The sequence below is a fragment of the Bos javanicus genome, chromosome 3, assembly GCF_032452875.1.
Source record: "Bos javanicus breed banteng chromosome 3, ARS-OSU_banteng_1.0, whole genome shotgun sequence".
NCBI classification, from domain to species: domain Eukaryota; kingdom Metazoa; phylum Chordata; class Mammalia; order Artiodactyla; family Bovidae; genus Bos; species Bos javanicus.
The window spans coordinates 49,243,458-49,531,815 of NC_083870.1; the positions used below are offsets into that span (position 1 = coordinate 49,243,458).

General features: G+C 41.1%; 2 protein-coding genes, 1 long non-coding RNA gene and 1 other non-coding gene across 5 annotated transcripts; 2 read left to right on the forward strand and 2 right to left on the reverse strand.

The window, feature by feature from the left end:
* Nucleotides 1-15,400: 15,400 nt before the first annotated feature.
* On the reverse strand, nt 15,401-65,863 carry LOC133244258 (uncharacterized). 2 transcript variants are annotated; one of them, XR_009735348.1, is made up of 4 exons: nt 65,650-65,863; nt 41,491-41,854; nt 17,954-18,137; nt 15,401-15,605 (listed from the first exon to the last, which is right to left on the reverse strand). It is a non-coding gene; the product is annotated as an uncharacterized LOC133244258 (long non-coding RNA). The 2 variants fall into 2 exon arrangements; XR_009735347.1 differs by having other exon boundaries at nt 41,771-41,854; nt 65,650-65,848.
* On the forward strand, nt 51,232-51,336 carry LOC133245428 (U6 spliceosomal RNA). The gene has a single exon (XR_009735689.1). It is a non-coding gene; the product is annotated as a U6 spliceosomal RNA (small nuclear RNA).
* A 65-nt stretch (nt 65,864-65,928) lies between the features above and the next one.
* On the forward strand, nt 65,929-76,872 carry F3 (coagulation factor III, tissue factor). The gene is made up of 6 exons (XM_061411140.1): nt 65,929-66,241; nt 67,318-67,429; nt 71,405-71,595; nt 73,764-73,942; nt 74,726-74,885; nt 75,877-76,872. The coding sequence occupies exons 1-6, from the start codon at nt 66,142-66,144 to the stop codon at nt 76,011-76,013; spliced, it is 879 nt and encodes a 292-aa protein (XP_061267124.1). The 5' UTR covers nt 65,929-66,141; the 3' UTR covers nt 76,014-76,872.
* A 16,208-nt stretch (nt 76,873-93,080) lies between these two features.
* Nucleotides 93,081-182,501, reverse strand: ABCD3 (ATP binding cassette subfamily D member 3). The gene is made up of 23 exons (XM_061411142.1): nt 182,295-182,501; nt 147,180-147,216; nt 140,487-140,585; nt 134,959-135,047; nt 127,243-127,312; nt 125,791-125,888; nt 125,315-125,438; nt 122,674-122,730; nt 120,272-120,414; nt 117,285-117,354; nt 115,004-115,073; nt 114,815-114,912; nt 114,611-114,702; nt 112,905-112,996; nt 112,755-112,818; nt 112,563-112,626; nt 105,179-105,256; nt 105,009-105,074; nt 104,826-104,915; nt 104,227-104,346; nt 99,060-99,164; nt 96,605-96,661; nt 93,081-94,559 (listed from the first exon to the last, which is right to left on the reverse strand). The coding sequence occupies exons 1-23, from the start codon at nt 182,402-182,404 to the stop codon at nt 94,482-94,484; spliced, it is 1,971 nt and encodes a 656-aa protein (XP_061267126.1). The 5' UTR covers nt 182,405-182,501; the 3' UTR covers nt 93,081-94,481.
* Between the last annotated feature and the right edge of the window lie 105,857 nt (nt 182,502-288,358).

The following is a 288,358-nucleotide window of genomic DNA, read 5'->3' on the forward strand; positions in this document are numbered from 1 at the left end:
GTTGCATGGTAAAGGAGAATCAAGATTACAGATAAAATTTAAGCTGCTGGGCCTTAGGAAGCATCACTACAAATAAAGCTAATGGAGGTGATGGAATTCCAGTTGAGCTATTCCAAATACTAAAAGATGATGCTGTGAAAGTGCTCCACTCAATATACCAGCAAATTTGGAAAACTCAGCAGTGGCCACAGGACTGGAAAAGGTCAGTTTTCATTCCAATCCCAAAGAAAGGCAATGCCAAAGAATACTCAAACTACCACACTATTGCACTCATCTCACAGGCTACTGAAGTAATGCTCAAAATTCTCCAAGCCAGACTTCATCAGTATGTGAACAGTGAACTTCCAGATGTTCAAGCTGGACTTAGAAAAGGCAGAGGAACCAGAGATCAAATTGCCAACATCTGTTGGACCATCGAAAAAGTGAGAGTTCCAGAAAAACATCTACTTCTGCTTTATTGACTATGCCAAAGCCTTTGACTGTGTGAACTGCAACAAACTGTGGAAAATTCTGAAAGAGATGGGAATACCAGACCACCTGACCTGCCTCTTGAGAAATCTGTATGCAGGTCAGGAAGCAACAGTTAGAACTGGACATGGAACAACAGACTGGTTCCAAATAGGAAAAGGAGTTCGTCAAGGCTGAATATTGTCACCCTGCTTATTTAACTTATATGCAAACTACATCATGAGAAATGCTGGACTAGATGAAGCATAAGCTGGAATCAAGATTGCCAGGAGAAATATCAATAATCTCAGATATGCAGATGATACCACTCTTATGACAGAAAATGAAGAACTAAAGAGCCTCTTGATGAAAGTGAAAGAGGAGAGTGAAAAAGTTGGCTTAAAACTCAACATTCAGAAAACTAAGATCATGGCATCTGGTCCCATCACTTCATGGCAAATAGATGGGGAAACAGTGGAAACAGTGACAGATTTTATTTTGGGGGGCTCCAAAATCCCTGCAGATGGTGACTGCAGCCATGAAGTTAAAGATTCTTTCTCCTTGGAAGAAAAGTTATGACCAACATAGATAGCATATCAAAAAGCAGAGACATTACTTTGCCAACAAAGGTCCATCTAGCCAAAGCTATGGCTTTTCCAGTAGTCATGTATGGATGTGAGAGTTGGACTATAAAGAAAGCTGAGCACCAAAGAATTGTTGTTTTTGAACTGTGGTGTTGGAGAAGACTCTTGAGAGTCCCTTGGACAGCAAGGAGATCCAACCAGTTCATCCTAAAGGAAATCAGTCCTGAATATTCATTGGAAGGACTGATGCTGAAGCTGAAACTCCAATACTTTGGCCACCTGCTGTGAAGAGCTGACTCATTTAAAAGACCTTGATTCTGGGAAAGATTGAAGGCGGGAGGAGAAGGGGACAACAGAGGATGAGATGGTTGGGTGGCATCACGGACTCAATGGACATGAGTTGGAATAAACTCTGGGAGTCAATGATGGGCCAGGAGGCCTGGCATGCTGCAGTCCATGGGGTCGCAAAGAGTCGGATATGACTGAGCAACTAAACTGAACTGAATTGAACTGAGCCAAACAACTTTAAGATTGGAAGAATCCCAGATTATTCAAGTGAGCCCAATACGGTAACTAGGTCCTCAAATGTGGGGGAAGAGGGGGCGAGAGGAAGTTGAAGTGGTGAAATGTGAGTGCTCAGTGTACCCTCTACGCATGCATGCTAAGTCATTTCAGTTGTGTCCAACTCTCTGTGACTCTATGGACTGTAGCCTGCCAGTCTCCTCTGTCCATGGGATTCTCCAGGCAAGAATACTGGAGTGGGTTGCCATAAGAATCCCATGGACAGAGGAGCCTGGTGGGCTATGGGTCCATAGAGTCACAGAGAGTTGGACACAACTGAAATGACTTAGCACGCATGCATAGAGGTTGACACAGCACAACTTTATCATCCTGAAGTTCTGTAGGTAAGAGGTCCGACATGGGTCACCCTAGGCTAGCATCAAGACTGTGGTAATTAGTTACAGCAGCCAGAGGAAACTAATACACTGTGTAGTTACAAATCTTCAAGAAACAGCTCTCTAAGCATTGATGAATGCTTCAGAGTTTTCAGATCTCTGCTTCAAACAAGGAGATCACTCTTGCTTCATTTTCTAGGTTTCTCCAGATCTTGTGTTTCAAGAAGAAAATATATTCTTAAAGTTCCTAGAATTCCTGGCTGCAAAAACAGCGAGGAATCTCAACTAAGTGGAGAGCGAGTCTAAGAAGGTGTTCTTTTCTCCAGTCCCCATCTCTGCCCATCCTGTATTGATGGAGTTTCCATAACCCACTGATCACACTCAGTATCTAACCCAGTCTGGGTCAAAATTCCAATCTCAGTTGAGTTTAAATCTCCCCTTTCCTGTCTCGATGGGGAAGTCAGGCTTCAGCTCGGGACTTGAAGTAGTTTGGTGTGTGGTACGTCCTCTTTTCACCATCCCTTTCAGGGTCAAGTTGCTATAAGCTAGAGGGGGACAGGGAAGAGGAGGAAGGGGGAATCAGGGTGATCTAAAATGACAGGTCACCTGTCTGTGCTGGGAAGATGTTGCTAGTCTCGCCTTGGCTTAGTCATGGTCCACATGATACTGGATATTTTGGCTGGTGCTCTGATCTCAGCATGGGTGGGGGTAAGATTTTCTCTGGCCCATTCCAGCCACATCTGTGGACTGAGTTCCCCCTTGGAGCAGCTGTATTTCCTTTTGGCTAACATTGTTCTGTGCATTTTCCGTGCTCACTTGGCCTATTGGCTCATGGCCAAGCAGCTACCAGACAGGCCCCTCCCACCTCTACCCAAGCTGAGCCTGCAGGCCTCTGCCTGCAGAAACCTTCAGCTTTTGGTCTCCACACTCCAGGGACATGTGCTGGCCCCCTCAAGAAATTCCCCAGTCTCACGACATTCTGCTTCATTCCAATGGCCCTCTCAGTCTTCCAGCACGTCCAACTCTCCATGTAGCTTTGGGGAGGAAGTAACATTTTCCCATGAACACTGCCCTGGTAAAAACTTGTCCTCTCCCTCCTTCCCCCGGTTCTCCACTTACGATGTACAGGAGAGCCCAGAGAGGGTGGGGGAGCTGGCAGGACCAGTTCTGAAGCCTCTTATGAAGCCTTGAGTGAGTGGTCTGGCCCCTCCTTAGAAGGAGGTTCCTAAGGCTCATGTTGTCAAGTATAGTGTGGACCTCCCTTTCCCATTCAACTTTCCAAACCAGCAGCTTTTCAAAAACTCCCATCTTTTGGTGATGCCTTTTCTAGAAGCCTGGGTTAATTTTAACAACCACCCTAACTACTAAGACAGAGGACTTGAAACAAAGTTCTCTGTGAGCAAAGTCTTTAGGTTTTGGGTGTAAAGATATGAAAAAACCCAGCCCTATCAAAGTAGAAATGGGAAAGAACTGGAGAGTTTTTCTAAATATGAAAGAACAGCTGGTGGGGAGAAACCAGACCTTTGAGCTCTAGGCACCTCCCAGGACACAGCCCTTACCTTCTCCGCACTTCCAGCTGCTAAGAAACTGACTTTGACTCTGGGAGGAGCCCTGCTGGGGCTTATACCGGTGCCTTACCAGTCAGCACTGTGAGTGTAGATGAAGCCACATTAATGGTAATGTGAATCCACTTGTACCTGCCTCTTACCCTCCCGTACAACACTCTCTCCCGGTGCCCACCACCCAATCCCAGAGGCCTCTGCGTCCCAAGACAACCCCCGCCTGCCTGTGGAGATCCCTGGGCGCAGCAGTCACTGTGCTATGCCCTGCTCTCTGCTAAGCTGGAGCCTCAGGTGGTCTGTGGAAAGGACGTGGTCCTTTCCCCTCCATGCGCCCCAAGCTTAAGGGTCCCCAAGTAGTGCTCTTGTGCCCTTGGGTTTCCTCACTTTGACAAACACTTAACATGTACGGTGTTCTAAGCAGTATGAAAGCCTTCATTCATCTGACTTCATAGCAACCTCTGAGCCAGGAACTACATATCACCAGTGGACAGCCAAGGAGCCCAGCACAGAGGGGCTTAGGTAGCTCGCCCAAAGCCACTAAGTGAGTGAAACAAAACTGGAATTAAAATAATAATGCCCTTCCTCTTCCTGTGACCCAGATAATACATCCAAGGGGCCAGACTGAGGTTAGATTCCACTGGGCTGAAATAGGAACCACACCCGATCTCCAACACCTGAAGCTGTGTTCCAGGTGTGGCTCACTCTCCCTGGCTCTCTCCTTGGAACAGGTTCTCCAGAAGGTTCTCAACCCCTTAAAAGCCAACCGCTGGCAGGCAGTCCAAGCAGGCTGAGAGGCCCGAGCTCCCCACAGAGGAGGAAGAAACTGGCTCTGTTGAGGCGAGTGTGGACCCTTTGATCTGATACAGGATTTGGGGTCTAGCTTAACTGCTTTCTTCTCAGGCAGGATCTTTGGGGAATGACCCTTCGTTGGCCTGCAAAAGACCAGTGAGGTGGAGCACCATGGGCTCCACAGGCCAGGCTGGAAGTACCCCCTCCCTATCTCCAAGCTCGAGGAGACTCACTTCAGAAAAGTCCCTGGGCTCTGCCTGCTCAGGAGGGGAGCCCAACGCAGAGTGAGCACTAGGTCAGGAAGGGATATGTACCCTTTCCTGCCCTCCACTGTCTCCTGATTAGACAGTTCAGCTATGATGCTGTTGAAAAGAGGGAGCTGACAGTACACCTCAGGGAGCTTCAGTCTGTTCTAGTGTGAGGATGAAGGGGGTTTACACTGGGAAGTTCTCTTTGCTGCATTCAGAACCTGGGAGAAGTGGGAAGGGGATGGCTGCCTGCTCGTCCTAAGGCCACTTCTACCCTAGGCTACTTTGACCCGGCAGCCCTGGGTCATGCTGAGCAGCATCACAGACTCCACCAACTGTAGGGTGGCTGACCACAGGCCAAATGTTTAGATGAACACACACTCAGGGTGAAGGCAGACTCCTTCCCCAGCCCTTCCTTCCTGCCAGAGTTTGGGCTGACCTCCCCAAATGCTAATGAACAGCTCAGAAATACTAACAAGTGCCTTGGCACCCGGAATCCAGGCAGCATCACTTCCAACGTGAAGCTGGGCCAAGTCCCGGCCCCAGTGCAGTCTCAGGGGTTTCCTAGGCCCCGTGGAGCCTGGTGGCGTGGGACAAGCAGAAAGGCTCATGACGTTCCCAGAAGGCTGGCTCATTAGAGCCAAACGGGCCTCACACAGACCCATTTCTGGGTCACAGAAACTTCCACCTGCCAGGTAGGTGTGAACCCCGGCCCCTCCCTGATACTTGGAATATGGAGCAGGTTCAAGAAAGCCTGAGGTCAGATCCTGATCTCAGAGAACATTTATGTGAGGATGGAAAACAAGAATCACAAGACATTTCTCCCCAGGGCCTGCCCCTTACATGGGGAGATGCTGTGGAAATTGTACAGGGGACACGCTGAGCCCATCCTCAGGCCATGAAGGCTCCGTGTGTAAGCTTAATTCAAACCTGTTTCCCTGAGCCCTTGTGTGTTTTCAGAAGGGAACTGCTCTCCAGGGAGAGCTGTATGAAACAACACCTCCATTCCCCCGGCTCCCACCTCCCTACTGCCTGGTGGAGACAGAGGCCCACACCCCTGGGGTCACATTCCTCTCCCGGGGGCTGGGTATCCATTTCACCGTTCCCACACATCCTGCTGGCTTTCCTCTGAGTGTGCACACCCCTGCTCAGCTGGGGCTGCGGGGGATGAGGCAGACAGAAGCTATGAGGCCTTGTTCAGCTCCACTCCCACTCCCCTTTCCGTACCCCTGCACATTCTGCAACTCTGGATCTCTCTGTCTGCGGGAGCTCTGGCCTACAGGTCGGGCAGACTTACCAGGGGCTGGTGCCCTCCACCAGTGAGTGGCAGAGGGAACTGACCGACGAGTCCTTCAGCTTCCTCACCCAGGCTAGGGGGAGTCAACACCAGGACAGGTCTAGACCGTCTCCTAGAGGTCCCCGGTGGGAACGGAGCATCTGTCTACACAGCACCCTGTCTGGTCCATGCACTTGGAATTTTATCCCCTTCATCATGAGCCCATTTAAATCCACAATGGGTAGAAAGTGTTAGAAAGAGGGAACATCAGAGAAAAAGTGTCTCCTTTAGGACCTCATCAAGCCCAAATCCAAGAGCAGACCTGGGTGAGGACTTTATTTGAGCAGTGGGTTTGGGTTATCGTGTCTTTGGGTCAATAATGACCTCGCTGGGCTGCATGTCATCTGAGGCCACCAACAACAGAAACCGTGGCACAGTTATCCTTTTCCTAAGGTGCCTGGCACAGGCTCGGTACAAGTAGGTTCTCAGTAAACATTAAACTCAGTGGAGTTCCCTCACTCCAGGGAAGTTTGGAAGCAGCTTTCCAGAGACACCCACGTGAGAGAGAATGGCTCTCGGACTTTCTGTCCAACTGAAGCCACCAATGAACAATAGTTGAGGCATCCCAACATCTCATTCATCTCCATTACAGGAGCAGTCCGCATGCAGGTTCATGAGTGGATGTAGGGCCCTTGTGTGAGAACTCTGGGATCATCTTCACAACAGGGAAACTTAGAGCCCAGCCTCCCTCCAGGGCAGAAGGCCAAGGCCTAAACTGAGTATTGCCCTGTGCCCGGAATGGCAACCAGGATGTCCAGGGCTCTTTTATGTGCTGTTTCTACAAGGCCCACTCTGAACACTGATCCATGGTATAATAATATTTGGTCATAGCATTTACTTATTATGCATAATTTATTATCGCACAGGGAACTGGGAGGGTGTGGAAAAATCCTGATTAGAATCTGAGCTTGGGAAGAGGATTGAGGAGTCCATTTTCTATAACCCTGCTGAAAAATTCCCTAAAAAGTTAAAGAAGGAAAAAGGAGAAAAAAATGGCATTGGCACTTGCAGTGAAGACCAGATCATCAAGTAGTATTTGTCACCTTCAGGTCTTACACAACTGGTCCCCAGAGACTCCCAGTTACTGCCTTGAGATCTCAGTGTCTGCAAACACTGCTGGGTTAGTAAGCTTGGGAGGAATTGGTGAACCACCATGTCTGGGCTTTTCACTTCCTTGGCCTGAGTCATGCCAGGCAAGCTCACCTCTACTTCCCAAGAAATGCGGAAAAATGAGGAAGGCACACATATCTGGGTGTGGTGTTGCTGGGACCCAGCCAGCCCCCAGATTCTCTGGTTGCAGAGCGACCTGGCCAGCTCACACAGGTAGCACTCTTGTACTTTTAGAAGAAAAAAAAGCATCCGAGTAAAAGTGGAGGTGGAGGGAAGGCTGGACAGGAATATTTTCCCAGTCTACTCTGCTTAGGAATTAAAAGTTTGCTGGGACACACTTCTGATGGCTTTAAATATTACAAATGATACATTCCAGAGGGAACACAGTCCCCACTGGATATGGCCCCTGGAAAGTATTTAATATCGCTGACTGCTGTGTTTTTCTACAACCAAACTAGACCTCCTTGAAAACAGCGGCTGATTTTCACTGCTCATCTCCTATGCAGTGGTCCCCAACATTTTTGGCACCAGAAATGGACTTCATAGAAGACAATTTTTCCAGGGACCAGGGCAGAGGGATGGTTTCAGGATGATTCAAGGGTATTACATTTATGTGCACTTTATTTCTATTATTTTTACATCAGCTCCACTTCAGATCATCAGGCATTAGATCCCAGAGGTTGGGGACACCTGACCTACAGGTCCTTTCATGCATGTGCTCAAGAGTATATTGATCTACTTTGATCTCCTGTTGTGTAAGACGATTTCCTGCAGGAAAGAACAAGTGGTGAATTCATGAAACTTGGTACAGATTTTGATCTTGATTTATAGATGGGACCATCTATAAAATGAAGCAGGTTGGGCCAGTCTGTGAGGCCAGTTCTGGCTCCAAATCGTGAGTGTGGAAGAGTGTGGTCAGAGGGAGGCGACCGGCTGCTGGCCAGTAGGGCAGGTGGGTGCTGGGGCCCAGGGTTCTTCAGAGACCAAGTCCGCATTCCCTTTTTGCCACCACCAGGATGTACACACAAATCACATCCCAAGGTATTATCTCTGGGTGTATAGGCAAATACTGATTTAAATAATTTAACGAATTAGTATTTGCTGAGAACCTCCTGCAAACAATGGACTGAGGGGCTGGGTTGTGAGGGATACAAAAGGTGAGCATGTCAAGACCCTTGCCCTCAAGGAGGTTGGGCCCAAGTGCCAGCTCCATCTGCAGCAGGCTGTGTGTCCCTGCACACACAACAACCTCTCTATTTCCTCATCTGTGAAACAAGGAAAATCAAAGCAATTTTAGTTGTTAGGAAAATGAGAGATAATATTAATATATGTACAGCTTGTTGGACTGCTTCTAGGACTGGATTGCTGTTAAGAAATAGATATTACATGTTGAGTTTCCAGACAGTGCCTAGCACTTGGTAGGTATTAAGTAATTGGTAATGTGGGGAAGCAGAATTTGCCACCCCAAAAATAGGTCTCTTTAGCATAAAGATTATTTTAGGCTGGTTATTTTATATTTTGATTTTTTTCCCTTTTTTTTAAATTAAAATACAATTGATTTATAATGTATTAGTTTCAGCTGTATAGCAGTGATTCAGGTCTCTCTATATATTCTTTTTCAGATTCTTTCCCCTTATAAGTTATTATAAAATACTGAATATAGTTTACTGCGTGCAATACAGTAGGGCCTTGTTGGTAATCTAATTTATATATAGTAGCGTGTATATGTTAATCCCAAACTCCTAATTTATCCCTTCTCTCTTTCCCCTTTGGTATTGTCTGTTTATTTTTTAAAAAACTGAAGACATAGAAGAAGCTCTGAAAATCAAGAATTTACACCTTGTAGGAGACACTTACCTGTATAAGGGAATCTCGACTTGTAGGGGTGTCTCCCTTGCAGAGGGAGGTGACTCAATTTCTTGAAACTCTTATCTGTGGAGAAGGCAAGGACTTAGATCTGCATGATACCTTACTCTTATTACTGTGCTTTTCCTGATATCCTCTCATAACTCCCCTCTCCTCCAGTATCTTCTTTTATCTTCAGCTGAGAATGGTATTTTGGATGAGGGTTTCTACCATTTCAAGGAACTACTTGGTTTTCCTGGGTCTCTCCCAAGTATACAGGACATAGACATATTATTAAACTTTTGTTTGTCTTTCTATGTGTCTCACGGCAATTTAATAATTAGACCAGCAGAAGAACATACACTGGAAGAAGGGAATGTTTTTCCTTCCCTACAGTAATTGCTGTAGCTGCTGTTAATAGGCTCTTATCATTTTCTTAGCATGGGCCAAAGATAATAATACTTTCTGAAGCGAGGAGACCTGAGAGGCCCCAAAGGAGGGGAGGGCTCAGTGAACGGAAGCTCCAGCCGAGAGCTCTTTGTTTACCAGACGCACCACCTATAGCCATCACACCCCCACCTTCGTTCCTAAGAAGCTACTCACATGCTTGTCATTCATTCTCCAGAACCCTTTCACTCACCCTTCCACAGGTCTTTCTAACAGGAAATACAACTGTCAGCAGATTTCTTTTTTTTAAGTTAAAATCAAGTATTAAGAAGAAGAGGTGGCAAGAATACACAGAACTGTACAAAAAAGACCTTCATGACCCAGATAATCACGACAGTGTGATCACTCACCTAGAGCCAGACATCCTGGAATTCAAAGTCAACTGAGCCTTAGGAAGCATCACTATGAACAAAGCTAGGGGAGGTGATGGAATTCCAGTTGAGCTATTTCAAATCCTAAAAGATGATGCTGTAAAAGTGCTGCACTCAATATGCCAGCAAATTTGGAAAACGCAGCGTGGCCACAGGACTGGAAAAGATCAGTTCTCATTCCAATCCCAAAAAACCGCAATGCCAAAGAATGCTCAAACTACCCCACAATTGCACTCATCTCACATGCTAGTAAAGTGATGCTCAAAATTCTCCAAGCCAGGCTTCAATAGTACGTGAACCGTGAACTTCGGGATCTTCAAGCAGGATTTAGAAAAGACAGAGGAACCAGAGGTCAAATTGCCAACATCCGTTGGATCATCGAGAAAGCAAGAGAGTTCCAGAAAAACATCTATTTCTGCTTTATTGACTATGCCAAAGCCTTTGACTGTGTGGATCACAATAAACTGTAGAAAATTCATAAAAAGATGGGAATACCAGACCTCCTGACCTGCCTCCTGAAAAATCTGTATGCAGGTCAGGAAGCAACAGTTAGAACTGGACACGGAACAACAGACTGGTTCCAAATCAGGAAAGGAGTATGTCAAAGCTGTATATTGTCACCCTGCTTATTTAACTTATATGCAGAGTACATCATGAAAAACTCTGGGCTGGATCAAGCACAAGCTGGAATCAAAATTGCTGGGAGAAATAACAATAATCTCTGATATGCAGACGACACCACCCTTATGGCAGAAAGCAAAGAGCCTCTTGATGAAAGTGAAAGAGGAGAGTGAAAAAGTTGGCTTAAAACTCAACATCTAAAACTGAAGATCATGGCATCCAGTCCCATCACTTCATGGCAAGTAGATGGGGAAACAATGGAAACAATGACAGATTTATTTTCTTGGGCTCAAAAATCACTGCAGATGGTGACTGCAGCCATGAAATTAAAAGACACTCCTTGGAAGGAAAGCTATGATCAACCTAGGCAGCATATTAAAAAGCAGAGCTATTATTTTGCCAACAAAGTTTTGTTTAGTCAAAGATATGGTTTTTCCATTAGTCGTGTATGGATGTGAGAGTTGGACTATAAAGAAAGCTGAACACCAAAGAATCAATACTTTTGAACTGTGGTGTTGAAGAAGACTCTTGAGAGTCCCTTGGACTGGAAGGAGATCAAACCAGTCAATCCTAAAGGAAATCAGTCCTGAATATTCATTGGAAGGACTGACGCTGAAGCTGAAACTCCAATACTTTGGCCACCTGATGTGAACAACTGACTCATTTGAAAAGACCCTGATGCTGGGAGAAGAAGGGGACAACAGAGGATGAAATGGTTGGATGGCATCACCGATTCAATGGACATGAGTTTGAGTAAACTCTGGGAGTTGGTGATGGACAGGGAGGCCTGGCATGCTGCAGTCCATAGGGTCACAAAGAGTCGGACATGACTGAGCGACTGAACTGAACTGAACTGTAAACCCACACTGTCTTTTGATTGGATCCCTCCCTGCTCTTTGAAAGAGGTAACCCTGGTCTGTGTGTGGATCCAGAAAGCAGCTTTATTATCTTCCACAGTTCAAACTGGGTGGCTTTGGAGACTCTCCCTTAAGTGGGGCTGAGGCAGGTAGGACCAGGCCACTGCCCCAGAAGAATGTATGGAATCCCTTTGATCCCTAAAGAATGGATTAACAAGGCTTCTTGGTGAGTGAAGAAACCTGCTACAAATTCTAGCATCCAAATTCGAAGGTTTTCAAATTCTTATTTCTTCAGGCTATTCCCTTCATTAATTCCATGCACATCAGATTTTTTTTTTTGCTCTTTTCCTGAGCTCCTATTTTTCTCTGAAACCATAACCATATTGCAGGGGTTGGGGGGTGAGGGCAGCAGGGATTAATAAACTACTAATTGTAGAAAAGGTTTTTACTTCTCTCTCCCACAAAAGCTTTATAGGCAGAACTTTTATTGCAGTTTCCTTTTTTGCACTTTATAGATTTTGTGTTTTTTACAAATTGAAGATTTGTGGCAACCCTGCATTGAGAATTCTCTGGATGCCATTTTCCCAACAGCATTTGCTTATTTTGTGTCTCTGTGTTACATTCTAGTAATTTTCTCAATATTTCAAGTTTTTTCATTTTTACTTTATTTGTTATGGTGACCTGTGATCAGTGGCCTTTGATGTTATTACTGTGAATGTATAAGATGGTCATGTAAAATGGGGCACTTAATCCATAAATGTGGTGTGTGTTCTGACTGCTCCATTAGCCATTCCCCCTCTCCCTCTCCTTAAGCCTCCCTTATTCCCTGAAACATGACAACATTGAATTTAGGCCAATTAATAACCCGACACTGGCCTCTATGTATTCAAGTGAAAGAGTTACCTGTCTCTCGCTTCAAATCAAAAGCTAGAAATGTATGATTCAGCTTAGTGAGGAAGGCATGTCCAAGGAGGAATGGCCAAAATCTAGTTTCTTGCATCAAACTCTTAGTCAAGTTGTGAATGAAAAGAAGAACTTCTTGAAGGAAATTAAAAGTGCTACTCCAGTGAACACACGAATGGTAAGAAAGCGAAACCGCCTTATTGATGATGTGGAGAAAATGTTAGTGGTTTGGAAAGAAGATCAAACCAGTCACAACACTCCCTTGAGCCAAAGCCTAATCCAGAACAAAGCCCTAACTCTCTTCAGTTCAAGGAAGTCTGAGAGAGGTGAGGAAGCTGCAGAAGAAACTGGCACGTGGCACTCTGACTTTCTGGGCCTCACTTTCTTCAACTGTGATCTGAAGTTAATCATACTTCTTAATACCCTGTTCCTGTGAGGGGTAAAACATGTGCAAAGTTAGAATGTGTGGTATCTGGCACAGTGCTGAGTCACGAAATACTAGAAATATTGATTCCTTCTCTCTCCCCTGCCTCCTGCCCTCATTGTGTTGCCTTATTGCTGCTGAAATTTCAGTAGCTGAAGATATCTTAATATTGAAATGTGGAACCTGGAAAATACTGTATGTTTATAGAGACAGAAGTAAATCGAGTTAATCTTTTTTGCATGGCTATTTACACATTTTCTAAATATCCTGATTAATGGGGAAGGAAGATCCAGAAAAGGAATCAGGGACTTTGCCCTAAATATTCATAAGCCTGGGCCTTGAGCTTTGGTTTCAGATGCTGTTGTGACCCTCAGAGCACACAGGCCAGGGAGCATCTGTGCTGTTATAAAATTATCTTCCCAAGGTCCAAAGACTGCAGCTTTGGAGACAACCGTGAGTCAGCACCAGTAGTGAGGTATGAGTAGCGAGACCATCACTGATAAGGAACAGATGACTCAACAAACGAGTCTTCAATTAAGTATGACTACCTGAACAAAGGTGGCTCAGTGGTAAAGAATCTGTCTGCCAATGCAGAAGACACGGGAGACGTGGGTTTGATCCCTGGGTCGGGAAGATCCCCTGAAGGAGGAAATGGCAACTTACTCCAGTGTTCTTGCCTGGAGAATTCCATGGACAGAGGAGCCTGGTGAGCTACAGTCCATGGGGTTGCAGATTCCGACACGGCTGAGCACGCACCGCCCCCCCGCCACACACACACACATACACCTGAACGAAACTCCATGTAGGTGGGTATGCTGTGCCGAGTTGTTGGGGAGAAGGGACAGAAGTCATCAGGACCATGAAGTAGGAGCTTTCTTCCTGAAGGAACTCGGGAGGTGCTCCAGCAAACACCCGTGCACCCCTCTCTGCCAGCCCCTTCCGCTCTCAGATCCCTTTTTGCTCCAAGAATCATCCTCTTGGGGAAACATTTACTACTTTACTCATTACTGCCACTCTCCTTTTTTTCTTCTCTAAACCACACTTCTAAACGCCAGGGCTCAGGAAAAGAGCCTCTCCCTTCTCTGCCCCTCCAGTGTTACAGAACTACAAGCACCTATCTTAGAAGGTCACGTGAATCACCCAGGCATTTCCCAGAAAGAGTCTGGCCCATTCTATTTATAAAAGCAGTCACAAAAGGAATTCTGTGTTGCATTCAGTATAAATGCTGATAGATCAGCATCTGCCTGGGGCGTCCTCAGGGGCACAAAAGAACCGTCTGATTTCTCTCCAAGCCTCAGTTGGCTCCTGCCTCCCACTCAGCTCCCAGAACCTCGCATGCTAATATGAATGATTTCCCAAGCAGCAGGGCAAGTGGTGAGATGCTGCAGGTTTTACTCATCAAGATTTTCAGCTCCAGTTCTGTGCTCTGGGGGACCTGCAGGCTTTGAATCAGGCTCTTCCCTCAGTCCTGGTGGGGACAGGGAGGGAGCCAGGACAGGGTTTGACAGGAGAGGCTCCCCAGCCAAGCACGGCCCCGGTGGCCCTGGTGGCCTGAGTCACAAGTGAACTGCTTTCCCCTTTTGCAGCTGGAGCCTGGATCTCCTCTTCTATCTGGCTGCTACTGTTCACACACAGACCGCTCGCCCCAAAGTTAACAATGACTGATCCCTTCTAGAGCTCTCTGCCTGCACCTCTCCTTCTGCCTATCTTTGTTCCCCTACTACTTCCTAGAAGACCTCGTATGCCCCTTACGTCCTTGGCTAATGAGACCAGGAAGTTCTGGAAGGCAGGGCTCTGTTCTGGTTTTCTCCCTCCCCAGCTCTCGTCTCCCCACTTGGAGCAAGGCTTCAGATCTACTTGATTGTTTCCAAAATGCCGACTCGACCAACTCCAAGTGAATCTTTACTTTCAAGGATCCCTCGACCAAATGCGTGTCCAAAGTTAGAGCTGTACCCTTCTGACAGATCCACAGATGTCATTGGCTCAGTCCTTCTTATCTGGAGCTCTCTCCCTGGGCCCTACATCCTCCCCAATAAACATCCAAGCAGAAGGTAAGGGCTGAATGGATAAGAGGGACCTGCTAGGTCCAAGACCCACGGAAGAAACCGAGGGAAGCAAGAGGAAGGGAGAGAATAGGAAAGAGATTCCAAAAAGAGGAAGAGGAGGGAGGCAGGCAGAGAGGAGAGTGACTGGAGCAGAGGAGACAGAGAGACACACAGAGAAGCAGGGAGGAAGGCAAAGAGGACAGAGAAAGGCAAGGGAACCAGGGGGGAATGGCAGATGTCTCAGGCGGGCTGGGGGTTGTCGCGCCACAATTTGTCCTGATTCTTGAGTGCCTGCTATGGGCCAGGATCTGTTGCAGACCCTCAGGGATACAGTGGTCAAGAAGACTCTGTGACAACCTAGAGGGGTGGGATTGGGTGTGAGGTGGGAAGGAGGCTCAAGAGAGAGGGGATATATGTATACCTGTGGCTAAGCCATGTTGATGTATGGCAGAAACCAATCCTTCAACTAAAAATAAAGAAACAAAATTTTAAAAAGACAAGCTCTTTGCTCAAGGTGTTTATGTTTCATGGATGACTGATGACAAATAAATCAGTATATAATAAAAGTTGTTGAAGAAAAATAAAACAGGTGCCAGTACTCTTGCCTGGAAAGTCCCATGGATGGAGGAGCCTGGCGGGCTGCAGTCCATGGGGTCGCTAAGAGTCAGGCACGAGTGGGCGACTTCCCTTTCACTTTTCACTTTCATGCATTGGAGAAGGAAATGGCAACCCACTCCAGTGTTCTTGCCTGGAGAATCCCAGGGACAGAGGAGTCTAGTGGGCTGCTGTCTACGGGGTCGCACAGAGTCGGACTCGACTGAAGAGACTTAGCAGCAGCAGCAGTCTACTCTCAAATAGAAGGTTCTGACTCCTAGTCCAGTGCTGTTGTGTTCATGCAAAAGACAAAACACCTCAGACACTGAAGGAGATGCTTTTATTCAGTCTATTGCAACAGGGAGAATGTTCATTAAGGAGGAATATCAAATAAAGGGAAGGGACCTGGGGCTTCATACATGCAGGTGAACAAGGGAGTCATCCTGAATCTTACAGGAGCCTTGAGGAAGGATGAAGATGGGTCTATCTCAGAATATTTGAGGGTGATGGTCATTTGAAGTTTCACCTGTGGGTCACAAAAGGATGGTGGTTGGGTGGTAAAAACTCCAAAGGGTAGAGGATTTTGCGTGGCTGTTTTCCTCAGGTTAAGTTCAACCCTGTCACAAATATCACCCTAGCTCCATTATTCTAAAAGCTAAATGTGATTGCTTCCCTGTGCTTATTACCTGCCCCTTAACTCTGGACTTCCCTCAAGCTGCACACAGGGCCCTTTGGGGCCTAACTCCTCCCTGCTCCCGAGTAGCTGAACTGGGAAGGCGCAGGGAAGGGCGCACAGGAGAGGACCCTGTGCAGGGCCCCCCCATCATCTCTGCACACCTGCCTCTGGCCAGAACTCAGTCACAGGGCCACACTCACCTGTAAGGGGGACTGGGTCGTATAGTCGAACTGTGTACCCAGAAAGAAGGAGAAAATGGATGTTAGTGGTCACGGCTAGCTGGCTTTTCAGGCCGTTTCATCTCTAGGAACATCCCTCTGCCCTCTTCCTGGACCTTTCCTGATTATATGACACCTATGCATCCTTCCAGAGTCATTTAAGCATTCCATCCTTTAGAAAGTCTTGCTTGACTATCAGTGTGGGCCAGGTACCCCCAAAGGCCTCTGTAGCACCCAAGGATCTGTTACAATACCAATCACGCTAATCTACAACTGTTTATTTTCTCATCGGTCTCCTTACACTAGACCTTGAGGCATTAGAGACTGTCTTCTGTCTCTCTGTCCTTGGTGCCTAAGCCCTGCTGGGGCACTGGGTACCCAGTGATCCGTAATGTCTGTCAAATAAATAAATGGATTCTGGTTTGCTTCTAAACTACCAGGATAATTTTAACCAAAAGAGACCAGAGGGTCCCCCTCGTAACCCTAACAAAAGGTTTAATTTGAGACCCGGGCCTGGATCAGTTCTCACAGTGAGGCCTCCCAAAAAGACACCAAGCATTGTTGATATTAGGGTGCAAAGAGAGCTCAGATGCCTTACTTTGAGTTCAGCTCACTAACCCTCTTTCACAGCCTGATTGGCCCTTAGAGAGGAAAGAGAACTGCATCCCCGCTTCCTGGCAGATGAGGATGGAGGGAACAGGTAGGTACCCTTTGTGTGCGTTGGGCAAGGACCGTAGCAGACCTGGAGGGAAGGTGACAGGTTGCAGTGGCCTTACGCTCATCTGGGTAGTCAAGTAAGCAGTTACATGATGACACACGGGTACAGCATCCGTGATCTCATCACTCCAAGCCAGTTTGAGTCAGGACCAAAACCAGTAAAATCTTATTAACACGCGAGAGAAAGGCTGAGTCATTTCTATAATGACTGGCTTATGGCAGGAATCTTTACCAAGCCTGAGGATGAGAAAATAGCCTCTTTTCATGTCGAATTATTGGCTGGAGTCTCATCTTTATAACTTTTGAAGAAGGAATTATGTGGCTCACACATCCAAGACAAGTAGGGAAATTGCCTTAGGGCACATAAGTAACCAGACCACAAACAGGACTTGGACCTAAGGCCTGAGGGGGCAGAGCAGCTACCTACAGCATCCTAGGTCTCCTGTTTTCTCCTGTGGAGTCCTAGTTATGTCCATTGGTTAGGCAGGAACATTGAGCTGCCCAAGTGATAAAGATAATGATTATAGCTTACATTTACTAAAACTTAAAATGCACTAGGGGGCTTCCCTGGTGGATCAGTGGTAAAGAATCCTCCTGCCAGTGCAGGAGACACGGGTTTGATCTATGGGTCGAGAAGATCCCCAGGAGAATGAAGTAGCAACCCCCTCCAGTATTTTTGCCTGGGAAATCCCATGGACAGAGGAGCCTGGCAGGCTACAGTCCATGGGGTCACAAAGAGTCAGACATAACTTAGCAACTAAACAACAACATAATGTACTAGGCACTAAGCTGGGAGATTTATATGTGCAATCTTGATTGATCTTTGCAATTATACATACAATTCTCAACTCTATACTTACTACATGCATTTATTGCTTTATGTGGGAAACATAGTATGTGGAAGATGCTGAAAAATTCAGCTCGCTGTGTTCCAGCCACACTGGGCTTTGTTTTCCAAAGATCACGTCAAGCTTGTTTCCCACCTCAGGGTCTTTGCACAGGCTGTTTCTTCTGTCTCAGCCATGCACTTTGCCCAGATCCTCCCCTGGGTTTACTTCTTACCTCTCAGGCCTCTGCTCAAACGCCACCTTCTCCAAAGAGGCTTCCCTGATCTTCCCCCATGAAATAGACCCCAACTCCCACCTATTGTTCTCTGTCTCATTGGTTTCCTTGTCTTTCTTCATAGCATTTAATAGTACTCAAAATTATACCAAAGATTTATTCATCACTTGATGAGTGAAACAAGGACTTTTTCTTACTTACACTGTCTCCAGGATCTTGAAGAGAGCCTGGCACATAGTAGGAGCTCAATAAATATTGGTTGGGTAAATGAATAAATACAGTCCCTGGAGAGCAGGGCCGCATCAACAGCTGCTCAGAGCACACAATTCTCAATGAGAACCAACAAAGCAGGACTTCCCTGGTGGGTACAGTGATAAAAATCCACCTGCCAATGCAGAGAACACAGGTTAGATCCCTGGTCTGGGAAGATGCCACATGCAGAGGAGCAACTAAAGACCATGGGCCAAACTACTGAGTCTGCGCTTTAGAGCCCGTGAGCTGCAACTGCTGAAGCCTGTTCGCCTTCCTAGAGCTTTCGCTCCACAAGAGAAGCCACTGCAGCAAGAAACGCAGGCACTGTAACTAGGGAAAGCCAAGGCCCAGCAACGAAGACACAGCGCAGCCAGAAAAAAAAAAGACCCAACAAAGCAGAGGGGGGTGGAAAAAGGAGAAGAAAGGAGGAGGCAGCAGAAAAGCTCTCTTCAGATTTGAATTTAACTACATTTGTTTAGTTTTCCTTATGCATCCAACTTAGTGACCCACAGTGTCTCTTTCAATTCTCATATCCTGTGTAGTAGGCAATTATAGGGGAAAAGGGGAAATATAAGAATAGAGAGCAGAAACACACTGACATCAATTCCTTGACAAACTCTTTATCCATAACAGGAAAGAGGCTTTTATATTTAAAAAAAAAAAAAACAGATTCCCAATTGCTTATCTTTGTGTAGCCCAAACCACAGGATTTTGTGTTTATTTTTTTATGATTCAGCTTCATAAAACCCACAGGCTATTTAATTTACTATGTTTACTTTTACTATAACTTCAAGACAAAAGATTTATTACTAACCTCCACCCTTCCCTCAACTCAGCTTGCAGAATCGCTTCCATAGTTTACGTATATTGATTCAATTCTCTGGATGCCTGTGCATTTCCTCTATAAACTGTTTCGTCAACTTTTATGGAAAAGGAGGCTGAGTTTTTCTAAACATGTGTCCAAACTAAAATTTCATTTTATAATAGCATTAAAACAGCATTTTAATTACATGTTAGAACAGTCTGACCTGACAAAATCTTGCAGGATCCTAGTCTGAAATCCTGGGAGCCTCTAACACCCCCCACCCCCCATCCCCACACACAAAATCCTCCCCCTTATTAAAATGAAGAATTCTTCAGTGGGTTTGGCCTCTCCTTGTTCCCTTTGGCTGGTCCATGGCCTCAACTAAACTTATGCACTGAGGTGTGGCTACCATTACAGGGGTTGTGCAAAATGGGGGAATCTGATGGGCTCTGAGCTTTGAGCAGGATCCCAGTTTATGTAACAAGCCCCAATCTGACAGCTCCCTAGGCCTATCTGCCATCTGGTGAACTTGACTGGTCCCTCCACTCCACCCTCTCTGCACCAGTGGGAGCCCATAATTCCAAGCGGCGGCTAGGATTAGGGTCAGAGGTCACCCTATTATGGCTCAGATGTAGTTAGTGCTGCAGCAGCCCACAGCCTGCTTTCCAGAGGTGCCAGGAGCTCTTCAAGGAAAGTGCTTAGTTGCCCAGTCATGTCTGACTCTTTGTGACCCCATGACCTTGTAGCCTGCCAGGCTCTTCTGTCCATGGGATTCTCCAGGCAAGAATGGAGTGAGTAGCCATTCCCTTCTCCAAGGGATCTTCCCGACCTAGGGATAGATGCAGGTCTCCTGCATTGCAGGCAGATTCTTTATTGTCTGAGCCAGGAGGGAAGCCCTCTTAAAGGAATAGTTATGCTGAAATAATAGACACTTAACCCCTGAACAATGTCAGGGAGATGGAAACGGTAAACCAGTGTAACTTCAGAGAGATTTTTGGGTGCTCATCCCCTTCTTTGTGTCCTGATGAAGAGAAATTTGTGTATGCTGTTGAGCCCCAATTCTCATCCATCACACTAAGCTTCACAGGAGGAAATTTGGGGAGACCCCTTCTCCTTCGAACACTCCTCCTATATCTACCAGAATTATCCCTTCCTGTAAACAACTCCTCTTCAAAACTTACTTCTGATTAAATATCTGCTAAAGGTGGGATGTGAGCCTCAGAAGGCATTTTTTTAGTTAAACCAGCAAACATGACACAGCACCTTATGGCTTACAACAGGGTTCAATCCTTAACCCTGGATATTCTAACTACCTTTTTGACAGTGGGAAACCCAAAGCTGAGACCATAGAGAGAGATGAAGACTGCAGTTTGAGTTTCAATCACTTTTGACCATAGGTTTTCTGGTGGCTCAGATGGTCAAGAGTCTGCCTATAGACCTGTGTTCAGTTCCTGGGTTGGGAAGATCCCCTGGAGAAGGAAACAGCAACCAACTCCAGTATTCTTGGCTGGAAAATCCCATGGACAGAGGAGCCTGGAGGGCTACAGTCCACGGGGTCACAAAGAGTCGGACACGACTGAACAACTTCACTTTCTTTCTTTTGATATCATATTACAAGCAAGTAGGAGTAATGAGACTTCCCTGGTGGCGCAGGTGGTAAAGCATCTGCCTACAATGCGGGAGACCCAGGTTCGACCCCTGGGTCAGGAAGATCCCCTGGAGAAGGAAATGGCAACCCACTCCAGTACTCTTGCCTAGAAAATCCCATGGACGGGGGAGCATGGTAGGCTGCAGACCATGGGGTCGCAAAGAGTCGGACACGACTGAGCGACTTCACTTTAGGAGTAATGAGAGCAAGCCTAAGTAAGCCTGGCTCTCTCTGGGCAGAGACCCCACTGCCACTGCCAGACAGGGTGCCACACTTTAGAGTTAACAGAACATCCCCAGGCTCTTGTCCAGGAAATGACACTGGGGCTTACTGGACCACAGCTACGAGCCCATTGAGGGCAGGGGCAGACACCAAGACACTCCAGTAGCCTCGAGGGCAAATTCAGAATGACCCCATAACTGATTTTCATAATGCTCTTATGGGCAAATGGGACCCAATTTCCATTGCACTCGTGTTTCAGAAAGCAGTGAGTATACAAGGAAGTCAAGAGAATCTTCCCATCAAAAATGTTTAACGTAGGCACTGAATTTTTCAAATGATAGGACTTAAGTAATTGAGTATATGATTTCTCTGAAATGTCTTGTCCTCTGATGACCCCAGATTAATGAGGGGTTACCACACATGCCCACTACTCTTCCAAACCTAAGTTCTAGCACAATATTTTTTTAAAATCTGTCCAAAGTTGCTGCTAAACAATGAAAACATTTAAAAAGTTCCCCCATAAGCTTAAAGTCTTTTATTCTATTAAAATGAAAATAAAGTCTTCTTTTACCCAGTAAGCCTCCAAAATTCTCAAATTGTTGGCAAGGAATTAAAATATTGATGTGACATATTGCCTTCATGGTATTCAGTGCAACATTTTATTCTTTTTCATTTTTGTGCACCATATTTTCAGTGAATATCATAGAAATAAACGTTTTCTGCAGTAAATATGTTTCAGATATATTTGCAATTCTTAGAGCTCTAAGAGAGAAATCAACAGACCAACGCCCAGATCCCCATGGCTGCCTGCCAGGCCGCAAAGGCCTGCTGGGGAAGGAGACAGGGTTTGACATCTTATCAAGTGCAGAGTTTTTGATTGCTCTCCTGGACCGGACATGCTTGTTGCTGAGTCAAGTCGATACTGCCTAAAATGACTCTAGGATTGTCCATTATTAAGAATAAGTAACATGTTCTTGGGGCCTGCTGGAGTTCTCCAGGGGCAGGAAGGATTAGCAATAGTAAACAGATCATACAGAATGCAGACAGACTACAAATAAAAATGCATTTTGATTACTTTATGAGTCTGCTGTGTAAGACACAGGCTACTCCTGTTGATACATTGATATTCACACAAACACAGATGCCCTGCAAGAAGTTGGAGAGACCTGCCCTTCTGAGGAAGGCCTCAGGTGTCACATCAGAGGGAGCCACTTTGAGCTTCAGAGGACACAGGTGATGTGCCTGGCCAACTAGGGGAGGAGGCAGATCCTCTGTGAGGGGACAAGACTCTGGCGATTTTTTCTTTGGGCCAGTTTCTTCTAATCCACAAGGAGGTCCAGCAAGGGGCCTCTACAGCTGGTTGAAGCTGGCCCAGACATAGTATTCCTGAGATCACGAAGGGTTATGACTTGAGACCTGTGGAGCTTCAAAGCACCCACTGGGGTTCCTCATGTCAAGCTTATGAGAGTGTTTCACCTTGGAGGACTGCTCATTCTTCCTTACTCTGTTGGGTGTCATGGAGGTGGGAACCCTTGCCTCTGAGCTGCCTTCAAGGAAAGATCCTGGAAAGGAATTGCTGTTCCTCCCAGGTTCCTCACCTTCACGGCTAACTCTGCCCCAACTCTATCAGACAGTCTTTCAAATGGCTGGCACTATGGCCATCACCACCAGGGCTTCCCAGGACTTACCTGACCAGGTGTGAACAACATGTTCATCACACCTGAAACAGGGTTTTTTTTTTTTTTTTTCTTTTAATTACAAAGATTAAAATAAATAGAAATCAAGTAAGAGAAAAAAAAATACAAATGGTGAGATCTACCAAGTACAGGGTTGTTCTGGGATAACCAGCTCTAGCCACACCTTGTCTGGGCTGCTGACACAGCTTCTGGTCCTGGCTGCTTCTTCCCTTACTTTAGTAGCCCCTGAGAGACCACATCCCAAAGCCAGCTTTCAGTCCAGAAAGATTATATACACAGAGTTTGGGGGAAGAGGAAGGAGTCCACTCAAGTCCCAGTTTGGACAGTGGAGTTGCTGGAGGGGATAACAGGAACACACACTCTTCTAGGTGGACAGTGATAAACAGAAGACATAGACATAATGTCACACCAATGGGCAACCAGCCTCTCAGTTCCTCTTGTCTCATAATGGCTTTCACGTGAATTCATTCATGCCACAAACATCTCCTGAGCACCTACTGAATGCCTGGGCCTGGGTTAGGTGCTGGGTTAAGTGTTGATGGAAATATTAATAAATAAGGTTCGGCTCCTGCCTTTGAGAAGCTCAGATCTAAAGGGCAAGTCATTGTAATCTCTAGAACATTTTACTAGCTTTCTAGCTGTCTCCCTGCTTCCCAACGTTCCCCCTTCAATCCATCCTCAGTTTAGTAATCATGGGAATTTCATTAAAACTTAATCACATCTTGTTACATATTTGCTCCCACAGCTTCCCATCTTGCTCATAATAAACCCAGCATCTTTATAATGGCCTAACAGCTGAATATACTCTGACCTCCCTGTTGCCTCTCATCCCACTTCTTGCTTCTCTTCCTCTCATCCATTACAGCCGCCCAGCATGTCCTGCCTCTTACACTTTGCTCTTCCTTGAATTATCCTCTCCCACATAATCCCTGGATCATTCTGCTGCATACTTCAGATACGCCCTTGAAAGCTATCTTTTCAGGCAGAACTTCCGTAAATCCCTGCAATGGACTGAACTATGTTGGACTGAACTGTGATCCCTCAAAATTCATATGGTGATGTGACTACACTGGAGGGAGGGTCTTTAAGGAGGTGATTAAGGATAAGTGAAATTATGAGAGTAGAGCTCTGATTTGACAGAGCTGGTCCCCTTATAAGTAGAGGTAGAGACATCAGAGCGCTTTCCCTACCACATGAGAACACAGAAAGAAGGCAGCCATCTGCAAGCCAGAAAGAGAGCCCTCACCAAACCCTGACCATGCTGCTAATCCAGACTGCTGGCTCCAGTACTGTAAGAAAATGCATTTCTGTTGTTTAAGCCACCCAGTTTCTGGTATTTTCTAATCGCAGCCTGAGCTAATTAATATACTCTCCTACCCTATATTAATTAGCTCAGGCTGCAATTTTAATTTCTACATCACATCCTAACTTTGCTCCTTATGTCATTCATCATGGTCTAATATTCTACATATTCTGTTTATTTTATTTTTTAATATAAATTTATTTATTTTAATTGGAGGTTAATTACTTTACAATATTGTATTGGTTTTGCCATACATCAACATGAATTTGCCACAGGTATACACGTGTTCCCCATCCTGAACCCCCCTCCATCCTCCTTCTCCGAACCATCCCTCTGGGTCATCCCAGTGCACCCACCCCAAACATCCAGTATCATGCATTGAACCTGGACTGGCGATTTGTTTCATATATGATATTATACATGTTTCAATGCCATTCTCCCAAATCATCCCACCCTCTCCCTCTCCCACAGAGTCCAAAAGACTGTTCTATACATCAGTGTCTCTTTTGCTGTCTCGCTTACAGGGTTATCGTTACCATCTTTCTAAATTCCATAAATATGCGTTAGTATACTGTATTGGTGTTTTTCCTTCTGGCTTACTTCACTCTGTATAATAGGCTTCTAGTACAATGTGATATGAATGAGGACACACAAAAGAAAAACAAAAAAAGAAAGGGCAAGACACTCCTGTACAGACAGCGTCTAAGGGAGAATTGGCAGCTGTTCATCCCACCCCCACCCCTCAGCAGACTCTGAGACAGAGCTGAGCGTGAAGGGTGCCCCTGGAGTCTCATCTGTGGAAGGGCCGGAGAGGAATCAGAGTGGGCAGAGGAGAGGCCCAGTGGCAATGCATGCCTGGTGATGGTGTCAGTGACCCACGGGCGCTCTGGTGCTAAAAGGCCCTTCAGAGTTAGGTGGAGATTACTTCACAATCTGCACTGATCAACCATCTGGCCACCAGAAAGGGGCATGACTTGGGCAGCTGGGGCAAACATTGGGGAGCTGGACAGGGTCTGCTGACAGCTCATCCAGCAGATGGGGCAACAAGCCCTGGGATTCGAGGGACTGGGGTGATGTATCGTAGCGCCCACCACAGCACCCAGAGTGTTCAGAGAGCAGCGAGGTGAGGATCAGAGGGGCTTTTAGTCTTCTACCCAGAAGAATTGTGAAGGCTTCACTGAGAAGAGTCCCAGATGATGAGGACCACTTTTCAGGCAGACAAAGAAGGGCAGAAACACAAGATATAGTGCCCACGGATTATTGTTGCCTGGTGGACTGGGGACGGTGTGTTGAGAGGAGGTGAGAGGGTAATTCTCTCCTTACCCACCATGGAGACCTGACTTCATCCCTTCCGTGTCAAGCAGGGTAGCCTCAACTTGTTCCATATACACTCGATGAGCATAAGTATGTGGATAAATATTAAACCCCTGTGGCCAGAAAGATAATCAAATCATGACTGGCTGATAAACTCAACAGGATCTTTCAATCGGCAAATATTTAGTCTGTTAATAAACACAGTCTGTTCCTCCCTGACAGTGGGGCTGAAGTCCATCGCCTGCAGTGGACAGGGAGGAATGGGCCCCGCACCCCAGACTGAGCAGCTGGTTCTGTGTGATCTTAGTCCAGTCGCTTCACCTCTTGGAATCTATTATCTGTAAAGCAGAGCTAATACCTTCTTACTGGGTGCTGTGGCTTAAAGGTGATACTATATTACATGGTGGGCCATGGTACTGCTCTGCAGCCCTCAACAGCTCACCGGGCTGCAGCAAGTGCACCCGCCTGTTTTAAGGCCACCGCGGAGCTTGGCTGCTCTGTCACCAAGACACCATTAGGGCCAGAGCAAGCCCGAGGACATAGTTATGTAAGCGATCTGCTCAGACAAACCCAGGACTGGTAACGAGCAGAAATGGGAAACAAGCAGCCTTGGTTTTTCTCCTCTTGCTGGGCCTGGGCTGGGTTTAGAGATGGTTGCTTAGCGACGCCGCTAATTCATCCTTGGGGCCATCACGCCAAGGCCCCCGGTTCCCACCAGGGAAGGAAAGCCAAATGCCTCGGTGCCAGTCTGAGCTTTCATTTGTGAGGATTATTTTGACAGTTTTTGCTGAAGGGGGTTCTATTCTGAGGTAAACTGGGGACATTCCTCTGATGGGAATTACCGCGGGATAAAAGAAGGGCTGGGAGATGGGGGTGGGGGGACGGGAGCTGCAACTTAGGGTTCCTGCCCACCCTTTTCATGAAGCAGATTATTCCGGAACAGCACTGTGACTAAAGAGAAGCTCTACAAATGGGCCTTTGTTTCAGGCTTGGCAGGGAGAGTGCTGGAATCCTCTTTTCAAGTCTGAGTCCCGGCCCAGTGCTGCGCTGCCCTCGGACTCGAAGGCTCCTAAGCCATTCCGAAGTGGGGCTGAAGGAGATGAGTCAGAGCGCCTGCGGGCACCTGCCCTGGGCTGTGAGCTCGGAGTTTCTGGATTGTTCCCACTGAGCTGGCGTCCCAGAACTGTCAGGGCCCCTCCACGCTGGGGAGGGCAAACACCGGTCACTCTATCAGCCCACAGCCTGGATTCCAACTGCTTTTGAAAGTTGAGAACACTAAGGGGTGAGCCTGTAACTGTCCGATTTTCCATAAGATTAAAAGGAATGAGTTACAACATTTTAAGAAAACATGATTTCCTGGGTCAGTTGCTTCAAATGCAAGGAGGAAAACATTGAAAAAAGCAGTTAGAGTAGCCTGGCTTGTTTTAAATTCATTTCATAATGCAAGTTTACAATTAGAGGACTCATCCTAAGGGCAACTAACTGAAGAAATCAACTTTCAGTGAACTTCTAAATGAAAAAAATTCCGTAAATCACTCAATTGTCCAGCAAAACCCCTCCTTGAAGACAGAAGTATGCCGATCCCACTGGGACATGTCCGGTAGTAACAGGGTCCTGCCCTCAGCAGGTGTGGCTCTCCACTCCCCCTGCACAGGGGCAGAATTTATACCCATTCAGCTGGGACTGTCCCTCATGGATAACACTCTGATCAGTAAGTACCAGATGAGCTGAAACTGCCCTACAGTTCACAGCTGCTACCTGAACCTTTTATTTTTTTTTAATAATGTCCAACAGCCTGATATACAAATCAAAGACTAGTCTGTGTCATGGGGTGATGAGCCTTTTCTAGTTTCCGTCTCCTATAGTCTGAAAATCCAAAATGCCTTCTTGAGGAATTCTCTCCTCTCCTTTCTTAAAAATCCCAGGGAGAAAAAAACATGGGAAGCAACCACTTAGAAGTGCCCATTAGTCCTTTCTCAGTAGGAAGGAGAACCCTGTGTACAAACTGCTAAGAGAACCAGAGATAAGGAAAGTGGAGTGTAATTATTGAGCCCTATAATTCAGGGATGGAATCAGTGTGAGGCTTGGAAGATTTGTAGGGTCACTGATGAGTTAGCAAACCCTATTAGCATGAGTATCCATTACAAGAATAACCTGAGATCCTCATCCCTGCCCTTACCCGCCCCTGCCCATGCCAGTCACTGGAAGAAAGGAAGGGTGGGGGAGAGAGTTGGACGTCTACTCTGACTTTTCCAGTTTGGGGTGCAAGACATAGATATTTATCCAGGTCAAATCAAAAGAAGAGAATTGCACAATAGCCCTGAAAAAGAATATTTATGGAATGTTCTCAACTACTCTTCTCCTGCTCTTCTACCTCTATCATGTTCTCGTCCTCTGTTCAGTCTTATTTTTGTCTCCTGGCTCATGCTTTGGGTGTTACCACACCTCCCCACCCTCTACTCCCCTTAACTTTGGATGCCAAGACCATGGACCCTGCGTGGTCCCAGCTTCATCTGCTTCTGAATGTGCCCTTCTGGGTTTTGCTCCTGATGTTAACTCGTCCTCTAGATATTTTTAGCTGAAACTCCTGGGTGAGCCCATCATCTTGAGCTAGGTCATGTCCGAGGTTGGTGAACAGACTATATATATGACCTTGGGTTAGCAACTTATCCAAGGCCATTTCCTGTGGCTGGAGGACAGCCTTGGGGAGGGAGATAGAAAAACGATCTTGTGTATCAGATATGGCTAAGGCAGACCCTTCAGCAGATGACCCCAGTTTTCTGGTGTTTAATGTAGACAACCCTTCAGTTCTGGCTGAATAACATAGCACCAGTTTTCAGCAGTCTGTATTGGATAGTAGGCAAGCATCGGGGTGATTATTTCATTTTGCATGAAAACTTTCACATTCAAGGGTACAGACATGAACAAATTGTGAAGTGCTTTCAGTGTTCAGTGAATTGCCGGTCTTTGGAGAAGACCGAACCTAAGTGAGGCACAGTCACACAGAACTAAAAGGTTAGCGTGTCTAGAGTGTCTCAGCCTTTGATGCAAAAGCCTTGGTCCTACAGCTCTACTTTGGGCCTCAGCTCTACTTTGGATCCAAGGAACTTTGGAGAAATAGGAAGAGCTCTGGGCTAGGGCTAGGGTCAAGGGAGAGAAACTGTCAAAGCTAAGGGTCCAGATGAAGGAGAACTTCACCCATCCCCAGACAGCTGGGTTTCTTACCATCTTGCCCCTTCTCTCACTCCCACACGCCCCACACCCTCATCAGATGACTTCATCTATGCTTAAAGGAAGGTTTGACTGTGACAGTTTGTTCTTTTAGAAAAATCACCATTAGGGGCTGTAAGTCCTAGCCTCCCTGTAAAAGTTATGCTCTCATGCTCCTCATTCTGACCCCATAAAGGGGCTCTTTGTGCTTCACAAAGGAGAAAAGCTCCTATGTTTCTCTTCTCAACACTCTGCTTTCAGTACTTCACTTCTGACACTCAGAGCACTTCCCCTCTGGTCACCAAATGTGTGTGAGTTTTTCTCCCATACCGAGAGATTTTCAGGCATCAGTGGGTGTCCTCTACAATTTATTCAATTCTGACACTCTCTACCTAGAGATAACATTAGATCACACACGTGAAGTGTTCAGTCCCCCACTTCAAATGCCAATTGCAAGTCCAGATTGTTACCTGTGCTTGTGACCAATAGGCTACAAATCAGAGGCCCCCATGACCCCCTCTTTGGGCTCAAGTAATTTGCTAGAGTGGCTCAGAACTCAAGAAAACAGTTTACTTACTGCTTACCAGTTTATTGGAAAAGGATACATTCATAAAGGGTACAGATGAACATCCAGATGGAATGTTCATAGAACAAGTTATGTGGGAAAGGCTGTGGCACTTCCATATCTTCTCTGGGCACCCCACTCTCCCGGCACCTCCGTGTGTTCACCCCAGAAGCTCTCCAACCCTTGTACATTTGGGATTTTTGTGGAAGCCTCATCCCATAGGCATGCTTGATTATTAACTCTGTTTTTAGTCTCTCTCCCCTCTCTGGAGAATGGGGGGTAGAGCTGAAAATTCCAAGCTTCTAATCATCAGTTGGTCTTTCTGATGACCAGCCCCCATCCAGAAGCCCACCAAGAATCACCTCATTTGAAAAAAAAATGTTCCTCTCACCCAGGAAATTCCAAAGGATTTAAGAGCTCTGTGTTAGGAACTGGGATCAAAGACAAAATATGGGATCAAAAGAGGTCCCTAATGTTTTTCTCACTTAAGAAATCAAAAGGGTTTTAGGAACTCTGTGCGAGGAACCCAGGACAGAAGCCAATATATATCTTTTTTTCTATTTTCTCACACTGTGGAGGTTCCCATGGCCCCCCTCTTTGGGTTCAGTCATATCCTAGAGCTGGTCACAGAACTCAGGAAAACAATTTACCTACTGTATTAACAGTGTACTATAGGATATAGTCTTCTCTTATAGCTCAGTTGGTGAAGAATCTGCCTGAAATGCAGGAGACCCGGGTTTGATTCCTTGGTCAGGAAGATCCCCTGGAGAAGGAAATGGCAGCCCACTCCAGTATTTTTTCCTGAAGAATCCTATGGACAGAGGAGACTGGCTGGCTACAGTTCATGGGGTCACAAGAGTTGGACATGACTTAGCTACTAAACAATAAAAGGGTGTAACTCCAGAACAGCCAGATGGAAGAGATGCCTAGGGCAAGGTGTGGGAAGGAGGCAGGAAGCTTCCAAGCCCTCTCCAGGTGCCCTACCCTCCCAGCGTCTCTATGGACAGGAAACTCTCCAAACTATGCCCTCTTGGGTTTTTATGGAGGCTTAATTCCAAGGTCCAATTGATTAAATTATTAGTCATTGGCAATTAAGTCAACCTCCAGCCCCTCTCTCTTCCCCAGAAGTGGGAGGGGAGGAACTGAATATTCCAACCCTCTAACTGTGTGGTTGGTTCTCTTAGAAACCAGCTCTTATCCTGTGATCATCTAGAGGCTTTCCAAAATTCACCCCATTAACATAAACTCAGATGTGGTTGAAAGGAGTTTGTTATGAATAACATATCAATTTCATGCTTGTAATTTTGAAGCTATTTCAGGAACTGAAGACAAAAATCAAAAGATTCCTGTATCACTCTAATCAATCGCAGCAGCACATGCTTCTTAGCAAAGGAGGGAATCAGTAAGTGGTAATGGATCATCAGTGTTGGGGGTACTGCGAGTTCCTGACATCACAGTGATCCCCCACACGAATAGCAAAATATAGTTTCTTATTTGAAAGAATTTTGAGAAGGCATTCTTTCCAACTTTGGGTTTCCCCGGTGGCTCAGGGGTAGAGAACCTACCTGCCAATGCAGGAGATGTGGGTTCAATTCCTGGGTCAAGAAAATCCCCCCTGGAGAAGAAAATGGCAACCTACTCCAGTATTCTTGCCTGGGAAATCCCATGGACAGAGGAGCCTGACAGACTATGGTCCATGGGGTCGCAAAAGAGTTGGACACAACTTAGCAACTAACCAACCACAGCAATTCTTTCCAGCTTTAAGTTTCTTGGATGTCAAATAGTGTCTCAAATTATATTTAAATAACTTTTCATATTAATCAATGAAAACATGGGTTCAATTTTCCTTTTAAATGTAATTTTTAATGAAAAAATACACAACTAACCTCATTTTAACATTTTTTATGACTCCACCACCTCATGATACTCCTTCTGATAAGCTCAAAATATATCCATATTCCCACATTATTACTATCATAAGATAAACCAATTAAACCAGTTTTGTTCTTTCATTGAAAATATCTAGGTGATTCAATTAATTTATTTGCATTCTTATTAAAAATCCATGGGAAAACTTTCATCATCAACCAATCAGTATAAAAATAAAGAACAACTAGAACACTTAAAGAACTGCTAGCACTTCAGTGCTCGAGAGGCATTTTTGAGGGCTGTGTCCCAGCATCCTTGCATCTGAGTTTTTTCAGCCACCCTCTAAGATTAGGTGACTATGAGAAATTTCAGATCACAGTAAAGTATATAAAACCCATGCCAGCTGGTAATCGCCACTGCCATCTTGCCTAAAAGAATCCATGCCTTCCTGAAATCTTTGTGAACAAAAGTAGTTTAGCTGATAGCCCACATGACCCCGGCAAGAGTACCTGTAAAGGTTCATAACCTCATAACAAGGTTCATAATAATTTGTCTGTCAACGGTGTCTAAAATTCCTGATATAAAAAGCTATAAATCATTAGGCCTCTAAGAATCATGAACACTTGATTGTGTTTGCCATAGATGTCATCATGGAAAATTTTGAAAAGTCTTGAAGGGCTTGGGTGTGCTCAGTCACTCAGCTGTGTCTGACTCTTTACAGCCCCTTGGGACTGTAGCCCACTAGGCTCCTCTGTCTATGGGGTTCTCCAGGAAAGAATACTGGAGTGGGTTGCCATTTCCTTCTCCAAGGGATCTTCCTCACCCAGGGATCAAGCTCACGTCTCTTGCATCTCCTGCATTGGAAGGCTGATTCTTTACCACTGAGCCACCTAAGAAGCCCTAAAGGGCTTTCTCTCCATATAAGCTGTAAATGCAGAAAGGGTGAAAGCTTAAGTGGGGGGTGTTGGACTGGATGCAGAAAAGAATTTGGCCAATGAATTCAGATTCACTTTCCATATGTCATTTTTTTAAGAGCTTGCTTTTTAATTAAATGAAGCATATATTATAAAAAGGGTGCATATTATCAATGTACAGGTTGATGAATTTTTACAAAGAACATAGTTCTGTAACCAGCATTTTGAACAAAGAAAACCAGGTTATCACTAACTACCCAGAAGACCCAGGTAGACTTCCTTTATGAAGGGCAATCCCAAACTGATTGGTTTTCTGTTTTCTGTAAAAGGTAGCACATAGAGTTCCCCTTTAGCGTCTGTCTGCCTTCACTCACTCCCATGTTTGAGAGTAACCACAGTGATGCACTAGTGGGAACTGTTCCTTCCAACCCCAGTAATGCACTCCACTGTGGGGAACACGCCCCGGAGAATTCAGTGTATTACTGATGGGTATTTGGGCCATATACTCTGAACCAATGGTTGTTGTTGATTTGGTAAAGTTCTAAAAAAATAATCACACATTTGAGAGAGACAAGTCAGGATTTTGATGCCAACATAGACAAAAATAATAGAGGGACCACTTTACTTGCTTAGATCTCTAGCTTTGTTCTGTTTTGCTTCCCCCGTCCAGCCCCTAGTCTCAGGAGAAAAAAGTGAGTCATGCTTCTGAGAACATAACTGTTACAAGGAGGAGATTTGGAATTTCAAAGAATGAAGGGGACCCTTGGGTCTGCTCCAATGGACACAGGAAGTTGCACGTGTGTGGAAACTTCAGAGAAGCCATCTGGTCACTGGAAAACCCTCTGCAGACATCTTGGAGCAGCTGGGATGCCTTGCTCCACCCAAGGTTATTATGACTTCAGTCTCCAGTGTCTCAACAAGTGAGGCTATCTGGCCACTTCCCACACCCCAAAACTCTCAAGAGAAAGTGAGATCGTGAGATGTGTATTTGATTCAATAAGCAATGGGGCTTAATGAGATAGATTTACCTTTCTATTTTCAATATAAATTTGACCAAAACCTTCCTTAGCATTCAGCTCACATTTTTCTCTCTTGTTCACAAACACGACAGTTAACCTGCGGAAGATTTCTTTGGGGAACTCACTGTTCTCTGCGCACCTCATTTACTATAACTTGAGGTAAAGCTAGCTTATTTCCACAATGTTTATGTCTGTCTGGGTGCAGTGATTTAATATATTCCTAAATACTTTAGTCAGGTAACTCTTGGAATTTACTCTCTGATCACCAGTACATAATTTCCAAGTGACTTTGGGATCTAAAGAAAACAAGAGTAATCATTTGAGGGAGGAGACTGCGAAAATACAAGGAAGTGTAGTGTTTAGATTCATTAGAAAGATTTTTAAAATATTTATATTAGTATCAAGAACTTATTTATGTTTCATTTCTTGCCAAGGCTTTGAAGAAATTACATGTATATCCTCAAAGTTTTAAAGCATTATTTCATAAAGAATATGCTACTGTTTATAAATGTAAATGTATGAGATGCTTTTAAAGAATTAAGGCTTTTATTATATTTTTTCTTTTTTCTGCCTTTCTTTACTGCATACGCTTTTTTACTTGTTTTTTTTTTGCCCAAACTTTGTAATATCCCATTCCAGTAATGTGATGGTGGTTTCTAAAAGGACATCTGGAAAACAAATTACTGATTTCTCAGATTGAGCAAGTACCTATTCTATGGTTCAAGAGCATCAGTCTCCTGATAAAGTTCATGGAAAGGCTTGATGTACAAAAATATGATGATGATAACATTTTTCCAGTTTTGTTGAGAAATTATTTACATACATCACTATGTAAGTTTAAGGTATTCAGCATGATGGTTAGATTTACATATATTGTGAAATGATTACCACCATAGATTCAGCTAACATTCAGTTCAGTTCAGTCGCTCAGTCATGTCCGACTCTTTGTGACCCCATGAATTGCAGCACGCCGGGCCTCTCTGTCCATTACCAACTCCCGGAGTTCACTCAAACTCATGTCCATCGAGTTGGTGATGCCATTCAACCATCTCATCCTCTGTCGTCCTCTTCTCCTCCTGCCCCCAATCCCTCCCAGCATCAGAGTCTTTTCCAATAAGTCAACTCTTAGCATGAGGTGGCCAAAGTATTGGAGTTTCAGCTTTAGCATCATTCCTTCCAATAAACACCCAGAACTGATCTCCTTTAGAATGGATTGGTTGGATCTCCTTGCAGTCCAAGGGACTCTCAAGAGTCTTCTCCAACACCACAGTTCAAAAGCATCAATTCTTCGGTGCTCAGGCTTCTTCACAGTCCAATTCTCACATCCATACGTGACCACTACAGAAACCATAGCCTTGACTAGATGGACCTTTGTTGGCAAAGTAATGTCTCTGCTTTTTAATATGCTATCTAGGTTGGTGATAACTTTCCTTCCAAGGAGTAAGCGTTTTTTAATTTCATGGCTATAATCACCATTATCTCCCTATATAGATTCAATAAAAAGAAAAGAAGGAGAAAAAAGTTTCTCCTTGTTATGAGAACTCTTATGACCACCTTCCTCCAATTCGCCCTCCACTCTCCAAGTCAGGTAATCACAAGAGTCTGACATCTCTTTCCATGATTCTGTGAGTTTGAGATCATATAGTATTTGTCTTTGTCAGACTTACCTCTCTTGGCATAATGCCGTCAAGTTCCATCCATGTTGTTGCAAATGGAAGGATTTCCTAATTTTTTAGGCTGTGTGTGTGTGTGTGTGTGTGCATATGCCACTACTTCTTTATCTATTCATTCATCACTGGACAGTTAGGTTTCATGATGATAATCCTTAGGATAGCTATAATATTAAAAAGAAATCTAAAAATATAATAATAACAATAATGTTCTGTGTAGACCCTGAAAGCATAAAAGATATAGAGAGTTCTTCTTCCTACCCATGACTGTCAGTTCTTTAAGCCAACACTTTCTGTGCTTTTAACTTTTTGTGCCAGTCACTGTGTACTTTAATTTGCTTTCAAAATTAATCTTCACAATTAGTCTATGAGGTAGGTAATAGAGCCTTCCCCTTTTTACAGATGAGGAAACTGGGCTTAGAGAGGTTAGTGCCTTGCAGAAATTACACAGTTATGAGTGAGAGAGCTGGAACTTGAATCCCACCCTGACCTGCAGCTTGAGCATCTGCCTCTGCTACGTCCACTGCTCTTGTACGTGGAAGCTGCCCATGAAGACTGACGGTGAGGCCAAATAAGGCTGAACTCAGAGGCACTGCCAGGCCTGAGAGAGCCAGAGACTTAAATTGCTAACTCCAAAGTAAAGACAACTTCCACTGAATTTACTGAAAATAATGAAAACTAGTTCTCCAACAATTTAGGGGACAATATCAGCATTAAAATGTGGTTGTGGTTTTGTCTCTCTTTTTAAGCTGGTGACATGAAGGGAATTCTACTGGAGTGTGAGGAGTATTATGTCCCTTGAATATCTACTTTGCGCTGTTAGGTGTTAAGAATAGAGAAGTGAACAAAACTGGTTCCTACATCGAAACGTATAAACATGTGGCCACTGCATCTTTGACACTGGGCAAATTGTTTTTCCTCTTAAATCTGCGTTTATTATGAATACCTAGTCAATCTCTTAAGGATTAATAATCCATAATGGATATCTCTTTGTCTAAACTGCTAAAGTGTATTCTTCCCTACCATATGTAAGTTATTCATGAATAACACCATCAAGTGACCGAACAAGAATGCAGACTTTTTTCCTTTAAAAGTTCATTTGAAAATTTTCTGAGTGAACTATAGGTTTAATTTTCTCCTACAAACTTTTCCCACATTTATGTAAGTCTCTCCTTCCATCTTGCCAGGAAGAGTAGCCTTGTGCTAAAATCAAGCTCAAAAACAGATTTATGTTAGGCAGGATCCCAGTGAGACAGAACTCTAGAAAGTGAGAGCCAAAGTAGTAGAACTAGCCATGTAGGACACCTGATCCTATTTCTTCTTTGAAAAATGGAATTACTGAAACTTTGAGAAATGAAGTGGCTTGCCTATGCTCAGAAAGAAATAACTAACAAATCCAAGATTTAAACCCAGGTCATCTTTTTTTTTTTTCTACAGTCCTATGATTCATGTCAAATTTAATCCTAAGGTCATAAAAGACCCTAGTGTGTGCTCTGGCCCATCACTTTTTCACAATGCTTGGATGGCATCACCAACTCAGTTGGACATGAGTTTGAGTAAACTCCGGGAGTTGGTGATGGACAGGGAAGCCTGGTGTGCTACAGTCCATGGGGTCGCAAAGAGTCAGACACGACTGAGTGATTGAACTGAACTGAACTGGAACAGGCAGATTCTTAGTGAAAGTTGGTTGAGTAAATACATGTGAGGGGACTCCCAGCTTCTGGTGTAATCCCAGTTACCTCCCCATTAGCCATCTCTGTGCTGCATCTCCCCTGCCTTCTTGGACCAAATTATTCAACAATGCTAATACCTCTCTTGCCTGAGCAGCAATAGCAAGCACAGCACCTACAGAGATTATATATATATATATATATATATATATATATATATATTACTTGGGCAGAGGTGGAGAGCAGTCAGAGCTATTTAACCAGTTCATTTACAAGGATGTATTGACCCCCCCCTCCCGACATGCCACACAGATACTGATGCAAGAATGTTGTAGTAGTAGGAGTTGGTGACAAATCTAGGGCATAGAGAATAGAGAAAAGTAAAGGGAATGTCACTAAAGTGAAAGTGAAGGTTGCTAAAGCATACAAGAATGCAATGCAAAAGCAGGAGAAAATTGGTGACTTAACTGTCTTGATCAAGGTCACATAGCCGCTTGGTACCAGAGTAGGGATTTGAACTCTGGCATTAAGATTAGTCTGGCAGCTTCACATGCTGCTACTCTTCCAGTAGACCAGAAGCCATAGTGCCTAGTTTGGGAAATACTTAAATAGGGATAAAGAATGGTACAGAAGCATAAAGGGCAAGGGACAAAAGAAGATGCATATAATCAGTGAAAATGTTTATGGAGAACCTAATTCCTGTGTGTCAGCCCTTATTATGGACTAAACTGTGTCCCTCCCACATCCATATGTTGAAGCCTTAACCCTCAGTGTGACTATATTTGGAGACAAAGCCTTTAGGGAGGTAATTAAGGTTAAGTCAGATCATCAGTATGGAGCCTTAATCCAGCAGGATAGACGTCCTTATAAGAAGAGGAAGACACCACTGGAGAATGTGTACACAGGGAAAAGGCCATGTGAAGACACAGCAGGAAGGTGGCCATCTGTAAGCCAAGAAGAAAGGCCTCAGGAGAAACCAAACCTGCTGGCACCTTGATCTTGGACTTCAAACCTCTGGAGCTGTGAGTAAACCAGTTTCAGTTGGCTAAGCCACCTAGTCTGTGGCAGTTTGTTACAGCAGCCTGAGCAAACTAAGACAGCAAAGATGAACAACAGTGAGGGGCTTCTGGGGAAAATTCTATCTCAGTCTCCTTCTGCTCCAAGCTTGCCTGGGCCCAGAGAGGAGATGGGGAGCTGACACAGGCAGCTGAAACTTCACCAGGTATTTTCAAGTTACTCAGTGCCATGCTGAAACAAACAAGTAAAAAGACATGAGTAATGATGAAAGTTGTAGAAAGCCATGATCAATTTATCATTTTCTGTGGCTTATCTGTTTGTATGTACATTGTCTCCTTGGTGGTTTCACGAGAACAAATATTTGTCTCAGAAAACTCATTTCTTGAAAACTCGGAACAAATCTAAACTATTTGGGGCTTCAGATTATCAGTCAAGAATGAATTTCATTGGAAGAATCTGTAGAGGGATGTCAGCAAAAACAGCAGAGAAAAGATCTCTGGAATAATCTTTTCTATAAAGCAATTAGAACACTGGCAAAAAATTGTCAGAATCAACTTTTTTCAGAACTCTGGAAATTAACCAAAGACTTGTGGCAAACTGAGAAGAGTTTATTCAAGAAACAAGGCTGAATTTCAGAAAGAGCAGCAAGTTTTGTGACATTTTAACTTGCTGTGTTTCCCCTCCCCAACTCAACAGTAGCTTTGATAATCAACAGCCCACAAGTACAGTGAAAATCATCAGCCTGGCAACCGCAGGAGGAGGCACAATAGGGCTAGAACCCCTTCAAAGCCCTATTCCCAGGTGATTGTTATTATTTGATCTATGTGGTGGTTCTTGGGAGACCCACTCACAAAGTTGTCTTTATTTAAATTGACTTGAAGTTTTACTCACTGTGAAAAAATCCTTTGCCCAGAGGCATTAGTTGAAGACAGTACAGCTGCCTAAGGTGGCAAATAATATTTGGGTCAAACAGTAGGCTAGCCAAAAATCTTAGAAGAAACATCTGGGGAATGAGATATCTATGCTGCTGCTGCTAAGTCACTTTAGTCATGTCCGACTCTGTGTGACCCCATAAACGGCAGCCCACCAGGCTTCCCCGTCCCTGAGATTCTCCAGGCAAGAACACTGGAGTGGGTTGCCATTTCCTTCTCCAAAGCATGAAAGTGAAAAGTGAAAGTGAAGTCGTTCAGTCGTGTCTGACTCTTAGTGACCCCATGGACTGCAGCCTACCAGGTTCCTCCGTCCATGGGATTTTCCAGGCAAAAGTACTGGAGTGGGGTGCCATTCCCTTCTCCGGGGATATCTATACAGAACCTTGAAAAACTTTGACATGCTCCTGGGAATCTAGAGTGCTACATGCATGTCCAGGGCTATGCACATGCTCAGGAAAGACCCAAGAAGGACCAGGCTGACCCTGAGGCTCTACACAAGCAGGAAGTTAAGGCTAAAACAGAGTTTGGAACCTGCCTGTCTGAATGTCAAAGGTGTTTCCCGGAGACTCACAGAGTTCCTCAGCAGAGACCGTGAGGCTTACTAGTCCCAAGCATTTACTCAGGTTTCTGGGGCTTCCCTGGTGGCTCGGGGTACAGAATCTACATTCCAATGCAGGAGACATGGGTTCGATTCCTGACCTGAGAAGATCCCACATGCTGCAGAGAAACTAAGCCCATATACAACTACTGAGCCTGTGCAGGAGAGCTTGGGAGCCACAACCACTGACACCGCGTGCTGCGGCCACTGAAGCCCTCGCGCCCTAGAGCCGGCGCTCCACAGCAAGAGGGGCCTCCGCGCCGAGAAGCCTGCGCGCTGCAACAGGAGAGCGGCCCGCCCACCACAAGAGAAGAGCCCGCACAGCAGCGAAGACCCAGCACAGCCAGAAACAAATATTAAATAACTAAATCAAATTATTTTTTAAAAACCAGGCTTCTGTCCAATCATTAACCACAAAGCTAAATAAGCGGAGACTTTAGTAGCCACACAAGACAAAATATACCGAATTAAACTACAGAATTAGTTCAGAAAACAGGTCATCACTAAACAAAGCACCAACAACACTAGATGCTGAGTGGAGAGACACTGATTTCCAGAGTTACCGTGTTATGTTTTTTAATGTACCATTTTCAACGACAAAAAAATATGAAACACGCAAAGAAACAAGAAAGTTTGGCCACACTCAGAGGAAAAAGCAGTCAATAGAAACTGTCTGCGTGGGAGCCCAGATGCGGGGCTTGCTGAACAAAGGCTTTAAATTAGCTATTTAAAATATGTTCAAAGAACTTAGGAAAACTATGCCTAAAGAACTAGAGCAAAATATGAGAAAAATGGCTTACCAAATAAAGAGATGAAAATTATTAACAAGAACCAAGTAGAAACTCTGGAGTTAAGAAGTACAGTACTGAAATGGAAAAAGTCACTAGAGTTCAACAGCATGTTTGAGTTGGCAACAGGAAAAAAATCAATGAACTTTGAGACAGGTCAGTTGACATTATCCAGTTTGAGGAAAAGAAAAAAACAAATGAAGAAAAATGAACAGAGTATCAGAGAGCTGAAGGACAATACAAGAATAGCAAAATATGCATAATGAGAGTACCAGAAGAAGAGGAGAGAAAGGATTAAAAAGAAGAATGAAGAAATAATGACTGGAAACTTCCCAAATTCGATGGAAAACACTAATGACCCAAGAAGCTGAAAACAACAACAACAAAAACAACTCCAAGTAGAATGAATTAAAAAATGAACACAGATAATAATCGTATCATAATCTAAGAGAACACTTAAATCATAACCAAAGCTTAAGAGAAAGAAAGAATCTTGAAAGCAGCAAGAAAGAAGTGGTTCATCATGTACAGAAGACTTTCAAGAAGATTAAAAACTGATTTCTCATCGGAAGCCATGGAAATCAGAAGGCAGTGGGATGATGTATTCAAAATACTGAGAGAAAGACTGTCCATCAAGAATTCTAGGTCCAGCAAAAGTACCTTTCAAAAATGAGACAGAAAGCAAGATATTCCCAGATAAACAAAAACTGAAAAAGAAAATCTGTTACTAGCAAACCTGCCCTACAAAACAATACTAAAAGGACTTTCAAGCTTAAGTGAAAGCTCTAGACAGTAACATGAACCCATAGAGCACAGGTAAAAGATAACTACGTCATAAATATAAAAGGCAGCATAACTGTGTTTTTTGTTTTTAATTCTTTTTTCCTTCTATTTGATTTGAAAGACAACCACATAAAATAACTATAAATCTGTGTTGACAGGCAAACAATGTAAAAAGATGTGATATGTTTGACAACAGCAAAGGAGATGGGAGAGAATGGAGCTACACTGGAGCAAAGTGTTTGTGTACTTATTGTTAAGCTGTTATTAATTCAAAATGGACTTCACAGGTGGTACTAGTGGCAGAGAATCCACCTGCCAATGCAGGAGACACAAGAGACTTGGGTTCAGTTGCTGGGTCTGGAAGATCCTCTGGAGGAGGAGATAGCCACTCACTCCAGTATTCTTGCCTGGAAAATCCCATGGACAGAGGAACCTGGCAGGCTACAGTCCATGGGGTCACAAAGAGTTGGATATGACAGTGACTGAGCACACACCCTATTAATTCAAACTGGACTGTTATAAATTAAGATGATGATTGTAACTTCTGAGTCAACCATTAAGAAAACTTTGGAATAATCTGTGGTACAGATGATTAAATCCAGCAAAGCCTCACTAGTACTAGCAAAACAGTGGTAAAACCAGTATGAATTGGTGAAATCTCTAAAGAAAGGAAATTCTTCATTGAGGACATCATTTTAATTAATCAATTAGTTTATCAATACACAGTAACTGGAAGAGCCTACAAGATGTTCTTTCATTCGCCTTAGACTGAGGGTCTATTATGTGTCAGGCACTATATGATGCTGTTGAATAGAGGCTTAGCTGAATCTGTCTTAATGAAGTTATGGACCCATAACTTCTAGCAAGGTGTCTATTTCTGTCATTTTAATTTCCTAATTACGCTGGTCTCCCTTGATAGTCTCCCTCATTAACCATCTTCATATCTAATCTAATCCATTTACTCCCTCAGCAAATATGTGTTGAATTCCTGCTGTGTGTCATCTGTTAGCGATACAGTGGGGAACAAGGCAGGGGGCATTCTTGTCCTTCTGGCCTTAGGGAGCTTCCATGTCATGTGTCACGTTGTGTGATACATGGTAAGGGGTGAATGTGCTGGAAAGAAAGTCAAAACCCAGGTATAGGGAGGGGATGCTTTCAGGTAAGGGGATAAGGAAAGAATAGAAACCTCAATAAAATGCAAAGATCTGGGGAAGGAGTGTTTCAGGAAGGGGACTAACTATGAAAACTGAGGGGGACTCCTGAAGCCTGAAAGCTCTAGAGCCTGTGCTTTGCAACGAGAGAAGCCCCCGCAGTGAGAAGCCCATGCAGCACAACTAAAGACCAGACCATGCTCGCCACAACCAGAGAAAAGCCTGTGCAGCAACGAAGACCCAGCGCAGCCAAATAAGTAAACGAATACACAAAATTATTTTTTAAAAAACTGAGGCAGAAAGAGCTATACCTGTGAGGATTAGGAAAGTGGCCAACGTGAGTGGGGTCTCTTCTTTCGACATTCACCCTGCCTTCTATGCCTCCGACTACAATCCAATCCTTAGCTGTGGTACTCACGTCTAAGTTACTTCAAGAATCTTCTTATTCTTTTTGCCCCAAGTCTGTGTCCCACATAATTTATTCTACACTCCACTGCCAGAAACATTTTCCAGAACACTTTCATCTTGTCACCTCACAGTTAAGAAGGGCCAAGCCCTTCAGTTCCCCCAGAGCATTTACTGGTTTCTGACCTTGTACCGGACACTTTTCTGGGCACTGTGCCTCCACCAGTGCAGCCCGAAGACCAGCTTTCTGCTCTCACAGGGCTTTCATTCCTGAAGGACAAGACAGACACCAGACACATATCAAGATAATTTCAGGTAATAGTGTTGTTGTTAGTCACTCAGCCACGTCCAGCTCTTTGTTACTCCATGGACTGTAGTCTGTCTGTGGAATTCTCCAGGCAAGAGTACTGGAGTGGGTAGCCATTCCCTTCTCCAAGGGATCTTCCTGACCCAGAAACTGAACCCAGGTCTTCCACACTGCAGGCAGATTTTTAACATCTGAGCCATCAGGGAAGCCCAAGGCAATAGTAAGTGCCAACAAGAAAGCAGAGAAATTGTGACAGAGTGGATGACCTGAAGAGTTCTGAGGTGGTCCGGAAAATCTGGGGGTAGAATCTGTTCCAAGAGTGGGAACAGCAGGTACCAAAGCCCTAACATGGGGTCCTTCAGGGGCTGACCTCCTTGGGGAAGTGTCCATCCTCTATCTGAGTGCTTGTCAGAATGGTCGTTTGTCACCCTCCTGCAGACTACAAGACCATAGAGCACAAGAACCCTATCTAATTCTTACCAGACCACCTGCAGTGCTGTGGGTCACTGATGACCTCCTAGGGAACTGAACTGAATCAAGCTCTGTGTCCTAATCTGGCCAGTGGGGTCACAGAGTGTTGAGCTCCAATCCAACCTTAACTCACATTCCTGAACCTTTTTAAGCTAGCATCCTCTCTGTCCTCCCGTCTCTGGGTAAAACTTGGCAAAGTTTACAAACTTTAATAAATCAATATTATAGGAATATAAAATTTCAGAACACAAGTTATTCTTTGCCTCATTACATAAACCTCCTCTCAAGAATGAAAAGGTTTTCCCTGCTGGACTGATTTAGTCAACTCTTTGAAAAAGCATTTAAACTTTTGACATTGATATTCACAATAGTGACTTGTGGAAAAAGCTTTATCTTGGTGTAGCAGTTTTGTTTAAAGATGTTTGTTGAAAGACTGTCACTGCTTTACTCATTGAATTAATATTAATAATTAATATTACCTTTGCACTTCCCCTGGTGGCTCAGCGGTAAAGAGCCTGCATTGCTGGAAACATAATGAGATACAGGTTCAATCCTTGGGTCAGGAAGATCCCCTGAAGGGGGGCATGGCAACCCACTCCAGTATTCTTGCCTGGAGAATCCCATGGACAGAGGAGCCTGGCAAGCTAGGGTCACAAAGAGTCGGACACGAGTGAAATGACTCAGAACACATGCAATATTACCTTGAAGCACTTCTGTGTGTTAGGTACAGCACATATTCCTGGGCATACAAGGGTGAGTAAAATATACACATTCTGTTGCTTATACTTTACTTTCCTTATACTTTACTATACCTTACACTTTACAATCTTGTCAGGGATATAGGTTAGGAAATAATAAAAGAGACAAATACATAATTTTGGCTTATGATACATTCTTTTAAAGAAACAAACAGCATACAGGACAGAGAATAACAGAGAGAATTTTGCATAGCAATTTGTGGTCAGGGAACACCTTACCTTTAAACATTGACTCAGCTATGCAAACAGAAGGGATGAATTTCACAAATTTTATTAAATTCTAAATAATTTGCTTAACATTGACAGGTAGTTTCCGATCTTCCATGGCCAGTATACCTTTGTACATTCTTACAGAAAGGATGTATTAGCTGTGTCAACACTCTGTTCTTTGTGTCCCAGAAGCATATTCTCTACCAGTCATTTGAGCTGGATAGAGTGACAGCGTGTTTCCCAATGAGATCTATCCCTCTGAGGAGTTCCAAGCATGCAGATGGCTGTGGTCTCCTGGTGGTCAGGTCCCACAGCCACCCAGCAGAAGCCCTGCAGGGCACACAGTTTGCCTGGCTAGAACGTGGTGTCCACAGAACATCTGGGGGACACTGGGGTTGGAGACCAGTGACCATGTCCGTCCCATGGCCACAGGCCTCATTCCACCCTTGACCAGAGACTTCACAGCCCTGGGCTGTGGGTCCTGTGAGGCCCACAGGAGAGCATAGACGAATTAGGGCCGATACTTCAGGACCTCACAGAGTTAATACAGGAAGGCACTTATGAGTCCAGTTAAATGGTTTTTTCTGAAGCAGCTGCCCCAGTCTTCTCAGGAGCATGAGAAGCATGAAGCAGGCTTGGAGAGCTGTGTCTGTGCATGCCCAGGGCAGACAGAAATTGTTGTGAATACCAGCGACCAACAAACACATGTGGAGCGTCCCTCCCTGCATTCCTGAAGGGAATGTGGAAACACTAATAATGAGAAGGACAATTAGAAAGTCACAGGACAGAATTTGGTGAGATCCCTGAGCTGGTTTTAAACAATTTGAGGTATTCTGAGCAGGAGCCCCCAGCAAAGAAACATGTCTAGGATTGTTGGACGACTATCAGTTAGTGGTTCATCAAATAAAACAAAGTGTTTCTAGTCCAGGCCTGCAACAGGTGGAGAAAGATAAGAATAGCAATCAGGGAGTCAAGGGAGAGACCCCTGTGTGAGGCCGAGTAACCCGGATGTGTGGCCATGTCATTTCTCCTCAGATGAGTTCCCAGTGCGGGGAACACTTACTTAGTCCTAAGACTAAACTCAATTAAGAACCTTAGATATAAATTGATCACTGTTATGAGAGCCCATAATTCCCATAAGCATTTCTGACCAAGGATGGTTTCTCCCTTTTATTCATTCACCAAAATTTGTTGAGCTCCTACTATGTGCCAGGTACTATTGCTGCTCTGTCATCAGTGCCTCCAAAGTCAAAGAGACAGTCTCTGCCCTCACAGAGTTCACTTTCTAGTGGAGTCAGTGGGGGAGACAGAAAATAGACTAATAAATAAGCAAGTGCTATGAAAAGCACTAAAGCAGGTAAGAAGGGGATGAGGGTGCAGGGTGATGCCAAGGGGGCCTTCAGAAAAACCCTCTTTAAGGGATATTGCCTAGAGGGGTCAAGGAGGCCCTTCTGATAAGTGACATCTGTGTAGACAGTACAGAGTAAACTGTCTGGGAAGATGTAGGAAGAGGATTCCCACAGAACAGGAGAAGCAAGTGCAAACCCTGGGGCAAGGAGTGTTCTTGGCATGGTCGAGGAACAGCAAGAAGCTGTGTGGCTGAGCAAATGAGGGAGAGGATGGTAGGGAATGAGATCAGAGATGTAGGCAGGGGTTGGACCCTGTTAAGCCACGAAAAGACTGGGATAGGAGCTGTGGAAATGTTTTGAGCAGAGAACTGATGGTATCTACTCCAGACTTTTTGGCTGAGTGTACAAAACAGAGAGGAAGCAGGAATAGCCCAGGGAGGACACAAGGGAGTTAGATCATTCACAGGTTGTTAACATGAGATTCCCCAGCCATACCAGGAAGCCCTGGTGAAGGTGAGTTAAGAATGAGTCACATTTCAAAATTATAGAATTTCAGTTAATCAGAAAGTCTGTGAAATGCCACAGTCCTATATAGTAGCCGCTAACCACATGTATATATTGACAACTTGAAATGCAATTAGTGTGAATTGAGATGTTCTGTGAGTGTAAATTACACTGAGTTTCAAAGACTTGGTACCAAAAAAAAAGAAAGAAAAGAACAAGGAAAAAAAAAAAGAAACTAGAATGTGAAGCATTTCATTAAAAATTTTATACTATACTAATTAAAAGTTGAAATGATAATGTTCCTAATATACTGAGTTAAATAAAACATACTCTTTTCTCTCCTTAGAATTTTTATCACATAATAGCACATATGTCACATGTTAACTTTTTACTATATATTGTATTCCCAGGTGGCTCAGTGGTAAAGAATCTGCCTGCCAAGGCAGGAGAAGCGGGTTCAGTCCTTGAGTTGGGAAGATCCCCTGGAGAAGGAAATGGCAACCTACCCCAGTATTCTTGCCTGGGAAATCCCATGGACAGAGTAGCCTGGTGGGCTACAGTCCATGGGGTTGCCAAAGAGTCAGACATGACTGAGTGACTAGATAACAACCACAACCCTGTTAGCCACACAGTTTAAATGCTTGATCTTGGATTGAAAGGAAGGTCATGAGTGCCAAGCTGTTGGCAAGCTGCTCTGAGAATTTTCAAGTTTGTCTTAACATGGGCATTCACAGAGCAAGCTGTAGACAAGTTTTGATAAAAAGAATAATGTGGCCTCTCTTCTCAAAGGATTTAATTTAGCAAAGTAATGACAAAGGGAAGTAATCTCATTTAAAATAGGACCACATTTTTCAAATGAAGTCAAATGCTTCCGTTACAGGCTCTTTCTCTTTTTCCTGCTACCTCTGACCCCATGGCCTCCAAATCACATTCCTTATGGTGGAGTTCAGTCGTTAACGGATCTAAATATGACTTACCTTAGGGCTCATGGAATTCAGACATTAGGGCTAAAATTTATCCCCTCAACCAGGAGGAAGCAAATCCTTCTTAGACTTGGAAGAACCTGCTCTAGAAATTAACTTCACCTATTTCTTTTTACTTTTTAAAATGGAGCTACTAGGAAATTCAAAATTAAAATTTGTGGCTCACATTATATTTCTGTTGGACATCACTGGTATTATAAACTGACTTACTTATACAAAGAAATCCTTTGTGATTTCAAGACTTGAACATTTTTCTAAAATGTGTTGTCCATTTTCTGGTTTTAGTAGGCAAAGTTATGCAAAATATAGCTAACGTAATTGGACTTACTTTCATTAAGCAGCTGAGCGTGTCAGTGATTTTGCATCACCAAAGCTTTGTTCTAAACATCTCTCAGTGTCCCGGTTCTTGTAAAGATGGTAAAATGGCTCTTCCACACTGGCTTTGCCCTTGGATGGGCCCTGGCCTGGAGACCTGAGCCTCACAGGTTCAAAACATGAACTTCATAGGTTTCCTGGCTGAGCTCCTAAGGACAAATTTCTCAAGAGTTCATATGAGAACAGTGACTTCCCAGAAGGACAAGCTTTTCTGGGTCATTCTATCTGGCTTCTTGCTAATTAATTTTTTTACCTGCCAAAGGTATCTATGCCATGAGTTGGGCCCCAAATCCAGATGGGGCAATGCAAGCTACAGGGTGGATCCATTGCGCAGGGGCCAAGCTGTGCTAAAGATGAATGGCTTTACACGTGCAAGGCTGGGTGTGGGAACGGGGTGGGCAGACCTCACAGAGACGGCCACTAATGTGAGCTCACCTCAGCTGTATGTCTCCCAGTCCCCCCTCAGCTTTCCAACATCTCACTTCCCAGGAATAATCAAGCTTTACAGGAACGAGTTAAACTGTTCAGATTCTCTAAAGGTGTCCATACCCACTCAGAAAGCAACTTAATAAGAAAGGAATCATCAGGAATCAGAACATTTGGGTTAGACCATCCCTTCGCTCTGCTCTCTGTGGAAGAGATTGTTCAGGAGGGCAAATCCATCCGTATTTGGAGTCTGCTTGTTAGGCAAAGACTGTGAGTAGGAGAGATAGAAGGGTGTCCTAAACATTTGGAAAAGCGAGAGGGGTTAAATCATAAAGCCAAATCGCCCAGTAGGTTGAAGAAGAGCCATTTCTATTGCTTATCTTGGAATAAATATTCAAGAGATATTTATGGTCTGCGTGCATGTCCAATCTAAGAGTCAGTGAGACAGAATGATTCCTGGGGCAGAACAAGACACGACTGAAGTATTAACATATGGAAGAATGAGTTAATCACCCACAGAAGCACAGAAAGGAGGGAGTTTCAGAAACAAGTTTGACTGTGCCTGTTGGTATCATCCCAGGAGACTAGGGTGAATTTATTTGAGGTGGATTAGAGGTCAATGCGGAGAAGGCAATGGCACCCCACTCCAGTACTCTTGCCTGGAAAATCCCATGGATGGAGGAGCCTGGTAGGCTGCATTCAAGGGGTCGCTGAGAGTCGGACACGACTGAGCGACTTCACTTTCACTTTTCACTTTCATGCACTGGAGAAGGAAATGGCAACCCACTCCAGTGTTCTTGCCTGGAGAATCCCAGGGACAGGGGAGCCTGGTGGGCTGCCAGACGTCTATGGGATCACACAGAGTCGGACACGACTGAAGCGACTTAGCAGCAGCAGAGGTCAATGAGGACATAGAGGGCCCAACTGAGGAGAAAGACATATCTGGCTGTCAGAGCCCAGATCATCCAATATCTGAGTCCTAGAACTATTAATATGCTACTAGGTTCTTAATCCAGGATCACTCAGCTGACAATTTGGCTTCCTGCAGCTTTCCACTGTGAGAGACTGTGCTAATGAGATTTATTTGATTATCTAGCCTGTCTAAGAGTTATATTTTTCTATCCTGGTTAGTTAATTGAATTAATAGTTAAAGATAGCAACATTTTTGAGCATAGAATTTATTCACACAATCAAGCATTTAAATGAATTGTGTCTTCAAGTCCACGAGACTTACTCAAATGGCAGATTCAGTAAGTCCAGCTAGTGCATCCTTCCTATCGAGATCCCTGTGTGTTACTGAATTCCACTGCCTTCCAATGCAGTCTTCAGCAGCGAGTGCAAAGAATCACATTCCAGTCTGACTGAGATGGCCAATCTGGAATCTGTAAATCCAGTCAGCTGACCACAGCCCCACACTTTGGATAGCTGTGTGGACTATAGGTGTTGTTGTTGTTCAGTATCTCAATTGTGCCCGACTCTTTGCAGCCCCATGACTGCAGCACACCAGGCTTCCCTGTCCTTCACCATCTCCCAAAGTTTGCTCAAACTCATGTCCATTCAATCGGTGATGCCATCCATCCATCTCGTCCTCTGTCCTACCCTTCTTCTCCTGCCTTCCATCTTTCCCAGCATCAGGGTCTTTTCTAATGAGTCAGCTCTTAGCATGGAGTGGCCAAGTATTGGAGCTTCAGCTTCACCATCAGTCCTTCCATTGAATATTCAGGATTGATTTCCTTTAGGATTGACTGGTTTGATCTCCTTGCAGTCCAAGGGACTCTCAAGGTGTTGAGAAGAGAAAGAAACTGAGTTGAATGTTTACTTACCTGAAAACAGCTCTTGGATGTTTTTCAAAGGTCAGTCTCTATTATCAGCATTTTGATGTATGAAAATATAAAATCAGTGTTGTAGTTTATTCATGCCTGCTGTATAGTCAGGCCACTCAAGATGGGTGCTCTCTTGCTCTCTGTACATCCTCTGCTCAAACAGTGCCTGCTACACCTACACCATACTCACATGACTGACCTTCCTACATACTGGCCACAGTATTGATTTTGAATCAATATTGATTCAAAAATACTGATTATTTTTGAATCAGTGTTTCATATAACTTTTTCTCTTTTTAAAATGTTTTATTATTTTAATATTTATTTCATTTTATTTTTCCCTGGTGGCACAGATGGTAAAGAATCCACCTGAGATGGGTTGGGAAGATCCCCTAGAGGAGGAAATGGCTGCCCACTTCAGTATTCTTGACTGGAAAATTCCATGAACAGAGGCAGACTACAGTCCATGGGGTTGCAAAGAGTCAGACAGAACTGAGAAGACATGCATATGCATATTGGTTATGAAGGCAAATGTCAGAGCTTAGAAACCAAAGAGGACACAGGAAAGAAATCTTGAGAGGAACAAAAGTGGACATTTCTACTCCCCCTGGGGTGGAGAGACAACAGGTGGTGTCCCAGGGTGAGGACTCTCTCGTTGGGTCCATGGAGGAGATGCAGCCAGCAGTGGGCACACAAACCAAAGTAGGGACTGGGGATGGGTGGAAATACCTCAGCTTCTCCCTTCCTCCTGCCTTCTAGTCTTCTACCAATTCCTCCCAATGACTGAATTTAGCAGTGAGGAGGCAAGGGAGCCTGGAAAATACATTTCCCTACTTTAAAGGGCTAGACAGAGAAGGGCCAATCTTGAATGTAACAGCAAATAGATACTATGCAAAAATCAGCAATGTAGTGGTAGGTAAGCCACAACTATAGCAATGGGTGGGTGGGGATGGGGAAAAGAGAGACTGAAAGTTTACTGTAGCCAGTGATTAAAGAGAGGAGTTGGTGGCCCACAAGGACTTTCTTCTGCTTATCTTGAGCAAAAGTGATTATCAAATATTTTAAAGGATTTTTAGGAAAGTGAGGGAGAGTGTCATTAAAATGAGCTAAAAATCCAGGAAGCGTAAACTATTAGGGAGTACTAAAGAATAATGCATGCTTGGTTTGCAAAATAAAAGGTTTAGAAGTAGCACTGAACTAACTTCTTATGGATACAATTCATTATAATAAAGGTGGTCTAGAAGGATGGAGATTAAAAACAGACTCAGGGGAGCCCCAAACCAGGACAGAGTCAGCCCCAGCTCCGGAAGAGAGTGGAAGGCTATAGGTCTGGACCCCCACGTGTCTCACTCTAGGATTGCAGAGGGCAATCCCAGCTGACGTTTGCAAGGCTGTCCCATCCCTGGGGTGAGTAACCATCATTTAGTCACTCATTTCACGTTGACTCCCTGCAGTGTACTGAGAACTATTCTAAGCAATGCCAAGAAGAAAGCAAGCAAATAATAGGAACGCCTCAACCCTTCATGGGAGCCAGAACAGTATAATCTATCCCACTGGGAGGAGGAGAGGGAGGGATGCCCCTGGCAGGGAGTGATTGGAGAGAACATTTAATCCCTACTTCCTGGGTTACTCCTAGTTCTGATAGACACATTTATGGCAGTTAAACATGCACTAGGGACACATTTTTGTCATTAATAAAGATAATACTCCAAAGTCCAGTATTTCCCCCTGGGTCCTACTTTATTCAGTTTAATTCAGCAAATGTTTGTTTGCATGCAAGCTAAGTCGCTTAAGTCATGTCCAACTATTTGAGACCCCATGGACTGTAGCCTGCCAGGCTCCTGTGTCCATGGGATCCTTCAGGCAAAAATACTGGAGTGGGTTTCCATGCCCTCCTCCAGGGAATCTGCCCCACCCACAGATCAAACCCACATTGCTTATATCTCCTGCATTGGCAGGTGGGTTCCTTACCACTAGCACCATCTGGGAAGCCCAACAAACATTTCAGTTCAGTTCAGTCACTCAGTCGTGTTGGACTCTTTGCGACCCCATGAATCGCAGCACGCCAGGCCTCCCTGTCTATCACCAACTCCCGGAGTTCAACCAAACTCATGTCCATCGAGTAACATTTATGGTGTATCAATTCTGGGCCCAGAACTAGAGATACAGAGACAAACATTTTCTTAAAAAAGCATGGATCCTGCCCTCAGGAGCAAAATCCATGTGGTTTCAACCCAAAAATTGCTGCCAGAGACTTGAGTCCTCTGCAGGTTCTTGCAGAGGGTAGAAAGTGACTTCCCCACCAACACAAAGCAGTGGTGTGGGCAGGGCGATGTGAAGCTGACCTGAGCCGCTTCTACAACCCTCCAGTCACTCCATCTGAGGGCTGGTTCTCAACAAGGGAAAGGTTTTTTGACTTGGCCTCCTAAAAAGAAGTTCAGTGCTCTTTTCAGCAGCACTACAGTAAAATTAGAGACATGGAGAAGATGAGCACGGCCCCTGAGGAAGAATAACATACAAATTCAAATGAAGCATTTCATATTTTTCTAAATAGATGGAGCACAGGGCTTCCCTGGTGGCTTAGAAGGTAGAGAAACTGCCTGCAATGCAGGAGACACAGGTGCAATTCCTGGGTTAGGAAGATCCCTTGGAGAAGGGAATGGCCACCCACTCTAGTATTCTTGCCTGGAGAATCCCATGGACAGAGGAGCTTGGTGGGCTATATAGCCCATGGGGTTGAAAAGAGTTGGACACGTCTGAAGCAACTAACACACAGAGGATTTTTAGGGCAGTGAAATACTCTGCATGATGCCATAATAATGGATGCATGTCACCACATTTGTCCAATCCCATAGAATGTGTACCATCAGGAGAGCACCGCAATGTGAACCATGGACTCTGGGTGATAACAATGTCACTGCAGGTTCATATATGGTAACAAATGTCCACTCTGGTCGGGGTTGTTGATCACAGTGGAGGCTGTGCATGTAGGGACCAGCAAGGGGGTTGGGGGGATAGTGGGGAAATCTCTGTACCTTCGATTCAACTTTGCTGTGAACCTAAAATGGCTCTTTTAAAAAACAATCTTAATTTTTTTTATGACTAAAAATAAACAAAAGAAGTTAAGGCAGCTGAATAAACTCCCTGGAACAGCCAGACAGAGGTGAGGCAGGCCCCTGAGCCACTCTGCAGGGGCCTGAGGAAGTTCAAACAGTTCTACAGCGTGAGGACCACACAGGCCAGCTCTGCCTCCCCATCTGGCAGGGGGAGGGGGTGGACGCTGGCATATCATATTCTAATTTCCCCCTCTTATACTAATGCTTTGCAAAAGAACCTAAATAATTTAGCTTACTCCAGTATTATCATTTACTTTTTGATTTACTAATAAGTAGGGGGAAAATATATCTGAACAAATTTCTTATATTGTAAATCTTTTTCTTCATAAAACAAGTCATGTCCAAACCTGGACATCCTTGGTATAGAATCTCCATCTACTGGAACATCTATTTGCCTTGGAAAATTAAATTTGTAAGCATAATCAAGGCCGTAGATAGCCAGCCAAGTGTGTCTGCTTACTTAGTCACAGGATATTGAGTATCACGTAAATAGCAACTTGAGCAGAGCTTGCAATCTGTGTGTTCCAGAAAGGAGAAGCGGTCCTGGGGTCCTGCTGGGGCCTTCCCCACCCTCTACCCCTAAGCCTGGAGCTGAGCGGGTTCATCTAGGAAGCACCTCTCACCTACTCTAGCCCAGGGCAGACCTTCTCACCCACCTCACCCCTGGCTTCCTGCTGCCTCATTCTGAGTTAATTTGTCTAGAAAAAAAAAGCCTGCCGGATCTGTTCATAAATAGCATTTTAATCATAACACTAACCTAAAGGTTCGTGTTCCTTTCAACACCTGGAGACATCGGTGAACATTCAGACTTTGTCTAAACAGTGTCACTATCGTCATTGGCTGGAGTGACTAAGTCAAAACATTGCACATTGATCCAAAAACTGTTTGGGGATGAACTTGAGGGTTGGGCGAATTTTTGGTTTGTTTGATTTTTTGGCTTGTTAGTTAAAGCAACCAGAGTTTAACAGATATGGGAGGGTGGGGTCAATTTCAGGGCCTACTCTTCCTCCCTGGAATTAATTAAAAAGTTATATATCAAGGTTAACGCCTCGGCAAGCAGCAAGCAATGAACTTAGCTGTTAATAGAAGCTGAATCCACCCTTGGAGAGAATAGACAATACAAGGGAAAACAACAACAAAAAAGAACAAAAGGGCATCCAAACATTCCCTGCCTACCACTCACCAGGGGATGCAAATAAGGAAACAGCCTCTGGAATTTTATTTAAAGCCCTACGCCTTCTTTGTTTGTTTGTTTGAAGGGGCACTTTTCCCTAGTTTCAAAGTCCGAGTTGTTGTTTTAATATATATTAATTTAAGAAAGCCAAGTGAGATTGAAAAAATAAAATAGCTCCCCACCAAGAACTGATGGACAGAGGAGCCTAGCAAGCTGCAGTCATGGGGTCACAAAGAGTTGGACACAACGGAGCACACGCGCGCACACACACACACACACACACACACACACAGAACTGACCATTCCTCTCTTGAGCACCTTCAGCACTTACTGTTCTAACCAGGTCTAGGACAGCATCTTCTGTGTTACAGCACATACATCTGTCTTCACCTCTCTGGGCCCCCTTGAGGGCAGAGGGGACATCTTGATCTTTCTGGTACTACCCCAGTAACTTGCCCTGAGCTGGCTCATAGTGGGTGCTGAGGGTGGGGTGCTAGCAGGCTGGGTCATGGTGAAGTGTACATGCTCCGGAATCAAAGTACCTGCTTTGAACTCTGGCTCTGACACATCCCAATGTGTGACCTTGAACAAGTTTCCTTAGCCTTGCAGAAGACTGCTGCTGCTGCTAAGTCACTTCAGTCGTGTCCGACTCTGTGAGACCCCAAAGATGGCAGCCCACCAGGCTCCCCCGTCTCTGGGATTCTCCAGGCAAGAACACTGGAGTGGCTTGTCATTTCCTTCTCCAATGCATGAAAGTGAAAAGTGAAAGGGAAGTCGCTCAGTCGTGTCTGACTCTTCACAACCCCATGGACTGCAGCCCACCAGGCTCCTCCGTCCATGGGATTTTCCAGGCAAAAGTACCGGAGTGGGGTGCCATCGCCTTCTCCTAAGCAGGGACAATTACAGTACCTGCTTCTCAGGAATTTCATGAGAAGTAGATTAGATAATCCCAGGTCACAGCAAGCACTCAATACATCCTTTGACCAAATCATGATGACCTAGACAGAAAAATGTATCAATGCTCATAAAACAATTAGTACCTATCTCTCTCTTTTTTTTTTTTTAGTACTTATCTTTGAAGTGTTCGGGGAAAAGGGAAACCTACTCATTTCAACCAGTGCTTACTACAGATGGGAGTGATAGGAGGTGGATATCAGGAAAAAACACACTACTTGTCCAGTATTATCAAGAAGGCTTTAAAGAATTGAGGTCTCAAGAGCTCTTAATTGAAGAGAGCTTGCCCAGGAGAGTCTTACAGGCAAGTGAAAGAATCCCTGAAAATCACTCTTTGCCTGGCTGTGAGCTGTCCCTCTCAGGTTCTGTCTTCCTGAAAGCCCTCCTGAGACAGCACATCACTGCTGGACTTGGAAAGGGATGGATACCGAGGAGGTTCAGAGCCTGTTGTGCAGTCATTGGCCTCCCAGCCTTGCCCTAGGACATCGCCCACATGTCCACCTGTCTCCTATGTGTAATGTGCTCCTCAAATGTACCTGCTTACGTCATTCTGCCTGGGACCTGGGTATTCACTGTCTGCCAACTGCACAGCTGGGTCTTAGTAATACTAGACACTGCTAAGCCTGTGATAACTAGAATCATTGTGTGTGCCAGTGAGGAAATAAAATAAGCAGACCCACAGCAAACGGCTCCTAATATCTCAATTAATTCTAGTGACAAAGAAATGGTGAGTCTGAATTCGGTCTCAAACTCTCATAACCAGTTTATATCTGGGTGTTTTGAACCCAGTCTGTTTAGAAGGTATGTTCACAGAAACTGAACTATAATCCTTAGAAAATAAATATTAATTTTAAAAGTCATTTAGAAATAGTAATACTTTATACAACCAATGTATATCAGCCATGAATATAAGCTCTGGACCACATTCCCAAGTCTCTAAGATAACAAAAAATAGACTGTGAGGTTTGGATCACTGTGCCTTTTGTGCCCATCTTACAGGTGGGAAAAAGTAAAATCCAGAGAAACCAAATGGCTTACATAGCTGCATCCATGTACACACAACACATACATTGCTCCTTCTCACTGGAAGGAGCACGTGCCACTTTTCCATGACCACTTTTGATTTTAAGACTCGGCTAATTCACAAGGCCTCAAAATCCAGTCTGCTTTGCTCTTGGATTAACTGTGCTATTTGAACTAAAGGCTTAACTTGTTCTTAATCATCTTTTGGAAATGCTGACTTAGAGAATTAGTGCCCGGCCCAACAGGCCCCAGGCACAGATGAAGCAAAGACCCAGTACACACACTTTTCCAGCAACAGAGAGTGCTTGGATGGGAGATCTGGGAACCAGATCGTCAGGGCGCCTGTGTTAGAGTCAGCAAACCAGGGTTAGAGATCAAAGCAAAGACAAGGATAATGGAGGTTATCTGGGGAGTCATCAGATACGATACGATCAGAAAAGAGCACTGTGGCCAGAGCCAAGACTTTAGTGATGGCAGCAGCTCTCTTGGGTAACTCAAGAGTGGGTGGACTTCTCTATGAAGGAGAACCACAGAGAGGGTGCCTTTCACACGCCTGCTGTTATGGCTATCCATCACTGATGAAGGACGGGGAAGCCTAGAGTGCTGTAGTCCATGGGGTCACAGAGCCGGACATGACTTAGAGGCTGAACAGCAGCAACAACCACTTTTGAGGCTGTGGAACCATCCATGCCCCACCAGGTTAACAAGCAGCTGGGAATCAGAGTCTATGAGTACTGCCTGGCAGAACTGGAGTAATGTCTCCAGTTATAGCATGACATTTCTACCCTGTGTAGATGGCGGCAAAGTGACTTTCTCAGGTACAGGGACAAGGCACTCCTTTCCGTGTGGGTATTTGAGTGCAGCTGGTAAGAACTTGTGATTTGTGTCTGTACAGACAACTCCAAACTCCTCCATTATCAAAAGAAAATTCTCTCCATCTGACCCCACAGCTCCCTGACATCACACACACTAGCTCATTCAACTCCGGTTGCTCCTGCGGGGTTTTTCTCTTCTGGCTGCCCTTAATGATGATTGGAACCTTATTCCTAAGGGGTAATCACGTTTCTGATGAGAGGAAGAGAACCCAAGGTGATTTTTTTCCCCTAGGATCAGCCTCAGTTAGGGGTTCTCAGGCACCATCAACGTTTTTCTAGGCAGCTTTAAAGGTGATGCAGAAGTGACCACATAGGCAGGGCACAAAGCTAATGACTTCAATAAGCAAGGAAGGCCTGGACATCCAGGCACTGGTGTCTCATGACTTGCTCCCAGAGGCAGGCTTGGACAAGCAAGGTTGCTATGAAGCAACCTGGACTGCATTTGGGGAAGTGACACCCCATGGAGGAGTCAGTTCCATAGTGGAGGTGGCCCCTGTACCCCACGGTGGGAATGGAGCTGCAGAAGCCCTCCGGGGCTCTCAAGTAAAGAGGCATCATCAGATAGAGACATGTGGAAATACAGGTGACTCCAACAAGCTCCGTCTTGAGCCTGGGTATTTGCATCACGATGACATGAATTTGTAAATGAGAAAAGGCATGTAGAAGGCAGATAAGTGGAGGTGATATGGATTAAACAAACACATTAGCTCCATTGTGCCATAAGCAAAAAGTAGGTCAGAAGGAGCCTCCTGACCCAAACTCTTAATTTATTCATCATAATCATGACCTATGTTTCTTAATTGGCACCAGAAATACTGAGGAACATTTAAATTCATGCTGTCAGGGCAAAATAAGCCATTTTAAGGTACAGTCTCTTTTTTTACTGGTCTAGAGAGGAAAAAAATATCTGAATGTGGAAAAACATTAAAGACAAAGTGAGTTGGAAATAAAGCAAAAGAAGCCCTTTATTCTCAAAGAAGGCCAGATTTTGGCTTGACTTACTTTGGGAAATCCGCGGCCCCCCCCCCCAACTTTTTTTAAGCCTGGAACCTCAGAGAGGGTCAGCTTTCACAGGTAGAAAATATTGAGGAAAAAAGAAAAAAGGACTTGAATCCAAGAAGTGTTCTCCACAGAGCTTTCATGGGCCATGTGCACATTTCAGTGCTGTCCCTGGTGAGGGCAGCACATATCCTGTAGCTCAACTGCCTGTGTTCAAGTCCCAGCTCTGCCTCTCGTCAGCTGCATAACCATGGACACACTCCTAAACCTCTCTGGGCTTTGAGTTAACTCAAGTTATAAAATTCTACCTACCTCTTACAGGGTTGTTGTGAGGATTAAATAAGCTAATACCTAGAGGATGCTAGAATGATATTTTACAGACATTTTTACTAGTTGCAAATAACAGAAGTAGATGGCTGATAAGGGCCACTGAATATTTCCAAATACTCATTTGCTTCTCCACTGGCACCATGACATTACCTAAGAAGAAATAAAAGGCTAAATATAAAGGGAACAAAGTTAGTTTGCAGATTTCCTGGATTCTCAGAAAGTGACATCATGTCAGAGCTATGTCTAGTGTGTTGTCCGTTCATCTGGCAAATATTTGATAGGTGCGTCTAAGCGTTGGAGGTCCTGGCCTTCAATGAGGGAGCAAGGCAGATATGTTCCCACCTGCATGATGCTTAGACCAAGGCAGAAGAGAACAGCATCCTCATAACCTCAATACAGGTCAGTGACAGCGCAAGAGGTTAAGTATGGGATTCTGACTGCCGACCAGATGGAAGGCTGTGTCTTGAACAGACCCAGCTCCCCTGGTGCCCAGCATAGGCCAGATACATAGTAGGTGCTCAATAAACATTCAAGGAACTAATGGATACGGCACTTACTGTGCTGTATTGTATGTCTCATGTTGTCCTTTATTTCCTAATCTTCAGAGTAAATCTCCTTCATTTTTGTGACCCCAGCACCTAACATCATGCCTAGCATACAGGGTGGTGGTGGTGGTTTAATCACTAGGTCATGTCTGACTCTTGCGATCCCACGGCCCCTCGCCCATGGGATTTTCTGGGGAAGAATACTGGAGTGGGTAGCCATTTCTTTCTCCAGGGGATCTACCTAGCCCAGGGATCAAGCCAGGTCTCCTGCATTACAGGTGGATTCTTTACCAACTAAGTGTGCCTCTAGGGAAGCCTCCTAACACATAGGGTATGGGGGTGATAAATGTTTGTTGAATTGATGTGAATGACAAATATGCCTAATGCGTCTCTCCCGTCTCTCCCCCTGTTCAACTGTGGAGGCCTTTCTTGCTTTAATCCAGAAGTGAGAGACTTGACAAGATTGGTAGCCAAGTTATTCTCAGGAGTTGGATCTTTTCATACCATTAAAATTACATACCTTACTGGTTTTCTGTTCACTCTCAGCTGCCATGGCCTCTTCTTTCTTACGAAAACTCTCCTCCTTTAGTGTTAGGGTCCCACCTGTCCTCTTGCATTCCACTGGAAACTTTTATATCTCCCCTTGCTCGCAGGTCATCAGCCTCCCCAGCAAAATAGCATGATCACCTCCCAGTCTCAGTCCTAAGCCTAGTGGTAGCCATTGTTGCTGTCAGATCACTAACATTATCAGCCTGCTCCCTCTAGAAGCAGACCCACCCCTTGACCCCAGGAGTGGACGTGCAGCCAGACTAGTACTCCTCTGGCAACAGTGCTTGGTCCAAGGAGCAGACATGTGCCTCAAGCAGGGACAAAGTCCTTCCCGGTCATAATGGCTGGACCCTGGTGTGATGAAGCTGAAAGGATGTCACCCTGGCAGCAACCAGGCCCTACCACATGGAGTTCCCCCGCAGAAACAAATGGAGACCAACTGACAAGTGGGAGATGGGAGACAGAATAGACAAGAGCAAGAGAGAGACACAGTCTTAGAGACTCTCGTTTCTGCTTCCAAGACTCATAAGCCTGTAGATTCCCCTGTAACATGAGCTAGATGGAGCAGGGTGCTGCTGCTGGCCAAGTGGTTTGCTGTCACCATAGACCCTCCTTCAAGACCTTGTCCACTTTTACAGCTTTGACCAAACTCCTAAGCAAATGGTCCCTAATTTCTATCCCTAACCTCTATCTCTTCACAAGCCTGTACCTCATTTCCAACTCTCCATGCATGGCATTTTTCCTGGACGTCACTGCCCACCCCCCAACTTCAACTTGTGTAAAGCTCTTCATTGCTGAGCCAACAACTCCCAGACTCTATCTTAACCTGTGGTGCTACGTTTCTCTCCCCTAAGACCTTCCTCCTCTCTCTCCTTCATGCCCCCACCCACAATCAGGCACTGAAGTTTCTTCCTTCACACTGATTCCTACAGCTGCCCTTCCTTCCTAGTCCTCAGCCACCACTTGGGTTAGGGGCTTAGCTTCCTGATGTGGCCCCCTGACTCAATTCTTCTGGCACAGGGTGACCAGGGGAGTAAGCGTCCTGAGGTTCTGTCTGCTGAATCAGGTCCAGGCTTCTTAGCAGAACCCACAAAGCTGCCCACGAGCCATTGTCCTAGCTTCCGGCCACACTTTTCACCTACAGGATTTAGAACTGTGAGTTGCTGAAACATTGTAACTTAAAGGGTGATGGTTTAGGAAGGCAATCAGAACTAGCCAAACATTATAAACATGCTCCCAATGTAGAAATAATTTGGCTAATTCAGGAATTACTTCCCAACTTGAAAGCTCTGTTTTGCAAGAGGAATTGATAGAAGAGGATGGAGCATTATTCACTAAAGTCAGCAAGAGATTGGATGCTGCTGCTTCTGCTAAGTCCCTTCAGTCATGTCTGACTCTATGCGACCACATAGACAGCAGCCCACCAGGCTCCTCTGTTCCTGGGACTCTTCAGGCAAGAATACTGGAGTGGGTTGCCATTTCCTTCTCCAGTGCATGCATGCATGCTAAGTCGCTTCAGTTGTGTCCAACTCTGTGCGACCCCATGGACAGCAACCCACCAGGCTCCTTTGTCCACAGGATTCTCTAGGCAAGAATACTGGAGTAGGTTGCCATTTCCTTCTCTAAGAGATTGGATGAGGTATGGACTAAAATTTTGGAGCATCTGTCACCTATACTATTTTCTAAAATGTCTGCAAATGAATTATTTTTTAAAAATGAATCTTCCTATGCAAATGATTTTAAACTGGTTATTTCATTATTTAAAAAAATATTTCATCTGAGGTGGTTATTTCAAAATTTTTTTTTTGCATTTTTCATCTGAGGAAATCCACATCTAATTATTTTTTACTATTAGACTTACCTTTTTAATAGAATTGCCTTTCTGGATCGCAATTCATTTTCTTCCACATACAAAACTTTGAGAGTTCATCAATACATCCAACCTGATAAAGTATATGTACTTCATTCAAGCCCACAGCTAATTTTCTGAGTTAAAGACACCTGTTTGAATGACCATGATATACCTAAAGCTTATTTTTTTAAAAATTTGCATGAAAGGAAATTTGTTAATAAATAACATAATTAAGGTTTTTCATATCCAATCCAAAATGCTGACAGAAAACCATACAAAGCCATTATACAGGAGTGATTTTTATATAACAGGAGAAAGATTATTTTTGTTTTATACCCAAAGTCTAGCAGGGAACTCAGCATCAGGTAAGACACTCAAGCATTTATTGACTGACTAGATTTTCTATTCCTCAGGTTAGTGCATCTGTTACTGTAAGGCCAGGCCACTCAGGATGGCAGGTCTCTTGCTCTTGGTACATCCTCTGCTTGATCAGCACTTGCTTGTGTGCATGCTAAGTCACTTCAGTTGTGCCCAACTCTTTGCAACCCCATGGACTGTAGCCTGCCAGGCTCTTCTGTCCATGGAATTCTCCAGGCAAGAATACTGGAGTGGGTTGCCATGCCCTCCTCCAGGGGAACTTCCTGAGCCAGGGATTGAACCCACCTCTCTCACTATCTTCTACATTGGCAGGTGGGTTCTTTACCACTAGCGCCACCTGAGAAGCCCCCAGCACCTGCCTTACCACAGGACTATCCAGTCCTCCGAATTATAGGGCTTAATTAGTCCCTGGAAACTGATGAGACAACCTGATGTCAATTTCCCCTGTAAATAGTAGCCTCCTCCTCCCACAGGAAATGCTGCCATTTCCTGCTCACTGTTTGCCGAACATGGTGGGGTGTCTCTCCAGGACCCTTCGTGTAAGATTCCCCCATCCATTAAACCATTAACGTCTCTGTCACTGTCTCCCGGCTTTTTCATCAGTCTGCATCGCCAGGCTGGGCAACTGCAAGGCTTACAGGCCTGCAGGGTGCAGCCACACTGTCAGGTATAAGGACTTACAGAAGTGAGGAATTAAGGGATGCTGCCATGAAATGATACTATATAAAACCTGTTAAATCATCTGTGTCATATTAAGAAGAACATGTTAAAGGTTTACATTTTAAATGACTTGTTACTAAAACAATATCCACTATTTACATTTATGATTTATTTTATCAACATGGTATGTAGAGAATATATGATGAATATTTACTGTTTCTCAAAATGAAATATGGCAGGTAGTTTGATAAGCCTTAAGCTTATAAAGAGAGTTGTGTGCTGAAAAAATAATCTAGTCCAAGGTTTGAACTGGAAGCTTTTTCTCTAAGATTATACTTTTCAGAATACTGGTGCTATGGGATAATATATTTGGTAAAGTTGCTTGTAAGGTAAGCTAATAGATGTATTTTTGAATGACCAGGATAATATATTCCATTGTATGGGCTGTCAACTATTTAATTTCTGTCTAAATGTTAACTGTTGGGCTAGTATATATTTTCACAAAATGCAAAATCATGACTGTCAGTTTTTCCATGACTAACTATTCCCTGCCAGATGTTTTTTAGGTTCTGCTAAGTCACATTTTTTCCCCCCAGAACTCTGTGTTCCCACTCTTATTCCCTTTGGTCTTTTTCCTATTTTGCCTTTTACCTGAATTTTGGGCCAAATGGTTTTATTGCTCTTTTCACTATTTCATATGAATATAATAGTTTCACACAAATTACTCTCAATTTCATCTTCTGTCATAAAGTTTAACCTATCCTTTTGCATCCGGTCCCATCACTTCATGGGAAATAGATGGGGAAACAGTGGAAACAGTGTCAGACTTTATTTTTTGGGCTCCAAAATCACTGCAGATGGTGACTGCAGCCATGAAATTAAAAGACGCTTACTCCTTGAAAGGAAAGTTATGACCAACCTAGATAGCATATTCAAAAGCAGAGACATTACTTTGCCAACAAAGGTTCGTCTAGTCAAGGCTATGGTTTTTCCTGTGGTCATGTATGGATGTGAGAGTTGGACTGTGAAGAAGGCTGAGCGCCGAAGAATTGATGCTTTTGAACTGTGGTGTTGGAGAAGACTCTTGAGAGTCCCTTGGACTGCAAGGAGATCCAACCAGTCCATTCTGAAGGAGATCAGCCCTGGGATTTCTTTGGAGGGAATGATGCTGAAGCTGAAACTCCAGTACTTTGGCCACCTCATGCGAAGAGTTGACTCATTGGAAAAGACTCTGATGCTGGGAGGGATTGGGGGCAAGAGGAGAAGGGGATGACAGAGGATGAGATGGCTGGATGGCATCACTGACTCGATGGATGTGAGTCTGAGTGAACTCCGGGAGTTGGTGATGGACAGGGAGGCCTGGCGTGCTGCGATTCATGGGGTCGCAAAGAGTCGGACACGACTGAGCGACTGAACTGAACTGATCCTTTTCCAGGAGAGATACATTTTGTGCAATTTATTCAAAGGAATTATTAAGCCTTTCTATGCAAGAAAAGCTATCAGATGACTGAAAATCTTCTGAATCACTCCAGTATCAAATCTTGTAGGAAACTGAAAATGAAAACCAGTTCACAAATTTTGCATTTGCTTTCTGGTCTTCAGCTGGTTCTCCTGATTAGCTTTTCTGGCTGTAGCAAGGACCATTACTCATTAGTTAGATTGCTGGAGCTCACTGTAAAGTGATGCTTTACAACACATGGTTGATTTGTATTTTCTTACCAAGTTGAGTTCATATGGAATATCCACTGCAGGCCAGTAGACAGAAAAATTTCAATGACAAATTTCATCTCTAGAATGCCAGTGAAAATATCTGGCTGAATGAGTGGTTTCAAAAAGTGTTTATTGATTCAAAACATATTAAAAGCCTACCATGTGATTAAAATTGTATGAGAAATGTAAAGAAAAAACCTAGTCCTTATTCCCCCAAGGAATTGTAATGGGAAAGATAGACAACAAACACAAGTTGAAATCAAGTAAAATATTTGATGAAATTAGGTCTGTGAAATCAGTGGGAAGTGCCATAAAAGTACAGAGGAAGCACTGAACATTACCCCAGCCACTCTTAGACTCATTGCCCACATTTCATCACTGGTTATGCAAAGGAAATGCAACCTCTTCTACTTAACTCCACGCATGTGTGTTTGAAGGAGAAACCATCAGAATATTCCTGCTGGAGAACAATGAGGTCCCTAAACTGCAAATATTTTATACGCCAACTGCAGAGCATTATTGGATGCCTATGGATGAATAAAATAAAGTGAGCCTTAGTTTACGACCTAATCTCACTTCCATGCTTTGAGAGAAGGAAGTGTGGTTGTGGAAAGAAAGCTCCTGGGGTCAGAGAGCAGATCTGCATTGTGAGATGACACAAGCAGGTTCACGCAGGCCAGCTGAGCATGGGATCTTCGTCTGTGAATGCATGTCTGTGAGGTCCCCCCCCAAATCTCAAATAAGTGGATTGGTCAGGCCAGCCTGACTATCATTATAGCTTAGGAACTTTTCTAACTTCTGAATTTCCTAGGTGTATCATATAGGAGGAAACTTTGGTAACTGCTGAGCTCCACTTTATTGAAGGGGATAAAAATATTGTTTTAATAATTTGTCTCTGTGCAAAAATTATCAACAGTGAAATTTTAGGAATGTACTTTGTGTAGAGCAGCATTGGAAATCATTTGGCCACAGTCTGATCAACCAGGAAAAAAACTTTACTATGCAATGTTAATTTACCATAGCCAGTTTTCTTCCTCTTCTTCTTGAAAATGGTAAATTTTTTTAGCATTTTCTGAATCTTAGAAAATGTCATTCTATATTCACTCAAAAACCCATGCTAACACCCAACAAATTCTTCTTCCCTGCCTAGTAACTTTAGCGAATATGCAAAATATATATTCATCTAATTTACCAACCTTTATGGCAACTTTTGTATCACAATATAACATTGAACATAATTTTTCTTATCGAATTGCTGATCTTGACATTGTTTAAAGCCTTTCATGATTTCAGGAGAGTTGGTGGCTCCAAATACAATCCAAATACAACTCCAAATACAATTACAGTGCAGACAGAGCAACAATTCCTTGCATCTTGTATGGCAGTGGTCCCCAGCCTTTTAGGCACCAGGGGATGATTTTGTGGAGGACAATTTTCCGCTGATTGGGGTCGTAGGTGCTTTCGGGATGACTCAAGCACATTGCATTTATTGTGCATTTTATTTCTACTATTATTACATCAGCTCCACCTCAGATCATCAGGCATGAGATCCTGGAGGTGGGGACCACTGTTGTAAGGCATTAGGTTGAAGTGCAACATTTTCTCCCAGCTGTTTTCAAAGAATCACAACCCAGGTGGCCAAAGATCTGTTAGGGAAAATGCCTCAGGCCAAAGACTGCAAAAAGGAGACTTGCATGGCTTGGTTTTGCAAATATAAGCTTTGTGGGTTTTAGAGTTGGAAGAGAGCTCAAAGAGGAAACCAGCAAGTGCAGCTTTCAGTTTCTAGGAAGGAAGGACTCTGCTAAACCTGGACGTGCTATTTCAGTTCAAGGATAGGAGAAAATTAAATTTTGCAAAGTTGTATGTCTTTTAAAGTGAGTTTAATGCTGTGCTTCAAGAGGCTATATGGAAATGTGTATACAGTGTGCACTAAAATGAAGGGCTAATTTCCCTGGCGGGGAGGAAAATGGGAGAGGAGAGAAAACAGACTCTATTCTCCTAAAAACTCTGCAGTCTGTCTCGGAGGCAACTACAGAGTAAGAGTAATGATTGATGGCAATAGTTTGACAAGACCCCGTACACAGCCACTCAGCGGAATAAGAGTTAACCTTCTCCTGCCTTATAACTTTACAGCAAAGCTCAGAAGAGGAAGCCAGAAAAATCAGAAAGCTTGACTGATTACATTAAAATTTTTCATTTAATGGTTTCTTTAATTTGAGCGGAACTAACTCAATCCCACAAATGTCGTCTTCAACGTGAGAACAATCCTTTCGGGAACCACAAGGCGACATATGTCACGCCGGAATTCTCCCAGAGGCAAACTGCCAGATTTAAGAGAGTCCTTCCTCGTTCACTAACACGAATTGGTCTGCGTTGTGCCTGGACTGACTGACCTTCGGACCGGTCGCAACACTGCCTTGGGTGCGAACGACGAAATTGCCGATGCTGGCAGAAGGCTCTGCTCCTCGTCATGCTGTTACTTGGCTGCAGATTCTAAGCTCGCCCGACGTGGGCAAAGCGCCCCAGAAATGCTCTCTGGGGCAAGAGAGGAGCCCCCGGCCAGTACTTTCTATGAACCTTGGTAGGTGCTGCGCTCCCACCGGCCTGGACATTGCATCGCCAAATGGAAGGGAGGGAATCCCTCTCTTCCTCCCCAAACTCCATCCAACCTCCCTTTATTCCTTCCCCACAGACCTGCCGCCCACTCAGGCAGGACATCTGGATAGGTGATCCCGGGGTCAGGAAGCTGGGGCGTCAGGGGATCTGAGCAGCTGGGACCCTGGTTGCCCTCAGCACCTGGACCGGCCAGCAGCCGAAGGACACTCACGCTCGGCGGCGGGTTGAATCACGGGTGAATCAGTCCTTGCAGGGTCCCGGAGTTTCCTACTCGCAGGAGGCGGGGCGGGGTGTGGACTCGCTGAGGGCCGCCCCCGAGGCGAAGGCGGGCCGGGGGCGGGGAATCAGGAGAAGAGGTGGGGGCGGACTCAGCGCAGGCGGAGGCGCAAACGTGCGCTCCGCTCTTTAAAGCGCGGTGGGGACGAGCTCCCACAAACTCTGGGCTCCCCGCATCCCTCCCGGTTCATCCCGCAGTCCCAGGTGCCTCCAGCCCAACCTCCGCAGCATCCTCACCTCTCCAGCCTCCGGGGCTCAGCAGAATTTTTGAGACCTCGCCGTCAGCTCCGGGACATGGCGACCCCCAACGGGCCCCGGGTGCCCTGCCCCCAGGCCGCAGTCGCTCGGGCTCTTCTATTCGGCTTAGTCCTCGTCCAGGGGGCCGGAGTCGCCGGTGAGTGGCACCCGCCTCGCAGAGCCCTGGGGCGAGCCACCGGGAGGAGGGAAGACAGGTCTGGCTGACCGCGGGCTCTCCCCGCCCCGAGGTGCGGCTCGCCAGGGACCCGCCGCCCCTTCTGCTCGAGATGCTTGCTCTGGGCATCCATTGTTGCCTAAGTGCCTTTGGGAATCTCGCTTTAGTTTCCCAGGGAGCCGACACCTTGAAAGTGATGGGACAAGGCTCCGCACCTGCAGGGGTCGACAGGCAATGTTTGAATGTTATCCTTCATTGTATGTGAACTTTCCTTAATGAGAAACGGCTCTCGGTCTTCTCTTGATCGTCAGTGTTTTAGATTGGGTTAGTCAGTCCTTCCAAAATGTCGCTTGGATTGGAGCAGGCGCCACATTTTGCATGCCCTGTAAGCCTGTTCTATGTGAGACGCAGGCAGAGACTAACCTGAGAACTGGCAAAGAAGACCTTAACAATAAGGTATCCTAACCAAATACAGCCGACAGTGTACATGCTTATTGTCTGCCTGGGTGTCTGTGGAAGTTTCAGTATAGTGACTGAAATTATTCATGGGGTTTAGACAAAAGTGAAAAAAGTCAAGATTTGTTTTTTTTTTTATTGGATGCAGTCCTAACTCTTCTGACACGTGTGGGCTTTGCCCTTTAACATAGTTTACAGAAACCCATCCTAGCCGGCTTTCCCTGCTAAGTTAAACCTGGAATCCTGCCCTTCCCCCTTCTCCAGTTGGTCCGTGGATACCCTGGGCCACTGAAGGCTCCTGAGCTGTGCTTCGGTCGTTCTCACAGGGCTTTCCCCATGAATAATTTCAAACAAGGACTTCAAGATCCTTGTGTGTTTCCTTAGATCACCAGGTCGTCTTGCCATGAGGAAACTCTGGGTTTAAGAAAATATTGCTGATTTTTTTTCTTATGATAATTGAGTTAAAGCTTTTGTGGTTAGGAAAATATTAATGTGAGGTTTATGATGATGTTACGGAGTGGGAATGTTTTATACCATCAACATAAAATTGTATGCTGAGAAGTTCATGTAAACATTAATAACTGTTTCTCTGTTGTTTAAAGGCACTACAGATGTAGTGGTAGCATATAATATAACTTGGAAGTCAACTAATTTCAAGACCATTTTGGAGTGGGAACCCAAACCCATCAATCATGTCTACACTGTTCAGATAAGGTAAGCTAGGTACCAAAAAAAGAAAAATAAGATTTTTGTTGTTTCCACTTTCCTGTGCTGAATACAGATGTCTTTAAAGCTGGTTGATGGATGAAATTATTTAACAGATAACAAAGAATAAGAGGGCATTCATGATAATTTCTTGGAGAAAGAAATGGCAACCCACTCCAGTGTTCTTGCCTGGAGAATCCCATGGACAGAGAAGCCTGGTAGGCTGCAGTCCATAGGGTCGCACAGAGTCGGACATGACTGAAGCGACTTAGCAGCAGTAGCAGCATGGTAATTTGCTGGCCTGAGTCATACTCATCAAGTCTGTAACACTGACAGACCTTAAACTGATAGAATGTTTTGTTTTCGGAGATGATTGGGGAAATTTGTGAGTATAAGCTGTGGAGATGTGAACTTTCTTGAGCAAGCCATGGTGGCACTGATAGATGTGGTCGTGGATCAGTGATACCTCATTTCTCTAAGTACACACAGCCTTTTCCGTGCTGTCTAGACTGCCAGCTGGATCTAACATGTTAGAGAAGAGGTAGGGAGGAGTTCGGACGCATACGTTGCCCTTAAGCAGTGTTTGATTCATTAATCTTTGGATTCGTGATTCAAAATTCCGTTGCATACATGATCTTGGAGGAGGTCAAATCCGTGACTCACTGAGCAGGGAAGGAATACACCATCAAGTTTTTGGTTTTAGCAAGTTTTTTGTTTCTGAAATGTTCTAGGAGGCTTGGTAGAGATCTTATTAAGTAGAGGACAGCAGCTATGGTAACTAAGACTCCTTATAGAAGGTACAGTCATGTCGCTGACTAAAATTAAAGGTTTTTTGCTGTTTTAACTTGTGCCAAGTCTTTTATAGCATTTGAAATGCAGCTCTTAAGTATGGAGTGGGTCTTTTAGGCGGATGTTCTTTTTTTTTTTTTTCCAACATCAACTTCATGACAACTATTGCCAAGCCAACAGGGAAGAAAATTTGTGTGTGCATGCATACATGCTTGTATATATACAAAGAAAGATTGAGAGGAATTTAGAAGTCGAGGTAATAATTACAATTATGGCCAAACTTGTCAAATCAGATTCCACTCGATGAAAGTTACTAATTCCACAAATGCAGGCAGGGCTGAAGTTTACCTTAGTAGACACTTTGTTTCTGGGTAGTGAAAAGAAGATTTTAGGAAGGATGCTTACCTCCTAAATATATTGAATCTTAAGTTTGGTGAACGTGAGAAAACATATTTCTGATTTACCAGAGTTTTAAACATTTAGACTTTGTCAATTCTAAGTTCTCAGACTGCAAAGCTACTGTTATGTAAGCGTGTCAAGTCAAGTCCTCAGCTGCAAGGCTGCTATTATTTAAGCGGACATGGCCTCTGTGTGCAAACAACCTAGCGCAGAGCTGCAGCTTGGGGGCGCCCGCAGGCCCTGGGTGGGGCTGGTTCTGGCCCAGCCGGCCGTCTCTCCTGTGTGCTAGAGGAACTGTGAGTGGTTCCAACACCCTGCCGGAGACCCACACTCTTCCATTACCAGCCCACGGGTAAATGGGATTCCTAGGTAAAGGGACCATAGTAGTCATGTTATAGACGAGGAAACCGGCCCTGGAAAGGTAAGGGACTTACCTTGGAGTGCGCACAGCAGGGTCAGGAAGCAAGGCCTACGGAGCAGCGCGCACCCCCACCTTCTCAGTGGGTTGCGTGAGTCTCATGTGAGACTCCAGAGCCGGAAGGAGGAAAGAGAGCCTTTCCCACTGGTCCCCTCAGTGCGCCTTTCTCCCTCCCGGTCGTCCTCCCTAGAGAATGCACCTGGCTCCTCCAGAGCCAGCCGCCCCACCACCAGCTTGTCCCCAGACACAGGGAGCCACAGCTGTGCCCGGAGCTCCAACTGCATTTTTCCCTTTTGGAAACAGTTTTCAGTCGCCAAGTGTTACTGGCTCAAGCCTTACCACCCAACCATCCCCTGAAATACTGGTTCCAAAAATTCTAAATTGGAACTTCCAGAGCTTGTAGAAAATAACCTGCTCCTTAATTGGTGGGTCTGAATTATGTTGGGATTTTTTAGTTCAGGCGGGACTTTTATTATTTCCAAATCAGGAGATTTTGCAATACCCAGAGGAACCTTGGAGGCGTTTATAGTGTTAATGCTGATAATAGCAGTCAGAGGAACTGACTGCAGAATTGCCCCCTCCCAACCGGTTTGCAGTACTTAAAAGCTCTATAACTTTTGGTAATTATTACCTGTGCTAAATTTTTCCAGAGGTCTGTGGTTCCTCCTGTGAACTGAAGGAACCACAGATGCTATCTCTCAGATGGAATGTAGCCACAGCGCCCAGAAGTGTTTCTCCTGTTATCTGAACAACTTGTTTGCCATAGCAGTGGAGAAGAATCATCAGGTTCTTGTTCACTTTTTAAAATAGAAATGATGCAGTTTTAAAAAATGCATTCTGGTCATTCTGGAATTAAGGCTGCATCTCTACTTTTATCACAGAAAAGTAGAGAAATCTAAGAGTATGTAAACATATTTCTGTCTTAATCTTAGTTTGTGAATTTAAGGAACAAGAGTGTGTTTATCCACACCCTCTTAGCCTGGTTATTTAGTTCAGACTTTTAAAAGATTCTTATTTATGGTTCTTATGCCTGGATCTAGACAGTTAAATCCCTATGGCAGCTCGTTTCCTCCCCAGTTCAGCCTCTAAATGTAAACCATCTAATGCTCCACAAATCCTGGCCATGTGCAAGCCCTAAAGCCCCACTGTTTGATGGAGGAGCACAAGGGCGTGGAAGTACCAGGCTCACTTAAGTGCTTTAATGAGATATCCGTGCTGGGGCCAGGGAAGGGAGAGATCAGTTCTGAGCAAGGAGATCTGGAGTTGCCTGTAGACGGTGGGATTGCAGTGTGGCCTGGAATGATGGGCAGGACACTCTGGGGGTTGATGATGGGAAACAGCAGAGCAGCTGTCAACTTGCGTGGGACACTTGTGCGTGCATCAAGTGGCACTGACATTTTAATTGTTTCAGTTCTGTAGAATAGTTTCACTTTTTTCATAGAAGTTCTTTATATCATTTCAGGATAATTTCATTTTCATTTTAGTGCTTTAAATCATTTTCTGTTCTATGATCTTACAAAAGAAAAATCTGTCTTAAGAGACAGACTCAGATCTGTCCCAGTCTCAGACTTTGACACTACCTGTATTGTTACTCTATAATTTTTGATGGCTCATCCTGTGAAAGTGAGGGAGGCAAGTACTGATCGTATAATGAGAGGGACAGACCCAGCTCTCATCTCATAAGCTGTAAGACCTTATACAAGTTACCTAGCAGCTCTGAGCTTCAGTATCCTCATATGTGAGAAAGATCCAGTACTTTCTTGAAAGGATTAATACCAAACGAAGTAACATGTTTAAGGGTCCAGTAGAGCGCCTGGCTTATGGTAGTTTTAATAACTGTTAAGTAACCACACCAATAATGGTCACAATAGAATGTAATAGAATAGAATGTATTATTATATAGACTCTATGACTGCATTGACTATATTCAACATAGAACAGAATGTGATAAACAGAATATAATGATATAATAAGTAGACTAGTAAATAATTGAGTCTTGATGGAAAATTGTCACTTCTCCCACATAGTCATGACAAATCATCTATAGTTTAAGAAAGGTATTTAAAAAAATGATTCAGAGCACAGACCCAGTAGTCAAACTGCTGTCTGGCTCAAAAATCCAGCTGTGTGACTTTGTGCTGGTCATCCAACCTCCCTTTGCCTCAGTGGCCTTATCTGTAAGAACAAAGACAATTACAGAGCGCCCCCCTCCCCCGCCACCAAAGGTTGCTGAGAGGACCTGAAGTGCTCAGCGTAGCAAAGACCTCCTCAGGATTGCTTGTGGAAGTCAGTGTTGGAACACAGCACCCCAGCCAGAAAACAGTTACCTTGTTGGATGCAAATCACAATGTTCCATTTCTCTTCCTTCCTTTCCTCAGCCCTAGATTAGGAAACTGGAAAAACAAATGCTTTTACACAACAAACACGGAGTGTGATGTCACTGATGAGATTGTGAAAAATGTGAGAGAGACATATTTGGCGAGAGTCCTTTCCTACCCCGCAGACACCAGCAGTTCCACAGTGGAGCCTCCGTTTACCAACTCCCCGGAGTTCACACCCTACCGAGAGAGTAAGTAGCTCAATTTGTAGTAACTGTTCATTCTTGTTTTCATAAACTTCTAAATATTCTGTGAGCTTGTGACCCTTAGGAATGATTACATTAAAAAAAAGTTTATCCATAAACACATCTTGTTTTCTCAGAAAGTAGTACGTGCCACAGCCCTCTTCGCTCATTCTGGATGTGGTAGGAGGCTCATGGGACGTGAACTTTGGAGTTGATAAAAATGTCATCAAGTAGCTTTCTCCACCAGTCTGTCCCCAGACCCTACCAGTAACTGGCTGGATAGGGGGCAGAGAGTAGGAAATTCACAAAGGCTGGCAGTTCCAGTATTTCCCCATATATATTGGTGACCAGAAAGTTCCATAAGATCTTATGGAAAAGCCCAAATGAAATTTTTGACTGACCCAATATTTAGGAGATTTTATACATCTTCTGAATTTTGTGTCCCATCATCAGACCAGAAGTCCCAATTAGGGTTTTTCACAGAAGGTTACAAATCCACGGGGCAAGTTCGGGTTCCCTCCCATCCCATCATTGGGCTGCTGACCTTTTTCCTTGCTTGACCAGGATTTGAGTCCTGTGATGTGCTGGCACTTGCCAGGCCAGCTCCCATCCTGCTTCCTTCATGCTGGTCTTGAAAACAGAATGCTTTTCTCCCTAGCCTTTGCTAAGGGAGTACAAAGGATTCCTGCCAAGTAGGAGATGCAGAATTTTCATCATGGCTATGGTTCTGAACTAAGTATTTTAAATAAACAAACATGTAGCACATTGAGAAGAGTGACATCAGCGGCTCTAGTAGAAGATTTAGAATGAAAGTGTTGTGTTGTAAAAAAAAAAAAAAAAGAAAGTGTTGTGTTATTGGTGTTTTTATGTTTACCCTGCTGATACCCCACGGGGAGCTTCTCCAGGCAGGGGTGGAGAGAAGGGGGCAGAGAAACAGGCAGCCCCCTTTCCCCTTAGTGTGTACTCTGAGGGTAGAAACAGGGGGCAGCCTCACCCAGGTGAATCGGACGACCTACCCTGAGCCATCTGCCAGAGCCTGTCTTCAAACTCCTTAGTGCTTTTAGTCGGGTGCCTCTCCCAGTTCTGAGCTTAGACCCCACCCATGACCACCTATAGTAACTACAGGTACATTGATTCTTATTCTCCCTCCATGGGCAGCATCCTCATGATTTCTTTTTATAGTTCTTGAGGATTTTTAAAAATAATTTTTATTTATTTTTATTTTTGGCTGTGCTGGGTCTTCTTGCTGCATGGGCTCCTCTCTAGTTGTGATGCACAGGCTTCTCATTTCGATGGCTTCTCTTGTGGAGCATGGGCTCTAGGGCACATGGCCTCAGTAACTGTGGTTTCTGGGCTCTAGAGCACGTAGTTGCTGCGCAAGGGCTTAGTTGCTCTGAGGCATGTGGGATCTTCCCAGATCAGGGATCAAGTCCCTGTCCCCTGCATTGGCTGGCAGATTCTTTAACACTGAGCCAACAGGGAAGCCCTGTTCTTGAGCTTTTTGTAAGCTACTTCAAATCCTTTTTTGGTGCGAGAGAGAAAATAGTTTATATTTCTGTGTGCTCATACACACACATCCTTGCCTATAATTCCTATTGAATTATGAGGATTCATTTCACTATTATTCAACCAAAGCACATGAGCTAATTGAGCCATCAAAGAGACCTGGTGGTTAAAAGTGATTTTTTGAGATACCAAGAACGTTTCATGGGCTTTCCCACAGCCTCTATTGTATCTAAAATATGGAATCTTTTGCAGCTGTTTGGTTAACCACATGTGGCTGTTGAGCATTTGAAATGTCAGCTAATGCCATATGTGTAAAATATACACTGGATTTTGAGAAAGATCTCAAAGTTTTCATATTGATTAAATGTTAAAGTTACAATATTTTAGCCATATTGGGTTAAATGAAATAGATTCACTTCACTCGTTCCTTTTTACTTTTTCTAACGTGACCACAAGGAGATTTAAAGTGACATCTGTGGCTCCCAGTGCATTTCCACTAGACAGCTCTGCTGTAGAATGTCTCGTGATTCAGCTCCGGTGCCAGGGAGCTGGTTCTTTGAGGTATTTCGTGAGGGATGACTAGGTGGTTATTAACCATGATAACTCAATGGGGTTCTACTTCGTATAGAACTCTTTGGTCCCAACGAAGCTCATTTTCTGTGTTACAGCAAACCTTGGACAGCCAACAATTCAGAGTTTTGAACAAGTTGGGACAAAACTGAATGTGACGGTACAAGATGCACGTACGTTAGTCAGAGCGAACAGCGCATTCCTAAGCCTCCGGGATGTTTTTGGCAAGGACTTGAATTACACACTTTATTACTGGAAAGCTTCCAGTACAGGAAAGGTGAGCATTCTTTTGTTTTTATGACTTGTTTTAAATTGCAGATCCTTGATTTCACTTCTTCTCCAAGTCAAACATCAAAGCAAGTGGTTGACAGGGCAGTGTTGTGGAGTGGGAAGCAGACTGCTGTCTTGGGTTCACAAGCAAGTCACAAGCAGACTGCTGTGACTTCCAGCTGCTTTGCACTGGTCCGCCTCGGGTACCCAGATTCCCAGCCAAGGGGCAGGACCAGTCATCTCTAAGGTTCCTACCAGCTCCCACATTTCTTCTTCTATTGAGGATCCCAGAGACAGAATTTGTTTTTCATTCAACAATTAGTACTTCTTTCCTTTTTTCCTTTCTTGCAGATATGTTCTAAAGGGGCTAAATATTGGGTTGACTATATCGAAAGTGGATGTCTTCATCCTTGGGGAAAAAAATCCTTAGCAGTTATCAGGGGGAGCTTGATGAGCCAGCTGACTTCCAATCTTTATGTCAGATGTGTCCGCATAGGCTGGGCTTCCCTGGTGGCTCAGACCATAAAGAATCTGCCTGCAATGCAGGAGACCCAGGTTCTATCCCTGAGCTGGAAAGATCCCCTGGAAAAAGGAATGGCTGCCCACTCCAGTATTCTTGACTGGAGAATTCCATGGACTGAGGAGCCTGGCGAGCTATAGTCCATGGGGTCGCAAAGACTCAGATACAACTGAGCGACTAACACTTTGATTTTACTACCACAGTGACTTAGTAAAGGCAACAGAATTCACTCTGAGCCTGGATGAATAAAGAACTCTTATCTTTTAACAGAAAAAGGCCACGACAAACACTAATGGGTTTTTGATTGATGTGGATAAAGGCGAAAACTATTGTTTCCATGTTCAAGCAGTGATTTTATCACGAAGGGTGAACCAGAAGAGTCCAGAAAGTCCCATCAAGTGCACTAGCCACGAGAAAGTTCTGTCCACAGGTGAGGCTCTGCCCATGATCTGGGAGGCAGGGCTGCCTTCCATGGGACTAGCTCCATCCTCAGGACTAGATGTACTATCTTCGGGGGAAAACTGCCTGGGTTTTTTGTGGTTTGCGGGGGGCGGGGGATACTCATGATTTTAGACATTTAGTTTCTGTGTCGTTCCCTTGTATTAACAGGTGTTTTTTAGTTTTTTTTTTTAGCACCTAGCATGCGCTAAGCTCTCTGCTGAGCGAGCCCTGGGCCCACGGTAGACGTTTAGGATTTAGTATCAAATCACAGATTTCTCTGGGCGTTTTTTCATACTTCTGGTTCATACACCAGCTCACCTGGTGAACCAGATGCAACAACACCCCATAGACGTTTGTGAGCACCTAGCATGGGCTGCTGTTACCCCAGGGTCATAACCCATGAAGCAAAGGGATTGGGGCTAGCAGATATACCATGTGTACATGTGTGTGCCTCACTGGCACACATGTGTGCACACATGTGCCACACCAGAGCACAGACGCCAGGTAAGCAGTGGATCTTATCTGGAAGTGCCATGGAGGCTCAGACATGTGCACGAGGCTGAGAACCCAGGAATCTGCCTCCAGGCTTGATTGGGATGGTGCTCTGAGTACTTTAAGGGAACAGAAGAGTGAGAGGATAGTAATAATGACCTAGTGCCTTGCTGAGAGGCAGTTTAAATATTTTAAAGTCACTTTAAAAATTCTTTCCTGTTAACTGACGTTGACAGTTACATGTAGTTACATCTACAAGTATCTTTCTAGACTGTGAGCATTATCCAGTTTGTTAAATGCTTTTTCATTGTTGTCAATTGCCTGCAAACATCTAGGGTTTGAGAGATTTTTTCCTAATAGAAATGTGTGGTGGAGAAAAGAGATTTCGAGTTACACAAAAGCTGGATGGTGTAATTTGGGGTTCTGCTCACTGAAAAATGAGATTCAGGCTCTCTCTCTGAGTTGACCTGGTACCTTTTATTTTTCAGAACTTTTCTTCATCATTGGCACAGTGATGCTGGTGATCATCATCTTCATCGTCGTCCTGTCTGTGTCTCTGCACAAGTGCAGGAAGGTGAGAGCAGAGCGAAGTGGGAAGGAGAACACGCCGCTCAACGCTGCATAAAAGATCCTGCTCTTGGAGCTTTCTGCCAACGCTGCAGAGCTCGTGCTGCACTGTGACCAAGAGCTCTTAGGGCGGTAGCACACATGGAAACACAAGTGACTGTTCTGGAGCATACAGAGCCTGGGGCTCGAAGAAAGTTCTTATCTGACCTCTTCTTGCGATTAGCATCTTGGTTTCAACAGCAGCATTAAGACACTTTGGAATGTAATGAGCGGTACAACCAACTCCAAGTTTTTAAAATTGCTATTTTAACACTAAGGCACCTTTTGCACGTATCCTGCTTTCAGACTGTATATTTTCTACGTTCAAGTTGAAGCCAGATTATCCAAGGAAAAACAAATGAACAAATGCCTTAAAAATTCCTGCGTGGACTTTTGGAGAACTTTTGAGAGGCTGACATCAAACCATGTGGGAAAGTAAGGTGGAAATCGGGTGGACTTTCTAACGTATGTCTTTTTGTAATATGGTGTTTAAGGTCTTTTTTTCTTCTTTTTGAGTGCTTTTGGTGGTTTGAACAATTAGCAAACGTTTATATGAATGTGTTAAAGGCAGAAGACTTGTATTTGGGGCACATTCTTAATATGCATTACAGTTTAGCACTTTAACTGACAAGCGCTGTTGATGAAACACTTGACAGCTAACTATGTTTTTATAAGACTACTCTACCAACAAATCATATCGAATTTAAGGTTTAAGGTACTTCAGACTTTATGGTCCACATTGTATGTATTTATATAATTTGAAAAAAGGTTTTATATATGGGGATTTTCTATTTATAGAGGTAATATTGTTGTTTGTATATTTTGAGATAATTTATTTAATATACTTTTATATAAATAAAGGTGACTGGGAAATATGACTATTACATGTTCCAGTTATTATTTATGGTTTGGCCTTTGTATTGTTTGATTCTACTGCAGTACCAAGTGACCCTGAAATTTTTAGTGGCTTATGACAATGCTATCTTTATGTTACACTTATGGTTTGGTGGCTGTGGATTGACTGCAGCTCTTCTTAATGTCTTCTCATTCATTCCAGGACCCAAATCAAAGGTGAAACCCCTTTTAGGATCAGGACAGTGAAATGAATGTGGCTCAGTCGTGTCCAACTCTTTGCAACCCCATGGACTATGCAGTCCATGGAATTCTCCAGGCCAGAATACTGGAGTGGGTGGCCGTTTCTTTCTCACAGAGGACAAAGCAAAAAACAGGTAGAACAGGCAGCCATGTCTTCAGGCTTTAAGCTGCCTCCTAGGGCTTCCTAGGTGGTGCTAGTGGTAAAGAACCCACCTGCCAATGCAGGAGACTTAAGCTGCCTCCTAAAACTTCTGCTCCAGAGTGACAATATGTCACTTCTGCTTATGTACCATTGGTCCAGGCTGGACATATGACAAAGCCTGACATTACCCTGTGGGAGGCACCACAGGTCACACAGCAATGGGCATGGATGTATAGTTTCCAGGGAAGGGAGGAAATTGCCTGCCATCTACCACCGACTTAATGGGAGAGAGTTCTTCCCATGGGCATTAGTTTGAGTTGCACATGAAGGTTAGAGAGGAGAACAGAAGAAAAATTTTTGGATTGTTCAAAGAAAATTGGATAAAAGGACAATGTAAGATAGGAAGAGAGAGAAGTGGAGTGGGGTTTCTAGAATTAATTAAAAGCAAACTAGATTGAGGGGCATCCCAGGTGGCACAGTTGGTAAAGAATTCCCCTGCCAATGCAGGAGACACAGGAGACATGGTTTCGATCCTGAGTTGGGAAGATCCCCTGAAGTAGAAAATGGCAACCCACTCCATTATTCTTGCCTGGAAGATTCCATGGACAGAGGAGCCTGGTGAGCTACAGTCCATGGGGTTGCAAAGAGTCAGACATGACTGAGTCAGACATGACTGTGTGCACACGCACGTGCGCGCGCACACACACACACACACACGGTTGAGAGCCCTGTGGCCTTGCCAATGGGCTGTTAGACACAGCTGGGTCGAACTGACTTCACTACCTCTGTCTGGAATGTAGAAAGTGAGTCCTCCATTCAAATGCAAATAAAATCTAACAGATGGGTCCTGATCTCACAACTGTATTGAAAGAGGATTCTAAGAAGAGATGAAAATGAGACTCCTGGCACCCCAGTGAGCCACAGTCTTGTTTGCTTCCTGTGAGGCGGGTGGGGGGGGGGGAAGCTATAGTGCTGCCTAGAGAAGGTCTCAGAGGGCACCCCAACCTGCACATGGTCCCACAGAGGAGACCCTCCGCAAACACCCAGCTCACTGCCCACCTGTTCATGAATTGTAAATGCATTTTGTTCTTTTGCTCTAAAGAACTCTAAGCATTGTCAGTAAAATTCTAAACATGAAATGCTGGATATAACACCATATTCTAAGGAAGCACAGGCCAAACAAACCTTTCACGTCTTCATAAAGATGGCAGCCTCAAAGAAGGGAAAAAAAGGTAGATATTTTAGAGAAATTAAGGGAATCAGACCCGTGGTTGGTTCATTGGGCTGGTTTGGTTGGGTTGTTTGCCATAGTCAATCTGTGTCAGTGCTGAAGTGGCATTCACACCAGAGAAGGAGGGTGTGCATTTGCAGCAGAGAGAGGTTGGCATGGGGGCATGTCCTGAAAGAAGTGTGTGCTGGCTGTTATCTTGAATTCCTGCTCCCATGGGGCTAACTGGGACAAAGAGCTTAGCGCACGAGGGTAGAACAAGCTCCCAGAGAGGGCATCTGGCTACTCTCTCCCTGCCAGGAATTAGCACCGTGTTATGCAATCCCGTGGCCTCATAATCTAAGGAATGTGAGTGGTCCCACTAAAGTAAGTACTGGTAGACTGAAAGCTGGTTTGGGTAGAAATGAGATGTCTGGCTGTTCACAGGGAAGGAATTCATTATAGACCCAAACAAGGCTACAGTGCAATGACTGGGAAGCTTCAACACTGCAGATTCTAACCACGACTCGGGTTTCCACACCCGTCCCTACTGCTGAGACTAAAGAGCTACTCCGAACATCATCAACATCATAGTTAGTGCTGGGGCAGAAAAATAAACTTTTGACTGTTCTCCAGGATCTGCTGCCCTCCAGTGGGCCAAATCATACTTCGTTATTTATTCTGGCCCCTTAAAGTGCCCTGAAAAGCTAACTGCTAGTAAACTAAACCTTTGTGCTTTGAAGACAGGTTTTTACGATCTTAAATCATTAACCAAGTTTGACTTACATATAAGAGACTAATATTTGTGAAATCCAAAGATATTCTACCTTAGTTACAGCTGACAGGCAGTAACCTAAGGACTTGTCTCAAATAAACAATGGAAAAACTTCAACCACATAGTAAATAAACTCATTTCCAAATGCAGTTTTCACCTGTTCTGATGTGGTAGCATGTGTGATTTTTCTCCAGTAGTTACCTGAGAAGCATTGTGACAGTTACAGTGTTCATACCACACGCTTCAAGGGACTCTAGTTCTTTCCCATACCCCTGCTTTTCAGCTGCAGACAGAGGTGATTCTGGCTTTGCCATTCAGCACATACCTTCCTCGTGGCTGCAGAAATTGGCACATGTGCTAACCTGGTCTAGGAAGGGTGGCTCTCGGGGCTCTTTCTGAGAATGTCAGGATGCTGTCTCTCTTGCTGAACATAATGAAAAAATGTGTTAGCCACAATTTAATCCAATGGTCCTCAAAGTGTGGTCCCATATTGCAGGTGATGGAATAAGAATGAGCATCATTTGAGAACTTATTAGCGAAGTAAATTCATAACCCTGACCTCAGACTTACTTAGAAATTTATATTTTAATAAGAAGTCTTTCAAGTGATCTAATGCTCAGTAAAGTTTCAGAACCACTGGCTTAATCTCTAATATACTGCCATGAGAGACTAGGAATAGTTTTATTCTCAAACGGGACATTTCTGAGCCCTGAGAGATGTCAGAACTCAGTCTGCTGTGAAGCCTAAATCAAAAGAAGAATACATAGAGCCTAGATAAGATCCTCCGGAGAAGGCAATGGCACCCCACTCCAGTACTCTTGCCTGGAAAATTCCATGGACGGAGGAGCCTGGTAGGCTGCAGTCCATGGGATGACTGAGAGTCGGACACGACTGAGTGACTTCACTTTCACTTTTCACTTTCATACATTGGAGAAGGAAATGGCAACCCACTCCAGGGTTCTTGCCTGGAGAATCCCAGGGACGGGAAGCCTGGTGGGCTGCCGTCTCTGGGGTCGCACAGAGTCGGACACAACTAGAGTGACTTAGCAGCAGCAGCAGCAGCAAAGATCCTCAGTCTGTGGCTGCTGCACTGGAAGGTCTATCACACATGGTCTGTTAGGACTTTTCCTGTTGTAAGGTGCCGAAACTCAGGAGAACTTAAGCAAAATTGGGAGGACTATTCTCTCTTTTTGTCAAGTGAGCTAGTTGTTCGAAAGTTCTTCGATAGTTTTTAGCTTAAATTCTGTGATTATGTGTTATTAGATACAGCACAAATAATTACCAACTGAAAGATAACAGTACCTCTGGCAGAAATGGAAATACTTTATAACAATCCAGGAGTTTTGTAACAGAAATTGCAATTGACCTTGAACACACAAAATCCAACAAACATTTAGAACCGGGTTCTAAAAAAGCTTTAAGAAAGGTTTTTGACATAATGTAGCCTGAATTTCAAAAATCACTGGAAATCTATGCTCCATCTGCGAAGCAACACGTCTTCTTTAAGTTTATAAGGTCAGAGAACAAGAAACTTTCAGAGGGGCAGGAAGATGCTTTTCCTTTGCATAACAGCATCTGGGTGGGAAGTACCCTTTAAGACCAAGATTGTGGCGCCATCTTCGGTTCCTGAGAAAGATTGCAACTTGACTAGAATTCATGAACTGGGCTTCCCTGGTGACTAAGCTGGTAAAGTGTCTGCCTGCAGTGTGGGAGACGTGGGTTCAATCCCTAGGATGGGAAGATCCCCTGGAGAAGGGAATAGCTACCCACTCCAGTATTCTGGCCTGGAGAATTCCATGGACTGTATAGTCCATGGGGTTGCAAAGAATCGGATACAACTGAGTGACTTTCACACATACATAGTAAATAAAACACCTATAAATGATTAAGAATGAAGGAGCATGGGGGTTGGAGTGGTCAGAATCACTGGACCAGAGAACCTTCTCCAAGGTGCTACAAGTCTACCTGTGATGGTCTCTTTAGTCTAAATCTAGACAGCTCCACTCCAGAATCTGCTTTCAATACTTAAAAGTGTGGCCTTGGGACATCATTTGAGAGGCACAGATAGAAATTTTCGGATCCTACCCCCGTCCTACCAGAATCTGCATTTTCCAGGCACTTTGTATGCACACTGATGTCTGGGAAGCTCTGTGCTTTCCCCAATCATTTAGCTCACTCTTCTGATTTCACAAAGGCAGGGTAGGGGAAGTAAGGTGGAGAAGGGAGACAGACACTTAAGCAATGGACAGAAGTGCACAGCCCTGACAAGAAGATGCCATTTAGTAACCTTAAATATCAGCAAGTTATTAATCCATGCCAAAGCTAAAAGCAGAGACATGATAATACTCAAATACTACACATTTCACTAGGATAGTATTTTGAGGACCTCTGCTTTAATTCACAAGTTTCTTAAGACCAAAAGCTTTCCTGCCTCGATTTCACAGATTCATGCGCCCTGCTTCTATCTACCCAGCCTCCAAGACTGTGGATAATAATTCCTGATCTCACTCAGGTGCCTTCCTCTCCCAGATGCCCAGTGTACTCTTCCTATCTCCTTCCTGCACTCTCACAGGTCTTTCTTCCCACCCTTAATGTTGTACAGAATAGATATTTACTTGCCATGGCCCCTTTCCAGATGGTAATTTTTTCTGGCAAGAACCATGCTTATGCATTTGAATTCATTCATTTATTCTAATATTGTGTGTACTCAGTCGTGTCTGACTCTTTTGCAGCCCCATGGACTGTAGCCCACCAGGCTCCTCTGTCCATAGGATTTTCCAGGCAAGAATACTGGAGTGGGTTGCCATTTACTTTTCCAGGGGATCTTTCTGACCCAGGATCAAACCCATATCTCTTGCATCTCCTGTGTTCTAATATTAAGACCTACTATTTGATAAAATATAAACAGTATAATCTCAGCTCTTGTGGAGCTTGTGTATTTGTGGGGTAAAATGACAAACAGGTAATGACAACAGAACATAAACATGATAAGGGAAGTCTAGGGCACTTTGGGGAACTCAGGTGGTGCCCTCTAACCTGGACTTGGAAGGGCTATCTAAAAATATCAGCTGAAGGACAGTTAACCAAGTGGATGGAGGAAAGGGAGAGGAGGAAGCATGAGAAGGGTTCCAGAAGAGGGAAGGCTTGATCACAAACAGTAACTTGAACATAGGAAAATGCCAAAAATAAATGCGTGTTTGACAAAATCTGGAGTTTTATATTGCCTTCAGCATCCCAAAGTCAAAGCCATTTGGCTAAATATCTTTGGCTAAATTAAGAGTTGGGCCAATTAATTTATGTTTAAAATTTATCTTTCTAGGGGATATATGTATAACAGATTCACTTTGCTGCATAGCAAAAACTAACACAATATTGTAAAGCAACTATACTCCAATAAAAAAAAAGAATACACAGCCTCTGTCCTCTAGAACTTCATAGTCTGACATGGGAGACAGATATGATGGTAAATAATTGTCATGCAGTACACAGAAGTGATTTCTTCAACGGGGCAGGTGCAGAAGTAGCACTGATTAGGAGTTTCCTCCCCTTTAGAAGAGCATCATTACACGGTGTGGTCAATTCTTAGTTACTTAGCTGCAACAGAGCTTCCCCATTTCCCCACACAACCTCCAATTAGAAGACTATTATCTAGGTTTAAAACAACAAAGAGACCTTTATCAATTAAAAAATAAAAATATATCTTTCTTTAAAAAAGTTTTAGAAAGTACTAGCTCTATTTTTTTTAATTTAGGATGATCATTAATATTTTAAGAAGCATTTTCAAAGAACCAGAATGACCAGGTCACAGAGCTTGCTCTTTCATTCGAAGAACTAGCAAAAAGAGCTTTACCTGAGTCAGCAGAACATTCTAAAAAAGTTATATATCATGGGTCTCTCTACATAATCACTGGAAATATGATACTCTAAAGAACACCTCAGAATCATGGCCCGATTTTTCATTTTGAGTTTTCTTAAATGTATTATCCTCTTTACTGCTAAAATAAGCAAACTTTTGTGGGAAAAAAAATGAATAAAATGACTTTTAAAAGTCTTCATGGACTTCCAAAGATGAAACATGCTTCTCTTCTCCTTCCTAAGACCCCACTACCATGATACTAAGTAATCTTAAAAGGTTATAATCTATAGGGACAAAGAAAAAAAGAGAGAGGAAATTAATGCACTCAGTTAATAATGCACTGAGGCACAGAAAAAGCTTATACGCAGAAAGGGGAGTCATACCCTATTGTGTGCAGAGGAGGAAAGGAGGAGAGGAAAATTAATTTGTCTTCACAGAGCTCTCAAGAGGCTCAGACACTCCGACTTGCCAGATATGGCAGAGGATATTCTTGAGACTATATTCAGTGACTATAAATGGAAGGACAGTGGCTATAAAAAATATTTAGGGGAAAATGATCTTAAGCTTAAGTTCAGTTATTATAGCTGAACTTCCCACCAAGTGTAACAGAACAGGATATTTTCACACATAAGGGACTTTACAGAATTTTCCTTCCATGCTTTCTTTCCCAGGATGCTGCTGTAGGACACATTCCACTAAGCAAGTGAGTAAATCCCAAACAGAGGAAGATGTGGGATGCAATGCAAGAGAGCTCAGTGTCAGGCTGACAGCTCGGTGGGCCTACAGAACCACAGTGAAGAGGGACAGAGGAGCCCAGGAAGACTATCTCTGGCAAGTAATAGAAACATTGACATGGTGCACAGCTGGGAATAATTGAAGATTGTTATCTGACAATTAAAGCAAATGGGGCAAATTTTTTTTTTAAAGGAAGGCAATCAGAACCTAGAGGGGAAAGACAGGAAGAAAGGGACACAGTTTTCTGCAGTAAACAGTATTACAGATTCATTACAGAAAAACACTGGAAAAAAAAGAAACAAACGCTGATCATTAATTTTAAATGATTTAACTGGAACTTCTGCTGTATTCTATCAATTGCAGAAGTATTCTATAAATGAGCCAGAGACAGCTCTTCAGTAATCATCTATAATGGCTCCTGTGTTGCTTATTTCTTCACAGGAAGTTAGGATGATAAGCTAAAAGCCCACCTGTGACAAAGTCAAACCCTCACACATCGACTGCTTTAAATATAGTCCCAAACCATGGTTTTAGCTGATCAGAGCCTACCTACTTTACATATCCCATGAAATTGTACTGAACATCTGCTAACCATAGGTAAGATAACCCTGTTGTCAAACCACTGTTGTCACAGAGCAATTGCTGCTGAGGGACATCACCTAGACATGTGAACCCTTCTCTGATTTCCACGACCCTCCTGGGAGTCCCCTTATCCTACTGCCTTATAGGCGGTGGTCTCACACCACCATCACTGGAACTAATTTTTTCTTAGTTCTGTCAGTTTTCACATGTTGAAGGGCTTCCTCTCATGCAATCCTGTCCAAGTGCTGCCAAATAAAGTTTATGTGTTACTGCCTCCCATGATCTTGTCTCCTTGATCAACTCCCAAGCCCCCGAGCTTACCACCAGAAGTTACAAAGGTTTACAGGCACAAGGGGAGGGAATAGAGACCTCACTTCCCGATGCAGTATGTTGATCCCACACTGCAAAGAACATGTGGGGTGGGACCATCCTTGGAAGACACTATCTGTCACAAAGGCACATTTATAAAAAGTAACAACTAGGAAATAAGACAGATACAAGAATCAGAAAATAAAATAGGATCAACAAATATCAAATGCCTAGCAATAAATCTAATGAAAATATGTAATACCTCTACACTGAAAACAACAAAACATTCAGTTCAGTTGCTCAGTCGTGTCCAACTCTTTGAGACCCCATGGACTGCAGCCTGCCAGGGTTCTCTGTCCATTACCAACTCCCAGAACTTGTCCAAACACATGTCCATCGAGTCAGTGATGCCATCCAACCATTTCATCCTCTGTCGTCCCCTTCTCCTCCTGCCCTCAATCTTTCCCAGCATCAGGGTCTTTTCCAATGAGTCAGTTCTTCACATGAGGTGGCCAAAGTATTGGAGCTCAAGGTTCAGCATCAGTCCTTCCAATGAATATTCAGGACTGATTTCCTTTAGGATTGACTGGTTGGATCTCCTTGCAGTCCAAGAGACTCTCAAGAGTCTTCTCCAACACCACAATTCAAAAGCATCAATTCTTCAGTGCTCAGCTTTCTTTATAGTCCAACTCTCACATCCATACACAACATAGAAAAAACTATTTGACTAAATGAAACTTTGTTGGCAAAGTAGTATCTCTGTTTTTTAATATGCTGTCTAGGTTAATCATAGCTTTCCTTCCAAGGAGCATCTTTTTAATTTCATGGCTTCAGTCACCATCTGCAGTGATTTGGAGCCCAAGAAAATAAGTCTGTCATTGTTTCCATTGTTTCCCCATCTATTTGCCATGAAGTGATGGGACCAGATGCCATGATCTTCATTTTTTGAATGTTGAGTTTTAAGCCAGCTTTTTCACTCTCTTCTCTCACTTTCATCAAGAGGCTCTTTAGTTCCTCTTCACTTTCTGCCATAAGGGTGGTGTCATCTGCATATCTGAGGTTATTGATATTTCTCCCAGGAATCTTGATTCCAGCTTGTGCTTATCCAGCTCGGCATTTTGCATGATGTACTCTGCATATAAGTAAAAGAAGCAGGGTGACAATATACAGCCTTGATGTACTCCTTTCCCAATTTGGAACCAGTTTGTTGTTATATGCCCAGTTCTAACTGTTGCTTTTTGACCTGCATACAGATTTCTCAGGAGGCAGGTCAGGTAGTCTGGTATTCTCATCTCTTGAAGAATTTTCCACAGTTTGTTGTGATCCACACAGTCAAAGGTTTTGGAGTACTCAATAAAGCAGAAGTAGATATTTTTCTGGAATTCTCTTGCGTTTTCTATGATCCAACGGATGTTGGCAATTTGATCTCTGGTTCCTCTGCCTTTTCTAAATCCAGCTTGAATATCTGGAAATTCTCAATTCACATACTGTTGAAGCCTAGCTTGGAGAATTTTGAGCCTTCCTTTGATAGTATGTGAGATGAATTGAAAAAGTCTTAAATAAATGAGGAATCTATCATGTTCAGGAATTTTGCAGTTGTTGGGTGCACACATTAATTAGGTCAAGGTGGTTAGCTATGTTCAATATTTATGTGAGGTTTTGTTTTGTTATTGGTTGATGAAGCCTTTATCATTATGCAACATCCTTTTTAATGTTTAGAAATGCTTGCTGCCTTAAAAGTATACTTTGGGTTCTGAGACAAGATGATGGAGTAGAAGGATTTGAGCTCACCTCCTCTCACAAAAACACCAAAATCACAATTATCTGCTGAAGAACCATTGACAAAAAAGATTGGAACCTACCAAAAAAAAGATATTTTACATCTAAAGACAAAGAAGCAGCCACAATGAGACAGTAGGAGAGATTTGTGATATAATCAAATCCCATATCTTCCAGGTGGGTGACCCACAAACTGGAAAATAATTTTATCACAGAGGTTCTCTCACAGGAGTTAGAGTTCTGAGCCCCCATCAGGCTTCCCAGGCTGGGGGTCTGACATCAGGTAGAGGAGCCCTCAGAGCATCTGGTTTTGAAGGCCAGTGGGGCTTGATCAAAGGAAGTTTACAGGACAAGGGGAAACAGAAACTCTACTCTTGGAGGGTACACACAAATCTCATGTGCACAGGACCCAGGGGGAAAGCAGTGACTTCCTAGGAGCCTGGGCCAGAAGCACCTCGTGGTCCTGGAGGGACTCTGGGAGATGTAGGGGCAGGGTGTGGCTATGGCTCATTGTGGGGACAGGGACACCAGTGGCAGAGGCACCCCCAACAGCCCTTAGGTGCCAGTGCTGGGACGCCTCAGGCAGACAACAAAGAGGGTGACACAGGGGACAGGCTGCCTAGTCTTCCTGAGCCCACAGCCACCTGCAAACACACCTGTTGACACAGCTCTGCCCACTAGACAGACAGATAAGACTCAGCTCCACCCACCAGTGGGCAGGCACCAGGCCTTCCTATTAAGAAGCCTACACAAGTTTCTAGATCAGCCTCACCCACCAAGAGGCAGACACCAGAAGCAAAAGGACCTACAACCCTGCATTCCAAGCATCGGAGGTCACACACACAGAAAGTTAGACAAAATGAGACAGCAGAGGAATATGTTCCAGATGAAGGAACAAGAGAAAACCCCAGAAGAAATACTAAGTGAAGCAGAGATAAGTAATTACCTGAAAGAGAACTCAGAGTAATGAGTGTAAAGATGATCCAAGATTTTGGAGAAAGAATGGGGGCACAGACTGAGAAGATAGAAGAAATGCTTAACAAAGAGCTAGAAGATATAAAGAACAGTTGAACAATACAATAGTTGAAATGAAAAATACACAAAAAGGAATCAATAGCAGAATAAATGAGGCAGAAGCATGGATAAGTGAGCTGGAAGACAGAATGATGGAAATTACTGCTGTGGAACAGAATACAGAAAACAGAATGAAAACCAATGAGGACAGTTTAAGAGACCTCTGGGACACAATTAAATGCACCAACATTCACATAATAGAGGTTCCAAAGGAGAAGAGAGAAAGAGCCTGAAAAAAATACCCAAAGACACAGTAGCTGAAAACTTCCCTAGCGTGGGAAAGGAAACAGCCACCCAAGTCCAAGAAGCACCGAGAGCCCCATACACAATAAATCCAAAAAAGAACAAGCCAAGACACATAATAATCAACTTGACAAAAATCAAAGACAACATTAAAGAAATTAAACAACAAAAATTAAAGAAAAAACATCAAAAGCAACAGGCAAAAGCAACAAATAATATATAAGGGAATCCCCATAAGGTTATCAGCTGATTTTGCAGCAGAAACTCTGCAGGCTACCAGGAAGCAGCACAATATTTATTATAGTGACAAAAGGAGAAAACCTACAACCAAGAATACTCTACCCAGCAAGGTTCTCATTCAGATTCAACAGAGAAATTGAAAGCTTTACAAACAGGAAAAATCTAAGAGAATTCAGCACCACCAAACCAGCTTCCCAACAAATGCTACAAGAACTGTTCTAAGTAGAAAAGAAAAGACCACAGCTACAAACAAGAAAATTATGAGCGGGAAAGCTCAATAGTAAAGGCAAACATATAGTAAAAGTAGGAATCATCCACACACAAGTATGGTATCAAAACTAATAATTGTGTTCAGTTCAGTTGCTCAGTTGTGTCCGACTCTTTGCGACCCCATGAATCGCAGCACACCAAGCCTCCCTGTCCATCACCAACTCCCAGAGTTCACTCAGACTCACGTCCATCGAGTCAGTGATGCCATCCAGCCATCTCATCCTCTGTCGTCCCCTTCTCCTCCTGCCCCCAATCCCTCCCAGCATCAGGGTCTTTTCCAATGAGTCAACTCTTCGCATGAGGTGGCCAAAGTATTGGAGTTTCAGCTTTAGCATCAGTCTTTCCAATGAACACTGAGGACTGATCTCCTTTAGAATGGACTGGTTAGATCTTCTTGTAGTCCAAGGGACTCTCAAGAGTCTTCTCCAACACCACAGTTCAAAAGCATCAATTCTTCGGCACTGTGAGGAGAGTACAAATGCAGGATACTGGAAATGCCTTTGAAATTAAGACACTAGCAACTTAAAACAATCATAAACCTAAGCACCTATGGTCAATTAATCTAAAACAAAGGAGGCAGGAATGTACAGTGGAGAAAAGGTATTCTCTTCAATAAGTGGTACTGGAAAAACTGGACAACTATATGTAAAAGAATGAAATCAGAACATTCTCTAAAACCATATACAAAAATAAACTCAGAATGGATTAAAGACCAAAATGTAAGACTGGATACTATAAAATACTTAGAGGAAACATAGGCAGGACACTCTGACATAAAGTGCAGAAATATCTTTTTGGATCCACTTCTAAGAGTAAAGAAAATAAAAACAAACATAAACAAATGGGTCCTAATTCAACTTAAAAGTTTTTACAAAGCAAAGGAAACCACACACAAAATGAAAAGATAAACTATAGAATGGGAGAAAATATGTGCAAGCCATGTGACCAAAAAGGGATTAATCTCCAAAATATACAAACAGTTCATGCAGCTCAGTATTAAAACAAACAATCCAAAAAATGGGCAGAAGATCCAAACAGACTTTTTTCCAAAGAATATATACCATAATTTGAAAATATACATGCACCTCAATGTTCACTGCAGCATTATTTACAATAGCCAAGACAGGGAAGCAACCTAAATGCCCATGGACAGATGAAAGGATAAATAAAATGTGGTACATCTATACCACGGAATATTACTCAGACATAAAGAATTGAAATAACACTATTTGTTACAACACAGAGATTATCAAACTAAGTGAAGTAAGTCAGAGAAAGACAAATATATATCATTAATATGTGAAATCTAAAAAAATGATACAAATGAAATTATTTACAAAACCTAGACAGACTCACAGACATAGAAAACAAACTTATGGTTACCCAAAAGGGCAGGTTGGGGGGAGAAGAATAAATCAGGAATTTGGGATTAACATATACACACTACTATATGTAAAATAGATAATTAAGAAGGACCAGCTGGTCTAGGTTTTGTAATCAGACAATTTAGAACTCAAACTGTTGGTCTACCATTTATTTTTTCTATAAGCCCAATAATTTACTTTGTGCTATTAGTCTTAACTTACCTTTCTGGGGATCATTTTAACCATCTTATAGTATACTTGTCAAATAAACAATAAACATGAGGATCTGGCAAGTTTTAAGAGTCTACTTTGATATTTAAACATTCATCTAACAAAGGACTCATATTCAGAATATATATAAATCTCTAACATCAATAGGACAATTCATAAAAGGAGGCCCAAAGATTTAAATGGCCCCTTCAAAAAGGAGGCTATCCAAATGGAAACATGAAATGAGCTCAGTTGTTACTGGTCAGGGAAATGCAAAATGAAACCACGATGATTTACTGTTGATGGCTAAAAATACATAAATAAAAGAGAAAAAACATTCATAATACCAAGGACTGGGAAAACAGATTCTCATACACTTATAGTGGGAGTGTCAAAATGGCACTTCAGTGAACAGTCTGGTGGCGGTGTACGTATCAAAGTTGAATACATTACATTCCAAAATGAACACGTATGTGCACCAAAAGACATGCATAAGGTTTATAGGAACTATCTGTAATAGCGCCAAAGAGAAAGCACAATGCCCATTGGTGGTAAGATTAATGAAGTGTCATCTATTCATATAATTAAATATTATACAGCAAATAAAAGTGAAGCCACTTTTGCCACATCTAAAATGTATCAGTCATTTTCATAAGGTTGACGGGAAGCAAACACACACAAAGGGTATTTAATTACATATGAAGCTCGAAAACAGGTAACCAAATTTCTAAGTCTAAATAAAATGGTTTTTACAGTCATGATTGAACGAAGACATGAAGGTGGCCTTGAAGTGGGACAATGTCCTATTTCTTGATCTGGGCGGGGATGGTAATGAGCACGAACACTTTCTAAAAATTCAATGAGCCTAAGATTTATGGGCTTTTCTGTTTACATATTATATTGCAATAAAGTGTTTACAAATTTTTTAAAATGATTTAACTATATGCGGTGGGTGTGACAGGAATACAGGCAGTAGGGAATGCCTAAAACTGATAAATTAAGAAACAGTTATGTAACCCACTATCTAAAAAATAAAAACCACCACAAAACAATTAGAAGTTAAAAATGGTTGCCCTCAGGGCATGGGGAGGGGCTGTTATTCATTAATTTCTGGTACTAGAATTTATTAAGTGACATGCTTGTTTACAGGTTAGAGCATTTCAATTCTTCACAAAGGAAAAATAACTGACGTAGGGAAAAATGTAAACCATTTCCTACAGTTAACAATGCTGAAGTCCATCTACCAGAAGAAAATTCATTCTGCTTTTAGGCAAATTATGGTTTTAAACATCAAATTTAAAAGTTAAAAAATTATATAAGGAAATGACAGATGTTATAACATCACCACAGTTTTAAGTCAAATGCTAATCATTAAGTAGGGTGGAGGTGAAGGGTGGCAGGATTTGTCATCCCAAAATACCCACTTTGCAATAAGGACTAGTTTGAGTTAAAGGCACTTAAAACAGCAGGTGCAGGAAGGTCACTCTGACTCTCCCCCCTTTCTTCCTAAAAACAGGAAGTAAAACCTCCGTAGACAAGATGTCCTTCCTACACCAGAAGGAAAATAACACTCTTACCAAGGACAGGATGTTGAGGCTGACAGAATTCTATACAAACCTTATTAAATAATGCTTACCTTCCCCTAGGCTCTCCACAGTTACTTTTCCACAGTCACCTCTCTTTGCAGCATCATTGGCTTTAGTTTTGCCACTTCTTTGGGGCTTCCCTTCCTTATAAGGGCTCCTGTAAAACTTAAATAAATGTGTCTGTTTTTCATCTGTTAATCTGTTTTATGCCAACTTAATTCTTAGGCTGGGCCTAAGAGGGTAGAGATAAAATTTTACCTCCCCTATAGAGGCAAACCCCAGGTACCTGCTATTCTGTTAGTGCACAGCATACAATGCTAGTTGTTTACATCCCTGTTTTCTCATATAAAAGTAGAAGCTCGCTACGAGAACCAAGTGATAAACTTGATATGCAGTGTTGCTCACGGATGAAAGCCCTTATCCTTAGCTTCAGTTAGTTCAGTTCAGTCACTCAGTTATGTCCAACTCCTTGCAACCCCATGGACTTCAGCACGCCAGGCCTCCCTGTCCATCACCAACTCCCGGCGTTTACCAAACTCATGTCCACTGAGTTGGTGATGCCATCCATCCTGCCTTCAATCTTTCCCAGCATCAAGGTCTTTTCAAATGAGTCAGCTCTTTGCATCAGGTGGCCAAAGTACTGGAGTTTCAGCTTCAGCATCAGTCCTTCCAATGAATATTCAGGACCAATTTCCTTTAGGATGGACTGGATGGATCTCCTTGCAGTCCAAGGGACTCTCAAGAGTCTTCTCCAACACCACAGTTCAAAAGCATCAATTCTTTGGCATTCAGCTTTCTTTATAGTCCCAATATGACTACTGGAAAAACCATAGCTTTGACTAGACGGACCTTTGTTGGCAAAGTAATGGCTCTGCTTTTTAATATGCTGTCTAGGTTGGTTGTAACTTTTCTTCCAGGGAGTAAGTGTCTTTTAATTTCATGGCTGCAGTCACCATCTGCAGTGATTTTGGAGCCTCAAAAAATAAAGTCTTTCACTGTTTCCCCATCTATTTGCAGATTAAACAGCCATTTATTTCCCACTGCAGTCTATGGATGATGCTAACAGGAATTATGTGGAAAAGGATGTCCCATGGTCAATCACATCTTGGAAACACTGGATTCCTTTATTGTAAGCCTTCCTAGAACTATCAAGTTAATGTACACGGTGATTCTCCAGGGAAGGGATCTTCTTTCACACCTCAAATGGTGAGGCAATTTTTAATTTACAGGGAAGAAAAAATCAAGGAGAAACATTTTTTTTTTGATCACAAGAGGCATAACGGGGCAGTTAGGAAAATACTTCTATTAGTAGGCTTAGGGTATCTTAGCAATCTGATAATTTGAAACTTCCCCCATGTCATAAAATCTTCCCTAGGACTGATACGATCTTTCAAGGTCCCCTGACTATTTGGTAGCATTTGTGAAGTACACCTAAGGTTTTTTCATGATTTTTCTAAAAAAGAAATTTATTTCAATAAAACCACATTTGACAAAACTTTTTAAAATTGAGACACTGGGTGCCAAAAAGGCCTTCTGAATTTTTATTTTTGTATTTTTCAAGTCAAGACTGTATGAACTATCTAGGATTTATATACCAGAATAAAAAGAACGAGCAAAGATTGTATAGGATATCTGATTCTTTTTTAATCTGAACAGAAAATAAGTAAGTATACAAGTTTGCTAAACAGAAGTTGTAAAAACTGAATGTTATGTATTATGGAATCAGTACAAGTTTTACTTCGGTAGTTGGTGATTCTTAGAGTTAATTTTGCAAAAGAAACAAAACCAGTTATGCAAAAACAAGAATATAAAAAGCCCCTTTCTGAATCCCAGTTTGATAAAACTGATTTCATATCTAGCTTATTGATAATACTCAATTGCAGTTTTCCCTGTGCAAATAATACACATAGTCATTAATGGTGGTTTGGTGAGATAAAATTGATTTCTCTTAGGATACAGTTCAATATAATAACCCAAATATAAAAAAGTTATTCAAGATTCACAGAGATAAACCAGTGCCTCAGGAAACATAATTCACCCACGTGCATAATTTTATAACACACTTCTTAAACATACAATCACAGTCAAAGACAGTGATAACATTGCATACTCAGTGCTTCACATGATGTAGTGCACTCTTAAGGCTCATCTGGAGTTTAACACCGTGTAACCACCATGCATTTAATGAATGGGCTTCTAACATACACAAATCCACTCAATTCATTAGAAATTCTAAAAATCTTAGAAGACTTTGAGCTTGACATGTAAGGACTTTGTGTTCTAATATCCCAATCACTGAGAAGACTAGGTGGAAACACAGTAACCCTCCCCTGTAAGCAAGACTGCACATGTACTTTCGTTGCATCATCACAAAGAACCCCAAAACAACTCAATACTGAAGACTGTGAGGGGCATATTTATTACTTAGGCAAAGAAAATTCAAATGGCTTTCTTGGAGTCCAGTGTGCCCCAAGACATATGCAAGGAATGAGGATAACTGTGGCAGCCCAAGAACTCTGCCACGGTGTCATAAATGCCATTATGCCAAGATACACATTTTGATAAAACACTGTGATTTGTTTCCCGCTATCATGGGACACAAGAAAATGAAACTCAAGACTCTTGTTAGAACAGGACAAGTGATGACCCCAGTTTTAAATAGGGTTCTTCATTGAAGGAAAAGATAGAGCCATAAAAGTCAAAGTAGCTGACTTCAAATGGTTTACATCCCAGGATGAATCAGGTTACACTGATTTAAGCCCAATTTAATTTAGGCAGGTTTTTAACCACAAGAATAAGGACATTCTTAGTACATATTAATAATTAAACCAACATATACACAATTAGCAATATCCTATATAATATTAAATGTTTCAATAACTTGTTCTCGATTATTTGGTACCTAATTTGTTGCTTTGTTTTAAAAAACAAGCTCAACTTTATTTTACAATGTACTTTGTATTTCTAATTGTATTGTGTAATTATTTCATTGAAGCTGGTACAATACAGTTCTCCGGATTCTAGGAGCCAAATTCAACTGTATCTTCTGTTATCTGTTTGAATTCATAATTGCCTCTGCCATCCATATGCAGGTAGTACTATGGGAAAGAAGGGAGAAAGAAATCAATAACTGAGAATCTTCTTTCAGTCAGGAATTTATGTAGAGGTCATCAGACAAGAAAATGACTGGAAACAATCATTGTAAGCCACTAAAATTTTCAAAAGTTTATACTCAGAAATGCATACCATTTTCCAAGGAAAGACTAAATGACGAAGTTTGCTCTTTTTAAAAATAGTCACAAAATACCTCTGCTTGTAGCGGATATAGCACTTTCCATTATGAGAACTAAAACACCAGACCTCCTCATTCATTTTAAAGGAACCAAATCTGTAAGCATCCCACAGAGTAGAATGCTTCTGTCACTCCACAACTGATCTGGTCAGCAGAGGTGCAGCTGTACTGTGTGCAAGCCTATCAGGCAGGACAGCCTCTGAAACATTCACTTTAGCTGGTTTCCCAGATTGGTTCCGAACCTCTAACTTAAGGCTTTTTGTTCAATTGTTGACTTGGCAAAGGAGGAAAAGAGCCCATATAATTCCATCCTACAAAGATGCTTAGGATAGCAGCTACAAAGCCTTCTGTTTTATTTAGTGGTTTTTTTGTTTACTGAAAAGATCTTCTTTTTTCCAGTTTTCTATATTGTTATTTTAAGCTATTTTGGACTCAACACTGCAGTTCTTTGTGTCTCCCCCTCCATCACATGGTCACTGATCCGATGGTTACTTTGCTACTTGTCTACACCTCCAGGAGAAGAGGAAAGGGGAAAGCCAAGTCCTTGCACTGTCCTATGGTTGTAATGTTTATGAACTTCTGTGAAAACACAAAGGCTTGGGTATATTTTAAACTGCCTTGATATCCAGTTAGTCTTCCATTCAATTAACAAAAGTGGGAAAATCATAATGTGCCATTATAAAACTATCTTTAAAAGTCAACAGCTATACACAATTTCATTAAAGTTTATTAAGAGCTTTCATACAGACTACATCTGATCCTCATGGTAACCTAGGAGACAGCTGGGCAAGATCAGTAACTCTATTATACAAAGGAAACAATGTCAGAAACAGTGTTGCCTAAACCCAGGTATTCTGACTTCAAATTCCATGATCTTCATTTAACCATCTGTACACTACCATTTGGACCATAATATTCCTGAGAGCAAAGACAGTACTCTGTATCCCGCATAACACTTAACCCAGTATTTGGCTTTTTTTTAAAAAAGGAGCTCAATCAGGTGTATTTTATGGGACAAGATAGCCTTACCATATTGCAATTTTTCTCAAACCCTTTATTTCACCTGAAATTTCTGTATCATTTAGGAAGGAAAGGAGGAAGGAAAGAAAGAGAGAAAAAAAGAGAGGGAGGTAGGAAGAAAGAAAAAGAGAGAGCAAGAGAAAGCAAGCAGGGAGAAAGAAAGAAAAAAGAAAGGAAAGAAAGAAGAAATGAACTAAGCTGGGTTTATTCTTCGGGGTTGATCATTTTACACTAGGAGAGGAAAAGAACTGCTATGGTGAGAAGGGCTCTGTGATACTGCCGGAGAACCTGAACTGCTGTAAAGCTCACTGTAGTATCTTCGTAAATTAGAGGGACCACTTAATGAATTCTATTTTATTATAGTGTGTGATGATAAACAGCTTACATTATAGTTTCCTCCTTGTAGTCCTGATTTCTACTAAAGCTGTCCCTAAACTTTTTGCCATCTGATCCTTCTTAAGACTCTCTTTCCTTTTGGTCAGTAGAGAATGGTTAGAAAAGGCTGTGATCAGATTATGTACATTTTAGTCAGTTCATTATGTAATAGTGATTTATAAAACTGGAGAATCATTAACTGGTTCTCTAATACCTTTCCTATACAACTAGAGACTATCCATATTAATATATATTATATGGCCCTCAAAATTGACAACTACAATAATATTTATAAAAATGCTATTTTATAACAATGAATTAGAATCACCTTTTCCCCTTCAATTATATATCTATGATGGAACACACACCAAGAAATCTAAAGTCATAATCACCTAAATTCATATTATGAAAATAAAACAAACTTTCACTATACCATTCAATATAAGAAATACAAACCTCATGGTGTTTCCAAAGAGACTTTCTATGTGACACAGTGAAGAGGGTAATGCCAACCTAATACAAGGAAAACGATTTAGGTTTACATCAATAACACAGTTACAAAGTAAATTAGTTTATATAATTTAAGCTGTTAAGATGACTGGCTTCAGTAGCTATAGTTAAAAATCAACTGATACCAAATGTTTAAAGTAACAGAAAGTATAGGCCATCAACTACATAATAAAAACTAACAAGTATCAATAGAGTCTAAGAAAGAAAAAAAACTAAACTAACAGTTACTAGCTTAATTAAGTGTATTATTTTGTTTTGGGCACAAAATATATATCCTAGCATATTTTCTATTTTATTGTGAAAAATATATGAAAAGAGCATAAGGATGGTAAAAATAGCAAAAGGTCAAAATCAGGAAAATTAAATCAATATAGTATTGCCTACAATAAATCTGTTTTTCAAATACAGTACAATCTTTACTAGAACCCCTTAATTTGGAACATGTCTTAGAATTCAGATTTTGGAAAAGCAGCATTTACCACTCCCAGAGGGTTCTGAGGTAGAATTCTGAAATTAACATCTGAAATTAACACATCAATGTTTCTGCAGCAACACATATGGACATGGACATTCAGGAAGATAAATATCAATAAAAGGGCTTAAAAATCTATTAGTTCAGGCCAGCTCTGGCTACCCAGTAAGCTTGCCACAAAACAATGAAAAATCTTTTTCAGTTTTAAAAGCTTACTGGATTTTAGACTGTGAATTAGGGTTTATGGACCATTCTTCAGATTTTCAAAACAACATCAAGAGATGTAGCTAGCTGCTCTGGATCAGTGATTCTCAACCAGGAAGAAGAGGCAGGACATTTTGCCCCGTAGGGGACACATTTCAAGGTCTTCTGATTGTCAAAACTAACAGTGCTAGAGACATCTAATGAGTTGAGATCAAAAATGTTCCAAACATCCCACAAAGCAGAGGACAGCCTCCCACAACTAAGAATAATCCACCCAAAACGTCAACAGTGCTGAGCCTGAGCAACCCTGCTCTAGGATCACGGTTTCTCAACATGGGTCTCTCGAGGCTGAGAAACAGGCTAGGGTAACCAGGAAAAAATCTCCACCATGAGTTCCAAATCTTACTTTCATTTTGAGAATTACAAAGAATTTGGGTAAGTATATTCTTCTTATCACTTCTATCATGAGATTTAAGGGCCTAGGTTCGTGCATACACTTCTGCTGGTACCATGTGATGACTTAAGCTGGTATTGTTTAAAATTTTTAATGTGTAATAAGTTCAGGTGCCAAAGGAAAGGTTATCAGACAGGTCAGAAACTGCATGACAAATATACTGTCAGTTATTAATAAAATATATATTTCAATGGTGCAACACATGTGATTTTTGAAAGCTTACTTCAGATATTATTTCTCTTATAATTCTAAAATAATTAGATCAGATCTCAACTGAATGAAGGCATTCTTTATTACAGAATTATTTAAGTCAAAATACATAGGCAAAATTCAAAACATAAGATCTGGACTTCATATTATATTTGGACCTCACATTTCAAACTAGTAGTTTAGTTTCAGCAAAACAGTATCAAATGTCTTTCTAATGCTGCAATTTTGAAACTGTGTTTTAAAATTTCTTCTGTACTTAATTTGTAAGTTTATACCGGTTTGGTAGCTGTAAAGGAGTTTCAAGTTTAAGTTCATACCTCATTTCATGTTTATCCATTTTTAAGTGCCATTAAAGTAATACAATTTATCAACCAGGGGCCCCACAGGAATTTTTTTCTTTTAAATGGAATCTATACACAGGAGAATTGCATATTTTATGCAGACTTGCAGCCTACAGCTAGATATAAGAGGAAATTGCATGGAGCATCTAAGTCACTAATCAAATACAGACTACATTGTTTTATGTATAAGAGAATTCCACAAACACCTCTTAATACCTTCAAATCTGAAAATCTATATAGATAAATGGATTTAAAAAAAAAAAAAAAAGGCTACTATACTAAAAGAAGCCTTGGTAAAATATTGACCAGTCCAGACAAAAAAAACAGATATATTAAAAGTTGCCAAATAATTAGCCAATTTTTTAAATTAAAAATTTTTTTTAATTTTCTTTATAAAAAAACAAATGATATTTAGGTAAAGCTAATGGAACAAATTAAGAAAATATCAGTTTATTAACAATGAGGATAGGGAATGAGATAAAAGGGGAAATTTTTAAATATTTATTTTATATCTAACACATGGCTAGAAAGAATTATACACAGAACTCACTGACAATTTTCTCTTTTAGTCGTATCTATTTTATCAGTTTAAAATCTTTATTAAAGCAAGATACCTTCCTTTGATAGTAATTTTGTCACTTCATAACTTGGAATCTTCTCTTGGATAGATATTTGGTTGGACACAGTAAAGTGGGAGCAGGGACAGAATATCACACTCACCTCTCGACAATGACTGTAAATGTAGTCTTCCACATCCACACTAACTGCACTTGTACATTCATCCAAAATAGCAAACTGGGGCTTGTGATAAAATAGTCTTGCCATCTGAAGCACGAAAGGAAATACTCTGTATAATCATATGTCACACTACTGAATAACATTAGTAAGCTAAAACAGATTTACTTTCAATTAAATATATATTTATATTCTTGTAAACAAAGAAGGAAATGTATTCTAACTCAAAAAATTTACTTCTCAGAAACAAAAACAACATAAAGAAACTTGATTGCTTTCATTGCCTTCCCAAGCAAAGAGAAAAATGTAACACATGAGAAACACTGTTATGAGTAAAGCAAAAGCTCTTGACTGATATGAGATGAAGTTGAGCTTTAAATTAATATTAAAAAATTCTCTAAACAAGATTAGAGGATACACATTTTCATGAAATCTCAGAATTCAGACTATAGATAACTCAATGCAAAAACTATTTTTAAACAGTCTGTTGCTTAAGTAATGCCAACTAATATTAAGTTGCGAATTTATATTCCTACCAATAATGTCTGAGTGCACATGTTGTATATATCACTGTGGTCAATATTGGGCATGCTCATTTTTAAAAGTCTATGTGAATTTCGTAAGTGAAAATTAACATCAAGACTGTTATAGCTTAACATTTCTTTGATTAGCAGGAATGCTGAAGATGTTGCTATTTATTTTCCATATGCATTTTATTTTCCAGGAATTATTTATCCTGACCCTTTGTCTAACAGATATTCCAAATGTCATCTGCCTCCTAACACCAATCTCGATGATATTAAGTGGGCACTTTCTATCCTTGCCCAATTTATCTTCTCTGCAACACTGAACTCAGGTGACCATTCCCTTCTTGAGAAAGTGAGAGTGAGACCATGGGGTTTCAAGTATCTTAAGCTGTTTTCTCAAGTTTCTTTTCCAGCATTTTCTCTTTTGCTGGACCATTAAATGTTGGGGTCCCTGAGGGTTAATTTCTAGGCCCTCTTCTGTTTTTCCTATTTTGTTTCTCTGAGTGATCTTTTCAAGTCTCATGATTTCAAATATTATTTACATTTACTCCCCCAAATCTCTCTCCCACCCATACTTCTGTTCTAATTTCCAGGCTGATACATAAAAATTCCTACTTAATCTTTCTATTTGGATATCTTACAGGACTCACAGACTTTAAACATAAATCCATTCATCCATTTCCTCCACCCCATATTGAACACTTCAAAGCAGCTGCTCAAGCTAGAAAGCTGTCAGTCCTCCCTGGTCTTCTCTTCCTCCCCTACCCCCATCTTTAGTCCAAGTCAGCCCTGTGACGTCTACTCACTTTCCCCCAGCTTCCAATCATGCCCTCAGCCCAGAGCACAACCTTCTCCTGCCTGGATAACCACAAACAGCCTCCTGCTTCCTCCTCTGTGCCTCTTTAATTCTCCATGTAATCAGAGAGGATCTTCCAGAAATGTGAGAATTTCATTCTTCTACTTAAAACCCTTCAATGACTTCCCATTTCACTCAGAATAAAATCCAAACTCCTTACCATGACCTACAAGACACTGCACAACCTTATTCCTACTCACTCTCTAACCTCAACATTCCACGCCATCACCTCCTCTCAACGATCAGGAGACAAGGTGTCATAGGCCTTAGAGGCTTAGTACATGTCACGTTCCTCACGTATCAAACGCCTCACTCTGCTCCTTGCATCATTCAAATTTCTGCTTAACGTCACCTTCTCAGACAAACCTACCTGATCCCTCCCAACCCAAGCGGGTCCCTTTTGTAACATCTCTGTAGCTCTTCACACAGCATAAACTACGTTGTCTGTTTCTTTGTCTATCCCTTATGCTGTAATACTCACAAAAGCCAAGACACCATTTTAATCACTACTGTGTGCCTAACGCCTGTATAGAATAGCAGACATTCAAATATTTGATCAATGGATAACCGAATCAGCTTTCTTGGAGTTTACACTTTATTTATAAAGGGTGAGGAAGGGGAAACAGCAGGGACAGACTATCGAGAAGTTCAGCTGTGCAGAGAATGAAAGGCGTGGACAACCTGGGACCTTCGGTTATGGGCGAGTTTGGTCTCTAGATCACAGCGACCTGAAAATATCTTTCTGAAAGAGGGCTGCTGCTGCTGCTGCTAAGTCGCTTCAGTCGTGTCCGACTCTGTGCGACCCCACAGACGGCAGCCCACCAGGCTCCCCCGTCCCTGGGATTCTCCAGGCAAGAACACTGGAGTGGGTTGCCATTTCCTTCTCCAATGATGGAAGTGAAAAGTGAAAGTGAAGCCTCAGTCATGTCTGACTCGCAGCGACCCCAGGAACCACACCCTTCCAGGCTCCGCCGTCCATGGGATTTTCCAGGAAAGAGTACTGGAGTGGGGTGCCACTGCCTTCTCTGGAAAGTGGACTATAAGAAATTAAATATAGGTGTGTGTGTGTCAGGGTGGTGCAGAACTGAAGGAAAGGGATGTGATACAGTTGGAGGAGGGAGGGTCCAAAAACACAGATGGAAACAGTTAGCCTAATTAGGCTTTCTCAAGAGGAAGGATGATATATCGTCCACAAACAGGAAACAGGAGTTCAGGACAGCCCAGTGCAAGGTTATTAAGAGGGGTGGTTATTTGAAAGCATTCAAATGCCCGTCCTCTGCGTTCCCAGGGAATGCTTTGCATTCCTTGTCTCCACACTTACCACGCTGTAAGGAAGTTTTCTCATCACATGTCTTTCTCTCTCCTACTATGTGGTTAGCCACTTGGTATTGCAATACAAGGAGATTTTGAAGAATATGAACACTGCAGTCATACTGCTGCCTGAGCTTGACAAGCCACCCACAGCCTTCTACCAGCTTTAACATTTACTAGATATCTTCGCCTGGCAAGCCACTTAACTGTTCTACAGTTCTATTCCCTCTGAGGAATGGGATTCTCGTAGCTCTTATCTCACAGGACTGCTGAGAGAATGAAGTGAGATAACCTGTGTAAAGTGCTTGGCATATTGCCTATCACCTATTAAGCACTCAATAAAAATTAGCTGTCATTTAACTGAAATAACAGCTTCTCTTTTTTCTTTAAGGGATAGGAGGTGAGTTATTCTGCTGAGAGTGGTGGAGTAATAATGGGGTAGAAGGCCTGAAACTGGTAGTTTTCATATGATTATCATGAAAAATGAGACAGAGGGACAAAAATCAGTAAAATGACTGCCAAGACATGCTGTGAGGGCCTGAAAGACTGGAAACCATGGAAGTGTGGTGGCAGCAATCCATCTCTTTCTCTGACTTTTTTCCAGCGGTGCTCAGAAGCCCATGTACAGAAATGCTAAGGCAAACAAATGCTCTTGGGTCGGTATTTAAATAATATGAGAAAACAAAAAGTGAAAAAGGAAGTTAAGGGGAAGAGATCATTTGTTCATGTAAGAAATAGCTCCTCTGTACCTCCTATGTGCCAGGGCCCAGATTAGTAAGTCTGTGCTGGATAGGAAAGAAGGCAGAGTCAAAAGGGAACTGATCAGCTGTAGAAAAGGAAAGGGTCAATATTAGAGAGATCTCAGTGACTTTGAGGAACGGGAACAACTGCCAATAAGGTAAAAGAAATAATTACAAAACGGACTTAAAAAAACACTAAAAATCTTATGACACTGGAATCTCTGGTAAGAGGCTTTGTGCCTTTCTTCATACTTTTGTAAGTATTTCAACTTTTCCATCATATATATTTTTTCATTAAAAAAAAAAAATCACTAAAGACGAATAGGAAGTGGAGCAGAGGCACTTCCCTGGTGTTCAGTGGCTAAGACTTCACGTTCCCAAATGCAGGGGGCTCGAGTTCTATCCCTGAGCAGGAAACTAGACCCCAGACACCACAACCAAGAGTTGGCATGCTGCAACTTAAAAAAAAGATCCTTCATGCTGTGACTAAAGATTCTGTTTGCTGCAACTCAGACCTCATGTAGCCAAATAAATATTAAAGAAAGAACAGTGGAGCAGAAAAGATGACTATGAGTCAAAGAAATAAAGCAGACCAATCTATAATATTATCTGGAGCAACCCTGGCTGATGGTGCTGGACCCAAATGAGTGTAACGAAGGAAAGAGACATGTCACCCAATCACTCAATGCCCAGTCACTTCAAATTCTCACTCCTCCAGCCCAATATCCACTTTGAGAATGGCTGATCTCTCTCTTCTGTTTATGATGTATTCATCAGTCTAGATTAATTTCACCTTATAGCACTAGCCAAATGAATCACAATATTAGGTTGATATTAAGTTCATAAAGAATGGGTATGAACTGGGGGAAAACAACAGGCAAAACATGTTCCTCACAGAGTGGGAGGCAACCATGAGGCTGGATACAACCTGAAGACACAGAGTGAGCAGTTCAGGATACGTCAACTCCTGCTATGCTTCCTTGGCTACGTTTTCTCTCATTTACACAAAGTTTACACTCCCTCCCTCCAAAATCCTCTGGATCTGCTCAAATGATGGTACTAGTTAGAAAATGACTCTTTAAAAAGTTATCCCTCTTTACAGAGTACTCCACGAATCACTCTTAATATGCTGTGTTTTATAGCCATGTTGGATTGGGATAAGTTTAGCCAATTATAGAAACATTAAAACAATTCCTTTCAAATGTTTCTTTATATTATGAAATTTTGAAATTCTAACTTTAAGTAGTAAATATTGAGCTCTGAAACAAGAATACATATAATGATAGAGGGAAAGGGCAAGAACAGAACAAAGAATAAAAATAAAATAAAATTAACATCTCTAACACCTTCAGCTACTTTAGAGAGAATAGCCTGAGTAAGACAGAGAGATGTTTACAGGGAAAAAAGTACTAAAAGGGATCTCAAACCCAATCAGGACCAATGTGCTACAAAGTTCCCCTACCTTTTAGAAAAACAGATTAATGGTATATAATTGGATCTGCATCTTTTCCTTTCAAGGGAATATTTATGAATTTTTCAGAATTCTAAATTTACATGCAAATTATTCTTTTATTATCATATAAACAACTATACTATAATCATTGATAAATAAAAAGATTAATAAAACTGTATGCCTTGATTATCAAAATGCTGGAGTCTAAGAGTGGACTTCATGCAACCAGCTGCATTGCTGTGCAGTGTCTTCAGAGCACACTTACCGCCATTCTTTGCTTCTCTCCACCACTTAGCACATCCATCCAGTCCTGAACACTGTCCCAGCCACCTTCACGTTCAAGGATATGACTCAACTGGACATTATCTAAGTACTCCTTCAGCACCTTTCAGCAAAATGATTAAAGATGAAATCGTGTTTAACATAAACCAACATTATCTGTCTTGCTTTATTTTTGAAACTAGAATTGCTATAATTCTATTGCCAATATCACTAAAAAAAGCTACATTCACCAAAGAATGTGAAAGGTAAACCAAAAACTCTTTTACTTCCTATTTATAGTAATTTTGACAAAATAAATCTAGCAGCTTAAAAAGAATAACATTATTCTGCACAATTAAGGGATGAGGACAATGAGGAAACAAATAATAGTGTAAAGATGACACTAAACATTCAACAGTCATATTTAAGCAAAATGGTTAACATCTTACCACAGCCTGAAAAGTTATAATTAATGATAAGGTTTTAGAATTCTTTACAAAAGGTTAGGATTAACCACTTGGCATCTAAAATACTTAATTGATTAAGATACAGACTCTGAAATGGAGTGTTTTCAGTAAGGCTAGTATATAAACATTTCCTTACGAGGTCAGAAATCCCCTTCTTTTTCTGATCTTCCTTTCCATCTGGATATATCACTTGGTCTCGAAGTGTTCCAAGGGTCATATAAGGTCTCTGATAGTAAAAGGGAAAAAAGCATTAGAAGTAAATTTATTAAAAAAAGATCTTTAAACCAAAGATTATAAAATAGCTCAAGCGAGGCCTTACCTGCGGAACATAAAATAACTTTCCTCTCTCAGGTTTAGTTAGACGTCCTCCAAAAAGAGGCCATAACTATAAAAGCAAAGGAGGAAGGGGAACAGTTGTAAATTTCATAGCGTGGTATAGATGACAGGCCAAAGTAGGACTGCAACATCCTAAGGCCAGGCTTTACTTACTTCACCAAGAACACGGAAAAGTGAACTCTTTCCACAGCCGTTTGGACCACAGATTAGAACATTGGCCCCAGATCGAACCTGAAAAGAAATCAGTCTATGAATTAATTAAATAGAACATACACACAATCAACATTTCCTTGGAGTCAAATAAGCTAATGATAAGCTTTCCATTTTGTCTACAGATGTGACATTAGATAGAGGCAGCGGACGGTATAATGAAGAGGCCTTTTATTTTTGTTTACTTTCCATTTTTACTCAGTCACTTTTTTTCTTACTTAAAAACCACTATTGATATCAACTTAAATCTCCATCATAATACAAAGAGCTAAAGCTTGAATTCTTGAAAAACAGCAATTATGTATATACACAATCTTTTTTTTTTAATGCAGTTGTTCTATATATACTACTCTGTAACTTGTTATTATTTAACAATATATCACAGATGTTCTTTTACGTCAGTATATTCAGATTCTCCCCATTCTTTTCTTAATGCCTGTACTGTATTCCATAGTAAGGATGTATCAAAATTTATCTAAATACTCTCCTTTTGTTAAGTATTTAGGTCATCTGTATTTTGTTTGCTTTTTAATAATACTGCAATGAAACTCCAAGTCAGCAAGCAAATTGATACATGAGTGAGAAATATTTCTATAGATCAGATTCTTAGAAATTATAAGTTGCATTGAAGTATATGTATATTATAAATATTTATAAGTTCATCAAATTGTTCTGCAAGAATATAAGGATGGAAGTTAAACGCAAAAATGTCAAAAGGGATTGAGTTCTAAGTTTATATAATGTGAGTTAATCAAACCTGTGATGAATCAAAAACCCTGGGTCATAATTCTAGCCTTCCCAGCAATGCAGCACAGCAGGAAACACATCAGAGAGAGATGAGTTACCCTAGCTGCGGAACCTGCCTTTTTAAAAACTGTTGAGTCTTAGGTTCCTGTTACTTAACTCAATGAATATGTATTGAATACTAAGTGTCAGGCTCTGTTCTAAGGCAATACAGATAAATTAGTGAGTAAAAGAGACCAAAAAACCCCCCAAACAACAACAACACACCAAAATCCTAACCCTTACCAGTATACATTCTAGTGGGAGACACATACAATGAGGAACATGCATAATAAATAAGTAAATTAAACAGTACGTTAGAAAATAAGTACAATGGGGAAAAAAATCAGAGATCAGATCAGATTAGTCGCTCAGTCGTGTCCGACTCTTTGCGACCCCATGAATCGCAGCACGCCAGGCCTTCCTGTCCATCACCAACTCCCGGAGTTCACTCAGACTCACGTCCATCGAGTCAGTGATGCCATCCAGCCATCTCATCCTCTGTCGTCCCCTTCTCCTCTTGCCCCCAATCCCTCCCAGCATCAGACTCTTTTCCAATGAGTCAACTCTTCGCATGAGGTGGCCAAAGTACTGGAGTTTCAGCTTTAGCATCATTCCTTCCAAAGAAATCCCAGGGCTGATCTCCTTCAGAATGGACTGGTTGGATCTCCTTGCAGTCCAAGGGACTCTCAAGAGTCTTCTCCAACACCACAGTTCAAAAGCATCAATTCTTCGGCGCTCACCCTTCTTTACAGTCCAAATCTCACATCCATACATGACCACAGGAAAAACCACAGCCTTGACTAGACGAACCTTTGTTGGCAAAGTAATGTCTCTGCTTTTGAATATGCTATCTAGATTGGTCATAACTTTCCTTCCAAGCAGTAAGCGTCTTTTAATTTCATGGCTGCAGTCACCATCTGCAGTGATTTTGGAGCCCCAGAAAATAAAGTCTGACACTGTTTCCACTGTTTCCCCATCTATTTCCCATGAAGTGGTGGGACCGGATGCCATGATCTTCGTTTTCTGAATGTTGAGCTTTAAGCCAACTTTTTCACTCTCCACTTTCACTTTCATCAAGAGGATTTTTAGTTCCTCTTCACTTTCTGCCGTAAGGGTGGTATCATCTGCATATCTGAGGTTATTGATATTTCTCCCGGCAATCTTGATTCCAGTTTGTGTTTTTTCCAGTCCAGCGTTTCTCATGATGTACTCTGCATATAAGTTAAATAAACAGGGTGACAATATACAGCCTTGACGAACTCCTTTTCCTATTTGGAACCAGTCTGTTGTTCCATGTCCAGTTCCTACTGTTGCTTCCTGACCTGCATACAAATTTATCAAGAGGCAGATCAGGTGGTCTGGTATTCCCATCTCTTTCAGAATTTTCCACAGCTGATTGTGATCCACACAGTCAAAGGCTTTGGCATAGTCAATAAAGCAGAAATAGATGTTTTTCTGGAACTCTCTTGCTTTTTCCATGATCCAGCGGATGTTGGCAATTTGATCTCTGGTTCCTCTGCCTTTTCTAAAACCAGCTTGAACATCTGGAAGTTCACGGTTCACATATTGCTGAAGCCTGGTTTGGAGAATTTTGAGCATTACTTTACTAGCGTGTGAGATGAGTGAAATTGTGGGGTAGTTTGAGCATTCTTTGGCATTGCCTTTCTTTTGGATTGGAATGAAAACTCACCTTTTCCAGTCCTGTGGCCACTGCTGAGTTTTCCAAATTTGCTGGCATACTGAGTGCAGCACTTTCACAGCATCATCTTTCAGGATTTGGAATAGCTCAACTGGAATTCCATCACCTCCACTAGCTTTGTTCATAGTGATGCTTTCTAAGGCCCACTTGACTTCACATTCCAGGATGTCTGGCTCTAGGTCAGTGATCACACCATCGTGATTATCTGGGTCATGAAGATCTTTTTTGTATGGTTCTTCTGTGTATTCTTGCCATCTCTTCTTAATATCTTCTGCTTCTGTTAGGTCCATACCATTTCTGTCCTTTATCGAGCCCATCTTTGCATGAAATGTTCCTTTGGTATCTCTGATTTTCTTGAAGAGATCTCTAGTTTTTCCCATTCTGTTGTTTTCCTCTATTTCTTTGCATTGATCGCTGAAGAAGGCTTTCTTATCTCTTCTTGCTATTCTTTGGAACTCTGAATTCAGATGCTTCTGTCTTTCCTTTTCTCCTTTGCTTTTCGCTTCTCTTCTTTTCACAGCTATTTGTAAGGCCTCCCCAGACAGCCATTTTATAGATCAAGGTAAAAAAAAAAAAAAAAAACTAGGGGTAAGGGGGTGGGTGCTGCATTTTTAAGCTGGTCAGGCCAGGCCTCACTGAAAATGACAACTGGGCAAAACTTTTGAAAGAAGTAAACTAGTTTACCTGGAGGAAGATCATTATAGTTTCCACCCACAAAGAGGAGCTACAAAAGCTGAGCAGGAATGCACCTGTCCTGTTCAAAAATCAGAGAGGATTCTACTAGAGAAGTAAGAGCAGGAGAGAAGAACGGGAGAACTGAGCTCAGAGGAGTAGATGGGGTGGCAGGCAGTAGCGGGCAAATGCTACAGGGCACTGTAAGCCACTGAAGGCGCTTCTCCTGATGTAACACACCCAGCCACTTGTATTATTCACACCAGTCAAAAGGTGGAAGCAACAAAATGTGGCATATACATACAATGGAATATTACCATTTGGCCTTAAAAGGAATGAGATTCTGTGTGTGCCACAACATGAATGAACCTGAAGACATGATGTTATGCAAAAAATGCAAGACACAAAAGGACAAACATGATGACTCCACTCACGAGGTCCTCAGAATAGGCAAATTCATTGAGACGCAAAGTAGAACAGAGGTTACACGGGACTGAGGGTGGGGAGAAAAAGGAGCTACTGTGTAACGGGTGGTTTGTTTGCTGCGAAGACAGTGGTGACGGCTGGACCATACACTACATGTACTTAATGTCACTAAACTGTACACTTAAAAATAGGTAAAATGGTAAATTTTATGTTGTGTGCATTTTACCACAGTTGTTCTCTAACAAAATGCCACAACTTATGCATGTCAATATTAGAGAAGGAGCTATTGTGAATGAGTTTTCCAAATGATGAGTGGTCTCTTTTTCCGAGAAATTAGAGAGTCATTTTGATGGACTTCTAAATACATACTTCTTGCTTCTATATAATTGAAAATAGTGACTATTCCTAAGAATACATTATATATAATAACTGTACTCTATTATAATAGTGATGCCTTGAGAAGTGCCTGAAGTTCAGAGAACTATTAATTAAATGGATCCCTATCACCCTGATTTATCTAGATAATGTTAGCCATAAGTATTTTTTTCCTGCACCTAACTACTTATTGTGGTTTTCACTGCCATCCTATAGCTCTCCACATTATTTGGTGCAACATGCCAGGAAACCTAGAAACCAAGTTTGTAATGACGTGTATAAATAATAACTAGAGTTACTGAAATCCTTAGATACTCTTATGCACAAATGTCTTGAGACTCAGCATTAACTTTTCTTTACTCCACGGTAATAATAATGTTGGACAAAACTTCCAATTATGCCATCAGCCATGGTAAGCCAGTGATAATTTTTCCAAATTAAAGAGTTATAGGACCGTATTTCCCCGCCCCCGCCCCGGAATGAATTACGACTAAAAGCCAAGGATAACTTTCACTGAAAACCAAGTTCTTAAGAACACTCTATTACTGAGGATACTGGATTGCTTTACTAGGGCAACAAATGCTTTGAACCACATTATGTTTCTTTATTTTCAAGCAAGCCAGATGGGGAGAAAACAATCAGATGCTTAAAAAAAAAAAAAAAGGATGTTTGAATTAAAAAAAAAAAAATTACGTTAAACAAATGTTGGAAAAGACAAAATAAATGAGAAAAAGGCAAATCTAACTTAAAATATCTTAAGTCAGAAACAGATAGAAGAAAAGCTTTTAACAGTGGACCAAAAGGACAGATGTCAAAGAAAGGTCTCAGTGGAGAAGAACGCAATACAAGAATCATAGAACAGGTCAGAGTGGTATAGAATATGATCACAGAGTTAAAAAACTTAAACAAGCAGGATTGTAAAATAAGACTTTCCAAAGTGAAACCAAAATAAAAGCAAAAAAGTAAGGGCCTCTCTCAGGCTAAAAAAGTGAAGTTACTATGGAAAAAAAAAAAAAGAAAGCACATTCCTGGGAAGTTCTCCAGCCTGTTTTTCTGCTATATCTTTGCACTTACAGTCTTCTCTGCCTGAGTTGCCCCCTCGCCCTCTCTATGGGCAAACTACCACTTATCCTTCACCAGGAATCATTATCTTCTTTTTTTCCCCACTGGTGGTTTTTTTAATTGAGGTATAGTTGATGTATAATATTATGTAAGTTACAAGTGTACTAATATAGTGTTTCACAATTTTTAAAGGTTATACAAAAAAAAAAAAAAGTGAAGTTACCAGGACTGGCCAGAAGTATACTAAAATTCAAATATAAAGGTTTTAAAGGGAAGGGCTTTGGACTAGAATGAAAAGGACAGCAGTAGTGTGGTCGCCTTATGACAAAGTGAGCAGACCAAAATCATGATCTACTTTCTCCTTGTATCTGTACACACAGATCGCAAGTCTCTCCCCACTAGGCACAAGACACGTGTGCATCTGTGCTGCTGGTGTATTCTCTGCTGCATAAAGACAGAAGTAAGGGAAATAGGAGAAAGGGCCCAGAGGACTCTTCAATGGAGAAAATCTCATGGCTCTTTCTATGCTTGGGTGATAACAATAAAGGGGCTACTGGAAATCTATCAAAGATGGGGTTTTGAGCTCTGTTTATTCCTGATACCAAGCCCTGTAGGTGGCCACATACTCTGCCAATGGAGCCTATTTGACTACAGCACCCAGGGCTAAATGAAAAACACACTTCTGTAATACTTGCGCCATTAAACATTTATCAACCATATTCACATTTTCGGTACTTCCCTTTGTGTTTCCTGGCTTTAAAACAAACATGACAGTATATAATATTCAATACTGAGTAAGTCCCAATACTTTACAAAACTAACACTTTACAGTTTTACAGTTTTTTTTAAAAAAAGTGGAGATGTATGTAATAAATATACATGCTAAAAGTAGAAAAACTGAAGACTTACCTAATAACACTTTGAAAACAAATCTAATAACTCTACTTCTATTTTATAAACTATCAGACAACATTCTTCAATGCAAGCAGTTGGAAATAATCTCCATATACAACACAAATTACAGAGGGCCATGAACATAGAGCATGTGGAGAATTCTGGAGTTGTGCTTTCCAATACAATAGCCACTAGTCACATGTGGCTATTTAAGGGCAAATTTATTAAGTAAAATTTAAAATTCAGTTCCTCAACTGTACTAACCACATTTCAAAAGTGCAATAGCCACATGTGGCTACAATACTGGACAATGCAGATACAGACCATTTCCATATCACAGAAAGTTCTATTGGATAGTGTTATTCTAGAGTAATGGTATCTGGAACTAGAGAGACAGCACATGTAATAGACATTGATTACTATCTTCAAGATTTTCAGATGTGAACTAGTTATAAAGTCACAATAGATACAAACAAAATAATAACCCCTAGGTCTGTGAGAATCGTATAAAATCATACAATAATTCTCATGTTTTGCTTTGCTTTTTAATTTGGCCTGCTCTTTTGGTTAACAGACTCTTCTGCATCAGCATCACAGTCCACCTGGCTCGAGCTGTCTCGTGTCTTGGGTGAGGGGCAATCTGCAGTGGTATTGCGCTGGTCTCATATGGTTTTCATCAGTAATATAAAAAACTGTATTTTGTTTTTATAGGTACAGATCTTCCTGTACCATCAAAACAATACCAACTCATAAATTATTTTAATTTAAAGAGACTAATGTTATATATGCAAGTTTAAATATTCATCTTACAGTGAAGATTCCAATTATCTATATCTTCTATGGCTTTCTTGAAAGGGACTTTATTTGCAAAAAGGTTTTTTGATAGCAGTATTTGAAACTTTAAAGTTCTGTCAAATAAAAATAGATTTCTGTTTCAAAGACTTATTTTTTACTTTTTATTCCAATTATACTGAGATCTCACTGACATGCAGTACAGTTTAAGGTATACAGCACAGTGATTTGACTCCCATTCACCATGAAATGATTATCATAGTAAGTTCAGTGAACATCTCATACAGATGTCAGATTAAAGAAACAGAAAAAAAAAGTGTGTGTGTGATGAGAACTCTTAGGGTTTCCGCTCTTAACAACTTTCACATATAACATCCAGTATTATTTTTATATTTATCATGTTGTATATTACATCCCTAGTACTGATTTATTCTGTAACTGGAGATTTACAATACCTTACTCCAAGGCAGTCCTCCTTTACAAAGGCTTACTTTTTAAAGCAATTTTGTGGATTCAGAGACTAAGTGAAGCCTTAAAATTCTTTTAAACATTCAGATGACAGTTTCTCAGTTCACGTTTTGAAGATGATTTAAGCTTTTATATAACCGTGTAAAAACTTACTTCAAAATTAAGGTCTCGAATCAAGATATCTCCATTTGGCGTTGCTAAAGGAACATGATCAAATCTATAGAGGAAATTAATAAAAAGAGAATAGTTTGACGTTAAACACTAAGTAGATGTAGCTGAAAGAGAAAGGCTACTGTGTAGTTTAACAAATGTTTATGGAGCTAAAGAACCCTTTTCTGTACATACTTTATAATGTTATCTGCATTGATGATTTCTCCAATTCCAGGTATCAAGGGAATGTCTTGTGCTCCTTCAACACATTAAATGGAAAACTAAGTATTAAAGCATCAAGCCATGTCAGCAAAAACTTATATGACTGAGTGCATTCATATTTACCCTTTTCCTGTTGTGAGACCATAGTGCGTTCATATTTGCCCTGATTTAAATCCTTTAGTACTTGCATTAATTCTGTAATCCGAGCAGTAAAGCTGGAATTAAAAAAAGAAAAAGAAACAAAGAAAGCCATAAGCAAAACTCCAAAGGCTATCGTATCTTTTATTTTTATTAATTTGAATATAATTGACATGTAACATCAAGTTCTTTTATTTTATACAAACCTGACTTAAGTTTCTAAACTTATTATGTAGTTTCAATGAAATCACGTAAAAGAATTCTCACCAACATTAGTGACATTATACAAGTATTAGTGATACTATACACATTTTACTATTATGGTTTAGTGGGAGAGCAGGAAGATGGGGCTAAGAAAAGAGGTCTCATAGGATCCCACCTCAACAGATACTGACTTTATTAATAGGCAAGTCAAGAAGGTTGTCTGCCACTAGGACTTTAAGGAATTTTCCAGTAAATACTAAAAAAGGACACATGCTAGTGGCATTTCAGGGTTCGTGCTTCACGAACCCTGAGTTCCTGCTGGGGTGAGCTACGCAGCCTTGGATAAAGCTGGCCTTTCTCTCTGAGGACATCATTTATTTTAAGTATGCCATATGCACACTACTTTCCTGCAAACAGGGAAGAACTGGGGAGATCCTTCTCCTTCTTCCTCTGAAGAGGGGAAAAGATGAAGTGTTCTTAACATTAGAGAGAAATCACTGTGGTGATAAGAGAGAAAGCACAACTACTGACAACAAGTTGAAAAGTATGAATGGCATGACGGCCAAGGAGAAAGCATTCTAACCAGAGAAGCAAACAGAGTTGTCCTGTGAATAACAAGCAGAAACCTCCTAAAGGAATGGAAGCATCCTCTACGCCAGGAAATGTAAAGGCATGAGGAAGTTATTAACAAGTTGGAAGAAATTCAGCATTCTCAAGAACGATTCTGCACAATAGTCACAGCTTCTTCTATCCTGTCATGAAGACCTTAACTGCTAAAGGAGTAGAGAAGAAGGAATAGAGGAAATAACGCAAATTAATCACAGGCCTGGAAAAGATCCAAAGTCATTCAACTTCTTCAGATAACCTGAAACTTAAGGCTTTTTTACATTATGTGCTGTCTTAAATATCATACCAAGCCCTTTATACTAAACTTTGAAATTCTGAAATATTTAATTCCATTTGATGGTCTAAGAATAATTTTACCAGACACCTTGACCGGTTTACAACTGGACTTAGAGCTACCACAAGGTAACTTTTCTTTTTTTTTTTCCATTAAAATAAATTTCATCCTTGCTTATGCATTACCAGTACCAAAGACCCAAGGGGAAGAAATCTCTGGTAGGGGACAAAAAAGTCCAAATGAAAAAATTTTATTCACTAACTTAATTTTCTGTAAACTAAGGAAAGACTGCCATGATTCAACATTTCCCATCTTACTGAATACCAGTATTCACAGAGCAGACAGCTTGAGAACAACTAACCTAGTTTAAGGCTCAAAACAGCTATCTTAAGGAAACATGAAAAGCACACTATCAGAAAAAAATCTTCCTAATTTTCTATCAAAACCAGCTTCCAAGAGTAGGAAATATGGGGATTCAGGTGCTCCTTATCTCAACCTCAACTGGTCACAATCATTAAGGATAACATCTTAAAAAAAAAAAAAAAAAGATTCTCTGAGTTGCTCAGTATTACAAATCTTAACTCACCCAGCCAATCGAGTCATTTCACGGCCAGCCAAAACTATTCGACCCAGAGCCTGAGACATTCGCAAAAGCATTCTTCCACTTTGGTAGTAATCCTGAAATAGAAAGAAATATTAGTTTTCACTTGTATTTCGAAGATTACAACTAGCTGTTTAAAATTTTTGTTTTTAAGATTTCAGTTGAGTCTGACTACCATTACCACTTTACCTCCAGAAGCTCCGAGTGTGAGCTCTTAAGGTGTCGAGGGTGAGCCAAGTCTAAGAAAGGACGACTGACCACTAGGTACCCGACCACAGTGGCGAGGTCTGAAACCAAACAGTTAAGACTGAAAAACATCAACACCACCTCACTTGCCCCACAAATTCCATTCTACTATCTCTTTTAAAGCATACTTACATTTGGCAATTATGCTGTCAATGAAGCCCATAGAAAACCGAAACAAAATGAAATTATGTAGGTGCTCCACCTGACAGAAAGCAAAAACAAAATATATATATATATACTTCCAATGTATTAGGAAAAATTAATCTACCATGAGGACACAAGAAACTGTATAATTTATGCATTCAACAAATATTTACTGAGTACCTATAATTTCTGATTACATTATACATCACATTTCATTGAGCACAATGCTGATCACAGAACAGGTGCCAAACAAAGCCTTCATGAATCCATTTTTATGCAAACAGAGTGGAAAACATAAAGAATATGTGTGTGGCGTCCCTTGCATGAACTAGTACAATGATACTGTATTCATAATACTGTCGGATACATATAGGCAAAAATTGATAATCAAGACAAACAAAAAACAGAAACAGATAATTTAGGTGAAACCAGCTGTCTGGAAATAGCATTCAATGCTTTACTTTAGTTGGAAACACCTGGTCTTTCGCTAAGACTTGTACTACATTCAATTTGAGCCAAGTGCTAATGTAACACCTCATAACTTGAGTCTGTAGTTTTAATCTCAGCATGCATTACCCCAAAATTGCAAATCTAAAAATGTATTTTATTCTGCATTTTTAATGTTCTTGACTTTTTCATCTATCAGATTACTCAGGCCCTGCATGATCTGCCACTGGGCTCTATCTTCAACCTCATCTGCTTCTACTTTGCTCTTTCTCACTGAGCTCCAGAAATACTGGTTCCTCAAACATGCTTCTGCCTCAGGCCTTTGCTCGCCTTGTTTCCTCTGTCAGGATTACTGATTTCCAGATATAAATGCCACCTTCAAGAGAGACTTTCTTGTCATCCTAAATTGCTTGGCAACAGCCCCCATCACACTCTACCACTTTATCCCATTTTATTTCTGGTCACAGAATTCACTATGACCTGAAAGCATATAAAATATGTTTACTTGTTTATATCCCCCCCACTAAAATGTGGGTTTCCTGAGTACAAGGTAGCTTGCTCTTAATATCTTCTGCAAAAGAGCAATGGCTGGAACATTTATTCAGTGAATGCCAGATGTTACATATTGAGCTCAGCGATGAAGACGCAACAGTGAATAAAAAGACAAGGTTCCTGAGCTCATGGAATTTACATTCTAATGAAGAAGACAACCAGTAAAAAACCAAAATAATTAGAAATTGTAATGAATGCTTGTAAGAAAAACAGATCATTAAAATGGGAAGTAACTGGTGAAGGTCACTTTAGATGGATTAATCAAAGAAGACATGGCCTCAAAAGGTGTTAACTTTGGGGCTGAACTCTAATGCAAAAGCATGGGCAAGCCACGTGAAGAGTGAACTAGTTAACAGCAGTCCCTTAGACAATTACCGTAAATGCATTTTATCAGTGAATGCTATCAAATTTCAGTCATGTTAAACATAAAACACACAAAAATTCAATTTCTTTAACCTTAATTTAAATAATTTAAAATAACAACTTCTTTAACCTTTAAAAATCACCTCAAATATGTATTTGATTTCAAAACTTTCCACTAAAATGTAAGCTCCTTAAAGGCAGGATTTGGTCCATTACACACCACTGTCACCTGGACACGCAAGACCCCTTTAGATGGTGCTCCGTATCTTCTGAATCAATAATCAACAACATTAACTAAATTCAAATCTTCCCCGTGGCAAGTAGATAAAAACCGAAGCATAGTTTGCATACTGTTTACATAAGAAACAATGTTTATATTCTAAGTAAAAGGCCAGCAAACTATGATCCACAGTTCATATCCAGCCTGCCACTTACTTCAGTAAATAAAGTTTTATTAGAACATACCACATCTATTCATTTACATATGGCTACTTTGAAGGAGAGAGTTGAATAGTTGCAAGAGAGACCATAGGGCCTGAAAAGCCTAAACCATACATGGTACTTATCGTGCCCACTACAGAAAATGTTTGCTGAACTATGCTCACAGTATTCCCAGAAATACTACAGAACAAATCCTTTCTGTAATTATCACTAAGTTTATCATGAAATAAGACTCCTAAGTAACCACTTCAAAAATACATGATAATTATTTTAATAAATCTACCCATTTTTATAACTGGGCAACTTAACGTATTGGTTTGATAGTTTTTAGGAAAACACAGCATAAAAATTCTTTACAGCTATTTAAAAATAAATCTTTTAAAGATTAAAGGTATATATGTATCCTGGCACAGGTCAAGATTTTTTTTTTCCATACATACATGAGCCTCCAACATGTTTATCTTACCAGTTTTTGGAAGACTGAGTGGATTGTCTGCTTTTCTCTTTTATTTCCATTGTAAAAGGCAACTTCTTCACTATTAAGGAAAATAATTTAGCAATTAGTTTTAATGCTACTTAAGCCTAGAAAATAACTTAAAATACCATATTTATTGACTAAATATTTGTATATAAACGAACACTCTGTGACTAACAGTTTATTGGGTACTTCTCAAGCCATGATCTATACATAGCTCAACTGATCAGAGCACAGTTACACCTGTACTGATACACCTGACTGCATCACAGGCTGCACTTTGGACACGAGTTGCATATCCCACATGTAGCCTGGCTGGAAAAGATGTGCTGAGCTAGTTCTCAGAAAAGTGAATAAAGAAACAAGAAGGAAGATACCATGACATATAGGAAGGCAGGACTGGGACAGCCATCTCAGATTACAAACTGAGCCAGAAGGGAAAGGAGACAACAAGAGTTAGGAAAAAAACAGGTAGTGATGCATGACATATAGCCTTTAAAGGACAGAAAAACAAATTAATTCCTCCCCGCCTGACAGTTGCCAGCTCCCAGGAGGCCTAGCTGCACAGTTGTCCTTATTCTTTGAACCCCACCATATCCTCACAACAATTCCTCTTTCCCTGAGCTGATCTGAACGGGTACACAGGGGCCACAACAATCTTAACTAGGAAAAAAAGGGCATTTTATGAGTGAAGAAAGGTTTAGTGTAGTTAATGTGCAGAAGTCATGCAGCTGACAAGTTAAACAGCTGAGATTATAACTTGTATCTGACCCTAACATCTAGTTTTCTACTCTACCCAGATTGATGCAAACTGTCTCAGCAAAGTATCTCTTACAACAGAGGAAAGGAAAGATTTACATGCGAGTCTAGAAGGCAAAGTTAAAACACAATATTTCTTAAAAGTCTCTTCCCCCGCCTCAAAAATTTATGTGAACATTATATTCTAGTCTAAAATGTACCTGTATTTTTTTTGCATCATAAAAACAAGGTAGCCCTTACCTCAATACCTTTAAGTAAATTAACTTTCCATATAGTTGCATCATGTTTGACTAGCCTTTCCCAGTTTCCTTTACACAATAATAGCCCCAAGGAGAAGGCAATGGCATCCCACTGCAGTTCTCTTGCCTGGAAAATCCCATGGATGGAGGAGCCTGGTAGGCTGCAGTCCATGGGGTCGCTAAGAGTCGGACATGACTGAGCGACTTCACTTTCACTTTTCACTTTGATGCATTGGAGAAGGAAATGGCAACCCACTCCAGTGTTCTTGCCTGGAGAACCCCAGGGACAGGGAAGCCTGGTGGGCTGACGTCTATGGGGTTGCACAGAGTCGGACACGACTGACACGGCTTAGCAGCAGCAGCAGCAGAGAGCCCCAGGGTATCAGAATCCTAGTTTAACAGAATTCTGTACCTAAAATTTCTTAATTCCTTCTACCTCCTCCACACATTTAAGTCCATTGAGAAAGACAAGGTGAGAACCCTACTTCTCCTGAACATTTTATCCTAAACTTAAAACCTGAAAGCTCAGAACTTCCACAATACTAACAACTGCCTATTCAGCATCTTTTCTCTTCCATATCCTTCCTCCTAAGAGAACCCCAATTTTCTTAAAGTTTTGTATCCTTTTCTAGGCACCCAAGTGGTTGAGGAACAGCCTCAAGCCCCAATCCAAAGGGGAAAGAGTTCCAACTGATCTAAGCCAGTGACTTCGCTGTAACTGCTTTAGTGATAATTCTGGCCAATGAGATGTGAAAAGAAAGTTGTTGTGGGGGCTTCCCACTCTCTTAAAGAGACGGCAAAAGTGGCTGCTTTTGTTTCTGGGCTTTTTGCAGGAGACGAGGGCTGGTGGATCTAGATCTAGAACTGCTTTTGCCATCCTATGATCAGAAAAATAATTAGCCAGAGGAAAGGGGGAACATATAGAGGAGGACAGAGTCAGGAGAAGAGTCAGACACCCTGAGCATGCTGTGCCTGGAGCTGGTCCATCTTAAGAGTTTTTATGTGAAGTAGTAAATGTCCTTATTGTTGGAGCCACCCGAGTCAGGGTTTTCCGTTTCTTGCATTGGAAAACATCCTAGCTAATAGCTCTTTCATTCACTTGGCAAATCACCTCTGTACAAAACCTTTTATTCTTCTGCCTCCCTACAACACAAAAAGCCTATTTAAAACCAGTAAGTACTGTTTTATCAATCCAAGGAAATGAAGAAGGAACTTTTAAAAGACCATTTCCTAAATAATTCTGTAATGCCAACAGGGTAGTAAATAAATATGACTCAAAATGACTTAAGGTTGACAGATCATCAATACATGAGAAAATTTATTGAGTACCTGCTACACATTAAAAACAGTGCTGGAAGTTTTATATATATCATATTAGTCCTCATGACAACCCTGAATTAGCTACCTAGTATAAATAAGAAAAATGAAACTATAAATAACTTTCCAGAAGTCATATATTATATAATTGATAGGTGGAGAAGGTAGATTTGGAAACTAGGCAGCCTGGCTCTAAAGCCCAATACTTCTCCCTACTTTGGATTTTCAAACTATCTGGAAAATAGACAGAGACACATGCAACGAGACTGCATTAACTTTGAGTGCTCCAAATATAGACTCAAACAAAAAATACTTGTGGATAAACTGAGATAAAATTTTCTCTGAAGAAGTAAGTAAATTTGAATTAAAATTTCTGACTTTGCTTTATGTGAAATTAACAGAAAATTAGCCAACAGAAGACACGAAGAGGTCAATCAGGGATACTAAATAGTTAATAAGAAAAAGGGTTAGAAATGTAGTTATTAAGATTACTTAATAAAACCAATATCCTTCATAATGTATATTTTCAAAAGAAGTAAATACACAGAGACATAATTTCAGTAACAGCGTTACTAGATTTTTTGGAGTTGGCTTACATGACTTCAATATCCACACAAAGGAATTTTTAGTACAGTTAAATACATTTAATACATTTGTCCTTACCTGTTTGTGATGAGCCGAGAATTAACGTATCTATACTCTCCTTCAAGTTTTTGCTCAGTTATTGTCATCTTACCAATGGGTCGTCTAATTCGAGTTAGGAATAGCCCAGAAACAAGCAAGTAGGCCATCATGCTTGCTGGGCCCTGATATTATTAGGAGAGAAAGATATACAAAGATCAAGGATATCATAAATTCACTGAATGCAACACGCACAATTTATAATTAACTCCAGTTACCTTGAAAGAAATCACTCTTTTGACTTTTTCCCTTGTTTCTTTTCTAAGAAGATACCCACTGGGCCTCTTTGTTTTCACTACTCATTTACTTCTCCTCCCACCATACATCTCTCCCCCAGCTCTCCCAAATTTGCTCACTTAAAAACTCCTAATTGCAGTCCTCACTCTTTCTACAGCATCTAAAAACTCTTCTGACGGAGCTCTTCTTGATATTCTTGATTCCACAATAATGTGCAGAACTCTCTTTCACCTTCTCACTAGTTAGTATTGCCTGAGGTTTCCTTTTCTTGCTCCCTTTGCCTCCCAAATTTATATCTCTAATCCCATCAGTCCTAGATACTGTTTCCAAATATTTACTGTACATCTTTTGTTTACTTCTCTGTAACCTCAAGCTCAGTTCCCGCAAATGAGCTCATTTGCCTTTCCCTTCTCCCGCGTCTTGCTTCTAGCTGCCATAATGTGGTAAAGTATCTCCATATGCATTGACCCTTCCAAGAGAGAAGCTTCAAGCTTGCCTTTTCAAACTCTTCATTCCCATATATATCCTTATGTTCTGCCATACTGAAATAATTGTTTCCTGAACATGCTACTCAGTGAAGTTGTTCTTCTGTCTAGCAAGCCTGACATATCTAAAAAAGTCTGACTTATCCTCAAAGCAGCTCCAGTATCACCTCCAATTCTTCTGGACACTAAAGACATTATTCACTTCCACTACTGGGCTTATCACTCTCCATTACAACTGTTTGACTATCTATTCTTTCACCAGATCATAACTCCTCTTCAGTAGGAACTGTGTCTTACTCATCTTTTTATTCAGACAGTGTATATGGAATATAGCATATATTAAATTGGAATATGGTGTGTATTATTTTTAAATTCAATGTGACTGATTCAATGCTTTTCAATAATTACTAGAGGTACGGATAAAAGAGATAACTAAAGCATAGTCTCTACCTCTAAGAAATACAAAATCAGAAAATAATATATGGAGACATTTTTAAATATAAATATAATACTTAAGTGTTATAAACATGTAATAAGTACCATAAAAAGTTATACCAATAAGAGGCATTAAGACTATTTACTTATTTATAGTAAAAACAAGTTATAAAAATGATTTAACCCAACTTATGAGGTATCAAAAGGTTAGGAAGACAAACAAGAACATTAAAATAAAAAACTATTTTCCCCAATGTTTTGAAATGGAACAAAAGTCACTATATAAATTATTTATTAATAACCACAAAAATATATACATAAATATGTATATATATATACATAAAACAACCAAATTATTATATGATTGTGTTATAAATATATAACAATAATCTTACATATTAAATGACTAAAGTTAGACTTCAATAAGAATACTCAGAACATTTAAAGATCTTATCAACACAAATGTCAAAGAGACCTAATAAGATGACCTCATGGGACAGTCAACAATTTATATTATTATAAAATACTATTAAAACTGTTATAGTCATTCTAAATGTAATTAAACATTCATATTTCATATTAAAATAGCTGTCTCCAAATCTCTTTTTAGGCACTGAAATAAAAAAGAAAGTGAAAGTCGCTCAGTCGTGTCTGACTCTTTGCGACCCCATTGACTATACATACAGTCCATGCAATTCTTCAGGCCAGAATACTGGAGAGGGTAGCCTTTCCCTTCTCCAGGGGAGCTTCCCAACCCAGCAGTCGAACCCAGGTCTCCCACATTGCAGGCGGATTCTTTATCAGCTGAGCCACCAGGTAAGCCCAGGAATACTGGAGTGGGTAGCCTATCCTTTCTCCAGGGGATCTTCCTAACCCAGGAATCAAACCGGGGTCTACTGCATTACAGATGGATTCTTTACCAGCTGAGCTACCAGTGAAGCCCCTTTTAGGCATTACCTTGCAACAATAAATACAGGTGTGTTCAATGTTTAAGCATTTCTGGTTATTAAAACCACAAAAATTTTCCAAGCGTCTGGCTTAAGAAAAACTGAAAAGCTGAATCAGAAAACTTTAAAAATCTCTAGTAGAGTATTATTTTATAACCAGACTTTATTAGCTACACTTGTAAAATCACACTCTTTGAGATACATAAAAATTCCAACAAACCATCCAGCTATTCACAGCACAGTATTAAAGCAATTTAAAAGACAGAAAAAGTAAACTCACCTGAGCTCCTATTGCACTGGTTAACCTGAAGATATACAAAACTATGTCTAAAAATGGCTGTAAAATAAACATCAGAAGGCACAGAATTAAAAAGAACAAAACTGCCACACTGATAGCTAATAAGCATGTTAAATACACAATGCTAGTCAACATTTAACACATAATTGTCAACATGTAGAGTTCTCACTATGTACAAGGTACTGTACAGTACGTAGCTCGATGAATACATAAAAGACACAATTCTTATTCTCAAGAAGCTCAAAATGGAGACAGCCTGACCAATGTCTACTGATCATCAATTAGGGAAAATATTTACCACTTTCCATCAACTAAGATAGCTCTACTGTGACAACTAACCATTACTTACTTAGCAATTTCTTAATGTACTGTAAAGATGCAAGAAAATGATCTGAGTTATAACCCCAAATCTACTATCTGTTTTTCTGGTTTCTATATATCTTCATCTGAAAAATGAGAGACTCTTTCTGCTCTTGATGTTAGACTTTACCACAACATCTATATGTTGAAATACATTGAGTAAGTTTATAAATCTTAATTTTATGATCTAAAACTCAAGCTCCTAAAACTAAAATAACATTAATTTACTGCTCTTCACATAGAGACAATTTAATTGACATACCAAAAGTTGTACATGTTTTGAAGTGTTTTTCAAGAAACCCAAATCGTGTTCATTTAAGTCCATAGCCACCTTTTCTAATATCTATATCATTACTAGGATAGGTGGGTTGGCTCATAATTGGCTTGTACTAAGATGAACCTTTTCTTTCCTGTCTTACGAACTATCAAGAAGTTAGGCATACTTACGTATACATATAAAGTTCAAGTGCACTTAAATTACTGACAAAAATAATGATTCAGTTTAAGTCAGAGTTCAAACAATTACATATTTTATAAAGTAAATATACTATAGTATATAGCACCACTACAATTAGTTAATATGCTAACATTTTTCTTTATTGCAGATGTGGTAAGTCCTGAGCTATGGACTAACTCAAGTGCCAAGATGTAATAAAGAATACACAACAAGGTCTACAAAATTACCAGAATAATATATACAGCATCTCTCCTTCCCGACCCCAACCACCACACACACATGGAGAACAAACTTTAAAATGTGGTAAAAGGCAGAGGAAAAAGGCAGCTGGATTACCGAGCAATTTGTTGCTACCTCAGTTTCTAGAGTTTGGATCAGTAAAGACTTAAAGAAAGAGCTAAATAAAGGACAAAGTTTGGCATGAAGTGAAAAAGGCATCTTAGTAGTAGGCCTATCAAGAGGGGTAAAGTTCTTGTGAATACACATTACTTTTCTAACACCTGCCTGTACTTCTTCGTCCACATGGCTGAAGAGGAAGTATTCCTAGTCTTCCATTGTGACCCAGCGCCTTGTATACAGTTTTCTGTCTCAAGACTGGATACGTGGATTAACTGTGGCCCAAGGCAAGATACTATAAGTGGTCCTCTTTGAGACAAGTTCCGACCACAGATCAAGAGCAGTCATGTGGATCAGATGGGAAATGGGGCATCTGAGAGGAAGAGGGGGAGGCGGTAATGCTAAGCAGAAATCTTCAAGATGACCACTGCATTTCCCAGCTAATGCAGGAAGTAAAGGCAAAGAAAATGGCTTCACGAGAAAATCACAGCAAAAACTGTAAGGATGGTGAGATAAGAAGAATAAGTAAGAGCTGATATAACCATCATGAAGAACACTGGTTAAGGTCAGAGTCAAAAGCTCTGGCAATATTCTGGAAAGGGGGAAAAACAGTAATTAGAAAAATTGAAATATACTAATATCTTGTGAAAAATTTTTGACTATTAATTAAATGAGCTATTAGAATTAGAAATACTGAAGTGGAGAAATGGGTAGGAAGACATCCACTGTGTATATGTACCACTGCTTTCTTATCCATTCATCTGCTGATGGGCATCTAGGTTGCTTCCATGTCCTGGCTATTATAAACAGTGCTGCGATGAACATTGGGGTACATGTGTCTCTTTCCCTTCTGGTTTCCTCAGTGTGTATGCCCAGCAGTGGGATTGCTGGATCATAAGGCAGTTCTATTTCCAGTTTTTTAAGGAATCTCCACACTGTTCTCCATAGTGGCTGTACTAGTTTGCATTCCCACCAACAGTGCAAGAGAGTTCCCTTCTCTCCACACCCTCTCCAGCATTTATTGCTTGTAGACATGGATTGCAGCCATTCTGACTGGCGTGAAATGGTACCTCATAGTGGTTTTGATTTGCATTTCTCTGATAATGAGTGATGTTGAGCATCTTTTCATGTGTTTGTTAGCCATCTGTATGTCTTCTTTGGAGAAATGTCTATTTAGTTCTTTGGCCCATTTTTTGATTGGGTCATTTATTTTTCTGGAGTTGAGCTGGAGGAGTTGCTTGTATATTTTTGAGATTAGTTGTTTGTCCGTTGCTTCATTTGCTATTATTTTCTCCCATTCTGAAGGCTGCCTTTTCACCTTGCTAATAGTTTCCTTTGTTGTGCAGAAGCTTTTAAGTTTAATTTTTTTAATAAAAGCATTAAATACTTATAGGCTGCTGTCATGTTCATCATATACATTTGCTTAGATTCAAAATTTAGCAAATTAACAACAAAAACAGACACACTTACCTTACTAAGATTTGAATACAGATCAACTACACTGTTACAAAACTTTTCCACATCTTGTGTAAGTAGCTGGTCTGGATTAGCTATTCTGTTGTCCAGATTTCCCATTTTATAATATGTGAAAGCTCTAAAATAACAAGAAGATGATTTTAAAACAAATGATTCTAAAAAACAACAACAAAAATATCATGTTATACTATGTAGTACAAATTTGTAGAAACAGAAAACTTTGGAGCTAGAAGAGGACCTAAAGATTGCCCTAATTTATTTTAGAGATGAAGATCCCAGTCTAGAGAAGGATGATTTGCCAGTTAATGGAAGTCAGGATTAGATTCCAAATAGTTGAGATCTTTCCATATATGCTTCTGGTTCAAGAGCAATTCACTTGAAAAACATATCTAATAAAAAAGAAAGACTTCTATATCTCATTATCATAAGTATTATTTTTATTTTTAATATAAAATTAGGTTATCACTTACTGGAGATATTCCTCATAGAGGTACTTGGTTAATCTTACTCGGAAGCACAGTTTGAGCTCATTTAACCCAAACTTCAAGAAGTTATTAACCAGAGAAATCTAAAACAAACAAACACACATTATTAGTTTTGCTTCATTTCTGCTTACGAAATCATAATTTATTTTCCTATCATTGGCTTTGTCCCCAAATCCTATAATTTTTTAATAACTGATAGTTTGAATTGATATAATTCAGTTTTTACTTAACAGTCCCAAACACACAAAGAGAATATGCTACATCAAATGCAATTAGCTATTACCCTTTACTTGAAAATTAATTTTAAAATATATTAGTATTAATTATGAAAAGAATCTTGCAACTATTTGCGGTGGGGAAGGTGTGTATAAACAAACAAAAGGCCAAATTTGTCACCTGTTTATTCAATGTAAAGAACTTGCTTCAGGAGTACTGACATTTATGCTTAGTATATCTTTTCTTTGCTACTACCAGCACTACAATCCTAGCTAATGGGATTCTATACACACCACATTTGCATCTGTTAAAAAAAATACCACAAGTTTTACACCAATTAACGCCATTTTCTAGATTATTTCTGGAGTCACCTTTACTCTTTTCCACCACTATATTAAAATTAATTTTTACATAGTTCTAAAGTCACATTTACATAAAAATTTTGTCAAGAAAACACTGGTCTGCTGAATCTTAATCTTTGATTGACACCAATGCTGCTTAATTTTCTCTTTTAGAAGGATTTCCATGTATGACTATCCTCAAGCTTTATTAAATCTGACATATTTTCTAATAATTAGATTTTACAATCAAGTAAATTTTACAATCAAGTTCCTCCCTATTACTCTCACACAAAAAATACTAAAATTCTTATTGTGCCAATAAAATACTCAAGCTAAGAAAATTACTTATGATTTGGACCACTTATCTTTATTTTTAGTAAATTCACGCAATAAATTCCAATTTAACTTAAATCACGTTAGTGGTTCAAGTAACAGTGTACAGCCCACATCAATGACTCTCAACCAGGATTTCTGCCCTCAGCTCACTGCCTCCACAACCTCACCTTAGCCCTCACAGGACATCTGGCAATGTTTGGAGACACTGAAGACATTTTTTGTTGTCACAGCTTGGGGAGGGATACTATTTCCATCCTGTTTACTATGTTACTATGAGAAACTCTGGCCTAACGGTCAGAAAACATCATCTCCAGTTGTACATACCCACATATGATGCAAAGAAATTGATCCAAGCATAATTCCTTTAAGTTTTTCCATCTAGTGTAAAGGTTTGCATTGATACATTTCCTCTAAGTTACAAAACTAAACTTGAAAAAATTTAGCATATAAATCTTTAAAGAACTTAATAAGTAAAAATCCTTAAAAGATTTTAGTAAGATGCAATTTTTTTCTATGTAAAAATTTTTAAAGAAATAACACTTACGAGAGGCATAGCAGCGATGAAGTTGAATAAGTATTTCTTGAAATCTTTTCTGCTACGACCAATGATACCACTGCAAACCACCACATGCAATGCATTAGTTGCAAAAGAAGCAATATTTGTCACACACAAAAAAACTCTGTAAATCTCTAAAATTATTTTTGGAAAAGTTTATTGAATCAAATGAATCAATAAAAAAAAAAGATGCTAAAATCATTTTCTAACAAAAGCTTGAACTTTTGAAATTTTACCATTTTAAACAGCTTGCCTGGAAATCACTCTATAAATGGCAAAATTAAATAAGAATGACAGCTAGTTCTTTCCCTCATAAAAATGATAATTAAACAGCAGGCTTAATTAAGCAGTCACAAAAGGGGTTTTATATGGTGAAACAATTAACTTTACAGACCCAGGAGTGGATTACTGTGGATAAAACAAACTAGTATTTGTTTGTTTTAAATATTTTAACATACTGATTGTCATTTGTATGAACTAATGGCAGAGAGACAGACTAATGAGAGATCAGTAAACCCTTCTTAGCTTTGCAGGCCGTAAGGTCTCTGCTGCAACTACTCAATTCTGCTATTGGAGAGCAAAAACAACTAAGAAAGCAATAGTTGTAAGAAAATCTTATCAAAACAGATGATAGTGGGATTTCAATGAAACAAGATCTTCTATCTATTTTTAATTTATTTAAAATATTTACTGTTTTTAAAATATCCACTAAGAATTTATTTAAAGGATTCTGCTACTTTTAACCTAGAAAGCCATGATGTCATTATAAGTAAAGGATCTTTGACTACCAAATGCGCTAGTGCAAAAATAGAATTTGATCATGTACTCTTTTTCCAAATAATACTAATATTCCCCAAAGCAAATTAAATATATTTTTAAAAACAATTGTGCTAAATGATTCAAACCTAGCTCCACACACACACACACACACACACACACACAAATGACTGGGATACACACTGACAGAGAAATAATTTGCTTTTTATGAGGGAGTAGGTGAATAATGCCAAGTAACATCAACTGATCTTTTAGGGCAAAAGAAGTCCACGGTCAAAGAAATTTGGGAAAACCTGAGTTAAAGCTAACAAATTTCTTTACCAAAGAGCCTCTCAAAGCTCTCAAGTATATTATACATTGTAAAACTCTCTGAGATAGTTTTGTAGCACTGTAGCATTTCCTTCGCCATAGCTAAGATTCCCAAGAACATATTTTGGGAAATGTTACTCTAGACCAATAGAAAAATTAATGATCCAATCTTGACATAGCTGCTAAAAATTTAAAAAGAAAAAAAATTTAAGCTGAACTAGAAAGAAGTTACAATAGAACCACACAAAAATGTTGTCTACAGCAGTAAGAATATTAGAGATGAGAAGCAATTAAGACAGTACAAAAGTTTAGAGGTTTAAATTAAAACTGAACCAAATTTCACATAAAATCAAAGTGCTTTAGTGCTGCCCAAGCTGTGAAACACACAAGATTATCAAACACTGGTAAAGCACATGCCATCATTCAGCAATGGTTTACCATTGGAGTAGCAGCTATAAATTTAAAAAATGGTTTCTTGAATAAAGCTTTATTTCTGCTTATTATTCCGCTGCAAAAGAAAAATAATCATCAATAAAGAGTAATTTTACAGTAGTCCCAATCATAACTACTTCTAAAACATATAGGAATTAAGATAGTTTGGTAATTTTAAAATGTTACAGCCAAGTGGGTGTAAATAAAATATACATTTATGATTGCATATGGCAGTATAGAGGAACACAATTTGCCAAAATGCACCTCTTTGGCCTCAGGCTAGTTTTAGGCTGATTATTTTTAAGAAACAGAAGTGTCAGGAAGCCTTTCTTGTTTGCCTTCCCCTTAGCTACCTAAAGAATTTACAAAAAAGGGCCTGCTCCCAGGACAGAGCTCTGACCACATTTATCTGCAAAGCACATGGGCCAAATGTGCTGAGCGAATCAGATATCAGAGTCCACTCTGAGTCCACTCTGAGTCCACTCTAAGTCTGGGCCACAAGGCCCAACAAACATTTGTTTACCAAACATTTACTTTTCCGTCTTCATGTAAATTGCTTGTCTCCCCTGTAAAGCCCCAAACCACTACCCCTAACACCCTCTTCTGTTTTTAGCTGAAGATGGTCTTTAAGATGAGGGCTTTGGCCATTTTGGAGAGTTACTAAGTTCTCCAGGGTCTCTCCCATGTATATATGTTATTAAACTTTTGTTTCATTTTCTCCTGTTAATCTGTCTCATGTCAATTTAATTCTTAGATCAGCCAGAAAAACCCAGGAGAGTACAGGAAAATTTCTTCCTCTCTAGCAACAGCAACAAGATATGAAGGATTACCTTCCGTATCATAGAACTGTCAACCTCTACCTATGCTATTAAAATTTGCCCCGTTCCAAAGACATCAGTTATAAAGGATACTAAAATTAAGCACATCAAGGATCATAACAAGTCTCTTTGAGACTCTATTTTAGCAGAAGTGTATATGAATCTAAACACACTTTGGAAGAGTCAAAATGGAAAAGACAAACTTACAATGTAGCTTTAGTAGCAGGTTAAAGAAACGTGTTACTTTTTCAGATCAAATTGTTTTATATTACGAATTCACAGTATCTTAGAACTTTAAGTTTGACCAAATATCAAATATCTCATGCACAGCAGAAGCTCAAAAACATTCAGGAGAAAGTTAACAATTAACTTTTTTTAATTTTTAGAGCAGAGAAAGGTTTATTGCAAGGTCAAGCAAGGAGAATGGGTGGCTCGTGCTCAAAACCCCTGACCTCAACAATTAACTTTAAAACAACTGCTTTAGAACCCATGAGTGTTATGTTAAGAATATAACGAGAAATGGAATATTTCCTGTCATATCAGTAAACAAAGGATGTCACAGTCATCAGCAACTGAAGCCACCACAGATGGTTAAGCTGCTGAGCCCTGAGGGTACTCAGGAAGGAAAGAATACCTGCCATCTAGCAGCCATCAGACTGCAGCTGCTCCCTCAATGAGCTCTGAGGAAAGGAGGCTCAGGATGTGAAAGCAGAACACTGGCCCCAGATAGATGAGGTGCATGTTAAAGGAATGATGAATTTCTGTGAGCCCAGACTCTTGCATTTTCCCATACATAAAAAAGAGCTAAATTCCTTAACTTGGGATATTTGGTTTTCTTTAAGTAACAATAACCTCTTGATGTTCAGACTACCTGCCCTTTGCTGCAAAACTTCTATAGAACCTGGCTCCTCCCCTCGCCTCCTTGGAGCAGTTCTCTCTGCGCCACTAGAGATGCTGTCTCCCAGGTTTGAAGTCCTAAAAATTCCCACTGAATAAAACATAACTCTCAGCTTTTAGGTTAGGAGTAATTTTTTAAGTCCACAATAAGGAGATCCTTGTACTATTCTTGCAACACCTCTGCAAGTTTAAATTACAGGAAAATAATATGCTTCTTAAAACTCTTAAAATTTTTTGTTTTCTTACTTTTTCTACATCTCGTAACTAAATTTTAAAACTGAATACCTAACAAGTTGATTACTCTGGCAGAATTATAAGCTGGCTCATGCTACACAATAATTTCCTCTTATCTATCATCACCAATTAATGCACCACCTACTCTTAGTCTAGTCAAGGCTATGATTTTTCCAGTAGTCATGTATGGATGTCAGAGTTGGACTATAAAGAAAGCTGAGTGCTGAAGAATTGATGCTTCTGAACTGTGGTGTTGGAGAAGACTCTTCAGAGTCCCTTGGACTGCAAGGAGATCCAACCAGTCCATCCTAAAGGAGATCAGTCCTGGTGTTCATTGGAAGGACTGATGTTAAGGCTGAAACTCCAATACTTTGCCCACCTGATGCGAAGAGCTGACTCATTGGAAAAGACCCTGATGCTGGGAAAGATTGAGGGCAGGAGGAGAAGGGGATGACAGAGGATGAGATGGTTGGATGGCATCACCGATTCAATGGACATGAGTTTGAGTAAACTCTGGGAGTTGGTGATGGACAGGGAGGCCTGGTGTGTTGCAGTTCATGGGGTCGCAAAGAGTCGGACACGACTGAGTGACTGAACTGAACTACTCTTAGTAATGCATTTTCTCTAGAGCATTCAGTCTTTGAGAAAATTAAAATAAGCATCTATTTAATTAAAGTTGGAAATCCCTAGTTTAGAAAATTAAAAATTATTCTTTTAGGTTACAAAAACATGAAATCACAAAATCTGAATAAAAGGGAAAAACCTTTTAAAAATAATCTTCTATACTATACCATGATTGTGCAGGGTTCTTTATATGTATCATGTGACATATTCTACATACATATCTAATATAATGTTCACAGTGGATGTAACCTGTTATTTTTGCCACAGGTAATTAATAACACTATAGTTAGGAAGCCTATTTTTATTAATAGATATGGCAGTTAAATAATAAGTAAAGCCAAAGGAAAAATATATAAAATTCTATAGTTTGTAAAAGGACATATAAGTCTTCTCTATATTAATTATACAAAGGACTCAAATTACTTGTGCACAAAGCTCACAGAAAGAGAAATTAGCAATGAAACTGATCTAGCTAAAGTTGATGTGCTAGCAGCAATAAACAAATACTTCAATTATATTAATGCTTTACTTCTCAGGATTCTTTAGATTTCTTAGGATTCTTTAGAAGATTTCTCACTGGGACACACACACACAAACTGGCCAGACTCTCCCTACAAATCCCCTTCAGGGACACCAGACAATCAACAATCCCACAACTTGGCTTCTGACAAGTTAAATATGAATACATAGCCAAGAGTGACTGCTTGAGGAAAGCTCTAACATGAATGACAAAGATCAGAATAACAAAGGACAGTGAAAGTCAAAGACTTGAAAGAATGACTACCACCAAAAATGAACATTCATACAAAAAGACAATACTTGGAAATAAAACAAAAATTCACTGGATGATAAAAGAAATCTCCTCGAATATACAATAAAATGTCAGAGATGTATATAGAAGAGAAATTACAGTCAGATGATCAGTCCAGGAAGTCCAACACTCAACTAGTAAGAATTCCAGAAAAAGTAAAGAAAAAAAAATGGAGAGGAAGAACTTTTTTAAAAACACAAGAAATTACTTTGGAATGAAGAATGAGACTGAAAGGGTCACAAAGACAAGGAATGCAAAAAAAAATTCACACTAACATTCAGTGAAATGCCTAAACCCTAGCAATACAGAATCAATAATAAAGAAATAATAAAGCTTCCAAAGGGGGGTAAAAGCAGATCTGCTACTAAGGGTGGCAACCAGCACAGGAATGGGCCTAACATCCAATGTGGAAACTGGATCAGTAGTTTCTAACCTTGGCTACACAGTAGGATCACCTGGGATGCTTCAAAAAAGGAATAACTAATTGAATCAGAATCCCGAGGGGTAGGCCCAGGCATTAGTAGTTCTCAAAATTCCCCAGATGAGTCTAATTATTCTGCAGCCAGGGTTGAGAACCACAGAGCCCTATAGAAGACAATAGGGTGATGCTTTCCACATTCTGACAAAAAGTGATTTCTAATTTAGAATGCATAAATAAAGCTAAATTACCAACCAAGTGTGAGAACAGAAGACTTTATCAGACCTACAAGGTCCCAAAATTTTACTTCCCTTGTAACCTATTCTCAGAAGAAGATTGCATCTGCCAAAAAGACAAAGTAAACTGAGGAAGAGGAAAACCAAAGATCCAGAAGACACGAGTTATTCAATGCAGGAGAGGAAGATGAAAAAAATTCCTAAGATCATGATAAAAGTAAATTCAAACATGACTGCTATTTAGTGGAGCTAAAGCACAATCAATCCTGATGAGAGCAGGAAGACAGAAAACTAACAAGAGGTATGGGGAGGGATGGTAATAGAAATAAAAATCAGTAAGTTATCTGATGTGTGTGGCATATTACAAAATTGAGATTTTAAAGTGTTGAGAATACGCTTGAGCTGAATTAGTTAAGTAGGCAAAAAATTAATGTACACAAAAACCTGCAGTTTATAAATGGCAGGAAAAACAAAACGTTGTATGTAAAAGAAACTACCAAAGAAGAGCATGTGGCTCAGCTGTAAATAATAATCAAAATTATGTAAACAATAAATTTTGATTGAACAAAAAACTGTGGTACAACATTGAGAGAATGAGCATGGACACACGTAGGACTGTAAGAGAGCTAACTCTCCTCTTCTAAGAGATAAAGAAATACACACATAGTGTCTAAAACTGAAAATCTAGAGACAGCAATGTAAGTATGTTACAAAGAAATGCAGACAAAGTAAGAGATGAAACAGTAAAAACAGAAGGCAGGTGGCTCCAGGAATCACAGAGGATCGATGGCTTTGTGATTAAGTTCTGTAAGGTTATTTGATATTAAACTATATTCACGTTTTACTTCTTAAGCTATCCATACATTATCTTGATTAAAATAAAAAGCCATGGGGCTAACCAAAGGATTCAGGGAATTCTGAATTGAATACTGGCATCTATACCCCATTGACTACCCTGCCAGGCTCCTCTGTTCACGGAATTCTCCAGGCAAAAATACTGGAATAGGTAGCCCATTCCCTTTTCCAGGAGATCTTCGCAACCCAGGGATTGAACCCAAGTCTCCTTCACTGCAGGTGGATTCTTTACCATCTGAGCCACTAGGAAAGCCCCGGGACACCCATACACGTATTCTAAGGCATGTGGAATTTACACATTCAGAGATCTGTGGTTGGGGCCTTACTCCCATGCAGACAACCTTCTTAGTTTTCCTAGAGACAGGAGTCAGAAAATATCTGCATAAAACATTCTTCCTCTCCTACAAATCCTCTTAAATCAGGAATCAAGGATGTCAAAGAAAAAAAAAACCTTCAAAATTTGGGAGCATTTAAAAATTTTAAGTACTGTCATTTAAAAAGTTATCTTAAATGTTTTAAGAAATTTTCTGATAAAATACTACATGCCAAGAAACAAAATTTCAAGAAAAAATTTTTTACTGACATTCAAATTGGTATTATCACAAGGAATAAACCCTTCATTTACAGATAAAAGTTAATATCACAACTGTTATTTTTGTTTTTAAATTCAAAGTCATCTATTACAGCAATTAATAATATAATATGTACAAAGACTATAAAAAATATACACAAAGCACTAACTTCAGAAACTGAAGGAAATGCCTTATAATTTTTGTTTAATAAACATTCACAACATTATTCCCTGAAATGCTTTGATATTTTCCTCACATTATCTCATTAATATCAGACATCCAATTTGGTGACTTAAGTTTCCATTACAGAATTTAATATACAGCACATCCCCTTTTTTTTTTTTTTTTCTTTTTGGCCATGTCACACAGCACGTAGGATCTTAGTTCCCAACCAGGAACCAGATCACTGGCCCTGCAGTGGAATCACAGAGTCTTAACCACTGGACCACCAGGGTGTCCCATAATTTTCCATTTACTTGTCTCTGACCCTCTATAAACTGCCAGCTCTGCTAGGGTCTCTCCTGTTCACTAACAGGTACATCCTTATCTCTGCCTATGGCACAAGGGAGACAATCAATCAATATCTACTAAATAAATGAACAAAGACATAATCTGACTTACGTTATTTATACCTAATTAGAATCTATTTCTTGCTTAAGATAATGCTTAAATATGACACAAGTTAGTATTTCATACAAAAAAGGAGGAAGATGAAAAGTACCTTTCAATGAGCGTCCCATTTTGAATCATCCAAACGTCACAGAATGTTCGAGACACCAGCATAACAGCAATAAGTATCAAGTAACCTGTCTAAAATAAACCAGGTAGAGTAAATTAATTAAGTGCATTTTAGAAAGTTAAAAGAAACATTACTTTGATAAAGATTTTTGGTTTCTAAATCCAAAGCTTTACTCTACCTTTACTGTAGTTGGCTGACATTTTACTGATAGGTAATTTTTTTTAATATAAATTTATTTAATTGGAGGTTAATTACAGTATTGTATTGGTTCTGCCATACATCAATATAATTTTGAAAGAAGTTTAAATATATATTACAAATGGAAAAGGCCTTGTAGATCAGTTAATCTTTTTCATCCAGAATTAAAAAGTGCTTCCAGCTCAAGATGGTGGAGTAGAAGGATGTGCCCTCATCTCCTCCTGCGAGAACACCAAAATCACAAGTAGCTGTTGAACAACCATCGGCAGGAGGATGATAGAACCTACCAAAAAAAGACACCCCACGTCCAAAGACAAGGGAGAAACTGTAGCAAGATGGTAGGAGGGGCACCACAATCGTGATAAAATCAAAGCCCATACCCGCCAAGTGGGTGATCCATAAACTGGAGAAAAATACCAAAAGAAGTTCTCCCACTGTTGTGAAGGTTCTGAACCCCACGTCAGGCTTCCCAGCCTGGGGATCTAACAAAGGGATTAGGAATCCCCAGGGTATCTGACCTTGATGGCCAGTGGTATTTGATCACAAGACTTCCACAGGACTGCGGGAAACAGAGATTCCAGTCTTGGGAATGTGAACGTGAAGTCGCTCAGTCGTGTCCGACTCTCTGCGACCACATGGACTGTAGCCTACCCGGCTCCTCTGTCCATGGGATTTTCCAGGCAATAGTACTGGAGTGGATTGCCATTTCCTTCTCCAAGGGATCTTCCCAACCCAGGGATCGAACCCGGGTCTCCCGCATCGTAGACAGGCGCTTTACCGTCTGAGCCACCAGGGAAGTCTAGGGAGGGCACAAACAAAACTTTGCACACACCAAGACTTCTATGCAGAGTACATCATGAGAAACGCTGGACTGGATGCAGCACAAGCTGGAACCAAGACTGCCAGGAGAAATATCAATCACCTCAGATATGCAGATGACACCACCCTTATGGCAGAAAGCGAAGAACTAAAGAGCCTTTTGATGAAAGTGAAAGGGGAGAGTGAAAAAGTTGGCTTAAAGTTCCAAATTCAGAAAACAAAGATCATGGTATCCGGTCCCATCACTTCATGGGAAATACATGGGGAAACAGTGTAAATAGTGGCAGACTTTATTTTCTTGGGCTCCAAAATCACTGCAGATGGTGACTGCAGCCATGAAATTAAAAGACGCTTACTCCTTGGAAGGAAAGTTATGACCAACCTAGACAGCATATTAAAAAGCAGAGACATTACTTTGCCAGCAAAGGTCCGTCTAGTCAAGGCTGTGGTTTTTCCTGTGGTCATGTTTGGATGTGAGAGTTGGACTATAAAGAAAGCTGAGCACTGAAGAATTGATGCTTTTGAACTGTGGTGTTGGAGAAGACTCTCGAGAGTTCCTTGGACAGCAAGGAGATCAAATCAGTCCATCCTAAAGGAAAATCAGTCCTGAATGTTCATTGGAAGGACTGATGCTGAAGCTGAAACTCCAGTACTTTGGACACCTGATGCGAAGAGCTGGCTCATTTGAAAAGACCCTGATGCTGGGAAAGACTGAAGGCGAGAGGAGAAGGGGACAACAGAGGATGAGATGGCTGGATGGCATCACCAACTCAATGGACAGGACTTTGAGTAAATTCCGGGAGTTGGTGATGGACAGGGAGGCCTGGTGTGCTGCAGTCCATGGGGTTGCAAAGAGTCAGACGTGACTGACCTGAATTGAACTGAAGACTCAGAGGAAAGGGGTAGCAATCCCACAGAAGACTGAAACACAAGTCCCTGCTAGTGTTGGGAGGGCTTCCTGCAGAGGTGTGGGTCAGAGGGGTCCCTACAGGGATGGGGGCACTAGGAGGGGACGGTCCCTTTGGTGTAAACCCTCTTGAAGGTCACCGTTAACCAGAATTACATTAAAAAGTGAATCCTAGGCAGGTCAATGATTTGCCTTCACATAATCAATGACAGAAACCAGCAGTATAACCTAGACTACCTAGATTACATTGTACTGTGATTGTCCTATGTTTTGAACATGCGACTCTAATAAAGAAAAATGACAACTACCAACATACAGTTATCAACAAATACTGAAGACTAAAATTTTGCTTAAGTAGAATAAATTTGGTTCAATTTGTTAGGAAAACCTTTAATAGGCAGTGCCCCTGCCCAAGCAGGGCTTTCAATTTAGTTATTAAGGCAAGATTTACACACAACAAGAAAACAGACCAATGTAAGTAAGTATATTTGCATTGCTTCTTGCAGTAAGTAGCAAATTGGAAGGTGTGAAGTAACAAAAGAGGGTTATGACATTAGAAATACATCAAATAAACCAAGTAAACCAAAAAGAGAATGAGGATTATGAGTTAAAAAAAAAAAGATTTAATGGAGAATAAAAAATAGATTAAAACCACATGAATTATCATATCCAGCAGAGCTTAAAAAACTACTGCAAGCTTTCAGCTTGAACAAAATATTAAAAACTGTTGTTTAAAGAACATTACTTAAGCAATGCTGGGAGAGATAGATTACTGAGGAGATGAGAGACTGAGGTGCTGGTGAGGAGTAACTGTCTTGTGTGCGGGGCAAGAATCTACACTCCAGTCTCTAATTCCCACACACACCCACTCAAAGCCGACCTTAATCTTTCTAAATTGGAAGAATATATACAGCAACACAGATGCTAACGTCAGAGAGGAGGGGTATGGCAGGGGAAATGTTTGCTGGATAAAGTGTTTGATTTTGAATTTACAGAATTGAGGGGCAAATGCATCTACGACTTCTGCAATTTTTGCAAACAAATCTTGTTTTCAAAAAAGGTGAAGGTACTAAAAATGTCAAAGACAAGGCAGGGAGTGAAAAACACAGAAGTAACAAATGAATCCATAAGAAAGAAAACAACGTCAAAAAAGAGTCTATGGGACTGAGTTGTGACAGCTGCTCCCCCAACGTTTCCCAGAGTTGGCTGGCAGGAAGGGTACCATCTTCCTACCTGGTCCCACCACCTCAAAGTTAGGTATTAAACTGACAACAGAAGAACCCATTGATTTTTAATAAATGCCCTCGGTAGATGACACTCTAACTATAATGCTAACTTTTAGTTCAGACCTTAAATACAGTCTCACTCCTAAATTAATCATTTGAGGAATAAAGGTAACATTAGACAAAGACAGTTTATATTTTCCTTTATTTTATGTACTTTTGCTTATTCTCAAAATAACTACCAAGTTTATTTGGCTCACTTTAGCAAAATCTAGTAAACTTTTGACTACTGACCATCCAGAAATGTATTTTTGTGCAAAAGATGTCCTTAGAATCACCATAATTCCATTCCTGGGTTTGTAGAATATGTCAGAAACTAAAGATCAACCTGATCTAGGCAGTCCCTCACCTCATGATATAGATGAACTTCCATATATTCATATGCAGTATTTCTATCTATTCCATAATCTCGATCTCTACGTCTAATTATCTGTGATTTCTACTGGAGTTTACTTCACTTTCTTGAACTGGGGTTAAGCTTGGATTTTTCTGTCTCTCAAAGATGATTCATAAAATGGTTCTGTGGCATGGATACACCTTGACAGAACTGGAAGGTTGGCCAAGTTAGGCTGATCTATCCAAAGTCTCACATTCATTTTATATTCAGCAAACCCCTGCTAAAAGGTTAAATGAACGTTAAGCTATAAAGTGATGGAGGGGGAGGGGGACATGTAACACAAATCCTTCCAGTGAAGCTTATATTTTAAATAAAGATTCGTCAAAGTCAGGTAGGTTGTGGAATGAGGAAACAATTAACTATCCCTGAAGACACATGGGGCGCCTTCACAAAGAAGATAGTGAGCATTAAGCTATTTTCAAAACATATTTTTTGTTGTGGGTGTTGTCATAAACATGGTGTCATTAAAAACTGAGAACACAGGGCCTGGCTATAAAACAGCGAAGAATCTTATAAGTAAATAATATTGAAAAGCAAAGCAAAGTCAGGTGGTGATTTACAAGATAAAAGAACCCAAATGTCCTTGTAAGTGTTTCAGAAAGAAAGACTAGTTAGAAACGAAGACCGATTAAGAGATTACAATAATCTAAGTAATGGAGAACAGTATAAAAGGAAAGTAAGGGACTAATCAAAGAGAAACTCAAGGATACTTGGGGGAAAAAAAACATTTAAAATGTAAGGGATGAAGCAGATTTAAAAAGTGCATATCCAACTTTCCTCCACAAAACACATACTGTCGTTCAGTCACTAAGGCGTGTCTATCTCTTTGTGATCCCTGGACTGCAGCACACCAACTTCCCTGCCCTTCACCATCTTCTGGAATTTGCTCAAATGCATGTCCGCTGAGTTGGTGATACTATCTAAACACACATTATCTCTATCTAATCAGGAAAAAAACAAATGTTATTACATTACTTTTTAGAGTTTCTTATGGGTAGAGTCAACAAGACACGATGCTAAGTGAGGGGAAGGAGAGCAAGCCCAGTGTACGGAGGAATGTGTCTTTTCTCTGAGAATTACAGTGCTTTAATGTCTTACCCCTTTCTTAATGTCTTACCCCTTTCTTGATGTCACTAGATTATAAGGCTAATGATTTTTAAAATGTGAAGAGTAGGAAACAATTATGTTTGAAGAAGACAAATTTGGCAGAAAAGATTTTAAAAGGAGAGATTCTTTGAAATGAGGCTAATTTAAAAATACTGTAGTATCTAGGTAAGAATATTCAGAAAGAAAAATTAGCAGACACCAGTGACTAAAAGGATGACAGGTATGTATGGAGAGGAGAAAGAGTTAAAGGTGATAATATTTCCAGTTGTACAAAAGGAGAATAGTAAGGTAATTAAAGATGGAGAACACAGTATTATTTTATTTTTTAATCATTAAGAATAATAAATAGTGACAAAGATAATCTTGATAGAAGGGCAAAGGAAAGAATAATAAAACTTTATTCTGACAACCAGTTCACTTCCTAAAAATAAGGAATTCAGGTATCTTAAAAACATTAAATCAAATATGAAAAAGCAACCTTCAAACATATTTCGTATCAATGTTACTTGTTAACATCTTAATGTAATAAAAAGATCTTTCTAAATTTAATCTTGTCTTCAATATAATAAAGCAACACCATTTAGGATAGCTGTACTGAAGTACTCCAGTATTTCACATAAAATATAATAAAATAATATTTCACAAGCAATAGAAAATCATTTAAAAACTGGCACTGAACAATAGTGATATTTGACCTGTAGCAGAACAAAGGCTTTATAATTCTGTTGTTCTGACCTCATGTAACCATTAAAGGTGAACAGTGAACAGTTTCATAAAGCAATAATTTCATAAGACTTACCTCTTTACAAAATGTTTTAGGTACCATGATTTTCAGAATTCGCATGAGCCTTGAAAAAAACACCCTGTCCACCACAGCTCGCTCTTTTTTCCCCTCTTTCTACGTTAAAAAAGAAAGAAAGAAAGAAAGAAAGCTTTTTAAATAGCTATAACAAATAAGATTTTAAAACCATGTTTCATCTAAGTCAATATAAACAACTATCAAGATGGATACAGTATTTGAAGAATATAGTCCTATACTGTTCTTCATATTCAAACATGCTTTCAAGAAAATAAGATATTACCAAAAACTGAAAAAGGAGGAGATAAGTTCTGAAACTTCAGAAAATATATGGAAAAAGAACACTGCAAACAGAAGAAACAGTACGGGCCATATACCAAGGTGAAAGCCCATTTAACAACAAAATGGCCAATCTGGCTGGACCTGTGAGCAAGAGACAGCAGTAGAAGATGAGGTCAGAGGACAACTAAGAAATGGTCAGGTACTTACTGTTTGTTCATTATCCACTTCCTGATTAACAACAGAATTTTTAAAAAATCTTGAGCAGGAATTTTCCTTCTATCAAGTACAGGAAACGTTTGGATTCCTAGATTTATCATTTAGCATTTCTAATGTGCACTCTCTTCCTTAAGAATTCAAAGACAGACAAGGTTCCCTTACTCATTCAGTTCACATTCTAGCAGGGGAAACACAGATAAAAATAAACCAATAACCAAGTTATTACAGATAGTCCAGGCAGGGTCAAGAGAAAAAGAATGACTTCAGAAAAGTATGAGAAGAAAGATCCCTTTGGGTGAGGGCAGTAAAGCACGGGCAACACCAGGCACAAAACCCAGTTCAGGAATAAAGCTGGTGTGCACGCTGAAGCACGAGATGACAGAGCAGAGGAAACAAGGGGAGAGAAGAAGGGGTGGGCAGGGCCCCGAAGAACAGAGCTCTGAAGCCACAGGCAGGATTCAGAGTTCACTGGCAGTGCGGAGGGGAACCACTGAAGACAGTTAAGAGCAGTAAGCCATCCTACTAGTAGTGTTAGTCACGCGGTCGTGTCCAACTCTCTGCGACTCCACCGACTGTAGTCTGCCAGGCTCCTCTTTCCATGGGATTCTCCAGGCAATACTGGAGTGGATTGCCATTCCCTTCTCCAGAGGATCCTCCCAAACTAGGGACTGAACCCAGGTCTCCCGCATTGCAAGCAGATTCTTAACCATCTGAGCTACAGAGACTACTCTCAGACATTTCTTCATTGCCACTGGTCCATGAAAACCTAGATACAAACCACTTGCAAGGATAAGAAAAAAGTGATGTGCACTGGGTATAGTGGACATTATTTACCTTATTAGTTTTGGGCTGTCTGGAAGAACGGGCAGAAGAAACTTATCAGAACTGGCAAGACTCCCCAGAAGGACCTCATCCTCAATTTAGCTCTTTTCCCCAACTCCCATAATCTCTGCTCACTTATTTACTAACTACTATGCTCTTGATACTATGCCCATGATAAACAAATAGCCATGGTATAGTAAATTCTATTAAACAAACTTTGTTATAAATGTGCTTTAATTAAATTAATATCTTATTAAACCTTGTGAGTAGTCTGTAAACTAAATTAAAATAATAAGCTACCATCCACATGTTAGACACTGTACTAAGTGCTTTATATATATAATCCTAATAAACAGTCACTGCATAGCTTACAGAATTGTAGACTAAAACATGAAGGCACTGAATGTGCGGAGTTAGGTCAGAAAGACTAAGACAGAAATAACTGGATAAGAATCAACTTATCATGTACCTTTGATTCCTCTGGAACAAAGTTCAGGTCTTTCCAAACTTCTAACGGTTATAAACCTCATCCTACTGAGTCACAGGCCAAAGTCTACTCCATTCACATGTATATGCATTCATTCATTCAATATTTACCTGGTCCCAGGCGTTGTTCTAAATCATAGGGATACACTCGTGAGCAAAACTTAAAATGCCCTATTCACAGTCGATTCACTCTAGCTAGTCTATTCTCCTCAAGCCAAACTTTACAACTTCAACCTAAATCTCTCCTTTCACACCCCCCTCACAAACTAAGTATAGGAAGAATAAAGAGAAAGCAATATAACATCAACTGCCTTAAAAAGAAAAAGTTAAACTGCCTCCCAACCTCACTTCATCCCACCTGTAGTCAATACCTTCTCCATTTCTAGCTTGAGCCTTAGAATAATTTCAAGATAAAATGACCACCTCTGATTTAAACAAAGGACTACTATTTCTAGCTGCTCTAAAGAAAGGATCTAGGGCAAACCATGAGGAAGGTTTAAAAAAAAAAGTTATAAGAAAGTAACAGTGAAGCACCTGGTATGTAATTAGCACTTTACCTGGTGTATAACTTCCCCTCCTCTTTTTCTCCTGTTCCTATTGTCACTGCTCCTATTTCTTATGCTGTCTGAAAGCTGACTTTATTATTTTTGTTAAACTTGAATCCATGAAGGCAACTATATACTCCCAAAAATGAGGAAACACCAGACACCTGGACTGGAGGGCTGACTCAGAAAGGCTGAAGAAATATCAAGGTGCTCTACCATTCCTGACACATAATAAAATTCATACCTGAAACCCATCTAAATACAAATAACTACAGAGACAGTACAGCTCATAAACACTACAAGTCTCTTCTAAGAATTCATTTTAAATTCACAATTGACTTCTCCCACCTATAAACTTCCCAGTAATTTTTTAATCTGACATGCAAATCATAGGGGGAAAAAAACATTAAAGACCATTTAAGAAGCTAAAGTAATAAGGCATTCAGAAAAAAAAAAAAAAAAATATATATATATATATGTCCCTGACATTCAGGAGGCAACAATGCCAAAGGGCAATGAGATTCTATTGATGTGTCAACCAACTTAGAAAGGTGACATGAACTAGAGTTGACAAAAAAGACACATGCTTGAAATAGCAAATAAAAGGTCATAGGGTACTGACAAAGTATAAGCACCTCTGTATATTGTTAGAGAAACTGTAAATCAGCTAATATGTTGTATCCATCAAAATGTACAATGTATACTCACTGTCATAGGTAAAACAATCCAGCAAATTTACTTTCAGAAACTTATCCTAGAGGTATTCCTGCACATATGCTTAAATACATAAAAAATGAAAAAACTCATATACTGTTTTATAATACTATAAAATTAAAAACCTAAATGTGCATCAATTATGAGATACTATATAAATCATGGCAAATTTATGCAGTGAAGATTCTATACAATTGCAGAAAAGGAAGCAGCTCATATTTATACAAGACAATACTACAGAGTGGTTAAATTAACTAGGTCTATATGGATCTTAAAAAAACAATATGCTGAAAAAAAAGTAGAACAATAAATACAATGATTTGATTTATAAAAGTTTCCAATAAGCAAAATAATTCTACCCATAGTGTTTATGGAGCTATACACATACCTCAAAAGGATAAAAATATGCATGGGAATGCTAAATGCCAAACCCAGCACAGAGTTACCTTTACATATTTTGAATTTTATATCCTGTGTATTACATCAAAATTAAAAGAATTAATATTTTAAAGTCAACACTCTTTTTATACTCTTCTCTAAAATTTTTTCTCCTTAAATCTCATGTCTTATGAAAATTATCTCATCTCAACCCATCCTACCAAAGACTAAAAATTTCAATGAAAAAAATTCTAATTGCTTCCCCTCATAAGAGACACATTCACTGTAGAAAAACTAGAAAATTCTGACATGCAAAAACAGAGCCTATACCTACCATTTAGAGAAGTCAACTATTAACATTTGGCACGTATCTTACCAATATGTCCGTGTGTGCACTTCTTATAAATTTTACAAATGTGGTACCAATATGTACACTGTCTTAAACCTTTTTTTGCCAACCATTTGTTCTAAAACTAAATTTATCTTGCTTATACTATACAAGTAGCAAACAAGTAGATGTTTTTTAGAATATACAAAAAATAGGAAGAATTTTAAAATGTGTGAACAAATACTGATGTACTGAATAGTTTCAGTCATGTCCTAAAACTTGCAGATATGGTGGTATACAGAGAGTGATATAACTAAGATAACTAAGCTTTGAAGACTCAGGTATAACTTACATATGAGAGACTATGAAGATGGAAATAACAAGATAAGCATAAAATGTCCCATTTTTTAGACTATGGAAACTAAAGAGCAGCAATTTGATATCAATATCCAGGATATGCAGAGAACAGATATTAATATGAGGGCTCAGGAAGACCCAAGAGACTCTAATCACAAGAAGCCAGCAGAAGTTTACTAGGAATGAGTCACATCAAACCCTTCTAATTTTGTTGTTTGACAAGAATATCGTACTAGTATATTAGCTGACATAAGCTCCATGATGGTAGGAACTTTTCTAACTGCTATACACACAAAACCAGACCAATGCCAGGCATACATGAGGTGCTCAATCAATACATGGTGACAGAATGACTCAATAAAAGGAATTTGATATTTCTTATAAAACTATCGTGGCCTTAATGGAGAAATACAGACCAGATTTTGTGACAGTTGGATATAGTCACAGCTAAATAAACTGTAACCAAAAAAACAAAAGATTAAGAGATGCCACAGAGGAATTTTCTTGTCCTAACCTAGACAATACTATCAGCAATTGTGAGAAAGAGAAGACAAATTAAATTTGTACATAATACCTTCCACCTAACACATTAGGTGTTAGAATTATATTCAAAATTACACTAGGAGTTCCCTGGTGGCCTCGTGGTTAGGATTCCGGGCTTTCATTGCCATGGCCCTGGTTTATATCCTGATCAGGCAACTGAGATCCTGAAGGCCGTGTAGTGTGGCCAAAAAGAAAAAAAAATTACAGCAACAGAATACATATATTATAGAATAGACTAGTAGTATAGACCCTACCCACTCCAGTACTCTTGCCTGGAAAATCCCATGGACAGAGGAGCCTGGTAGGCTGCAGTCCATGGGGTCGCTAAGAGTCAGGCACAACTGAGTGACTTCACTTTCACTTTGCACTTTCATGCATTGGAGAAGGAAATGGCAACCCGCTCCAGTGTTCTTGCCTGGAGAATCCCAGGGACGGGGCAGCCTGGTGGGCTGCCGTCTATGGGTTCACACAGAGTCAGACACGACTGAAGCGACTTAGCAGCAGCAGCAGCATAGACCCTGCAGGTTGACTTAATGTTTATCTAAAAGCAACAACCTGAGTTCCCACATGACCTAGAAATTTTACTCCTAGGTATACACCCAAGAGAAATGAAAACATATGTCCACATGTCCATATGAAAACCTGTACATGAATGCATGAAAGTTCATAGCAGCATAATTCATAATGATCAAAAAGGAGGAAACCACTTAAATTTCCCACAACTAATGGTTAAACAAATGCGGTATATCTAAACAATGAAATGAAGTGAAGTAAAGTGAAGTCGTTCAGTTGTATCCAACTCTTTATGACCCCATGGACTATAGCCTGCCATGCTCCTCCGTCCACGGGATTTTCCAGGCAAGAATACTGGAATGGGTTGCCATTTCCTTCACCAGGGGATTACAATTCAGCAATTAAAAAAAAAAAAAATGAAGTACTGATGCATTCAACAACACATATGAACCCTAAAAACATCATGTTAAATAAAAGAAGCCAGTCACAAAATGCCAAATATTACCACATGATTCTATTTATATGAAATGTCCAAAATAGGGAAATCAACAGAGACCAGTGGCTCAGTGGTTACCAAGGGACAGGAGGAGAGGGTAATGAGGAATGATTACTAATGGGTGTGGAATTTCTTCATAAGGAATTGAAATTTTTTTAAAATTAGATAGTGGTGATGGCTGTATACCTCTGTAAACATATTAAAACCACTAAATTGTACACTTAAATGGATGGATTTTATGGTATATGAATTACATCTCAATAAAACTGTTACCCAAAAAAAGAAATAACTGATGAATACAGGTGTCTGTTAAAAGAGCTGTTCATCAGAAAGATACCTCAAGCTTACAATTTACCATAAACTCCACTTAATGTAAACAGAAGTAATGGCTAAAAAAGTAAAAGCAACTTTAGGCTGAATTTTAGCAATATGGTATTCATATCAAGAGATGTAATAGTGCAGATGCATTCCATGCTAGTCAGACCATTTCTGGACAACGATATTTTATCCTAAACATAGTGTCTGGAGGAAGTAACTAATACAGATCCAGAGGAATGTATACATAATTAAGAACAATCAGAAACCATGTTACCTGAGAAACACTTGAAAGAATGAGAACTGCTTAGCATGGGGGGAAAAAAAAGATTCAGAAAATACAACTATCTTCACACAACATCAGAGTCTGTTAGAGAAAGCAGAGTAAACTTGTTCTGTGTCTCTACAGAAGACAAAATAGAATCTTAGAGAAAGAAGATTACTTGCACCTTGGATTTGAACTAACAAAGTTACAGCTGTCTCCTAGGTAGTACTTTCCACCAAATGAACAGATTCAAGTAAATACTGGAAGTTACCTATCAAGGCTTTCTATCTTAGGATATGTAGTGGGTTTGGGATGATACTTAAGTTCCCTTCTAATCCTAAAATTCCATGACTTTATCCTAGTTCAAAAATATATAATGAAACAAATGAAGTAAATGCATGAAATCCCAAAGAGTAAATGATATAAATTTTACCTCATTGTTCTGTAATGGTGGTTTTCCATTTTTCTTACTGCAGAGAAAAAGAAAAAAGAGCAAGAGAGCTTTATTTGCAAATTGTTTCCATCATAAAAAAATTATTTTAAGAAATAAAAAGAATATACCAAATTCTCCAAATGAGTCTCTTCTTTTACATGTCATACTGAGACAGAATATATTAAATACAATAGTCCAACTGCCTCTTACTAACTATAATTCACAGAAAATGCTCAATAAATGTTAACTACCACTATCATGTGTCAGGCATTACATTGTAATTTTTTCATACACACACAAATATGATTTCTATGAATTCTATGATTTCTCCCATGAAGATATGGAATCTATTTTTCCATCCTTGAATCAAGGCTTGGCCATGACATTAACAAACTGATACAAACAAGGGCCTGAAAACATTTGTGTACTAGGCTCACTCTCTTGCTGCTGGGAATCCTTTCCCAGCCCTGTGAGCGATCCCAGTTAGTAGCCTAAAGGATGGGAGACTATGTGTACGAATGAAAAAACCGGCTTAGAAGAGTCAGTAGCACCACCAAGGTTCATGCAACTCAAAGTAGTTAATCTACCACTTGTACCCAGATCTGACTACTAACCCAGGCTTCCTCCCCTAAACAATCCAATAACCAAACTTGGCTTCTGTTTATATACACTACCACCTCACCCTATGCTTCTATATAATATTGATCACAGTTAAAATCTCTTGTTTAATGTATGTTTCCTCCCAGTAAATTAGTTCCATGAAATCAGGAGCTACTGCAGGTTGGTCTCTCCAAAGTAGAGTACAAAAGGTCTATTAGAGATCAGCATCTGTGAAAGAAAGGCAAAGAAGGAAGCTAGGCAGAACTCAAAACTGAGATACACACCAACAAAATTTCAGCCAACCAGGTGGGAAGCCCTGAAGCAAGAAATGTTCATCCTAGTGCTCTGAGCCGGGATGAAATGGTAGGGTTTTTTAAACCTCTTCCTAACTCAATAAGCAAATCTACCCTGCTCCAGCAAGACCATGACCTTGGAGAAGGTAGCTCTGCTGCTGAGGCAGACCCTAAGATGTGTGCAGAAGGGGTTACCTGGTGATTCGCACTGCTCATAGCTGGACAATACGCCCTTCTTTGAAGGGGAATCTGGATAGCACATCTCCTTTTCTACTACAAGGGTCATATATTACCCAATCCTCTATGTTCAATACCTAGTTGAGCCCCAGCGTTTTGCAGATTGAACATTTTCATTACAGGACACCATGTCACTGAGTAAGGCAAGAAGACACACAACTACAACGCAGTAAATGCTATCATTTTTAAAGTGCTTAGGCATATTATCACTGTTTCTAATTTCAACTATACTGCAGGATTGCTCATTTGTTTTTAAATTTTCATGAGACTACAAAACCATTTCAGAAGATGCCTTTTATATATATATATATATATATATATACACACACACACATGTTCAAGCATGCACAGTTAATTATAAGCCCCTTTTATAAGGCTTTCTAAATTCCTATTTTTAAAGAATTTTTTAAAGTTTCCTCAGTTTTGAAGATACCAGCTATATGTGATTTAGTCACTAAGTCATCTCCAACTCTTGCAACCCCATGGACTATAGCCTGCCAGGCTCCTCTGTCCATGGGATTCTCCAGGCAAGAATACTAGAGTGGGTTGCCATTTCCTTCTCCAGAGGATCTTCCTGACGCAGGAATCGAACCTGGGTCTCCTGCATTGCAGGCAGATTCTTTAGACTGAGCTACCAGGGAAGCCCTTACCAGCTATATAAACACATAAAAATTGCTTAGGATATATGAGAGCAGTATATTAGAATCCTGTTTAATAGATTACATTTTTTTTTTACTTCATATGTCATAAAGATTATTTTTCTTTTTTTACTTCATATGTCTAAAGTGTAGAGAGAAGTTAATGTACTTCCAAAAACAAGATCTACTAGTAGGCAGATTCAAGTCTAACAAAAATTCAGTATTTTCCTTTTATTTTTATCCTATGAAACTAGAAAGGCTCTACAACAGACATGTCTTCTACTCGTCTATGTTTCTTTTGACTACCAAAAAAAATCAACTTAGCAGCTAAATTAAATTCATTAAATAAAAGCATTCAACGTGTTCAAAATATATTACCAGTATGAACACAAATGGTGAAAGTGAAAGTCACTCAGTCATGTCCGACTCTTTGCGACCCCATGGATAATACAGTCCACGGAATTCTCCAGGGCAGAATACTGGAGTGGGCAGCCATTCCCTTCTTCAGGGGATCTTCCAAGCCCAGGGATGAAACTCAGCTCTCCTGCATTGCGGCTGAATTCTTTACCAGCTGAGCCACCAGGTGAGGTATCTATAATCTGATTTGGAGCAGTCACTAAACATCAGCTGTTTTGTTACATCTCAGGGTATAACCGAATTAAATTATTTTTAATCTAATTTTGTGACTATGTGAATGATGACCTTAAACCAGTCTATTATATCAAAATCGATGTTATGTTCAGACAGGAGCTGCTCATCTATTTTCTTCTTGCTCAATAAATCAGCACACTGGATGGCAGTCCTACATCAATTCTTTTCATTGCCTTCCCAATAGCTCAGCCTGGGCAGAGGGAAGGAAAAGAGAATCAAAGTACCAGGATAAGATGTATAAAAACAGTTTGGTTGCTAGAGTAAGAAACAGAGGCGCACAGAATAGATACATTATCAAATGCACGTGTTACTGAAAAGACAGGTAAATTATAAAGTAATGAGAGGGTAACAGGCAGGAAGGCCAGGGGTCTCTAAATGGAGGAAATAGCCTGCAAGTGTCAGACATTTTTATCTCTCTTAATCAGCAGGAGGAAACAAACTAGCAATATTTTTTTCCTTCTCTATACAAATTTAAAGGGAGGTTTCTCTTAAAATACTGTGTTGCCATAATGACACCTGGTTTCGCCTGAAGTTAGCTATTCTCGAGCCTAGAGATAATCAATGCCTTTTTCTTATGGAAATGTTCATCTTAAGCTATGCTAATATACTATGCCTTTACCCCAAACTCTGTCTCCAAGTTGGTTCCCCTCTTGGCCCAGAACCTACTTGACAAACCAGTATGGATATTGTTCCCCTAATCTATGTAAATGAAACTATTTGTATGGTGATCTGCCCTTCTTCAAGATTCAAGTTAATCATTTTATGGCCCAGGATAAACCATTTGGCACCAAGACTATCCCAAAATGCATCTTATGGGTGAGGGGCCTAGTGCCATTCTGAATTTTAAGACATTCCTTTCTTTCATTAACAGACTGCTAGTGACTATATAACACCCAGCTGAAGACTAGCAGGCGGATACTCTTTCTACCCTCCTTCTGATGCCTATGTCAGAAGCTTTCTCTATCTCCTTTATACTTTAATAAAACTTTATTACACAAAAGCTCTGAGCGATCAAGCCTCGTCTCTGGCCCCGGATTGAATTCTTCTCCTCCGGGGGCCAAGAATCGTGGTGTATTCGCGTGATTCAACAACAACCTTTCATCTTGGGGGCTCGTCCGGGATCCTTCAGGACAAGGTAAGGATGCTTGGAGCTTTAGTTCTTTGTTCTCTTAGCGAACATGTTTTCTGCTGTGCTTTACTAACTCTACGGTGCGCTTGTGTAAATGAATGGCATGCCCTGCGTAAAACAAGTAAGGGGCCCTGCTCTGCGGTTCCACGGTGATCTCATACGGCTTATGGCAAAAACCTGTCAGGGCGTTATACTGACCTGCCAATGCCAAGAGGCACCCAATGTCTCCTTCAGGAACCGACCAGAAATGGGCAAAGTGTGCGGACTGAACTCTCCTTTCTCGGTCAAACTTTTCGGTCTCTTTGACCATTTCATAACTCCTTGGGAATTAGAAGTACTAACCTAATCTATCAGATCATAGACTTTCAAGGGACTTGTGATCTATACTGTTATTGTGTACTGTGGCTTAGGTCCCAAACTTGAATTGGTAGTCAAGAAAGCGCCTAGCCTCACTAGGAATTGAAAGTTCGGAAGCTAGATGGAGCTCTAGCTCCCAGAACATCTCTGAGGTTAAAGGTTACTCAGATTGGGACTGCAATGGGTTTTTTTTTTTTCTTTGGTAACGCCGGCTCTTAGTGGATCAGAGGAGGCTATTATACTGGTGTGGTGATGCTTGGAAAGAACATCTCAGTTTTGTGTTCGTGTCGGTCTTATTGTGGTCAGGAAATACTCAGGGTCGTGCACAGGCACTCAGGTGACAAATGTTTCCCCCGGTAGTCTTAGCTTGGGAGGCATTCCGGAAGGTTACTCTGATTCACCCCGGGTGACATCAGAGGCAAGCAAGGTTAAGGGTGAAGAGCTGGACGTCAAGTAGGGATGCTATCAAGTCTACCCCTGGTACATCCCCACCCCATCTCGGTGGTAGAACCGGGAGGGACGAGTACGGCCCCTGCGTCGGTAAGGGACAGACTAAGTCCAACCAGGAAGGAAAAGCTTTTGGTGTAACGTCTGTCTACACCCCCATCTAGAGCAGGGAGGGACGCCTCCGGTAGAAAAATGGCCCTGGTCGCTTTTTTTCTCTCTTACAGATGGGAGCTAACAATTCCAGCCTCACTCCTTTGAACTGTGTCCTGAAAAACTGGGATAGATTTGATCCCCAGGGCTTAAAAAGACACTCCTGGTCTTCCTATGTGATACCGCATGGCCACGGTATCCATTGGAGGACGGCGAACAGTGGCCAGTTGGAGGGTCTCTTAAGTATAATACTGTTCTACAATTAGACCGGTTCTGTAAGGAACAAGGAAAATGGGTAGAAGTAGCATATGTGTCGCCCTTTTTCTCTCTGCGAAATATGCCAGACTTATGTCCTAAGGGTATAGATTTGGGCGTGGAATCTTCAGCTCCCTCCTGTCCTCTTACTGTGCCGCCGTAGCCGGGACTCCAAACTGGGATTCAAACTGCCCACATGGAGGTCCAAACAACTCCTGTCTCAGTACGACCTCAGACTACTCTGGTTTCAGTAGATACTCAGACCATTGAAATAAGAGATGAGATGGAGGACAGGAGACAAAGAGAAGAGGAAAAACAGGTTTCTCCAATCTAACCCTGGGATCATATGCGCAGAGCAGCCAGAGAGACTGAGGAACACCCACACAAGCTGTTGCCTCTTTATGAAACACCCACCGGGAGAAACAATCAGTCTGTGAGAGTTAATAAGCCTTTTTCTTATCAAGAAATACAAAGAATCAAGGAGGATCTGGGAGACTATTTAGAGGACCCAGAAAAATATATTAGAGCTTTTAAAGGTGTTACTCTGCTTTATGACCTCACTTGGAAGGATGTGATGTATATCTTGGGACAAACGCTGACTCCTGAGTCAAAGACTCGAGTTTTGGGAAAAGCAGTTGCTTATGGAGATGAGTGGCTTGGTAATGAATCAGTAGGGAAGAGGGAGAACGAGATAGCGGCCCTCCCCACTGGGAATCAGGCGGTCCCAACTATAGAACCAGACTGGGACTACAACACAGCTAAAGGAAGATGGGATCAGAGTCATTTTGTTAGATGTATCCTTGAAGGACTTAGGCAGGCGCGTTCTAAGCCTTTAAACTATGGCAAATTGGCAGATATAGAACAGGAGGAAAAAGAAGCTCCTGGTAAATTCCTAGATAGACTGAGAGAAGGCCTTCGCAGATTCACTGAGATTGATCCCAAAAGTGAAGAAGGAAAAGTGATCTTAAAGGATAGATTTCTCACTCAGTCGGCTCCAGATATCCGCCGTAAGCTACTAAAACAGGCGTATGGACCAAATCAGTCTTTAGATACTCTGTTACCACTGGCTCAGACAGTCTATTATGGTAGGGAATATGAGGAAAAGAAAGGCAAAAAAAAGACAAAGGAAAAGGCGGAAGCCTTCGCCATGGCTATGAAAAACATTCTTAAACAGCCTGAGAAAAATGCCCAGAGGGGCCCAGGTGAAAAGTGATGGGCTTGCTATTACTGTGGAAAGGAGGGGCACCTCAAGCGTGATTGCCCTCAGGTATCTAAGCCGCCCCCGGCTCCGTGTCCGGTCTGCAAAGGACCACAATGGAAGAGAGACTGCCCCCAGAGGCGTAGGTCTCCCGGGTTGGACTCTCAAGACAATCAGGACTGAAGGTGCCCGGGGGTCCCCACACAAGCTCCCGTCCTAATTACACCTGAGGAACCCCGGGTATTAATAGTTGTGGGGGGCCAATCCGTCGATTTCCTTTTAGATACTGGGGCAACTTATTCTGTGCTTACTGAAGCCCCTGGCCCACTTTCTTCCCGATCTGCTTCCATAATGGGCCTGTCTGGACGAGCCAAAAGGTATTATTTCAGTTATTCTTTATCTTGCAACTGGGATTCTGTGCTGTTTTCACACGAGTGTCTGACCATGCCAGAATCTCCCTCACCCCTTTTGGGAAGGGATATACTGAGCAAGGTCCATGCCTCTGTTTTCATGAATATGGAGCCCTCCCTTTCTCTCCCTTTAGTTGAACAAAATGTAAATCCTACAGTATGGGCTGATGGAAAATCTGTGGGTCGAGCACAAAATGCTATTCCTGTAGTTGTTAAGCTCAGAGACCCACACGTATTTCCACATAAGAAGCAGTATCCACTGAAACCTGAAGTTAAGGAAGGGTTAAAACCCATCATCGAAAATTTAAAGGAGCAGGGACTATTAATTCCCTGTAACAGTCCTTGCAACACTCCTATTTTGGGTATAAAGAAATCGAATGGTAAATGGAGACTAGTTCAAGATTTACGAATAATAAATGAGGCCGCGGTTCCTTTACACCCCGTGGTGCCTAATCCTTATACTCTTATTGTCTGAAATTCCTGAACGGGCCAAATATTTCTCAGTAATTGATTCAAAGGATGCCTTCTATTCAGTGCCTTTGGCGCAAGAAAGTCAATTCCTATTTGTCTTTGAAGACCCTACGCAGCCAGCTTCTCAGTTAACCTGGACAGTTTTGCCCCAGGGATTTCATGACAGTCCTCACTTATTCGGACAAAGTTTGTCACGGGATCTACAAAACTTTAATAGCTCTGAAGCAGTGGTGTTACAATATGTAGATGATATTTTGCTCTGTGCTGAGACAGAGGAAGCTTGTTCGTGAGCCTCAGAAGATTTCTTAAACTTTCTGGCAGACTGTGGTTACAAGGCATCAAGAGAGAAGGCTCAGCTTTGTCAAAAATCGGTTAGATATCTGGGCCTAATCATATCAGAAGGGACTAGGGCCATAGGCCCTGAGAGAATTAAACCTATACTAAATCACCCCCTACCTATGACTTTAAGACAATTGAGAGGATTTTTGGGAATCACAGGTTACTGTCACATTTGGATTCCGGGTTACGGGGAACTTGCCCGGCCTTTATATAAACTTATAGCTGAAACTCAGCAGGCCCAAACCGACAAACTGGTTTGGTCTCCAGAAACTCAAAAGGCTTTTAAGGTTCTTCAGACTGCTCTCCTGCAAGCTCCAGCTCTAAGCTTGCCCACAGGGTCAGAATTTAATTTGTTTGTCACTGAAAGAAAATGTGTGGCATTGGGAGTTTTGACACAACCCCGAGGGCCTCACCAGCAACCTATTGCTTATCTAAGCAGAGAATCAGATGTAGTTTCACATGGGTGGCCCCACTGCCTAAGAGTAATTGGGGCAGCAGCTTTATTAGCACCTGAAGCTTTAAAAATAATTAATGGATGAAACCTTACTGTACTGACTTCTCATGATGTGAGTGAAATCTTAAATTCTAAGGTTAATATTTGGATGACAGACAGTAGGCTTCTTAAGTATCAGTCATTGTTGTTAGAAAGACCAGTAACTAAGCTTAAAGTTTGTGGAAATTTAAATCCTGCCACTTTTCCTTCCTGAAAAGGAAAATGAAACACCTGATCACGATTGTTCTCAATTCCTAACTCTGAACTATGCAGCTTGGGAGGATCTAAAGGATACCCCATTAGACAATCCTGACATGGAAATATTTACAGATGGCAGTTCTTTTGTTCAGGATGGAAAGTGTAAAGCAGGTTACGCTATGGTGACTGCTGAACAGGTTTTGGAAGCAAAATCTCTCCCCCAGGGAACCAGTGCTCAGTTAGCGGAGCTTGTGGCCCTGACCCGAGCTCTAGAATTAAGCAAAGGGCAGCGGATGGGCCTGATAATCTATGTGAGTCTACTTCTGCTGACTCCAAAAATCCTGAGTCTCCTGTTTGAGCCTCAAGACAATGCCTTCCTGTCCTGGGCTCACTCCTATGCTGCATTCCACAATCGGACTAACTGCTGTGTCTGTGGAGCACTCCCCTCTTCATCAGTGGAAGGCTTCCAGAGGTAGACATCTCCACTTCAAGAAAAAGACTTTCTCCAAGTCTGTGAATACCTTCGACAACAATCACATGCGATGCCTCTTCTTCATCTGATGACATCTAGCAACCCTAAAATGGACTGGTGCAACTTTGTACTCTAACTATGGACATAATGTGACTTTTAATTTTGATTCCTCAATTGCCTCACTTTGGGAGACATTAACTAGTTCCCCATGGTGGACAACTATCTTAATTACAATAATTCTGGTTGTTTTGTTCTTGCTGTCTGCTCCCTGCATCTGTAATTGTATAACTGGATTTGTTTCTAGCCACATGAAAGCTTTTAAGTTACAAATGGTTGCTCAAACTCCTGCTACTGCTGTAGCTTCCTCCAGCTACTATTTGGGGCCCCTGGATCAGATATCCTCAATATGAGGATTAGGAGAATATGTTGCCTCACCAATTTAGGGACAACGCCCCTTGTCAGCTCAGAAGTAGTTATGGAATGAGGACGCCCCTTTTTCCTAGGCAACATAATTCTCCTAAAAGAAAAGGGGGGAATGAGAGGGTAACAGGCAGGAAGGCCAGGGGTCTCCAAATGGAGGAAATAGCCTGTAAGTGTCAGACATTTTTATCTCTCTTAATCAGCAGGAGGAAACAAACTAGCAATATTTTTTTCCTTCTCTATACAAATTTAAAGGGAGGTTTCTCTTAAAATACTGTGTTGCCATAATGACACCTGGTTTTGCCTGAAGTTAGCTATTCTCGAACCTAGAGATAATCAATGCCTTTTTCTTATGGAAATGTTCATCTTAAGCTATGCTAATGTACTATGCCTTTACCCCAAACTCTGTCTCCAAGTTGGTTCCCCTCTTGGCCCAGAACCTACTTGACAAACCAGTATGGATATTGTTCCCCTAATCTATGTAAATGAAACTATTTGTATGGTGATCTGCCCTTCTTCAAGATTCAAGTTAATCATTTTATGGCCCAGGATAAACCATTTGGCACCAAGACTATCCCAAAATGCATCTTATGGGTGAGGGGCCTAGTGCCATTCTGAATTTTAAGACATTCCTTTCTTTCATTAACAGACTGCTAGTGACTATGTAACACCCAGCTGAAGACTAGCAGGCAGGTACTCTTTCTACCCCCCTTCTGATGCCTATGTCAGAAGCTTTCTCTATCTCCTTTATACTTTAATAAAACTTTATTACACAAAAGCTCTGAGCGATCAAGCCTCGTCTCTGGCCCCGGATTGAATTCTTCTCCTCCGGGGGCCAAGAATCCCGGTGTATTCGCGTGATTCAACAACAACCTTTCAGTAACATGGTCAAGAATCATTCAGACATCTACTAATTGCTTACTGCATGCTAAGGACTGTTCTAGATCAGCACTTCTCGAACCTTCTGGTCTCAGGATTCTCAAGAACTTTTATTTATTTGTGTTACATGAATACTTATCACAAAGAATTTCAATCTCAGAAATTTTTAAAAAATACTTATTTACTCATTTCAAGATAATAAACACATTACACATTAAATAAAATTTTATTTAAAAAAAGCTGTATTTTCCTAGAAAAAACAATTTAGTAAGAAAAGTGGCATTGTTTCATATTTTGACAAATCTCCTTAACGACTGGCTTAACAGAGAACAAGTGGATTCTCATATCTGAGTCTGTATTTATTCTATCTACGGCAATACAGATCTGTTGCTGTTTAGTCGATAAAGTCGCGTCTACTCCTTGCGACTCCATGGACTGTAGCCCACCAGGTTCCTCTGTCCATGGGATTTCCCAGGCACGAATACTAGGTAGCTGTAAAACAGGAGTATTCTAGTAAGTGTGGATATTCTTCTGTGATACTATAATGTGGCGATGCAGTCTGAAAATTGTATCAATAAACTTATACTCTGATATAATAAAATTCACTAATCTACATTATATTCCACTTTCAATGGCTCTGTTTACCCATTCTAGATTTTTTAAGATCATGTATTAGTCATTTGGACAACAATGCTTCACTGAGTTCAACTGCAGGCCTTCCAATTGCAACACATTATACAATATTTTTCAAAATTACACTTGTTAATATTGCCACCCATCTTACCAGAAAGGCCTTAAGCACTGGGAAGCTAGCAAGCTCAGGGTAGCAAACAACTTTTTAAAATTCCGATTTTTCACTTGAAAGCCTAAATTATAACATTAGCAACAAATACTGCCAGTTGTTTTTCCTTGAAGGCAATACAAGAAAACATCTGCAATATTCAAGGCTGAATAAACACAGTTATTCAGTCTTTCTTCCAAGTAAAAATGATGTCACACACAAAGTAGCTAGTTCAGTTCACAACTCAAATAATTGAACAGTGCTTTCTCTGAAGACAACCTCTATACTTAGTACACTGCATGAAGCACTTTTGCAGATTTCTCATTTTTCTCTGCCAAAAACATTACAAAAAAGAAAGACAATAGTAACTAACTATTTATAAAAACGTTTATGAGGGTTTTATCCAAGAAATGCAAGATCGGGTTCAGTTCAGTTGCTCAGTCATGTCCGTCTCTTTGTGACCCCATCAACAGCAGCACGCCAGGCCTCCCTGTCCATCACCAACTCCCGGAGTTCCCCCAAACCCATGTCCATCGAGTCACTGATGCCATCCAACCATCTCATCCTCTGTCATCCCCTTCTCCTCCTGCCCTTCAATCTTTCCCAGCATCAGGGTCTTTTCAAAAGAGTCAGCTCTTCACTTCAAGTGGCCAAAGTATTGGAGTTTCAGCCTCAACATCAGTCCTTCCAATGAATATTCAGAACTGATTTCCTTTAGGATGGACTGGTTGGATCTCCTTGCTGTCTAAGGGACTCTCAAGAGTCTTCTCCAACACCACAGTTCAAAAGCATCAATTCTTCGGCGCTCACCTTTCTTCACAGTCCAACTCTCACATCCATACATGACCACTGGAAAAACCACAGCCTTGACTAGACGGACCTTTGTTGACAAAGTAATGTCTCTGCTTTTCAATATGCTGTCTAGGTTGGTCATAACTTTCCAAGATCATGTTAACATTTGAAATATCAATGCAATTCATCCTATTAACAGTTTTTAAAGAATAAACATATGATCATATCAATAGATACAGAAAGACCTTATGACAAAACCCAACACCTGCTCATCCTAAAAAACTCTCAGACTATAAATAAAAGAAACTTCCTCAATATAAAAAAGGACATCAAGACATCAACAAACACCTACAACTATCACCGTACCAAAAAACAAAAGACTTAATCTCTCTGTAAGATCTGGAACGTGCCAAAGATGCCAACTCTCAGCACTTTTATTCAATATCATTACTGAAGTACACTACAATAAGGCAAGGAGAAGAAACAAAAGGCACATAGAATGAAAATGGATAAGTATAACTACCTTTATCACAGACTCTATTAATATCTATATAGAAAACCCTAAAGAATCTACAAAAAAGCTAAGGGAGTTCAACTAGTTTCTAGGATATAACATCTATACACAAACATCAACTGCATTTTAAATATGAGTGTAGAACAACTGGAAATTGAAATTTTAAACATACCATTTTCAAAAGCATCAAAATATTAAATATTTAGTATTAAAATGAAAACAAAAGATGCACAAGACTTGCGTGCTGAAAAATACAACACCCTGCAAAGAAATGTTCAAAGAAGACTAGAGAGATCTATCATGCTCAAGGATAAGAAGAGTCAATATTATTAAAATGTCAATTCTTCCCTAATTGATTTAGAAATTCAATGAAATCCCAATCAAAATCCTACCAGACTTTTCTGTAAAGATAACAAATTGAATCTAAACTCCATTTGGAAACGTGGAGGACTTAGAATAACCAATAAATTCTGACAAAGAACAAAGTTAGAGGAACTGCACCTGACGTCAAGGCTTATCATAAAGCTATGCTAATTAAGAGAGTTTGATATTGGAGTATAAATAGAAGTCAAGAAATAAAAAAGTCCAAAGTAGACCTATACATATGTGGTGCAAAGGCAACTCATTAAGGAAAGGATAATCTTTTAACCAATGGTCTTGGATCAACTATTCCAAATCCTGAAAGATGATGCTGTGAAAGTGCTGCACTCAATATGGCAGCAAGTTTGGAAAACTCAGCAGTGACCACAAGACTGGAAAAGGTCAGTTTTCATTCCAATCCCAAAGAAAGGCAATGCCAAAGAATGCTCAAACTACCACATAATTGCACTCATCTCACACGCTAGTAAAGTAATGCTTAAAATGCTCCAAGCCAGGCTTCAGCAATATGTGAACCGTGAACTTCCTGATGTTCAAGCTGGTTTTAGAAAAGGCAGAGGAACCAGAGATCAAATTGCCAACATCCGCTGGATCATGGAAAAAGCAAGAGAGTTCCAGAAAAACATCTATTTCTGCTTTATTGACTATGCCAAAGCCTTTGACTGTGTGGATCACAATAAACTGTGGAAAATTCTGAAAGAGATGGGAATACCAGACCGCCTGATCTGCCTCTTGAGAAATCTGTATGCAGTTCAGGAAGCAACACTTAGAACTGGACATGGAACAACAGACTGGTTCCAAATAGGAAAAGGAGTATGTCAAGGCTGTATATTGTCACCCTGTTTATTTAACTTCTATGCAGAGTACATCATGAGAAACGCTGGACTGGAAAAAACACAAGCTGGAATCAAGATTGCCGGGAGAAATATCAATAACCTCAGATATGCAGATGACACCACCCTTATGGCAGAAAGTGAAGAGGAACTCAAAAGCCTCTTGATGAAGGTGAAAGTGGAGAGTGAAAAAGTTGGCTTAAAGCTCAACATTCAGAAAACGAAGATCATGGCATCGGGTCCCATCACTTCATGGGAAATAGATGGGGCAACAGTGGAAACAGTGTCAGACTTTATTTTTTTGGGCTCCAAAATCACTGCAGATGGTGACTGCAGCCATGAAATTAAAAGACGCTTACTCCTTGGAAGGAAAGTTATGACCAACCTAGATAGCATATTGAAAAGCAGAGACATTACTTTGCCAACAAAGGTTCATCTAGTCAAGGCTATGGTTTTTCCTGTGGTCATGTATGGATGTGAGAGTTGGACTGTGAAGAAGGCTGAGTGCCAAAGAATTGGTGCTTTTGAACTGTGGTGTTGGAGAAGACTCTTGAGAGTCCCTTGGACTGCAAGGAGATCCAAGCAGTCTGTTCTAAAGGAGATCAGCCCTGGGATTTCTTTGGAAGGAATGATGCTAAAGCTGAAACTCCAGTACTTTGGCCACCTCATGCAAAGAGTTGACTCATTGGAAAAGAGTCTGATGCTGGGAGGGATTGGGGGCAAGAGCAGAAGGGGACGACAGAGGATGAGATGGCTGGATGGCATCACCGACTCGATGGACATGAGTCTGAGTGAACTCTGGGAGTTGGTGATAGACAGGGAGGCCTGGCGTGCTGCGATTCATGGGGTCGCAAAGAGTCGGACACGACTGAGCGACTGATCTGATCTGATTGGATCAACTGGGCTTCACAGGTGGCCCTAGTGGTTGGTAAAGAACCTTACTGCCAATGCAGGAGACATAAGAGCCTCAGGTTTGATCCCTGGGTTGGGCAGATGCCCTGGAAAAGAGAATGGCAACCCAATCTAGCATTCTTGCCTAGAGGATCCCATGGACAGAGGAGCCTGGCGAGCTACAGTTCATGGGGTTGCAAAGAGTCAGACATGACTTAAGTGACTTAGCACGCATGCATGCACTAGATCAACTGGACAGACATATGCGAGGGAAAAAAAAGGAATCTCAAACATTATTGCATACCATATACAAAAATTAACCTGAAGTGAAACAGAGACCTAAATGTAAGAGCTAAAACTACAAAATTTCTAGAAGAGAACAGAAGATCTCAGTAATCTTGAGCTAAATAAGTAAAGTGAAGTGAAGTCGCTCAGTCGTGTCCAACTCTTCGCGACCCTATGGACTGTAGCCTGCCAGGCTCCTCCAACCATGGGATTTTCCAGACAAGAGTACTGGATGGGGTTGCCATTTCCTTCTCCAAAGAGTTAAATAAAGATTCATTAAATAGGATAAACTGCACAGTAAAAAAAAAATCAATAAATTAGAATTCATCAAAATCCTAAATGTTTGTTTCTCAAAAGATACTGCTAAGAAAAGTAAAAGACAAGCCACCAAGTGGGAGAAAACATATGTAAAATACACACCCAAGAAAAAAACTGTATTCAGAATAAATGACAGACTCTCAGAATCAAGTAAGAAGCAATTCATTTAAAGATTTAAACAGATATATTGCCACATAAAATGTACGGATGAAAAATAAACAGGAAACATGCCCCATATCATTGGTTCTAAGGGAAATTCAAATTAAAACCACAGTGAGAAACCACTACATACATCCACTAGAATGGCTAAGATTAAAAAGACCGATCCTAGCAAGTGTTATCAATATGTGGAGCAACTGGAATTTTTTTATACTTCTGATGGGAGTATGACATGGAACACTCACTTTGGAAAAGTTTCTTAAAAAGTTAAACATAACACCTACCATATAACCCAGCCATTCCACTACTAAGCATTTGCTCAAGGAAAATAAAAGTGTGTTTCCAGACATAGACCTTACACAAATGTTCACAGTAGCTTTATTTTTAATAGCCAAAACCTTGCAACATCCAAATGTTCAACAAGCAAGTGGATTTTAAAAATCAAAGTATTTCCATAAAATGTATTCAACAATTTAAAAAAATGATGCATGCAATATGAATATATCTCGAAATCATGATGCTGACTGAAAGTAGCTAGACAAAAAATGTGCATAGTTAGATTCCACTTATATGAAATTCCAGAGCAGCCAAATATCATCTACAGTTTTATGCAGTAGGTCAGTGGTGCCTTTAGGCTGGTGGAGGGGAGAAGACTGACCACAGAGGGGCAAGGGGGACCTTTGGAGTGATGGAGATGTTTGTTATCTTAATTGGAGTGATGGTTTCACTGATGCTTACATGTGAAAACTTACTAAGTTGTGTTTTAAATATAAGCAGTTCATTATGCATCAATAAAGCTTTAATAAAACTCTAAAAGAAAAGATGACCCACTCCAGTACTCTTGCCTGGAAAATCCCATGGACGGAGGAGCCTGGTGGGCTGCAGTCCATGGGGCCGCTAAGAGTCGGACACGACTGAGCGACTTCACTTTCACTTTTCACTTTCATCATTGGAGAAGGAAATGGCAACCTACTCCAGTGTTCTTGCCTGGAGAATCCCAGGGACAGGGGAGCCTGGTGGGCTGCCACCTATGGGTTCACGAAGAGTCGGACACGACTGAAGCGATTCAGCAGCAGCAGCAGCAAAGGAAGATGACCAAAATTTAGGAGAGACATTTTCCTAAGAATACAATATAAAAGTAAATTTTGTTTGTTCTTTATTGGAAAGGCAAGGGAGAAGGAGTTAACTGTTCTTTAATAAAGTCAACAAAATATGTAAAATTAATAAGCAGAAACTTCCCCCAACAAACTATGAGACTACGAAAAAGAAACTGACAAAAACTGAAGAGAAGCTTTCAGACAATTTCTAGACTAAGCAAAAAAAGAACACAATTCAGAAAACTTTAATCAGAGTTTAGTTATCCAGAACAATAATTCTGATCCTAGAATTTCTCACTTAGTTCATTTTCCTAGACCAGTGTTTTCTAGACTTGGGGTAATGGATTAACCTCTCCTGAAGGAAAAAAAATTCTTACAGACTCCAGCATTGCCTTAAATTGGTTCTTTCTTAAATATGTATAAGAATACAGTTAAGTACAACTGACCCTTGACATGAGGTTTAGGGGCACTGATCCTCCACGAAGCTGAAAATTCACTTATAACTCTACAGCAGGCCCTCCATATCTGAGGTTCCAGATCCTTGGATTCAACCAAGGATTGTGTAGTACTGAAGTGAGTATTTAGTGAAAAAAAATCCACACGTATGCACACTCTCACAGTTCAAAGCCATGCTGTTCAAGAGTCAGCTGAATATATTCTTTTCCTTTACAGCTCCTCTACATTCACAAAATACAGTGTATCACTTAAAAACAAGCAAAAACGTTAAAGCCAATAAAAATGGAATCAATGTTCATTTAAAGTGATAGGTGAAACAGCACTGCTACAACTAATCACCAGTGCCAGGGTAAAAAAGTAGAAGCAACTATTTATGTGTTACATATGCCAGTTAATAGCTGAGAGTTTTTAATAATACTATTTTTCCTTTGTAAACAATGAACTGGTTTTAAATCACTGCTTTATTAATGCTGATGAGATAATGAATTTATTACTATATCCCCAAAGAAAATTCTAAAAAATCAAAATACTCAGAGAAAATATCATAAGCCTTATTGCAAATAAATATTACAAATTGGTATTTATAGAGATGAACAGGGATTCATGTAATATAACTGCTCACAAAAAGAGAACTCTGCATAAATAAAACATACATACACACATATATACACACATATATCCACCCACACAAGCATATACATACACACACCCACAACAGGCCACACGATCAGTCAGTCAACTCTGCCATCACTTTCTCCCTCCAAGCTTTCATAAAATATCTTATTCAGTGTGTACCATGACATTTATGAAGCCTTCACTTGCCCTCAACACATCATCCACATGAAAGCCCTACGTTCTTTTATCAGTTTGTGACAATTACAGTAATACACTGCTCAGTTGCTCTATGTCTTTTTCATTATTTAAATCCAAAGCTTCGTTATAATAAGAGTTCAGTTACTTAGAAATTCTATGAAGACAAGTTTCACCTGTAATTATCACTACAAAAGAAACTTTTAACAGCAAAAAAATTCAGTACAAATATAAAGACTTGATGGTTTCGAAATGTGGTGCTAGAGAGGATTTGTGAGTCCCTTGGACTGCAAGGAGATCAAACCAGTCAATCCTAAAGGAAATCAACCCTGAATAGTCAATGGAAGGGCTGACACTGAAGTTCCAACACTTGGGCCACCTGATGCAAAGAGCCAACTCATTGGAAAAACCCTGATGCTGAGAAAGATTGAGGGCAGGAGGAGAAGGAGGCAACAGAGGATGAGATGGTTAGATAGCATCACTGACTCAATGGACATGAATTTGAGCAAAGTCCAGGCGAGAGTGGAGGACAAGGGAGTCTAATGTGCTACAGGCCATGGGTTGGCAAAGTCGGACACAACTTAGCTACTGAACAACATGAATGTAAAAGCTTAAAATGATTTTCTTAGTTTTACATTACTACATGTCAACCTAATACAGGTTCTAATGCAGCAGGTCTGTTTACTGTTTACATGTAGTCTCTTTGGAGACAATTAAACAACCATTCAAACACAAACAGAAACACAAATCTGCAATAGTCATTCAGATGACCCAGAAGGTGCATATATTCTTTTATTTATAACATCACTAAGATGAAAAATTTAACAAAGGTAAAAAATTATCAGAATCATTAGATCCATTAGAGTCTAGAGATACCGCTCTAGAACACCTCAGTCAAAACCATGATAACAGCTATCACCTGTACTCAAAAGACTCCCCAAACCTCTAGTACCCTCATCTGTCCTGAACTCCTGACTTGAATATCCATTTTTTAAAATAAGATATTTGTAGTTGTATCTACTGAAACTACTTTAAACTTTCCATGTACTTTTATGTCTGAACTTACTGTTCCACCCCAAACCTACTCTTCCATTTTCTCATACTGAAATGGATCCTCACTCAGTGAATGTACCTTTTTCTACCCAACCCCAGCCACAAACTTGAATAATCTCCCTTTCGCATACTCTTTTTATCCAATCTCTCTCCATGCTCTCCTCTTCCTCTATTGCCCCGATTTCAATTCAGGCTATCAAAATTTCTCATGTACTAACGATTTTCCCACCTACTTTCTAAGAAGGATTTTCCTGTCATTTCTATTCTCTGCCACTTCACTTCCATAGCCACATCAAACAGTGAGTGTATTTAAGGCAGGGGAAGGGTGGTGGGGGGGGGGGGGGGGGGAAGCACACAGGCACACACACAGCCAAGGTCAATCAGGGACCAGAAATAATGAAGAGCTGAGCAAAGGTGGTAGCTAAGAAAGTGGAAAGAAAGATGCAAAAAAATATTTGCTAGAAGTAACAGGATGACGGAACAGATAAGAGCTACTGCTGCTACTGCTGCTAAGTCGCTTCAGTCGTGTCCGGCTCTGTGCAACCCCACAGATGGCAGCCCACCAGGCTCCGCCATCCCTGGGATTCTCCAGGCAAGAGTACTGGAGTGGGGTGCCATAAAGGCCTAACTAAATATAGAAATGAAAGAAGAACAAAGATTTAAAGAACCACGTAAAGATACTGGAAGTATTAGCTCCAAATTTATGCCCTGAAAGGTAAAGATCATTTTAACTCTTGCCTCACAAATAGTTTACACCTTGAGTGACCTGAGGACACTGATTCTATTTACCATAATAATCACAGAAGCATTCAGGGAAATAATAATGTGAATGTGCTAATTTTCAGGTTCCAATAAGATAACTATATGGGATTGTCCAGAATATAATTTTTTTTAAGCTGAGATTTGAAGTTCAAAAGTAGAGATGTTAATTTCAAAGGAATTAACCTGACAATGGACTCGACTTAGCCACTAAACAACAACATGACAATAATGTGAATATATAATGATATAACTCCTTTGGGAAACAAAACTATGAAACCTGAAATGTGAGTCTTGCGTCTGCTTATTAAGATACTATATTAAAAATTTTAGTATGTTCTCTTAAGAAATTTGGTTTAAGTTGTTCCCTAACTAACACTGCTCCTAGGCACTTTAAGAAGTAAACATTCCTCTTAAAATGAAAGTATTGTTTACTATAAACCTCAAAATTATTCCTACAAATGATTTTAAATAACATGTCCAGATCATAATCAAAAATAACCAAGCACATGGGAAACTAAACTCCATAAGCAAGAACTAGCAGAAATCAGAGAAAACAGAAGCAGACCTAAAAAGATTTCAGATACTTGAATTTCCAAACATATCCTATAAGACCACACAGACTGTACTTCAGGAAATAAAATAAAATAAAGATATCTACCAAGACAAGAAAATAATAAAAAGCTACAGAGACTTAAAACCAAATAGAATTCTTAAAAATAAAAATAAAAAATACAACAATTAAAATTAAATATCTAATCAATTGGTTCAACAGATCTCAGATAAAGGCTGAGAATATTCCAAAACGGAAGAAAGACATCAATCCACAAAAGTTAAAAGGCCTATGAATCCTAAGCAAGATAAAAAATAAATCCACACTTAACCAAATTATAGTGAGCTTCAGAAAACCAAAGACAAATATAAATTCTTAAAAACTGCTACGGGAGAAAAAAAGAATAATTACCTTCAAAGGAGCAACAGTTACAAACTGACAGGTGACTTCTCAACATTAATAAAGGAAACCAGAAGATAATGGAATCAAATCTTCAATGTACAAAAAGAAAATTACTGCCAATCTACACTTAAACATTTATGGAAAAAAGACACTTACACAAATGAAGGCAAATAAAGAAATTACCTGACAACATGGAGAGGGTTCATCAGGAGCAGACTTGTACTAAAGAAATTTCTAAAGGACATATTATGGGAAAGAGGAGGGTTGATTCCAGCTGGAAGGCACAGGTTGCAAGATGGAATGGAAAGCAAATATGGCAAATATATAATTACCTCTAAGTGAATATTATATAAGACAACAACATAATGACTTACAGTACTAAAAAAACCAACAACAGCAACAAATGGCATCTAAATCAGGGGTAAAGTTAATGGGGTCACTGCTCTGAAGTCCTTTTACTGCCTGGGAGGATGATGAAGCATTTCTTATTGATTAATGGTTTAGACTTGAAAAGGCAAGCAGATGTCAAAATTTCTAGGGTAATCAGTAAAAAAAATTTTTTTAATTTAAATAGAGAATAACTTCCAAACAACTAAAACAGGTTAAAAACAAAATGATGAAAAAACAAATCAATACTCTAACCACAAAGCAATTTTGCTGGTAATTAACAGCAAAAAGAAAAATACAAGAAAAACCCCTAAATGTTTGGAAATTGTGGTAGATTAAATACTGAGACAAATTCCTAAAATGGAGGAAATCTTCTCCCATCCTTGAATCTGGGCCAGGCTTGTGACTTGCTCCAGTCAACAGAATGTGTGGAAGTCTTTCTGCTTTCACCTTGACTTCTTGGAATGCTCACCCGAGACTACCATTTGAGCAACTGTTGAGCCTACTGAAAGATACAAAGTCACTAAAATGAAAACCAGGGCATCCCAGCCACCAGCCAGCACCAACTACCAGATACGAACCACAAAGCACAGCCAGTCCTCTACTGAATACAGCTCATAAGGGAAGCTAGACAAACCTGGCAAAGGAACTACTCAGAAATAACTGCTGGGATGGTGTGTTACAATTGACAGAAAGAGATTCACTTTTTCTTGTGAAAAGCCATGGGTCTAAGAAATTTTTCTAAATATTTGAAATGAATGACATATACATCAAATTATATGTTTACAAAATAAGAGTTTACATATCAAAAAAACCTGTGGGATGCAACAAAACAGTGCTTAGAGAACTTTATAACCTAAAACGCATACATTAGAAAAGAAGACTGAAAATTCATTATCTATCTGAACATTTGAAAAAGAACAAAATTAATTGAAGAAAATATAAATAAATGAAACAAAAGACAATAGAGGTAAAGCAACACTAAGAGTCAATTTTTTTTAAAAAACTGACACATTTTACAATCATAGCAAGATTGATCAAAAAAAGGGCAAGGGCAATATAACCCGTATTAAAAATTAATCTATAAATGAGACGAAATTCTCATCAATATCCCAACATGCTGATTCTAAAATTTAAATAGAAATGGTGCCAATGCAAGAGTTGATAACTGAGGCACATTTCATATATGTATAAGATTCACTGCATTCATAAAGGTTCCTCCAAAGCATCTAAAAGAGTAGTAAATTCTTCTTTTCAAGGAGTAAATCAATAAGTTCATAATGACACTTAAGAAAAACTCATTGATCACCTCTGGAGAATAATAAGAAACTAATACATTATTGTTTTTTTTAATTGGAGGAAAATTGCTTTACCATGTTGTGTTGGTTTCTGCCATATAAACTGTATTATTTTAAAAACTAATATAGAAAAAAATATCTATCCTGCCTTTCCTAACTGAACTGTGTCACTGGATAACCAAACAAATGAAGAAAAGTTTCTTTTTATGGAAGCATTCCACCTTACAAAGGAAATAAGAACAGAATTCAAATATCACCATTTTGTAAGCCCTAATAAGTTCATTGTTCTAGGTATCAAATATCAATGGCTGCTCAAATTACAAAAAGAGAAATAACCAGACATTATATACCTTGCAACAGAGTATACCACATCAACACCTAGGAAGCATTCTTGTCCAAAAACCAAAATCTAAACTTGATCAAGCCCTTCGATTCAACTACCAATTTAGAGGAAATACAGAGAATGAGAAAAAATGACACAAGAGGCATAAGCCAGATTAGCAAACCTGTATAGGTGGAAATACCTGGTTGCTTCACCAAATAAACTATAATAAAGAAAAGGGAAAGAGAAAGGGCATGGGGACACAGAAATTAAGACACACTTGAACCAAAAAAAACCCCACAAACACAATTAAATTACAGTGCTCAGGAGTGTAGCTTTGGATGATAAAAATTATAAAGAAATACAAAGATGCCATTACCAGAGAAGTCAGGACTATAGAGGGAAGGGGCTGTGATTAGGAAGGGCCAAGTGGAAGGCTTCTGGGTGGATGGCAAAGATATTTCTTGACTTGGGTGCTAGTTATACAAAAAAAAAAAGACATTAATTCATATATGTATTTCACGCACTTTTCTACATTTTGTTGCATGCTGCTGCTGCTAAGTAGCTTCAGTCGTGTCCGACTCTGTGCAACCCCATAGACAGCAGCCCACCAGGCTCCCCCGTCCCTGGGATTCTCCAGGCAAGAACACTGGAGTGGGTTGCCATTTCCTTCTCCAATGCATCAAAGTGAAAAGTGAAAGTGAAGTCGCTCAGTCGTGTCCGACTCTTAGCGACCCCATGGACTGCAGCCTACCAGGCTCCTCCGTCCATGGGACTTTCCAGGCAAGAGTACTGGAGTTGGGTGCCATCGCCTTCTCTGACTTGATGTCATAAGTAACATTTAAAGTGAGTTTTCAATTGCTGTTTTTTATAGTGTCACTCAAGAAACCTTAACTTAAGGCCTAACAGCAAAGTGAAGTCCTCAAAACCTCAGTTCTCTAAGAGAACAAAGTGATGTAGTTCAAATATGCTGCTGCTAAGTTGCAGTCAGTCGCGTCCGACTCTGTGCGACCCCATAGACGGCAGCCCACCAGGCTCCCCCATCCCTGGGATTCTCCAGTCAAGAGTACTGGAGTGGGTTGCCATTGCCTTCTCCGACATTTTGTTGTATAATGTACAATAAAAAAGCTTTCAAGATCTTAAACAGTATTTCACCATGACTATAATGTGCTCAGTGCCCAGTTGCTCAGTTGTGTCCACTCATTTGCGACCCCATGGACTACAGCTCACCAGGCTCCTCTGTCCATGGGATTTTCCTGGAAAAATACTGGAGTGGGTTGCCACTACCTCCTCCAATGATTATAATACTTCAATACTAATGTACTATGACAAAACTGTTAATGTAACAATTAACTTCACTTTGAATTCAACATAAGACTTCTTTCTAACCTCTGAATAATTCTTTCCTCTCCCTACCCCACCCCCAATGATTCTTGGCTGTTCTTTTGAATCTAAGCTCCCTTACTGAGTTTATGATTAATCTCTCTATCCAATTCTTTACTCCTTTTTTGTCCCCTCTGACCTCAATCCTGTGCTAACTGAACACTAATCAACCACAGTCAGATGACTAAAATTGCTGGTGTCGATAACATCGTTAATGTACTAAAATCGCTAGTCTGTGTATCATCATTAACATACTAACCCAGGTTGTTTCTCCAGGGCAAGATCAGATAACAGACCCCCAAGCCACGGACCACCTGGTCTGAGACTCCTAAGCTAGAACATCCTGACTCCCAAAACTATGATTAAGAAACGTCACAGATGATGATTAGGCCCATTCTCTTTGTTCTTCCCCTTTAAGACAATCTCCAACTCAAAAAACAAGATGGATCTGAGGACAGGCTCTCACTCCCCGGCCTGGCCCCTTGCAACAAACCCTTACTTGGCTGAAAACACCTGCTGTCAAGAGTCTGGCTTTCTGTGTCAATGGACGCATGAGGCCTTGCTTGGTTACAAATCTAAGTCAATCTGAAGGACTGATATAAATGTTTTACTCCGTCCTTTACCCTCTACATGGCTAATTCAACCATAAGAACTCTTATCATCAGGGGTCATTTTTACCTTTCTGATTACTCCCCAATAAAATAAAGATAATAAAACAACTATCTCAAAAGACTGTTGTAAGGAATAAATGCAAAATATTTAAACCTATAATACACGTGCTCAATAAACAGTTAATAGTAATGTTACCAGCTTCATGTCTTGAAAGTCCTTCTTCTCGAATCGTAATTCCACCCACACCATGCCTTTGCTCATGCTACCTTCCTACCTGGAATGCCTTTTACTCCTTATCTCTTAAGGTCAGGCACAAGACTGAAACCTCCCCAGGTAACAACCAAAACAATCAAACATTCTCAGCTCAGAGCTCTCTCCCACAGAATTATTATTAGACCAAACGTCTAATGATATTGATTTGTACAATACAACTTTTCTATGTATTTGCATTTCCATAAGACTGAGGTTAGAAATAACGTTCATCAATTTTGTATCTCAGTACTTACCTAGCCTAGTGACACATAACAAGCATTCAGTAGAATGTACTGGATCAATGTTTTATTTCCTCCAACACTGAAACTTTCTTCAGTGATGGGGAAGTAGCTATTTTGTTGAGCCAGTGATAAAATACACAGAGAAATGTATTCACCCATCAATAGTTAAACTGTTAATTATCCCATCTATTAAAAATGGGGATCATTTCATTGATTCTCTGACACCTGCTTCCTAAACACCACATCTTGGGCATTACTGCAGGGGAAAGCAAATGTTTAAAATGTTAAATTAAATCTCATTTCCTGATACAACAAAACTGTATTCACAGGTAATGGAGAAATAATATTTTAAATAAAATATACCAGATGTTTTAAACTAGAAATTCAGTGTGAAATGTTAAGACACAGGATTCTTTCAATAGTTGTGAGTTTCTTAAGAGCAAGAATTCTAATTCAATGTTTAATCTTCCCAAGTGCCCAATACAAAAGTAAAATGAAATAGGTCTTCTCCCACTATGGGATCCATCTGGGAAACAGGCCTACCTCACTCACTACTGTGTGTCCTCAGGAGCCACCACTGGGTGTTGAATGAAGGTACAGACTTGGATCATACCCCAGCTCTTGACAACAGGAGCTTTTGTTCATCTCTATGGACCCAGGACGACAGAGGATGAGGTGGTTGGATGGCATCACCGACTCGACGGACATGAGTTTGAGTAAGCTGTAGGAGCTGGTGATGGACAGGGAGGCCTGGCGTGCTGCACTCCATGCGGTCACAGAGAGTCGAACACAACTGAGCGACTGAACTGATAAACCCAGCATCTAACATGTAGCAGGCATGCAACATTTTATGAGTTAGTGCATGATCTTTGGGTTCCTTTCTTTGAGTGGTTCACTGATTCCCACGCCAACCTACGCCTCCAGTCCTTGTTCTGAAATGAGGAAAACATCTGACCGTACCTCAGTTCCTTCTTCTGCTATAACCTAAGTTCACTTCTAAGATACAATGAAGAGAGAATGATAGTGACACTGAATTTAGAGCCAGAAGACTGAGTTTGATGCAAATTATTATGAAGCATTTTTTACAAGCAAGTTGAAGATATGCAAAACACATGCATTTCACATAATTCATTTATTTTTAATGCCAATAGATAACTTCTTAAGCAGAGAATAAATCATATAACCCATGTTTATTTCTATTATTACAGTATCATTATAGCAGTGAGTCACAGATATCAATATAGCTGAATGCTTTGATGAGCTTTATTTTCAATTTTATACTGTATTAATCTAACTGCATTCATTTAGGACTGCTAATTATCCAAAGGACAACAAATGAATTAAAAAAAACAAACACCTTTAAGCACACTCACTAGTTTCACCTAGCAGGGCTTCAAACTATCTTAAATATGTGTAATAGTCCCCACAACTATTGGGAACAACCGATCAATTATCCAGAGCATTTTATCCTAATGCTATGGAAGGTTACATTCCTGACAAGATGCCTAAAACAAAAGTTATTTCCTCATAAAAAAAAAGTTATGATAAAAGCCATATTCTTAACCAAGGGCCTTATGCCTAATTTTTTCTAGAAATGACTACACATGTCATTTTTAAACATCTCTAACATTCTGTAAAGAATCATTCCAAAAAAATAACAATAGAGAAATACACTACCCATTTTGAATAAAACTTAATTTGGTATATGTAACTCTATAAAGAAAATTACAAAGAGTGCCTATCTCTTCTTCACAATTCCAATTCAGTGAATTCCCTGGTGGTCCAGCGGTTAGGATTCCGCCTTTCCACTTCGGGGGGCACAGGTCTGATCCCTAGTCAGGAGACTAAGATCCTGCAGGCCATGTGGTGTGGCCAAAAATTGTAATTTCAGTTTCTATTCATTGCAGCAGAGTGGAAGGTGGTGATATTCATCATCCATGACGAAAAAAGAAAAGACCCCTCACCACTGACTCCAGCAGAAACATCACAGAGCAGGAAGGACTCTGGCCCTGATGCCTAGCCCTGTTGTCAGAAGGCCAAATCATCACTAGAAGAAAACATGTGAAAAGGAACCAGGTTAAAGATGAGAACCAATATAACACCCAAAGGGCATCATTTAAAAGAAAGGTTACAGTGCTACAAATATATTGTTCTATACTTAGTCCTATCCAATAACTTAATTTACTGACTAAATATACAGAAAGAATACTAATGTGCAGGATAAAAAAAATTTAGCAGGAAGTAACATGCCCAAAGATAACTTGTAAATACCCATACCCAGGTTTAAAAAAAAAAAAAAAATCAAACCAGCAAGTTGAGAAGGGGAAAGGAGGGAAACAATTGTGAAGGCTAAAATATGAGTAAAGAATACTTACTGCCACAATAATGAATGCAACTTCCCCTATTTTAACAAAAGCTTTGGATCTACAAAGCAGGTAACAACCTATTCCACCCGATCAGACCACACTTAGAATAATGAATTCAGTTTCAGACCTCCTCTTTAAGGGGCTGGGAAAAAGAGTATCGTATTCAGGAAGCAACAACTGAAAAACACTAAGGCCTGAAACCATGTCACATAAAAAGTAACTTAAATACTTTCCAACTCTGATTCAAAAGGTTTCTTTAGAGAAATTTTTGTGGGCATATTTTTTTTGTGAGGAAAATTTTTAGGAAGGCTCAATAATTATTGAGAACCTCACAATGGGATTTTTGCTGTCTGTTAGCAAGCAAAGGGAAAGTTAAAGTTATCTTTTATCCCTGGTGGCTCAGATAGTAAGAGCGTCTGCCTACAATGCGGGAGACCTGGGTTCAATCCCTGGGTTGGGAAGATCCCCTGGAGAAGGAAATGGCAACCCACTCCAGTACTCTTGCCTTGAAAATCCCATGGACGGAGGAGCCACGGACGGATGCTACAGTCCACAGGGTTGCAAAGAGTCAGACACCACTGAGCCACTTCACTTTATCTTCTGAGCTTTGTTCCAGCTACTGAGTTAGGACATTTCCTCATTTAATCCTCACAACTACTCAGTTAAGTAAATACTATTATTCATGTTCTACAGATAAGAAAACTGAGGCTCAAAGAAGTTGACTAATTGACCAAGATCACAGGTCTAGCAGACAGTTGAATAAAACCCTGAACCTGTATCTAACACCAATGACTATGTTTTATACTATACCAAGTGTCTCCATAACAAAGGTAAGTTTCACATGTAAAAATATGCATTCGTGCCAATTAAAATGAGTCTGCAACATTACTTTACCCCTCTAAAATAATCCCCCTATCAAAAAAATTCTAATATCCCTTAATGATGATTCAGTTCAGTTCAGTCGCTCAGTCGTGTCCAACTCTTTGCGACCCCATGAATTGCCACACACCAGGCCTCCCTGTCCATCACCAACTCCCAGAGTTCACTCAGACTCATGTCCATCGAGTCAGTGATGCCATCCAGCCATCTCATCCTCTGTCATCCCCTTCTCCTGCCCCCAATCCTTCCCAGCATCAGAGTCTTTTCCAATGAGTCAACTCTTCGCATGAGGTGGCCAAAGTACTGCAGTTTCAACTTTAGCATCATTCCTTCCAAAGAAATCCCAGGGCTGATCTCCTTTAGAATGGACTGGTTGGATCTCCTTGCAGTCCAAGGGACTCTCAAGAGTCTTCTCCAACACCACAGTTCAAAAGCATCAATTCTTCGGCGCTCAGCCTTCTTCACAGTCCAACTCTCGCATCCATACATGACCACAGGAAAAACCATAGCCTTGACTAGAAGGACCTTTGTTGGCAAAGTAATGTCTCTGCTTTTCAATATGCTATCTAGGTTGGTCATAACTTTTCTTCCAAGGAGTAAGCGTTTTTTAATTTCATGGCTGCAATCACCATCTGCAGTGATTTTGGAGCCCCAAAAAATAAAGTCTGACACTGTTTCCACTATTTCCCCATCTATTTCCCATGAAGTGATGGCACCAGATACCATGATCTTCTAACGATGATTAGATAATTAAATTAGCACTCATTCATAGTATTCTATGGCACAATTCTTAAAAAGTAATATGTAGAACTTGTGTAGCTCCAGAATGTTTACACCTTTTCTGGAAAAGGAAAGGTATAAACTAAGGTATAAACTACACTAAGGAAAGCTTGTAACTTTCCTTCATTAATCCTATTTCTGGCAATTATTCCAAGGAAATAATTCAGCAGAGAGAGAAATGTTCACTCACAAATATATACAGTATTGTCCATAAAAATTACAGAAGCAATCTAGATATCCAATATTTAAGGGTAAAATAAATTATGATATAGTCACACAAAGGAGTGTTTATAGATTTATTTTAAAATATAGTAGAGGTTCATGTAAAAACACAAGAATGATGTCTATGCGTTAAAATGAAAGTAGCAAAGCATGCATACAGCTATGTAAAAATCTATGCATATAAATAATAAAGGTAATAAAAATAAAACAATATGTATATTATGGTGATGACATTATACATGATTTTCAATTTTTTATAACTGTTTTTAATGTTTTCACTCTACTGCTAACTATCAAAAGCAGGTTATAAAATATAATAATAATGATATTATTTTTATAAATTTCTAAGATATGCTTTACACATGCATATAGAAGCAGCCCAGCTCCTAAAGAGTTCATAATATACTTAAGGAGACAACATTTACATTTGTAGCAAGAAAAAAACTGTTATTTAAAACAATAGTAACTAAAGCTCTAAGAAATGAGCATTTCAGAGGTAGCCATTTAACAAACTTTTTTGAGTGCCTACTATATGCCAGCCACAGCTCTAGCCACTGGACTTATAACAATGAACAAAACAAACAAAAATTTCTTGCCCTCATGGAACTTACATTCCAGCAGCAGAGATACAATAAGTAAGTTAATATGTGAATTAAATAAGCAATTGATAGTGCTAAGTGCTACGGAGAAAAATAGAGCCAAGAAAGCAGGCAGTGAGTGTGTATGTGAAGGATGCAATTTTACACTAAGTGCCAGTGGAGGGTCTCACTGAGAAGACATCTGCTAAAAGACTGAAAAATGGGAGAGAAAACAGTAGTGATAAATGAGGAAAGAGAATTACAGGCAGGGGAATGGCAATAGCAAAAGCCCTAAAATAGACTGCCTGGCCAATGATGCTAATGTGCCAAAAACTGAGACATGTATTTATTAAGTAGTCTGTACCCAGTTACCTGAAGCATACCACAGACAGCTACACAGTTCTGAGAAAACGAACTGCATCAGTTGGTTTCTGTACGTAGCTGCTTTTCCTGGCAAATCCTTTGAGATCTTCTTCACCTATAATTACTTAAGCATCTCCTTTTTATTCTGAGGATCCATATGGGGCCAACCCCTATAGCATCCAACAAAGCTAACAAATTTCTAACAGGGGGAATGAGACCCTTAGGGTGAACCATGAGAGTGGATGTTATAGGGGTGGCCCCCATATGGGAATGTCCAAGAAACTTGTAAATAAAAGAACTTCATTTTAAGCTGTTCTCTGTGTCGTGATATGGTGATTCCCCAATGGCTCAGAAGTAAAGAATCCTCCTGCAATGCAGGTGACCTGGGTTCGATCCCTGGGTTGGGAAGATCCCCTGGAGAAGAGCACTCCAGTATTCTTTCCTGGGAAATTCCATGGGCAGAGGAGCCTAGTGGGCTAGAGTGCATGGGGTTGCAAAAGAGTCGGACACAACTGAGTGATTAAACAACAACAACAACATGTTGTGATATAATCCCTGCCACTACTTCCAAATTTTCAAAAACCTCTACAACAAAACCTGATTTGTGAATTTAGAGGAATCAAGGCAGATACCAAAATGACAGGCTCAAGAGACAAGATATAAGTGGAAGCTAAAATAGAGCAGAAACATAGAAGTGAAGCAAGGCATGACTAAGAAAAACACAACTTTCTGAAACTCTTCAGAAACATTTGGCTATTCCTACCATCTACAGACTGGGGCTTTGAAAAAGACGAAGGACCACACCATAAGCTGGTGGACATGGCTACACTTTGATGGCCAACAACTAGATCACACTCAAACAATTAATAGATGAAACAAAAAAAGTACCTAAACACACGGTTCATAAGACTAAAGGGGAATGCTTATCATTCAGATTAAAAGTTGTTTAAAAACACTTCATGGAAAAGGTGACCTTGGCCTAACCTTTAAAGGATAAGAGTTGAAGAACAGAGAATATAGGAAGAGATATTCCAGGTACGGCTAAACCATGAATAAGGCTCCAAAGCCAAGAAGCAGTGTGGCCTGTTCAGAAAACAGTGCAGAAACTGGTCTATTTGGAACAGGTAACGGAATAAAAGATTAGCCAGGTAAGGTGAGAACAGATAAAGGCAGATTCTGAAACCCAGGATGAGAAATCTGAACTCTGACAAGCATTCATGAGAAGAGAAAGAAAACTGCTTTGTTCTGCTTCTGCTCTTTGTTTTTTTTTAAGATCATAAAATAGTTTGGCAATGTTGACTGGTCCCTGCCTTGCCTTCTAAAACTGGCCCACTGATTTCCTACCCTCCCCTACCCCCAGTTCCTGTTATATAATCTCAGGCACACAACTATCACCTCTCTGAAGATAATGCCTTTAACTCATGTTTGTGCTAGTACCCCATCTCCAACTGCCTATCAATTATCCTTAAAAAGTCTTCAACTATCCTGTATCATTTGTCCACCCTATAAATGCTTCTGAATGTCTATCCTGTGACATATGCAAACTAGGAATGTAAAGATAACTCAGTCCATAGCCTCCAGAAACTCACAGTCTGATGCAGACAGAAGCCAAGAAAATAAACTGGTACAATACAGAGCAGAGGAATGCTTAGCACAGCATGAGAGCAGAGGACAACAACATCAGTTTGGAGATCAGGAAAAGACAGACAACATTTAAAAGAAAGTGCTAACTGAACTGAGTCATGAAGGAAAATACACATCAAAGGGTGGGAAGAAGTGGTGGGGATGAGAATGATTACAATTAGACGGCAACGGCTGGGCAGAGCTCATCCTGCTCAGAGACTATTAATTTCATATGGCTGGCTAAGTAGTAAAGGACCAGATCACGAACACCGTTCTCTCATGCTAAGAATTTTGTGTTTTAGAATAGCTGAAGGAGTTGAATGATGAAATAACATGACCATATTTGTGTTTCTTAAAAAGAGCTCTTGTGGCAGTGGACACTGGACTGAAAGAGCACGACCATGCCTCATAAAATGCAACAAAAATCTGATAAAGGCTTCTGTTAACATTCAATTTATCTCCAGTCATTCCTACCCTCATTCTAGGCTTAGCTCATATCCTTCATAAAACCTTCGTTAACTCTTCCCAACCACATTAATCTCTTCTTTCAGAAATTTCTAAGGCCTGGCTGTCTGTACACTGCACTGTCATCATCTTACATTTTTAACTAATTCACACTTAAAGATGTCATATATTTTCTGAATGTACGTGTGACACATGCATACAAACACCTCCATCTCACAGCACCTAGTGTGGTAATACATTATGAAACAGATAATTCCTTTGAACTGAATACATGAGTCTCCTTTATCCATGAATAAAATGACTCCACTATTCTCCATATAAATAATAAACACATAAGATGTATGACTAATCAAAACTAGGGTGAAAAAGTTAGTACAGTGGTCATATAGAACAAATACAAGGGAACTTTCTGGGGAGATGAAAACGTTATAATTTTGCAAAAGGAATGTGTTAAACTGTTGCATCTATTTATTTTAAAAATACACAGGATGTGTACAGCTCAATATATACAAATTTTACCTAAAAATCTTTAAAAAACAAGGGGTAGGGAGCAAGGAGCTATAGATGAAACAAGAATGGTAGAATGTTGACGGTACTTTTTGTGTAGAGTGTATGGGGGTCCACAAAATTATTCTGCTTACTTTGAATGCGTGTGAGATTTTCTGTAATAAAAAGTACATTTCTCCCAGTCAAATCATATATAACTAAAAAACTACTCAGAAGATTAAATTACTCATTCTCCCAATGTCTGGAATACTGTAACATTGTATCTTTTAAAGTGATTTCACTATCTTTATTACCTATCTGGTTCTAAGGAATATCTTCTAAGACAAATTTGTCAATAGCACAGACAAGCTATAAAGGTCAAGCAGTCACAATTTCCTTAATTAGGTGCTAGATAGTAAAGTTAATTAGCCCTGTTACCAAAGACACCCAAAAAGCCAGTAAAATATAAAGTTAGAATTTTCTAATCTTCAAACTATTGAAGGAGGAAACAGACAGAACAAGCTCCATCTTGAAAGCAGCACCCCATCTTGGGCCGGACTGTGGACTTTGAGCTATATGCCCAATATCTATGGAAACGACATACCAACTGGAAAACCAGACGCCCAGGATGTAAGAGCCCCAGGGCTCGTACCTAGACTCTCAGTAGCCTAAAAGAATATCCTAATCATCTGTGTAACCAAATAGAATCATAAATTTTATTATGCTTATTGGGGTATAGCCACAGGCCTATTGATAACTGTCCACTGTTAATTACCTAGGCTTAAGGCATATGAATCACGGATTAACTTTGACTGTATCTTTCTTTTCCTTTGTTCAGACTAGTTTCAGGGAATTTGGGGAGGTGGGTTTGGGCACGTACACTTAAGAGTATATAAGGTTTTCACAAAAACTTGTCAGGGTTCTTGGCTAAGAGGAGACTCTGCCTTGGGCCTGCCAGTGTAATAACTGCACTCCACCATCTGCATTGTCCTTCTGAGTGAGTTTGTTTGCCGGAATGAGTGGCTACAACACTATGATGCCAAAGACGGCAACTGAAAGATATCCAAATGATTCTGGAAGTATATTATCCACAAAGATAGATTTGACACCATTCTTCATGACTTTAAAATAATTCAACCACTTTATCTCTGTAATTTAAAATTCAAGCTTATCTGCTCATAATTTGCATTCGCCTCCCACAAACTATTTAATGTGTAAAATAAAGATTTTCCTTAGTACTGTACTGCCAGCGCAAAAGATTAACAAGAATCTTTTATTTAGTAAATTAACTGCTGCATAGTTTAATCCCCTCCAAAGTTCACAAAATTTCTCAAAAAGAGATCTATAGAGCCTTTTACATTAATAATGAATAAACACCCAAAATTACTTACTAAGCCAGATTATATTGTTTTGCTATTATTGCTACTATTTCCCATCAGATTATGCTTAAACTTTCCCTTACTCAATTATCTATGGCCTTATTAATCAGGAACTACTTTAGCTGTGACTGGAAGGGACCTGAAGGACTTGGAGAGTGTTTCTGGGATGCTGACAATGTTCTTAATTGGGTGCAGATCTGAGTGATGATTACATGAGTGAGTTTCATTTGTGAAAATTCTTCAAGCCCTACACTTACATGTATTTTTCTACAAGTATGTAATTCTACAATAAAACGAAGTTTTTATTTTAAAGAAATCATAAAAGCAAGCCAGAGCTGTTAGGGCAGTCCTCAAATCCCCCTCTCCCATAATAAAACACCTGTTCCATGCCCTGAAGTACTTCTCCGCAAAAGTGTAATTCAAAGTTATTTTACAACATTCAACATTTTCTACTGGCATATTCCCAGATAATGCATAACTTCCATTTGCAACTGGGAGCTCAGAAAACATACAATCTCATCTAAAATTTTGTTTATATTTTCCAGAATAAGTAATTTTAAAAGCAAACTGGATAGAAGAAAAAGCTCTGTATTGTTCCGACGAAGATGCCAATCATTTTCAACTTTGTTAAGCAGATTTACGAAGGAAAAGAAAGGCCACTACTTCAAACTTTAATAAGATAAAGAAATCAGGGACAGGGGAAGGTTTAGGAAGAACTTCATGGGAAGGAAGCCCACTTGTCAATGTTTTAAATCAACGTTTACAGGCAAACCAAAAGAGAAGGCAACAATACCTGCCCAAAGAAATGAATGAGATAAAATATATGAAAACACTATGCCAAGATTCCATATGAAATACCTAATACTTTCCAGGCAAGCATGCTTGACATAGCCTTTTCTCATTCATTTGCTGAAGCAAATAAATTATATCTATAACCCCACAACAAGTAACTCAATTCTCTATTCCTTCTCTAATCTTATAATCTCCCAAAGTTAAACTTAAACATTAAAATTCTCGAGGGAGAAGCAACGGAGTATAATCAAAAGATCTCCTAACCCTTATCTAAAGCACACTTGCACCTTCCACCTGCGAATCAGGAAAGGGAACCCTGCCCTCCAAATACCTCGGAACCCATTCAGCCTTTTCGGCTGAAATGCCAGGGCGTCCACTGACCAACTCCAACGGACACCACTTTAGAAAGCAACTTTGCAAGTGCATCCGGGATAGTTCACGTGAACCATCCTAGCGACTTTCAATGGCAACTACTAAGGATTCATGCCAAACCTCACCCACTGCCTTAAACAACAGCCTCCAGCCTGTGCGTCCAATCCCCATCCTCAAATCACACATAAACGTCCACAAAGCAAATCCACTGACAGTCAGATGAGATGGCAAAACTACAACACACCCAGAAAGTTGATGCAAAAAAGGAGGTGGTGGAGTTGATGTAAAAAGGGGAGGATATGGGGGACGACTCCTCGGGTCAGAGGCACAGGTTTGCTAGCGGGTGCAAGAAAAAGATTCACACCCCCGGGGGCACAGTGGGCAGCTGGACAGGCAGGGGGAGCGCAGGGAACACGGAGAACTCCCGCGTCGCGGGACACCCGGACACCCTGACATTGGAGCCCGGCAGCGCCCGCGGCCAGCCCCGGCTCCACTTGACCCCGCGGGGCAAAGGGGATCGTCCGCCGGGCGAAGAAGAGCGCCCGGGGAGCTCCAGCTCGGGCCCGGGAAGGCGGCGCGGCCACGGGCCTTCTTACCTGTGCAGGCCGAGGGCGCGGCGCCGCTTGTGGAGCAGGCAAAGCAGCAGGAACGTGGCCCCCGCCAGCGAGGAGTTTCGCACGGTCAGGTACTTGCTGAAGGCCGCCATGGCACAGCCAGCACGAGCGAGACAGGGAAGGGATCGGGGACGCGGACGCGGCGGCGACTACCGTAGTGCAGGAAGCGCGAGGGAGACTGGGAGGAGAGGAGCGCGCGGAGGGAGGGCGGTGCCGACCGCTCAGGGCCGCCCCCTGGCGCGCGCCGCCGCGCCGGCCGCGCGCCGGAGCCCACCTTGGACTTTGGCTCGGCGGGAGCGCGCGCGGGCGCCTCTGGGCCGGAACAGACTAGCTCTGCGCACGCGCCTACCCTCCTGGGTTCGCCGAGCACGCGAGCGGAGAGACGCCCCTGAGGCTCTGTTTGCCGCTGCTCGCTCTTATCCCGAGGTCTCAGCCTTACCCCACCTCCGCGCGCGCACACGCACATGCACATGCACAAGGCTTTCACAAGAACTGGAAAAGCGGCCCTGGGCTGTGTCAGCGGCTTGGTGAGACTTGCCACTCCGCCTCCACTGTTGGGCAGTTACCAGCCTCTTAAAGGAGCCAGGAAGAAGGGGACCGGCCCCATCACAGATCCTTTACACAAAACTGAGGGCGCAGTAATCCTTTAGAGGAAAACAACTGTAGGAAACTCTCAGAGGTGTACGGAAACGTGGAAAGACTGACTACAAATCAAAAGTCTTTTTCCAAGCCAGTGTTTTCTAAACCATAAATTATCACCTCTAGGGGATAGGTTTGGTAGATGGAGACCATCACTTTTTTTTTTTTTAATGAAATATAGAAGAATAGAACAATCTAAGCGTGCTTTACGTGTAATGGAGTTGTTCTGAGAAATTTTTATACCAATCTTTTGGATCTATGTGCCCCGAGAAGTGAAACAAAATGTATTTCTTAATGTGGCTCTGATCAAACACATTTGAGAAACACTATTCTCTGCAGAGGGACATTCAGCCATAACAAGAGTGCATTGTGATCATGCTGGCCTTACTCCCGAAATCAGAAGGGCATTAGAGATTACAGCATTCTTCAGCTAGGGCCTGTGATACTGAAATCCTTAGCATTTAGACGGCTTTGTACAGTGACTAGTGAGCCCCTGTCTTTAGTTGAGGAAAGGAGAAAAAAGCAGGTGTGTCAATCAGAAAACAAGTTTGTATATTAAAGTAGCCCATTTGAAGTAGCCCATAAAACACTGGTTTCCTAAGGTGTTTTCTCAATTTAAATTGACAATTTCTTGATACAGATGACAAGAATCACTCAAGAAGGCGAAAGGGAAAATTACTAGTTCATTTAAAAATTGCATAGCACTGTGAAAGTGTTAGGAACAAGTGGAGAAAGTTTATCATCTTGGAGTTTCTAGCAGTGAAGAAAGGGCGTGCAAGGTTAGTCCAAAATATGTCTATTTAGTAAATAGATTTTATTTCAAAAAAAAGATACATTTAGGAAGTAGACTATAGATCAGAGAAAAGACAAGAATGATTCATTGGGCAAGATACTCTAAAAATACCCTTGTTCAAGACGCATCAGTGGACTTCCCTGGTGGCCCAGTGGATGAGAGTCTGCCTGCCAATGCAGGAAAAATGGGTTAGATCTCTGGTCTGGGAAGATTCCATATACCTCGGAGCAACTAAGTCCATGAGCCACAACTTCTGAGCCCAGATGCTCCAACTACTGAAGCCCACGTGCCTAGAACCCGGGCTCCTCAACAAGAGAAGCCAGGGCAATGAGAAGCCCATGCACTGCAATCAAGAGTAGCCCCCGCTGGCGGAAGGGATTGTTAGGGACTTTGGGAAGGTCATGTACACACTGCTATATTTAAAATGGACAACCAACAAAGACCTACTGTATAGCCATGAAATTAAAAGACGCTTACTCCTTCGAAGGAAAGCTATGACCAACCTAGACAGCATATTAAAAAGCAGAGACATTACTTTGTCAACAAAGGTCCGTCTAGTCAAGGCTACGCTTTTTCCAGTAGTCATGTACGGATGTGAGAGTTGGACTGTGAAGAAAGCTGAGCGCCGAAGAATTGATGCTTTTGAACTGTGGTGTTGGAGAAGACTCTTGAGAGTCCCTTGGACTGCAGGGAGATCCAACCAGTCCATCCTAAAGGAGATCAGTCCTGGGTGTTCATTGGAAGGACTGATGCTAAAGCTGAAACTCCAATACTTTGGCCACCTGATGTGAAGAGCTGACTCATTTGAAAAGCCCCTGATGCTGGGAAAGATTGAGGGCAGGAGGAGAAGGGGATGACAGAGGATGAGATGGTTGGATGGCATCACCGACTCAATGGACATGAGTTTGGATGAACTCTGGGAGCTGGTGATGGACAGGGAGGCCTGGCCTGCTGCGGTTCACGAGCTCGCAAAGAGTCAGACACGACTGAGTGACTGGACTGAACTGAACTGATAGCACATGGAACTCTGCTCAAAGTTATGTGCCAGCCTGGATGGGAGAGGGTTTGGGGGAGAATGGATACATGTATATGTATGGCTGAGTCCCTTCCCTACATACTTAAAACTACAGCAACATTGTTAATCAGTTATACCCCAGCAGAAAATGTTTTTGGTGTTAAAAAAATAATTTTTGTTTAAAACTCAAAAAAAAAGAGTAGCCCCCACACTGCAACTAGAGAAAGCAAAGATGATCCAATGCAGCCAAAAATAAAATAAATAAGTAATTTTAAAAAGAAGCATAACTGATTCTTAATAATGAAATTAGTTAAATATGAGCTCAAATAATTTTATTCCATCATATAAATACCACCAGGGACAAATCTGTAACCCAACAAAGTTACATTTACTAATTTGCTGCAGCGGAGGAAACCACAGAGCAGAGGAAACCAAGGAATTTGGGTATGTCTCCAAAAAAGGGAGGAAAAGTGGATGATTATCATATTAGGGGAAAGAAAGAATTTAGGTAGACTAAATGAAACAGTACTTAATAGATTCAGAGCAAATCAGATCTATATGTAAAGGAATTAATATCAGACCTGCATCGAGAAGCAGACTAGGGGATCTGATTCTTGAAAGATAAGATTAATGTAGAATATGCGTGTGTGTGCTAAGTTCACTTCAGTCGTGTTTAACTCTTTGCACTCTATGGATTGTAGCCCACCAGGCTCCTCTGTCTATGGGATTTCCCAGGCAAGAATACTGGAGTGGGTTGCCTTTTCTTCCTCCAAGGAATCTTCCTGACCCAGGGATCAAACCCAAGTCTCTTTTGTCTCCTGCATTGGCAGGCAGGTTCTTTACCAGTAGTGCCACCTGGGAAGCCCCTCACTAATAGGAGTTCCAAACAATTAATTTTCTGTCAACCTAGGATTTTAGAGAAGGTTCCTTAGTACTGTATCCTTCAATAATTAACCAAAGCAATTTTTTAGATTCATACTTTTAATTTTTTTTAATGTGATTTTATTGGGCAATCTCCAGGAGCTCTGATTTTTAAAGAATTTGAACTATTGAGAATAGGGAAGAGAGGGGTATATGGAGCTAAGGAATCTAGAAAACCTCTTGAATAGCCTCCAGCACTGTCCCAGGTGATTCTTGCTTCCTGGTGTTCATACCTTTGGGTAATCTCCCACATACAAGGGCTGATGTGTGTGAACAAAAGATGGCAAAGGTGATACATGACTTCTGAGATTAGATCATGAACGGTGTTGTAGTTCCTGCCTTGGTCTCTCAGATTGCTGCTGCTGGAGAAGCCAACTGCTGCAAGGAACAAACAGCCCTGGGGAAGAATTGAGGACTTATGGCACCCCACTCCAGCACTCTTGCCTGGAAAATCCCATGGACGGAGGAGCCTGGTGGACTGCAGTCCATGGGGTCGCTAAGAGTCGAACACGACTGAGCGACTTCACTTTCACTTTTCACTTTCATGCATTGGAGAAGGAAATGGCAACCCACTCCAGTGTTCTTGCCTGGAGAATCCCAGGGACGGGGGAGCCTCATGGGCTGCCGTCTATGGGGTCACACAGAGTCAGACACGACTGAAGCGACTTAACAGCAGCAGCAGCCAAGAGCCAGCACCAGGTCACTGAGCCCTGGAAGCAGATCTTTCATTTCCAGTCAAGTCTCAGATGACTGCAGCCTCATGAGCCATCACCAGCTGGAACACTAAACCCAGATACCCCTGAATTCCTAGCTGACACAAGCTATGAGAATACATACTGATCGCTGTTTTAAACTACTGAATTTTGAAGTAATGTATTATGCAGCTGATGTGATTAGGGCTAACCCTTGTAAAATGGGTAGAGGAAAAGGACTTTAGGAGAAGATATAATAGGAGGAAAAAGACACAAAGACAAGAAGATACAGAACAGGAAGATGATTAAGTCTGGTGTGGATGGAGGTTCAAGAAGGGGTGTGAAATGACAGACGAGGATGCAATGTTTAATGGAAGGTCTAAAACACCAAGATAACCAGTTGGGACTTTATTCTATGTATAAAAGGGAGTATTGCAGGTTTAGGGGCCTCAGCTATCATTTAAGAAATGTAGTGTGTAGGATGGATTGAAGGAGAGTAGAGAGACCAGTTTGAACACTTTTGAAATAATCTAGATAAAAGGTTGTGGGCATCCAAGTGAGAGCAGCACAGAGCAAACAGGAAGGAAAGCACTTTGTGGATTCAGATTGGATGGAGATGGGTGAGATTGTTGTTTAGTAGGATCATTATTTAGTTATTTTTTAATTAACTCTGAAATTTCCAGGTTGAGTGCCTGAGAGGACCATAATATTTACCAAAAGGCAGAGGCGCAGAAATGGCACCTGCTTGTCAGGAAAGATAATGAGATGCAGATAAATGAATTCCTCACTAGTTCCTCATCACCAAGATAAACCCCAAGATTCTTAGCATCCTATTCAAAGGCAATTATATAAGCTCTGTCTACCTCTCTGAAGGGAATTCCCTGGTAGCTCAGTTGGTAAAGAATCTGCCTGCACTGTAGGAGACTGGAGTTCAGTCCCTGGATTGGGAAGATCCCCTGGAGAAGAAAATGGCAACCCACTACAGTAATCTTGCCTGGGAAATCCCATGGACAGAGGAGCCTGGCAGGCTACAGTCCATGAGGTTGCAAGAGTTGGACACAACTTAGCAATTAAACCACCACCTCTCTGAATTCCTAACTTTGCACTCTTCCCCAGCCCCGGCAGCTATATTCTACCCCTGACCCAGGAGACAAATGCACATTCCTATTCCCCTCTGTGGTTTTCCCTTGAGTATGTTATTCCTTCTACTTGAAATACCAATCCCGTTTTGTCCTAACATACTTTAAAATGAAGCTTTGATGGTCTCCTACCCCAAACTATCTTTTCTGAAACCACTTCCCCAACACCATCCACCCCCACTCCCAGCAAAGTTAACCACTCCCTCCTTTGTACTACTTCTGTTTCATATGTAATTCTATTAATGTATAGCAGGTTAATGTATAGTAGTCATGAAATCAAAAGACACTTGCTCCTTGGCAAAAAAGTTATGACCAACCTAGACAGCACATTCAAAACCAGAGACATTACTTTGCCAACAAAGGCCAGTCTAGTCAAAGCTATGGTTTTTCCAGTAGTCATGTATGGATGTGAGAGTTGGACTATAAAGAAAGCTGAGCACCAAAGAATTGATGCTTTTGAACTGTGGTGTTGGAGAAGACTCTTGAGAGTCCCTTGGACTGCAAGGAGATCCAACCAGTCCATCCTAAAGGAAATCAGTCCTAAATATCCATTGGAAGGACTGATGCTGAAGCTGAAACTCCAATACTTTGGCCACCTGATGTGAAGAGCTGACTCATTTGAAAAGCCCCTGATGCTGGGAAAGATTGAGGGCAGGAGGAGAAGAGGATGACAGAGGATGAGATGGTTAGATGGCATCACCAACTCAATGGACATGAGTTTGAGTAAATTCCGGGAGTTGGCAATGGACAGGGAGGCCTGGCGTGCTGCTGCAGTCCATGCGGTTGGAAAGAGACGGACACAACTGAGCGACTAAACTGAACTGAACTGATAGTAGGTTATCAAGGAGGCAGATCTTAAAACTTTCTTTTAAGACAAACTGCTAGTCATTTCTCTGACAAAGTAAACTTCAAGTCACCAGGAACAGTTCATCTTTGCTTAGAAAAGAAACACTTGAAAGGCCCTTCTTACTGACACATTTATAGGAGTGTTTTATACCCATTGGATTGGGGAAAGTATGTAACAGGACATCTGGACAAGACCATTCCTCCAAATAATCCTAGTTAGCCCAAGTTGGTAATGGGAAAGTTTGCCTGGGATTGCCTCTTGGGAAGAAAGATTGAAATGTCAACCTCTTTGCTTTCCAGGTTCAACATTATTACAATCTTTTGATAGATTTAGATAGACTGAGATAGTCCTATCTCACAGCTCAGGATCCTAAAGAGAAACTCCCAGGTGAAATAGGAAGCCTGGGCTGGTGAACCAGTTCAACAACAGAGTCTCATGGGCGCAAGAGCTGTTTCCAGCACAGTCCTTGGCAAAGCCACGCATGGCCCATGTGCTCCATTGTGTCTGACTCTTTGCAGTCCCATGGACTGCAGCCTGCCAGGCTCTTCTGTCCATGGAGTTTTTCCAAGCAAGAATTTTCCATTTCCTACTCCAGGGGATCTTCCTGACTCAGGGATTGAACCTGCATCTCCTGCATTGGAGGCAGATTCTCTACCGCTGAGCCACCTGGGAAGCCCAGCTAAGCCATGAAAGCCATCTGAATTTAAATATATATATATATAATATAAATAAATCCAGTCATCTAGGAATACCCACATTCTTTGGGAACAGTATCCAAACATAGAAACACCTTGGGGATCCATGCTTCAGCTGCTCTACAAGCTGTGCACCCAGGATGTCATGACAGGGGAGCAAGGATGGTGAGGAAAGCCAACTCGCAATGGCAACACCAGCTAGTAGCCACAGATTTTTGGCAACAGTTTCCTGTCTTGTGTGGAGACAGAGAACTAACTTCTGTGAGCTGAATTAGCACGTGAAGTGAATTGGCTGAGAAAGGCAGTCTCAAAGATCAGGTACTGGGTTTCCTAATAAGGACCTAAACTGGTCAATTAACTGAAAAAATAAATGATGTGAAGTGATATGTGAGTATTACCGCAAACTGATGAAGCAGGTCATACTGATTACAAGCATACACACATGTGTGCATACTCAGTTGTGTCAGACTCCATGACCCCGTGGACCGTAACCTGCCAAACTCCTCTGTCCACGGGATTCTCCAGGCAAGAATACTGCAGTGGGTCGCCATGTCCTGTTCCAGGGAATCTTCCCGACCCGGGGATCGAACCTACATCTCTTATGTCTCCTGAATTGGCAGATGGGTTCTTTACCACTAGTGCCACCTGGGAAGCACCCCCTACATACACAGTTGTGCTTTTTGTTTTCTGTAGAGTAGGTACATTCCTAAGCCCTGTATACTGTTGACACATAGCATACACATAGCAAATGTTTGTTAAATTGAGCAAATATTTTCTAGTGTTAACAGGAATACCCTGTGGAAAATGCCCAGCCAGTGATTATAAAATTAAGATCTAGTTCATAGGAGAAAAGATTAGTACTAAACATTTTCTCATTTGAAAATTTTTATTAATGACTGACCATGGGTCAAGAACTGAGGCCAATGGTGAGAAAAACAGAATAGTCCTCACCCTGAACAGATATTAAGCAAAAAATAAAATAATTATAAAATCCAAATACATTTAGAAAAGATATACGGTAGTGCTAGTGGTAAAGAACCTGCATGCAAATGCAGGAGACGTAAGGAGACATGGGTTCGATTCCTGGGTCAGGAAGATCCCCTGGAGGAGGGCATGGCAACCCACTCCAGTATTCTTGCCTGGAGAACCCCTGGTGGAATATGGTCCACAAGGTCGCAAAGAACTGGACACAACTGAGCGACTAAGCACACACACAGACATGGATTTAGAAGTCTTCTGTTTACAAACAGATGAATTCTTGGAATGGAATAAGAATTAAAAAGAAAAAGGGGCAGTTGAGAAGTGAAGCATAATCTTATGAAACACCTACATTCAGGGATAAAGGAAGGAAAAAGAGCTGGGGCAGTGAGAATAATTTATATGATACTCACAGAAGTCAAGATAAAAGAGAGTTCCAGAAGGGTATAGGATTAATTAATTCAGATTATTGGTAAGTATTGGAGATATATTCTTTTGTGAAGCCTTTCCTGAACTCTCTTGTCCTCTCTCCGGTGTCCCTAATGCACACTGTTCTGACTTTTGTGACAGCTTCTTTATAATGCTTATTCATGTTAATGGAAATAGCAAGGGAAGGAACCAAGTCTTATTTTTCTTTTTTTTTCTTTTTTGATGTGGACCAATTTTAAAGTCTTTATTGAATTTGTTATAATATTGCTCTGTTTTATGTTTTGGTATTTTGGCCCCAAGGCATATGGGATCTTAGCTCCCCCACCAAGGATCAAACCCGTACCCCCTGCTTTGAAAGTGAAGTTTTAAAACTCAGGTCTCCCAAATTGCAGGGGGATTCTTTACTGTCTGAGCCACTAGGGAAGCCCTTGGACCACCAGGAAAAAGTGAAAGTGTTAGTAGCTCAGTCGTGTCTAACGCTTTGTGACCCCACAGACTGTAGCCTGCCAGGCTCCTCTGTCCATGGGATTCTCCAGGCAAGAATACCAGGGTGGGTGTTATTCCCTTCTCCAGAAGATCTTCCCAACCCAGGGATTGAACCCTGGTCTTTTACATTGCAGGCAGATTCTTTACCACTGAGCCACCAGGGAAGCCCCTTATTTTTCTGTAACCCCATATCACCTCAATAAAAAAAATTGGAACCATACCTCATACTGCAAACAAAAGAAACAGAATAATTTCTAAACTGCTCAAAGAATGAATAAAAAGAAAAAAGAAATTAAAAGAAACTATTAAAATCATTGAAAGAAAACAAAGAATTCCTCATGAAATAATTATAATCTTGACATGAGGAAGACCTCCACAAGTATTAAAATCCAGAAACTGTAGATGAAAATAATTGATACTGGCTACTAAAAATAATGTCGTCTTGATAAAAAAACAAAACAAAACCATAAACTAAGCAAAAAGAAAACTGTAGGAAAAACCTGCACTTTATTTCTTACACTAGAGGTTCATTTTCCTAAAAGTACATCAAATCAGTAAGAAAAAAGCCACAGCTAAATAGAAAACTGGGTAAATAATATGAATAGTTCACAGAATAAAAAATTCAAATTTGAAAACTTTTATCACACATGATATGTGACACAAAACAAAGCAACACTAAAATACAATTTTCACCCACCAAATAGGCAAAGATCCCAAATTTTTAAAACATACTATGTCATTTTTTAATGAATATTTCTGAGGGCCAGGCAAATTAGAGCAAACTGTAAGATAATTGGTCAAAAAGATCTCAGAGAGACAGCAATGAGTGGTCCTGAAGAGAGATCTTAGCTGCCTGTCCAGGGATTGAACCTGGGTACCCTGTATGAAAATCAGAAATCCTAGCCACCAGACCACAAGAGGCTATAGGCCAGAAGGAAAGTGTCCTTGGCTCTTTCTCCTGTTTGAAAGCAAGGCTGTTTCAAGGAGATAAAAACTGTAAAAACAGGTTCAACGTTTATTATTAGAGACACAGTTTGACACCTGGGAGAGCACGTAGAAAATCAGTTTAAGTCAGAAGCAAGGCAGAAATGCACAGCCAGAGAGGAGTGTGGGCATCCTGAATGAGGAGCGCGGTACAAAGGAAATCTAAATCACTTACATAGGACAGTTCTTCTGAGATTTTGCTTACCTTTGGCAAATTATCTTGTTTCTTTTTTCACACCTGGTCCTAGGACCACCTCTCCCCCCAAATATGTGTGCACAAGTCTTTGCTAAGATGGATCCCACTGCAGAGGCCTATGGGTGCACATCCATACTTATTACAGGGGTGGCACCCTCTTCCCTTTTTGACCTCCAAGAAGCCTTCCTGGGCAGGTGCAGACAGGGAAGTTTACCTTGACATCAGAAGTGGGCACCTTATCTCTTTACTTTAGCAGAGCTTAGCTTTTGCCGCTGGCTTTGTCCTTGGAGTGTCTGGTTGAGACCAAAGCTTCAATTTTACTGCACTTGACAAGCACCAGCTGTCCAGTCCAAGGGCCCATCTATCTCCTACCTCAAAAAGCTTTAAAATAGTCCCAAATATACATACTTTCTGACCTAGCAATTCATTTCAGAGAACTGATTCCATAGATTTACTCTCAGATAGATATGATGCATCTTTCTGTAAGAGCAAGGAATGGGAATATTCTTTAATTCTATAATGTAATTATTCCTGTAATGTCATTCTTATTAATAATGGAATATTATACATGCACTAAAAGAATGAAGCAATTCTGTATGTACTATGATGGAATGATACTAAAATATAATGTTAACCAGGGGGGGGAAAGTTAGGAGTAGAATAATTTGTGAAATATGTTACCATTCATAAAAGTGTTTATAGATAAATATAATACCTTTAAAAGGATACTCATAAAGTTGATCATATTGGTCAGTTGCAGGAAGGGTAGAATGGAATTGAAAAGTAGGAAGAAAGATTTGCACTGAATAAATTTGTACCTTTTATGTTTTAACCATGTGAATATATCATCTAATACATTTCAGAAAAAAATTCAATGAGATGAAATTCATATAAGATAATATTACCTATTTTTAAATCAACAATTCAGTGGCCTTTAGTATGTTTACAATGTTATACAACTACAACCTCTGTCTAGATCATCATCATTTTCATTACCTGAAAAGAAAACCCCATACCCATTAAGCATTTCCACTGTTTCCCTCCCTCAGCTCCTGGCAACCACCAATCTTCTGTCTCTATGGATTTATCTATCCTGGATATTTCATATAAGCAAAATCATACAATATGTGACATTTTGTGTCTGGCTTCTTCCGCAGAGCATACTGTTTTCCAGGTTAATCCACATTGTAGCATTCCTTTTTGGGACTGAATAATGTTACATTGTATAGACAGACCACATTTTATTTATCAACTAATGGAAGTTTGGATTGTTTCTACCTTTGGGCTACTGTGAATAATGCTGTTATGAACATGCATGCACAGTGTTAGCTAAAGTACCTGTTTTCAATTCCTTGGATGTATACCTCAGAGTAAATTGCTGGATGTATGGTAATTCTGCTGACATATTTTGAGGAGTCACCAAACTGGTTTTCACGGCAACTGAACCATTTTGTGTTTCCACCAGCAGTAAATGAAGTTTCCAATTTCTCGACATTTTCACCAACACCTGTAATTTTTTGTTTTTTTTGTTTTTTTTTTAACCTGCTGCACCTGCTGCTGCTAAGTCACTTCAGTCGTGTCCAACTCTGTGCGACCCCATATACGGCAGCCCACCAGGCTCCCCGTCCCTGGGATTCTCCAGGCAAGAACACTGGAGTGGGTTGCCATTTCCTTCTCCAATGCATGAAAGTGAAAAAATAAAGTCAAGTCACTCAGTCGTGTCTGACTCCTAGAGACCCCATGGACTGCAGCCCACCAGGCCCCTCCGTCCATTGGATTTTCCAGGCAAGAGTACTGGAGTGGGTTGCCATTGCCTTCTCCTAGTGAGTGCAAATACTCATTGCGGTAATAATGTGCATGTTCCTAGGAACTAATGATGGTGAGTATCTTTTCATGTGTTTGTTAGCCATTTGTGTATCTTCTTTGAAGAAATGTCTGTTCAAGTCCTCTGTCCTTTAAAAATTGTCTTTTTGTTAAGTTGTAAGAGTTCTTTACATATTATGGATACTAGATCTTTATCAGATATTTGATTTGCAAATATTTTCTCTCATTGTTAAAGTTGTCTTTTCACTTTCTTGGTAATGTCCCTTAAGACACATTCATTTTTAATCAAGTCCAGTTTATCTATTTTTTCTTTTGTTGCTTGTGATTTTGGTGACATATCTAAGAATCCATTGCCAAATCCAAGATCATGAAGATTTATCTGTTTTATCTTACAGAGTAAGTTTTACCTTTGACATTTAGACCTTTCGTTAATCTTTAGTTAATTTTTGCACATTAGTATGAAACTGTCTAATTTTTTTCTTTATTATTTTGCATGTGAACATTCAATTGTCCTAGAACTATTTTTGAACCTATTATATTTTTGAAATGGAATTTAAGTATGAAACAAATAGATAAACTTAGTCTTTTCAAGCTTTCCTCCTTTGGGGCGTGTCAATGTTTTGCAGTCTCTTACATGACTTAGGAGTTTTAGAGGCACCTTCCTGTATCAGTCCTCTGTGCTAGCTGTGATTGAAGCATTGTCTCAGCATGCACAGTTCCTTCCATGCCAGGAAACCTCGGATGAGGCTGGGATCTTCTGATCCAGTATTTAACTGACCTGGTACACTATGCAGCTAAGAACCCCCTTCCTCCTCCAGTCTTGGGCATGATCTTTTTATTTTTCTTCAAACTCCAATCTCAGTGTAAGCTTGGACAATCAAAAGTCACGAAGCCATCCTACCAAGCCCAAATGAAGCAATGAAGCAGAAGGTTTCTTCTGTGAATGGGGAAGGGAAAGGGGAAATGATAGGGAGAAACATAAACTGATGCCTCAAGAAATTATCCTGCTACACATGTATTGGGAACGTACTTACAAGAAATTCAAAAGTAAGTAAGATAGCCCCTACCCTCTTGAAACGAACAACGTAAGGACAAATACAGGCTAGGGAATTATAAGGAGCCAAGTTTCTGATAACACTTATTTCTACACTTAAATTTTGCATTTATCCTCACTTCAGTTCTCCGTCTGGTACACTGTGCCCCACATTTGTATGCTCAGTTCCGATCATTTTTAAGCAAACCTTGATTCAAATAGCAGTTACAGTCGTTTTAAAAAATTTGTTTATTTTTGGTCGCGCTGGGTCTTTGTTGCTGCATGAGGGCTTTCTCTAGTTGCAAGGAGGAGGGGCTACTCTCTGTTGTGGTACGTGGGCTTCTGATTGCAGCGGCTTCTCTTGTGGAGCACGGGCTCTAGCACTCGAGCTTCAGTAGTTGTGGAGCACAGACTTCGTTGCCCTGCAGCATGTGAAATATTCCTGAACCAGGGATCGAAATCATGTGCCCTGCATTGGCGGGTGGTTTCTTCTCCACTGTACCACCCGGGAAGTCCATAGTTAAAGTTTTGATGCCCTATCTGACTGGCTAAATTCTCAGTCATCCATTTGTATAGGGGATCCAGTCAAAGAGACACAGTTATGGCCTCCATAATGATGTTTGACTCATTACTCATCTGGATACCACTTTATCCCTCTTTCAGAACTAACGTGCTGCCCTGACCCCAACTGGGATTAGACACTGTGCTGAGTCTTCTCAGGCCTCCTGTGTAGAAAGAACTTTGCACAGTTGCTTGCCCAGCCTAGGGTCCTGCTCCACAGCCTCTTTGTTTGATGATCAGCCATTGTCTGATTCCTGGATTCTCTAGCACTGCGTGCTACCCACCAGAATGGAAACTTAAGAAGTTACTAAAATTTGGTGTGTAATAATAAAGCCAGAAAGTTTTGAAATTAAAAAACTATAAAAAGGCCAAAGAACTCTTTATTATTTTTATTTATATAGATTTTTAACAACTGAAAATGTACACTGTTTTACCAATACCATTGACCCTTGAACAACACGAGATTGAACTGAATGGGTTCATTTTCATGCAAATTTTTAAAGTAAATATAGTACCTATATCTTCATTTTATAGGTCTTTAAATTAGCAAGTATGGGGGAAAGTTAGTGTTTGATAAGGGATCACAATATGTGTAATCAATATAACTAAAATGTGAGTCCTGATTCTATCCAAACCGACTGACTTACTTTGTTTACTTTAATGCTTGATATTTATTTTATATTTATTTGGGCCCTACTTTGTGAAACAATTACAAGAAGATGATTATTTAAATCATAATGATAGCTATGAAGGGGGAAAGCTATAAAAAGGCAAGCACGAACAGATTCTAAAGCTGATGCTGATGCTTTGTTCTAATTGAAGTATAGTTGACATACAATGTGATGTTAGTTTCAAGTCATAGCAAGACATATATATCTATGTCTACTCTGTTTTAGATTATTTTCCCTTATAGGCTATTACAGAATATTGGGTAGAGTTCCCTGTGCTATATAGTAGGTCTTTGTTGATTATGTATTTTCTACATGGAAGTATCTATATGTTAAGCTCACACTTCTAAGTTATCCTTCCTTCTCTTTCCCCTTTGGTAACCTTAAGTTTGTTTTCTATGTCTATTGACCTATTTATTTTGTATATAAGTTCATTTGTACCATTTTTTTAAATATTTCACATGTAAGTGATATCATATGATGTTTGTCTTTCTCTGTCGGGCTTATTTCATCTAGTATGATCATCTATAGATCCAGCTATGTTGCTGCAAATGGTATAATTTTATTCTTTTTTATGGTGGAGTAGTATTCTATTGGATCTATATGATTCCCCAGTGGCTCAGCAGTAAAGAATCTGCCTGTGATGCAGAAGCTGCAGGAAACTCATGTTTGATCCCTGCATGGGGAAGATTCCCCGGAGAAGGGCATGACAACCTACTCCAGTATTCTTGCCTGGAGAATCCCATGGACAGAGGAGGCAGGCAGGCTACAGTCCATGGGGTCACAAAGAGTCAGACACGAATGAAGCCGCTTAACACATGCACACACATATATGTGTGTATCTTCTTTATCCATTCATCTGTCAATAAACATTTAATTTTTTAAAAATATCTGTATATTTCATTAAGCTGTGAGGGTCTTAGCTGTGGCATGCAGCATCTTCAATCTTCGTTGCAGCCTGTGGACTCTTTAGCTGCAGCATGCAGAATCTAGTTCCCTGACCAAGGAGTGAACTTGTGTTCCCATGCATGGGGAGTATGGAGTCTTCACCATTAAACTACCAGCCAAGTCCCAACATTAAGTTTTTAAAAAATGAAAATAGAGCTACCATGCTGCTGCTGCTGCTGTTAAGTCATGTCAGTCGTGTCCGACTCTGTGAGACCTCACAGAAAGCGACCCACCAGGCTCCCCTCCCTGGGATTCTCCAGGCAAGCATGCTGGAGTGGGTTGCCATTTCCTTCTCCAGTGCACGAAAGTGAAAAGTAAAAGTGAGGTTGCTCAGTCGTGTCCGACTCTTTGAGACCCCATGCACTGTAGCCTACCAGGCTCCTCCGTCCATGGGATTTCCCAGGCAAGAATACTGGAGTGGGGTGCCATTGCCTTCTCCAAGAGCTACCATATGATCTTTCAATCCCACTCCTGGGCATATATCCGGAGAACACCATAATTCAAAAGTACCCCAATGTTCACTGCATTGCTATTTACAATAGCAAGACATTGAAGCAACCTAAATGTCCAGCAACAGATGAATGGACCTTTATATCTAGACCCATGGCCTGTTTACAGATGAAGAAACTAAATTAAGGAGAGGTGAAGTACCTTGGCCAATATTCTGTGATTAATTAGTGACAGAATCAGTATAATCTTCCCTGTTCCATTTTTTTTTTATTTCTATACCTTTCTCACTTCTTTCCTCTTTAATACGATTATATTAAGAAGACAGACCCTTTAAAAGTAACGTATTAATGTTACTACATACTTGAATTCAGATATTTCTATTTAAAGTTGTTAACTTGAGATTTTAATAATCAAAGCAGGATTATTAAAAAATAAATAATGAGATTCATTAAACAAATTAAGAAATTGCTAATTAAATAGTTATTGCTAATTAAACAGTTATAGCTAATTAACTATTAACTGTAACCATTTAATGATGCTGAAGCTGAAGCTCCAATACTTTGGCCATGTGATACGAAGAGATGACTCACTGGAAAAGATTCTGATGCTGGGAAAGATTGAGCGAAAGAGGAGAAAGAGGCAATCGAGGATGAGATGGTTGGGTTGGATGGCATCACTGACTCAATGGACATGAATTTGAATAAACTCCAGGAGACAGTGGAGGACAGAGGAGCCTGGCAGGGGTAACGTCAGTCTTCCAACTTTGTTGTTCTCCTTCCATACTGTGTTGGCTGTTCTGAGCCTTTTTTTTTTTTTTCTTCATATAAACTTGAGAAGTAGTTTGTCAGTATCCATAAAACAACTTTAAGGGATTTTGACTGGGATTGTGTTGAATTTATGAATTAAATTTATGAATCTGTGACTCAAGTTGAATGTAATAATCAACTGACATCTTAAACACTGAGTCTCCCTATCCCTGAGCATGGAAGTGCATCTCCATTTACTTATTCCTTCTTTAATATCTTTCATCTGTTTTGTTGTTTTCCCTCAAGTCTTATACATATCTTAGGTCCATTTCATTTAGTGCTAATGTAAATGGTAGCATCTTTTAATCTCAAATTTCAGTTATTCACTGCTGCTTATATAGGAAGACAATAGACTTTTGTGTATTAACTTTGTATTCTGCAACTTTGCTGTATCTTTCATTAGTTCCAGTTGTTTGCTTGTTTTTGTAAATTCTGGTGGACTTTCTATTAATACATAATCATGTTGTCTACAAATTAACACAAGTTTACTTCTTCCTTTTCAATCTACATATATATTTTTTCTTTCCTTTTTGTATTAGCTAAGACTTCCAGTATGATGCTGAAAAGCAGAGGTGAGCCAGGAAAGACATTTTGCCTTGTTTGTGATCTTAATGGGAAAACTTCAAACTTTTCCTGTTAGGTGTGATATTAGCTGTAGGTATATTAGTTGTAGGTTTTTGTAGATGTTTTTAAAAAACCAAGTTGAGGAAATTCACTTGTATTCTTCATTTTCTGAAGTTTTGGTCATGAATGGTGTTGGATTTTGTCGAATGCTTTTTCTGCTATATCCATTGATAAGGTTATGTGATTCTGATACAGTTCATACACTCGCAGATTTGGGCACGACTGAAACAGCTGAGCGTGCGTTCATATACACCTAGGTATTGTTGATATGTGGCATTCTTTATCTCTGGATTGTATTGCTAAAATTTATTTGTAAAGAGTTCTATTTAGTTGGCTTAAAAACAAGCAAGCACTATATGAAGTAAAGAAATGTTACAGAAACTAACCCCAAATGCTTTTCAAGTTCACATAATCTAGGGTGGTGGCTGTTGTTGTTGTTTAGTTGCTAAGTTGTGTCTGACTCTTTTTTGACCCCATGGACTGTAGCCCATCAGGCTCTTCTGTCCATGGGATTCTCCAGTCAAGAATACTGGAGTGGGTTGCCATTTTCTTCTCCAGGGGCTGTTAACTTTTATTTGTATAGGTACATATCAATATATGTGTTCCAAAGTTGTGTGAAATCTCTAAAATTCTAAGTTGTCCTGATACACTTTTACTGGCCATATTTTAAAATGTATGTCACAGAAATAAGCAGATCCCCTTGTCAATCTCATTATAATGAAATCTCAACAGATCTTTAATAATGGTCATCTTCAAGTCTTTTTGCCATTTATGGAAAGTTACTACTTCAGTCTGGTGTTTTTGCAAAATGCTTTTCATCTTCAAAAACCTTCGTGGAAAGGATTCTGATAGGTACTCTGTAATACAGGGTTTTTTGGATAAGTTTAAGATTATAACACTGAATTGGATAAGAATTTCTAAAACTCCAATGGAAAACTAATTGCCTTAGTGTTTTATGTTTCAGATGTAAAGGATCCCTTTTTGTCCTCTCCTCTAAGCTACCTATAACTTATAGCAATTTGATAAATGATGTCTTCACAATAAAGGTTGAAGCAGTTATTTTTTTCTGCCTACTTGATCTTTCAAAGTGTTCTGAAGCGCTTATTAAATGTTCTTTTTTTCTCATGACAATGTAAGTATTTGTGTAGGTTCGATGGCAGGCTGTTCTTGTAATGGGATGCCCAACGCACCTCGTTACTGCATCTTTTGATCCACAACTGATAAAGCGCTTATTAAATGTTCTTTTTTCTCATGACAACGTAAGTATTTGTGTAGGTTCAATGGCAGGCTGTTCTTGTAATGGGATGCCCAACGCACCTCGTTACTGCATCTTTTGATCCACAACTGATAAAGGGAGACAGACATCTACACTGTAAAGGCCTAAATTGCTTCTGCTAAAAACAGCCTTGTTCTGGTAGAGCACTCTTTTTCATTATGCACCTAAAAGATAAAGACTCCAGACATCACATGCTACAACCTGGAGATTTTGTGTACTGGAAAAGGCACCTCCAAAAGGTGCCTCCCTCCAGCCTGAAGGGCAATTATCAGCTCCCATTAACTAACCCCTGTGCCGCCAAAGGCCCGGGAGTAGACTCCTAGCATTTGCACATGCTGTACCTAAGGAGGCAGCAAACCCCAGACTGGACCTACATATTGTATGGCAACCTGAAGATAAAGCTCACTAGGATCTGATGCAGAAGACATCTGAGGCTGGGAGCTTTCCCGAGATGTCTATGCCAGGCCTGTATACTTTTCTTTCAGTACTGTCTCTTCCCTTATTTTCTCATTCCTCCGTGGAAGGACAATGCCTTGGTCCATATTCCCTAATTCCTTGTGAAAGAAGGAAAGCTCTCCAATTGCTGGATCTGCCACTGAAAACCTCGGTCCATCCAAGATAGCAATGACCCTTGGGCTCAGTCTGTCCAAGAATGCAATGACCCTTTAGTTCTTCCTAGAAGTAATTTCACTGGGGTTCCAGAAGCTGTTGTCAACCCAGATTCTTCTGTGGGTCCATTTTATAGAGTCAGTGATTACCTAAATTTATTCCTTGCTTCAACTGGACCCAGTCCTAGAATGGGTAAACAAGATCTTTTGAATATTTATATGGAAGTTTCTCCAGAGTTAGAAATGCAAGTTGGATTATTTATAAATTTGTTGAATATCTATACACACAGGTGACCCCTCAGGATGTAACAATATAATGTCTAAGGCTTTGTTAAGTAATGCTAATGCCTCTGTACCAACAAATAGATCCACAGATACAATCTCTTATGTGGGCACCTTAAGTACACCAGCTGCTTTTATTTTCATATATGGAAGTTTGAGAAATGGCCTCTATGCTTGAGCAATCCATCGCCTTGGTAGCTAGAGAATACAAGGTCAGGGTGTCTTTGTTGTGTTCACTGGCCTATTCTCCCTACATAACTGAACAGAGCCTCTCATTGATCTGTCCAATTAAGCCTCTATAACTGCCTTAAGTGAGAACTTCTGGGAGGTGTACGTAATTCTGGTTTTGCCTCCCTAGGGAGACCTTTGGAGTGCAAATAAACAAATGGTCAGGAGCCTCTCCTGACATTAGAAAGTTAGTTGATTCTGTAGACAGAGTTTTAGCTCAGCAATGGTCACTTAAATTCCTGGCCAAAGTGGTTTTGGATAATCACATAGTCCTTGATTACCTATCTGCTGAGCAAGGAGGGATCTGTGCAATAACAAACACCTCTTGCTTCACTTGGATAAAAGCCTCTGAAATAGGTCAAACACACTGGTCACATCAACTTCTACCAGACTACCCATTGTCTCTTAGTTTATTCACCTGGCTACCTTTGGGTCTGGGTTCCTGGTATAGAACCATCTTACAAACTGGGTTTATTATGTGGTTTTAAATTCTGCTCTGTATACTTGTTAAGTTCTGTATTTATTGCTTGTCAGGCCTTTATAAAAATGACTTGCCTAATGTAAGAAGGTGCTACGCTAGCTCATCGCTTTGAGATTATTTCTACCACTTACAACCTTGACTTTAAACGGACTTTTAACCAAAAAATGCATGAGAGTTTTCCCTACTACTTTCCAGCTTCGTGCGGTTTCTGATTTGTGTACTTTCTCTTTGATGTGGGACATGACAATCAGGCAAGGTCCCTTCTGGCACCAAGGGACAAATCAGTACATGCGGAGGTCCTGACTTGATCTGCAATCCTTAGAGGAAAGATCTTGACCAAAAGGAGGGAATGTAGAATTAATTAAAGAAATTTCAGTTAAAATTAGAGTTGGGACAGGCCTTCAGGGCTAACTCTCATGCTCAGCCATCATAAATCACTCCAATCAGGAAGAGATGTACATTTACATCTCTGACAGGAAAATGTTGCCTACTTTACTGCCCAGCAGGAAGAAGGAAACTTCTCTCTACCCACCAACAGCCCAGTCAGTCATAGACTATAGCGGCCAACGAATCAGAAGCATCTAACTTTTTACTCCCAGTTTCCTCTAGTGGACCCTGGTTAGACAGTCCTTCCCAGCTTCTCCCTTTTCCCTGTAAAAGCAAGTTTCTCTTCTTTGTTCTCTGGATTTTCTATGATCTGCCAAAGTTCTCATATCCCAAATTGCAATTCCTCTTTCAATTCCCAAATAAACTTCCTTGTACTGATAAAATAACTGGACATTATATCATTAAAGTCTACAAAGTATAGCAGAACAAAGGACCAGAAAAGCAAGGAGACTTAGGTTATAATTCTAACCCTACAGCTAACCTATTTGTGATTTTGTTCAGTTCATTTGATCTCTCTGACCTTGTTCACTTGTGTGACAGGTGAAGATATTGATCAAGATGATCTTTTCATTCCTTCTGAGCTCCAAAATTCTTTAGACCATGGAAGGTACAAGAGTTCTAAATTTCTGTGCTATGGGACGTGAAGTGCCTCACAAAATGTTCCCTTGATTCTTTTTTTTTTTCCCAATTTTAAACTTTTTATTTTCTTTTGGGGTATGGCCGATTGACAATATTGTAATGGTTTCAGGTGAACAGCGAAGGGACTCAGTCATACATACACATGCATCCGCTCCCCCACAAACACCCCTCCCATCCAGCCTGGCATACAACATTGAGCAGAATTTCACGTGCTGTCCAATAGGTCCTTGTTAGTTACTAGGCTCTAAATGTTCTAAACCTTTCCCATAACCCATCTTTGTCCAAGGCACTGTCTTGGCTCCCCTCTTGGTTCCAAATTCAGTACCTTAAAGCTTATTTCACCCCATTCCTACTCCAAGTGAAAAATGGAATTACCTGGGTAAGCCCTACCCCAATGTCACACAGTGGGGAATTGATCCCCTTCTAGCGGGGAAAGCCTTAAGATAGTATCACAATACTGAATTTTCTTCTGTGGAGGGCATAAATGTTCCTTAAACAGTAAGTCCAAAAAGCTTTTCTTAAACTGCTTGCAATACAACTAAATATTGAGAAGAATGTCTTCCGGCAAATTCAGCAAATTCCTCGGGCCTGAATGCTTTCAGTTAAAATACAAATGGTGTATACAAATTCTTCTTTAAGCTAGATTTTTAAATGACTTAAAGCAAATTCCCATATATACAGATTTCTAAATTCACTACATTTTATTCATGGCTGCTCACCTGTTTACATAGACATCCACAATCACATTGCCTCCCCCACATGGTTGGGAGTTACTATAGATTAGAGGGCTTATGAAGAGGGATGGCGTCTAAAAGTGCTGTGTCAGAGACAAAGAAACTTTGAATATAATTTCAATGAAAAGCACTGAAGGTACACTTCCAAGAATCTGTCTTTAACCAAAATGTAAAATATGCAGTCAAACTCTTCTGCTTCCTCAGGGTCTTGACCTTGACTCTGTGTCCTGACTTCAGGCTATACCATGTCTGAATATAGTGCGCCCAGCATCAACCGCACTGCAAGGTATATTTTTAGTCCTGCCAGTTTAGTGCCCTCTCTTTTGTGCAGTATTTAATAAGCTTGATTATATATATATTAACTTTGTTATGTTCGGATTTTCTTTTCTTTTTTTTAAACAGAGTCTTTTCTTAAATTTATTTTATTTTATTATTTATTTTGGCTGTGCAGGGTCTTAGTTGCTGTGTGTGGGCTTTCTGTGGCTGTGGCGATCGAGGGCTGCTCTCTAGTTGAGGTGTGTGGGCTTCTCTTGTTGCGGAGCTCTGGCTCCAGGACCCGTGAGCTCAGTGGTTGTGGCACGTGGGCACTGTGGCAGGTGGAATCTCCCTGAACCAGGGATTGAACCCATGTCTCCCGCGTTGGCAGGACGATTCTTAACCACTGGACCACCAAGGAAGTCCTATATCCTTTTTTTTAATTTCCCACATTGCACAAATCTTACCAGGATTATAAGATGTCCATGCCCCAATGTACTGTGGAGCAGAACCAACTTCTCACAGATCTATAGTAAATGGGATAGACTGCTTTTTTCCTTAGTGGCAACTGGTGCCAACCCTCTCTTCGCTAGTTCTTGAACTTGGTAAATGAAATCAACATTCCCTTGTCTGGAGACACTTGGAAAAAAAAAAATCTCAACTGAGGCAGATTCCTCTTAAGGTTATACTTTTTTCCCTCAAGATCTGACCTATTTCCCTCATTGCCTTCAGACTGGTAACTATGGTAAGAGCTCAGCATAGTCCCAGAGCAGAAATACAGTTCCTATTCTGGGAGGAAGTAGCCTACATGCCAAAGAAATTTCAGGACCTGGTGAATATGAATATTTCAGGAGGACACGTGTACAAGGATCTTGAGGATACTGGATCAGGGATGGTGGTGGTTGGTGGGGATATAAAGCTCGGTGGAGTATAGTTTATTGACATGGGAGCACTCCTCCATGACTTAGAGCTCAGTGTTCTGGCAAGAACACAAGGAGCCCATCTCACATAGTGCTGCTACGATGACTCTTTGAAGCTTGTGCATTAAGAGCCTACTATTAACATAAATGAGATGGGGATGCTGGAACTGCCTTGACATAGTATTGAGGAAAAATGCCAATGATTCAAGGAGGTAAAAATATTAGAATAAATTTATTATGTGTGATCAAGAAAAGCTAGCACTGGACAATCTTCCCTGGGAAAACGGAGAGGACACTTCTTTTGCTAAAGCAATGAGGAATACTTGCTAAGGGACATCAGCTAATTTAAGAAGCTCAGTGACAACTATCCCATTTAGGATGGGGTTGACAGAAGAAGGTATTGCAAAGGAATTGAGATCACTAATATCAAGGTGCTGATAGGATTCTGGAATGGCAGAGACCAATGGCAGCACTTAGAATAAAGAGGACACAAGCCATAATAAGGCAATGGCAACCCACTCTGGTACTCTTGCCTTGAAAATCCGATGAACAGAGGAGCCTGGTAGGCTGCAGTCCATGGGGTTGTGAAGTGTCAGACACAACTGAGTGACTTCACTTTCACTTCTCACTTTCCTGCATTGGAGAAGAAAATGGCAACCTACTCCAGTGTTCTTGCCTGGAGAATCCCAGGAACAGGGAAACCTGGTGGGCTGCCGTGTATGGGGTCGCACAGAGTTGGACACGACTGAAGTGACTTAGCAGCAGCAGCAGCAGGCTATCTGTTATAGGATTCAATCTGCCTTAACAACCACCACCCCCCCCCCCCGCAGGAATCAGTAGCAATATCTCATAAATCATGGTATTCTCTGAGGGCAGGTCAGGTAGAGAACCACTCAGAACATTATTTAATTTGTAAAAAAGAATAAAAACTGGTGAACAGAAAACCTTCACCAGGTTTCACTTCAGCAGAAAAGAGTCCATCACCCAGTTTCCAAATATGTCATTTCATAGACCCAAAGCTCACTCATTGAAAGAGAGGTGGATCCCCTTGAGGAAAGACAATGCAATGCTACTTTAAGTATGTATGATAAACATTCTCGTGATCCTAGCCAAAGGGGATCTAAGATTGTTTATCAGGGTTAACATACACTGACAGAAAGGGAATCCCCAGACTTTTAAAGAACTGCTGAATATTGGGACTATGGTTCTGTGTTCATACTGACTCAAGGGTGCTGCAGCCCCTTCATTACCCTCTCGTTGAAAGGGGTTATAAGGAGGGCCAGGTTAGAAATGGAGTTCCACCTGTCTCAGATGGGTTCAGTGGATCTGTTGGAGCTACCCTGTGGTTATTTCTCTAGTTTCTGAGTATACAGTTAGGGTGTATAACTAACTATTAATACAGTTAGCATTAATAGCTGGGAGAAGCCGTACATTGGTTTCCCAACCTGTGAAGAGCCGTTATGGCAGGAAACTTGAAACTGTCTCTTCCCTCCGTCAAGTTAGCATGGCAAAATAATACACACTGGCAGGATTGCACACCAGCTACCCAGCATGGTTGCTAAGTCAATAATATATCACAGAATTTGGAGGTAATTTTTTTCCTTCCGTGTTTTACTCTTTCAGACCCTCAATCTTGCTCTTTGGGATTACTTTTTAAATAAACTACTTGCATACGAGACTGCTTTTGGGAAGACTTGGGATAAGATGATTCCTCAATGGCCTTGTCTGTGTTATTCCACTTATTTTGGGGAACCACATTTGGTCCCATCACTTCATGGGAAGTAGATGGGGAAACAGTGGAAACAGTGTCAGACTTTATTTTTTGGGGCTCCAAAATCACTGCAGATGGTGACTGAAGCCATGAAATTAAAAGACACTTACTCCTTGGAAGGAAAGTTATGACCAACCTAGATAGCATATTCAAAAGCAGAGACATTACTTTGCCAACAAAGGTTCATCTAGTCAAGGCTATGGTTTTTCCTGTGGTCATGTATGGATGTGAGAGTTGGACTGTGAAGAAAGCTGAGCACTGAAGAATTGGTGCTTTTGAACTGTGGTGTTGGAGAAGACTCTTGAGAGTCCCTTGGACTGCAAGGAGATCCAACCAGTCCATTCTGAAGGAGATCAGCCCTGGGATTTCTTTGGAAGGAATGATGCTAAAGCTGAAACTCCAGTACTTTGGCCACCTCATGCGAAGAGTTGACTCATTGGAAAAGACTCTGATGCTGGGAGGGATTGGGGTCAGGAGGAGAAGGGGACGACAGAGGATGAGATGGCTGGATGGCATCACTGACTCGATGGACATGAGTCTGAGTGAACTCTGGGAGTTGGTGATAGACAGGGAGGTCTGGCATGCTGCAATTCATGGGGTCGCAAAGAGTTGGACACGACTGAGCGACTGAAGTGAACTGAACTGAACTGATACCTCTATCTTCTGTGGCTACATTATCTGAATGGAAGCTGCCATATTCTTAGAGGACTTTTCCTGGCAGTAGTAATTTGTCAAGGGATGGATATGGGACACAAATGGGCCAAGAGGAGTGCTTCTCCAAATTTCCTCCATATGGAGCTTTTGGGGAAAATAGCCTCAAGTCTGAGCACTATTGGCAGAACAGAGAGTCTGCCCAGACCTGCAAAAACTCATATTTGCTAAAGCCACCGTATCTGCTATACCTCTTCTGGAAGAATGCGTTCTATCTGCCGTCCCTTCCCCAAATAGTTTGAGAGTATCTTATTGAGGCATTTAAATTACATTCAGAATTATAGTTCCTGAGCTTCCGGTCCCTTGAATACAAGCGAAAGCAGAGAATAAGATGGAAACAACTGCTGATTGCTAATAAACAGTATCAAATAGGGGAGATGTTGTATACTTCACAGGATTGGGGATGGCTAAATGAGATTATGTGCAATGGCTGGTTTAGATTAGGAATTAAATATATCAGAGGAAATTCAGCTAAAAAAACAGCAGGTAAAGCAGTATTGCCAGGTGAAAGATTTTATCTGTTACAACCTATTTCTCTTTAACACTTCTAAAGGGATAAAACAATCAGCCATTTCTATAAACATATGACATAAAAATGTACCAACTTTTGTACCATTATATTATTGCTATCAGTCAGTCAGTTCAGTCACTCAGTCGTGTCCGACTCTTTGCGACCCCATGAATCACAGCACGCCAGGCCTCCCTGTCCATCACCATCTCCTGGAGTTCACTCAAACTCACGTCCATCGAGTTGGTGATGCCATCCAACCATCTCATCTTCTGTCGTCCCCTTCTCCTCCTGCCCCCAATCCCTCCCAGCATCAGAGTCTTTTCCAGTGAGTCAACTCTTCGCATGAGGTGGCCAAAGTACTGGAGTTTCAGCTTTAGCATCATTCCTTCCAAAGAAATCCCAGGGCTGATCTCCTTCAGAATGGACTGGTTGGATCTCCTGGCAGTCCAAGGGACTCTTAAGAGTCTTCTCCAACACCACAGTTCAAAAGCATCAATTCTTCAGTGCTCAGCTTTCTTCACAGTCCAACTCTCACATCCATACATGACCACTGGAAAGACCATAGCCTTGACTAGAAGGACCTTTGTTGGCAAAGTAATGTCTCTGCTTTTCAATATGCTATCTAGGTTGGTCATAACTTTTCTTCCAAGTGTCTTTTAATTTCATGGCTGCAGTCACCATCTGCAGTGATTTTGAAGGCCAAAAAATAAAGTCTGACACTGTTTCCACTGTTTCCCCATCTATCTGCCATGAAGTGATGGGACCAGATGCCATGATCTTCGTTTTCTGAATGTTGAGCTTTAAGCCAACTTCTTCACTCTCCACTTTCACTTTCATCAAGAGGCTTTTTAGTTCCTTTTCACTTTCTGCCATAAGTGTGGTGTCATCTGCATATCTGAGGCTATTGATATTTCTCCCGGCAATCTTGATTCTAGCTTATGCTTCTTCCAGCCCAGCATTTCTCATGATGGACCTAACAGAAGCAGAAGATATTAAGAAGAGGTGGCAAGAATACACAGAAGAACTGTACAAAACAGATCTTCATGACCATGATAATCACGATGGTATGATCACTCACCTAGAGCCAGACATCCTGGAATGTGAAGTCAAATGGTCCTTAGAAAGCATCACTACGAACAAAGCTAGTGGAGGTGATGGAATTCCAGTTGAGCTATTCCAAATCCTGAAAGATGATGCTGTGAAAGTGCTGCAGTCAATATGCCAGCAAATTTGGAAAACTCAGCAGTGGCCACAGGACTGGAAAAGGTCAGTTTTCATTCCAATCCCAAAGAAAGGCAATGCCAAAGAATGCTCAAACTACTGCACAATTGCACTCATCCCACATGATAGTAAAGTAATGCTCAAAATTATTGCTATAGGTATTATTTAATCTCTGAGCTAGGTATTATTATCTTCATTTTACAGATGGAAAAATGGGCTTTGAAGAACTATGTATTTTCCTCTAGTTTATGTCGTTAGTAAGTGACAGAAATAGGTCTTGAACTTAGTGTTTTTTAGCTTCGAAGTTTATGGTCTTTTCTCTGTACCATGTGGACTTCTAATAGAAGTACGAATGGTCTTTGGAGTACAAATGAATTAATCCCAGTTGGGGGAATCTGAGAACCATTTTGAAGGAAGTAAGACTTATGGCTGGCCTTTGGAATAACTCAACAGGTGACTATGGGGAAGGAAAGCACATTCCAGGTAAGGACAAACCTGGAGAGAGAAAAGCAGACAGCCTATCTGGAGAGTGATGAGTGGCTTGGGGTTCAGAATTCAGTGGCTGCCAGAAAGCATTTCCCAGATGAAGCTCAGCAAGGCCAGTGACTGGGTCTGCACCACTGTGTCCTCAAGAGCCCAACACAGCACCCGGCACAATACTGTAACAAGTTCAGTAAAGATCTTTAAAAAGGTTGAAGCCAAGAAAAAGAAAAGATAATGATCATAGCCTGGAGCTATATAGGGTAAGGGGGGGCTCGAAGAACTTGTAGGGTCAGAAACTGCTGACTTTGTGCCTTTTGTTGTTGCTGTAGTTCCCGCAGTGAAGCCACCACCCCACTGCTAGTCTCCACCCAACCAATACTAAGTAAGTGATGTGGACAATATCACACCACTCAAGGCCTCTTGTTAAATAGAGGCTGGGAGAAGTGCAGGAACCACCCAAGAAGACAGAGTGACCTGGGCAGTGTCAAGCCCAGGCTGTCTTACCCCAGGATTTGACAGAAACATTGGGGAGGGCATCAGCTTTTCCTTAAATTATGAAATGGAGGTTCAAGCATGTCTTAGTAGGATAAGTTTCACATAGAAAAAAGTGCACAGGTAAAGAACCAAAGGCAAATAGTATATCTGAGCATATTTACTGAAAACAAAGTGTTAGCAAATCAAAGAACAGTTAAAATTCTTATAGCAGCTCAAAATGATCACCATAAACTCTGAGACACTGAACTCTGAAAATTAAATCGAATAAAAGAAATGTTGCTCAGAGAAACCCTTAATTGCACCAATGAATTTTTTCAGTGCATTTCTTTAATGTAATGATAAATATTTGACTGCTTAGAAAATCCAAATATTTACATTTGTAATCCTCATAATGACCCTGAAGGATTCAGAAAGTATAAAAAGTTATTGTGAGTATTCTACAGCATTATAACTGCCTTTGCTAAATCTATTGTATTCTGACCTGTGATATTGTTATGCACTTGCATTTTCTCTCCCACTAGATTGCAGTTCAATTTTGCAGTCCTTCAAATTGCCTTGTACATAGTAAGTGATGAATAGATGCTGAATTCAATTGACAGTGTTCCCAGTGTTTATCCTATGTATTAGAAGAGAATGAAACATTAGTTACCTTAGTAATTTAACATTTGCTTGAAAAGGGTAAGAATGTGTTTATGAAACTCTTACAATTTTATTATTTCTAATATGAAATTAAAATATAATTTAGAACCACCTGAATTTTTTTGGTTTTATTTATTTTTTATTTTTTGGCTGTGCTTCTTGGCATGTGGGATCTTAGTTCTTCTACCAGGGGTTGAACTTGTGCCCCCTGCAGTGAAAGCACAGAATCTTAACCACTGGACCACCAGGAAGTCCCAGAATCACCTGAATTGTCATCACACTTTTTCTCTAAAGAGCTCATTGCTCACCATGGACTTTAAGGCCACAATTTCAGTAACAGATGGCCATTGCTGATCCCACACAGACATCTACCCATCTCCGGCTCAGAGAGAGACGCTTTGCTTAGAATGGAGAAGTGGTTCCTGCAGTGAAGGTGGAGGAATACAAATGTGTATCAAAAATGAAGATGAAAATGAATATAATCTTGTAACAATCTTGTAAACAATTTGGTGAATATCTTTCCATTCTTTTTTCCTGAACTTTTTTCATATTTACAGTTATGTACTATATGGTCTATTGGTATCTGTGTATATGTCTGTGTGTCTGTGTATTTCCTCACTGTTTATAAAAATTTCAGACAAGTCCTTAGTGACATAGATAAACATCTCCTGAAGTTGGATTAGGGTGACATTTCTCAACTTACAGGTAATGAATGACAGAAAATTCATAACTCAGACAGCAGTTCAGTTCAGTTCAGTTGCTCAGTTATGTCCGACTCTTTGCCACCCCATTAATCACAGCAAGCCAGGCCTCCCTGTTCATCACCAACTCCCGGAGTTCACTCAAACTCATGTCCATTGAGTCGGTGATACCATCCAGCCGTCTGATCCTCTGTCGTTCCCTTCTCCTCCTGCCCCCAATCCCTCCCAGCATCAGAGTCTTTTCCAATGAGTCAACTCTTCGCATGAGGTGGCCAAAGTATTGGAGTTTCAGCTTCAGCATCAGTCCTTCCAATGAACACCCAGGACTGATCTCTTTTAGGATGGACAGGTTGGATCTCCTTGCAGTCCAAGGGACTCTCAAGAGTCTTCTCCAACACCACAGTTCAAAAGCACCAATTCTTCGGCACTCAGCTTTCTTCACAGTCCAACTCTCACATCCATACATGACCACTGGAAAAATCATAGCCTTGATTAGACGAACCTTTGTTGGCAAAGTAATGTCTCTGCTTTTCAATATGCTATCTAGGTTAGTCATAACTTTCCTTCCAAGGAGTAAGTATCTTTTAATTTCATGGCTGCAATCACCATCTGCAGTGATTTTGGAGGCCAAAAAAATAAAGTCTGACACTGTTTCCCCTGTTTCCCCATCTATCTGCCATGAAGTGATGGGACCAGATGCCATGATCTTCGTTTTCTGAATGTTGAGCTTTAAGCCAACTTTTTCACTCTCCTCTTTCACTTTCATCAAGAGGCTTTTTAGTTCCTCTTCACTTTCTGCCATAAGGGTGGTGTCATCTGCATATCTGAGGTTATTGATATTTCTCCCGGCAATCTTGATTCCAGCTTGTGCTTCTTCCAGCCCAGCGTTTCTCATGATGTACTCTGCATATAAGTTAAATAAGCAGGGTGACAATATACAGCCTTGACGTACTCCTTTTCCTATTTGGAACAAGTCTGTTGTTCCAAGTCCAGTTCTAACTACTGCTTCCTGACCTGCATACAGCTTTCTCAAGAGGCTGGTCAGGTGGTCTGGTATTCCCATTTCTTTCAGAATTTTCCACAGTTTATTGTGATCCACACAGTCAAAGGCTTTGGCATAGTCAATAAAGCAGAAATAGATGTTTTTCTGGAACTCTCTTGCCTTTTCGATGATCCATAGGATGTTGGCAATTTGATCTCTGGTTCCTCTGCCTTTTCTAAAACCAGCTTGAACATCTGGCAGTTCATGGTTCACGTACTGCTGAAGCCTCTGAAATGTGAAGTTACTTGGAAGATGAGTTACAAATATATTCATGGGCAGGAAAATAGAATTTGTCCCTGTTTAAGGCAGTGACTGATACATACAGAGTACTTTTCTACCATCAGGTTCATGGCAGTCAAAGGAACGTTGGCTGCCCGTAAGGTGATAAGTGCTTTGTGTAAGAACCTGTTTCTAGTTCTTGGGCCCTCTTTTTTCGTAACTGCTCCACTTCAAGTGTAGTCTCTTGATGTGCTCCCTTCCTTCCTTCTCAGCTTGCTCTCTTTCTCTGCTTTGTATTCTGAAGTCACTTCAGGTGTTGTGAAATCTAGAATTCACATTCCAGTACAGGATTACATTTTAGTTGGTCAAGACTTCTAGACTTCCTGAAATACCGAGTCCAAGAGTATCTCCTTTGTTTGCCAACATTCACCTTAACGTATGACCACTTGCCCTGCCCCTGGGCTAAGAGAATGTCTCAGTGCTCACTCTGGAATAAGCCCCCTAAAATATTTCAGCGAGGATAAGATCCAGTCTGCCCAGATCTGGTTCTTGGTACAGGTACAACCTCAGTTTTCAGGACTTCATCTTTGTTGCTCCCAATCTGCTTCCTTTCTTGGATGCCTTCAAAATCATCCACAGTGGCCACCATTTTTTTAAAGCAAGTTCAGCCTCTGAATGTACCCGGTCTTTACATGTTCACTGCCCTTCAGTGCTGAATGAGCCAATAACTCCACTGCTCCTGTCTCTCAATCTACTTTGCACTTTGGAGAGAGACCCAGGCTTTTGACTCTAACTTTGCTCACCACTGCTTTCTCTAAGGGCTCTGAGCAACCATTCACACCTAAAAGTGTTTGTCTGGGTTAAGAGGGAGCTACTGCTGAGTTGAGAAGAGCTACTGCTCTTTTCTCACTCTGCTGAGCTTTTAGAATCTTCCTCGTACATCTGAGACCACTGGGAAGCAGAGTAAGTCCCACAATAACCTCCTGAGAGGTTATAGTTTTAAGACATTGTCCTTCATTGCAGAAATGCCCACAAAAGTCCAGGGATTGACATTTGCTTTAATTGAAAGATCAGTTTCAGAAATTGACTCTCAGGGCGATAAGTTAAGGTAGCAGTAGTGCTTAGGATAAGAAATGTTTGTATTAACTGCTAATTATTGAGTTCCCAGGTTGGGCCATGTTCTCAACATATGTTATTTCATTTTTATCAACACAGAACATATGATAAAGTAAATATTATTTGCCCCATCACAATTAGCCAAAGCTGAGAAAACTGATTTACTTTCCAAAGGCACAGAGTTAACAAATGGCAAAATCGAAACTCAAATCTAGGACTCCAGATTCTAGCTCTTAGTCACCAGGCTAATAGCCTCCCACAGAGAAAACACTGAGATCCACTCCATCCACATGAGAGCGTGGGTCACATTATTTTAACACAGGTTATTTGGAATCTGCTCTAGTCAGTCAATGATTGACAGAGTCCAACGATATGCAAGGCACATGGGCAGGTACACTGAAGGACAAGCCAAAGTATGACATCGTCCGTGCCCTGCAGTTAGAGAGAAGGCATCACACTGAGTGAAGAATATAAAGGCAAAAAGTTAGAGAACAACATTAGGCAATAATGCAAGAGATAGCACAAATAAACCAGAAACTTTAGTATGTATCAGACCCTGTTCCTTTAAAACCGTTTTTATTGTGGTATAATATACATAACAAAACTCACCATTTTCAGCATTTTAAGCTTACAGTTCAGTGGCATTACATGCATTCTTATCGTTGTGCAGCTCTTACCACTTTTCACCTCTAGAACTTTTTCATCACCTCATATCAAGGTTCTGTATCCAGTAAACAATGACTCCCCTTTCTTTCCTTCCTTCAGCCTCTGATAACTTCTGTTCTACTTTCTGTCTCTCTGTATTTTTCTGTTCTAGGAATCTCATACAATATTTGTCCTTTTGTGTTAGGCTTATTTTACTGAGTGTAATGGTTCAAGTTTGATCCATATTGAAGTTTTCATTAGAACTGCACTTTTTTTAAAGCTGAGTAAGAAATACTCCATTATATGTTTCTATGTCATTTTTCAGTCCATTTGTCTGTTAATGAACATTTGGGTTGTTCCAAGTACCTTTATAGGAATTAACTTAGGACTTCCCTGGTGGTACAGTGGTTGAGAATCCACCTGATAATTTAGAGGACATGGGTTTGATCCCTAGTCCGGGAAGATTTCACATGCCGCGGGGCAGGTAAGCCCATGTGTCATGACTGAGCCAGTGCTCTAGAGCCTGTGCTGCACAACAGCAGTCACCATAATGAGAAGCCCATGCTCCAAAACGAAGAGTAAAGCTTGCACACTGCAGCTCAAGAAAGCCCTTGTGCATCAGAAAGACCCAGAACAGTCAAAAATAAAGAAAGAAATAGAGTTAACTTGACCTTTGAGGTAATTATTATTATCCCCATTTTCAGATGAAGAAACTGAGATAAATTAAGAAACTTGGCCAGTAAATAGTGAATTTGAATCCAGAAGCCTGCGTAAAGAGCCTGAAATCTTAGTCATTATGCTCTCCTCTCCCTGTGTTTTTAAGTGGAAGATACAGTTAACAAAATTCAGTATATCTAAGGATGAGGAAATCACCACAGGTTGAATTGAGAGAGGAGCTCTTCATGGCAGCTGTCGTTCTGGTTCTGAACCTTACAGGAGATGAAACACTGAAATAAACCTTGGGCTACAAAGCCAACATCTGAAGGGGTGGAGGCAGGGCTTGCTTTGAGGGAAGGGCCATTTAAGGACCTGCAGGATCAGCCATTTTCCACAAGGGATACCATGTGCCAAGGAAAGCATTGTGAACCAGGTGAGATGACTTCAGTAGCTCCATAGGCTACTTGGCAGACATAGCCTTATCGGAACTGTACTGCCTTAAACACAGCTGCTGAGTCCAGAAGACTAAAGGGCTTTGAAAACTGAATATACATTTCCCCCCAAACCTGTAGTACACTTCACTTTTTAAATTAACTGACATTTTAAGTGCCCTGGAAAGACTGGCTCTTAAATACGTCATTCCTTTTTAATGTAGCGTGAACTACAGGCAATTTCCTTACATTGTTTTTCACGGAATCATTCAACACCATCTAAAGGCAATCCACCTTTTCACCTGTTTTACCTCCTCCTGCAATGCTTTCCAGGTGGCACTAGTAGAGATCAGATCAGATCAGATGATCAGTCGCTCAGTCGTGTCCGACTCTATGCGACCCCATGAATCGCAGCACGCCAGGCCTCCCTGTCCATCACCAACTCCCGGAGTTCACTCAGACTCACATCCATCGAGTCAGTGATGCCATCCAGCCATCTCATCCTCTGTCGTCCCCTTCTCCTCCTGCCCCCAATCCCTCCTAGCATCAGGGTCTTTTCCAATGAGTCAACTCTTTGCATGAGGTGGCCAAAGTACTGGAGTTTCAGCTTTAGCATCATTCCTTCCAAAGAAATCCCAGGGCTGATCTCCTTCAGAATGGACTGCTTGGATCTCCTTGCAGTCCAAGGGACTCTCAAGAGTCTTCTCCAACACCACAGTTCAAAAGCATCAATTCTTCGGCGCTCACCCTTCTTCACAGTCCAAATCTCACATCCATACATGACCACAGGAAAAACCATAGCCTTGACTAGACGAACCTTTGTTGGCAAAGTAATGTCTCTGCTTTTCAATATGCTATCTAGGTTAGTCATAACTTTCCTTCCGAGGAGTAAGCGTCTTTTAATTTCATGGCTGCAGTCACCATCTGCAGTGATTTTGGAGCCCAGAAAAATAAAGTCTGACACTGTTTCCACTGTTTCCCCATCTATTTCCCATGAAGTGATGGGACCGGATGCCATGATCTTCGTTTTCTGAATGTTGAGCTTTAAGCCAACTTTTTCCCTCTCCACTTTCACTTTCATCAAGAGGCTTTTGAGTTCCTCTTCACTTTCTGCCATAAGGGTGGTGTCATCTGCATATCTGAGGTTATTGACATTTCTCCCCACAATCTTGATCCCAGCTTGTGTTTCTTCCAGTCCAGCATTTCTTATGATGTACTCTGCATATAAGTTAAATAAACAGGGTGACAATATACAGCCTTGACGAACTCCTTTTCCTATTTGGAACCAGTCTGTTGTTCCATGTCCAGTTTTAACTGTTGCTTCTTGACCTGCATACAGATTTCTCAAGAGGCAGATCAGGTGGTCTGGTATTCCCATCTCTTTCAGAATTTTCCACAGTTTATTGTGATCCACACAGTCAAAGGCTTTGGCATAGTCAATAAAGCAGAAATAGATGTTTTTCTGGAACTCTCTTGCTTTTTCCATGATCCAGCGAATGTTGGCAATTGGATCTCTGGTTCCTCTGCCTTTTCTAAAACCAGCTTGAACATCAGGAAGTTCACAGTTCACATATTGCTGAAGCCTGGCTTGGAGAATTTTGAGCATTACTTTACTAGCGTGTGAGATGAGTGCAATTATGTGGTAGTTTGAGCATTCTTTGGCATTGCCTTTCTTTGGGATTGGAATGAAAACTGACCTTTTCCAGTCCTGTGGCCACTGCTGAGTTTTCCAAATTTGCTGAAACCGTACTCACAGAAAACTAGTCAATCTAATCACACTAGGACCACAGCCTTGTCTAACTCAATGAAACTAAGCCATGCCCGTGGGGCAACCCAATAGGGGCAGGTCATGGTGGAGACATTTGACAGAATGTGGTCCACTGGAGAAGTGGTAGAGAACTTGCCTGCAAATACAGGAGACATAAGAGATGTGGGTTCTATCCCTGAGGTGGGAAAATCCCCTGGAGGAGGTCAGGGGCAACCCACTCCAGTATTCTTGCCTGGAGAATCCCATGGACAGAGGAGGCTGGCAGGCTACAGTCCATAGGGTCACAAAGAGTTGGACATGACAGAAGTGACTTAGCAGGCACACACGTGATGCTTTCAGCTGAGGTATGGCTAGGTGAAGACACCCAGCGCAGTTAAAACTTGCATGGAGCCACTGATTTTTAAACAGTAGCACTTTGAGGCTTTAGGCCTGCAAATACTTTGAAAGCAAAATCCTTGGCTTTGTCTTCCTTGGAGCCTAGCATCAAGTCATCATCTAAAACTTTGGAAACATGGCCTGCTGGATGAAATGAAACCAAAAGGCAGGGATGCTTGGATTGAGGAGGAAACAAGGCCCTAGTCTGACCTCAGCCACTCTAGCATTGTGACCACAAGCAACTTACTTAAACGTCCTAGGCATCAGTATTCTTAGTTGAAAAAATAACATTGTGCTTGTTGTTGAGAATAAAGATGTTCCTCTATCTTTTCTTTATCAGCTCATGACTCCTCAGCTTGGATGTCTACCCACTCATTGAGAAATCAGTGCCCCAGTCCAGCACAGCTGGTGTTGTTTACCTAAACTCACAGCTTCTAGTTCCTACAGTGAGAACACTCAGGCAATCACAGACAAAAAGAAGGTTAATGACAGACTAAAGTTACCCAAGTCAGAATATGATAAACTCAGCTAAGGCAGGCAAATGCTATGGGATAGCAAAAATGGAAAGTTATTGTTTAATAGGTACTGAGTTTCAGTCTGGGTTAATGAAAAAGCTTAAAGGTGGTGTTAGGACTCAGGGTGGGCCACCCCAAAACATGTTACAGTGGCATCTTCATTATGTTGAACTGAAGTTCCTTGAAGCTGAAGTTGAACAGTTCTGTGGAGATGAGAAGACCTTCTAGAACTAATACCCCAAAAGATGTCCTTTTCATTATAGGGGACTGGAATGCAAAAGTAGGAAGTCAAGAGATACCTGGAAAAACAGGCAAATTTGGCCTTGGAGTACAAAACGAAACAGGGCAAAGGCTAACAGAGTTTTGCCAAGAGAACACACTGGTCATAGCAAACACCCTCTTCCAACAACACAAGAGATGACTCTACACATGGACATCACCAGATGGTCAATACTGAAATCAGATTGATTATATTCTTTGCAGCCAAAAATAGAGAAGATCTATACAGTCAGCAAAAACAAGACTGGGAGCTGCCTGTGGCTCAGATCATGAACTCCTTATTCCCAAATTCAGACTCAAATTGAAGAAAGTAGGGAAAACCACTAGACCGTTCAGGTATGACCTAAATCAAATCCCTTACAATTATACAGTGGAAGTGACAAATTGATTCAAGGGATTAGATCTGATAGACAGAGTCCCTGAAAAACTATGAATGGAGGTTCATGACATTGTACAGGAGGCAGTGATCAAGACCATCCCCAAGAAAAAGAAATGCAAAAAAGCAAAATGGTTGTTTGAGGAGGCCTTACAAACAGCTGAGAAAAGAAGAGAAGCTAAAGGAAAAGGAGAAAAGGAGAGATATACACATTTGAATGCAGAGTTCCAAAGAAAAACAAGGAAAGATAAGATGGCCTTCTTCGGTGATCAATACAAAGAAACAGAGGAAAACAATAGAATGGGAAAGATTAGAGATCACTTCAAGAAAATTAGTGATACCAAGGAACATTTCATACAAGATGGTCACAATAAAGGACAGAAATGGTATGGACCTAACTGAAGCAGAAGATATTAAGAAGAGGTGGAAGAATACACAGAAAAACTATACAAAAACTATGTCTCCTGGTCATCTTCATGACCCAGATAACCACAATGGTGTGATCACTGTAATGCAAAGTCAAGTGAGCCTTAGGAAGCATCACTATGAACAAAGCTAGTGGAGATGATGGAATTCCAGTGGAGATTTTTCAAATCCTAAAAGATGATGTTGTGAAAGTGCTCCACTAAATATGCCAGCAAGTTTGGAAAACTCAGCAGTGGCCACAGAACTGGAAAAGGTCAGTTTTCATTCCAATCTCAAAGAAAGGCAAAGCCAAAGAATGCTCAAACTAGCACACAGTTGCACTCATCTCACACGCTAGCAAAGTAATACTCAAAATTCTCCAAGCCAGGAGTCAAAAGTACATGAACCATGAACTTCCTGATGTTCAAGCTGCATTTAGAAAAGGCAGAGGAACCAGAGATCAAATTGCCAACATCCGTTGGATCATCAAAAAAGCAAGAGTTCCAGAAAAACATCTCCTTCTGCTTTATTGAGTATGCCAAAACATTTGACTGTGTGGATCACAACAAACTGTGGAAAATTCTTCAAGAGATGGAATTACCAGACCACCTGACCTGCCTCCTAAGAAATCTTTATGCAGGTCAAGAAGCAACAGTTAAAACTGGACATGGAACAACAGACTGGTTCCAAATAGGAAAAGGAGTACATCAATGTTGTATATTGTCATCCTGCATTTAACTTCTATGCAGAGTACATCATGCAAAATGCTGGGCTGGATGAAGCACAAGCTGGAATCAAGATTGCCAGGAGAAATATCAATAACCTTAGATATGCAGATGACACCACCCTTATGGCAGAAAGTGAAGAGGAACTCAAAAGCCTCTTGATGAAAGTGAAAGTGGAGAGTGAAAAAGTTGGCTTAAAACTCAAGTCAGAAAGCTAAGATCATGGCATCTGGTCCCATCACTTCATGGCAGATGGATGGGGAAACAATGGAAACAGGGCCAGACTTTATTTTCTTGGGATCCAAAATCACTGCAGATGGTGACTTCAGCCATGAAATTAAAATCGTTTTCTCCTTGGAAGAAAGGCTATGACCAATATAGACAGCATATTAAAAAGCAAAGGCATTACTTTGCCAACAAAGATCCAGCTAGTCAAAGCTATGGTTTTTCCAGTAGTCATATATGGATGTGAAAGCTGGACTATAAGGAAAGCTGAGTGCTGAAGAATTGATGGTTTTGAACTATAGTGTTGAAGACTCTTGAGAGCCCCTTGAACAGCAAGGAGATCCAACCAGTCCATCCTAAAGGAAATCAGTCCTGAATATTCATTGGAAGGACTGATGCTGAAGCTGAAACTTCAATACTTTGTCCACCTGATGTGAAGAACTGACTCATTTGAAAAGACCCTGATGCTGGGAAAGATTGAAGGCAGGAAGAAAAGGGGACGACAGAAGATGAGATGGTTGGATGGCATCACCAACTTGATGGACATGAGTCTGAGCAAGCTCTGGGAGTTGGTGATAGGGAAGCCTGGTGTGCTGCAGTCCATGGGGCCGCAAAGAGTTGGACACAACTGAGCAACTGAACTGACTGAAGTTGCTTGAAAAGCAGGTGATTCAAGAAGGAAACCCTGATCCTTCTCTGTCTCCATGAAAAAAGCAGGAAATAAATCTTACATGAAGGGTGCACCCTCTGCATCTGGAGGGAGGACACTTCATCACCAAAGTTAGGAATTCAGAGCAGAGAAGCCTGTATTAATAAAACTTGTTACTTATTCTCATTTATCACCTCAAGCCAAGCTCAGTTTACATTCTTCACCCAAAACCTTTGACCTGTCAATTCCTCACAGATATATTTCTAATTTTTCTACAAAGTATATAAGCTGCCTGAACTGCTTATATATTCTTTGACAATGCCAAAGAATGCTCAAACTGCTGCACAATTGCACTCATCTCACACACTAGTAAAGTAATGCTCAAAATTCTCCAAGCCAGGCTTCAGCAATACATGAACCGTGAACTTCCTGATGTTCAAGCTGGTTTTAGAAAAGGCAGAGGAACCAGAGATTAAATTGCCAACATCCACTGGATCATCGAAAAAGCAAGAGAGTTCCAGAAAAACATCTACTTCTGCTTTATTGACTACATCAAAGCCTTTGACTGTGTGGATCACCACAAACTGGAAAATTCTTTAAGAGATGGGAATACCAGTCTACCTGACCTGCCTCTTGAGAAATCTGTATGCAGGTCAGGAAGCAACAGTTAGAACTGGATATGGAACAACAGACTGGTTCCCAATAGGGAATGGAGACTGAACTGAACTAAACAGATATAAGCTGTCTATTTTGGCCACTTAAGTTCTATTTCCATGGGACTTCCATGTGCAGAAATTAAAATTTAATTCTTTTTCTCCTGCTAATCTGCCTGTGTCAATTTTATTATTAGTCCTGTTAGGTAGTTAGAATGGGGAAAAGGAGTCCAGAATGGCAATGGCTAAAAGACAAGGAAAGAAAAGCCCATGAAAACAGAACAAAGGAAGGTCGGAGGACCAGAGTGAGGACCTCAGGTAAAACAAACAACACTCCTGGCTGGTCCAATTTACATAGGACAGGCCCAGGGAGAGGAAAACATGTAAAAAGAGGAGCCAAAGGGCTGGGGCTCTCTCTCTCCCCCGCGCTCTCTCTCTTTCTCTCCCCCCGCCACCCCCACGCACTGGGGCGCTCTTCTCTTCTTATCTTTGGGTCAACATGCCCTCACGCCTTGAAGATGGATTTTCCTGTTATTATCTAAATAAAATAGAGCTGTAACACTGAGCTGTAACACTGATATGTCTAAGAGCTATAACACGGTCCGCTCGAGACCTGAGAGCTATAACACGGTCTGTCCAGGACCCGAGAGCTGTGACACGCCGAGGGGGGCTTTAATGTCCGTCACTCCAAATCTTTGTTGTGACGAGACAGAACTGAGGAGCCTACACTCGCCTGACAGTCCAACCACAAGAACTCAAGAGAGGTAAAGGGGGAAATGTCCCTCTCCTTGACACTAGGTAGATGGTTGCACAACAATTCCAATGTACTGAATGCCATTAAATCGTACACTTCAGTTCAGTTCAATTCACTTGCTCAGTCGTGTCCAACTCTGTGACCCCATGGACTGCACCACACCAGGCTTACCTGTCCATCACCAACTCCCAGAGCTTGCTAAAACTCATGCCTATCAGGTTGGTGATGCCATCCAACCATCTCATCCTCTGTCATCCCCTTCTCCTCCCGCCTTCAATCTTTCCCAGCATCAGGGGCTTTTCCAGTGAGTCAGTTCTCCACATCAGGATTGGAGTTTCAGCTTCAGCATCAGTCCTTTCAAAGAATATTCAGGACTGATTTCTGTTAGGATGGACTGGTTTGAGCTCCTTGCAGTCCAAGGACTCTCAAGAGTCTTCTCCAACACCACAGTTCAAAAGCATCAATTCTTTGGTGCTCAGCTTTCTTTATAGTCAGACTCTCACATCCATACATGACTACTGGAAAAACCAAAGTTTTCACTAGATGGACCTTTGTTGGCAAAGTAATGTCTCTGCTTTTTAATATGTTGACTAGGTTGGTCATAGCTTTTCTTCCAGGGAGCAAGCATCTTTTAATTTCATGGCTGAAGTCACCATCTGCAGTGATTTTGGAGCCCAAGAAAATAAAGTCTGTCACTCTTTCCATTGTTTCCCCATCTATTTGCCATGAAGTGATGGGACCGGATGCCATGATCTTGGTTTTTTGAATGTTGACCTTTAAGCCAGCTTTTTCACTCTCCTCTTTCACTTTCATCAAGAGGCTCTTTAGTTCTTTGCTTTCTGCCATAAGGGTGGTGTCATCTGCATATCTGTGTATAAAGGAGAAGAATCAGCCACCCCAAAATATCTCTTTGGCATGTAGATTTTTTTCAAGACAACCAGAAAATATAGAAGACTCAAGAAGTCTTTTTTTCTCCCCCTTAGCTGCTCAAAGAATTTAAATAAAGGGCTTGTTTTCAAAATAGAGCTATGACCAGAGATATCTGCAAAGCATATGGGCTAAGTGTGGTGGTGGGAACTAGCGAGGATGTAGAGATCAGAGTCCGCTCTGTGTCCCATAGTCTCCACATGACCCATCAAAATTTATTTACCAGACATTTGCTTTTCTATCTCTATATAAATTGTCTTCTTTCCCTGTGAATCCCTAAACCCCTACCCACAAGATCTTTTGTTTTTAACTGAAAATGGTATTTAAAGTGAGAGTTTAGGCTATTTTGGCAGAAATAGCCAAATGGTGTTTGGCAAATAGAAATGGTGTTTGGCAGAAACCAACACAACATTGTAAAGCAATTATCCTTCAATTTAAAAAAAGTTTAATGACATGGCAGAACTTGGACACTTCTAGTAGAGGAGATTCATTTCAGAGATTTCAGTCAGAAAATAGCAATATCGAGAGGCATCTGGGGAGAGATGATTTATCCAGTGAAGTAAGCACCTGCATTTGCCCTTTGTACTTTCAAGCTTGTCCTTCCCAGTTGCCTGGGGTAGTCATATCAGCTGTCACTCCACAGAACGAAGTTCCCCTCCTTATTGTAACTAAGTCTCTATTCACAGTCTGTGAATTAAAACCAACACATCCACAATCTAGCTGACTGAGCAACTAGACAGAAAACTAGGAAAGATACAGAAGAACTCAACAAGACATCAGTCAACAAGACTGAGCAGACATTTACAGAACACTCCATTCAAGAACACATCTTCTTTTCAAATACACTTGGAACATATGCCAAGATACACGGTATCTCGAGTGGTAAAGATACCACCACGCACCTACTACAGTGGCCCAAATCCAAAAATCTGACAACACCAAAAGCTGCTGAGCGTGTGGAGTAATAGGAGTTTCTCAGGTTCCTCAGACACCTGGGCCCTGGAGGCGGGTAGCCTGGATTGAAACCTGGCTGTGCCACTTAAAGTATGACTTTGACCCAAGTCATCAACCTCTCAGAAGCTCAGACTTCCCATCTGTTAATGGAAATAGTAATAACTATTTTCTCTTAAAGCTGTTGCAGTTTTTAAGCTACACTGAATTTTCACAAACTTAACTCATCCATGTAACCAGCACCTTGATCATGAAACAGAACATTTCCTTGACTCCAGATGTGGTTCCTGTGCTCTCTTCTTGTCATTATGTCCCAAAGCACGACCTTTTTTTACAGGCTAACTTTGCCTGCTTTGTACCTCATCTCAGTGGAGTCATATAACATGTATTTTTTTGTATTTGGCATCTTTCCTTAACACTATGTTCAGAGATTTACCCATTGTATGGAATTATAAATTCTTCATTCACATTACTGTACAGTATTCCACTGTATGTTTAAAATTCAGTCCTTTATGGGCATTTACGATCATAGAGTTGTTTGGGGGATTGAGTGATATGTACTGAACTCTTACAAACTGAAAACAGACCACATCTGTTTTTGTTTGGCATTGCATTCCTAATGCATAAATGCAGTAGGATCTTAAAAATACTTATTCAGTAAAGAAGCATTTTTTATTCTCTACATTAAACATATTGCCTTTAAAAACTAAAATATATCTGACATAAATATTAGTTTCAGGTGTACTACATATTGATTTGATATTTGCATACATTATGAAATGAACACTGAGATAAGTAACCACCTGTCTCCACACAGAGTTATTACAATATTATTGACTATATTTCTTTTTTTTTTTTTTCTTTTTTTTTTCTTTTTTTCTTTTTTTTTAATTTCAGATATACACATGCTCCCCATCCTGAACCCTCCTCCCTCCCAACCTCCCCATACCATCCCCCTGGGCCTTCCCAGCGCACCAGCCCCAAGCATCCAGCATCGTGCACTGAACCTAGACTGGCATCTCGTTTCATACATGATATTTCACATGTTTCAATGCCATTCTCCCAAATCTTCCCACCCTCTCCCACAGAGTCCATAAGACTGTTCTATACATCAGTGTCTCTTTTGCTGTCTCGTATACAGGGTTATCGTTACCATCTTTCTAAATTCCATATATATGCGTTAGTATACTGTATTTATGTTTTTCCTTCTGGCTTACTTCACTCTGTATAACAGGCTCCAGTTTCATCCACCTCATTAGAACTGATTCAAATGTATTCTTTTTAATGGCTGAGTAATACTCCATTGTGTATATGTACCACAGCTTTCTTATCCATTCATCTGCTGATGGGCATCTAGGTTGCTTCCATGTCCTGGCTATTATAAACAGTGCTGCGATGAACATTGGGGTACACGTGTCTCTTTCCCTTCTGGTTTCCTCAGTGTGTATGCCCAGCAGTGGGATTGCTGGATCATAAGGCAGTTCTATTTCCAGTTTTTTAAGGAATCTCCACACTCTTCTCCATAGTGGCTGTACTAGTTTGCATTCCCACCAACAGTGTAAGAGGGTTCCCTTTTCTCCACACCCTCTCCAGCATTTATTATTTGTAGACTTTTGGATCGCAGCCATTCTGACTGGTGTGAAATGGTACCTCATAGTGGTTTTGATTTGCATTTCTCTGATAAAGAGTGATGTTGAGCATCTTTTCAAGTGTTTGTTAGCCATCTGTATGTCTTATTTGGAGAAATGTCTATTTAGATCTTTGGCCCATTTTTTGATTGGGTCATTTATTTTTCTGGAGTTGAGCTGGAGGAGTTGCTTGTATATTTTTGAGATTAGTTGTTTGTCGGTTGCTTCATATGCTATTATTTTCTCCCATTCTGAAGGCTGTCTTTTCACCTTGCTAATAGTTTCCTTTGATGTGCAGAAGCTTTTAAGTTTAATTAGGTCCCATTTGTTTATTTTTGCTTTTATTTCCAATATTCTGGGAGGTGGGTCATAGAGGGTCCTGCTGTGATGTATGTCAGAGAGTGTTTTGCCTATGTTCTCCTCTAGGAGTTTTATAGTTTCTGGTCTTATGTTGAGATCTTTAATCCATTTGGAGTTTATTTTTGTGTATGGTGTTAGAAAGTGTTCTAGTTTCATTCTTTTGCAAGTGGTTGACCAGATTTCCCAGCACCACTTGTTAAAGAGATTGTCTTTAATCCACTGTATATTCTTGCCTCCTTTGTCAAAGATAAGGTGTCCATATGTGCGTGGATTTATCTCTGGGCTTTCTATTTTGTTCCATTGATCTATATTTCTGTCTTTGTGCCAGTACCATACTGTCTTGATAACTGTGGCTTTGTAGTAGAGCCTGAAGTCAGGTAGGTTGATTCCTCCAGTTCCATTTTTCTTTCTCAAGATCGCTTTGGCTATTCGAGGTTTTTTGTATTTCCATACAAATTGTGAAATTATTTGTTCTAGCTCTGTGAAGAATACTGTTGGTAGCTTGATAGGGATTGCATTGAATCTATAAATTGCTTTGGGTAGTATACTCATTTTCACTATATTGATTCTTCCAATCCATGAACATGGTATATTTCTCCATCTATTAGTGTCCTCTTTGATTTCTTTCACCAGTGTTTTATAGTTTTCTATATATAGGTCTTTAGTTTCTAGGTAGATATATTCCTAAGTATTTTATTCTTTTCGTTGCAATGGTGAATGGAATTGTTTCCTTAATTTCTCTTTCTGTTTTCTCATTATTAGTGTATAGGAATGCAAGGGATTTCTGTGTGTTGATTTTATATCCTGCAACTTTACTATAATCATTGATTAGTTCTAGTAATTTTCTGGTGGAGTCTTTAGGGTTTTCTATGTAGAGGATCATGTCATCTGCAAATAGTGAGAGTTTTACTTCTTCTTTTCCAATTTGGATTCCTTTTATTTCTTTTTCTGCTCTGATTGCTGTAGCCAAAACTTCCAAAACTATGTTGAATAGTAATGGTGAAAGTGGGCACCCTTGTCTTGTTCCTGACTTTAGAGGAAATGCTTTCAATTTTTCACCATTGAGGATAATGTTTGCTGTGGGTTTGTCATATATAGCTTTTATTATGTTGAGGTATGTTCCTTCTATTCCTGCTTTCTGGAGAGTTTTTATCATAAATGGGTGTTGAATTTTGTCAAAGGCTTTCTCTGCATCTATTGAGATAATCATATGGTTTTTGTTTCTCAATTTGTTAATGTGGTGTATTACATTGATTGATTTGCGGATATTGAAGAATCCTTGCATCCCTGGGATAAAGCCCACTTGGTCATGGTGTATGATCTTTTTAATGTGTTGTTGGATTCTGATTGCTAGAATTTTGTTTAGGATTTTTGCATCTATGTTCATCAGTGATATTGGCCTATAGTTTTCTTTTTTTGTGGCATCTTTGTCAGGTTTTGGTATTAGGGTGATGGTGGCCTCATAGAATGAGTTTGGAAGTTTACCTTCCTCTGCAATTTTCTGGAAGAGTTTGAGCAGGATAGGTGTCAGCTCTTCTCTAAATTTTTGGTAGAATTCAGCCGTGAAGCCGTCTGGACCTGGGCTTTTGTTTGCTGGAAGATTTTTGATTACAGTTTCAATTTCCATGCTTGTGATGGGTCTGTTAAGGTTTTCTATTTCTTCCTGGTCGAGTTTTGGAAAGTTGTACTTTTCTAAGAATTTGTCCATTTCTTCCTCGTTGTCCATTTTATTGGCATATAATTGTTGATAATAGTCTCTTATGATCCTTTGTATTTCTATGTTGTCTGTTGTGATCTCTCCACTGTCATTTCTAATTTTATTGATTTGATTTTTCTCCCTTTGTTTCTTGATGAGTCTGGCTAATGGTTTGTCAATTTTATTTATCCTTTCAAAGAACCAGCTTTTGGTTTTGTTGATTTTTGCTATGGTCTCTTTTGTTTCTTTTGCATTTATTTCTGCTCTAATTTTTAAGATTTCTTTCCTTCTACTAACCCTGGGGTTCTTCATTTCTTCCTTTTCTAGTTGCTTTAGGTGTAGAGTTAGGTTATTTATTTGACTTTTTTCTTGTTTCTTGAGGTGTGCCTGTATTGCTATGAACTTTCCCCTTAGGACTGCTTTTACTGTGTCCCACAGGTTTTGGGTTGTTGTGTTTTCATTTTCATTCGTTTCTATACAAATTTTGATTTCTTTTTTGATTTCTTCTGTGATTTGTTGGTTATTCAGCAGCGTGTTGTTCAGCCTCCATATGTTGGAATTTTTAATAGTTTTTCTCCTGTAATTGAGATCTAATCTTACTGCATTGTGGTCAGAAAAGATGCTTGGAATGATTTCTATTTTTTTGAATTTACCAAGGCTAGCTTTATGGCCCAGGATGTGATCTATCCTGGAGAAGGTTCCATGTGCGCTTGAGAAAAAGGTGAAATTCATTGTTTTGGGATGAAATGTCCTATAGATATCAATTAGGTCTAACTGGTCTATTGTATCGTTTAAAGTTTGTGTTTCCTTGTTAATTTTCTGTTTAGTTGATCTATCCATAGGTGTGAGTGGGGTATTAAAGTCTCCCACTATTATTGTGTTATTGTTAATTTCTCCTTTCATACTTGTTAGCATTTGTCTTACATACTGCGGTGCTCCCGTGTTGGGTGCATATATATTTATAATTGTTATATCTTCTTCTTGGATTGATCCTTTGATCATTATGTAGTGACCTTCTTTGTCTCTTTTCACAGCCTTTGTTTTAAAGTCTGTTTTATCTGATATGAGTATTGCTACTCCTGCTTTCTTTTGGTCCCTATTTGCATGGAAAATCTTTTTCCAGCCCTTCACTTTCAGTCTGTATGTGTCCCCTGTTTTGAGGTGGGTCTCCTGTAGACAACATATGTAGGGGTCTTGTTTTTGTATCCATTCAGCCAGTCTTTGTCTTTTGGTTGGGGCATTCAACCCATTTACGTTTAAGGTAATTACTGATAAGTATGATCCCGTTGCCGTTTACTTTATTGTTTGGGGTTCGAATTTATACACCATTTTTGTGTTTCCTGTCTAGAGAATATCCTTTAGTATTTGTTGTAGAGCTGGTTTGGTGGTGCAGAAGTCTCTCAGCTTTTGCTTGTCTGAAAAGCTTTTGATTTCTCCTTCATACTTGAATGAAATCCTTGCTGGGTACAATAATCTGGGCTGTAGGTTATTTTCTTTCATCATTTTAAGTATGTCTTGCCATTCCCTCCTGGCTTGAAGAGTTTCTATTGAAAGATCAGCTGTTATCCTTATGGGAATTCCCTTGTGTGTTATTTGTTGTTTTTCCCTTGCTGCTTTTAATATTTGTTCTTTGTGTTTGATCTTCGTTAATTTGAGTAATATGTGTCTTGGGGTGTTTCGCCTTGGGTTTATCCTGTTTGGGATTCTCTGGGTTTCTTGGACTTGGGTGATTATTTCCTTCCCCAGTTTAGGGAAGTTTTCAACTATTATCTCCTCAAGTATTTTCTCATGATCTTTCTTTTTGTCTTCTTCTTCTGGAACCCCTATGATTCGAATGTTGTAGCGTTTAATATTGTCCTGGAGGTCTCTGAGATTGTCCTCATTTCTTTTAATTCGTTTTTCTTTTATTCTCTCTGATTCATTTATTTCTACCAATCTATCTTCTAGTTCACTAATCCTATCTTCTGCCTCTGTTATTCTACTATTTGTTGCCTCCAGAGTGTTTTTAATTTCATTTATTGCATTATTCATTGTATATTGACTCTTTTTTATTTCTTCTAGGTCCTTGTTAAACCTTTCTTGCATCTTCTCAATCCTTGTCTCCAAGCTATTTATCTGTGATTCCATTTTAATTTCAAGATTTTGGATCAATTTCACTATCATTATTCAGAATTCTTTATCAGGTAGATTCCCTATCTCTTCCTCTTTTGTTTGGTTTGGTGGGCATTTATCCTGTTCCTTTATCTGCTGGCTATTCCTCTGTCTCTTCATCTTGTTTAAATTGCTGAGTTTGGGGTGTCCTTTCTGTATTCTGGCAGTTTGTGGAGTTCTCTTTATTGTGGCTATTCCTCGCTGTGTGTGGGTTTGTACAGGTGGCTTGTCAAGGTTTCCTGGTTAGGGAAGCTTGTGTCAGTGTTCTGATGGGTGGAACTGTATTTCTTCTCTTTGTTCAGTCGCGCTGTGGGGAGGGAGGGAGGGATGCTGCAAGCAAATAACACTGGCGTGCGCTCGCAGTGCCTCAGCCACACTGGGTCTGCCCCCGCTCACTGCGCGTGTAGCCTCGCTGCCCACACTGCTCGGGCTCTAGGTTGTTCCGCCGGGAACAATCCGAGGCTGGCCCTGGGTTGTATGTACCTCCCAGGTCCAAGCCGCTCAGGTTCAGGCACTCGGGTAGTCCTCAGAGGCGCAGACTCAGTTGGGCCTGAGTGTTGTGCTCTTCCCAGGTCCGAGCAGCTCAAGTGATGAGGTGTTTGGCGAGCGCCAATGCTGCGACTTATCGCCTCCCGGCCACTCGGTTATCTGGGCGCAAAACCGGTGCACCTTCTTAGGCAGATGTTAACCGTCCAGACCCCCAAGAAGTTTTAGTTAGCAAAGAAGCCTGCTTACAGTTTTATAGATAATGTCTCTCTGGGGCTGCGATTGCCCCCTTCCGGCTCTGGCTGCCTGTCACCGGAGGGGGAAGGTCTGCAGCCGGCTATCTCTGTTCAATTCTTTGTTCCGTGCGCGGGCCTGGCGGTCTTAGGTTGGGGCTGGCTTTTCGCGTGGTAGATATCCCACAGTCTGGTTTGTTAGCCCAAATTATTTCGCTCAGATAGTGCTTAGGGTATTCAGGCCAGATTCTTACTCTAAGCGATGCAGCCCGCGCTGCGCCTCCCTGCCCAGCCCCCGCTTGTTAATGGCGCCTGCAGGCGTCTGCGCTGCTTCTCCGCTGGGGGAGTTACCGTAGGACTCGCAATCTTCGAGTTTTAATTGTTTATTTATTTTTTCTTCCTGTTATGTTGCCCTCTGTGCTTCCAAAGCTCGGCACAGATTCGGCAGTGAGAAGGTTTCCTGGTGTTTGGAAACTTCTCTCTTTTTAAGACTCCCTTCCCGGGACGGAGCTCCGTCCCTCCCTCTTTTGTCTCTTTTTTTGTCTTTTATATTTTTTCCTACCTCCTTTCGAAGAGTTGGATTGCTTTTCTGGGTGCCTGATGTCCTCTGCCGGCATTCAGAAGTTGTTTTGTGGAATTTACTCGACGTTTAAATGCTCTTTTGATGAATTTGTGGGGGAGAAAGTGTTCTCCCTGTCCTACTCCTCCGCCATCTTGGCTCCTCTCTATATTTCTTATACTATAAATTTCATCCCCATAGCTTAGTTTATAACTGGAGGTTTGTACCTCTGAGTCCCCTTCACCAATTCAGCCCTCCACCATGGGCTTCCACTCCAGCAACCACCAGTGAGTTCTCTGTATGTGTAAGTCAGCTTTCATTTTGTTTGGTTCATTTTTTTAGATTCTACAAGTAAGTGAAATCATATGGTGTTTGTCTTTGTCTGATTTCTTTCACTTAGCACAGTACTATCTAGAATTCATTCATGTTGTCACAAATGACAAGATTTCTTTGTATGACTGAGTGATATTCCACTGTACATATACCACATCTTCTTTATCCATTCATCTATTGATGGACTCAGGCTGCTTCCATGTCTTGGTTATTGTAAATAATGCTGCCATGAACACTAAGGTGTGCATATCTTCTCAAATCGATGCTTTTTTTCCCTTTGAGTAAATACCCAGAAGTAAAATTGTTGGCTCATATGGTAGTTCTGTATTTAACTTTTTGAGGAGCTTCTATGCTGTTTTCTATAGTGGGTGCTATGGAATTTACAATGTCATCAACAGTACATCAAGGTTCCCTTTTCTCCATATCCTCACTGCTGCTGCTAAGTCGCTTCAGTCGTGTCCGACTCTGTGCGACCCCATAGACAGCAGCCCACCAGGCTCCCCCGTCCCTGGGATTCTCCAGGCAAGAACACTGGAGTGGGTTGCCATTTCCTTCTCCAATGCAGGAAAGTGAAAAGTGAAAGTGAAGTCACTCAGTCGTGTCCGAGTCTTCGTGACCCTATGGTCTGCAGCCTACCAGGCTCCTCCGTCCATGGGATTTTCCAGGCAAGAGTACTGGAGTGGGGTGCCATTTCCTTCTCCAATATCCTCACTAACACTTGTTATTTGTTCTTTTTGAAGGTAGTCATTCTGACAGGTGTGTGGTGTCATCTTCCTGGGATTTAATTTTCATTTCCCGGATGATTAGTGATGTCGACATTTTTTCATATGCCTTTTGGCTGTCTGTATATATTCTTTGGGAAAATGTCTCTTCAGGTCTCTGTTCATATCTTATTCAAGTTTGTTTTTGATGTTGAATAACTGAGTTTTTGGTTTGTTTGGTTGGAAATTAACCCCTTATTGGATATATCGTTTGTAAATATATTCAATAAGCTACTTTTTCATTTTGCTGATAGTTTCCTTTGCTGTGCAAAAGCTTTTTAGTTCAATGTAGTCTCAGGTGTTTATTTTTGCTTTTGCTTCCCTTGCCTGAGGAGATAGATCCCCCAAAAATGTTGCTAAGATCAATGCCAAAGAGCATGCTGCCTGTGTTTTCTTCTAGAAGTTTTATGGTTTCAGTTCTTACATTTAAGTCTTTATCCATTTTGAGTTTATTTTTGAATATGGTATGAGAAAGTAGTCCAGTTTGATTCTTTTGCATGTAGCTGTCCAGTTTTCCCAGTACAATTTATTGAAGAGGCTGTCTTTTTCCCATTGTATAATCTTGCCTCTCTTGTCATAGATTAATTGACCATAAAAGTATGGGTTTCATTCTGGGCCCTCTGTTCCGTTTCCTTGATCTATGTGTCTGTTTTTGTGCCAGTACTATACTGTTTGGATTACTGTAGCTTTATAGTATAGTTTGAAGTCAGGGAATGCAATGCCTCTGGCTTTGTTCTTTCTCAAGATTGCTTTGTCTCTTGGAGGTCTTTTATGTTTCCACACAAATTTTAGAATTATGTGTTCTAGTTCTGTGAAAAATGCAATTGGTATTTGGCTAGGGATTGCTCTGAATCTGTAGCATGCCTTTGGTAGTATGGACATTTTAGTGTTATTAACTCTTCCAACCCATGAGCATGGTTTGTCTTTCCATTTGTTTGTGTCACTTTCATTGTCATCAGTGTGTTATAGTTTTCAGAGTATAAGCGTTTTACCTCATTGGTTAGATTTATTCCTAGGTATTTTATTCTTTTTGATGCAACTGTAAATAGGGTTCTTTTCTAAATTTCTCTTTGTGACAGCTTGCTATTAGTGGATAGAAATGCATCAGATTTACATATATTAACTTTGTATCCCACAACTTCACCAACCAAACTCATTTATTAGTTCTAATAGCTTTTTGGTGGGCATCTTTAGGGTTTTCTGTATATAGTATTACATCATTTAAAATGCCAAACAGTGACAGTTTTAATTCTTCCTTTCCAATTTGGTTTCCCTTATTTCTTTTCTTTGTCTGATTGCTGTGACTTCCAATACAATACTGAATAAAAGTGGTGAGAGTGGGCATCCTTGTCATGTTCCTGATTTTAGAGGAAACGCTCTCATCTTTTTGTGGATGACTGTGATGTTAGCTGTGGCTTTGTCATATATGGCCACATATGTTGCATTTAAAATCAATGAAAAAAGACTACCACACTATGGTAGTAGTATGGTATGCTAAAAATAATATTATTATAAGAATAACTAAATAAATGCTTGTTATCTAAAATGAAGATTTGTAGTTTATTCCCAAAGATAAACACATTATTCTGACCATTTCCTTGCATTGCACTCTTCTGTTAATAAACCAGGGGGACTCTCAGCAAAGCACTCTAACAAAGTACATAAGCCTTTCATAATTTTAGTTTCTTTATTTTTTCCCACATCTATTATTTCTCTCTCTCTACATTTTGTCTAGAGAAAAGAATGCTTGATTTTTTTTTTTTTACATATAAAATAGGTATTTCTTCCATAGTGCATACAAAGAAAAATCCCAATCTTCTCTGGGCATTGTCTTCTTCAGCTATCCATGTGAAAATGAAACCTCTCAAGACTCTGACCTTTTTCTTCAAAGCAGTGTGAGTTACAAAAGAGACTTTACAGTTTTTTCAGCTCTAAATTCAGATCAGTTCAAAGCATCTGCTTCCTTTAAGATTCTCTTAAAAGGAAACTTGATATGTTTATTATACAAAATACTTTAGGGAAAAAAAAACAAATCCTCCCTGTTTAGATCTAAGAAGATCTTGTAGAGTTTTAGAATTTCTCAAATGTGAAGTCTTCCCATCTCCATTTCATTCAAGATAATGCATTTTCTGTTCAGATAAATCTTGAAATGAATTACTCAACATTTCCATTGTAGACACTTATAGGTAACTTCAAACATGTTAGCGCTGAAGGAGTACTGCCCCAGGATTAAGCAATAGTACTCCTGATTTAATCAAACAGAGCCAGCCACTGATCACTTCTGACCTCCAGACTTACAATACCTTTCACCTTTCTCTCAGTTTCTTTGATGATGTTTTACAAATTGTAGAAATTTATCTGACAGATCTGAAAATAGTGTTAGGCAGCAATGATGCTGACAGGGAAGAGGAGCTGCAGAAGTGTCCTCATGCAAAGTCTAGACTTTCCCCTTGTCATTGGCTGGGGAGAACGTCAGCAGAAGCTAAGAACTTTCAACAAGAAGAGGGAATGAGATTTCCCTGGGCAAAGGGCAGGGGATGGAAGGATAAATGGATTGATCCTCTCTGTTAATCATGTCCCTCCTGCTATCAGAATATAATGTGGGGGTAACTGTGCTGTTTGTCAGATGATTAAAATTAGGAGACGAGTATATGAGGCTTTGATAGAGGCAGGATTTTCTTACGCTATATAAGCTTTGGTCCAAAAAACATTTTAAATATATTCAAATACATTTTATTTCTCCAAGAGATCTTCCCAATCCAGGGATTGAACCCAGGTCTCCCACATTGCAGGTGGATTCTTTACCAGCTGAGCCACCAGGGAAGCCCTAAATATATATATATATACATATATATATACACACACACATATATATATATACACATATATACATACACACATGATCTGGCTGGCAGCAACTGTTGTTGTTGTTGTTGTAGTTGTTTAGTCACTGTCATGTCCAACTCTTTGCAACACCATGGAATGTAGCCTGTCAGGCTCCTCGGTCCATGGGATTTCCCAGGTGAGAATACTCTTTCCTGAAAAGTGGTATTTGGTCCAGACAACAGATGTTCTTTGAAGAGGTTGATCGTGTGTGTACTGTTGCTTCGGTCGTGTCTGACTGTTTGCGACCCTATGGACTGTAGCCCACTAGGCTTCTCTGTCTATGGGATTTTCCCAGTAAAAATACTGGCATGGGTTGCCATGCTCTCCTCCCGGGGATCTTCCTGACCCAGGGATCGAACCCGTGACTCCTGTGTCTCCTGCATTGGAGGAAGATTCTTTACTGCTGAGCCACCAGGGAACTCCTTCAAACAGATTTAAACATTTAAAAACATTTTTTTCGCTGCGTTGTGCCTTTGTTGCAGCACATGGGCTCTTCACTGCAGCATGCAGGCTTTCTCTAGTTGTAAGGGCGTCTCTCGTTGTGGCGCATGGACTTTAGTTTCTGCTCACAGGCTTGTTGCCCCAGGGTATGTGGGATCTCAGTTCCCCAGCCAGGGAATGAACCTGCATTGGAAGGTGGATTCTGGACCACTGGACCACCAGTAAGCACTTAGGAAATGTATGATCTTGCATAACAGGTAGCGCAGAGTTGAGAGCTGGCTTCACAGCTCATTGACCAGAATTGATCTGTTGGCAAAGGGAGTGAATAGGTTACTTTCAGACCAATCACTTCTGAAGCTGGGGGTGGAAAATAAGTGAATGTCTAAATGGTGTTTGAATTCCATCAGAAATCATCTTGCAGGGGGAGTGGTGATGGTAGAGAATGAATGCTGCCAACCAGCAGCGCCACCTACAACTCAGGTAGACAGTGAGCAAAGACAGGCTACAGGGGTGAAATAGGATGGCCCAGCAGAGTGTAAGAAGTAGGGCCTGGAGAGATCAACTAAAGTTATTTTGCTTTCTAAGAGAGGGCTGTTTAAAGAGCACAGGCAAATCTACAAGTGGAGAGAAAGCCGCAAAGGACACTGAACGTCACCCTAATCCCTCATCAGTTCTTCTCTCCTGTGTGGAGAGGAACGGGATTTTCTAAGTTCACTTGATGGAGGGATTTAACCCATTAAGAGTATCATAAATAAGATGGACTGATGTTAAAACTTTAAGGTCTCACATTTTACCCTTCTTGCAAGCTAATGGATGTGATTTCATGCATGTTGGAGGAAGACTTGAGATTCCTGGGTCAAAGACAAAGTACTTTATTACTCAAAGCAATGACAGTTGTGAAGGTGTGAGCATTTGTGTTTGTTTCCCATGCCCCAATTCCTATAGTATGATGCAAAAAAGGACCAGGTGACACTTGCATATGTAACAGATATCATCACAGGTGAGGAACGCTGAGCTTTTATATTATATAAAAGTCCACATATATATTATATGTAATATATATAATATAAATGTGTGTTATATAGTATAAACATATAATATATATAGGCTTTATATTATATATGTGTGTATATATACATATAGGCTTCCCAGGTGGTGCTAGTGGTAAAGAACCCACCTGCCAATGCAGGAGATGTAAGAGATGCAGTTCTATTACTGGGTCGGGAAGATTTCTTAGAGGAGGGCACAGCAACCTACTCCAGTATTCTTGCCTGGAGAATCCCATGGACAGAGGAGCCTAGTGGGCTATTGTCTATAGGGTTGCAAATAGTCAAACATGACTGAAGTGACTTAACACACATGAATATACATACACACACACACACACACACACATATACATGTGTGTGTTAGTCATCCAGTCATGTCCAACTCTTTGTGACCCCACGGACTGTAGCCCACCAGGCTCCTCTGTCCATGAAGTTCTCCAGGCAAGAATACTGGAGTGGGTTGCCATGCCCTTCTCCAGGGGACCTTCCTGATCCAGGAATCAAACTCTGGTCTCCCCCGCTGGGGCAGATTCTTTACCCTCTGGAGCCACCTGAGAAGCCATATACATAAGCATATACATATACATGAGAAATGCCAGGCTGAATGAATTACAAGCTGTAATCAAGATAGGCAGGAGAAACATCAGCAACCTCAGATATGCAGATGATACCACTCTAATGGCAGTAAGTGAAGAGGAACTAAAGACCCTCTTGAGGGTGAAGGAAGAGAGTGAATGAGCCAGCTTAAGACTAAATATTAAAAAAAACTAAGATCATGGCATCCTGCCCCATTACTTCAAGGCAAATAGAAGGGAAAAAGGTGGAAGTAGTGACAGATTTCCTCTTCTTGGGCTCCAAAACCACTGCCAATGGTGACTGCAGCCATGAAATTAGAAGACATTTGCTTCTTGGCAGGAAAGCAATGACAAACCTAGATAGCGTGTTGAAAAGCAGAGACATTACTCTGCCAACAAAGGTCCATAGAGTCAAGGCTATGGTCTTCCCAGTTGTTGTGAGAGCTGGACTGTAAAAAAGGCAGAACACCAAAGAATTGATGCCTTCAAACTGTGGTGCTGGAGAAGACTCTTGATAGTCCCTAGGACACCAAGGAGATCAAACCAGTCAATCTAAGGGAGATCAACCCTGAATATTCACTAGAAGGACTGATGCTAAAGCTGAAGCTCCAGTATTTTGGTCATTTGATGTGAACAGACGACACATTGGAAAAGTTCCTGATGCTGGGAAAGACTGAGGGCAGAAGGAGAAGAGGGTGTCAGAGGATGAGATGGCTTGACGGTATCACCAATGCAATGAACATGAACTTGGGCAAACTCCAGGAGATGGTAATGGATAGGGAGGCCTGGCGTGCTGCAGTCCAGGGAGTCGCAAAGAATCAGACACAACTAGGCAAATGAACAACAACATACATATACATAATATGTTTATATTATAATAAAAATAAAGTTTCCTGTTCTTTGCTGCAAAAAGAAACATTATCTTTATTATACTAGACAATGAGCATAACTATCTATGCTGTCTTGGATATCTGGAAAAATATCCCATGAGTCTACTACTCCACTGGCCACTCAGATTAGTCTGGACCAATAAAACCAAATCTGTCCAACTTTTTCTCACAGCGCATTCAATTAACATGTTATCAATAGGAGTCAAAGTCTCAGGATAAGGCCAACCTGAAGTATTGACCTCAAACTTGCCTCCCAAGAGTCCAGACCCAGGCAGCTGAACAAATTCCATATATCATCAGGTTCTACCTTAGAAAGTCAGGTGATTTTGCTCTGTAAGTTTCTATATTGATTTTTCCACTAGGCCTGAGATATTAATCCAGGTGCAAAAGAACGTACTGGTGATTGTACAGGCTCTGTCTTGGGCCTCAAAGAAGTCTAGGGCAATCCTCTCATTTGTAACAACCCTGACCAGTGAGTTGAGGCCAACCTGAATGCTTTCCAGGGATAAGGTAGTGCCATTGATCACTTCAACTAAAGTCAGGAACTAATTTTCTAATTGGATGACTTCTGCCATAAGGATAACTACAGTGCGCATAAATGTCAGTTATCTCTCTGGGAATCTTTCCAAGGTAGCTTCTTTTTGGAGAGGTTTCTGTAGTCCTAAGGGCTATATTTTGGTGTTGGAGGAGACTCGTGAGAGTCCCTTGGACTGCAAGAAGGTCCAACCAGTCCATTCTAAAGGAGATCAGCCCTGGGTGTTCTCTCCAGTACTTTGGCCACCTCATGCGAAGAGTTGACATTGGAAAAGACTCTGATGCTGGGAGGGATTGGGGGCAGGAGGAAAAGGGGACGACAGAGGATGAGATGGCTGGATGGCATCACTGACTCGATGGACATGAGTCTGAGTGAACTCCGGGAGTTGGTGATGGACAGGGAGGCCTGGTGTGTGGTGATTCATGGGGTCGCCAAGAGTCAGACACGACTGAGCGACTGAAATGAACTGAACTGAACTGAACTTAAGGGCTATATAGTCTACAGGTTCTTTCTTTAACCCTGGAAGATTTCTTATGACCACTGCTAAATTGTAAGTCACTGTGTTTTTAGAAGGCAGGGAGGTTAATGCCTGGATTCCACAAAAGAAGTATAGTAAAAGGATGTACACCATACCCATGGAAAGAAAGCGTTATTATAATTGTTGGAGTTTCCTATATAAGACCTGTATCATTTAGGGGAAGGTGTTGACAGTGCCTCTAACATAAGCTCTCAGCAAACTGGCAAACCTTACATTCCCAGTTCAGTTTAAGCAATTAAGTTTAATCATTGTTTTCAATGATTAAGGGCAGTCAGTCCAACCTGTCCTGTTTGTCCACACCACCAGCTGGGTGGCATTTGTCTATCAGAGGAACTGACGTAATTGTGAAACTGGGGCATAGGGAAAATATCTAGAGGAGTTAACAGATTTGTTTTGTGTGTGAAAGATTCAGGAGCTGAGGACAGCCTCTGTTGTTTCTGATTGACTTCTCAGTGAAGTTAGAGGAAATGGGCCAAACTGTGGTCAGAGGCATCAGGCAGAGGATAACAGATCCAGCAGTCAATAAAATCGAAGGCACACACAATGGTTTGGGAGAAACTCACCAGGCGGTGGCCCATCATGAAGAAGGCTCCAAGGGTGATTCTGAAACACAGAGGTCATGCAGATCCATCTCTCTTCTGTGTCTCTTGGGGTCTAACGTCTTCCCAATCCCAGGTACTATTCTTGTCTGTCCTCCATTGATTCAAAACTGGTGTGTTCAATTCCACTATTGATAATTTCACTCTTTTTGTAGTTATTTCCTAATCACACCCAGACCTTTTACTGAGAAAAAAAGGTGCAAGGCTTGGACATTTTAATAGAAGTTATACGAACACCTTATGTACCCCACATCAACCTGTCTGGACCACTGCATGGGGGTTTGGTGATAGTGTGATCAGTCAAGTGGCATTATCTTTACCATCTAGGACCAAGTCCATCTAACTGGAGAATCCAGATAGTAGAATCAGAATTAAGTTGGAACCTCCTGGGCACCATTTTGGCTGAACTGCCATCTAGAGAGTATACCAGCTGGGCTGGCCTGGAATTGCTATTAGGGGAGAGAAAGACATATGCAAGAATGGTCAGGAAGAAATCTCAATTTTTCAAAATAGGTCTATGTCACCTCCTACCCCTTTTGTCCTGACCAATACCTAGAAAGCAGCCAAGGGGAAGTGAACCCTTTCTGAGGACAGCAGCATTCAGTGACCAAACTGCCTTACCAAAGTGCATGGACCAGGAGAAGGTGAAGGAAGTAGAATTAGAAATTTTTTAGTCGGTTTTTGAGGAGGCCATTCCAGTGCTAGATGTCTGTGGCTGGTAGGGAGCATGGAAGTTCCTTCAAATATCTGTAATATCAGCAGCCAAGGTGAGAGTTGAGGGGGCTGAGGGAAGGAGGGGTACAAAGGGAAAAGAGCCTTCTACGTCAGTAAGGCTTTGCATTTATTTATTTTTAGTTTCAAATTGGGTGTGGCTGCTCATGGCTCCAATGAGTCAACTTGCAATGCTTTAGGCTGATTCAAAAATTTAGGGTAGGTAAATTTCCTCATGGCTGATATTGCCTACTTTGGGTTTCAGAATCATGGCCTCATTCTTTTCTGGCTGGTGTCACTGGATTTGCTTCTTTCTGCTCTCTTGGGCTTGGCTCATAGAGTGGCAAGTTTTTTAAGGAGTCAACTCATCCGAAAAAAACTCTGATGTTGGGAAGGATTGAAGGCAAAAGGTGAAGGAGGAAGCAGTGGATGAGATTGTTAGATAGCATCATTGACTCAATGGACATGAATTTGAGCAAACTCCAGGAGATAGAGGAGGACAGAGAAGCCTGGTGTGCTGCAGTCCGTGGGGCCAGAAAGTGTCAGAAACAACTTAGTGACTGAAAAAAAATGACAACTTCAATCTGAGGTATTTAATGCCTCACTATCAAAAATATCACTTTGGCTTCACCTAGTTCCAGTGTTAAGTTTTCCAGGGCTAAGAATTGACAGTAAGAATACATGTAGAGTTCTCTGGGTCAGTTTCCCATTCTCCAATATGTCATCTGCATCAGCATTAGAAACTCAATCCCAGGCAGGAAGAGCTCTAATATTAGATAATACCTCATCCATGGATTCCCACAGAAGTTTTCCCCCAAAGAGCCACTGCTCCATTTAGCAGCCAGGACAATCTGCAAATAGCCTGAGACATTTTGCTCTAAACTGAATGGGTTAAAGTTTGGCATGAGAGATGGAGTGATAAAACAATCCAGCTGTTGTCACCCAGGGTGAATATTAGTACTAATTGTCACCGTGGGGCACACGTGAAACTAATCAACAGGTTGAGAACGTGCCCTGCACAGAGGAGCGTTAGCAACACCCCAGGCACTGTTTCACATGGTTGGCCTTCAACCTACTTCCTAGTACTCAGCCTGCAGCGAGAAATTACAGAAGTATTTGCCCGATTGACAATAAAATTTGGTCAACATGTTCAACACTAATTCCCAGGGATTTCCTCAAAATCTTTTAATTGGTCTATGAGGTCCTCATCCTTGCTCTTTCACATTCCCTCTTGGTTACCAAGACTGTCAATAACCATAGAGTGTGATTTTTACCATCCAATAATCTAAGCTAGCTTGCCACGGTTTCGTGAATGCTGGGAGAAAACACAAGGCTGGATCATAGACAAAGGACTTTGTTAGTCACAGCACTGGCAGTAGTCAGATCTCAAATTTGTGTCAATTTCCCAGACCCCAGCTCCAACAGGCAATTCAAAGAAGACCAAATAACACCAATGTATGTGACAGATAGAGAGAAATCCTGAGTTTAGGGAACCCAGACCTCTTATAATAGGCAAAAGCAAACATGTACTGTCTCCGTCTTCCAAAATTGTTTGTTATACAAACATCTTTAAAAAGATAGTCCAGGAAGTCCAAGAAAGCCTTAGAAAGGTCACAGATAGCCAAATAACTTGAACTCTGCTTTTGCCAACATAGAAACAAATTTTAAAAGGAAGAAAGGAAAGAAAAATGGAAATGATGAAAAATAGCAAAACAGAAAGATATTCCTGGAACTCTTTCTACCAAATATAACCAAGTATTTCTAATTTCCTTACAAGACATAAACAAATAATTTCATAAAACTGAAGCATACACATACTTCTAGGCTAAGTTGATAAGTATTTATATAATTTTGGAGTATCAGCCATTATAAAGCATAAAACCAAAAAAATCATTAGGAAAAATTTATAGATATGATTATGCAAAATTCAAGCACTTCTCTCTTATGTCAAAATAAAATGAAATGCCCTAAACAAAATTATAAGTGAAAAAGAACCAATTGAAAAAATATTTCGAAAATACATTAATAGATTCATTTTTAAAATACCTAACAAATTAATGATAATAACAATAATAAAATGAATTCATCATTTGGGCTTGGAAACTGAACAAGGAATTCAAATCAGAATATATATATATATATATATATAGCCAGGAAGAATATGATAATATGTTCTATCCTTATTTGTAGTTATAGCAATTCACATTAAAATAAATGCATTTTACTGATGTGGAAAAAAAAGCAAAGAAAAAGATAGTCCATAACAACAATAGTCAGTCTTTGTGCTTTCGTGATGTGTAGAAACATGAAAGACCCATGGAGAATTTCTTCCCAACAATGCATTTCAGTTCACTTCAGTTCAGTAGCTCAGTCGTGTCTGACTCTTTGCGACCCCATGAATCGCAGCATGCCAGGCCTCCCTGTCCATCACCAACTCCCAGAGTTCACCCAGACTCACCCCCATCGAGTCAGTGATGCCATCCAGCCATCTCATCCTCTGTCATCCCCTTCTTCTCCTGCCCCCGATCCCTCCCAGCATCAGAGTCTTTTCCAATGAGTCAACTCTTCACATGAGGTGGCCAAAGTACTGGAGTTTCAGCTTTAGCATCATTCCTTCCAAAGAACACCCAGGGCTGATCTCCTTCAGAATGAACTGGTTGGATCTCCTTGCAGTCCAAGGGACTCTCAAGAGTCTTCTCCAACGCCACAGTTCAAAAGCATCAATTCTTCAGCGCTCAGCTTTCTTCACAGTCCAACTCTCACATCCATACGTGACCACTGGAAAAACCATAGCCTTGACTAGATGGACCTTTGTTGGCAAAGTAATGTCTCTGCTTTTGAATATGCTATCTAGGTTGGTCATAACTTTCCTTCCAAGGAGTAAGTGTCTTTTAATTTCATGGCTGCAGTCACCATCTGCAATGATTTTGGAGCCCAAAAAAATAAAGTCTGACACTGTTTCCACTGTTTCCCCATCTATTTCCCATGAAGTGATGGGACCGGATGCCATGATCTTCGTTTTCTGAATGTTGAGTTTTAAGCCAACTTTTTCACTCTCCATTTTCACCTTCATCAAGAGGCTTTTTAGTTCCTCTTCACTTTCTGCTGAGTCACACCATTCCCTGGATAAGTCTCTTGTAAGACAGTCTGTTTTCCAGTCAGACTGATTGGTGGTGGGATATTAGTAGATGAAATGGAACTAGCAATGGTGATGACTGGGGGAGACCCTAATGGATAAAGACAACAGAAGATTTATTAGTTGAAAGGATTTAGGGTTGCAAACGGCAGAAACCAATTTTGATTAACTTAAATAAAAAGGAAATTTATTACAAAATTATAAAATAACTCAGAAATAAAGAAAAAGTTGAATAATTAGGTCTTTGGGAGACAGGAAGCAGTGCAAATTGAGATCTAGATCTAGGAACTCATGGACAGTCTCTCCAGAGTATTTCTGCTAGGATGACCCAGCTCCAAACTTTAAATTCTTGTGTCACACAGCTCAAGATTCAAATGTTCATGGGAGAGAGTCTAATGTTAGTCACTCAGTTGTGTCCAACTCTTTGTGACACCATGGACTGCAGCTAGCCAGGCTCCTCTGTCCATGGGGATTCCCTAGGCAGGAAAACTGGAGTGGATTGCCATTCCTTTCTCCAGGGGATCTTCCTGGCCCAGGGATCAAACCTGGGTCCCCTGCATTGCAGGCAGACTCTTTACCATCTGAGCCACTAGGGAAGCCTCTTGGGAGAGAGTCTAATTGGCCTCTATTGGATCATATGCCCATACCTTGGGCAAGTGAGTGTTGGAATCTTAACCAACAATCGAACCAAGACTGCATTCATTATAAAGGGGGAGTCCCCAAAGAAAAATCAAGATATTTTTCTGCTTATAAGGTTCATTTTCTCAATCTTCTCCATACTCTGGGGGCCATGGTTCCTGGGAATTCTGGGATCACATCTGACATCTCCATTACTAGTGAGGGAAGAGAAAGAATCACAGGGAATGACTCTGAGTGTCAGGCTGGGTGACAGCTCTGCATGTGGGGCTTGGGGATTGGGTAGGGTATTAGGATTGGCTCTTATTCCAGAACCATATAAGAAATAACGAAGGAACAGTTCCCTAAAGAATAGGAGTGTCACTACCAAAAGAAGGGAGCAGAGTGATATTGGGCAGAGAAAAATGGATTTCCATCATGTCATCAACCCTGCATGATTCTTCCTTGTGGCCTGGAATTTTGTGAGTCCTGTAGGAGAAAGAAAACTCAAGATGCTGCTGGTGAATTTTCCCAAGAGGAGTATCCCAGGCCAGGGTGGATGGGTTCTCCGTCTGGCGAGCATAGGGCCATAGAAGGAGGTAGGGTGTGGCACAGAAAATACCGTGCGATCTTGCATATTTCCTCACTAGGTGCTGAAGGCCTTTCTGGGGCCACTGGGAGATGGAGTCCAAGCCTGAAAGTCTTCCATTAAATCCCACAAGCTTCTTAACAGAGAGCTGAAGAAAATCCATGAGGTGGACAGGGCCAGGGAGGCAGGTTTGCCATTTGGTGCCTGGGGCCCAAGGGCCAAAACAGGCAAGCAGTTCACTGGACTTCCTCTCATCCCAAGCCATTCTGCATAAAAAGCTCAAGGTCCTAGGAAAGGCCAGAGGTGGGAATTAGGGTGAGGTGTCACAGCAAAACTCTAAACTCAGAGCCCAGCCAAGGACCATTGAAGGGCAAGTACCAGCAGATAGTTTGAAGACATTTCTTAGGGCACCAAAGCTGGGGCAGGAGTCATTTATGGAGTTTGTAAGTGGGAAGGAAAAGGGGGGAAAAAGTAATTTTGAACAAGTGATGATAACTTTGTGAATATATAGTGAAATTTTCTCTTATGTAAGAATAAGAGCATGAGGTATGTAGGTAAGTGATATAATTATATAGCATATTGTACAAAATAAATTTTATTATGTCAATATAATATGGTGTAAAGTTTTACTGGTCCACTTCTCTTTGGATCTCCACTCACATCCTAGAGAAATAATGTAGACAGTCAACAAGAGAATGTCTTTGCTGCTGCATGGCGTTCTTAGAGCCTGTCACATAGACCGCCAGCTGCAGAGATCCCCAGGTGGAGCATGCCTCATAGAATAAAATCTGCGAACTAGGGAACTGGAAAACCTGAGATTTGGCAATCATTTGAAGGCCATGGTCCACGATGTTACACCGTCAAAAGAAACACAAAGGATTTGTTCATTGACCTGGAGTCATAACCACAGGTAATTAGCATTTGCACCTCATCCTTTTGGGGTAGTGACACCTCTGTCCTCAGGAGCTTAGGCTTTAATCCAAGCTCTCATTTATAACAACTCAATAAACAGCCCAAATGTTTTCCACTGGGAAATTGATAAGCAAACTGTGGAACATCCATGCAATGAAATACCCGTCAACGATAAAAAAGAAAGAAACTAACTGATTCACACATCTTAGAAATGATATCACATTTTTGCTGTCTTCTGTTTGTTCTAAATCATTATGTTAAATGAAGAAAGCAAGACAAAAAAGAACCACATACTTTATGATTACATTTATAGGAAATTTCAGAAAAGGCAGACTTACAGTGACAAAAAGTAGCTGATGTTTGCCATAAGGGAAGGGGGCTGACTCCTAAGAAGCACAAAGAAACTTTTGGGAGTGATGAATATTTTCTGTTTTTTGAAATAGATGATGGTTTGATTAAGACTGTGTACCTTTGTCAAAACTTATCAAATTGTATACTTAAAATTGGTGACTTTTTTTACTGTGGTAAAATATATACATAAGCTTGCCCTTCCCCCTCTAAGTGTACAGTTTATTGGCAATGTTTATATTCACAGGGTTGCACAACCGTCTTCACAATATATTTCCAAAACTATTTCTTTTCTCCAAAGGACGGTGTCCTCATTAAGCAATAACTCCCCATTTGTTCTTCCTCCAGGGTGACTTTTATTGTACACAAACTATACCTCAATAAAGCTGGTTTTAAAAATTCACTACCTGCACCCAGCCCCCCTGCCTGCTCTTACTTGAGATAATTTTTGTAGCCTTGCACTGTATCCTCTCGGACTTCCGCCTGTGTGCTGGCCCTGCGTGCCCTGGCCACTGCAGTCATCTCCCTCTCCAGGGTGTCCACAAAGCACACACGGGCATGGTTTCCCTGGGTTACCTGAGGACTTTACTCTTTGGCTCTCATCCAGGAAGGCGTCTCTTCCCTCTCGCCATCTGTCCATGAATCTTTTTTGCCTAGCCCAGCCTATCAGGTTCTAGCTTTGAGCAACACACGCACACACACCAGATTCTCCCTTCAACAGTGTGACACAACCTGTTTGTATGTCTTACCCACCCCTGACCCTTGACCGCCTTTCCTTTAACATTTTTTCTTCCTTATCAGTTAGTTGAGTCCAACTTGGACTTTACGCTTATATCTTAAATAGTATAGAGCTGATTTAAAGGCCGCGCGATGAGACAGACTTTGTGTTTTCTCCTAAAAAGACAGGAATCTTTTCTGTGTCATCTTTCTATGATGGCATAACCCTGTAGGTCCACCCTCTCGAGGAGAGGGAGCTTACTTTCAAAGTGTCATGTTCCACTCTTGCAGCAATAGATATTAGATAGGGACTGTTGCTTCTTCCGTCTTTTAAAGGTACAGAATGAAATGTTCCTCTCCCTTTCCACTCCCCTCTCCATCTTCTCCCTCCCTCCTTTTCCCCAGGATAAGCATCAAAGTGTGTGTGTGCTTAGTCACTCAGTCATGTAGAGCCCATTTCTTATTCGTGAAGCCCAAGGAGACACAATTTGATAACAGGAAATTAAAGAAAGAAATGAATGCATTCAATGCAAAGAAATGAAGATGGGTCTGCAGCATATTCTGCCTGGGCCACCTCAAAGGAGGCTGGGCTTGGCTGCCCACCCCAGATTCCTACGTGTGGTTGGGGTGTTGAACTCCCCACCCCCACAGTTCTTAGGAACTGGCACCGGTGATAGGTTGTTCCCTTAGTGTATGCTGCTAGGGCCCCACTTTCCCTTCAGTATGCTGAGGACAATTTGCTGGTGGAAGTAGGGAAAGAATTCTGGGGAAGACTGACGCTTGTGGACAGGTGAAAAGTGAGGAGAGGAACACATGGAGAAAAGGTTAAAAGATTAGAAGAAAGATATAAAGATAGGGAGTGATATTAGAGACCAAGCTTGTCCATGAGACACTCTATGAATAATTTAACTTCCTAAGTGCACTTCTGGAAAAACCACATTTAACCCTCAGTTTTAACCCCCTTCCCCCACCATCTTGTATTATAATGTCCTTCATCTTAATGGAAATCCATCCTCCATTTCTCTCCTGCCCCCAAAGCACAGTCTCATCATCTGTACTGAACTATGAGATTACCAGTAATTATCAGTAATAATTACTGATTATTATCAGTAGTTATCAGTAATCAGCAAAGCTGGGAGCAGAGGGAAGCACATGGCACTGAAGTACAGCTCCTGATAGACTGCTCAGGTGGAGAACAAGAGAAAACCTTTTCAAATGCTTCTGAAAGAAAGTGTGTATTTTTAAGGAGGGGAAAATGATATTTGGGCCACAAATGGATCAGGTTGTAGACATTTTATTCCACTCCAAAGATGGGAAGCAAGTTGCAATGGATTTGTTAAGGTTAAGCACACATTTTTTAAAGTGGAGCTTTTGAGTGAGGATATACAATTTACCCAAAAACTATATTAAAGAAAACTAAGAAGAAACAGGGCTTCGCAGGTGGCACAGTGGTAACAAATCTGCCTGCCAATGCAGGAGACGCAACAGATGCTCGTTCAATCCCTGAGTCTGAAGATCCCCTGGAGCAGGAAATGGCAACCCACTCTAATATTCTTGCCTGGAAAATTCCATGGACAGAGGAGCCTGGCATGCTGCAGTCCATGGGGTCGCCAAGAGTCAGACGTGAGTGAGAGACTGAGCATGCATGCACAAAAAGCAACAAGCTGGCACAACTATACCAAGTGATAAGCAAAGGGTTATGACCTCAATATAGAGAAAGAACTTACATTCAGTGAGAAAAGACACCGTAATTGAGAACTGAAAACAATGGCACATGCAAATTAGGATAAAGGGAGGAGGGTTCATTTCCAAAGGACTGTTGGTACAGTTATGAGTGAGAGGAAAAACCAGTGCAGTCACTTGGAGCTATCTGAGTCAACCAGATAACTCTTTTCTGTGTGAAAGGTCAAAGGGGGAAAGGTCACAGGAGCCCAGAGTGAGAGAGGGTCAGGTTAGAAGAGCAAAGAACTTTGTTTTGAAAACACAACCTGTCAGATGCAACCTTCCAGGAGGGAGACAAGGGAATAAATACTTTGAGTTTAGGCTCTTTCCACCTCCAGTCTCCTGCCTGCCTCTCCACTGGCTAAGTCCAGCAGGGAGCTGGAGGGCACTGGGCCATGTTGATGAAACCCAGGGAGGTTACATTTCTAGGGTGACAGCAGAGTGGAGAAAGGGGAAGAGTGACGAACAGAAGACATCCAGCACAGAAGGAAAGGATGTGAAGATGCAATTCAGAGAAAAAGAAATGTTATGGGCCTATTTGGCCACCTGAGGTAGACTCAATCTCACCAGTCATTAACAGCTCAGATTCTCAAGACAGACTTACTGAGACTACCCCATCTGCTACTGTATTATGGAATCTTGATCAGGTCTTGTTTTTATAATTGGGGTACAAAATGGAATAATAATAGCACCTATGTGCATGCATGCCAAGTCACTCCAGTCCTGTCCAACTCTGTGCGACCCTATGGACCATAGCCTGCCAGGCTCCTCTGTCCATGTTATTCTTCAGGCAAGAATACTGGAGTGGGTTGCCATGCCCTCCTCCAGGGGATCTTCACGACCCAGAGATTGAACCCCCATCTCTTCTGTCTCCTGCATTGACTGGTGAGTTCTTTCCCACTAGTGCCATATGGGAAGCCCAATAGTACCTATATCACAGAGTTAAAGCAGAGATCAAAGGGAAAAAGATATATAAAGCCTTGAGCTGAAGGTCAGCATGAGAGAAGCAATCAATACATGATACCCGTTTTTTCCCTTTCAAATTGGTAAATTATAAAGATCTGTAGACTTGGTATCAGCAAGGTTATGGGGCAAAAGACCAATGTCAAAGACATTTAATTGGCAGTATGAATTGGCATACAACCTTTTTGGGGGGAACAATTCTACAGTTTTGTAATTCAAAATCAGTTCAGTTCAGTTGCTCAGTCGTGTCCGACTCTTTGCAACCCCATGAACTGCAGCATGCCAGGCCTCCCTGTCCATCACCAACTCCTGGAGTTCACTCAAACCCATGTCCGTTGTGTCGGTGATGCCATCCAGCCATCTCATCCTTTGTCGTCCCCTTCTCCTCCTGCCTTCAATCTTTCCCAGCATCAGGGTCTTTTCAAATGAGTTAGCTCTCTGCATCAGGTGGCCAAAGTATTGGAGTTTCAGCTTCACATCAGGCCCTCCAATGAACACCCAGGACTAATCTCCTTTAGGATGGACTGGTTGGATCTCCTTCCAGTCCAGGGACTCTCAAGAGTCTTCTCCAACACCTCAGTTCAAAAGCATCACTTCTTCTGCATTCAGCTTTCGTTATAGTCAAACTCTCACATCCATACATGACTACTGGAAAAACCAGAGCCTTGACTAGACAGACCTTTGTTGGCAAAGTAATGTCTCTGCTTTTTAATATGCTGTCTAGTTTGGTCATAACTTTCCTTCCAAGTAGCAAGCATCTTTTAATTTCATGGCTGCAATCACCATCTGCAGTGATTTTGGAGCCCAGAAAAATAAAGTCAGCCACTGTTTCCACTGTTTCCCCATCTATTTGCCATGAAATGATGGGACCAGATGCCATGATCTTAGTTTTTTGAATGTTGAGTTTTAAGCCAGCTTTTTCATTCTCCTCTTTCACTTTCATCAAGAGGCTCTTCAGTTCTTCTTCACTTTCTGCCATAAGGGTGGTGTCATCTGCATATCTGAGGTTACTGATATTTCTCCCAGCAATCTTGATTCTAGCTTTTGCTTCATCCCGCCCAGCATTTTGCATGGTGTACTCTGCATACAAGTTAAATAAGTGGGGTGACAATATACAGCCTGGATGTACTCCTTTCCCAATTTGGAACCAGTCTGTTGTTTCATGTTCGGTTCTAACTGTTACTTCTTGAACTGAAACAGATTTCTCAGGAAGCAGGTAAGGTGGTCTGGTGTTCCCATCTTGAAGAATTTTCCAGTTTGTTGTGATACACACAAGGGCATTGGCGTACTCAATAAAGCGGCAAGAGATGTTTTTCTGGAACTCTCTTCTTCTATGAACCAACAGATGCTGGCAATTTGATCTCTTGTTTCTCTGCCTTTTCTAAATCCAGCTTGAACATCTGTAAGTTCTCAGTTCACATACTATTGAAGCCTGGCTTGGAGAATTTTGAGCATTACTTTACTAGCGTGTGAGATGAGTGCAATTGTGCGGTAGTTTGAGCATTCTTTGGCATTGCTTTTCTTTGGGATTGGAATGAAAACTGATCTTTTCCAGTCCTATGGCCACTGCTGAGTTTTCCAAATTTGCTGGCATATTGAGTGCAGCACTTTCACAGCATCATCTTTTAGAATTTGAAATAGCTCAACTGGGCTTCCCTCATAGCTCAGTTGGTAAAGAATCTGCCTGTGATGCAGGAGACCTGGGTTGGATCCCTGGGTCGGGAAGATCCCCTGGAGAAGGGATAGACTACCCACTCCAGTATTCTGGCCTGGAGAATTCCATGGACTAAGTCCATGGGGTCGCAAAGAGTTGGACACTACTGAGCAACTTTCATTCTTCACTCACTCAACTGGAATTCCATCACCTCCACTAGCTTTGTTCATAGTAATGCTTCCTAATAAGTGCCACTTGACTTTGCATTCCAGGATATCTGAGTCTAGGTGAGTGATCACACCATTGTGGTTATCTGGGTCATGAAGATCTTTTTTGTATAGTTCTTCTGTGTATTCTTGTCACCTCTTCTTAATATCTTCTGCTTCTGTTAGGTCCATACTGTTTCTGTCCTTTATTGTGCCCATCTTCTCATGTTCCCTTGGTATCTCTAATTTTCTTGAAGAGATCTCTAGTCTTTCCTATTCTATTGTTTTTCTCTATTTATTTGTCGGAGAGATTGAATATTTGACCATTCCTGGGACAAAAGTCATCATCTGGAAGCTTTTGTTTTCCCAGATGTGTGATGTGCCACAAGAGGGAGCCAGAGACTTCTTTTGAAAACTTAATCGGCGAGCTTGGGGTTTTGTTTAAATTGTACCCCAAATGGCCACTAGATGGTGCCCAAAGACTTCTGAAAATCTTTTGAAATGTCAGTTATTTGTTTAGTGTTTAAATTATGGTAGGGGCTTCCCTGGTGACTCAGATGGTAAAGAATCCGCCTGCAATGCCATGAGAGGCAGGTTCGATCCCTGGGTCGGGAAGATCCCCTGAAGAAGGAAATGGCAACCCATTCCAGTATTCTTGCTTGGAGAAAGAATCCCATGGACAGAGGAACCTGGAGGGCTATAGCCCATGAGGTTGCAAAGAGCTGGACACGACTGAGCGACTAACACTAAATTATGGTAAAAATAATATTTGGTCATCATATTTAATTAGAACAATGCAATAAATGAGGTCAAGTGTAAACATTTCAATTCAACACAGACTAAATCTTTTTCCCTATTCTAGATCCTAGTCATAGGAAAACTCCTGGAGAAAAAAAATTTTTTTTCTATTAATCTATTAAAGTTTTAATTAAAAAAAAAGGTTAAATCACACTTCACTGGTCATGATTTAGCAGCCCCATCACGTGGAAAGGATGGTACTGAGGGAAATATTCAATGCAGCTCATGTGCTAACTTTGACAAGGATGACAAAACAGCCGCAGAGAACAGGAGCTCGGGGGTCTTTCATCTGTTCCAACAGGACTGCTTGAATGGTGACAATTCCTCAGAGACTGTTTTCTCAACTTGTTTCACTTTCTCTCTTTCATACTTATGAAAAGAATAGGCTTAAGAACAAGAATGAAGTAAGAGAGAGCCCTGAAGCCTGAAACCAAGAAAAATCTCAATTTTGTCATGTCAAAAAACCTGAGAGCCTAAAGTAGAAGAGGGAGGAGGAATAGGTACCAATTGATCATCATTCTTTGCTGAAACAGTCTTAAGAGTCCCCCCAAGGCTGACTCATTGAATTCTCTGAAGAACTCTACCTGTTCAATGTTTTTAACCTTCATTTGACGGATAGGCAAACTGAGAATCTGAGAAGTTACGTTTTCAAAGTCACCCAAATGGTAAGAAGTGGAAGCAGGAAACAAACCAGAAAAGTTAGGAAATGCCAAGTATGTGAAATTTCAATATAGGTGGACAACTAACTTCCATAGCCCCTAGTAGTTACTCGGTGGTGGTGGTTGTCAGAGGGCATATAGAAAATAGGTTATTTGCTCTCATTCTTTGACTGAAGAAGCAATGACCCCAGAATATAAGGTTGTGACTTAGGCACTGCACAGAGGCAGGGACCTGGTCCTCTCTAAGGATGGACCAGGATGCTGGGAGCTCTCCAGTTTAGAGAAGAAGGGGCCATCTCCACGGGCACTGGCTACCTAGTAAAAACTTCCTGACTTTCTCCAGGGTGGTAGTTTCCCTCTACTGTTTATCCATATGCTATTAAAAAAAAAAGTGCTTGTAAACAACTTGAGTGCATGAACAATCTAATTAAAATAATTAAAGTAATAGCTTGTGAAAAAAATAGCAAAACTAATTATTATAGAGTAGTATGTGGGAAGGCAAAAATTGCTGACATTCTTTAGTCTGAGTTTGCCCTGTTTGTCACAGAAAAACACAGACCCGTTTACCAGGTTCCTTCTGAGGGTATGGTTCCTCCCTCCCAACACAGGTTCAAACTAGTGCTTCTCATCTCAGTGACTTTCTTCTTGGTAACAGCCATATGTGAATGACCCCCCAGTGGCTCCAACTCCAAATTGTTCCTCGGGGTCAAACGTCTGAACTTTTTTCTATTTAACTCAAAGAATCATGAAAGTTTAGAATCTGAGACTCTCTGTACTGAAAGACTGTATGTGTATGTGTGCCTGCTCAGTTGCTGGGTGGTGTCCCACTCTTTGCAGCCCCATGGATTGTAGCCCGCCAGGCTCCTCAGTCCATGGGATTTCCCAGGCAAGAATACTGGATTGACTTGCCGTTTCCTTTTCCAGGGATCTTCCCAACCCAAGGATCAAACTGGCGTCTTCTGCATCTCCTTCATTGACAGGCAGATTCTTTACCACTGAGCTGCAGACCCTTAGTACACCATCTATGGATGCCTCACTCCTTTTGCTGTCATTTCTATGTGACGGCTAGTTACTCTTTCCTCTAGTGCATTTTAGAGACAAGGTAATGCAAGTGTGGATGCTCTGACTGCTGTCAAATACATTTTTGTTTCTGTGTTAAGCCATACTCTGCCCTTTTAATGCCCCACTATTCCTCATTCTATCCCTCAGGGCCATAGAGAATAAGAAAAATGCCGCTCCCAGGAATTTGAAGGCAGAACTACGTTTGCTCATGCCTTCCCAGGATCGAGTTCCAACACCAAACCTGTTAAGTCTTCCACACCACGACTGGAGCCCTGTTTGAAAGTTCCCACAGTTTACCTCGGCGGGGTACTTACCTGAAATGGCCAGATACTATTCTACGCAGATGCAAGGGCCAGAGTTTTTGCCAGTAAGAGTAATGGTCATATCTGAAGGGAAATGGAACATCAAGTCAAGAGGTAGAAGAAGGGACAGAAGGAAGATATAAGACAGTAAATTTGTCAGCTAAGAGGGTCAGGAGTGGAAGAGAACAATAAGACGCACAGGTACATAAAGGCAGTTCAGAACTAAGATCATGAGGAGTAAATTTTTACAGGAGCTCCCTTTTCCTTACATGGTGCTTCATACACACCCCAGGGCCAGACACCCTCAGTTAAACACTGATAGTTCTTCAACTGTCCATCGTACAACTACTATTGAAACTGCCTTCATAATCCACACCAGAATCTCGTTGAACAGCTCATCAAGTAACTGATCATGGGTGGTAGAATCCACCTGGCGCTTTTGGGTAATGGTGTATCTCAGAGGCATTTGTAATGTATATACCAGAGCATGGAGCAGACATTCTTCGCTCAGGAAAAGTCACTTTAGTGGACCTTCTTAGCTATGTAAACACAGCTTGATAAAGTACATGGAAAGCACTTAGCACCGCCAATAATATCAGCGCTCATCACCACCTCCCTTTAGACTAAGTCTTCTTAAGACATTGGAGGTAAGTAAGGCAGAGGTGGCCTTCGGAAGACACATACAGACCATATTGCAGAATCAAGCAATTTCATTGAAATGTGAAAGTGATAATACTCTTGCAACCTCCCTGTTCTCTTACACCTTTCCCAAGTTGGCAGCTACTGCCCATGGCACAAGCCTGGCTGCTGCCTCCCATGGCCTCCACCACTGCAGTTGGGCTGTGCTGACTGCAGTTGGCTTAGCAGCGGTTTCCTTGTGGCCTGCTGGCCCCTGACAGGAGAGAACAGAGTGACTGGGGCTAGGAGAGCCCCAGGGACCACCAGCTGCCATGGCCAGGAACCTGATGGGATAGGGGAAGGCCAAGTTCAGTATCCACACCTGCATTTGCAGGCAGTATCTCAGAGAGAGAGCCTGGGAGAAGGTAAGGGATGATTGTAAATATTTCATCTTCACATTATTAATAGAAAGTATGCAGACGTGTAAATGTGAAATAAACTTCTTTGAAATAAACTCCCCTTAGGGGAAAAACTATCATACGTTGAGTTAACAAAGTGGGTCATCCTGGTTTCATATGGAATACCCCACTGACGTTGTTCAATTCCTAGTTCATAGCCCTTTCCTTCTTTTAAATTTCTTAGTGGTCACTAACTGGGACTTGATGACATCATTCACAAATTTATTGGGTAGTTTATGTAATTCATCCAGACCAGGAAATGTGCACTGCCTTAGAGCAGCAGGTTTCGTTCATTCAGCAAGTCTGACGAGCTTCCTTTTTGCCGAGCCCTGAGGCAGGTGCTGCAGGAACAATGACGGGCTCTCTGACCACCCTCCTTTGTCCCTGCCGGACAAAGTACACCTTCTGCCTTTGCACCTGCTCGCACACAGCGAGACAGCTGGTTTTCCTGGAAAGTCCTCCAGCTGCTGAGGCTACCTTATCCTCTAAGGTACAAACAAAATGGGAAACCCAGCATTTCTCCCAAATCTAGATATTCCCGAGTGCTTTGCTTCTAGTCACGTCCAGGCTCCAGCTTCCTGCTTCCGCTCATTTCTCCATCCCCACTCAGCCCCTCACCTTCTGTATGCACTGTCCTTTTTCACACCACATCACTCCACCATGGAAACTGCTCGAATTCCTGCATTGCCCAGGCCCCATCCACAAGGAAAACACCCCACTGTGTCATTTCAGGTCCTCTGAGATTCAGTCACCAAGAAAAAGTTAGAAATGCAAGTGAATTCTTGAGGGAAAAGCTTTTCAGTGATAAATAAGAGAGAGCAAGAGAGCAGGAGCAGGTAGGGGAAGTCTTAGACAGCGTTCAGCTGTGACACCTTCGAAGAAAGAAAGGAAAGGAAAGAAGTTGATTGGTAGGAAGAGCCTCAAGCCACATTGCGGCTCTGAGAAGGTTATGAGTCAGCAGATAGGGAGGTTGAGAGCAAAGATCAGCACTGGAGGAGTCCTGCAGTGGGCAGGAACGGCCCAGCCACAGTCCCTGTTGTGTTCACTCACTGGTTGGGCAGCCCAGGGAGGTGGTGGCTTTGGCATGAACTCTGTAGTGCACCCTAAAGGTGCAGCAGTTGGAGACTGATGTACTTGTACTCGCTGCAGCAGGTTCTCTGGAAGAAAGACCTCAACAGCATACACTACAGCCACACTCACTGACTTAGGGCACCACATGGGAGACTTACTGAGGTTCTACAACAGAGAGAATAAGACTTACACAAAATCAGAGTATAGCATGGTCAATTATGTAAAATCAATTATTGGATGCCATTGGGTTTAAAACTCACTTAGCCATTCTTAACTACTTACTGGCTCTCTTTGGGGTGAGGGGCTCTGAAAAAATCACCCCCTCACTTTACTTTCCTTAGCTCCTCTTTCTCTTCCCTTTTGGCTGTGCCTGCATCATACTAAGTCGATTCAGTCGTGTCCTGCTCTTTGCAACACACAAAGACTGTAGCCCGCCAGGCTCCTCCATCCATGGGATTCTCCAGGCAAGAGGACTGTACTGGGTTGCCATTTCCTCCTCCAGGGAATCTTCCCAACCCAGGGATCACACTTATGTCTTCCGCAGCTTCTGCATTGCAGACAGATTCTTTACCACTGGAGCCACGAGGGATGCCCCGCTTTTGGCTGCCACTCTTCAATTCTTGATACTTTTCTTATACAAGGCAATTTATCCTTGGGGATTGCATCTTTCCTATTCAAGTTCATTTGCTAATCAAAGGATAGTCTTCTCTCAAACAATTATATTTCCATTCTCAAAATTATTATTTTAGGCCCATTACATGTTTTTTTTTCTGTTCATTTCTATAGAATTTTAAAACCTTAATTGCAAGTATTAATTGATAATTTAGTGTATTTGCATTTTTGCCAAAGAATTAGGCACATCTTCTAAGATTCTTGCCAAAACTGTCAATCACTTAATGAATGATTTCAATTCAATGTAATTCAATAATATTTATGGAATTACACTCAGTTCTAGAAACTATACTAAGTCACTTTGGGAGGTTGCAGAGAGAATTGAAATTAGCTTCTGCCCCCAAGAAATAAGCTAGCTTCTAACTTCTAGAGAAAAAGTAGATATGTTAAAGGAGTCAATGTTTATCGCCATTATGACTCAACGGCTGATTAGATGTCTAGATAAGGAGATTGAAGATCCTCATTGAGGTGTAGTGATCAAAATGTCATTTATCCAGAGTAAGGACAGAACAAAATGCAGATGGGAGTGGGGATAAAGAGTAGATGATTTTAGACACGTTTCAGAGACATTCAATAAGTTTTCATTGAGTGGATAATTAAATGAATGAAAAGGTAATGACATGAGATCTTCAAAAGACAGTTGGAAATTCTGGCTTCAGGAGAGTAGTGAAGGAATGACCTGTAAAAAAAAATCATAGGCTTGAATGAGGCTGCCCAGAGGAAGACCAGTGAGAGAAACCAAACAAGCTATGCCAAGAATCCTTGGAGATAATGTACATGAACAGTGTGAGTAAAGAAAAGAAGACTAAGAAGGAACAATGAGAAGAGAGAGAGAATGCCTACTTCAGTGTAGCCAATAATAGCACACATCACCTACCCGGTGTAGACTGAATGTTTGCTTTTGAGAAGGTAAACTCAGAACGACAAGAAGCTAGAATAGCATAGATGGAGAAAAACCTGTTAGATTCTTCTTGGATGGCCATGAAACCAGCTGTTTCAGCAGAGGAAGGGAGCAAAACACAGACAGAGGGGAGTTTAGTTTATGTGAGGAATGAGGGCAGTGGGCAGTGCCAATCTGCACGCTGGAGGACAAGATGCATGAAGCCAGAAAATAATTGCATATGGCTAGAGGCTGAGGGGAAGGAGCTGACGGAGGAGTTTCTGCAGCTGAGACAGAAAAATAGGCTTATCAATGAAGTAACATCCTGCAAGAGCCCCGAGGACATTTTTGGATCCCTAGTGCAAGAGAGAGGTTAGCTTTGGGAAGGAATGGGGTCTGTGTCCTTGAAAATAGAACAGGAGATGAGGTGCACAAGAAATGGACTGTGTTCCGAGTGGAAAAGGGAAACAGGATGAGGTAGACCTTCCCACCATGTTTTAGAGCAGGAGAGCCAAGTGGAGCTGTGGTCCTTTGAGAGTGGAAAAGGTTCAGTTCAGTTCAGTTCAGTTGCTCAGTCGTGTCTGACTCTTCGCGACCCCATGAATCACAGCACGCCAGGCCTCCCTGTCCATCACCAACTCCCGGAGTTCACTCAGACTCACGTCCATCGAGTCAGTGATGCCATCCAGTCATCTCATCCTCTGTCATCCCCTTCTCCTCCTGCCCCCAATCCCTCCCAGCATCAGAATCTTTTCCAATGAGTCAACTCTTTGCATGAGGTGGCCAAAGTACTGGAGTTTCAGCTTCAGCATCATTCCCTCCAAAGAAATCCCAGGGCTGATCTCCTTCAGAATGGACTGGTTGGATCTCCTTGCAGTCCAAGGGACTTTCAAGAGTCTTCTCCAACACCACAGTTCATATCATGTAAGAAACGAGTTGCCAGTCCAGGTTCAATGCACAATACTGGATGCTTGGGGCTAGTGCACTGGGATGACCCAGAGGGATGATATGGGGAGGGAGGAGGGTTCAGGATGGGGAACACATGTATACCTGTGGCGGATTCATTTTGATATTTGGCAAAACTAATACAATTATGTAAAGTTTAAAAATAAAATAAAATTAAAAAAAAAAAACACAACAACAAAAGCATCAATTCTTCAGCGCTCAGCCTTCTTCACAGTCCACTCTCACATCCATACATGACCACAGGAAAAACCATAGCCTTGACTAGACGGACCTTTGTCAGCAAAGTAATGTCTCTGCTTTTGAATATGCTAGCTAGGTTGGTCATAACTTTCCTTCCAAGGAGTAAGTGTCTTTTAATTTCATGGCTGCAGTCACCATCTGCAGTGATTTTGGAGCACAAAAAACTGGGCTTCCCTGGTGGCTCAGACAGTAAAGTGTCTGCTTTACCCTACAGTGTGGGAGACCCGGGTTCAATCCCTGGGTTGGGAAGATCCCCTTGAGAAAGGAAATGGAAAAGGTTAGAAAAGGCAATAAAAAGTTAGCCAGAGATGACATGAAGGAAGCTAGAAAGGTACAGATTCTTATCCTCAAACTGACTGCAATTCATTCACAGTGATAGCTTTTGTTGGAATTCTTATTTTTCCCGTACAATCTCACTGAACTCTTGCTACTGCTAAGTCACTTCAGTCGTGTCCGACTCTGTGCGACCCCATAGACAGCAGCCCACCAGGCTCCCCCGTCCCTGGGATTCTCCAGGCAAGAACACTGGAGTAGGTTGCCATTTCCTTCTCCAATGCATGAAAGTGATGTCACTTAGTCGTGTCCGACTCTAGCAACCCCATGGACTGCAGCCTACCAGGCGCCTCCGTCCATGGGATTTTCTAGGCAAAAGTACTGGAGTGGGGGTGCCATTGCCTTCTCTGCACTGAACTCTTAACAATCCTTAAATATTTTCTAAGGAATTAAAATCTCCCCCCCCACCTCCATTGTTTGGCCACAACCATGCAGCATGTGGAATCTTATTTTCCCAGAGTTTGAAATAGCATTCCCTGCATCTACTTCAGTGTGTAGTCTTAACCACTGGACCATCAGTGAAGTCCCCTAAAATCCCATTTTTGAGACAAGCACACCAAAGCACAGAAAGGTTTACCACTGTGGAGCTGGACTCCAAACTCAACTTGCCTAGAGCCCATGTTCAAAGCTGCCTTGTCTTCTAGAACACCTAACCTTTCCCACCACTCTTCACTCAAATGGTTCTCTTAACAAGCCCTGCTCAGTTTCCTCAGGTTGATTGCCTGCTTTTGGCTCTGGGCTCTCAGAGGTCCTTTCTGTATCCAAGATACCCTGTCTGCAAAGCAAGCCATTTGCTCCATCACCGCTCATCAGGGTCTCATGATGTACACCTGTTCTGTTAATGTCTTCTCTTTTTAAATGAACCTGAGGTTGAGATTCTCTTGCCCACACGTGTGCTTGTATAATGCATGTGCTTTCCTATCATTGGATCCCCACGCTCATGGGAAGCTTCGTGTCTACACTGATGTCAGGTCCTTAAGCGTGTTAGGGTCTCAAGTGGAGAGGGATTCCTTCATCTGCTCTTAATACCTTCTTACCAGTCTCTATTCTATCTTAGCTAACAAATAGCATTTGCAGAATATGATGATGATGCCAAAAGAAGTTCATTTACTAGTTTTCCCTATAAATATAAGTCTCCAGAGACCCCTGTAAGAATTTTAATTGAAGTAATTTTTCTTAAAATAAGATTGCTTATTTTCTGAACTCACATAAATCTAGGCATTTTGTAATTTCACCCTGATGCTTTATCTACACTTTAAATTTTTCAGTTGCTCTTGAGTTCCAAGGGAAACGCTAGCAGTTTTCTGCTCCCTCCCCTGGTCCATTTCTAGAAATGTGTTAGATTAACTTGGCTCTGATTCCCCCAAGCATTCTGTCTTTCCAGGGAGCCATCCAAACGCTGCATTAAGGCAGTATTAATCTCTGACACTTTTCCTTCCCACTCAGAGGCCGTCTCTTCTTGAGTCATCTTAATTTATCCAAGGGAATTCCTAATCACCCTTAATTTATCACTTTTCTGACACTGTTTCCATTTCTGATACATTTTACTGGCCTCATGAAGGCAAGACAAAAAGCTAAACTAAAATAAAACTTAGTTCAATTTTTCCAAGGTCCCAAAGAATGTTCCCCCTCACCCACAACCACTTTGGGTCTTTAAAGAATCTTTTATAGTTGTGGCTTTTTCTAAGATTGTCCTTCCATTACCATCTACTTTAGCAGTTCTCTTTATATCCTCTTAGTATTGTCTCAAAGCCGCCTCCCTGTTTCATAAAAAAATCTTTCCAAGTGTACTGGTTTAATAAAGCCAGAGCCTTCTGTTTTTTCTTGGTCATTCTCATGTGATCTTTCTTTATTAGTTTGTCTGGGCAGTTAATTCATTTCCTGGACACAGAAGATTTTTAGGAATCTTTAATCTGCCTTATTATCCACTTTGCCCCCTCAATCAATCCTTTGCAACAGTATCTGGTTCTTCTAATCCCATCTATTTTATAATCAAACTCTCCCCCTTCTTTTCAGTGACTCTAGCTGCAGTGTTTCATCCTTCTGCTTGCCTTTCTCCCATGATTTTAACATCTTGGCTGATTAAAGTTGAGCTTCTCTTAGCTTTCTGACAATCAAGTTTTAGGAATGAATCAAAAACAATATTATTTTGGGCTCACCGTAAATCCTTTTTTCATGCTAATAATCACGTGTGGTAAACACACTGATTTAAAGAATAAACTAATTCTTGTTTTTATAAAATTGTAGCTTTTTCCTGTCACCTCCTACTAGTTTTAGAGCACTTCATCCTTTCAGGTTATTTTGGTACTGATTCTTTTTAGAAAAAAGGGGGCTCTCATATAACTCATTCACTTTGCTATACACCTGAAACTAACACAACACTGTAAATCAATTAGACTCCAATACAATTTTTTTTGAAGTAAAAAATAGCATCTGGGGGAAAAAAAAGATCTCATTAATGAATACTTTTTTATTGGTCTTAAACCATCTAAACCTGCCTAAACATCTATACTGGTGCTGTAGATATTTCTTATGGTTTCTGTTGGAACTATTTTGCTTACCAATCCAAGCTTAAACTTTTGGCCTTTGGATGGGGGACAGATTTCTCTAAATTAATCATGAAGTCATTCTTATCTGGAATTCATTATATTCATGAAGTAATACTCAAAGTGCTTCCTGAATAAAGAGAACTGCCTTGGAGTTTGATGCTTTCAGGTACAAAGGGTTAAGTTATGAGTCTCCGGAACTCAACAATGAGCTCCTGAAGGGACCGAAAGAGAGACAGCATTCCTAAGTCACTTCTCCGACTCCTCTCGCCCTGCCCCACCAGGCTTTTTTGTTACTGGCTCGTTTCCTCTGATTGTAATTCATTCTGTATTCCTTCCTGCTCCTCTGTCTTGGCTAATTGTTCTTTTCCCACACTACAGGGTTTTAATTTCCTCTAGCTATCGCCTTATCACCAGTGTCTACACTTCCTACTCTTTTTCTGACCCGTCTCCAGCTCAGCACCGGCTTTCGGTGACTCTGGCTTGACTGCTTAACTGCACTTCAGTTTGACCATTGCTGAAATGGGAGTGCAATCTCTCCCTTTTCTTCCGAGGCAGCTGCATCAAAATCCGGTTGTTTGTAAGACAGTCTGGCCAATAAGACACTGGGGACAGGTTGAATTCTGAGATTATTTTAATGAACCTTCCGATTAGTTTCACTATCAAAGCTAGAGGCTGCAAAGACATGTCTTTTTGGGGGGTTTTGGTTCTGTTTGTCCTTATTTTTAGGGGTTTTACCAGGTGATGCTAATGATAAAGAATATGTTTGCCAATGCAGGAGACATAAGAGCTGCAGGTTTGATCCCTGGGTTGGGAAGATCCCCTGGAGAAGGGCATGGCAACCCACTCCAGTATTCTTGCCTGGAGAATCCCATGGACAGAGGAGCCTGGTGGGTTACAGTCCATGGGTTGCAAAGAATCAGACATGACTGAAATGACTTAGCACATCCTTATTTTTAACTTTGTGAGGGAATCCAGTCATACAGATCTTACCAGTCACTGACCAGAGCAGTTTTCTCTGGGCTCTAAATCTGGCTGACATTTTGAGCGAATGTACTCTTTTCTTTCAGGGAAAAAAAATGTTCTTTCTAATCACCATGACAAGGCATTGTCCTAGGAACTCCATCATACTGCAGACTCACTCACCAAGTGTCTTTGCATAGGATTAAAAGGGAAATGTTCATTTTTAAAAGCAACAAAACATATTTTCCAAAGATCTATTGCTATTATTCTATAGGAAAAGTGGAGAACCAATGTTACCTGGAGATCACTGATCCCAGGGTATGCAGATGGAGAGACAGCCTTCAGGCTTGCTACTGTTGTTTTGTTTGTGCAGAGTTGATCCCTTTTTATTCTCTTAGTGCCTGGTGGGGTTGGGGTCAGGGTGGGACGGGGAATCGAACAGTGCCCTGCCTGAGGGAGGAGGTGGCCTGAAGGCCTTTGTTTTGGGACTGCAGTTCTGATTACACCCGACAGGCCTGAAACTCGATTCCTACTGAGCTGGTCACACCTTATCTTCTTCCACCAGCGACAGTTACGGCAGGAATGCAGCAGGAGTTGTCACTTCGGTTCAGTTTGTATAATGCTGATTATGATAACCAAAATAAAAGTTCATTTTTTTCCCCTTGAAATATTCTTCAGGGGGAGTTCTCTTTTCCATCTTTTTTTTTTTTTTTTAATTGGTCAACATAGTGAGTTCTCATCTAAACCTCCTGGCTGAGATTCTCCTAGCTCAAGAATGATCATATTCAATTAAAAAAAGCCTGTCTGAGAAAAAGACTCATATAACCTGAGCTGTGGCCCTGATTCTGTGGTATTTGAATTCACGTCTGTAAAAATATTTGGACACCAGGTGGTGGGTTGTTAGGCGCATTCATCCCAAACCAAAAGTTAAAAAAAAAAAAAAAAAATTCACACACACAAAACATTTGGGAAGGGGAGGGAGAAGTTATCACTAGTTTTTTTTCCAGGCATGTTTCATGAGTAATGGTAAAAGCAACAGCTAAAACAATAAGATTACTGTGTTGAGTTCTTAGTGCATTGTCAGAAATAAAGACTTCAAGTAGTGCTGAAAATATTTTCTCCCTCTGAATAACTCATACCTTAAGCACCACTCACTTTGACAGCTTACCAAGTGTACATATTGTATAAAAAACAAAATCATCATGTTGGTGGAGTTAGCTATATGGAGTGACCTATCTCCTGCGTGGGACTGGATTGGGAAGGAGCCAAATTAAACAGAAGGCCAACAGCCTAGGGCCACAGTCATTAATCCAAAATGACTTTTCTCTGCAGGTTGATTTTAACAGTCACTTCTCAACTATCTACTCTAGTGGGTGGGGAGGCACGGGATAAATAAACCAAAACAGGGTAATAGAAAACTAAACTGTGGAACATATGATATGTTTGTGGGAGGGTTGTTATTTATGTCCCATGGTGGTCACGCTCCATGGGGCTTTGGCTGTCCATTTGTTTTTGTGTCCGAGCAAATGTGAACTATTTTCTGAAGGCAATCCGGCCCCAGCCCATGGGTACGCCTTAGTTGGCTTCTTTACGGAGGTAGGTCTATGCAGGCACCTGGCTTGGATAGCCTACTTTGTGGTTATAAGTAAATGCCACGCTCTTATAGACCTCTGTCTAATCAAAAATACAGTTTTGATACATTAGACCCTTGCCAGACAGTTTGTCCTTGATTTCTTTGTTGCGTGATTCTTACTGAAGTTTGATTGGAGAAAATAACATGTATGGGAGGATGCAGTCCTTTGTTTCTTTTAGATATTTTAAACTTTAAACAGGATCAAGTCAGATAATTAAAGGACTTTATATTTGAACTACCGGAGAAGGCAATGGCACCCCACTCCAGTACTCTTGCCTAGAAAATCCCATGGACGGAGGAGCCTGGTAGGCTGCAGCCCATGGGGTCGCTTAGAGTCGGACACGACTGAGCGACTTCACTTTCACTTTTCACTTTCATGCATTGGAGAAGGAAATGGCAACCCACTCCAGTGTCCTTGTTCTTGCCTGGAGAATCCCAGGGATAGGGGAGCCTGGTGGGCTGCCGTCTATGGGGTCACATAGTCTGACGCGACTGAAGCAACTTAGCAGCAGCAGCATATTTGAACTACATCACTTTGTTCTCTTAGAGAACTGAGGTTTTGAGGACTTCACTTTGCTGTTAGGCCTTAAGTTAAGGTTTCTTGAGTGACACTATAAGAAACAGCAATTGAAAACTCACTTTAAATGTTACTTATGACATCAAGTCGGAGAAGGCGATGGCACCCCACTGCAGTACTCTTGCCTGGAAAGTCCCATGGACGGAGGAGCCTGGTAGGCTGCAGTCCATGGGGTCGTGAAGAGTCGGACATGACTGAGTGACTTCACTTTCACCTTTCACTTTCATGCATTGGAGAAGGAAATGGCAACCTACTCCAGTGTCCTTGCCTGGAAAATCCCAGGGACGGGGGAGCCTGGTGGGCTGCCATCTATGGGGTCGCACAGAGTCGGACACAACTGAAGCGACTTAGCAGCAGTAGCATGACATCAAGTGATGTCTCTTTTATTTACATATTTTTATTTTTGGTTATGCTGGGTCTTCGTTGCTACACGTGGGCTTTCTCTGGTTATGGAGATGAGGGCTCCTCTTTGTTGTGGTGTGTGGGTCATTGTGGTGGCTGCTCTTGTTGTGGAGTACTGGCTCTAGGTGTTCAAGCTTTAGTAGTTGTGGTGCTCCTCGGCATGTGGAATCTTCCCAGACTAGGGATCGAACCAGTGTCCCGTGTATTGCAAGGCAGATTCTTATCCACTGTACCACCAGGAAAGCCCCCAAGTGTCCTGTTTGAAGATGCCTTGGAGAAACTTCAGATCTCCAGTCTCCAAGCCCCTGGCATTCATCTTATAAAACATCTCGACTCCTATGACTGGTTTGATTCCTTCGTTGCTCAAAGCCAAATTTGTGGTCCCTCTGTAGTGACTGCTTGAATCCCTGTGGTTGATATTTGTGATGTGGCTTTATCTCTTGTTCCATTTTACTGTCTTTTTCTCTTTGCTCTGATTTATCTATCTCTTTTGTTTCAGTTATGTTGCATGATTTTTATATTACCTAAGATACATTTCAAAATGAGGCAGGGGTTAAATGGATATCTTTATCATTCTTATGGTATTTCCTGAGCAAACATCAATAAGAAAATACCACTGGAGATACTCCCCAAAGTATGAATGATTATGGGAGAAAATTTTAAATGTTTTAATTACCTCTGATAATTGAGAATTGGAGATATAATAGCTATTTTTAATTAATCTAACTGAGGCACAGAGGAAATTGAGACATTGTGATCTCAGTCTCAAGGAAGAATAGAAAGCAAAAATGCTCCATCAGCTAGGACTCTCCTACTGAGAAAACTAGTACTCTAAGGAAGTGAAGAAGATACCACTGGCCCTGCACTGTGTGGAAAATGGTCCTGAAAGGGCCCATCTGGAGGGAGGTGTTACTCTGCTGACAGAGGGAAGCAGGGAGAAAATTCATTCTCCATAACACAATTTAAAGCTTCATACCCCATTTTTTCATATTGTTTATTTATTATGATGATGATGCTTAAATTTGAGCAATCCATAACTTGACCCCTGTATCAACCCTTAGTAAAGAAGCTTATTTAGGCAGAGGAAGTCTATCAAATACATTCAGCAATGTTCCTGGCACTGAAGATAAATGAACAAGTCAGAAACCTTGTCCCCAATGAGCTCAGTCATTTTAGCCCTTTTTGCTCATTTGCTTGTTTATTCAAACCATATTAATTGAGTATCTGAAGGGGAGGCTGTAAGAGTAATTATTAGAGGACACCCAAGTTACAGTGCGGAGAAGGCGATGGCACCGCACTCCAGTACTCTTGCCTGGAAAATCCCACGGACGGAGGAGGCTGGTAGGCTGCAGTCCAAGGGGTTGCGAAGAGTCGGACACGACTGAGCAACTTCCCTTTCACTTTTCACTTTCATGCATTGGAGAAGGAAATGGCAGCCTACTCCAGTGTTCTTGCCTGGAGAATCCCAGGGACGGGGGAGCCTGGTGGGCTGCCGTCTATGGGGTCACACAGAGTCGGACACGACTGAGGTGACTTAGCAACAGCAAAGTTACAATGGGTTGGGACTAAGACAGCCTATCTGTGTGTTTAGTCCCTCAGTTATTTCCAACTCTCTGCAACCCTGTGGACTGTAGCTCTCCAGGCTCCTCTGTTCATAGAATTCTCCAGGCAAGAATACTGGAGTGGGTTGCCAAGATGGCATTTATATGAAACCTGAAGGATGAGGAGCTGGTCCAGGAGCCAGTGATGGGAAGGGAGAATGCTGAGTGATTGGAACCGTGTGTGCAAAGTCCTGAGGTGGGAAGGGGGTGGCCAGGGTGTTTGGAGAGCAGAGAGGGAGGGCTATTATGCACAAGAGGAGGTGATAAGTTACCCAGTGAGGTCATGCTGTAGGAAGGCATTTCTTCTTCTTCTTCCAGATAACCTCACAGCCCACGCCCTTCACCTTGTTCAAGTCTTTGCTCCAACCACCTTCTCAGTTAGGCCTGCCCTGACCATGTCACCTAATGGTAACAGCCCTCTTATTCCAATTCCTTTCCTTTGCACTTGTCAGCCTCTAATGTAGTATAATAAATTTTTAAAATTATGTTTCTTCTATGTTTTCCCCTACCCTCTTCTGTAAGATTCAGGAAATCAGGAATTTTTAACTGTTTTATTTACTGATGTATTCCCAGCATTTAGAATGGGGCCTGGCATATGCTCGATCAGTAACTATTGAATGGAATTTTTTGAATTCTTAAAATTTATTATTATCTTAAGATTTTTATTTCTTTTCTTTTTATTTTGTGATAGAGCCACCCTGCATGTAGGATCTTAGTTCCCCAACCTGTGCCCCCTGCAGTGGAAGCACTGCATCTTAATCATTGGACTGCCAGGGAAGGTCCTTATTGAATGGAATTAAATTGAAATGCAATGAATGTTTTAAGCACGGATGTGACTTTCTCTCATTTATATTTTCCAAAGATGACTCTGGATGCTGAGTGAAAAGGATATTTTAAATCTGAAAGACACTTTCTTTTCTGCATTGCTCTATGTGAACACCAGAATATAAAATCAAGACTCAGTTGGGAAGATGTTGAACTGCTTTCCTTTCTGAATCTCCCAGGTAGCGAAAGAGGCAATCTGGGTACTATGGAGGCTTCAGGCACACAGGTGGGAGCCCCAGAAGGAAGCCCCTTCAAGTTAAGTCAAGCTAGAAGCACACCCCACAAGCGTGCCTACCTACAAAGCCCCAAAATAACCAGGATAGTTAAACGACAGCTTACAGAAGGTGTGTTTGTGCTTTGATTCTCTTTGCTGGGGCTTGCTACTGCCTTGAGGAAGAAACTGTTCACTTTTCATATCAGATGTTTTTAAATTTTCAGGTTTCACTCAAAAGTATAGCAATTTGTACTGGTTAACTCTTTCTAAAGAAGTCATGAAAGAAATTGCCTCAGGATGGGGCGCTTATACTCCATTAACAGGAGATTTTATTGGTTACCCAGGCTTAGAAAGCCTACTCTAGGCTGATTCATTCATTCAACAAATATTTATAGAACATTTTCTGTGTGCATGGCCTTGCTGGGGAGTTAAAGGTGCAGTTCTTCTACAGGCTTCCTATGAAGCTTACGTCCCAGTTGAGGAAATGACTTATGTGCACAAGAAGTTAAATAGAGTCAACAACTCAAAATGTCCCCCAAGGCAGCTTATGAGTAAGAGCTAAATCAGTGCCAGAGATACCAGTCTAGTTGTTTTCACTACCTCAGACAGCCATACAATAAAGAGAAATGTGAGTTTTCCTAAAGTGGAGTGTAAATTCTTTCTACATTGAAAGAACTGATGGTTATTCTGAGACTATGCCTTTTGTGCTTTTTGAGTGATAAAATGTCTTTAGTAAGATAATCTGGAGAAGGCAATGGCACCCCACTCCAGTACTCTTGCCTAGAAAATCCCATGGATGGAGGAGCCTGGTAGGCTGCAGTCCATGGGGTCGCTAGAGTCGGACACGACTGAGCGACTTCACTTTCACTTTTCACTTTGATGCATTGGAGAAGGAAATGGCAACCCACTCCAGTGTTCTTGCCTGGAGAATCCCAGGGACGGGAAGCCTGGTGGGCTGCCATCTATGGGGTTGCACAGAGTCGGACACGACTAAAGCGACGCAGCAGCAGTAAGATAATTGTGATGCTAGTGTTTTAAGTCTTTAGTTTGGCAGAACAAAAAGTTGGCAGTCCTATATTGAACTTTTTTATTGTTTGGAAAAGTCTTACTGGTCTGTTAAATCCCCCAAACTAGAAAGTGCTGCAGTTGGGGGAAGAAGGATGGACAGGAGGGGTCATTGACCATGTGGAGTAACTGCATACTGGATGCTCATGGATGTGCTAGCCTGTTCCACCACATCTTTTTGAGTTGAACTTAACCGTACTCTGAGTGGAGGAGATGTGAACAAGAGGGGTGACAGTGGGGACAGCCAGCTTGGAGCCTCCCTCTCTGAGGAGTGTATAGTGGTGATCATTGGGAAAGAAGTGAAAGAAAGTGTTAGTTGCTCAGTTGTATCTGACTCTTTGTGACCCCAGGGACTTTGGTCCTCCAGGCTCCTCTGTCCATGGAATTCTCCAGGCAAAAAAACTGGAGTAAGTTGCCATTCCCTTCTCCAGGGGATCTTCCCAACCATTTAAAGTAAAATTGGGACATGTTATATGGAAAACCTTCAATGTCTAAATAAGGAGATAGACTTAGAAGAATAGGCACCATTTTAGTGCACAGTTTTAAAGCAGAAAAATGACACAGAGTATTACTTTTAAAAGATTAATCTTAACATAAACCAGGGACTTTGAGTGATACTGATGTGCCACTGCAGGTTCACCGATAGTAACAAATGTCCCCCTCTGTTGTGGGATGTCTGCAGTGGGAAAGGTTATATCTATGTAGAGACAGAGGAACTCTCTGTGCTTTCTGTTACATTTTTCTGTGATCCTGAAGTTCTCTAAAAAATAAAGTTTATTAAAAAATGATTAATCTGGCATCTTAAGTGGAAAGTTAATGGTGACTAGGAAGATCCTGTTTTGAGAGATCTGAAACTTATATGATTTGGGGAGTCTTCTTTAAGAAAAAGAATGTAAAATCACAGATACAAAACTAGGTATAAACACTTGAAAGGGGTTTGTCTATGCAAGTGAGGCATCCTAGATTTTAGGACTTATAAACTAAATGACAAATCCACTTCTATAAGGGAGAGACTCTAAAGGCAGAGGACCCAGTCAGGAAGTAACTGTAATAGCCTAGACCCAAGAAGAGAAGGACAGAAAACAGAGTATTAATATCTATCAGTGGAGAAAATGGAAAACAGGGAGTGAGTTCTGGGTGTTAGCAAAGGAGGAAATTATAGTGATTAGTGGGATCTGAGGGGAGGGAGGGATCAGCAGAGGTGACTCTAAGGTTTGTATTACAGTCAGGTATAGGGAAATAGGGCAGGCAATGGGGGGTTGGGAGGTGTTGCCTTTGGGTTGATGACAGCACCTCTCTGAGGAGGTGGGAATCAAGGGCATGGTTTCCTAGATGCCAGGCACAGTGGAGGCCCAGCCTTTTGATGAAAGGTGCGCATGAGAGAGATTTCTAAGGCAGAGAATCTGACTCTGAAGAGAGGCAGCATCCTCAATGGGAGGAAATTTTCAATCCTGTGACATTTCAATTCTGTTTTTCCATTGGCCCCCAGAAATCTTAGAGGAATAGAAAATTGTATTACTTGCTCCAAGAACCAGAATAAAGACAGGAAACAGTGGTTGCTGGTTACCTTTTCCGGGAGTGGCCTAGCGGATGTTTACAGGAAAGATTCCTTTCTGCCCTTTGACTTGTAGAGCTTTCAGACTAGAAATAGGGCCTCCAGAGCAGAAATCCTAGGGGGACAGAGCAAATACAAATAATAGATAAAACAGAAGTGGAATTTCCCAGGTCACAAAGCACCCTTGCACATCCCTCAAAAAAGAAAGCAAAACAGCTGGGGAGGGAGTATGGAGAAACTTTGTTAATACAAGATTGCATCTCTGTTCCTCTCCCCTCTTCAGTCTCACTCTTTTCATCCCCCACTCTCCTAAATTCCCTTTCATTGACTAAACAAGAATACTAAATGGAGGTGAGAGTAGGAAAAGCATATATAATAAATGGTTTCCCCAAATCATAGGTTGTTTTAAAAGAGCAGCCATCCTTGCCATCAGTACAGTTCCATCAGATGAAATCACAGTCTTTACCAAGGACACAGCTAATTCAACTGAGACTGGAGTCAGGTTTGGCACCCCCGTCATAGACCAGTCCGTAAAGAATCTGCCTGCAATGCAGGAGACCCAGGTTCAACTCCTGGGTCGTGAAGATCCCCTGGAAAAGGAAATGGCAACCCACTCCCGAATTCTTGCCTGGAGAATTCCATGGACAGAGGATCCTGGTGGGCTACAGTCCATGGAGTTGCAAGAGTCAGACACGACTGAGTGACTTTCATAGTGCTCAGCTGGTCTCAGATGTCAGGGTACAAATCCTCGCATATCATTCCCTAGCTGGTTAACTGTGCTCAGGTTATCCTGTTACCTTATCTGAGAAGTGAAGATAACAAGAGAGGACGGTGGAAAGTAATTAGCGGAGTCATTAGACAGGCAGAAAGTACAAAGGCAGGTCCAGATTTTATGGGGCCTAAAGATTATACAACTTTGAGGGCCCTCTTAAATAAAAAGAAGTTAAATCTTATTTTTATAAGTTTTATGTGAATACATTGCTAAGGCCCCTCACAGGGTCTGGGAAGAGGGCTGTTTAAAGTGGGAAGACCTGAAGCTTCATTTTCATCAGATTCAAAGTAAACCCTTCTCTGAATAAATGTTCAAAACCAATGCTAGCCTTTGCTGTTCTGTATTTATTTTTTAAATGTTTATGGAGCATTTACTATGTGCCAGGCTGTGAGGTCCTGCTAGGTGTTAAGGGTATTGCACATCTGGAAATTCTATGCCCTCCGTAAAGGGAAGGTCATTAAATATCAAAGCAAACCAAACTCCTTATCTAAAGAATGTGGTTGGATTTGACAAAACACCCCCAGCTAATAAATGACTGCAAAGCACTTTACAGACCTCCTTAACAGAAATCCGGCACCAGCAAAATAGATGAGCTTTTTGTAATCATTATTTAATTTTTTTTCATTAAAAAAATTGAGATAAAACACACATAAGATTTGCTATTTAAACCATTGTTAAGTGTACAGTTCAGTGGTTTTAAGTATATCCATATTGTTGTGCAGACATCAACACTATCCATCGCCAAAACAATTTTTATCTCGGAAAGCTAAAACTCTCTACCCATTAAACCCTAACTCTTCATTTCCCTTCCCCAGAGCCTCAGGCAACTGCCATTCTTATTCTGTCTCTGTGGTTTTTGACTCCTTAGAGTGGTCAAATACTCTGAGTATTTGTATCTTAGATCTGTAAGAAACCACTTATAGACTACTTCATGTAGGTATAATCAGACAGTATTTATCTTTCTGCTATGGATTTATTTCACTTAGTATAATGTCCTCAAGTTTTATCTATGTTGTAGGATGTGTTAGAATTTCCTTCCTTTTTTGAGGCTGAGTAATACTCCATCGCACACTTATACCACATTTTGCTTAATCATTCATCCGTCAATGGACACTTAGGTTTAGCTATCCTGAATTATGCTTCTGTAAATGTGGATATACAAGTGGTCATCATTTTTACTTTGCTTTAGAACATTTGCACCCCTACAATCACTGATTAGAATGTACTTGGATTATTGCTTTGCTTTCCTCACATGTGAATTAAATAAAGCAGTCAAGGGACTTGCCTGGTGGTCCAGGGATTGAGATTTTTGCCTTCCAATGCAGGGGGTGCAGGTTCCATCCCTGGTCAGGGAGCTAAGATCCCACATGACTCACAGCCAAAACATAAAACAGAAGAAACATTGTAACAAATTCAATAAAGACAATAAATAAATAAAGCAGTCAAATGTCTAAGAGCCAGTAATTAAACTTAAGTTCCTCTTCATAGCTGACCCCACATCTCACTGCCAGGACAAGGACAGTGGGTCAGTGCAACCCTTATCTAGGTCTTAAGAGATCTGGGTTCTGGTGCCAGCAACACTGTAAATGTTCTTTATGTGATATTAGGGAAGATTCTTTCATTTTGCTGGGCCTCAGTTTCTTCCTCTGTCTTGTGAGTGATTTGGACTAAGAATTCCTTTCCAGGGTGATTAACTCAGACTATGTCTTAGGAAATTCCTTATTTCCAGACAAACTAGGATGGTTGGTCATCCTCCTTTCATCAAGTACTCAAATATGACACCAGATTTTTTTTTTTTTTTAATGCTAGATTAAATAGAAAAGTGTTTGCTGCTCAGTTGTGTCTGACTCTTTGGCAAGAATACTGCGGCAAGAATTCTCCAGGCAAGAATACTGCAGTGGGTTGCCATTCTCATCTCCAGGGGACCTTCCTGAGCTAGGAATTGAACCCCGGTCTCCCACTTTGCAGGCAGATTAAATAGAACAAAGCTGTTTACCTCTCCCCGCAATCCCCCAGGAAATATCAGAAGAGAATGCAGCAGCTGAATCAGGTTAGAACAAAATTCCAAATGTGTAATTTTTAACAGGCCTTTTGGGAAAGGGTTGATTTCAGATCCTGTTAAGAAGTCATCCCTCACAAATGTTCTGGTTAGGGAGGTTTGTATGTTAACGATTAGACAAGAGCTATTAAAATCTCAGCTGAGCAGCTTAAAATATTTTCTGCTCTTAATAAATAGCTTAGCCTCTCATGGAACCAACCGTAAAGCAGATAGGATTTTTTTTTTTTTTCCCTTCAAAGTGCAGATTTATATATCATGGAGGAAAAATGAAACAAACAGTAACAGCAAATAAACAAAATTAAACTAAGATGTGCTCTGTGTCTAATCCACAGCTAAAAGGAAAGCTGAGCCTGGAAAATGTTGAAATCCCCCCTCCTTGTATAGGAATGTGCTAATGTGCTTGCCTCCAATCCCACATGAGCCCCCTTTACTAGAAGGACAATTCAGCCAGGTTCCAGCTGCCCTAAAGAAGCAGGGCTGATGTGAATGCAGTCAAAGAAGGTTTGAGGACTGTTAACTTCAAGAAGTGAAATGGCATCCTGGTTGATTTGGATTTCAGCTCAATCCATTGGTCACATATTTTGAGATTATTTGTAGTTTCAATCCTAGGTCCATGGGCAGTCATAGTGCATTATTGATTTGATTGAGTCTTGTTTTTCCAGTGGTCATGTATGGATGTGAGAGTTAGACTATAAAGAAATCTGAGCACAGAGGAATTGATGCTTTTGAACTGTGGTGTTGGAGAAGACTCTTGAGAGTCCCTTGGACTGCAAGGAGATCCAACCAGTCAATCCTAAAGGAGATCGGTACTGGGTGTTCATTGGAAGGACTGATGTTGAAGCTGAAACTCCAATACTTTGGCCACCTGATGCAAAGAGCTGACTCATTGGAAAAGACCCTGATGCTGGGAAGATTGAGGGCAGGAGGAGAAGGGGACAACAGAGGATGAGATGGTTGGATGGCATCACTGATTCAATGGACATGGGTTTGGGTGAACTCCAGGAGTTGGTGATGGACAAGGAGGCCTGGCATGCTGTGGTTCATGGGGTCGCAAGGAGTCGGACATGACTGAGCGACTGAACTGAACTGAACTGAACTGACATAAGACCTAAACAGCAACCTTGAGGCCATACAAGTACTTGTATGGGCATACTTGTACTTCTCCCTACAAGTACATGGAAATGAAAAGACACTTCCCCACATCAATTATTATTCCCTATAGAAAGTGGTTTAGTGACCCATTCTTTTCTGGTCTATCATGTTAGAACCTGTATTTATAGATCAAATTATATTTTATAAAACATGTTTTATAAAAAACTTATTATAAACAAATGAGTCATTCAGATTTCATACATTAAGATAATATATGTGAGGTAAGACATTATAACCCTGGGGACTCAGTCAGTAAAGAGTCTATCCACAATGTGGGAGACCTTGGTTTGATCCCTGGGTTAGGAAGATCCCTTGGAGAAGGAAATGGCAACCCATCCCAGCATTCTTGCTTGGAGAATCCCACGGACAGAGAAGCCTGGTGGCCTACGGTCCACGGGGTCACAAAGAGTTGGACATGACTGCCTGAGCAACCAACACTTTCTTTTCAAGACACTTTATCTCTATTTTATAAATGCAGAAATGGAAGCCCAGAGAAGTTATGAGTTTTTCGCACAGATACAAAATTGGTAAGTTGACAGAGCTGGGCCCAAACCTAGGTCTTCTCAATCAAAATCTGGGCTCATTAAAATGCAAAGCAAAATGTGTTTCCCTTTTTAAAAATATTGCTTCTAGCATTTTTGCTAATCTTTCTCATGCATTGATACCATCTAAAGACAATGATTAACAGGAGTTTAGAGAGAGTGTTAAAGAGAAGAAGGTAAAAAAGTAATGTTGGGTAATGCTTCCATTTAAAGGACTAGCATGGGGGAGAGAAGACAGCAGTGAGGTTGGGGTTGGGGTACCTGAGAAGGAACAGGGAACCCAGCGAGCTTAGTGCTGCCTCTTAAGATGAGGCAGGGGAGAGGAAACTTGTCTGTAAGGACAATAACTGACCATGACCTGGGGTTTGGTGTTCAGGGAGATACTGATAACCACAGGGATTTCATATAGCCAGAGTCTTGGGTTCAGGAAATTCAAATAATCACCCTTACCTCAACAAACCCTCAGACGTTGGCAGCTTTCCCACTTGACTCCAGTGACCCTGATGAGCAGCTCTCCAAGCAGCCACTCCTAAACAGTATGCCTACCGCATATTGGGTACTCTTTTAAGTACTATGTATGAGGGCTGTAAACAAAATGGTCAAACTTTCTGTACTCTTAAACTTACCTTCTGGGGGGGAGAAATGACTTAAACAAAAAGAAGGGTGCTGTCAGGTGGTACGAAGCGCTATGAAGAAAACTCAAGGCAAGAGTGGGGTTCTCAAGGCAAGAATACGGAACTAGAATAATACTGAAGCAAAGAGCAAAGGAGAAGAGGAAAGATATACCCATTTGAATGAAGACTTCCAAGGCTAGCATGGAGAGATAAGAACGCCCTCCTTAGTGATCAATGCAAAGAAACAGAGGAAAACAATAGAATGGGAAAGACTAGAGATCTCTTCAAGACTAGTGATACCAAGGGAACGTTTCATGCAAAGACGAGCACAATAAAGGACAGAAATGGTGTGGATCTAAGAGAAGCAGAAGATATTAAGAAAAGGTGACAAAAATACACAGAAGAACTATACAAAAAAGATCTTCATGATAACCAGATTTCCAGATCCAGATTTCTATATAACTCACCTAGAGCCAGACATCCTAGAATGCAAAGTCAAGTGGGCTTTAGGAAGTATGAACAAAGGTAGTGGAGGTGATGGAATTCCAGGATATTTCAAATCCTAAAAGATGATGCTGTGAAAGTGCTGCATTCAATATGCCAGCTGCTTCCAAGTTGCTTCAGTTGTGTCCGACTCTGTGCAACCCCATAGATGGCAGCCCACCAGGCTCCCCCAACCCTGGGATTATCCAGGCAAGAATACTGGAGTGGGTTGCCATTTCCTTCTCCAATGCATGAAAGTGAAAAGTGAAAGTGAAGTCGCTCAGTTTTGTCTGACTGTTAGCGACCCCATGGACTGCAGCCCACCAGGCTCCTCCATCCATGGGATTTTCCAGGCAAGAGTACTGGAGTGGGGCAATATGCCAGCAAGTTTGGAAAACTCAGCAGTGGCCACAGGACTGCAAAAGGTCAGTTTTCATTCCCATCCCAAAGAAAAGCAATGCCAAAGAATGTTCAAAGTACCGCACAATTGTACTCATCTCACACGCTAGCAAAGTAATGCTCAAAATTCTCCAAGGCAGGCTTCAACAGTATGTGAACCATGAACTTCCAGACGTACAAGCTGTATTTAGAAAAGGCAGAGGAAACAGAGATCAATTTGCCAACATCTGTTGGATCATCCAAAAAGCAAGAGAGTTCCAGAAAAACATCTTCTGCTTTATTGAATGTGCCAAAACCTTTGGCTGTGTGGATCAAAACAACCTGGAAAATTCTTAAAGAGATGGAAATACCAGACCACCTTACCTGCCTCCTGAGAAATCTGTTTGCAGGTCAAGAAGCAACAGTTAAAACTGGACATGGAATAACAGACTAGTTCCAAATAGGGAAATGAGTATGTCAAGGTTGTATATTGTAACCCTGCTTTTTTAACTTGTATGCAAAAGTATATCATGCAAAATGCCAGGCTGGATGAAGCACAAGCTGGAATCAAGATTGTCGGGAGAAATAACAATAACCTCAGATATGCAGATGACACCACCCTTATGGCAGAATGCAAAGAAGAGCTAAAGAACCTCTTGGTGAAAATGAAAGAGGAGAGTGAAAAAGTTGACTTAAAACTCAACATTCAGAAAACTAAGATCATGGCATCTGGTCCCATCACTTCATGGCAAATAGATGGGGACACAGTGGAAACAGTGACAGGCTTATTTTGGGGGGCTCCAAAATCACTGCAGGTGGTGACTACAGCCATGAAATTAAAAGACGCTTGCTCCTTGGAAGAAAAGCTATGACAAACCTAGATATCATATTAAAAAGCAGAGACATTACTTTGCCAAAAAAAGGTCTGTCTAGTCAAAGTTATGGTTTTTCCAGTAGTCATGTATGGATGTGAGAGTTGGACTATAAAGAAAGCTGAGAGACAAAGAATTGATGTTTTTGAACTGTGGTGTTGGAAAAGACTCTTTACAGTCCCTTGGACTGCAAGGATCTCAAACCAGTCAATCCTAAAGGAAATCAGTCCTGAATATTCATTGGAAGGACTGATGCTGAAGCTGAAACTCCAATATTTTGGCCACCTCATGTGAAGAACTGACTCATTGGAAAAGATCTTGATGCTGGGAAAGATTGAAGGCCAGACAAGAAGGAGATGACAGAGGATAAGGTGGTTGGATGGCATCATTACCTCAATGGACATGAGTTTGAGCAAGCTACAGGAATTGGTGATGGACAGAGAGGCCTGATGTGCTGCAGTCCATGGGGTTGCAGAGAGTCAGATACGACTGAGCGATTGAACTGAACTGAGGAGACCCCTTGATCATTCACTCATTTAGTCAATCATTATTTATTAAGCACCACCTGTATGCCAGGCACTGTGCTAACTGCTGGGTAGGTGGAAAGTGGGGAACAACACAGATGGTTACCATTCTCGTGAGAATGACTGATACTGCCTACAGGGGGAGTGAGCTTCCCAGGTGGCACTAGTGGTAAGGAGCCGGACTGCTGATGGAGGAGACATAAGAGACAACGGTTTGATCCCTGGGTGGGGATGATCCCCTGGAGGGGGCATGGCAACCCACTCCAGTATTTTTGCCTAGAGAATCCCTTGGACAGAGAAGCCAGGTGGGCTATAGTCCACAGGGTCTCAAAGATTTGGACGTGACTAAAGCGACTTAGCATGCATGCGTGCAGGGAAGGAGTAGAGAGTGAGGAGAAAACCGTACACAGGACCAGTCCCAAAGGGTACTAGTAGTTCAGAGTCAAAGAAAGAAAGAAAGAAAGTGAAGTCACTCAGTCGTGTCCGACTCTTTGTGACCCCGTGGACTGTAACCTATCAGGCTCCTCCGTCCATGGGATCCTCCAGGCAAGAATACTGGAGTGGGTTGCCATTTCCTTCTCCAGGGGATCTTCCCGACCCAGGGATTAAACCTGGGTCTCCCGCCTTGCAGGCAGATGCTTTAACCTCTGAGCCACCAGTGAAGAGTCAACTGGCCCACAAATGAGAAGCCACCAGAGGAGAAGCCTGCAAAGAGGCAGAAGAGAAAGCAGGAGAGGGTGCTTTCACATAGAAGCCAAAAAAAGAGATGTACAGGGAGGTAAGGAGTAGCCTATCCTTAGACTACTGCTGAGACATCAGATAAGGTGGGAGGCTGTGAAAGATCCCTCCACAGGAAGGTTCTTAATGGCAGGGCTAGAGTGGGTGTGTTGAAAAGTGGCTGGGATGTGCATTTTCAAATCCAGACCTCTTATTCACAAACCTGAGTCAACAAGACAAGAGCTGGATGGATGTGTGAAACTCAGGGAGAAAGATTTTTTCCCTTGTTTTTTAATTTTTACAATGTGGTGTTGGTTTCTGTCAAACAACAACACAAATCAGCCATAATTATACATATATCCCCTTCAGGGAAAATTTTCACAGGTGGAATATAGTAGATTATGTTTGGAAGCTGATGAAAAGAATCCATGAAAGCAAATTACTTAAGTCGTTTTTTAAAATGCAACTCCCAGTAAGAAATATATCTTTTCACTGGGACTCAGTATGTGCTCTACACACATACGATTGAGACAAATGTTTCAGAAAACAGTAGTTTAATAAAACAATGTTTGCCTTTATTATGTGTGATGGGCTCTAATAATTTCTATTTTCTTCTATCTCATTTTTAATTAAGTTATAAAAGTGCAATTGATTATGTACTTGATGTAATCAATTCAAACAAAGCAGAAATAGTACAGTAAAAGTGAAAACTCCTCCTTCATACCTGCTACCCTCCCAAATACCATTTCCTAGCTCAGAGGAGCACTTGGAATTAACAACTTGATGTTTATCCTTTGAAAGCACTTACTAAGCATTTATGTAAGTATGAGCGCGCACACACACACACACACAAATTTGTTTGGTTTTGGTTTTTGTGAATGTGATCATATATACTCTTGTTCTGAAACTTGACTTTTTTTCTCTCTCTCTGTTGAAGGTATTTTTATGTTAATACATTATTATCCACCTCATTCTTTAGAAAGGCTAAGTAGTTTTCTAGTGTATGAATGTACTGTGATTTATGTAAAGCATTCCTCTATTTGTAGGACAGTGACATTGCTTCTAATTTTTTATTGCTTCACACAGTGCTACAATGAAAATCTGTGTACAGATGTGAGAATCTTGGAAATAAATAAAGAGGAACATTTTGGTAGATATTACCAGATGGATTTCTTTAAAGGCCAAGGTCATTTATACACAATGACATACGATAATGATAATTCGTGATGGTCTACTGTCTGGGGCAGGAAGATCCACTGGAGAAGGAAATAGCAACCCACTCCAGTAGCCTTGCCTGGAAAATCCCATGGATGGAGAAGGCTTCAGTCCATGCGGTCCCAAAGAGTCAGATATGACTGAGCAATTTCACTTTCACTTCCACTGTCAATGACAGTCTGTGGTCAATTTGTCATTTTTTTGGTCCATTTCTTGATTTTGACTCACTTTTTAAGGACTTTCCCATTATGAAAGTCATAAAAATTCTCCCATGTTTCTGTTTATTAATTTTATAGTTTTATTTTATATTTAACATACTTTTTAAATCTATTCAATTAAGTGGAGATAAACATTATTTTTTTCCACTGAAACCCAATTTTTCCAACACTATTTTGTTAAATATTCTAACTTTTCCCAGTGTTTTGAAATCTACCTTTATCTTATCTGTACTCTTATCTGTGGTTTCTGGGATCTGTGTCACTGATGTATTATATCTCCCAGCAAAAATTCCACATGATTTAATGATAGTAACTTTATGGTTTATTTGATAACTCAGAGAGTAATATTGCCCCTGTTGTTTTTATTTTTTTCATTTTCTTGCTTGTTCTCATGTACTTACTTTTATGTTTCACTGTGTTTTGCTTATATTTTCTGGATGAAATATTATACAAAGTCATCCATTTACAGGAAGGCATGGAGGGTCAGATGTTTGAGGAGAGTGAGCATTTGAGAAAATTGTAGTGGAAAGTAGAACTAATTTATCAGATGGTCCTGCAGAGAAGGAGGCAGCCAAGCGTTTATAATAGCATCTATCTGCAATTTGGGTGATTTTTTTTTCATCCATCCTCAGCTGCTCATGAGCAGGTACAAAGAACAGTTTGGTTGGGTTCATGCTGGGATTGGGTGTGGCTAAGACAAGCATAACAGAGGGAGCCAAAGAATGAAGATATTTTTATTTATTATGTATTGGTCACACCATGCAGCTTACAGGACCTTAGTTCCCCAACCAGGGACTGAACTTGCTCCCTTGGCAGCGAAAGTGTGGAATCCTAACCACTGGAGCACCAGGGAGTTCGCTTTTTAGAATTTTAAAATTCTTATTAAAATGTTTTTAGAAATGAAGATGTTTTTAAACTTTTTATTTTATATTGGCCTATATCCAATTAACAATGTTGTGATAGTTTCAGCTGGACAGCAAAGGGACTCAGCCACACAGATACATGTATCCATTCTCCCCTAAACTCCCGGCCCATCCAGGCTGCCACATAGCATTGAGCAGAGTTTCCTGTGCTATATGGTAGGACCTTGCAGACATGAAGATATTTTCATCTCTTTGTCTTCCTTTTGGTAAAGATAGAAGACAAATAATTTTGTTTTCTATTCATCAAATAGGAATACGTGTGAATAAATGAAGAGAGGTGCAATTTTTTTGTTTTGCTCTTCCTTTAAACATCTTGGTGGTTGTTTAGTCGCTAAGTTGAGTCCAACTCTTGCAACCCATGGACTGTAGCCTGCCAGGCTCCTCTGTCCATGGGATTCTCCAGGCAAGAATACTGGAGTGGGTTGCCATTTCCTTCTCCAGGGGCTCTTCCCAACCCAGGGACCAAACCTAGGTCTCCTACATTGCAGGTAGATTCTGTACCAACTGAGCTAAGAGGGAAGCCCATTTTAGTAAAATAAAAAAATGTTAACTTGTGGGCAAGAAAGCTAAATTACACTTGATTTTAGTAATGTATAAATAATCTATAATACACACATACAATCATGTTATACTTGAGATATTTCCCTTGTAATAGAGCACTTTTGGTGTGCACACCTATGTTTGGAGTGTGTATATTTCCCTAACATTTTCTTTGGTACTGAGCATTTTCAAGTGTGTTCCCCGGGGAATCTGGAAATGTTGGTACATATCCATTTGGCAGTTTAGGGATCTGTTAGAGTGTGGGAAAATTCCAAGGTTATTTTCAGGTTACGACATCTGAATACTTCTTTGCAGGTCCAAAGAACAGTTTATTTTTAAAACTGTAAGGATACCTTAGTGTTGGTCCTCACTTAGAGAAGAAACTGCTGTTGTTTTGGGGAAAAGTTATTCAGAAAAATCTTGAGTTAGAAAACTGAAGACCTAAATCCAGATGAAATAGAAAAATCTACTGATATTTCAAAGTGCTTGTTTAATGATATTTTCCTTTACTCAGACAAGCAAAGTTAAGGCACTACTGAAGGACGTAGTCATAAGGGATGTGACAATGGATATGATAGATCTGCCATGAATATGATGGATATCACCATGGATATCAAAAACAAACCTTTTTATATTTTCCCTCTCTGAACCCAGGCTTTCACAGCATGATTCTCTGTTCTACTCTGGGGAAATAACTCAAAGTCACTCCTTTGGGGCTTCCCAAACTCTTGAGATGCTCTCCATTCTCATAGCTCTTCTAGCGTGACTGCATTGTAGGTAGGGAAATATCCAAAAAAGCTGAAGCAATCCCTCTGATACCCAGGGCTCAACTACTGCAAAGAAGAGGACACAGTGTTCTATAAGTTGGTCAGGAAATGGCCTCCCCCAAAGGCATGGACTGCTATGTCCATAGTTTTCAGCAGCCTTCAAAATATTCTCTGTATCTCCTTCAGTCGAGGCAAGCTGGACTCATGCAAATTTAAATGAGTTGTTGACTTTCATTGACGGAGAAGGCAATGGCAGCTCACTCCAGTACTCTTGCCTGGAAAATCCCATGGACAGAGGAGCCTGGTAGGCTGCAGTCCATGGGGTCGCAAGGAGTCAGACACGGCTGAGCAACTTCACTTTCACTTTTCCCTTTCATGCGTTGGAGAAGGAAATGGCAACCCACTCTAGTATTCTTGCCTGGAGGATCCCAGGGACAGGGGAGCCTGGTGGGCTGCTGTCTATGGGGTCACACAGAGTCGGACACGACTGAAGCAACTTAGCAGCAGCAGCAGCAGACTCTCATTGAATCAAAATTTGGTCAGATGTGGTGATCACATTTTTCAAGAGTTGCCAGAAACCTCACATTCAACTGTTCTACTCATGTATCTTATGGATGATCAACCACAATTTATTCCCTGAACTTTGAGGGAAGACTGAAAATAAACATGAGACATCGTGTATTCTCGGTGTGTACCAACCAACTAGAAAACTCACATTTCAGATTCTGAGTCCTCTTGACACTGTCTTCATCTAATTATGAAACCAGTAAATTTTACCTAATCTGTCTATCTATCTCTATATGTACATATATCTTATATCCATCCCCTCCTATCCATTGGCACTGCCAAGGTCTTGGTTCAAGTCTTCATCATTCCCCATCTGATCCACTATAAAGCCAGGCTCTTTAATCTTTTGAAAATGTACCTCTACTCATAGTACTTCTCTCCTAACAATTCACGGTGACTTATCTGCTCATATGAATCTTTCAGATGATCTGCCCAGATGATCTGAATTCTTTCAGGTTCTGGTCCTTACCTATGTGTTTCCCGCCTTATATTCTGTTATTCTTCACTGATGTTCTATGCTCCTACCACAAAGATTGCCGTGCACTTGCAGTGTTCCTCCCCTTGCCTAAGGCTGAAATTTTAAATATTTATTTTTTAAATTAATTTTTATTGGAATGTAGTTGCTTTACAATGTTGTATTAGTTTTTACTGTACAGAAAAATGAATCGGCCATATGTATACATATACCTCCTGCCTTTTGGACTTCCTTCCCATTCAGGTCACCACAATACATGAAGTAGAGTTCCATGTGCTATACACTATGTCCTTATTATTTATCTATTTTATACACAGTATCAACAGGGTATATGTGTTAATCCCAACCTCCCAACTCCTTCCACCCCTCCTTTTCCCACCTTGGTAATCCAAGTGTGTGTGTGTGCCAAGCCACTTCAGTCGTGTCCGACTCTTTGCAACTCTATGGACCATACCTTGCCAGACCGCTCTGTCCATGAGATTCTCCAGGCAAGAATACTGAAGTGGGTTGCCATGCCTTCCTCCAGGGAATCTTCCCAACCCAGGGATTAAACCCCCGTCTCCTGCAGCTCCTGTGTAGCAGTCAGGTTCTGTACTGCTAGTGCCACTTGGGAAGCCCTTGCTGTCCATACATTTGTTCTCTATATCGGTGTGCACTCTATTTCTGCTTTGCAAATAAGATCATCTATACCATTTTTCTAGATTCCACATATATGCATTATTATACAATATTTGTTTTTCTCTTTCTGACTTACTTCAATATATTTAAAGAACAGGAACAAGTCCATCAGAATGAACTCCACAACTACAGAGAACTGCTTATAAGGACAGTCTGCTAAACATCAGCTCTGACTGCTATTTCTAGCATCTTGACCATGATTCTCTTCCTGGGGAAATTCCGTGGTTCCTTAACACAGTCCACAGAAGACTAGCCATTAAGCAGTGGCTAGAGGTAAAGGACAGCATCATTTAGAAAGGTTTAAGGACACAAAAACACCATGATAATGCGTCCAGCATTTATGTAGAGACTGAAATATTTACACAGTAAGCACTACTTGCAGAACCTAAAATGACCTTTTATATTTTTGAGATGTGCTAAACACACACACGCGCGCGCACACACACACGCACACACACACACTGCCTTTTCTCTGGTTACTTTGTAAATAATTTTGCCTCCTTCTGTTTTTCAGAATTTAATCAGCAAGAGACTTCTACCTCTCACTCAGGCCCTCCAGCAGATCAGTTCCCCCCACCCCAGCCTTAATCTTTTTATTTCCATGCTGACTAGGAAACATTATGTCCTGAACTGACCTAAAAGTTAAAGGAAAAGTTTCAGGATCCTCTCTAACAAGAAAATAATACACGTTTTTCTCCAATCCAGATAATGGTGTGCAAACTAGTCATCGTTAATCGTATTTCCTGCATTAGCATTGTTAAGAAATTATCATTGGGACTTTCCTGGTGGTCTGGTGCCTAAGAGTCTGTCCTCCCAATGTGGAGGGCCTGGATTTGATCCCTGGTCAGGGAAGTAGATCCCACATGTTGCAACTGAAGAACCCCATGGGCTGAAACTAAGACCCAGCACAGCCAAGCAAATAATTAAAATATTTTCAAAAATACTTAAAACAAGAAATGATCATCAAGTCATTGCTCAATACAAAACACTTAAACTAGCATTGAGAGGAATTTAAAGAAGTAACCAACACAGTCCATGTTCCCTGTGTGTGAGCTGATAGTCTGCTGTGGAGATAGGCATGAACAACTAAACACTATGGCAATTCTGAGAAAGAAGTGTCTATGCCTCTTCGTCAGTGAGGTGAGGCTTTCTGGGGGAGCTGAGTCTTGAGCTGGGCATTGAAATGTAGGTAGATTTCCAGCACTGTCTCAGCAGGAGAAGCGTGCATGCTATGGACACAGTTAGCATGCGACAAGGTAAAGCAGGGCCCAGACCTCGAGATGAAGCTGGTAAAGTCAATAGGGCCAGACTGCAAAGCAAATTGTGCCAGGAGGAGGCATTTGGGGTTTCTACCAGGAATAGACCTCTTAAAGTTTTGTTAAACAGAAGCTTGGCAGAAAGCAGCATTTAAAAATATTAATCAGGTGATAGTAGCTAGCAAGCAGTGTGCTGGGAAGAAATGTGGAATAGCAAAAAACAGCAGGGGCCCTGTGTTGAAATACTGGATTCAAACCTGGCTCAGACACTCTCTAATTAGGGGGGCTTGGACAAGTTACTTAACCTCCAAGTCTCCATTTAATCAGCAATAAAAATAGAGATTATACCTCATTCTAAGGATTATTATGAGAATAATAATATTTCATTTATGTCTGTTATTTCATTTAATCCTTATATCATTGTTCTATTGTGGCAAAATATACTTAACATGAAATTTACCATTTTAACCAGTTTTAAGTGTACAGTTCAGTACCTTTAAGTACATTCATACCACCATCCATCTCCAGATTCCCAAAGTGAAGCTCCATATCCATTAAAAAAATAACTCCCCATTCTCAGTTTCCAGGTCCTGGCAACCACCCTTCTACTTTTTGTCTCTATGAATTTGACTACTCTAGGTGCTTTATATAAGTGGAGTCACACAGTATTTGTATTTTGTGTCTGGCTTATGATGTCTTTAAGGCTCATCCATGTTGCAGCATGTGCCAGAATTTTCTTCCCTTTTAAGCTAAATGCTATTCTGTGGAGTATCTTACATTACTGTTTTATCACAAGAAAATTGGACTTAGATTAACTTATCCAAAATAGCACAGCTAATAAAAGAAAGATGTAGGATTTGGACTGAAGGCTTCCCTTGTGGCTCAGCTGGTAAAGAATCTGCCTGAAATGTGGGAGACCTGGGTTTGATCCCTGGATTGGGAAGATCCCCTGGAGAAGGACAAGGCTGCCCACTCCAGTATTCTGGCCTGGAGAATTCCATGGAATGTATAGTCCATGGGGTCGCAAAGAGTCGGACACGGCTGAGCAGCTGTCACTTTCACTTTTCAATCTGATTCCATATCTTATTATTATAAGCTTGTATACTATATATCTTGTGTTTCCCTGTATATCCTGTCTCATATAGGTAAAGAACCCAACACTGCACCTGGCACAGGATGGCTATTGCAGGAAGATATTCAGTTGCTCTTGACTACCTAGCACCTCTTCCTCAGCTCATCCTGGTAACGAAATTCCTCTTTTTCTTGAGGAACTCCTTCTGTGATTGTTCCACTCTCCACACAAAGGCTACAAGTTTGAGCTCATTGCTGCTGCTGCTGCTAAGTCACTTCAGTCGTGTCCGACTCTGTGCGACCCCATAGATGGCAGCCCACTAGGCTCCCCCGTCCCTGGGATTCTCCAGGCAAGAAAACTGGAGAGGGTTGCCATTTCCTTATCCAATGCATGAAAGTGAAAAGTGAAAGTGAAGTCGCTCAGTCGTATCCGACTCTTAGCGACCCCACGGACAGCACCCAGGCTCAAATAGCGACTTATTCAGGAGGGTCACAGGGATGCAATCAGAATCCTCTGTGGTTGTAAGCCAGGGTCATGACGGTTCATTTTAAATTTAAGCAGGAAGATGGCAAGAGAGATGAAGTCCTGAGCATTCATCTGATTCCTGATATGGGCAAAGCCAACCGTCCCCATCAACTTCCCAGATACATGATCCAATATATTCCTGGTTTTTGCTTTTAAGCTACTTAAAATTGAATTTATGTAACTTGCAAGAGAAATAAACCTGACTAATACACTGGATCAAATGACCCTCATGGGAACAGAAAGGTAGAAACTAACAAGAAGCATTGTGAAGGTATGTGGTGTGAAGAAAAGGGTCCTTCTTAAGTTTGGATACCTGGTGAGCAAGAATAATTTATTATTGAAGAAGTAGAAAAAGTTGCAATTTGGGGCATGGAAAAGAAAGTTACTGGTACTCCGAGGAATCCCGAGTGCTATCTAGCTTCCACAGGTAAAATGCACTTTACTTATGATTACTAACCACTTCATCCCCTTCTAGGATCTCAAACTCATAAAGTGTTCAGGGTCTGGTTGGGGGTAGAACTTTTGGACTTTCACCTTTATCCTCCATCCCCACTAAATAACCTAGTACAAATTCTCCTTCCAGATGTAATCCATTCCTAATGTGCTCATTCATTCCTGTAACACATACTTACTGAGCACTCAGTGTATGTCAGGCACTGTTTTAGGTGCTGAGGATACAGTGATGAGAAAATAAACACAATCCCCTCTCTTTAAGGAGTGTGTCATCTCGTGGAGAAAAGAGTCATAGAATGGACTATCACACAAATGAATATAATTAGAAATTGTGTTAAGGAAGGGCTATGAAGAAAATGGAGTTTCATAAAAGGGATGTTGGAATGTCTAATTTAGATAAAGCAAGGACATTAGGGATAGTTTCTCTGGGGAAAGAACATTTATGCTAAGGCCAGGCCAGGGTAAGGGGTCAACACTGAAATGAAAAGGAGAGGTGGGAACCAGAGAACAGTCTCACCTACCCAGAAGAAACAAGTGATTCATCCACCAGGAACGTGAGGCAGGAAGGCTTGAAACAGGTTTCTTTGAAGTGTAGCTCCACAGGGCCTTAGAGAGGGACCAGCAGATCAGCTAGCTATTGTAGGGACCCCACTGCCTGTTGCCCAGTCACCTCTCTGTGACTCTGCTCATTCATTCATTTACTCATTCAAGAAATATTTATGAATAACCC

What these genes read in the sequence shown, in the direction of transcription:
- F3 (XM_061411140.1), top strand. Translation starts at nt 66,142, where the DNA reads ATGGCGACCCCCAACGGGCCCCGGGTGCCCTGCCCCCAGGCCGCAGTC. An exon ending in GTCTACACTGTTCAGATAAG is followed by an intron (nt 67,430 to 71,404) that starts GTAAGCTAGGTA and finishes TCCTTTCCTCAG; the next exon opens with CCCTAGATTAGGAAACTGGA. An exon ending in AAGCTTCCAGTACAGGAAAG is followed by an intron (nt 73,943 to 74,725) that starts GTGAGCATTCTT and finishes ATCTTTTAACAG; the next exon opens with AAAAAGGCCACGACAAACAC.
- ABCD3 (XM_061411142.1), bottom strand. Translation starts at nt 182,404, where the DNA reads ATGGCGGCCTTCAGCAAGTACCTGACCGTGCGAAACTCCTCGCTGGCG. An exon ending in TGTATTCAAATCTTAGTAAG is followed by an intron (nt 122,731 to 125,314) that starts GTAAGTGTGTCT and finishes TTTATTTTACAG; the next exon opens with CCATTTTTAGACATAGTTTT. An exon ending in GAAATGACTCGATTGGCTGG is followed by an intron (nt 112,997 to 114,610) that starts GTGAGTTAAGAT and finishes TTTTAATTCCAG; the next exon opens with CTTTACTGCTCGGATTACAG.